This window comes from Ustilaginoidea virens, chromosome 2 (assembly GCF_000687475.1).
Source record: "Ustilaginoidea virens chromosome 2, complete sequence".
In the NCBI taxonomy this organism is placed as follows: Eukaryota; Fungi; Ascomycota; class Sordariomycetes; order Hypocreales; family Clavicipitaceae; genus Ustilaginoidea; species Ustilaginoidea virens.
This window is the reverse complement of record NC_057317.1, coordinates 5747947-6036304: the sequence shown is the minus strand read 5'-3', so window position 1 is coordinate 6036304 and position 288358 is coordinate 5747947. Positions and strand designations below refer to the sequence as shown.

The window sequence follows — 288358 nt, the reverse complement described above, 5'->3', positions numbered from 1 at the left end:
TAGCCAGGCTGTAATAACGTCGTTGATTTCCTTGCTACCATTATAGTAGAATTTAACAGCTGATTTGCCGTAGCGATTCCTAAGACCTTGGAAGAACCCCTATAATATTGGGAATACCGTGGGTCCTTCCTTATTGGGTAGTAAGTATACCTAACGGAAGCGTGATTTCCGGTCTACTAAGATGAGGTAAATAGGGCGTTTATTATATGGTAGAGGGTTAATTTAGAAGATATCGCCCTCTATGATATCTAAATAATGCATAGGGTCTGGTATAGCCCTTGATATAAAACGCCGAACTGACTTTACCCTTTTACAGGCGATATAGTTAAAATCAGAATCCTTTACCTTACTGAGATCAGGTAACCCTATGGTTGATGCATAGGTTTTCTTTAAAAGTTAGATTCCAATGTGCCCAAGCCGGATATGCTAAAGTCCGGCTAATAATAGCAGCTTTTGATACTCGATATTAGCTACTAATACTGGGGCTGGGTTGAGGGCGACCGGGGCCCTCTATGGTGGTTGGGCTGTATTAGGAATAGTAGCCTCTTTTGGTACCACCGAAAAACCAGGACTAGCTGGTGGGGTAGCTTGCGAATTAGCTGGTGGATTAGCTTGAGAATTAGCTAGTGGATAGTCCGAGTCAGCTAGTAGGGTAAGTAAATCCTCTAGCAGGGGATATTCCTTGTATTCTTCTGGGTTGGCTGGGGTGGGTATTTCGACCGAGATATTATGTGAAGCCGGGTGATTTTGGCTGGTATAATATAAAAACGGCGAATCTACCCCTTTTTGTTGTAAAAAGAAGCTATATCTCTTAAAGTTAAGAAGCCTAATGCACTTATTGTTGCTATTAATAAGGCTTTGGCCCTGAATATTGCTACGATTCAGATAGTGTTTAACGCCGCTAAAGATGTTAATGTCAAAAGCTGGTATAAAGAGGGCGTTGGTAAGCTCTAAGGTGCCCCACTGAGGTGGGTTGGTGCCCTATAGCACGGTAAAACGCGCTATGCCCCACCCACTAGGCTTGATTGGGCTACTACCTATGCTGATAACTAGTCTGTTTCCGGTATAGTATTGGAAGTAGGTGAAATGCTTTTTATCGTTAATAATATGCACCGTAGAACTAGTATCGTAGAGCAAAGAATCTGTTAGCGTTTTCCCACCGGATTGTGCACTATAGCTAGTAGCTAAAAATTGCATACATTCGCAGTCCTAAAAGGAAGAATAGGCTGTTTTACTAGGTGTAAGACTTAGAGTATTATAATTCCCTAGTACGAAGGAATCAATAGTCTTTTCCTTTTCGTTGGTCTTTTATAGGGTATCTACTTTATTAGCTGAATCTTTCTTTTCTTTATTCTTCTTCTTATTTTCCGGCTTGCCCTATATAGCTGAAGAAGACCCTTATTGGGTAAAAGACCCCTGTTTGTTCTTTTTATTAGCATTAGTGGTAGTGTTTTTACCACCCTTGCTAGTATTATTACTAGCTAGCTTACTACTGTTGCTATTAGTAGCGGCACCCTTAACCTTTGCGAGGTAGGTAGTAGCCCTTGCTACTAATGACCCTTTAATGCATTATTCTTCCAGTAAATCAACCATATAAAATTGCAGGTTAATATTTGATGTATTTCCCTAAGTATAGGCGATTCTCATCATTGTGCGGTGCCGTTCTGCCCACTGAAAAAAGACCCCTTCTATAGCATATAAATACTGGCTGATTTGGTCGAAAGGTTGTATGTAGGAGCCTAAAATTTGCAGCCTGGATAGGTAGCTATTAAAGGAGGCATTAAAAGATTCCAAGGTACCCTTATAGCCTATAAAATTTAGTTAATAAAAGGCAGGGTATAGGTAGGTCCACTATACGTCTGATGAGTGAGAATACTATTTGGTGAGTAACGTAAAGGCTGACTCTAGGTCAGTGCACTAGTTGATAGCGGCAGCTGGTCCTTCTATGCAACTATTCTTAATAAGTAATAGTAAAAGTGCTTGCTCTGAATCGTTAAAACTGCTAGCAATAGAAGGATTTTCGATGAATTTAGCGATATTGAGTGCCCTAAGTTAAATCATAAGGGCCTGTTTCCATTGGTCGAAGTTAGATGCCCCCTTTAGCTTTTAGGATTCCTAGAATCCATTAGCTGTTTTAGCTAGTTCCTTAATAGCTATAGCGCTGACTTGGCTGCTAATGCTAGATGGAACCGGCAGGGGTTGCTACTGGGCTTTAGGTAGAGGGGTATTTCCCTTACCTACAGGAGTTTGGAAGGTATCCATATCTATTATATCCTGTGATGGTGGGCTAATAGCAGGCTTAATTAGTCTGTCTACTAAGGTGCCTACCTTATCTGTCGGAATCGCTATCGCAAGGTGCCCAATTGGGCACCAATTGGGCATATTGCGACGAATGTGCCGCGCACACCCGTTACGCACGATATGGCCACTTTTGCCCCTATGCCCCTGAGCCCGGTAGGGCACGCGGGCAGTCCGGCCCGACCGCGCCGATGCACATAACTACAGCACGCACAAAAAGGCCATATCGTGTAATTACTCTTTTGCTTCTTTTCTTTCCTCTTAGTTAGTCAGTCATAATCAAAGAAGTAATCATACCTTTGACCGGTGACCTCACGGTACTTGATACCACGCGCGCGACCCTATGTATAACTGGGTACCCCGAGTTTATATCAATACTGATCAGTGGTGATAACCACCACTCACAGGATAATTATATCCCGCAAAGAACGGTGCATCACAGATCAGCAAAATATTGATTTCGAAGAGGCAGTTAAGCTTTCTCAGCTATGCTAACCAGAGGGAGAACGATTTGTGACCTCTCTGTTGATATAAACTCGGGGTACCCAGTTATACGTAGGGTCGCGCGCGTGGTATCAAGTACCGTGAGGTCACCGGTCAAAGGTATGATTACTTCCTTGATTATGACTAACTAACTAAAAGGAAAGAAAGGAAGCAAAAGAGGGTAATTACACGATATGGCCTTTTTGTGCGTGTGCCGTTGTCACGTGCATCGGCGCAGTCGGGCCGGGCTGCCCGCGTGCCCTACCGGGCTCAGGGGTAAAGGGGCAAAAGGGGCCAAAGTGGCCACATCGTGCGCATCGGGTGTGCGCGGCACATCCGTCGCAATGTGCCCAATTAGGCACCTTGCGACAGCGATTCCGACACTGGCAGCTTCTCTTTTTATAGAAGCAAACATCGGAATCGCTAGGATGTAAGGCGCACACATAGAAAGAAAAGTGCGGCGCGGTCTCGGCAGGTTGTGCCGCCGATAACGCTATCGCGCCGCGCGGCCGGCATCATACCGTACAGCCAAAACAAAGGGGCAAAAAGGGGCAGCAGTAAACGCAGTAAAAGCATCAAATGCACACAACATTGAACATAGGAAAATCCACACACTTGCCACCCATGATATCACCAATACCTTCTAAATGCAGTCAGACATTGACCGGCCTCTTTACCCATCCTTCCATACGTATAACAGCCCTATTTTGGTCGATAAAGGTCTTAAGGGCTTTATTGGGCGTTCCCTTAGTTATTGCATCGGCGAGGTTATTATTCCCGTTGATCTAGCGAATCTTATAGATTTCCCGGCGCTCGTATGACTGTCGCAGGGCCATAATATCTATTATGAGCCTCTTTTCCTTAGTAGTACCTAGCTTAATAAGGCATTCGTACAACGAAAACGAATCCGTATACACAACCGTAGGGATCTTCGGCAATCCTAGCCTGCTAGTAATTATATTGAGGGTCGTGCCTATCGCATATGCGATATCGACCCCTTGCACCATACTATATAGCTCCGAAGCGAGTGCGCTGCGTATTATACGCTTACTTTTTGTAGAGCTATAAGTAACGATATTACCGGTCAGTAGGAAGGTATTATCTGTGGGGTTATCCTCTTCTTCATTCCCTAGCATAATAATATATCTAATCTGGGAGCTTAAATCTTTATTATTGGCAAAGGATCCGTCAATAAATACAAAGAGCTTGGCTGTAGTAAGGGCTAGATTGATGTACCGCAAGCCACGATCCTGGTTATTACGCTGCTATTGAAGGCGCTTATTCAACCTCGCGATATCGTTAGGGTCAGGTTGCTGGTGTTATGCCGCGATAGATAGGTCAAAAGAGGCCTCGGGCTGGCAGACCGTAGCTATATAAGCGCCACGAGCGCGTTGTTCGATATAATTACGCTGGGCTATGGGTGCATTCTTGTCGATAGTCGTGATCTTCTTACTTTGACCTTTCTGGCATAAGGTTATGCTGTCACTGCTGGCTGTCAATATGCATCCGTTGAATATCAGGGGCACAGTTGGCGATAGCCTCGTCTTAGGCTTAGCATTGAAGCCTGCCTTAGTAAGCTCTAATTCCTCCCGTTGGAAGAAGGCATCGTCACTAAGTCCGAGGGTATCGTCAGTCTGCATACCCACGATACCAAAGCATGCGGTATCGCTTGTATCGCCAGTACGGTCAGGAACGTCAGTATCGTCAGTACGGTCAGGAACGTCAGTACGGTCATTGCCGGCAGATATCAGCAAACAGGGGTCATAGGTGGATATGGTTATGCCTAACTTCTCGCGATGGTGCCGGAAGTATGTCGCCCACTAGTGGGTGCCTGCCTCAGCTATTCCGTACAGCGGCTTAACCACTTCTATAATGGTATTATTAGGGTATTGATGTGCTATCTGCTTAGGTAGCTTGGCGATAATCGATCTATTGAGGGTAGTGGAAGATTGCATATAAGCCTGCGTAATATCACATATCTAAAGGAATAGGTTGTGAGAATGTTGTAGTGATAGGGCCAATAATATAAGTAACCGTTGACTAGCCCGTTAGATTATAGGGGACTGAGTCAATATCAATTGCTTCTCGTTATCACTATGGCCTTGTATCATAAGCCTAGACTTCTCATATAGGGTGTCTGTGCCTTTGCCTTTGATTTCTCGTACTATACGTAAGTTAAAGAGACGTTAGGCTCTATGTTTACCGATATTAAAGGTAATAAATCGGAATATATCGCGGGCTTGTAACGCTTCTATCTTTGTACGGTCAGACTGTTCGAAAGGGGCTCTAGGGGTTGTAATCTTCCCTTCCCGGCGTAATTAGCTAGTAAGCTGTAGGTCGGCTTACTCTTTCGCGGTTAGGAAAGATACGTTAATAACGGTATTAGAAGCTATAGCGTTAACGAGAGCTTCTTTTTGGTCCTTATTAATCATAACGTCAGATACTACCCTTGCTAGTGATGGTGATAGTGATATTGGCCGTAACGCTGGTATCCTAGCTGGGTTAGGGGTTGGCGATGATAATGTCTCGGCTGTAGGTAGTCTGTCAGGGGTCGGCGATGATGTCTCGGCTGCAGGTATTATTGCGGCTGGAGGTGCGGCTGCAGCCGGTATCCTGACTTCTAGCCTGCTGGGGCAGGCCGGGCCTTCGTTATAGACGATATCTTCGGGATCGTCGGCAGCGGGATCACTATTAGGGTCGTGGTTATAAGGCTTGACGACCGTTAACCGGAATTTAACGGGGCTATATGGCATTTGTATGATGTAGGTCTTACTATCGAGGCTGATTAGCCGGTACGGCCTGTGCCATCCACCCTTTTCTCTCTATACCTATATATCTGACTATAGGGGTAGTCGGTGGATAGGCTGCGTGTCTGGGCCGTTCTGTTGGTTGAGGGTATCGCAGACCTGGCGTCTTGCGAGATATTTCCTAGCTTCGTTAGTAGCCTTTCGTAATGTTAAGGCGTGTTATGATACTGATAAGCTAGGGGGTGAATCATCTATGAGTCGAGGATATACTCTAAAGACTAATAACGTAGGCACTAGACCATTGGGTCTAGCTGAGTCGTTAACAGCCTTTATAGCGAGCTATAATTTCTATTCCTTTGTTATTAGGTCGCCTACTTCATTGTTGACAATTGTATAGGCTCTGCGTAAAGGGGCGTAATATCTCTCGACCTTGCCAATACTATTATGGGCTTCTACAGGGATTTCATCTATATTGATAGATAAAAGCCGGGCATTATGACGGAATTCGGCGGAAGCGAAATTTAGACTGGTATTGTGGACTATCTAATCCGGTGGGCTAAGGTAAGTATCAATCCAGCATTCTTTAAGGGCATTCCAAACGTCTCGGGCCTTCTGTCTTTATGGATTAAGGAATCTGGCTGCCTGGAAGCTTGTTGTAGTATCCACGATATGTAATACCGGCCGATTATCAATATAAAGGATATCGATGATAATTTCGTAGTTGAATTAGCTAGTATTATCATCCTTAAGTGTGAATTTGAATCGGCTGGGTGCCTTTGCGTTCATTTGGCATTAATGGCATATGTAGGTGATGCTTTCGATGATACTACGGTCAATATCATTATAACTAGCCCGCTAAAGCAATTTGGTAAGCCTATTGATGGAAGGGTGCCCGAATCGATAATATAGCTAACGGATTTCCTATGACGATAGATGAAAGGCTGCAGTATCCGTGGCATTGAGAGTCTACTATAGATGTCTCTATTTCCTAATAATCGGGACCTTGATATCTCCTTGGATGAGTAGGTTATTAAGATTGTTAAGCTTTACGCCTATCCTATCCATATCCGTGATAGAATATAAGAAGGGGGTGCTGCTGTCAAGAATGTGGAAGGGGATGTTGCCAAATATCGTTGGGACATTAAGTATACCAGAAGATGTGGCAGAGCCTGCTCCGAAATTCACCGTATGCTTCTTATTAGTTGTCTCGATAGTCAGGGTCTTTATCAATCGCATTAGGGCCTTTACTTGACCTAGGCCTGCTATTGATAGGCCTGAAGCGCTGGTATCCGGTAGGATTCCGCGGAAGGTATGGTCACCGTAGCGTTCTTCTTCTAGAAAGGCAGAATTACGGTCCGGTGGTGGTGAGGGCATTCGGAAGGGGTCAATATATAAAAAGGCGTATCGGCATGATTCATCTTGCAGGGCCTGCAATATCTCAATAGATGATAATGGTTCTGCTTGCGTAGGGGCTTGGAAATACTAAGTGGCTGTGATTTGCGGTGTGGCAGTATTCTCTGCATCCCATTGTGTGTCCCCTGCTATCATTACCTCGATATTACTAATAACATCGTTAAGGTCAGCCTTTTCTTCTTCGAGGCCTTGGGGGCCGGGCTCTTCGTATTCCTGTAAGAAAATACGGAATTTCTTATCATTAGGGGCAGTACGGTAGGATCGGTTCTTCATCTATCGGTCTTTTGATTCTTATTGCTCTTTAGCAGAGTGGTTGGATGACTAATACCCTGTTTTGTTATAAATAAAGTAACGTCTTTAATGGGGTCTATCTGGAAGGGCACGATTCTGTTATTGAAAGCGGCGTTAAGGGGGTCCGTATCGTTGGGGGCGTTGATACCGGTTATGGGATTAACCATATCTACGGTCTGTGAACAGCGCCATATTGTTATCAACATCGTTAGTATCGTGATGTTATTATTAAAGGAAATAATGCTGTTAATTTGTATGAATTGACTTATAGATAGAAAGGGATCGCCGTAGGTCAGCGGCAAGGCCTTCGAATGTAGGGGCATAACGGTACAAGGCCTGGCTGCACTCAGGGGTATCCCTTATAGCGTTGAGGACTTATCGGTGAAGCTCCGTATCAGCTATAAAGGGGGGAAAAAGACCACGATGTAGGCGTTGAAGTTCCTCTAGTAGGATGTTGAGGCATTCTAACTTTGACTTATCAGGATGTTTCGCGATAGTTAATTAGAGCGTTGTTCTGTTCTAATGGTGTAAATAGAATTGTTCTATGCTCTTATTTTCGAAATGGCTCTTGACTTTGCGGACTATATCGTCAAAAGTGAGGGTATCGCGAATACGTTCAATATTATCAAAGTAATAGGTCTCAGCATCGCCGATGAGCATGATTTGGAAGGCTCTGGCGAATGCATTGTCGGGTAATCCTAGTAGGCGGTATTTGCTCTTGAAAGAGATGACTTTTGGTATAATAAAGTCATCCATTTTGCCGCTATATCTATCCTCTGTGCGATAGCTGCGCAAGAGGTCAGATATCTTCTTCGATACATCATCAAACCCGTTTCGGGAATGATCTTTTTGGGGGTATTCTGGAGGGTATTCCGGAACGGCTTGTCGGTTGCCTCGCGGTAGGCTGGCGGGGTTTCTTGCGGGGTCATCCTATAACTCGGGTCGGTCTGGGTTTACCGGTCCTCCCGTCAAGACGGTCTGTTCATCGGCCTGAGTAGGCCGATATTGACGGGAAGGGCCAGGTGCCGTGCCTATTTTTGGCATTGTCGGATGAGGCGTTTGGGCCCGATATCTGGTATCGCGGGCGGTATTAGCGGCGTTGGCTCGGAAGGTATCATCATCGGGGTCCTCTGTGGAAGGAAGCATATCATCGGGGCCTGTAACCCGAGCTCTGTTGGGTATGCTATGACCTCGAGGGGTATTGGAATAGCCGCCTCGGCTAGCCCGGCTAGGGGTATAACCCCTAGGGTGTAATATTTGGTCGGTCGGGCTATAGTCTTCGTCGGCCGTTGCATGTTGTTGTTGATGGTGCCGGGAGCTTTCCCCTGTTTCGAATAGCGGCCTATTGTAAATAGGCGTCTTCCCTTTTGGTTGTTGGGACCGGCCCCTTTCTTCTTCAATAGGGGCGTAAGGCTTCTTCGATATAGAAGGGGGGATGATGGGTTGTTGTGACTGTGATCGGGCTGCCCTTGGTGTTGTGAAGTCCCTTGTTGTTGAAGCTCGTGAGGATCTTCTTGAGGGCCTTACTGTGGTAGGTGCTCGTGATGAATTCCGTGAGCCTATAACTTCCTGGTCGAAATTGCCGATAGGTACTGATGCTTCCCTATGAGGGTTGAGTCGTGATTGGAATATTTTATGCCCTAATTAACGGTCGATCTCTTCTTGAGGCCATTCAGGGTTCTGTTGTTGTTGAAGGCATTCCATCAAGGTAGGTATTGTGATGGAGCCTGATGCTCCGACATACACGCCATGATCCCGTAGGTATGTGCGGAATTCGCGTAGGAATAGAGGATTAATGCGGTTGAATAGTTGTTCATCCCATTCACTATAATCTTCGTGGAACAGTTCCCATAGGTCGTCGTCAATAATACAATCCTTCTCATAGGTATAGATCAAGAAGGCCAGGCGATTGTGTAATGCCACAGTGGTGGCATCAGGGGTAATTGGCTCTATCGTAGTGGCCCAATTGTCATCGAGTAAGGGGGCTAATCGCTGTAACCTTTCGGGCAGTGCCGGTTGTAATGTTAATGATCGTGATCGTGCTATGGTGTTGAGAGGAGGGTTTAAGAGGGGGGGGGGATGTATTGCAAGGAGTGCAATATTTACTCTTGCAAGGAGTGCAAGATTTAATCCAAAGGGGGCTTTTATCCGTAAGGGTAAAAAGAAAGATGAGAAGGGGTTAGTTAGCAATATAACCGTTCAACGGAATGGGTTATTTGCCTCCTATAGTAAGCAGGTGACCGTTCAACAGAATAGGTCAGCCGCCTCCTATATATACTAAGGGTATCTTCAAAGATTGTAATAGTTAGTATGTTTTCTTCCTTCGTGATAGACGGAGGTAGAAGAGGTCTATATCGTTCTTCCAATTAGTTAGCAGCATAACCGTTCAACGGAATAGGTTATTTGCCTTCCTAATTAGCACGATTTGCAACGGAAATCATCTCTTCGAGAGTAATCTTACTGATCTATAATACACCATTCTTTGCGGGATATAATTATCCTATAAGTGGTGGTTATCACCACTGATCAGTATTGATATAAACTCGGGGTACCCAGTTATACGTAGGGTCGCGCGCGTGGTATCAAGTACCGTGAGGTCACCGGTCAAAGGTATGATTACTTCCTTAATTATGACTGACTAACTAAAAGGAAAGAAAGGAAGCAAAAGAGGGTAATTACACGATATGGCCTTTTTGTGCGTATGCCGTTGTCACGTGCATCGGCGCAGTCGGGCCGGGCTGCCCGCGTGCCCTACCGGGCTCAGGGGTAAAGGGGCAAAAGGGGCCAAAGTGGCCACATCATGCGCATCGGGTGTGCGCGGCACATCCGTCGCAATGTGCCCAATTGGGCACCTTGCGACAGCGATTCCGACACTCTCCTTCCCCTCGTCTATTATAAGGAAGAACAAGATACGCTAAATATCACGATATTTGAAGATACCCTCAGCATCTAGGAAGAACGATTTGTAACCTCTTCCTATTCTTTCTTTCTTTTACTACTACAGTAAAAGCCCTTTCGAATCTTGCACTCCTTACAATACATCCCCCCCCCCCCCCCCCCCCTTCAAACCCTTATCTCAATACTATGGCCTCATCATCATCAACATCATAACAACCACGAGAGCTACCTGAGAGGATATAACGGTTTGCCTTACTTTTTAACGACAATTGGACTAACGCTATAGAGCCCGTCGACCCTGATAATGCTACGAATGTATAGCTATACAACCGTATCGCGTTCCTTATAGATACCTATGAGGAAAACACCTACCTGGATGATGATCTCTGGGAATAATTCCGCGAAGATTATAGCGAGTGGAATAAGGCCCTATTCCGCCGTATTAACGCTCAGGTTTTACGGCAATTCCGCTTAACATTACGGGAACGCGGCGTATATATTGGAGTATCGGGTTCCCTAATAATACCAACCCTACTTGAATGCCTTTAACAATAATAGAATCCATAATAGCCTTAAGAGGAAGTAACCCGGCAACTTGCTCGCAGTATATTCCTATTCCGGCTTAACCCTACCAGGGAAACCTTATTACCCATCGGTAATACCGAGTAAGAGATGTAAAGGCTCTAAAATACGCCCTCACACACACGCATAAGGCCCTCATCATTATTATCACGAGCCCCCATAATAGTTATGCGAATACCCTCACTAAGGCTCGCATTACGGCTCTCATAAGCCCCGTCAACGCCAAGGAACTTCGTCATACTAATGGCACGATCATAGTTATAACAACCTATCGTCCCCCCCTCTATATCGAAAAAGCCCTTTGACCCTGCCCCTACCGATGAAGAAAGGGGCCGGTCCTAACAACTAAAAAGGAAGACGCCTATTTACAATAGGCCGCTATTCGAAATAGGGGAAAGCTCCCGCCATTAATAATAACATACAACGGCCGATGATTATAGCCTATAAGACCGACCCGATGAAATATATCGCTCTAGGGATTATACCCCTAGCAGGGCTAGCCGAGGCGGCTATCTCAATGCCCCTCGAGGTTATAGCATGCCCAATAGAGGTCGAGTTATAGGCCCCGATGATATGCTTCCTTCTATAGAGGATCCCGATAATAATACCCACCAAACCAATGCTACCGCCCGTAATACCAGATATCGGGCCCAAACGCCTCATCCGATAATACTAAAAATAGGCACGGCACCTAGCCCTTCCCATTAATATCGGCCTACTTAGGCCGATAAACGGACGGTTTTAATAGGAGTATCGATAAACCTAGACCAACCCGGGTTATAGGATGACCCAGCTAGAGCTCCCGCCAGCCTACCGCAAGGCTACCGATAAGCCGTTCTAGAATACCCTCCGGAATAATAATACCACCAAAAAGATCATACCCGAAGAGCTTATGTAGAGGCCGGGTTTAATGATGTATCGAAAAAGATATTTAACCTCTTACGTAGCTATCGTACAGAGGATAGATATAGCGGCAAAATGGATGACTTTATTATACTAAAAGTCATCTCTTTTAAGAGCAAGTGCCGCCTACTAGGATTACCCGACAATATATTAGCTAGAGCCTTCCAAATTATGCTCATCGGCGATGCTGAGACTTTTTACTTTGATAATATTAAACGTATTCGCGATACCCTCACTTTTGACGATATAGTCCGTAAAGTTAAGAGCCATTTCGAAAATGAGAGCATAGAGCAATTCTATTTGCACCATTAGAATAGAATAACACTCTAATCAACTATCGCGAAACATCCCGATAAGTTAAAGCTAAAATGCCTTAATATCCTATTGGAAGAACTTTAACGCCTATATTGTAGTCTTTTTCCCCCTTTTATAGCTGATATAGAGCTTTATCGGCAAGTGCTCAATGCTATAAGGGATACCCCTGAGTATAGCCAGGCCTTATATCGTTATGCCCCTACATTCGAAGGCCTCGCCGCTGACTTATAGCGATCCCTTTCTATCTATAAGACTACCTATATGACTTAATAGCATTATTTCCTTTAATAGCAGCCCCAATAATATTAGGATATTGAAGATATTGATGGTAATATAGCGTTATTTATAGATCGTAGATACGGTCAATCTCACAACCGGTATTAATGCCCCTAACGATACGGACCCCCTTAACGGTAATAATAGAATCGTGCCTTTCCAGCTAGGCCTCGTCAAAGAAGATGCTTCGTTTGCAATAAATTAGGATATTAGTCATTTAACCATACTAATAAAGAGCAATAAGAATTAAAAGCATGATGGCTGAAGAACCGCTCTAACCGGACCGCCCCTAATGATAAGAAATTCCGTATTTTCCTACAGGAATACAAAGGGACTGCCGACTAAGGCTACCTTAATAATGCCGATTTTGATGATATCGCTAAAGATATTAAAGTCATAATGGCAGGGGATGCATAATGGGATGCAGAGAATATTATCACACCACAAATTATAGCCACTTAGTACTTCCTAGCCCTTATGCAAATAGAACCGTCACCTTCTTTATCTATCGAAATGTTATAAGCCCTGTAGGATGAATTATACCGATATACCTTCCTATAGATTAACCCCTTCCGAATGCCCTTACTACTATTGGACTGTAATTCTGCCTTTCTAGAAGAAGAATGCTATAATGACCATACCTTCCGCAGAATCCTACCGGATACCGGCGCCTCCGGCCTATCTACAGTAGGTATAGGTCAAGTAAGAGCCCTAATGAGATTGATGAAATCTTTAACGATTAAGTCAACGGATATACAGTATACTATTAATTTTAGAGCAGATTCTGCCACATCTTCTGGTATATTGAATGTCCCGATAATATTCGGCAATATCCCCTTCTACGTTCTTAATAGCAGCACCCCCTTTCTCTATTCTATTATAGATATAGATAGGATAGGCGTAAAGCTGGATAATATTAATAACTTGCTTATTAAAGGGGATATTAAGGTTCCAATTATCAGGAAATGGGGACATCTATAGTGGACTTTCAATACTATAAATACTACTGCCTTCCACCTTTTATTATAGGAAATCCATTAGCTTTATTATCGATTCGGGCATCCCTCCATCAATAGGCTTACCAAATTGCTTTAGCGGGCTGGTTATAATAATATTGATCGCAACATCATCGAAAGCATTACCTATATATGCCATCAATACTAGATGAACGCAAAAGCACCTAGCCGATTTAAATTCACGCTTAAGGATGATAATACTAGCTGTTGAAATCAGCGCCTTTTTAGCTGTATTTTGGTACTGGTCTCGCCACCATACGACGTTTCTGCGTTGAGATATCGCGGTGGCTATACCAGGCGCTATGGTGGGGCACAGCGCCCCACAACGCCGATTACAGTGGGCCACAGCGCCGGTCACAGCACCGGTACAGCGACCCACATCCGGCCACAGCGGCCGGTCACAGTGGGCCACAGGGCCCACAACAGGCGGCGCATTTCTACGGGATTACCAAATGGGCAAATCAGCACTTTCGGCCTTCTACATACAGTCACCCGCTACACCGCGCCTTTACGGCACACCGGTATAGGGCTTCCGGCCCGTACGGCACACCGATATAGGGCCTCCGGCCCGTACGGCAGGCTGTTATAGGGCATCCGGCACACCGCTACAAGCCACTGGGCTTGGTTGGGTAGGCATTGGGTAGGATATTGGGCACAGACTGGGCACGGTTGGGCAGACCGACTTTTCGTCGGTTTTTTTCGCTATTTTTGCGGTTTTTCATTATTTTCAACCACTTCTTCAAGATGGTAGAAATATGCCCAAAATTCCCTCTTTCTAGCTAGAATAGTTACCAACAATTAGAATCAGATTTCCCTGACATCTTTGCTCTGGTCAACCTCTTGTGCGCTTTAAATCTTTAACCAGCTCTTTGTTTTATTCTGCAACGCCTTGTACGCCACTGTCGGTATCCAGTACATTTCCAACAGTGTTCTGAATCACCATTTTGCAACACTAGCCAATTTAACTATAAGATTATCGTCGATATCCTTTATATCGATAATCGGCCGGTATTACACATTATGGATGCCGCAACAAGCTTCCAGGCAGCTAGATTTCTTGATCCATAAAGGCAGAAGGCCTACGATATTTAGAATGCCCTTAAGGAATGCTAGATTAATACCTACCTTGGCCTACCGGATTAGATAGTCCACAATACCGGACCAAACTTTGCTTCTGCTGAATTCCGTCACAATACCCGGCTTTTATCTATCAATATAGATGAAATTCCTATAGAAGCCCACAACAGTATTAGCAAGGTCGAAAGATATCACGCCCCGTTACGCCGAGCCTATACTATTATTAATAACGAAGTAGGCGACCTAATAACAAAAGAACAGAAATTATAGCTTGCTGTAAAGGCTATCAACGATTCCGCTAGACCTAACGGTCTAGTGCCTATATTATTAGTCTTTGGGGTATATCCTCGACTTACGGACGATTCACCCCCTAGCTTATCAGTATTATAATGCGCCTTGACATTACAAAAGGCTACTGATGAAGCTAGGAAATGCCTTGCTAAGCGATAAGTTCACGATGCCCTCGCCTAACGGAACGGCCCGGATATGCGGCCTATCTACCGACTACCCCTACAATCTAACGTATGGGTATAGCGAGAGAAAGGTGGCTAGCACGGGCTATACCGGCTAATCAGCCTCGATGGTGAGACCTATATTATACAAATGCCATATAGCCCGGTCAAATTCCGGTCTACGGTCGTTAAGCTATATAACCACGACCCCGACCGTGATATTAATCCCGGTACAGACGATCCTAAAGATATCGTTTATACCAAAGGCCCGGCCCGCCCCGGCAGGCTAGAAGTCAGGGTACCGGCTGCACCCGCACCTCTAGCCATAATAACACCTACAGCCGTAATATATCCGTCACTAGCTACTAGCTCTAATCAAGCCAGGCTACTATCACTATCACCAGCAAGGGTAGTATCTAACGTTATAATCAATAAGGACTAAAAAGAAGCTCTCGTCAACGCTATAGCTTCTAATACTATTATTAACGTCTCTTTCCTGACCGCGAAAGAGTAAGCCGACCTGCAGCTTACTAGCTAATTACGCCGGGAAGGGAAGATCATAACCCCTAAAGCCCCTTTCGAACAGTCTAACCGTATAGAGATAGAAGCGTTATAAGCCCGCGATATATTCCGATTCGTCACCTTTAATATCGGTTAATATAGAGCCTAATGCCTGTTTAACTCACGTATAGTACGAGAAATCAAAGGCAAAGGCATAGATACCCCGTATAAGAAGTCTAGGCTTATTATATAGGGTCATAATGATGACGAAAAGCGATTGATATTGACTTAATCCCCTATAATTCAATAGGTAAGTCAACGGCTACTAATATCAATAGCCCTATTACTACAACGTTCTCACGGCTTATTTCTCTGGATACGTGATATCATATAGGCTTATGTACAGTTATCCACCACCCTTAACAGATCGATTATCGCCAAGCTACCTAAGCAGATAGCGTATTAATACCCCGATAATACGATTATAGAAGTGGTAAAGCTACTATACGGAATAGCTGAGGCAGGCACCTACTAGTAGGCGATATACTTTCGGCACCATCGCGAGAAATTAGGCATAACTATATCAACCTACGACCCCTATTTGCTAATATCTACCGGTAATGACGATACTAACCATACTAATGCTCCTAATTATGCTAACGATACTACTATATACTTCGGTATCGTAGGTATATAGACTGACGATACCCTCGGCCTAAGTGACAATGCCTTCTTCCAATAGGAAGAATTAGAGCTCACTAAGGCAGGCTTTAACGCCAAGCCTAAGATGAAGCTATTGCCAACCGTGCCTTTAATATTCAACGGATGTATATTAACGGCCACTACCGATGGTATAATAACATTATGCTAGAAAGGTTAAAGCCAAAAGATTGCCACTATCGATAAGAATACGCCTACGGCCTAGCGTAATTATATCGAACAACGTGCTTGCGGTGCTTATGTGGCTATAGTCTGCCAGCCTGAGGCGTCTTTTGACCTATCTGTTGCAGCATAACACCAACAGCCTAACCCTAACGATATCACTAGATTAAACAAGCGCCTTTAATAGCAGCTAGATAACCAAGGTCGTGGCTTGCGGTATATCAATTTGGCCCTTACTATAGCTAAGATCTTTATATTTGTTGACGGATCCTTTGCTAACAATAAAGATTTAAGCTCCTAGATTAGTTACATCATTATGCTAGGGAATGAGGCAGATACTGCGAATAACGCCTTCCAGTTGACTAGTAATATTATAACTTACAGCTCTATAAAGAGCAAGCGGGTAATGCGCAGCGCACTCGCTTCGGAGCTGTACAGTATAGTATAAGGGGTCGATATTGCATACGCGATAGGCACGACCCTCAACATAATTACCAGCAGGCTAGGATTGCCGAAGATCCCTACGGTTATATGTATGGATTCGTTTTCGTTATACGAATGCCTTATTAAGCTAGGCATTACCAAGGAAAAGAGGCTCATAATAGATATTATAGCCCTACGACAGTCATACGAGTGCCGGGAGATATATAAGATCCGCTAGATTAACGGGAACGATAATCTTGCCGACGCAATAACTAAGGGAACGCCTAATAAAGCCCTTAAGACCTTCGTTGACCACAATAAGGCTATAATACGTATGGAAGGGTAGGTAAAGAGGCCGGTCAATATCTGACTACATTTGGGAGATATTGGTGATATTATAGGTGGCAAGTGTATAGATTTTCCTATGTTCAATATTGTATGCATTTATTGCTTTTACTGCGTTTAATGCTGCCCCTTTTTACCCCTTTGTTTCGGCTGCGATATTCAATATACCGGCTGTATGGTATAATCCTATATAAGCCGGCCGCGCGGCGCGACAGCATTATCGGCGGCATAACCTGCCGAAACCGCGCCGCACTTTCTTTTCTATATATACGCCTTACATCCTGGCGATTCCGATATTTGCTTCTATAAAAAGAGAAGCTGCCAGTATCGGAAACGCTGTCGCAAGGTGCCCAATTGGGCACCAATTGGGCACATTGCGACGAATGTGCCGCGCACACCTATTACGCACGATATGGCCACTTTTGCCCCTATGCCCCTGAGCCCGGTAGGGCACGCGGGCAGTCCGGCCCGACCGCGCCGATGCACGTGACTACGGCACGCACAAAAAGGCTACATCGTATAATTACTCTTTTGCTTCTTTTCTTTCCTCTTAGTTAGTCAGTCATAATCAAAGAAGTAATCATACCTTTGACCGGTGACCTCACGGTACTTAATACCACGCGCGCGACCCTACGTATAACTGGGTACCCCGAGTTTATATCAACATTATCGGCCAAGAAATCGATTTTTAAGTTCATTCGATTAAATTTATAACTGAATTCTTTTCTTATTTCCTATTGGTCTTCCCTAAGCTGGGCAATTTCCTGGTCATTATCAGATTCTTCTACCTCTGCCGTATAGCTTGGGTTATCGGCGGTAGGAACGTTCTGACTAGCTATTATAGGAAGAGAAAAGGTGCCGGAAAGTCTTAAAGATGCGAAGAAAATCAAGACTAAAAATCTAGATAAAACTAGAAGAAAGCTGCGTTAAGGAATAACCTTAGAAAATCCTATTGCAAAAAGGATGTGTTGCAGCTTGGTGTGGTAGCTGGGTTCTTAAATCTGGGATGATTAGTCCTTTACTGCCGATTAGTAATATCGTTAGTTAGATTCCTGGAAGGTTAGCTGCCAAATGCGTTAAAATCCTAAGTTAGCGTAAAAAAGTCTTAAGCTGGAAGCCTTGAGACACCGGGCTTATAACCTGTTGCAAAATGGTGATTCAGAATACTATTGGAAATGTACTGGATACCGACAGTGGCGTATAAGGCGTTGCAGAATAAAACAAAGAGCTGGTTAAAGATTTAAAGCGCACAAGAGGTTGACCAGAGCAAAGATGTCAGGGAAATCTGATTCTAATTGTTGGTAACTATTCTAGCTAGAAAGAGGGAATTTTGGGCATATTTCTACCATCTTGAAAAAGTGGTTGAAAATAATGAAAAACCGCAAAAATAGCGAAAAACCCGACGAAAAGTCGGTCTGCCCAACCGTGCCCAGTCTGTGCCCAATATCCTACCCAATGCCTACCCAACCAAGCCCAGTGGCTTGTAGCGGTGTGCCGGATGCCCTATAACAGCCTGCCGTACGGGCCGGAAGCCCTATATCGGTGTGCCGTAAAGGCGCGGTGTAGCGGGTGACTGTATGTAGAAGGCCGAAGGTGCTGTTTTGCCCATTTGGTAATCCCGTAGAAATGCGCCGCCTGTTGTGGGCCCTGTGGCCCACTATGACCGGCCGCTGTGGCCGGCTGTGGGGCGCTGTGCCGGTGCCGTGACCGGCGCTGTGGCCCACTGTAATCGGCGTTGTGGGGCGCTATGCCCCACCATAGCGCCTGGTATAGCCACCGCGATATCTCAACGCAGAGACGTCGTATGGTGGCGAGACCAGTACCAAAATACAGCTAAAAAGGCGCTGATTTCAACAGTAATAAATCGGAATATATTGCAGGCCTATAATGCTTCTACCTCTGTATGGTTAGACTATTCGAAGGGGTCTCCTAGGGTTGTGATCTTCCCTTTCCGGCGTAATTAACTAGTAAGCTATAGGTCGGCTTACTTTTTTGCTATTAGGAAAGAGGCATTAATAACGGTATTAGAAGCGATAGCATTGATGAGAGCCTCTTCTTGGTCCTTATTGATTATAACGTTAGATACTACCCTTGTTGGTGATAGTGATACTGGCTGTAACGCCGGTATCCTAGCTGGGTTAGGGTTAGGGGTTGGCGTCAATGATGCTGCGGCTGCAGGTAGCCTATTAGGGGTCGGCAATGATATCGCAGCTATAGGTATTATTGCGGCTGGAGGTGCAGGTGCAGCTGGTATTCTAACTTCTAGCCTGCTAGGGCGGGCCAGGCCTTCGGTATAGACAATATCTTTAGGATTATCGGCAGTAGGGTCGTTATAGGGCTTGACGACTATTAACCAGAATTTGATGGGGCCATAAGGCATTTGCATAATATAGGTCTTACTATCGAGGCTGATTAGCCGGTATAGCCTATACTAGCTACCTTTCTCTCGCTATACCTATACGTCAGATTATAGGGGTAGTCAGTAGATAGGCTGTGTATCCAGGCCGTTCCATTGGGCGAAGGCATTGTGAACCTAGCGCTTGGCGAGGCATTTCCTAGCTTTATTAGTGGCCTTTCGTAATATTAAGGCATATTATGATACTAATAAGCTAGGGGGTGAATCATCCGTAAGTCAAGGATATACTCTAAAGACTAATAATGTAGGCACTAGACCGTTAGGTCTAGCGGAATTATTAATAGCTTTTATAGTAAGCTATAATTTCTGTTCTTTTGTTATTAGGTCGCCTACCTTATTGTTAACGATAGTATAGGCTTGGCGTAATAGGGCATAGTATCTTTCGACTTTACTAATACTATTATAGGCTTCTATAGGGATTTCATTTATATTAATAGAGAGAAGCCAGGCATTATAGCGGAATTCGGCAGAAGCAAAATTTAGTCCAGCATTATATATTATCCAATCTAGTGGGCTAAGGTAAATATCAATCTAGTATTCCTTAAGGGCATTCCAAACGTCTTAGGCCTTCTATCTTTAAGGGTCAAGGAACCTAACTGCTTAGAAGCTTATTGCAGTATCCATAATATATAATACTAGCCGATTGTCAATATAAAAGATATCTACGATTATCTTATAGTTAAATTAGCGGTTATCCTTTAGAGTGAATTTAAATCGGCTAGGTGCCTTTACGTTTATTTGGCATTAATGGCATATATAGGTAATACTTTCGATGATACTGTAGTTGATATCATCATAACCAGCCCTTTAAAGCAATTTAGTAAGCCTATTGATAGAGGGGTGCCTAAATCGACAATATAGCTAACGGATTTCCTATGATGATAAATAGAAGGCTATAGTATCCATAGCGTTAAGAGTCCACTATAGATGTCCCTATTTCCTAATAATTAGAACCTTAGTATCCCCTTAGATTAATAGGTTATCGATATTATTAAGCTTTATGCCTATCCTATTTATATTCATGATAGAATAAAGGAAGGGGGTGCCGCTATTAAGGACGTAGAAGGGGATATTACCAAATATCATTAGGACATTTAGTATGCCAGAAGATATAGCAGAGCCTACGCTAAAGTTTACTATATGCTTTTTGTTAGTCGCCTTAATAGTTAGGGTCGTCATTAATCTTATTAGGGCCTTTGCTTGACCTAGGCCTGCTGTTAATAGGCTGGAAGCGCCGGTATCTGGTAGGATTCCGCGGAAGGTATGGTTACTATAACGTTCTTCTTCTAGAAAGGCAGAGTTATAGTCTAGTAAGGGCATTCGGAAGGGGTTAATCTGTAGGAAAGCATATCAGTATAATTCATCCTGCAAGGCTTATAACATCTCAATTAGTGATGCCTCTATTTGCAAGAGGGCTTGGAAATACTGCGTGGCTGTAATTTGCGGTGCAATAGCGTCCTCTGTATCCTACTGTATAATGTTGGCTATTATGATTTCGACATCTTTAACGATATCATTAAAATCGGCATTTTTAAGGCCTTAGTCGGCAGTCCCTTTATATTCCTATAGGAAAATACAGAATTTCTTATTATTAAGGGCGGTCCGGTTAGAGCGGTTCTTCAGCCATTATGCCTTTAATTCTTATTGCTCTTTGTTAGTATAGTTGGATGACTAACATTCTGATTTATTACAAATAAAGCATCTTCTTTAATAGGGCCTAACTAGAAGGGTGCGATTTTATTTAAAGCAGCATTAAGAGGGTCCGTATCGTTAGGGGCGTTAATACTAGTTATGCGATTAACTATATCTACGATCTGTGAATAACACTATATTATCATCAATATCTTTAATATCCTATTGTTGTTAATGCTGCTATTGTTGAAGGAATTAATGCTATTGAGTCATATAAGTAGTCTCATAGATGGAAAGGGATTGCTATAGGTTAGCGGCAAGGCCTTTGAATATAGAGGCATAACGATATATAGCCTGGCTATACTCAGGGGTATCCCTTACAGCATTAAGCACTTACTGATGAAGCTCTGTATTAGCTGTAAAGGGGGGAAAAAGACCATAATGTAGGCGCTGAAGTTCCTCTAGTAGGATATTAAGGCATTCTAGCTTTAACTTATTAGGATATTTCGCGATAGTTAATTAGAGCGTTATTTTATTCTAATGGTGCAAATAGAATTGCTTTATGTTCTCATTCTCAAAATGGCTTTTGACTTTACAGACTATATCGTTAAAAGTAAGGGTATCGTAGATGCATTTGATATTATTAAAGTAGTAGGTCTTAGCATCGCTAATTAGTATGATTTAGAAGGCTTTAGTGAGTATATAATCGGGCAATCCTAAAAGGCGGTATTTGCTCTTAAAGGATACTATCTTTAGTATAAGGAAGTCATCTATTTTGCCGCTATATCTATCCTCTATGCGATAGCTGCGTAAAAGGTCAGATATCTTCTTCAAAATATCGTTAAACCTGGCCTCTGCGTAGGCTCTTCGGGTATGATCTTCTTAGTGGTATTCCGGAGGGTATTCCGGAATGGCTTGTCGGTTGTTGCCTTACGGTAGGAAGTTAGCAGGGGCTTCGTTTCCTCCTGTTAAGACGGTCCGTTTATCGGCCTAGATAGGCTGATAGTGCCGGGAGGGGTCCGGTGCCATGCCTATCTTTAGCATTATCGGGTAAGGCGTTAGGGCCGGTGGTTGAGGCATTTGTGCTTATGGGTTGTGGCTGCAATACCATAATTCGTGATATCTAGTATCCGGGGCAGCTATTTTATCAATATTAGGGGCTTGCCCAGTGCCGCTAGTAACGGTATATTGGGGAATATTGACATTGGTGGCTTAGAGGGTATCGCCAGCAATTTCGAGGGTATTGCTATTGGCGCTCTCTATTAATTAAAGCATATCATCAGGGCCTATAACCTGACCTCTGGTCCTTGTGGGCATACTATAATTCTGAGGGGCATTGGGATAGCCGCCTCAGCTAGCTCAGCTAGGGGTATAACCCCTAGGATAAAGTATTTAGTCGGTCGGGCTATAGTTATCGTCTGTTGAATATTGCTATTATTGGAAGCCTTCCCCTGTCTTAAATAGCGGCCTATTGTAAATAGGCGCTTTCCCTTTCTATTATAGCGGCTGGCCCCTTTCTTCTTTAGTAGGAATAAAGGCCTTCTTTAATATAGATAGAGGGATAAGGGGTTATTATACCGTTAGTATTGCAAAGTCCCTAGGGGTCGAAGGGGCTTATAAAGGTCTTTGCGAAGGTAATTATAAGGGTGTTCGTAAGGGTATTCATAACGGTATCCATAAGGGTATCCGTAAGGGTATTCGAACAATTATAGTAGGGAGTGAATTCCTTAAGCTTATAATAGAGGGGGCATTCTAATTCATTTGCATCTCCTATTCGGTGTAAATAGTAGGGACTGATTGTTCCCTATCTAGATTTAACTAGGATATAAAGGTTTTACATGCAAATTAGAGATCTATTTCCTCTTAAGGCTACTTAGGCATATTCTCTTATTGGAGATAGTAGGTGAGGGTCTTAACTACTGACGATCCTGTGCTTCTAATGTATACCCCACGTTCCTATAGGGTTATTCGGAATTCCTATAGAAGCCGTTTATTGATACGGTTAAATAGCTCCTTAGTCTACTCATCATAATCTTCACGGAATTATTCCCATAGATCATCATCTATCTTATCGCCTATTATATAGTTATTAATAAGGTAGGCGATACAATTGTATAACTATTCGTCCGTGGTATTAGTAGGGTCAATCTGCCCTTTTGAATTAGCCTAGTCCTCTGTAATAGTATCGGCGTGAGGCCTAAGCTTTTTGGATAGTGATCCCTCTATTATGATATTGATAGGGGTAGGCGTATGTATCGGAGAGAGAGGGAGCGTTTGGCGTATAATAAAAGAAAGAAGGAAGTAATTAATAAAAAGAAGGAAGGAAGGAAGTAAAGAAGGGAGCAATAGTCAGGCAGGATATTATAGGCGTTCCGGTTGCTTATTTAACTGTTAAATGTAACAGTAAATAGGTTCTTTACCGTAGATATTATTGCGGTTCAGGGTCGCTTGCGTAAGAACCCGCGTTTTAGCCTGCTAATTATATCACGATAGATTTGGCGCTACGTCTAGCATAACTAAAGATATCGTAATATTCAGCTATCGTCACTGGCTGGTACACTTAGCGTAATATTTGGCGATTGTTCCTTGTGATAGACGAGTAGGGAAGGTTAGATACAATCAGTTTATCCCTTAGTTCGTGACATCTATAGCTATTCCTCTGAATAGGCTAGATCACGATCCCTATTAGCACGACTTTATCAAATCGTCTCTTTTTGCTGGTCCTAGCTAATCTGTAAAGTGAACTTCAACTTCACTAATTAGTGTTGGTTTTACTAAGGGGTACCTAGTTATATATAGGGTTGCGCGCGTGGTAGGATATACCGAGTGGTCACGAAGCAACGGATTCTATTGCTTTACTTATGACTATCTAAGAAAGGGAAGAGGAAGCAAAAGAGGGTAATTACACGATGTGGCCTTTTTGTGCGTGTGCCGCTGTCACGTGCATCGGCGCGGTCGGGCCGGACTGCCCGCGTGCCCTACCGGGCTCAGGGGCACAGGGGCAAAAGTGGCCACATCGTGCGCAACGGGTGTGCGCGGCACATCCGTCGCAATGTGCCCAATTGGGCACCTTGCGACAGCGATTCCGACATTAATGACCATCTAAGAAAGTAGGGAAAGGAAGCAAAAGAGGAATTATACGATGTGGCCTTTTTGTGCATATGCCGTGGTCACGTGCACCGGTGCGGTCGGGTCGGGCTGCCCGCGTGCCCTACCGGGCACAGCAAAAGGGGGCCATATCGTATGCAGCGGTGCGCGGCACATCCGTCGCAATGTGCCCAATTGGGCACCTTGCGATAGCGATTCCGACACTTAGGTAGGGATACCTAGTAAAAATATAAGGGAAGTCACTTACTATAGAAAAATATATATAAAGATACTTATAGTCTAGTGGCTACTATAGATTAAAGGATCTACTACTATTTATTAGCGTATCTCTATATTAGGAAAGAGCATTAGTCAGGTCTGTTAAGTTATTATGGGGGGGGTCGAATGACTAGGGGGGGGCATAGGTCGGTTGATATGTAGTCTCTTTCCTTGTGTTCAATACTGCATTTACTGCTATCCCTTTTTACCCCTTTCTTTTCGGCTACGATATTCAACATACCGGCTATACGGTATAAGGCTGTGCAGCCGCCCGGCTAAGCCAGCCGCCCAGCGGCATCTGACAAGGTCAGAGATAACGCTGTCGGAAGCACATCCTTCTGAGACCGAGCCGCGCTTTCTTTTCTATGTGTGCACCTTAAATTCTAGTGATTCCGATGTTTCCTTCTACAAAGAGAGAGACTGCCAGTATTGGAATCGCCGTCGCAATTGCTCCCTCAATTGGGCATTGCGACAGATGTGCCGTTGCGCGTGCGCTGTGCACGTGGTGGCCCCGCCTTTCCCCGCGCCCTGATTGGGCGCACGGGCGGCCCGCAGAGCCGCACCGCCGCACGTGACTGCGGCACACACATAAAAGGCCACATCATGTAATTCCTCCTTTTCCTTCCTTTTAGATAGTCATCACAGGCATTAGCAAAGTAATATAATCCTTTGCTTAGTGACTATACGGTACCGGATACCACGCGCGCAACCCTACGTATAACTGGGTATACCTTGATGTGATTCCAACATATATAGTACATTACATTATATAAGAAGCTCTCTTTTAACTACCTACCTATAAAAGTATCTCTAACTTTCTTAAGACTATATTATAATAGATAATACTAAAATAATAAGAGGATAGATATTATAGGTATAAGTATCTAGAAAAGAACTACTGTTGGTTCGAAAAGGAGTATTAGATATTAGATATTTAAATTAATCTAATGCCCTGAGCTGATATTATTCTGATCTGATAATAGTCTTCCTCCTCCTTCCGTAGGCTCTATATATTAGTTCTTTATTGTTATCGTTAATACAATTATTATTATGACTTTATTAGAAAGGCATCGCAAGAGCAGGGCAATACAAGCGAGTCGCTAGTTAAATTCAGGATACCGACCGCTGCGACCACATGCCCGGCTGATTACGACATCTTGCGGCTATCCCTTGTCTCTACTAGTTCCCCTCCCGTTATCCTAATTAATTACTACTGCTACTAACGCCGCTGCGTTGAGGTGCTACTATTGTTGACGCTACTAGTATTGGTAAAACTAGAACCTTAGCCTTACCATTCAAGACTTCTGTTGCGTTCTTCCTCCGCAGGTGCCCAGGAGTATGCCGGCGGCTCTGGGCCATGGTAACCTCGGTTCTAGATCACACTACTTGTGATTGCCTTTCCAGCGACACGATTGTTCTGCCTTGCGCGCTGTTTCCCTGGCGATGCGGCCGATCTGAAGTACGGTTCCCATACCGACCGCTTGATGCCAGAGAACATGGCAATGCATCAGCCATAGCCCAGGGTTATCAAGACGAAATCGCAGAATCACATATCCACGTGGTTTTATGTAGACAGTATCCTTTATGAGGGGGGTGTCAATGTTGATCAGCTTGTCTTCGTGGTTAACAGCTGCCTCGAAGGGGTTGTATGAGCGTCCAAGTTCATCTTGTCGCGAGCCAAGAACATAAAATTGGTATCCATGCTAGGTAGGCACTTGTCAGCAACTGTGACGGATGTGGCCAACATGGATACTCACCAAATGGAACGGATGGCCCTTGTCGTCGACGTTGTTTATCACCAAGTCCAACCATCGGTCTTGGCCTGCTGCGAATTGCGGGACATTGAAAGTGCGGAGGGGGTTGGCTTGCTCTGTGCCGTTGACCCATGCCGTTCTGTGCGTAGCGAGCAAGGGCGCGGTATTGGCGTCTTTCCATACCCATGATGAGTGATTCAGTTCACCCCATGGCTCGTCATTCTTGAACGAGTTGATGGCCAGGCTAGTATATAATAGGGCTATCTCGGCCGGCTTCTTGCGGACAGGCGAGTTTCGAGCAAGGACTGGTCCTTGGGCGTCGTTCAAGTCGTACATGTCCACAGTATCGCGGATGTCATTTCGATCATGTCTCCCATGAGCACAATGTACCCATTCCAGGGCAAAGGACTGTGCCCGGGTGAGGGCTGGGTTCATTAACTGCATGAGTCTGGCCAATCTGTCAGCCGACGGTGCAATAGCAGGGTTTCAAATAACTGAATGTCAAACGAGAGAAATCTTACTCTGGGTCAAGAATAATCTTTAGATCGACTGTAGAAGGCGCGCTTCTGTCAGTGATGGTCTTCTGTGGAAGAAGTAACACGTCCATGCGCTCGCCAGGATATAGCACGCCGAGTGTCGAGGTTTGTGGCGTGGCATTCGACACCGCTCCACCACCGTCAACGGCGAGCAGCTGCAGGGCAGCGTTCTCAACCTGAAAGGAGTAGCCAGAGGAGGCACCCACATTGACTACCCGCAGCCGGACAGCTTTGTTCCCGAAAACCTGCAGTGGCAGACGGTCGGTTTTTATACAAGCAACTGGTCTCCCAGGACGCGCGTTGCTGCAGTTGTAGGAGCCCATGCCATTGATCAATAAGGAATCGGGTACAGGCTACAAGTAAGGTCAGACACTAGACATCAAACATGAACATGGTAGGTTCGGATTCCAGCTTACCTCGTAGGCGAAGCTTCGAAAGTCTTTATACTCGGCAAGAACCTTCTCTGCCGGCATGTGGTACCAGTCGCCGATGAGCAGTAGCTTTTCGCCATCGTATTCATATAGCGCCATGTCACTGTGAGCTATCCTGCCCTCGACTGGCTTGTGCACAATCAAGGCACCATAAAGCCCATCTGCTCTTTTGACTGCGGAGTGCGCATGATACCAGAATGTACCATGCTGTTTGCGGTGAATATGGAACCTGTAGGTAAATGTTTCTCCTGTAGCGACTCTGCACTGCGTCACACCAACAACACCATCCATCTCGTTGAAGCCTGAGGATAATTTAGTGATTCGCATGATGGGCCACAGATGCTTGCCTTACCCTTCATCAGCATCCCGTGCCAGTGAATGACAACGCCGTCGTCGTCATCATTTTCAACCCTGTTTATTACCGTAATCTCAATTTCATCACCAGCTCTTGCTTCAATGGTTGGACCTGGAAATTGGCCTGCGCCGGCGTCAGCAACAGAATGCAGGAGGTATCCCGCAATGATTGCCAGCTTACCGTTGATCAGATAGACACGTTTCAGCACCCCATCTGGTCTCTGAAGTTGTCGTGTGATAGACCAGCGCTGATGAATTGTGCGAGGTTCTCGGTAGATGTGCTGCTCTGGGTGCAAAGCAAAACGATCATCAGATTCCGTGCCAAGTGGACAGAGGTTGCTGTCAGCGTGGTAGGCGTCGGTCGTCGTCCAACTATATACAAGGTTCTCGAAAGCAAAATACTTCATTGCAGTCATGGAATATAAGCTGAAACACACGAGCAAAGTTGCTGCAAAAACACCTGAGCATAGCCAAGTAGAGCGCCGGCGGATTGTCCGCCCACAAGGCCATTGCATAGCCATGTGGTGTTTCGGTCCCTGAGGCCAGGGGCCGTTCCAATGATGATACTTGTGGGTATTTGGGCATGCTGGTGTATATAACAATGGAGACGGTGCATTTGCTCAACATGGGTGAAGACGCGAGACAACCTGGCAACTATTGGATATGACACTGTAGCGTTCCCTTTTAGAAAAGGGACGTTGGATACTGATTGAAAGTAAGGCGTAATGATTTCGGCAAGGAGGTAAACAGTTTCAGCCCAGAATGGGTGCTGGAAAGTCTGGCGATGGGCATGGCCCGTGGATGGAAAGGTCAGCAAGGTCGAATTTTGCTATGCAAGGATTGTGCAAATGGAGCGGTACATGTTGCACCGTGACTGAGTGCTCGCTCAGCTTCTCAGGACAAACGAATCGGGTGAATGGAACAAATGAGACGGACCACCGAGGTCTGCTTTTAAACACGAATATTTGAAGAGGGGATCCCAGATAAAAAGCCCATGTTGGGCTTACGGGTTTTTTGATTGGGCTGTGCGATGAGCTGTCTTGTCTCGGACTTTGTGATTGTTGGTGACGGGTTTTGGGGGAGGGCGAGTTGTTGAAGATCAAATGCATGGCACGTGGGGCGGGTCAAGTCGGGCTGGTAAGTCAAGAAAGAGGTGGTGAACCGGCTCGAGGGCCTTGCCCTTGCACTTCTGACATTGAAGCGATGCGACATTGAGCGGCAGCACTGCAGTAGCGCCGTCGACGGCTGCCTGCCTTGTTCCAGGCCTGATTCAAGCACGGCGCACGCTGACCCCAGATGCCCCGCCATTTATTCTCTCGCGGTCCCACCCATCTCTCTCCGGCTGCCCGCCTACCCGCTCGCTTGTCTGCTGATAAGCTGGTATAGGTCGTAGCCTGTAGGTAGGTGGCCCCTGTAAGCGCCCTCAACAAACCACGTGCATACGCGTCAGGGTTAAGACCTGCCATCGTCCGGAATGGTTGACTCTTTGGGCAACCCCCGCCTTGATCACCCGCCCGCCAACCATGCACCGTCTCGACCAGTTGCATCCGTCACTGCTACCTGCCGTGATATCGCGCGTTGTCTCAACAGGGCAGGAGCTGGGAAAGGGCGAAAAAGAAAAGAAAAAGGAAAAAAAAACCCCCCCGGAAATTCCCTCTCACTGGCAGCATACCATACCGCAGAAGTCCCCATTGTCCCGAATTTTCGGAGAGCCGCCTCAAACCGCGTCGACAGTCTTGCCGAATCCGACATGACTTATTGGTTGCATCCTTCCAAACGCAGGAGGAGCCGTGTCGCTTCGATGCTGTCCTGCTCCCGCCTATCTTGTTCACCTCTAGCATGTGTGTTCGGGGTAGCAATGCTGAGGATGCAGGTGCATCTGGCAGACACGCAGGGACTAGTTGTTCGGAAGTTGATTGCCATTTTTCCCCTTTGGTTCTTTTTTTATTCTTTTCTTGCCTATATGCTGTCCTTGATTCTTGCTTTCTAGCGTAGGTATAATATCTTTTGGTTCGCTGCGGCGATCGTCGTTCTCTCTCAAGCTCTGCGGACGTCTCTGTACACTGTTCTCATTCCACGTGTACTCCTATGACAGACAGCTCGTCAACTTTTTGTCTTTTCCGTTAGATAGCATCGCCAAGCTACAGATTTCCACGATGCGGCGCTCAGCTCTCGGCCTCACGCTGGTGGCCACGGCTGCACCAGTGCATGCCGGTTCGCTCAAAGACATCAAACACATCATCTTGTTTATGCAGGAAAATAGATCATTTGATCACGTAAGTTTCAGGTCTTTCTCCTCAACCCCGGCAGCATTTTTCCTGATAGCTACGTATCGTTGTTTAGTATTTTGGGACTATGGCTGGTGTTCGCAACTTTGGCGACCCTAATATCCACTTCACCGATGGGGTTCCCGTCTGGAGACAGTGAGTAGTTGTTTGGCCCTGGCTGGGGTCATCTCGCTTCCATCCTCATGTGTGAAAGGATCTAACAGCAGGAATGATAGGCCTACTACCAAAACTCGGAATGGTGTCAATTCATTGTCACCGTGGCATATCAACTACTTGGGCGGGGATTGGAGCGACGCAACTCAATGCATGGGAGCTGGATCTAACGGCTGGGAGGCCATGCATGGCGCCTACAACAACGGTCGTGCCGACGGCTGGGTCACGTCAGACACACCCTACAGTATGGGCTATTACAAACGCCAAGATGTGCCTACACAGTGGGATATCGCAGAGGGTTGGACCATCATGGACAACTCCCACCAGAGCATCCTTGGTGTTACCGATCCCAACCGTATCATGTGGATGAGTGGAACCGTCAACACTGCCGGTTCTCCTGGAAATCCAGATGGAAAAGGTGGTAACATTCTATCGAATCGCGCCAGTCCCGGTTGCGATTCTCCAGGCAATAATTGCTTCCCTTTTACCTGGAAAACGACTCCGGAATATTTGCAGGAGGCCGGCATTTCATGGCGAGTGTGGCAGGAAGTTGACAACTTCGAAGACAATATGCTGGCCTACTTTAAACAATACCAGGATGCCCCAAAGGGAAATGTTCTTCGAGACAACGGCAACTCTTACCCGGGCCTCCAGGCCTTTTATGACGCCTGCGCCAACGGCACCTTGCCCCAAGTGAGCTGGATTATTGGACCTCAGGAACTGAGCGAGCATGCCCCCAACATGCCCATTGACGGTGCTTGGCTGCAGAGGAATATTGTCCAAGCCGTCGTGAACAGCCCCAGGTACAATGAAACCGCACTCATCATCAGTTACGATGAGCAAGGTGGTTGGGCTGACCACGTTGTACCACCTGTTGCGCCCAAGGATGCTGCTGGTGAATGGATAACAGATCCTTTTGATGCCAGCAACGGAAAAGTACCAATTGGTCCCGGTGAGTTTTAAAGTAAACACTTCGTACCATGGAGAGCAGAGATACTAACCTGACAGGTCCGCGCGTTCCTCGATTTATCATCTCCCCCTGGACCCGGGGGGGGCATGTCTTCGCCGAGACTAGCGATCACACCTCTGACATCTTGTTCCTCGAGGCGTGGGCAGAAGCCAATGGATACATTGTGTCGCACACCAACATAAGTCCCTGGCGACGTCAGCACATGACTAATATGGTCAACGCTTTCGACTTTGACAACCCCATCTACACACTGCCAATCATTACCGCAGTGCGCACCCCAGAAGCACGCACCGACAACAACTGGAGCGGTAACCTCTCCTTGGGATCGCTCACTGGCCCATGGGTCGGACCCGCCAAATGCAGAAATGGATATGCCCACGGCAACCAACCTCCTATCCCTTATGGCAAAGCCAATGCTGAACAGGATATGAATGCCCTCGTTGAAGCTGGCTACAAGCAGGTCCGAGGTTCCATCACCGAAGGCCGGTACGTTACCATCGAAAGTAACGGTCTTGGCCTTGCCATCTCAAGAGGGTGCTCAGTCGTCGCCATCCAGAGCTCCAAGGCTCACGAGGATGCGAGACAGCGGTGGATACTCCACACGGCGGATGGAAATCGGTTCGGAAACACATTTTATATCCAGTCTGCGCTTGAAAAGTGGTACATTTCTGTCAATGGCGGTCTGACCACAGATCAGTCAAAGGCCAAGGCTTTTACCATTGAGTACCAGGCGAGCGGATCTACTTATACGCTTCGTGGAACTGAAAACGCTGGCAAGTACGTTAGCTTTACCAAGTCGAGAAGGCGCAACGCTCAGTGTGGGCATGCGGGCACGATTACTTGGGAGGGTGAGGCTGGTCGCTTCAAGATTTACGCCGTCAACTATTATCTTGGTTGAATCAAGATCCAGGGAACAAGAAAGGGCTGAAACGTATTGCACGAATGGTCGCAATAAAGGGACATTGTGGACAAGACTAAATGAAGGCAACCGAATATGGTCAAATAACATTTTGGCGTGCTTGACAGGAGCTGCGACCTTAATCCGTTCGACTTGATCCATTCTGCACAAGATGAAGACGACTATCACTACGTGATATGAAAAAGAAGACGTCTCTACACCAGACTCCCCCTGTAGTTGAGACACGTCATCCTGAGGGCTGCCCTGTGCCGCTGCAAGCCTCCATGGCGTGGATATTTTGTGCAAAGTGGTTCTTGGACGGGTCCAGCCACGTCCAAACTGACAAAGCTGACATTCTTCCAGCCTCTTTGAAGTTGGCTCGCAGTTTTCCCAGTCGAAGTGATGCAGGCATGATGAAGCATGGGGCTTGAACGATTTAGCATAGAATCTTACGCTTGGTCCTTGGGGTCCTCTAGCCCATCAAGAATCACCGTAGCCCAAGTCTCACAATCTTCCGAAATATTACGACGGATTGCTTCAGTGCGCATCTCCATTCTGATGGTGTGTCAACGGGGTTGAACCCAACTGGTTAGAAATTAGATCATGATGCTTACTGGAGCGGTTCACAAAATAATAGCATTGACTGTTTTTTTTTTTTTTTTTTTGGCGATGTGCGGTGTATATCCGGCGTGCACCGGCTGGCAAGCTTGCACATTCATAGTAAAACGCAGATTCTTGAGTTGGAAACGGGGCAATGCAGGCAACGGATATCAAGCCAGTTCATCATCGTCGCAGCCATTTCCATCAACATCAGGCATAGTCATAAGCTTCCAGTGTAAGTAAGACGTTCAACATCGATAATGCAGGGTGCTTTTGTAAATTTCTCTAATCAACAGACGTTCCCTGTGGTACCAATAGGTGACAAAGACTACCTCGCCTCTCGCGCAAGATTCACGTTATACAAGTAAACAATGATGGCGTTCGTATTGCATCACATTCCGCCAACCCAACATTGAGACACAGCATATAACCCAGTACTACATGTAGCTCGCGGTCTGTCGGCTCGATTTTCCTCTACTGGCTCAGAGAGCATCCCTCGACGGTCCAGGAAGAGCCGTCAGTTGCGGAAGAGCGGAGATACATGTTTCGTGGGACCCTTGAGTTTTTGACTTGGTTGCAGAGTACGCGGAAGTCTTGTCCCGTCCATTTCTGCCAGTCATCAAAGACGCGAGGGCCCGCAAAGGCAGCGTCACACCAGGCCTTGAAATCCTTGACAAAGTGGGGGTCCTGTGCCCTGAAGCCGTGCGCGATCATTTTGGCGTCCTTGAGATCGCCAATGCAATCCATCTGGATTTGCACTGTCGTTGGAGCGCAGACTTCTCCATTTGCAAGGTTATATGTCCGCTGGCTTGTAGTCGTCACCTCGGTTGACTTGGACCAGTCCTGGCTCCATTCGGTACTCACTTCGGTAGATACTGAGACAAATTTGATGTCGCCTCCGACGTTAACCTTCGTGCCAACCTTGTAGCCGTAGTTAACCGTGTCAGTAACGACTCTGGATTGAGTAAAGCTTTGAGAACAGCCTCCTACTCCATGTTAGTCAATGCGGTCGGCAGAACAAGGGGAGCAAACTGCCCGCGCGTCGTCCTACCTTCCAGATTACAGGCGAACAAGGCCCCCTGGTTGACGATGACAGGATCAGACACCTTGCAGGATCCGAAGACGGGCGTGTACTCGAGAGTAAAGTCGGCCCAGCCCATTTTATTGTGGTACTTGGGGTTGGTCTTCCAGACGTAGGTCCTTTTCGGCATCTCTTGATCGCCCACAGCCTGGTTGGAAAACTTTTGGGCCAGGCGCTTAGCGCAGACGACGACGTCTTCGCCTTTGCCGCATGTGCCGCTTATCGAGCGAGCCGCCAGGGTGCTGTCCGAGACTCGCTCTGCGGGCTGTCCGTTGATCCAGAGGGCGCTTCCGAGGGTGGCATTGACGGGTACGGCGTTGGAGTTGGCCGGCAGAGCGGCAGCTCCGGCGGCGAGGAGGCCAGCAACAGCCGCGAGGGATGAGGACGTATAGAGCATGTTGGAAGGTGTCGTAAGAAGATGGTGGGTTATTCAACGAGGACTGAAGGTGTTGATGGACTGTCTGGTATGGGTGGGAGCAAGGACGGCTCTTTATACCCGTGATGGCTCTCAGACAAGCTATTTAATGAGGGATTCCGGTAGAGAGGATCGGTTAACCGCAGGTGCGCCGGGAAGGAGTCGTTCCTACTAGCAGGATGAGAAAATAATCCAGTCGAGAAGCAGAAAATAATTCATGCACCTTACTGTGCAGAGTGGCCCTATGGGATCTGCAAAGGATCCCTGTGAACATATCCTGGAGTCGATCCTGTAGTAAGGCTTGGCACGAGTCTCGGCTTCTGGGATCTGTCGAGACTTCTTAGTCAACGTCTTGTTGGTAAACTACCAGGCTGGTTGGCTTGAAACAGCAATCAGCGGTTATGTGAAGAGAGTTTGGATGACCTCTTGCCCGAGGAACGCCATTTGGCCAAGTGATCTGACACGTGTAGCGGCGGCGGTGTTCATACATGCCCAGCAGGGTTATCAGGAAGCTCATTGTAAGTGGTGTTGGGGGGGATGGAGCGTCGCCGACGATGGTGCGAGCTGGCGATGCATCTGCTACGCGGGATCGACCTGCTGTATTTCACACTCTTTCACTGGCAGTACTCTCGAGATACTATCGTACACGCTGGCGAAGACGGCAGTATCCTGCAAGGCGAGAGGGCTCGCTGAAAGACACCCTCGCGATAACCAGCCGCGGCACGGTTCACGGAAGCATCAATGTACCAAAGCTAATATGGGGCAGTGAGCCGCTGCTGTCGGAACCCGCAGTGAGGCTTGTTCTCCGGGGTCCGTAAGCCATTAGCTAATTTGTCTTGTCTGCGGCAACTGCCGGGGCGGGCGTAGTAATAGGTAATACCGTTCCGCAGCGGGTCTCGCGGGCCAACCGCTCGACCCCTACTCCGTAACCGGGGCCGCGTCAAGCTTATTGGCCTGGGAATGCGAGCACGACCGACCGGGGATGTTCTTGGATGAGCTCAGCATACTGGACTGGTCGTCGTTGCGCTTGGTTGGCATGGCGCATCTGGAGGCCCATATCCCCGACTGTATGCAGCCCTGGATCCTGCGGTGCGGATTATGGATGGTGGTGCTGTTCGTGAAGGAAATTAATTGCAGCCCTGGCATCTGAACAGACGAGCCGGTCGGATTCATCGACATTCGTTGGCAACCGGCCCAGCCGTCAAACCTAGACTACCAAAATCCTCATACTAGGAATTCCGGCATTTCTAATAGAGCTAATAAGTGAAATCTTGAGCGTTAACGCTATAGATATCGCGTTTTTCGTCTGCCCTGTACACTGCCAAATTGAACAGCCCATTGTAGTGGGAATAGCTCACAGCGGCGCCCTATGTGCCCTACGTGCGCGACGAGTACGATATAGCCCTTGATAATGGGGAAATTGCTAGTAGTTACTATTCCTTTGCCTGCTGATGTATCCTTTGCTATACGGTTTTTACTGGCTCAAACCCTGGTCTGTTACAACAATTTGACGCCGTTATCGCCGAGTTTCGGCTCGTTTACGCCTTTGTAGCCTTGGTAACCGTAGGCAGTAGCCCCTTCGGTTCGCATAGCGTGGCTCAGGGCTGCCGACCTCGCTACATGTCATCGTCAATAATATCGCGTTCATCCTGCGCATTCTGACAGTGACACAGCTGCCCAACCCTAACCACTCGCCCCATCATGCCCCAGGGCCCCGGGGCCCCGGGGCCCCATATACCGTTCCATATATTAGTAAAGCCGCTCCATTACTAAGACTATCCCGTCGCCGGCGAACGGGTATTTTAGGCTAAGCTCGGCGCCACAATCGGTAAGCGCTGTCCCACGGGATAGACTTGTCCCGCTGCAATCAGGCTGGCGTGAGACACGAGAAACGAGAGACGCGACAAGAAACACCGCCTCTCCGAAACGTATGTGCGCGCGGCCAGAAACTCCGCGCGCAGTGCGGCCTCGTCCGCATATGGCGATGACCAGCAACTCTCATCTCCCCTGGTGACGATGACTTGATGCTAAGCTCAGTTGGGCCCTACTCCACGTGCAAGCCATCTCTGCCAATCCCTAGCCCGGCGAATGACTCGTAAAAGGTGGCATCTGGAGACAGACGGCGGCCCCGCCCCGCAGCAGAGTCGCCCCCATCCTTGGCGGTGGCGTGACGGGGTTACTCCGGACTCCGGAGTCAATACTCCGTACTCCGTACTCGGAAGGTAGCAGGTAAATCCATCATTGAATCATGAACAAGACAGGCAGCAAAGATCTGTCGTCGTCCGGTGAACCTAGTAAATCGTTATTACCGCGCTCTTGTCCACGGCCTGTCGGGCCGGTCGACGTGTTATACTTTTAAGAAAACTTTTCGGAATGGCATTTCTGCGCGAATTGACGAGTGGCTGCAAGGGGCAGCATTTGCATTTTAGATACGCAGTACGCATTACGGAGTGTACGGAGTTCATAGGGGGGTCGATTTCAGGTTGCCCGCCCTGGACTTTGTGGGAATCATCCCGCTAGCGGGAAGTGGCTGCTAAGTCGCGGCTGGCACCAGGGCATAAGCTCAGGGCCTCAGGGCCACGGGCCCACAAGCACAAGTCTGGTTGGTGTCTGGTCTTCAACGTTTTCTAGCTGAGAGCTCCCAGCGGCCAGGCCAGGGCAGCCACGGAATACAAGTACTGTTCCGTGCGCAAGGGTGGGCTGGACCCCCTGCCCTGGGGAAGAGATGCAGTTTTTAGAGACCGACCCCCCGCCGAGTGCTCAGTGAGCGGTTTCGTGGCAAAACCATTGGCCAGCTGGTCTGAAGGTAAATCAATCGGCAGCGCGTCACTCTGACTGTGGATAAAGCTCGTCGCCCAAGTTGAAACCATGGGTGCAGGGCAGCCGAGTCCATCGAGACAAGTGACGGGCGATGCGCTACGCCGGCTACAGACTCTGATGGACGGCGCGAAACTGCTGCTCCCAGCCATCTGCTACGCTAGAGCCCGCGCCTTTGACGAAGCCATATTGGCAACTTACATCCCTCTGAAAGATGCGAAGGTGTAGGCTTCGTAACGGACCCACATTTTTCTGTGTACCTGGCTAGTACCTCCTTGGCAACTGGCCCAGCCGCCAAACCTTCGTTAAAAATCCTTATACTAGTGATTCCAGTATTATACTATAGCCAATAAATAACATCTTGAGCATCAATGCTATCAATAGATAACGCTTTTTTAACTGTCCTGAACACTGCTAAATTGAATAGCCTATTGACGAGGGCACAACGAGGCCTATTTCGATCCCGTTGCCAGAGGAGCCGGAATTGCCTCACAGCGCTCCATATGCCCTGCAGGTGCGATAAATGCGATGTAGCGCTTTGTAGATCCTGATATTGCTAGGACTTATACTATAATACTATTTCTTAGTCTCTCAATGCTTCTTTTTAGAACCAAGGTTTTCTTTTGGCTCCAACCCTGGTCCGGTCCAAAGCCTGCACCTTCGTTTCTTTAAAGGGATCGCAGCACCGCGGGGAAAATACCGGAATGTATAGCAATTGATTGTTTAAAGGATGCAGATCTTTTCCCCTGGTGTGTTAGTGCAGGCCACCTCGGATAGCCCCTTGTCGAACCATTACACTAAGAAAGTGACGCCACGTTAAGGAGCGGAGAGGGAGGACTTCTACTAGCGTCCTTTCACACCCCTGACCACGCCTACATAGTAGGTAGGTATACATACGGAATCCGCTCAACGATAACCTCTTTTTTAGACTCGGACGGATAAGTACTCCCCTATCTAATGACCGAGACAAAATCCCGTAGCGGGATTTGTGGTCCCCGTTTCTTTCCTGGCGCCATTATATTTAATGGCTCTACAGCGAATCATGGCCCTGGTCGGTCCAAGTCGAAACGCCAGTCGAGGCGCGTGATATTTTAAGGCTCAACCGATTCTGTGGAACATGTTGCAGGCTTTCTGCTGTGCTGTCGCTAATGGCTGTCCCTGCCAATAAACGGCAAGGGGGGAACCGACAGCTAAAATAAATGCGCTAATGCGTTTGGCGCGTCTTGTTGGCACCTATGCCCTGTGAAGGGCATGCAAGCACCCTTGCCGGCGCGATACATTGTGATCAGGGGTTTCCCGACCGGCAATCACAATGATCGCGACATGGGTAGGAAGCTAGCATATGCCTCGAAGAGCTTTGAATCGGAAATCGCGTAGTGTAAGGGCGCCGATATCGCGCTTGCAATCGGAATGCCGGCTCAATGATCACTAAAGAACCAAAGACTGCCTCATGGGTCGGCGTGATTGGCATCTCGCCCCAAGGTAGTCATGCTAGCGCCAGGGCATCTTTTCAGTCGCCTACAGCAGCAGTTGGGATAACCCTGCCGATGTGATGGCCAGGGCGTCGACGGCAGGGAGCCCTGAAAAGCCTCGTCGGTTGCAATGAAGGTATAGTGCATGTGAAGGGATGGGCAAGACGCGCTAACTTAATGACTTGAGCGGATGAGCATACCAGTCACACAAGTGAAAGTTGGCTGTTCACTCTTAAAGGGATGAAACGAGGATACTCAGCTGAACTGGTGTTAGTAGGAAGGTTTTATAACTATCGGAGCATAGCTCAAGGAGGAAAATGGGATTGCATGGTTGACGTATATATAGGACTGGGGTTGTCGCTCTAGGTGTTGCAAAATCGAGGACTTTTACCCACCCAGATCTCAGCGCTGCATTCGCTTCTTTTCCCCAATAGGCTAAAGCTCAATTTCACTTTTACAAAGAGTTCTTTTTGATTGGCCAATTTAGCCTGTGAGGCAACGTCCGATGGACAATTCAATACCCGTCCGACAGCCCGCCCGAGAGCTGTCTCGCAGTCCTGACGGTCGCAGGCATCCGGTTCGCAGCCCCGACGGTTGACACACTTTACTCGTATGAAATGCATTTACTCGAGTATTCTTTCCATCGTATATATGTTCCCTATGCTGACTAGCTCACCGTTGGCCATCCGCTGTAGCATCCTTCCTGTCGGCCACATATCAGTCGCGGTCAGTTGCTATCAGTCGCTCACAATAATTGCAACCTTTCCTCGTACCTACACATACAGACACATGCAGACGCATGCATACACAGACTGAATTCATTGTAAGAGAAATACATCCGATCCAAGACCAACCTCATTTGATGATAAATGCTGACCAGTCGTGGCAATAAGGTTTCGGACTCCCCATCACGCCATCCGGCAGGGGTACCATGTAGTGCCGCCGCACATGCTTGCTCTTCAAGCGCCAAGACCACATGCCTGCGCGCTGCTATTCCATTGCCGATTGTCTCGATATCCGCATCGCCGGCGAGTCACATGGTCCGATTGTCAAGTGCCCAAATCGCAAAAAGGGGCTGGGATGCTTTGGCGTGCGTAATTCCCATTTTTTGATTCTGCGTTTGCCGCTGTCGGATCGCTTGACTCTGTTGGTCGCACTAATTGTTGTTTGGCAGGCGCATCCGGACTGTCGTTCACAGTCATTCTTTTATCGAGTTGCTTAAGGAGACGCATCCTCATGTTAGCCGATATACATGCCGCCCAATCCAAGGTCTCTTTCTGTCGACCTTCACTTGTAAGCTTATAAAGTGTTCACTCTAATAAGACTTGAAATACTTGAGACAATTTTCTTGCTACTTGATACTATATTTTATAAGCTATATTCAAACTTTAATATTTGCATCAAATTTTTTTAAGAAGTAGATATAACAAAAGATATATAAAATCTACTGTTATAGTCAAATACTAAAAATTAATCTTTTAATATCTTTAATTCAAAGGTTATCAATCAGAACATATTTATCAATTAAAATAGCATTTTTATTGCCAATTTTTCATATTTTAATTAAAATATTTCTCGGCTTTTGAAGACAGTCACTATAAAATTGCAAATAAATGACTTATAATTAAAGAATAAAAATTAAAATGATTTAAAAATTATAAAAAACGAAACCAAATTATTGATATTAACCATAAAATTATGTTCCTAAAAAAATTTCTAAAAAAAAATAAATAATATGTAGATATTTATTTAGCTATGGACATTTAAATATATTTAGTAGATACGTATACTATTTTGTTCAGCTAATAAGCTATCAAGTTGAAAGTGGATACTGTAATTTAATTTTCAACTCTTTAAATACAAATATTGAATGAATATTAAGTGGCTGATATTTAACTTTCCAGTTTTTTTTATTCCATTTAATTTAAAATGCAAATTTTTTATCATTTCAACCTCGAATTGCCATATGCATCCTATTTCACAATCTGACGTACCAATTGCCATTGCCTATAACCAAGTAAATATTTATCTGCTATATAATTTAATATTGGTTTTTAAATGGATCAAACATTTGTAACGTAAAAGTTAAATGTATTTACGTGTAAAAACATATATGAATGTTTTAAACTTTTAGAGATTCAAGTCGCCAAGTTTTCCTGTACTCTATATTGTAGTTTTGTGGCTTAAAGGCCAAGGGTTCCACGTAATAAGCCTGTAATAGCTGAGCTAGTCCAACAGTGGGGACATTCCCTACCGAAAATGGTAGTTGATATAGTCGCGACTTTTATGACCTTCGTGGCCGGAAAGGCGAGCCATGAGTAAACGACCAGACAGATTCAGAACAAACACAGAGCGCGGGCGGCCTTTTCCGTGAGTGTGACCTAGACTGTCGCGTCGACAAGCCCGCAATCCAACGAGTAAGTGCAACTTACACACATACCGCTGGCTATCTCGTCGACGACCGACCCTGCTGGCCTGATAATGCTTCCGGAATGGGCTATGAACTTGGGCCAGGAAGACTGAAATATTTGGCTTGGCCGCCAAGCTTAGACTCGGCAAAGAGGCGCATGAAAAAATTTGACATCATCTCATATCAGTCATTCTTCTTTTTTTAATTCGAACACCCGAAAAAGCCTCATGTGGTCTGAAGAATACGGGCATGGTGGTGATCCCTTAACAAGCCGGTTGTATAAAGGCACGAGGTTTTCATTGACACTAAATCGAATAGCAGTCGTAAGACTATACCCGTAGACCGGGAATATCTAGAGATGGCAGGATGTGTATACGCTCAGGAAAAATCCGTACCCGGTCAAACCAACTTTTCCGGATTAAGAAAGCGTCTCAATCTTGGAGAATTCTCATGCTAGTCTCCCCCGTTATTACTAGGGTCACTAGGGAATACCTCCGAATAGCGACGTTCAGTGAGACATCCCATGCTACGTATACAATAGCCCTCCAAATAGCAAGATGTACTACGGCATTACAATAAAAATAGCCACGTATTTCCACAAGGCTAGATCAATAGGAATATGCAGGTTGCGGAAAATGACAGGATAGAGTGACCCTTGCAATATTCTGCTTGTATTCAAGATTCAAAGACTAAGTGCCCCGTTTAATATATATAGTCTTGCCAAGACTCTATCTACATCGCTGAATAACCTCTCAAGTTGTCTTTCACAATCTCAGGATTTTTCTATCTTTCGCAGCTGGGACATGATCAAAACCGCAAATCCGTACAGCTTCGTCGAGACCTAAGCGATCTGGATCCAATACCTAAAGCACGGCAATATCAGACTCAACAACGGAGCAATGGACTGGCCATTTCTACGATTGCTTTTCATAGGATTACAGATATGCCTATTGGCTAGGGGGGCGATAGGCGTTGACAGCTGTTCGGATGTAGCAGTATTTAATCAACCACTGCAAGTGTACTGTCAGGGAGCTACATATGTCTTGACAGGAGTATAGTGAGTGGTGTATTGATATTTCATTAATCACACATACTGGATAATTCACTTATATGTAATAGCACAAGTATAGGCTGTATAAACACAGTGCCCAGCATAGGCACAGTCGCGACGACCATTACGCAAGCACCGAGCGGTACCCAGCAAGGATCTATTGTACTATTCACCAGCACCGTAAATGTATCGCCGAGTCAAGTGTGTGCGCTTCCAGGTGCTCTCCTAGGATTCCAGCTCTATGGATGCTCGGTCTCGGCAGCTGGCTTCCCCGGCTTTATTAAAGTCAGTGTGGATGAGTCAATGGACCTTTCAAAGTGTGCTACCATATGCACAGCTCGGTATATGGGAGTTTATTTTAAGTAAGTGATCACATCAATAAAAGAAGAGAGTATCAAGACTAATTGTTTAAAAAGCCAATGTTTTTGCGGGGATCAACTAGATACAAGCGTCACGGTAACCTTACAGAGTACATGTAATATCTCATGTCCTGGAAATAATAAACAGTGTTGCGGTGGGCAAAATACACAAAAGAGGTCTAATTTGCTAATAAAGCGGCAGTCCACCGACTTAACGAAAATAGGTTTATCTTTATATGAGCGCCAATCCGATGGAAAAGGAAATAGTAGTGGTATTACGACTATAAACTCGATCCAAACAGGATCTTACCTGACAGTAACACAACCGATTGATAGGTCTATCACAGCACCAACAACTATTACTATTCCTCCTAGCGGGACGAACCCCGGTAGCATCATAATTGTCACGCCACCGGCCACTGATCCATATGTTACAATTACCCAAGCATTCTCTGGTACTAATAGTGTTCCTACTACGGTCACTATACCACCTAGCGGTACCAACCTAGGAAGCGTGGTCGTCATTACGCCCCCGGTAACTGGGCCCTATATTACAATTACACAGCCTTTCTCTGGTACTAATAGCGTTCCTACTACGGTCACTATTCCACCTAGTGGCACTAACCCAGGCAGCGTGGTCGTTATTACGCCGCCGGTAACTAGGCCTTATGTGACTATTATGCAGCCACTTTCTGGCTCGAATAGCGTTGCTACTACTATAACTATTCCCCCAACTGGCACTAACCCAGGCAGCATTATAATACTCACGCCACTCGTTACTGGGCCGTATATTACAATCACCCAGACTCTCTATGGCACCAATAGCGTTCCTACCACGGTAACCATTGCACCTAGCGGCACCAACCCAGGCAGTATTATTATTATTACGCCGCCAGTAACAGGGCCGTATGTGACTATTATACAGCCTATCTCTGGCACTAATAGCGTTCCTACTACAGTAACCATTCCACCTAGCGGTACCAACCCAGGAAGCGTGGTCGTCATCACCCCCCCGGTAACTGGGCCCTATATTACAATTGCACAGCCTTTCTCTGGTTCTAATAGCGTTCCTACTACGGTCACTATACCACCTAGTGGTACTAACCCAGGCAGCGTGGTTATTATTACGCCGCCAGTAGCTGGACCCTATGTTACAGTTACGCAGCCTTTCTCTGGTACTAATAGCGTTGCTACTACTATAACTATTCCTCCGACCGGCACTAACCCAGGCAGTGTGCTGGTCATTACGCCCCCGGTAACTGGGCCTTATGTGACTATTATGCAGCCACTTTCTGGCTCGAATAGCGTTGCTACAACTATAACTATTCCCCCAACTGGCACTAATCCAGGCAGTATTATCGTTATCACGCCCCCGGTAACTGGGCCCTATATTACAATTACACAGCCTTTCTCTGGTACTAATAGCGTTCCTACTACGGTGACTATCCCACCAAGTGGCACCAACCCAGGCAGTATTATTATTATTACGCCGCAACTAACTGGGCCCTATATTACTGTGACACAGCCTTTCTCCGGTAGTAATAGCGTTCCTACTACGGTGACTATCCCACCTAGCGGTACCAACCTAGGAAGCGTGGTCGTCATTACGCCCCCGGTAACTGGGCCCTATATTACAATTACGCAGCCTTTATCTGGTACAAACAGCATTCCTACCACGGTCACTATACCACCTAGTGGCACTAACCCTGGCAGTGTGGTTATTATTACGCCGCTGGTAACTGGACCCTATATTATAATTACGCAGCCTTTCTCTGGTACTAATAGCATCCCTACCACGCTCACTATACCACCTAGCGGTACTAACCTAGGAAGCGTGGTCGTCATTACGCCCCCGGTAACTGGGCCCTATATTACAATTACGCAGCCTTTATCTGGTACAAACAGCGTTCCTACCACGCTCACTATACCACCTAGTGGGACTAATCCAGGCAGCGTTATTATTATTACGCCGCCTATAACGGGGCCTTATATTACAATTACGCAGCCTTTATCTGGTACAAATAGCGTTCCTACCACGCTCACTATACCACCTAGTGGGACTAATCCAGGCAGCGTTATTATTATTACGCCGCCTGTAACTGGGCCTTATATTACAATTACGCAGCCTTTATCTGGTACAAATAGCCTTCCTACCACGCTCACTTTACCACCTAGTGGCAGTAACCCTGGCAGTGTGGTTATTATTACGCCGCTGGTAACTGGACCCTACATTACAATTACGCAGCCTTTCTCTGGTACTAATAGCGTTGCTACTACTATAACTATTCCTCCGACCGGCACTAACCCAGGCAGTGTGCTGGTCATTACGCCCCCGGTAACTGGGCCTTATGTGACTATTATGCAGCCACTCTCTGGCTCGAATAGCGTTGCTACAACTATAACTATTCCCCCAACTGGCACTAATCCAGGCAGTATTATCGTCATCACGCCCCCAGTAACTGGGCCCTATATTACAATTACACAGCCTTTCTCTGGTACTAATAGCGTTCCTACTACGGTGACTATCCCACCAAGCGGCACCAACCCCGGTAGCATCATAATTGTCACGCCACCGGCCACTGATCCATATGTTACAATTACCCAAGCATTCTCTGGTACTAATAGTGTTCCTACTACGGTCACTATACCACCTAGCGGTACCAACCTAGGAAGCGTGGTCGTCATTACGCCCCCGGTAACTGGGCCCTATATTACAATTACGCAGCCTTTATCTGGTACAAACAGCGTTCCTACCACGCTCACTATACCACCTAGTGGGACTAATCCAGGCAGCGTTATTATTATTACGCCGCCTATAACGGGGCCTTATATTACAATTACGCAGCCTTTATCTGGTACAAATAGCGTTCCTACCACGCTCACTATACCACCTAGTGGGACTAATCCAGGCAGCGTTATTATTATTACGCCGCCTGTAACTGGGCCCTATATTACAATTACGCAGCCTTTATCTGGTACAAATAGCGTTCCTACCACGGTCACTATTGCACCTAGTGGGACTAATCCAGGCAGCGTTATTATTATTACGCCGCCTGTAACTGGGCCTTATATTACAATTACGCAGCCTTTATCTGGTACAAATAGCGTTCCTACCACGGTCACTATTGCACCTAGTGGGACTAATCCAGGAAGCGTTATTATTATTACGCCGCCTGTAACTGGGCCTTATGTTACAATTACGCAGCCTTTATCTGGTACAAACGGCCTTCCTACCACGCTCACTTTACCACCTAGGGGCACTAACCCAGGCAGTGTGGTTATTATTACGCCGCTGGTAACTGGACCCTATATTACAATTACGCAGCCTCTATCTGGTACTAATAGCATCCCTACCACGCTCACTATACTACCTAGCGGTACCAACCTAGGAAGCGTGGTCGTCATTACGCCCCCGGTAACTGGGCCCTATATTACAATTACGCAGCCTTTATCTGGTACAAATAGCGTTCCTACCACGGTCACTATACCACCTAGTGGGACTAATCCAGGCAGCGTTATTATTATTACGCCGCCTGTAACTGGGCCTTATATTACAATTACGCAGCCTTTATCTGGTACAAATAGCCTTCCTACCACGCTCACTTTACCACCTAGTGGCAGTAACCCTGGCAGTGTGGTTATTATTACGCCGCTGGTAACTGGACCCTATATTACAATTACGCAGCCTCTATCTGGTACTAATAGCATCCCTACCACGCTCACTATACTACCTAGCGGTACCAACCTAGGAAGCGTGGTCGTCATTACGCCCCCGGTAACTGGGCCCTATATTACAATTACGCAGCCTTTATCTGGTACAAATAGCGTTCCTACCACGGTCACTATTGCACCTAGTGGGACTAATCCAGGAAGCGTTATTATTATTACGCCGCCTGTAACTGGGCCTTATGTTACAATTACGCAGCCTTTATCTGGTACAAACGGCCTTCCTACCACGCTCACTTTACCACCTAGGGGCACTAACCCAGGCAGTGTGGTTATTATTACGCCGCTGGTAACTGGACCCTATGTTACAGTTATACAGCCGGTTTCGGGCATAAATAGTGTTCCTACCACAGTCACTATTCAACCTAGTGGTACCAACCCAGGGAGCGTTATTATCATCACACCACCAGTTACAGGCCTGTATGTGACTATAACACAGGCATTCAGTGGCTCTATCACAGTACCTACAACGGTGACAGTCCTACCCTCGGGCATAAATCCAGGGAGCGTTATCATCATAACACCACCAGTTACTGGTCCCTATTTGACTATAATACAGGCATTTAGTGGCTCTATTACAGTACCTACTACTATGACTATCTCCCCTAGCGGTACAAACCCTGGTAGTGTGGTTATCGTTACGCCGCCGGGCACAGTGCCTTACGTGACTTTAACTCAGCCATTTAGTGGCTCCATCATAGCACCTACAACGGTGACAGTTCCTCCCACTGGTACAAACCCAGGAAGTGTTATAATTATGACGCCATTAAGTTCATTAGGGGGCTATGTAACAGTTACCCAGGCATTCAATGGCTCTATTACAATACCTACGACGATAACGTTGCCTCCGAGCGGCACAAATCCAGGTAGCGTTGTCATTATTACGCCCACAGGTTCGACTGGAGTTTCCTATATAACAGTAACTCAGCTATTGAGTGGTTCTCTAACAGTGCCTACAACTGTCACAGTTCCGCCTAGTGGCACAAATCCAGGCAGCGTTGTTATCGTAACACCAACAGGTTCAAATAGTCTAATAACGAGCGTACCGTACGTCACCCTAACTCTAGGTGTATATGGGATTGCAGGGACTACTACTATTACCATACTCCCGTATGGAACTTCTCCTGGAACTATTATGATTCAGACTCCAGTAGCACAACCAACAGGCCCATATACTACAATTACACAAGGTGTTCTTGGGCTCTTATCTACCACAACTATCACTATTCCGCCTACTGGGACCTCACTAGGGACTATTATTATAGAAACTCCAGCGACTTTCACGCCAACAGCAACAGGTCCATATATCACAATAACCCAAGCTGTTCTTGGGCTTAATTCAACTGCTACAATCACGATTCCACCTACTGGAACTATCCCTGGCACGATTATTATCGAGACACCGCCCGCAGCGGTTACTGGACCATACGTAACAATTACTCAGGCTGTTATCGGCTTAACCGGGATACTGACTATTACTATTCCGCCTATAGGAACAGCTCCTGGTACTATCCTTATCGAGACTCCACCAGCTTCATACGTCACTATTACACAGCCGCTTACAGGGAACCGTACGGAAGCCACTACCTTTACGCTCCCTGCCAGCGGTACTTTCCCTGGCACTGTTTTCATCCAAACCCCTATGCCAAGTTATGTGCCTAGTTATGTTACAACTGTTATTCCCTTTAATGGCACAGTCGTAGCGCCTACGACAATAACAATTCCACCCACAGGAACAATGCCTGGAACCGTTGTTATCCAAACACCCCCTGGGGCTTGTACTGCAATTCCGACGGCATGTATTCTTCAGTATAATTCTCTTATTAACGTGGATCTTTACTCTGACCCTTACTATGATCCGGTAAGATCCTTTTTTAATGGTGGCACCGGCGCGGGCCCAGACTATTATTTTAGCCAGAAGCCCCTACAAAGGGGTATTGGCAACTCACTTACATTGCCTCGAACAACTAATATCTCACCAAATCCCGGCGCAAGAGTTTACTACGCTGGCATGACTATTCCGGCTGATAACTTTACCCTAGTGTGGACTGGCTACTACTACGCGCGTACCACAGGTGTTTATAGATTTTGTGTTAATGATGTCGATGATGTCGACTTTTTATATATGGGATCAGATACTGCCTTCCCATGCGGCTCGCCTTACAGTCCACCGCGTGGTGCAAGGGCTCTCCTGGGCTCCACATGCTGTTATGTTGGAGGCGCACAAATTTGTTCATCAATAACACTGTTTGCAGGCTACTTTTACCCTATTCGATCCGTCTTTGGGAATTATGTATCTAATTCAGCACTTAATCTTCTGGTCTCGACGCCTGGAGCAGGTTTCACTACTGATGTTTCGAGAAATATTTTTGCAGCTAATTGTTAAACTAATTACAGTTTACAGCACAAGGTAATTAGAGTCCGGGTAATTACCCTGTACATTTCTTTTTTTTTACTCTTTAAAATAAACTTAACTTTTTTTTTTCATTTGAAATTTTAGTAGCCATTTTTTTTCACATATATCATTTGATAATTTAATTAATATATGTGTAATATACTAGCTCGATATTGTCCGAATTTCAGCGCGGAGTATTAAAGGTTTTCGCCTGCTAAAATAATGAAGTATGCGAAGGGTAAAGGCAGTGGAATGATAAAATCGCTGTAAGGTAACGGCACAGATAAGATACGAGACTAAGGCAAAGTGTCAATCTGATGTGAATTAATTGTGCATACTTGCTTGCGTCCTTCCTTCCTTCCCACTATTTGGGTAGAAATATCTAGGGATTTAAATACATAATAGTCCGACATAGAATATCCCTAGTGAAATCTATCTGACATAAATATCATGACCATACTGTGATATTATAGATATGTGGCAATGTGCAATTTGTAGTGCATTGAGATTTGCGACGATAAAGTGGTGTGATCAATTTGTGATGCATCATATGTTTGCGCGTGAAGGAATGTGTGTAAATACTGGGTACTCAACTTTACTAGCAGTCGCCATATAAATATAAGTACTGAATACTTAATACTTTTTTCAATCTGATGATGCGGCGATGCGTAAGAATTGTCGGCGATTAATATCCAAAAATAATAAAATAAAATAATAATAAATAATTTCATTCTGACATTAGTATCCTGGGTATTATAATTGCCTATAACAAAGGACTCGACATCTTGCTGTTTGCTATTGTTAAAGTCTTGTTTCTTCTTCTGCTGCTGCTTCTTTTTAGTAGAATTATTCTTGCTATTATTAGTAGAAACGGTATTAGCAGACCCTTTATTCTTAGGGTCTTTGAAAGCCTTAGGCTTATTATTTGCAGCTACTTTACTAGAAATCTAAGAATGCTGTTCTTCTAGTAAGTCAACTATAAAGTACTAGAGGTTAAATGTGAGGTTTGGCAAGGCTAGGTAGGGTCAATTTGGTAAATTGGACTAAAGCTTAAGAAGGGATCAGAAGTATCCCAGACTACCTGGCTATATATACGCGAGTCTGCTATAACTCGCGGCTAGTTTGTAGGGTTTGCGCCTCTATTATAACTCGCAGTTGGTTTGCAGGGTCTGCGCCTCTATAGTCGCCGACTATCCTTATGTCCTCTCCCTAGGATTATAGGGCCTATCCTATATTCTATCCTATAGTCGCGGAGCGGGGCCTTATAATTGCCCCTCCTCTTTTAGCCGGGCTCCCAACCGGTTCGCTCGTAATATGCAGGGCAACGGTTTTAAATACGCGTGTGTTATTTGTTTGTTAATAGTAGGCCTTACTATCGACGTGCCCCTATCTCCTATATATATCGTATATAGTTTACTACTTCTTCCCCTTCTTATTGTCACGGACTCGGGCTATGCCCGTGTTATGGATTAGCTAGGGCTCGGGCTGCGCCGTGCCTAGTCCGGGACGGATGATATAAGGCAGACGCGCGGACCCATAGGGTAACGTTAGGGCTCTAGCCCGCGCTACATACGGATATGTATAAACTGCAGAAGGGACCCGACTCGGGCTCTTCTCCCTTCCTCTTTAGTTTTATCAATATATCCGATTGACGCCTATTCGCAATCGCCCTAAGGCTAGTCTATTATAATTAATAAAACTCTTTTAACCCTTATTATTATATATTATATAACTGCCGATAATAGATATAGACCTCTTATAGAATATTACAGGCTCGGATAATACCTAATACGCCTCCGCTCGCTAATAGGCCGTGCAAATAGAGTTAATCACGAATGCTATAGAATTACTTAATATAAGGTTCTAAGAATAGCTATCCTAAAGCTAAGAGAGTGAGTAATAGATGCGCACCTAGGCCGAGCAGACCGAGCATTAGATGCAGGCTCTTATCGACTAAATGTAATAATAACTATCATTAGGATCTATATTGACCTTAGACCGATCCTAGACTGACTTTATTTTAATCCTAAAGGAAACCTAATAAAAGCGTAAGCCGATACCGGTTAAGGAACCTTTTAATAGCAAGAAGGCTATATTTACCATATAGAAGACCTTTATAGAATATAAAATAGAGATCGATTAAGACTTTATTAGTAACGATAAGACCTAATGGATATTTATCTATTAAAACCTCTCGGCTATAGTCTAATCCTAAGTTATAGCCTTTTTTGAGAATAGTGCGGCCTTTTACTACTATCTTATATCCTTCTTTAATTACCTATAGCGATTTTTTAAGGATTTATATCGGGAAGAATATACGATTACCGAGCTTAAGTATACCCTCTATTAGATACCGAAAGAACCTTTCTCTACTTTCTTTATATATTTTAAGGAAAAATTAGTATTAATAGGGGGACTTAATTAGCCTAAATTAGTTAAGTTAGAGATGCTTTAATCCGCCCTTAACCTTTATATATCGGAAAAGATTATTAGCCTAGGGGTCTCCCATAAAGACTATAATATAGCTATTGTATAGTACCGTAAAATCGCTATCGACCTAAAGATAAGTCTTACCGTAAAATACTATATAGATCCCTCCCGGGATTACGATGATAACGCCTAAGATCTGCAAATAATTACTCGGGATAAGGATAGTGATATACCTATAATAGGCGTCTATAAGCTAGGTTCGAAAGGTAAGCGAAGGTTTTCTAGTAAAAAGGCGGTATAGGTTTTAAAGGAAGTCCTTAAGGAGCGCTACTAGAAGTCACTTTATACCTAATATAGGGATACTAGTTATAAAATGCAGGAGTATAAGCTAAGGCTGGCCCGGCCCATATAAAAGATAATTATAGCTTCTATAGACCTAAAGGCTATAGAAGCCTTATAAATCGCTAAGCTTAGAGATAGCAATTGTTAAAATCCTATTGACCTTCTTACCGCCTTTTTGACTTACGGTAGTCTTACCAACCCAGGCCCTTGCCTTTTACCTTAAGGATTTTCAGTGGATTATTTACTGTATATCAAGTAAGGTAGGCCTTAAGGTAGGCCTTGTTAAAAAGGTGTGGCATTGCTAAATTAGCGTGGTGGCCCACTAGCGTGGTGGCTAGTCCACTAGTGTGGTGGTTAGTCACTAGCGTGGGTGCTAGTCCACTAGTGTGGTGGCTAGTCTACTAGTGTGGTGGTTAGTCCACTAGCGTGGTGACTAATTACTAGTGCGGTGGTTAGGGTGGTTGGAAAGGCCGGATATAGCGGGGTTGCTGACGTATCATAGCGAGCATTACAGGGAGCCTTCTTATTGCAATTTTCAAGGTCACTATAAAAGCAGAGCCTTACTAGCTAGCTAGATGGCACAAGACTGTCTGCGACCTGTGAACTAATCTTAGTATAAATACTAGATTTTTCATCAAGTCCTAAGACTATACAAGTGCTATAAAGCAAGGCAAGTGTAAAGGCAAGGCAAATATAAGATAACCAGAAAACGCAGGGAAGGTAAGAAGTTAAGAGGCATGTAGTGCATTAACAGACTCGATTGTGCTGCCCTTCTACTATCTAGAAAGAAGGGGGAAAGGTTATCCTATATATACACGAAGGAGGGGTGGGCCCAGGCATTCAGGGTAGCCAGTAAGATAGCTCCCCGTAATGCTCACTATGCCACGTATATGATACGTCAGCAGCCCCACTATATCCGGCCTTTCCAACCACCCTAACCACCGCACTAGTAATTAGCCACCACGCTAGTGACTAACCACCACGCTAGTGACTAACCACCACACTAGTGGACTAGCCACTACGCTAGTAGGCCGCCACCACACTAGTAGGCCCACCACGCTAATTTAGCAATGCCACACCTTTTTAACAAGGCCTACCTTACTTGATATACAGTAAATAATCCACTGAAAATCCTAAGGTAAAAGGCAAAGGCCTAAGGTTGGTAAGACTACCGTAAGTCCAAAAGGCGGTATAAGGGCCAGAAGGTTAGTAGGCCAGTAGGGCATTAGGCCAGCAGCCTAGTAGGCTACTATAGGATTTTAACACTTCTTACTGGCTACCCTGAATGCCTGGGCCCACCCCTCCTTCGTGTATATATTGGATAGCTTTCCCCCTTCTTTCTAGATAGTTGAAGGGTAGCACAATCGAGTCTGTTAATGCACTACATGCCTCTTAACTTCTTACCTTCCCTGCGTTTTCTGGTTATCTTATATTTGCCTTGCCTTTACACTTGCCTTGCTTTATAGCACTTGTATAGTCTTAGGACTTGGTGAAAAATCTAGTATTTATACTAAGATTAGTTCACAGGTCGCAGACAGTCTTGTGCTATCTAGCTAGCTAGTAAGGCTCTGCTTTTATAGTGACCTTGAGAATTGCAACAGCAATAATACCAATACCTAGGGAAAAGACTAGCCTTCAAGTTAAATTTTATAAAAAGGCTTAAAAAATATACCTAGCCCCTAGCTAGGTTATAATAGGAATACTATATAAAAGAGATTAATAATATTAAGGACCGTATAGATAGACACCCCTTTTTAGTCCCGATATTATATAATAATTCTATCTTGATTAATACCCTAATTAATTCTAATTATAATTGCTATAGTGCAATAAGCGAAAGAACTATTTAAAGGTTAGGACTCTAGCCTATCTACCTACCGTCCTATAAAAAGCTTAAGACTATAATAGATATAAAGAGCCGATCGAGGGAGCAATAGGATATTATCCTTTTAATTACCTATACTATCTATATTGATATCGATATCGATAGATAGCTATTAGCTATAATACTATATATCGTTTTAGGCCTTACCCGCGATATTATCTTAAGGTTACCTTAGATAGAGTATTACAATATCGAACTATAAGTAAAGTAGTACTAATTAAGAATTAGAGCCGCTAATAGCCTATTTATTAAAGAATCGATTATTTAATCCTCCGGGCTTATTACAATTAATATTCTTAGATCGGTCTTTTACGGTATATTATGATAAGCGGTATATACCTAAGATAATTCGACCTCCTTTTTCTCTATAAGCCTATAAGAGCTTATATGCATCCTCTGTATTATACTCCCGCCTTATTAGAATTTAGTTCCCCCTTTAGTTTAGCTATAGATCCTACTGCCTAAGCTTTAGGACTTTGCCGACCTTTTTAATAAAATAAAGGCTTTTAGCCTCCTATTATACTTGTTGAAATCAGCGCCTTTTTAGCTGTATTTTGGTACTGGTCTCACTACCGTACGACGTCTCTACGTTGAGATATCGCGGTGGCTATACCAGGCGCTATGGTGGGGCACAGCGCCCCACAACGCCGATTACAGTGGGCCACAGCGCCGGTCACGGCACCGGCACAGCGCCCCACAGCCGGCCACAGCGGCCGGTCACAGCGGGCCACAGGGCCCACAACAGGCGGCGCATTTCTACGGGATTACCAAATGGCCAAACCTTGCTAATACCAGCACTTTCGGCCTTCTACATACAGTCACCCGCTACACCGCGCCTTTACAGCACACCAATATAGGGCTTCCGGCCCGTACGGCAGGCTGTTATAGGGCATCCGGCACACCGCTACAAGCCACTGGGCTTGGTTGGGTAGGCATTAGGTAGGCACTAGGTAGGATATTAGGCACAGACTGGGCACGGTTGGGCAGACCGACTTTTCGTCGGGTTTTTCGCTATTTTTGCGGTTTTTCATTATTTTCAACCACTTTTTCAAGATGGTAGAAATATGCCCAAAATTCCCTCTTTCTAGCTAGAATAGTAACCAACAATTAGAATCAGATTTCCCTGACATCTTTACTCTAGTCAACCTCTCGTGCGCTTTAAATCTTTAACCAGCTCTTGTTTTATTCTGCAACGCCTTATACGCCACTGTCGATACTTAGTATACTTTTCTAATAGTGTTCTGAGTCACCATTTTGCAACAGGTTATAAGCCCAGTGTCTTAAGGCTTCCAGCTTAAGACTTTTTTACACTAACTTAGGATTTTAACGCATTTAGCAGCTAACCTTCCAAAAATCTACTAATAAGGGACTGATCATCCCAAATTTAGGAACCCAACTACCACACCAAGCCGCAACACATCCTTTTCAACAGGATTTTCTAAGGTTACTCTTTAACGCAGCTTTCTTCTAGTTTTATCTAGATTTTCAGTCTTAATTTTCTTCGCATTTTTAAGACTTTCCGGCTTTTTCTCTTCCTATAATGGCCAGTCAGAACATTTTTACCGATAACCCAGGCTATAAAGCAGAGGTAGAAGAATCTAATAACGACTAGGAAATTGCCCAACTTAGGGAAGACCAACAGGAAATAAGAAAAGAATTCAACTATAAATTTAATCGAATTAATTCTAAAATTGATTTTTTGGCTAATAAAATGAGCACTTTAGTAGACAGACTAGCCAAGCCTATCGCTAGCCCATCATCATAAGATATAATGGATGTGGATACCTTCTAAACCCCTGTGGGTAAGGGAAATACGCCACTACCTAAAGCCTAGCAACCCCTGCCGGTTCCATCCAGCATTAGTAGCTAAGTCAGCGCTATAGCTATCAAGGAACTAGCTAAGACAGCCAACGGATTCCAGGAATCCCAAAAGCTAAGGGGGGCATCTAACTTCGACCAATAGAAATAGGCCCTTATAATTCAACTTAGGGCACTTAACATCGCTAAATTTATTAAAGAACCTTCTATTGCTAGCAATTTCAACGATTCAGAGCAAACACTTTTACTATTACTTATTAAGAATAGTTGCACAGAAGGACCAGCTGCCGCTATTAACTGGTGTACTGACCTAGAGTCAGCCTTTACGTTACTCACCAAACAGTATTCTCACTCATTAGACGTATAGCGGACCCACCTATACCCTGCCTTCCATCAACTAAATTTTACAGGCTATAAGGGTACCTTAGAATCTTTCAACGCCTCCTTTAATAGCTACCTATCCAGGCTGTAAATTTTAGGCTCCTATATACAACCTTTTGACCAAATCAGCCAGTATTTACATGCTATAGAAGGGGTCTTTTTTCAGTGGGCAGAACGGCACCGCATAATAATAAGAATCGCCTATACTTAGGGAAATATATTAAATATTAACCTGCAATTTTATATGGTCGATTTACTAGAGGAATAACGCATTAAAGGGTCATTAGTAGTAAGGGCTACCACCTACCTCATAAAGATCAAAGGTGCCGCTACTAATAACAATAGTAGCAAGCCAGCTAGTAATAATACTAGCAAGGGTGGTAAAAACACTACCACCAACGCTAATAAAAAGAAATAAGGGTCTTCTACCTAATAAGGGTCTTCTTTAGCCACATAGGGCAAGCCGGAAAATAAGAAGAAGAATAAAGAAAAGAAAGATTCAGCTAATAAAGTAAATATCCTATAAAAGACCGACGAAAAGGAAAAGACTATTAATTCCTTTATATTAGGGAATTATAATACTCTAAGTCTTATACCTAATGAGATATAGCTAAAGTAGTATACCTCCTTCACTATAAAATTATATTTATCTAGATCTAGATTTAGGCCGGCATTTTATAGGCGCTTAAGGATAACCCTAATATAGTCTATACATTCCTTCCGTAAGCCTTTAGTATAAATTAAAACGTTATTTAGGTAAGTAGTAGCGAAATCCCTTAATAAGTCCCTTAAGGCCCTATTTATATATCGCTAGAATATTATAGGGGCCCTAGTTAGGCTAAAAGGGGTTACTAACTACTTAAAAAGACCGAAGCAGGTCTAGAATGCAATTAGGTATTTATCGCCTTTAGCGATATAGATCTTATAGAATATAGCGCGGATATCTATTTTTATAAACCACTTTGCCTAAGATAGGGAGTATAATATCTCCTTAATTAAGAGAAGGGGATATTAGTCTTACGCTATAACCTTATTTAGGGCCCGATAATCTATATAAAAATGCTATCTGCTATTCGCCTTTCTTATAAGTAAGACTAATACTACTACCGATAAAGAGCTTATATAGATTTATCCTTTATCTATAAGGTCTATTACCTATCTTTAAATTTTAAATAGCTAGTCCCACGGTATATTATATAGTAGTCCCTATAAAAGGTCGGGTGGCCCTTTATGTCGGAATCGCTGTCGCAAGGTGCCCAATTGGGCACATTGCGACGAGTGTGCCGCGCACACCCGTTGGGCACGATGTGGCCACTTTTGCCCCTGTGCCCCTGAGCCCGGTAGGGCACGCGGGCAGCCCGGCCCGACTGCGCCGATACACGTGATAGCGGCATACGCACAAAAAGGCCATATCGTGTAATTACCCTTTTTTGCTTCCTTTCTTCCTTCTTAGATAGTCATATTATAAGTAAAGTAATAGAATCTTTTGTTTTGTGACCATACGGTACATCTTACTACGCGCGCAACCCTACGGTGAACTAGGTACCCCGAGTTTATATCAATACTGATCAGTGGTGATAACCACCACTCACAGGATAATTATATCCCGTAAAGAACGGTGCATTATAGATTAGCAAGATACTAATTTCGAAGAGGCAGTTAAGCTTTTTTAGCTGTGCTAACTAAAGGGAGAACGATTTGTGACCTCTCCTTCCCCTTGTCTATTACGAGGAAGAAACTTATGCTAAATATCACGATATTTGAAGATACCCTTAGCATCTAGGAAGAATGATTTATGACCTCTTCCTATTCTTTCTTTTTTTTACTACTACGGTAAAAGCCCTCTCGAATCTTGCACTCCTTATAAGAGTGAATCTTATAATCTTTGCAATACATCCCCCCCCTCTTCTCAACACTATGGCCTTATCATCAATATTATCACAATAACTATAAGAGCTACCTGAGAGGATACAACAGTTTGCCTCACTCTTTAACGACAATTAGATTAACACTATAGAGCCTATCGACCCTAATAATGCTATAAATATATAGCTATATAACTGTATCGCATTCCTTATAGATACCTATAAGGAAAACACCTATCTGGATGATAACCTTTGGGAATAATTCCGCGAGGATTATAGCGAGTGGAATAAAGCCTTATTCCGCCGTATTAACGCTCAGGTTTTACGGTAATTCCGTTTAATATTACAGGAACGTGGCGTATATATTGGAGTATCGGGTTCTCTAATAATACTAACCCTACTTGAATGCCTTCAACAATAATAGAATCTATAATGGCCTCAAGAGGAAGTAACCCGGCAATTTGCTTGCAGTGTATTCCTATCCCGGCTTAACCTTACTAGGGAAGCCTCACTACCTATCGGTAATACCGAGTAAGAAATGCAAAGGCTTTAAAATACGCCCTTATATATATGCGTAAGGCCCTTATCATTATCATTACGAGCCCCCATAATAGTTATGCGAATACCCTTACTAAGGCTTGCGTTATGGCTCTCACAAGCCCTATTAACGCTAAGGAACTTTGTTATACTAATGGAACGATTATAGTTATAATAACCTATCGTCCCCCCCTCTATATCGAAAAAGCCTTTTAACCCTGCCCCTACTGATGAAGAAAGGGGCCGGTCTTAATAACTAAAAGAGAAGACGCCTATTTATAATAGGCCGCTATTCAAAAGAGGGGAAAGCTCCCGTTATTAATAATAATATATAACGGCCGATAATTACAGCCTATAAGACCGACCCGATTATATATATCGCCCTAGGGATTATACCTCTAGCTGAGGCGGCTACCTTAATGCCCCTCGAGGTTATTATATACCTATTAGGGGTCGGGTCATAAGCCCTAATAATATGCTTCTTTTAATAGAGGACCCCGATAATGATACCCTCTAAGCTAATGCCGCTAATACCGCCTGTGATACCAGATATCAGGCCTAAACGCCTCATCTAATAATGCTATAAATAGGTATGGCACCTGGCCCTTCCCGCTAATATTAGCCTACTTAGGCCGATGAATGGACTGTTTTAATGGGAGGATTAGTAAACCCGGACCGATCTGGGTTATAGGATAACCTAGCTAGAGCTCCTGCTAGCCTACTATAAGGCTACCGATAAGCCGTTCTGGAATACCTTCTAAAATACCCCTAAGAAGATTATACCTAAAAAGGGTTTAGCTAAGAAGATTATTTCTGAACTGGGTTTAACAATATATTGAAGAAGATATCTAATCTTTTATGTAGCTATTGTATAGAGAATAGATATAATGGCAAAATAGATGATTTTCTTATACTAAAGGTTATATCTTTTAAGAGTAAGTGCCGCCTATTAGGATTACCTAATAATATATTCGCTAGAGCCTTTTAAATTATGCTTATTGGCGATACTAAGACCTATTACTTTAATAATATTGAATATATTCGCAATATCCTTACTTTTGACGATATAATCTGTAAAGTTAAGAGCTATTTTGAAAATAAGAGTATAGAGTAATTCTATTTGCACCATTAGAATAGAATAATGCTTTAATCAACTATCGCGAAATATCCTAATAAATTAAAGCTAGAATGCCTTAATATCCTATTGGAAGAACTTTAATGCCTATATCGTGGTCTTTTCCCCCCTTTTATAGCTAATATAGAGCTTTACCGATAAGTCCTTAATGCTATAAGGGATACCCCTAAGTGTAGCCAGGCCTTATATCGTTATGCCCCTATATTCGAAGGCCTCGCTACTAACCTATAGCAATCCCTTTCTATCTACGAGACTACCTATACGACTTAATAGTATTATTTCCTTCAATAATAGCCTTAATAATATTAGGATATTAAAGATATTGATGATAATATAGCATTATTTATAGATTGTAGATATGGTTAATCCTATAACTGGTATTAACGCCCCTAATGATACGGACCCCCTTAACGCCGCTTTAAATAATAGAATTGCGCCTTTCTAGCTAGGCCTTATTAAAGAAGATGCTTTATTTATAATAAATCAGGATATTAGTCATCTAATTATACCGATAAAGAGCAATAAGAATTAAAGGCATAATAGCTGAAGAACCGTTTTAACTATACCGCCCCTAATAATAAGAAATTCCGTATTTTCCTATAGGAATACGAGGGGCCTGCGTAAGGCCTCGAAGATGCTGATTTTAATAATATCGTTAAAGATATCGAAGTCATAATAGCAGAAGATATATAATAGGATGCAGAGAATGCTATTATACTATAAATTATAGCCATTTAGTACTTCCTAGCCCCTAAGCAAGTAGAACTATTACCTTCTTTATCTATTGAAATATTATAAGCCCTGCAGGATGAATTATATCGATATGCTTTCTTATAAATTAACCCCTTCTAAATGCCCTTACTATTACCCGATTGTAATTCTGCCTTTCTAAAAGAAGAACGTTATGGTGATTATACCTTCTGCGGAATCCTATTAAATACCGGCGCCTCTGGCCTATCTACAGTAGGCATAGGTCAAGCAAGAGCCCTAATAAGATTAATGAAATCTCTAACAATTAAGTCAGTGGATAAATAGTATACCGTTAATTTTAGAGTAGGTTCTGCTATATCTTCTGGTATACTAAATATCCTAATGATATTTAGTAATATCCCCTTTTATGTTTTTAATAGCGGCACCCCCTTTTTTTATTCTATTATGGATATAGATAGGATAGGCATAAAGCTTGATAATATCGATAACCTATTTATCTAAGGGGATATTAAGGTTCCGATTATTAGGAAATAGGGACATCTATAGTGGACTCTTAATGCTATAGATACTGCAGCCTTCCATCTATCGTCACAGGAGATATATTAGCTATACCATCGATTTAGGCACCCCTCTATTAATAGGCTTACTAAATTGCTTTAATAAGCCGAGTATAATAATAATATTGACCGTAATATTATCGAGAAGATCACCTATATATGCTATTAATGCCAGATGAATGCAAAGGCACTTAGCCGATTTAAATTCACGCTTAATGATGATGATACTAGCTAATTTAACTACGAAATTATCGTCGATATCCTTTATATTAATAATCAGCTGGTATTATATATTGTGGATGCCACGATAAGCTTCTAGGCAGTTAGATTTCTTAATCTATAAAGGCAGAAGGCCTATAATATTTAGAATGCCCTTAAGGAATACTAGATCGATATATACCTCGGCCCGCTAGATTAAATTATTTATGATACCGGTCTAAATTTCGCCTCCGCTGAATTCCATTATAATGCCCGGCTTCTATCTATTAATGTGGATGAAATCCCTATAGAGGCTTATAATAGTATTAGTAAAGTCGAGAGATATTACGCCTTTCTATGCCGAGCCTATACCATCATCAATAATAAAGTAGGCGACCTAATAATAAAGGAATAGAAATTATAGCTCGCTATAAAGGCTATTAATAACTCTACTAGACCCAATAGTCTAGTACCTATATTATTAGTCTTTAGAGCGTACCCTTGACTTATAGATAATTCACCCCCTAGCTTATTAGTATTATAATGCGCCTTAACATTATGAAAGGCCACTAATAAAGCTAGGAAATGCCTCGCTAAGCGATAGGTTTATAATGCCCTCGCCCAACGGAATAGCCTAAATATATAGCCTATCTACTGATTACCCCTATAGTTAGATATATAGGTATAGAGAGAAAAGGGTGGATGGCATAGGCTATACCGGCTAATTAGCCTCGATGGTGAGACTTATATTATATAGATGCCATATAGCCCGGCCAAGTTCCGGTTAACGGTTGTTAAGCCTTATAACCACGACCTTAATAATAATCCTACTGCCGCTAATCCCGCTACTAACGATCTTAAAGATATTATCTATACTAAAGGCCCGGCCCGCCCCGGCAGGCTAGAAGTCAGGATATTGGCTGCACCCGCACCTCCAGCCGCGATAATACCTACAGTCGAGACATTATCGATAAGACCTATAGCCGCAATATTATTGCCGACCCCTAATAGACTACCTGCAGCCGAAATATTATCGTTGCTAACCTTTAACCTAGCTAGGATACTAGCGTTACGGCTAGTGTTACTATTACTATCACTAGTAAGAGTGGTATCTAATGTTATAATTAATAAAGACTAAGAAGAGGCTCTTATTAATGCAATAGCTTCTAATACCGTTATTAATACCTTTTTCCTAACCGCTAAAGAGTATGCCGACCTATAGCTTATTAGTTAATTATATTAGGAAGGAAAGATTATAACCCCTAAAGCCCCTTTCGAATAGTCTGACTATATAGAGGTAGAAGTATTATAGGCCCGCAATATTTTCCGATTTATTACCTTTAATATCAATAAATATAGAGCCTAACACTTATTTAATTTACGTATAGTATAAGAGATTAAGGGTAAAGGCATAGATATACTATATGAGAAATCACGACTCGTTATATAAGATTATAGTAATAATAAAAAGCAATTGATATTGACTTAGTCCCCTATAATCTAATGGGCTAGTTAACGGTTACTAATATTATTAGCCCTATCACTATAGCGGTCTTACGGCCTCTTCCTTTAGATATAGGATATTATACAGGCTTATATGTAGTTATTAACTACCCTTAATCGGTCGATTATCGCTAAATTACCTAAGCAAATAGCTTACTAATATCCTGATAATACTATTATAGAAGTGGTGAAGCTATTATACGGAATAGCTAAGGTAGGCACCTACTAGTGGGCGATATACTTCCGGCACTATCGCGAGAAGCTAGGCATGACTACTTTGACCTACAACCCTTATTTGCTGATATCTGCTGGCAACAACCATACTAGCGATACTAACCGTACTAACGTTCCTAACTATACTGACGATACTAGTATATGCTTCGGTATCGTGGGTATACAGACTAACGATACCTTTGGCCTAAGTGATGATGCCTTCTTCTAACGGGAGGAATTAAAGCTTACTAAGGCAGGCTTTAACGCTAAGCCTAAGATAAGGCTATCGCCAATTGCGCCCCTAATATTTAACGGGTGTATACTAATGGTCACTTCCGACGGTATAATAACATTATACCAGAAAGGTCAAAATAAAAAGATCATAACTATCGATAAGAATACGCCTATAGCCTAGCGTAACTACATCGAGCAATACGCTTGCGGTGCTTATATAGCTATAGTCTGCCAGCCTGAGGCGTCTTTTGACCTATTTATCGCGGCATAATACTAGCAACCTGACCCTAAGGATATCGCGAGGTTAAATAAGCGCCTTAAATAGCAACGCGATAACTAGGACCGTAGCTTACGGTACATCAATTTAGCCCTTAATATAGCTAAGATCTTTGTATTTATTGACGGATCCTTTGCCAACAATAAAGATTTAAGCTCTTAGATTAGTTACATAATTATACTAGGGAACGAGGAAGATACAGCAGATAATACCTTCAACCTAGTAGGTAATATCGTTACTTATAGCTCTACAAAAAGTAAGCGTATAATACGCAGCGCACTCGCTTCAGAGCTGTATAGCATAGTGTAAGGGGTCGATATCGCATACGCAATAGGTATGACCCTTAATATGATTACCAGCAGGCTGGGATTGCAGAAGATCCCTATAGTTATATATATGGATTCGTTTTTGCTATACGAATGCCTTATCAAGCTAGGTACTACTAAGGAAAAGAGGCTTATAATAGATATTATAACCCTACGATAGTTATATAAGCGCCGGGAGACTTATAAGATCTATTAGATCAATAGGAATAATAATCTTGCCGATGTAATAACTAAAGGAACGCCTAATAAAGCCCTTAAGACCTTTATCGACCAAAATTAGGCTGTTATACGTATGGAAGGGTGGGTGAAAAGGACAGTTAATGTCTGACTGCATTTGGCTATAATTGGTGATATCATAGGTAGCAAATATGTGGATTTTCTTATATTCAATGTTATGTGCATTTGCTGCTTTTACTGCGTTTACTACTGCCCCTTTTTGCCCCTTTATTTTGGCTGCGATATTCAATATACCGGCTGTACGGTATAATGCCGGCCGCGATAGCATTATCGGCGGTATAACCTGCCGAAACCGCGCCGCACTTTCTTTTCTATATATGCACCTTACATCCTGGCGATTCCGATATTTGCTTCTATAAAAAGAGAAGCTGCCAGTATCGGAATCGCTATTGTAAGGTACCCAATTAGGCATATTGCGACAAGTATGCCGCGCACACCCGTTGGGCATGATGTAGCTACTTTTGCCCCTATGCCCCTGAGCCCGGTAGGGCACGCGGGCAGCCCGGCCCGACTGCGCCGATGCACGTGACAGCGGCACACGCACAAAAAGGCCACATCGTATAATTACCCTCTTTTGCTTCCTTTCTTCCTTCTTAGATAGTCATATCATAAGTAAAGTAATAAAATCCTTTGCTTTATGACCATACGGTACATCTTACCACGCGCGCAACCCTACGGTGAACTGGGTACCCCGAGTTTATATCAACACTTTATCTAGGATCGGTTTAAACTTAATATAATAATTAAATATGCCTTAGTATAGTAAGAGGCTGGAAGCTTTTGCCTTATCGAAGAGATTAATAAAGTCTTAAAGCTTAAGTAGTAGGGTCTATAGCTAGGCTAAGGGGGGAACTAAATTCTAATAATGCAAAAGTATAATACAAAAGATACATATAAACTCCTATAGGCTTATAGGGAAGAAAAAAGTCGAATTATCTTAGGTATATACCACTTATTATAGTATACTATAAAAGACCGATCTAAAAATATTAATTATAGCGGGTCTAAAGGATTAAAAGGTCGATTCTTTAATAAAAAGGCTACTAATAGCTCTAATTCTTAATTAGCGCTACTTTATTTGCAGTTCGATATTATAGTGCTCTATTTAAGGCAGCCCTAGGATAATATTATAGGCCAAGCCCGGGATAATATATAGTATTACGGCTAATAGCTATCTATTGATATCAATATCAATATAAATAGTATAGGTAATCGAGGAGGTAGCCTATTACTCTTCCGATCAACTCTTTATATTTACTATAGTCTTAAGTTTCTTATAAGACAATAGATAAATAAGCTAGAGTCTTAACCTTTAAACGGTTCTTTCGCTTATCGCACTATAGTAATTATAACTAGAGTTAATTAAGGTATTAATAAAGGTAGAATTATTATATAATATTAGGACTAAAAAGGGGTATCTATCTATACGGTCCTTAATATTATTAATCTCTTTTATATAATAGTCCTATTGTAATTTAGCTAAAGGCTAGGTGCGTTTTTTAAGCCTTCTTATAAGACTTAGCTTAAAGGCTAGTATTGCAATTCTCAAGGTCACTATAAAAGCAAAGCCTTACTAGCTAGCTAGATGGCACAAGACTGTCTGCGACCTGTGAACTAATCTTAGTATAATACTAGATTTTTCACCAAGTCCTAAGACTATACAAGTGCTATAAAGCAGAGCAAGTGTAAAGGCAAGGCAAATATAAGATAACCAGAAAACGCAGGGAAGGTAAGAAGTTAAGAGGCATGTAGTGCATTAACAGACTCGATTGTGCTGCCCTTTTACTATCTGGAAAGAAGGGGGAAAGCTATCCTATATATACACAAAGGAGGAGTGGGCCTGGGCATCCAAGGTAGCCAGTAAGAAAGCTCCCCGTAATGCTCACTTGCCACGTATATAATACGTCAGCAGCCCCACTATATTGGGCCTTTTCAACCACCCTAACCACCGCACTAGTAACTAGTCACCGCACTAGTAATTAGCCACCACGCTAGTGACTACCCACCACACTAGTGGACTAGCCACCACGCTAGTAGGCCGCTACCACACTAGTAGGCCCACCACGCTAGTTTAGTAATGCCACACCTTTTTAACAAGGCCTACCTTAAGGCCTACCTTACTTGATATACAGTAAATACTCCACTGAAAATCCTTAAGGTAAAAGGCAAAGGCCTGGGTTGGTAAGACTACCGTAAGTCTAAGAGACGGTATAAAGCTAGCAGCCTAGTAGGCTATTATAGGATTTTAACACCCCCTCTGATTAGCTACTGTAATAGCAAGCTAATCGTCGTATAAAGGATAATGAAAGAAAATGCAATAAAAGTGCTAAGGAAAAATATAGGAAAAACCTTAGTAAGTTAATATAAGTTAATATAAGTTAGTAGGCCCTAAGACCTAGTAACTCGCGGAACCTAGTAAATTTAGGGCCCGGTAGTGGCTCGGTAAGACCGTCAGCAGGCATACTATTAGTAGGTAAGTAGGTAATTTTAACCAAGCCCAGCTGGGCTTGCTCCCTAATATACCGGAATTTTAATAGCGTATGCTTAGTGCGAGCGTGCTGATTAGGGTCCTTAGAATTTAAAATGGAGCCCTGATTATCGCAGTATAACGGTATAGGGCGTAGAATATTGATTTCTAGCTCCTTACAAAGGTTAGAAAGCCACTGTACCTCACGGATAGTCTCAAGTAAGGCATCAGATTCAGCTTCTAAAGTAGATAGCACTACTAAAGAGGCTCGCTTAGAACGCCAGCTAATAGGACCACTATTAATAGTAGTTAAGAAGCTTCCAGTAGATTTAGAGGTTTCTTTATAGCCAGCAAAGTCGCTATCAGAATAAGCGGCTATAATAGGCTGTTGGTTGCTTTTATTAGCACTAAAGCAAATAGCTAGGTTCTTAGTGCCTTTAAGGTAATTAAAGCTGCCTTTTGCAGCATTTAGATGCATATTAGTTGCTTTCGACATAAACCGAGAAAGGTATTGAGTAGGAAATGCTAGGTCGGGCCTAGTCATCATTATAAGCCACATTATAGTGCCAGTAAGGCTCTGATAAAGGCTCTGATCAATACGGCTAAGGTCTTTTTTACTGGATTTATTTAGAATACCTGGTTGAAGTGGAATTAGCTGAGGTTTAGTATCCTGTAGGCCGAATTTAGCTAAAACCTCTGCTATAAATTGGGCTTGGTATAGCCATAATAGACCTTCCTTCCTATTCCGTATAATTTGTACGCCTAGGAAGAAGGAAGCCGGACCGCGGTCTTCTATAGCATAGACCTTATGGAATTTCCTTTTTAGCTGATTAATATAAGTTATATTTGGACCAACTAATAGGCAATTATTAATATAAGTGACGATAAAGGTACTGGTTTGCTTATTATAAAAGATGGTAGCATTAAAAGCTAAAGGTAAGAAGCCTTCACTAGAAATCAGGTCTTTTAGCTGGTGTTGCCATTCGCGGGGTGCTTATTTTAGCCCATATAGGGCCTTCTTTAGTAAAATAGCTTGCTTAATAGAGGGATTAAAGCCGGCTTCTTTAAGTAAAGTTAGTAGCTATTGTCGTTGAATATTAGACTAAAGCTTGCTATCGCTATTAGTTAGTAGTAAGCTTTCTGTAAATTCAAGAAATCCATTAGGAATATCTATATAAATAGTCTCAGAAAGTTCGCTATTTAGAAAAGCGCTTATAAAGTCGATCTGCTCTATTTCCCAGTTATTACTAGCAGCCAAAGCCAGTATAACCCTCCAGGTAGGTGGGATAGAGGTAGAAGTATAAGTATGCTGAAAATCCTTTCCTTCGACTTGCATAAAACCTTTGATAATTAATCTAGCCTTATATTTTATAGGCTGATTATTAGCATCCTTTTTAACCCGAAAAATAGGCCTATTGCGTATAATTTTCCTATCAATAGGAACGCTAGACTTAGGAATAAATTGGAAGACTTTAGTATCTAAAAGCTGCTTAAATTCCTTAAATAGTGCCTTTATCTAAAGGTCTTTTTCAGGGCTTTGCAGTACATCCTTCCAGCTATTAGGCGTACCATCAGGGGCCTTTTTAGCTAGCTTACGCTTTGTTGATATAAACTCGGGGTACCCAGTTGTACGTAGGGTCGCGCGCGTGGTATTATGTACCGGGAGGTCACCAAGTAAAGGATTGATTGACTTTACTAATGACTGACTATCTAAAAGAAAAGAAAGGAAGCAAAAGAGGGTAATTACATAATGTGGCCTTTTTGTGCGTGCCGTGGTCACGTGCATCGGCGCAGTCGGGCCGGGCTGCCCGCGTGCCCTACCGGGCTTAGGGGTAAAGGGGCAAAAGGGGCCATATTGTGTGTGCAGCAGTGTGCGCGGCATATCCGTCGCAATATGCCTAATTAGTGCCCAATTGGGCACCTTGCGATAGCGATTCCGATACTGGCAGCTTCTCTTTTTATAGAAGCAAACATCGGAATTGCTAGGATGTAAGGCGCACATATAGAAAAGAAAGTGCGGCGCGGTCTCAGTAGGTTATACCGCCGATAACGCTATCGCGCCGCGCGGCCGGCGTTATATCATACCGCTGGTATATTGAATATCGCAGCCAAAATAAAGGGGCAAAAAGGGGTAGCAGTAAACGCAGTAAAAGCAGCAGATACAGTATTGAACACAATATTGAATATAGGAAAATCCACATACTTGCCACCCATAATATCACCAATACCTTCCAAATGCAGTCAGATATTGACCGGCCTTTTTACCCACCCCTCCACATATATAATAGCCCTATTTTAGTCGACGAAGGTCTTAAGGGCTTTATTTAGCGTTCCCTTAGTTATTATATTGGCGAGGTTATTATTCCTATTGATCTAGCGAATCTTATAGATTTCCCGGCGCTTATATAACTATTGTAAGGCTATAATATCTATTATGAGCCTCTTCTCTTTTGTAGTGCCTAGCTTAATAAGGCATTCGTATAATAAAAAAGAATCTATACATATAATAGTAAGAATCTGCGGCAATCCCAACCTGCTAATAATCATATTGAGGGTCGTACCTATCGCATATGCAATATCGACCCCTTATACTATACTATATAGCTCCGAAGCGAGTGTGCTGCGCATTATACACTTACTTTTTGTAGAACTGTAAGTGACAATATTACCTATTAGGTTAAAGGCATTATCCGCTATATCTTCCTCGTTCCCTAGCATAATTACGTAACCAATCTAGGAGCTTAAATCTTTATTATTAGCAAAGGATCTATCAATAAATATAAAGAATTTGGCTATAGTAAAGGCTAGATTAATATACCGTAAGCCACGATCCTGGTTATCGCGCTACTATTGAAGGCGCTTATTCAACCTCGTGATATCGTCAGGGTCAGGCTATTAGTATTATGCTGCAACAGACAGGTCAAAAGACGCCTTAGGCTGGCAGACTGTAGCCATATAAGCGCTATAAGCGCGTTATTCGATATAATTACGCTAGGCTATAGGTGTATTCTTATCAATAGTTGTAATCTTCTTACTTTAACCTTTCTAGCATAAGATTATGCCGTCATTATTGGCTATTAATATGCATCTATTGAATATCAGGGGCACAGTTAGCGATAGCCTTGTCTTAGGCTTAGCGTTAAAGCCTGCCTTAGTAAGTTCTAATTCTTCCCGTTAGAAGAAGGTATTATCACTTAGGCTGAGGGTATCGTTAGTCTGTATACCTATAATACCGAAGTATATATTAGTATCGCCGGTATGGTTAGGAGCGTTAGTACGGTTAGGGGCATTATCGCTAGTAGATATCAACAGATAGGGGTCGAAATTGATGTGGTTATGCCTAACTTCTCGCGATAGTACTAGAAGTATATTGCCTACTAGTGGGTGCCTGCTTTAGCTATTCCGTATAGCGGCTTAACTACTTCTATAATAGTATTATTAGGATATTAGTGTGCTATTTATTTAGGTAGCCTGGCAATGATTGATCTATTAAGGGTTGTAGATAACTGCATATAAGCCTATACGATATCCTATATCTAAAGGAAGAGGCTGTAAGATTGTTGTAGTGATAGAGCTATTAATATTAGTAGCCTTTAACTCGCCTGTTGAATTATAGGGGATTAAATTAATATTAATCGCTTCTCGTTATCACTATAACCCTATATAATAAGCCTAGACTTCTTATACGGGGTATCTATGCCTTTGCCTTTAATTTCTCGTACTATACGTAAGTTAAATAGGCATTAGGCTTTATATTGACCGATATTAAAGGTAACAAATGTGAATATATCACAGGCTTATAGTGCTTCTATTTTTATATAGTTAGATTGCTTAAAAGGGGCTCTAGGGGTTATAATCTTCCCTTCCTAGTATAATTAGCTAGTAAGCTATAGGTCGGCTTACTCTTTCGCGGTTAGGAAAGAGGTATCAATAATAATATTAGAAGCTATAGTATTAATAAGAGCTTCTTCTTGGTCCTTATTAATTATAATATCGGATACCACCCTTACTAATAATAGTAATAGTTGCCTGGCTTAATTAGGCCTAATGGCTGGCGATGGATATATTGCGACTATAGGTATCGATGATGTCACGACTACAGGTATTATCGATAATACTGCAGCTATAGGCATTATTGATAATATCTCGGCTATAGGTATTATCGCGGCTAGAGGTGCGGCTACAGCTAGTACCAGTATCCTGACTTTTATCCGGCCGGGGCAGGCCGGGCCTTCAGTATAGACAATATCTTTGGTATTATTAGGGTTATAATTATATAGCTTGACGACCGTTAATTAGAATTTAATGGGGCTATATGGCATTTATACGATATAGGTCTTACCTTCAAGGCTGATTACCCGGTATAGCCTATACTATCCACCCTTTTCTCTCTATACCCATATATCTAACTATAGGGTTAGTCAGTAGATGGGCTGGGTATTTAGGCCATTCCGTTGGGCGAGGGCATTATAAACCTGTTGTTTGGCAAGGCATTTCCTAGCTTTATTAGTAGCCTTTTGTAACGTTAAGGCATATTGTGATACTGATAGGCTAAGGGGTAAATTATCCGTAAGTCGAGGATATGCTCTAAAGACTAATAATGTAGGCATTAGACTATTAAGTCTAGCAGAATCGTTAATAGCTTTTATAGCGAGCTATAATTTCTATTCCTTTGTTATTAGGTCGCCTATTTTGTTGTTAATAATTATATAGGCTTGGCGTAAGGGGGCGTAATATCTCTCGACCTTACTAATACTATTATGGGCTTCTATAGGGATTTCATCCACATTAATAGATAAAAGCCGGGCATTATAACGGAATTCGGCAGAAGTAAAGTTTAGTCTAGTATTATAGACTATCCAATCCGGTAGGCTAAGGTATATATCGATCTAGTATTCTTTAAGGGCATTCTAAATATCGTAGGCCTTCTACCTTTATAGATTAAGGAATCTAGCTGCCCAGAAGCTTATTGCAGCATCTATAATATATAATACCGGCCGATTATTAATATAAAGGATATCAACGATAATTTCGTAATTAAATTAGCTAGTATCGTTATCCTTAAGTGTGAATTTAAATCGGCTGGGTGCTTTTGCATTTATCTAGCATTAATAGCATATATAGGTGATACTCTCGATAATATTACGGTTAATATTATTATAACTAGCCTGTTGAAGCAATTTAGTAAGCCTATTAATAGAAGGGTGCCTAAATCGACGATATAGCTAATAGATTTCCTATAACGATAGATGAAAGGCTACAGTATCTATAGCATTAAGAGTCCACTATAGATATCCCTATTTCCTAATAATTAAAACCTTAATATCCCTTTAGATAAATAGGTTATCAAGATTATTAAGCTTTACGCCCATCCTATCTATATCCATAATAGAATATAAAAAGGGGGTACTACTATTAAGAACATAAAAGGGGATATTGCTAAATATCGTCGGGATATTTAGTATACTAGAGGATATAGCAAAGCCTGCTCTAAAATTCACTATATGCTTTTTATTAGTTGTCTCGATAGTTAGGGTCTTTATTAATCGCATTAGGGCCTTTGCTTAACCTAGGCCTACTATTAATAGGCCGGAAGCGCCGGTATCTAGTAGGATTCTACAGAAGGTATAATCGCTATAATATTCTTCTTCTAGAAAGGCAGAGTTATAGTCAGGTAAAGGCATTCGGAAGGGGTTAATCTATAAAAAGGCATATCGGTATAATTTATCCTATAGGGCTTATAATATTTCGATAGATAAAGAAGGTAATGGTTCTACTTGCTTAAGGGCTAGAAAGTACTAAGTAGCTATAATTTATAGTGTGGCAGTATTCTTTGCATCCTATTATATATTCCCTACTATTATTACTTCGATATTACCGATAATATTATTAAGGTCAGCCTCTATATCTTCTTCTTTAAGGCCTTAAGGGCCAGGCTCTTTATATTTCTATAAGAAAATATAGAATTTTTTATTATTAGGGGTAGTATAGTAGGATCGGTTTTGTATCTAATTATCCTTTAATTCTTATTGCTCTTTAGTAGAGTGGTTAGATAACTAATACCCTATTTTATTATAAATGAAATATCTTCTTTAATGGGGCCTAGCTAGAAAGGCGCTATTCTATTATTACTATTAATACTGCTGCTATAGGCCGAATCGGCATTGAGGGCGGGATTAACCATATCTATAGTCAGTAAATAATACTATATTATTATTAATATCTTTAACATCCTAATATTATTAAGCTTATTATTATTAAAGGAATTAATACTATTAAGTCATATAGGTAGTCTTATAGATAGAAAGGGATTGCCATAGGTTAGCAATAAGGCCTTCGAATATAAGGGCATATCGATATAGCGCCTAGCTACACTTAGGGGTATCCTTTACAGCATTAAGCACTTACCGATAAAGCTCTATATTAGCTATAAAGGGGGGAAAAAGACTATAATATAGGCATTAAAGTTCTTCTAGTAGGATATTAAGGCATTCTAGCTTTAACTTATCGGGATATTTCGCGATAGTTAATTAAAGCGTTATTCTATTCTAATAGTACAAATAGAATTGCTTTATACTCTCATTTTCGAAATAGCTTTTGACTTTACAAATTATATCATTAAAAGTAAGGATATCACAAATGCATTTAATATTATTAAAATAAAAGGTCTTAGCATCGCCGATTAGTATAATTTGAAAAGCTCTAGCGAATGCATAATTAGGCAGTCCTAATAGGCGGTATTTACTCTTAAAAGATACTACCTTTAGTATAAAGAAGTCATCCATTTTGCCGCTATATCTATCCTCTATACGATAGCTATATAAGAGGTTAGATATCTTCTTCGATATATTATCAAACCTAGTTCGGGAATAATCTTCTTAGTTAAACCCGGCCTTTGCATAAGCTTTTCGGGTATAATCTTCCGGAGGGTATTCTAGAACAGCTTATCGGTAGCCTTACGGTAGGCCGGCAGGATCTCTTACTAGGTTATCCTATAACCCAGGTCGGTCCAGGTTTACCGGTCCTCCTATCAAAACCGTCCGTTTATCGGCCTAAATAGGCCGATATTAGCGGGAAAGGCCGGGTGCCGTGCCTATTTTTGGTATTATTAGATAAAGCATTTAGGCCCGATATTTAGTATCAGGGGCATCTTCTATTAATAGAAGTATATTATCGGGGCCTATAACCCGAGCTCTATTAGGTATACTATGACCTTAAAGGGCATTAAGGTAGCCGCCTCGGCTAGCCCGGCTAGGGGTATAACCCCTAGGATATAATATTTAGTCGGTCGGGCTATAGTCTTTATCGGCTATTATATATTATTATCGGGAGCTTTCCCCTATTTCGAATAGCGACCTATTATAAATAAGCATCTTCCCTTTTCGTTATTAGGACCGACCCTTATCTTCTTCTTCTTTAATAGGGATAGGGGTAGAGGCATAAAGCTTCTTCGATATTAAGGGGGGAATAATAGGTTATTATAATTATAATCGTGCCACCCTTAGTATTACAAAGTCCCTTAATATTAAGGCTTATAAGGATCTTCTTAAAGGTCTTACTGCAGTAGGTACCCATAATAAATTTCGTGAGCCTATAACTTCCTAGTCGAAATTGCCGATAGGTACTAATACTTCCCTATAAGGGTTAAATCGTAACCAGAATATCTTACGCCTTAATTAACAGTCGATTTCTTCTTAAGGCCATTTAGGGTTCTATTATTATTAAAGGCATTCCATTAAGGTAAGTATTATAATAGAGCCTAATGCTCCGATATATACACCATAATCCCATAGGTATATACGGAATTCGCATAGGAATAGAGGATTAATGCGGTTAAATAGTTGTTCATCCTATTCACTATAGTCTTCGTAAAATAGTTCCTATAGGTCATCATCAATTATACAGTCTTTCTCATAGGTATAGATTAAGAAGGCCAGGCGGTTATATAATCCCATAGTGGTGGCATCAGGGGTAATTAATTCTATCGCGGTGGCCCAATTATCATCAAATAGGGGGGCAAATCGCTATAACCTTTTAGGCAATACCGGTTGTAATAATAATAATACTGCCGGTCGTAATATTAGTAATCGTAATCGTACTATAATATTAAGAGGAGGGTTCGAAAGGGGGGGGGGGGATATATTACAAGGAGTATAAGATTCACTCTTATAAAAAATACAAAATTCGATCTTATAGGGAGTATAAGATTCGAAAGGGCTTTTATCCGTAAAGGTATTTATAGGGATATCTATAAGGGTAAAAGAAAGAAAGAAAAAGGTTAATTAGCAAGATAACCATTTAACGGAATAGGGTATTTGCCTCCTATAGTAAACAGGTGACCGTTCAACGGAATAGGTCAACCGCCTCCTAGATCTACTAAAGTTATCTTTAAAGATCGTAATAGTCAGTATATTTTCTTCCTTCGTAATAAACGGAGGTGGAAAAGGTCTATATCGTTCTTCCAATTAATCGGCAGTATAACCATTCAATAGAATAGGTTATCTGCCTTCTTAATTAGCACAATTTACAATAGAAATCGTCTCTTCGAGAGTAATCTTACTAATCTATAATGCACCATTCTTTGCGGGATATAATCCTATAAATGGTGGTTATTACCACTAATCAGTATTGATATAAACTCGGGGTACCCAATTATACGTAGGGTCGCACGCGTAGTATTATATACCGGGAGGTCACCAAATAAAGGATTGATTGACTTTACTAATAACTAACTATTTAAAAGGAAAGAAAGGAAGCAAAAGAGGGTAATTACACGATATAGCCTTTTTGTGCGTGCCGTAGTCACGTGCATCGGCGCAGTCGGGCCGGGCTGCCCGCGTGCCCTACCGGGCTCAGGGGTAAAGGGGCAAAAGGGGCCATATCGTGTGTGCGGCAGTATGCGCGGCATATCCGTCGCAATGTGCCTAATTGGTGCCCAATTAGGCACCTTGCGACAGCAATTCCGACACGCTTAGCTGTATAGCAGGAATCCTATATTAGGTGGTGTAAAATATTACCTTCCTAAGGGAATAAGTCGGTAGGGCTAGTAGGGTTAATAGGGCTAATAGGGCCAATAGGGCTAGTAGGACTAGTAAAGTCGGCAGGAGTAAGGCTAGTAAGAATATCTATAAGGTCATCCTTTGCAGTAGCCGGGAACTGTAATATAGTACCTTCTGACTTAGGAAGGTAATCCACGGTGGCATTAGTGTTAGTAATATCATCCGGGGTAGCATTAATATTAGTAATACTGGTAAAATTAGTAGGGTCCGGCATACTTTCCAGGTCATCCGGTATAACATTAGTATTAGTAATATTAGTAAGGTTAGTAGGGTCCGGCATGCTTTTAAGGTCATCCAGTAAAATAGCAGGTTCTCTACTAGATACCCCCTCTAAACCTGTATTTTGCCCTCTATAAAAGTCTCCTTCTAGGCTATTAGAAATAGGGCCTATACCTTTATTTTAATAAATAAAGGTAATAAAAGTTGTTTTAGTAATAACCTTCTTCTTAAGAAGGTAGACTAGGTAAGTATTATTAGCTAGAGTGGCAAGGAGCCTACCAGGCTCGGTATAAGGCGCTAATTTTCTGCTTTTTATACGCTTTTCGTATGGTATAAGCACTTCAATAGCTGCTCTAATAGCCCTAAGGTTAATAAGGTTAGGGTAGTACTCCGGTGTTATCTGGTTATAATCCTTTAATAGCTCCTGATAGGGGCTAGAAGATCTGTTAGTAACAGCTATTATATTTACTAGCATAACAACGCTAGTAATTACAGCAGACCAGAGGTTAGATGGTAGCCTTGACCAGGCTATAGTAGCACGTAGCCTATCAGCTATCACCCTAATGGAGCGCTTAGCTAGGCCATTTTATTCGTGAATATAGGGGCAAGATGTATTAAAAGTTATACCCTGTTCAACAAGCCAATCACTAAGCATTTTGTTGATTTCATTTCCACTATTATAGTGGAATTCAACAGGCGTTGTGTCATATCTGACCTGTAGGCTCTGTATAAAGCTCTGTAATGCTTTAAATATAATAGTGCCTTCCCTGTTAGGCAGTAAGTAAAGCCAGCGCAATCGGGATTTTCTATCTACTAATATAAGGGCAATAGGTCGTTTATTATATGGCATAGGTGATATAGCAAAAGTATCACCTTCTATAATATCCAGGCATTTAGCTGGATTTGGAATCGCATCTTTAGAAGGTCTTCTAACCTTCTTAGCCTATATATAGGCTAGGCAGCGAAAATCAGTATCTTTAACCTTATTAAGGTTAGGAAGACCAGGGGTATTAGCACAGGTCTTTTTAAGTAGCTGAATACCTATATGCCTTAGCCGTACATATCAAATGCCGGCTAATTGTAATAGCTTCTGATATTCATCAGCTGCTATAAGGGCAGGAGTAGGGCTAATAGCCACTACGGGATTTTCGCTAGTCGTAATAGCGGAAGGTTGGGTAGTAGGGCTAATAGCCTCTACAGGTTCCTTACTAGTTGTAATAGTAGGAATATCGCTAGTTGTAATAGCGAGCTGGTTAGTAAAAATAGGGGTAATAGTGGTATCCTCAGGATCACTATAATCAGCAGGGTTAGTAGGGCTGGGGACCTCTACTATTATACTATTAGTAACAGTATAATGGCTGTAAGGTTGATGTAGTAATGGTGTGTTTATTCCTTTCTGTGGAAGGAAAAAGCCGTATTTTTCAAAGTTAAAAATGCTAATGCATTTACGGCTTGCTGACTAAAGCTGATTTTTAATTAGTACTCCTTTAGCGGCATAGTGCTTTACACCGCTAATAATATTAATATCCAAGGTAGGAATATATAATGCATTCTTAAGCTCTATAATACCCCATTTGGTGGGATTAACGCCCTGTAGCACAGTAAATCGTGCTGTGCTTTAACCAGTAGGGGAAATAGGGCCACTACTAGTAGTAATAACGGGCTTATCATCCTTCTCAAAATAGTGAAAAGTAGTAAAATGCTTCTTATCATTAACAATATGATAAGTGGAACCTATATCGTAAAGGAGGGTATCCTTAGGGGTCCTACCGCCTAATTTAGCACTATAGCTTATAGCTAAGGGCTGGTTATCAGTAGATATAGTAGAAGAAGAGTAAGATATATTAGTGTTTCTAAGTATTATAGTTGCCTATAATAAAGGCCTTAACGTCTTGCTGATTGCTGCTAGAGTCCTATTTCTTCTTCTATTACTACTTCTTTTTCCTATTATTAGTAGAATTATTCTTGCTATTATTAGTAGAAGCGGCATTAATAGACCCTTTCTTAGGGTCTTTAGAAGCCTTAAGCTGCTTAGGGTTATTAGCAGCCACCTTAGAAGATCCCTTAGAATGCTATTCTTCTAATAGATCAACCATAAAATACTGGAGGTTAAATTTGCTGTTGTTAATAACACCTTGGGCGCTATAAGCCCTAATTATAGAACGTTGGCGTTCCGTCTAGCGGGTAAATACCCCCTCTATAGCCTAAAGATACTGGTTAACTTGGTCGAAAGAGTCGATCTTAGAACCTAGAATTCTAAGGCGAGAAATATAGCTATTAAATTCGCTATTAAAAGCCTCTAAAGTGCCTTTATAACCGGTAAATATAAGGGTGTGAAAGGTAGGGTATAAGTGTGCCCGCTGTACTTCTGGTGAGTGGCAATACTGGGCCACTAGTAAAAGGTAGGCTTCCTCTGGGTCATTATACCAGTCTATAGCCTCTACAGCTTCTTCACTACAGCTATTCTTTAGCATTAGTAGTAGAAGTGCCTGCTCAGACTCATTAAAGTGCCTTGCTATAGAGAGGTCGTTAATAAAGTTAGCTATTTTAAAGGCCCTGAGTTGTATTGTAAGGGCCTGCTTCCACTGGTCGAAATTATAGGGGCTTTTTAGCTTCTGGGACTCCTTAAAGCGGTTGGCAGTCTTAGCTAATTCTTTAATAGCCCCATCATTAATTTGGTTAGTGATAGTTGTTGGTGCTGTTGTGGTATAAAGAGGCTCTTTACCCTTATATTTTATAGGGGTAGAAGGTTGGTCGATTTCCATAACGTTAGCTTCATCATCATCTTTAGTGGTAGTCTTAGTGGAAGGTCTAGCTTCAGTAGCTTTAATAGACTTCTTATTAGTAGCCTAGGTAGCCTGGGTGTCGTTATTTTGCCTACTAACTAGGCCCTGTATAAGGTCAGTTAGTATATTCATCTGGGACTTCATGTCGTCCATATCCAGCTGTAGTTGTGCATTAGTATCAGCCTTAGTATCGGATTCAGGGACCTTATAGGATCTTAACTCTGCTATGGTGGGCAAAAAGAGTTTAAAAATCCGTTGAAAAATGGTGCCGATAGTTGTAAGAACAGAGGAATAACTAGCTGAATAGCTAGCAAAATAATCGAATAACTAGCTAAGTAGCCAGTATATATAGTGGCTAGTAGCCTACTATAAAATTAGCCGCAGATTATAGCAGCCGGTCTCAGTATAAAAAAGCACGAATGCCGTAGGCGTTGTGCAAGTCCGTATTATAGCGTTGGTATTCAAGGTGCTTATATGGTGCCGTAATATAAAGGTGCCGTAAGTGCCGTAGGTGTTGTGGGTGCCGTGGGTGCTATAGGTGCCGTAATATAAAAGGTGCCGTAAGTGCCGTACCAAAAGTGCTATAAGTGGGAGAGTATAATAGGTGCCGTACAGTGCAGTAGGTGTCGTGCACTAGGTGCAAAAGTGTTATATAGTGGTATAGTGTGATAAATATCACACTATAAAATCCGTAGGTGCTGTAGGTTACTCTGAAAATAACGTAAGGTTACGCTAAAAATGCCGTGAGGTTATACCGTAAGTTGCCGTTAGGTATGCCGTTGATTGCCGCAGGGTAATACTATAGGTAATAGAGGGTAAGCCAGAGGTGATAATAGGTAAGCCAAAGGTAATAAGGGTAAGCTAAAAGTGCCAAAGGATAAGCTATATTAGTAGTACTAGTAAGCAAGAGAGACCAAAGGGTGAATATAAAAAGGTAGGGTAAAATAAAGAAGTAAAACCCGGGCTCATAACCTATTGCAATTCTTAAGGTCACTATAAAAGCAAAGCCTTACTAGCTAGCTAGATAGCACGAGACTGTCTGTGACCTGTGAACTAATCTTAGTATAATACTAGATTTTTCACCAAGTTCTAAGACTATACAAGTGCTATAAAGCAGGGCAAGTGTAAAGGCAAGGCAAATATAAGATAACCAGAAAACGCAGGGAAGGTAAGAAGTTAAGAGGCATATAGTGCATTAACAGACTCGATTGTGCTGCCCTTCTGCTATCTAGAAAGAAGGGGGAAAGCTATCCTATATATACACGAAGGAGGGGTGGGCCCAGGCATTCAGGGTAGCCAGTAAGAAGGCTCCCCGTAATGCTCGCTATGATACGTCAGCAACCCCGCTATATCCGGCCTTTCCAACCACCCTAACCACTGCACTAGTAATTAGCCACTACGCTAGTGGACTAACCATCACACTAGTAGACTAGCCACCACACTAATGGACTAGCTACCACGCTAGTGACTAACCACCACACTAGTAGACTAGCCACCACACTAGTAGGCCGCCACCACGCTAGTGGGCCACCACGCTAATTTAGCAATGCCACACCTTTTTAATAAGGCCTACCTTAAGGCCTACCTTACTTGATATACAGTAAATAATCCACTGAAAATCCTTAAGGTAAAAGGTAAAGGCCTAAGGTCGGTAGGACTACCGTAAGTCTAAGAGGCGGTATAAGGGCTAGAAGGTCAGTAAGCCAGTAGGGCATTAGGCCAGCAGCCTAGTAGGCCACTATAGGATTTTAACAATAGTTAAACAAGCAAACGGAATGGCTATAATATCCTGCCCGATAATTGCTTCCTTCTTCTTACCTTCTTTTATTAATTACTTCCTTCTTTCCCTATCTTAGTTATTTCTTTCTAATTCCTATACCTTAACCTCTCTCTACTACTTACGCCTATATTACTTCTTTTTAATACCTACGCTAAATGCTTACTATCTCTCTGTCTTTTCTACCTTATCTTTACCTCTATTAACATCACAATAGAGGCACTACTACTGGAAAAGCTTAATCCTTTCGCTAAGATTATTATAAAAGACTAAATTGATTCGATAGATTAAATCGACCCTATAAATACTACGGACGAATAGTTATATAATCGTATTGCCTACCTCATTAATAGTTATATAATAGGCGATAAAAAAGATGATAATCTATAGGAATAATTCCGTAAGGATTATGATAAGTAGACCGAAGAGCTATTCAGCTGTATTAATAAACGGCTCTTATGGGAATTCTAAATAACCCTACGGGAATATAAGGTGTATATTAGAAGCATAAGATTATTAATAATTAAGACCCTTCTCTACTGCATATAATAAGAATATATGCCTAAATAGCCTTAAGAAGAAATAGACCTCTAATTTGCACGTAAAACCTTTATATCCCGGTTAAATCTAGATAGGGAATAATTAGTCCCTACTGCTTATACCGAACGGGAGATATAAATAAACTATGATGCCGCTTCTATTATAAGCTCGAGGAATTTACTTCCTATTATAATTATTTGAATACCCTTATAGATATTATTACGAATACCCTTACGAATACCCTTACGATTACCCCCGCGAAGACCTTTATAAGCCCCTTCGACCCCTAGGGATTTTGCAATACTAACGGTATAATAGCCCCTTATCCCTCTATCTATATTAAAGAAGGCCCTTATTCCTACTGAAGAAGAAAAGGGCTGGCCGCTATAATAGAAAGGAAAAACGCCTATTTATAGGCCGCTATTTAAGACAGGGAAAAGCTCCCGATAATAGTAATATTTAATGGATAATAACTATAGCCCAATTGACTAAATACTTCACCTTAGGGGTTATACCCCTAGCCGAGCTAGCCGAGGCGGCTACCCTAATGCTCCTCGAAATTATAGTATTAGAGGTCAAACTATAGGCCCCAATAATATGCTTCCCTCAATAGAGGGACCCGACGGCAATACTTTAGAAGTCGCTAATATCAATATTCCCCAATATGCCGTTACCAGCGGCATAAGGTAAGCCCCTAATATTGATAAAATAGCTGCCCCTAATGCCAGATATTATAAATTATAGTATTGCAGCCACAACCTATAGGCATAAATGCCTTAACTACTGGCTCTAATGCCTATAATGCCGAGGATAGGTACGGCACTAGACCCCTTTTGGTACTATTGGCCTACTTAGGCCGATGAACGGACGGTTTTAATAAGAGAAAATAAAGCACCTGCTAATAGGGGAGGAAATAAAGCCCTAGCAAACTTCCTACTGTAAGGTAATAACCGATAAGCCGTTCTAGAATACCCTCTAGAATACTACTAAAAAGATTATACCTAAAGAGCCTATATAGAGGCTGGGTTTAACGATATATTTAAGAAGATATCTAACCTCTTATATAGCTATTGTATAAAAGATAGATATAGCGGTAAAATAGATAACTTCCTTATACTAAAGGTAGTATGCTTTAAGAGTAAGTACTGCCTTCTAAAATTGCCCGATTATATATTTACTAGAGCCTTTTAAATTATACTGATCGGCGATACTAAAACCTACTATTTTAATAATATCGAATGTATTTGCGATATCCTTACTTTTAATAATATAGTCTGTAAAGTCAAAAGCTATTTCAAGAATAAAAGCATAGAGTAATTCTATTTATACCACTAAAATAGAATAATACTTTAATCGATTATTATAAAATATCCTAATAAATTAAAGCTTAAATGCCTTAATATCCTACTGGAAGAGCTTTAATACCTATATCGTAGTCTTTTTCCCCCCTTTATAGCTAATATAAAGCTTTATCGGCAAATGCTTAATACTATAAGAGATACCCCTAAGTATAGCTAGGCTATATATCGTTATGCCTCTATATTTGAAGGCCTTATCGCTAATTTATAGCGATCCCTTTCCATCTATAAGACTACCTATATAACTTAATAGTATTATTTCCTTTAATAATAGCCTCAGTAATATCAAAATATTAAAGATATTGATACTAATAATAATATAGTATTATTTATAGATTATAGATACAGTTAATCCTATAATCGGTATTAATGCCCCTAACGATATAGACCCCTTTAACGGTAATAATAGAATCGCGCCTTTTTAGTTAGACCCTATTAAAGAAGATGCTTTATTTGCAATAAATTAGGTTATTAGTTATCTAATTATACTGCTAAAGAGTAATAAGAATTAAAGGCATAATAGCTAAAGAACCGCTCTAACTGGACCGCTTTTAATAATAAGAAATTCCGTATTTTCCTATAAGAATATAAAGGGACTGCCGACTAAGCCCTTAAAGATACCGATTTTAATAATATTGTTAAAGATATTAAAGCCATAATAGTAGGGGTTATACATTAGGATATAAAGGACGCTATCGCACCATAACTTATAGCTACTTAGTATTTCTTAGCCCTTACGCAAATAGAACTATTACCTTCTTTATCTATTGAGATATTATAAGCCCTATAGGATGAATTATGCCGATATGCCTTCCTATAAATTAATCCTTTCTGAATGCCTTTACCGAATTATAATTCTGCTTTTCTAAAAGAAGAATATTACGGTAACTATATATTCTATAGAATTCTCCTAGATACCGGCGCCTCTAGCCTATCTACAGTAGGTATAGGGCAAGCAAAAGCCCTAATGAGATTAATAAAATCTTTAACGATTAAGTTAATAGATAAGCAGTATACTATTAATTTCGGAGTAGGCTCTGCTATATTATCTAGCATATTAAATATTCCGATGATATTTGGTAATATCCCCTTCTACGTTCTTAATAGCGGTATCCCTTTTTTCTATTTTAATATAGATATAGATAGGATAGGCGTAAAGCTAGATAATATTAATAACTTGCTTATTAAAGGGGATATTAAGGTTTTAATTATTAGGAAATAGGGATATCCATAGTAGACTCTTAATGCCACAGATACTACTGCCTTCTACCTCTTATTATAGGAAATCTGTTAGCTTTATTGCCGATTTAGGCATCCCTTTATTAATAGGCTTACCAAATTGCTTTAATAGGCTAGCTATAATGATATTAACTGTAATATTATCGAGAGTATCATCTATATATACTATTAATGCCAGATAAACGCAAAGGCACTTAGCCGATTTAAATTCACCCTTAAGGATGATGATACTAGCTAATTTAACTACGAAATTATCGTCGATATCCTTTATATTGATAATCGGCCGGTATTATATATTGTGGATGCTGTAATAAGCTTTTAGGCAGCTAGATTCCTTAATCTATAAAGATAGAAGGCCTAAGACGTTTGGAATGCCCTTAAGGAATGCTAGATTGATATATATCTTAGCCTACTAGATTGGATAGTCTATAATGCCGGACTAAATTTTGCTTCTGCTGAATTCCGCTATAATGCCCGGCTTCTATCTATCAATATAGATAAAATACCCGTTAAAGCCTACTATAGTATTAGTAAAGTCGAGAGATACTACGCCCCGTTACATAAAGCCTATACTATTGTTAATAAAGAAATAGGCGACCTATTAATAAGGGAATAGAAATTACAGCTAGCTATTAAAGCCATTAATAATTCTGCTGGGCCTAACGGCCTAATACCTATATTATTAGTCTTTAGAGTATATCCCCGACTTATAGATGACTTACCCCCTAGCTTATTAGTATTATAATATGCCTTAATATTACGAAAGGCTACTAATAAAGCTAGGAAATGCCTTACTAAGCGATAGGTTCGCGATGCCTTTGCCTAATAGAACGGCCTAAATATATAGCCTATCTACCGATTACCCTTATAATCCGATGTATAGGTATAGAGAGAAAAGAGTAGATAGTACGGCCTATACCGGCTAATCAGCCTTAATAGTAAGACCTATATCGTATAAATGCCTTATAGCCCCGTTAAGTTCTAATTAATAGTCGTTAAGCTATATAATTACGACCCCGACCGTAATACTAATCTTAATATAAATAATCCTGAAGATATCATCTATCCCGAAGGCCCGGCCCGCCCCGGCAGGCTAGAAGTCAGGATACCGGCTGTAGCCATACCTCCAGCCGTAATAATACCTACAGTTGCAATATTATTATCGCTAACCCCTAACCTAGCTAGGATACCGGCGTTACAGCTAGTATCACTATTACCGGCATAGGTGGTATCTAATATTATAATTAATAAGGACTAAAAAGAGGCTCTTATTAATATTATCGCTTCTAATACCATTATTGATACCTCTTTCCTAACCGCAAAAGAGTAAGCCGACCTATAGCTTACTAGTTAATTACACTGGGAAGGGAAGATTATAACCCCTAGAGACACCTTCGAGTAATCTAACTAAATAGAGATTAAGGTATTATAAGCCTATAATATATTCTAATTTATTACCTTTAATATCAGCTAATATAGAGCCTAATGCCTATTTAACTTATATATAGTACGAGAAATTAAGGGCAAAGGCATAGATACGCTATACGAGAAATCTGGGCTTATTATTCAAGGGTATAGTAATAATGAAAAGCATTTGATATTAACTTAATCCCCTATAATCTAACGGGCTAGTTAATAGTTACTTATATTAATAGCCCCTTTATTGCAACGCTCTTACGGCCTATTTCTTTAGATATAGGATATTATATAGGCTTATATATAGTTATTAACTACCCTTAATCGGTCGATTATTACTAAGCTACCTAAGCAGATAGCTCACTAATACCCTAATAATACTATTATAGAAGTGGTTAAGCTACTGTATGGAATAGCTAAGGCAGGCACCTACTAGTGGGCAATATACTTCCGGCACTATCGCGAGAAATTGGGCATAACTATATCAACCTATGACCCCTATTTGCTGATATCCGCTAGTAATAACGATACTGACCGTACTAACACTCCTAACTATACTGGCGATACTAATATATACTTCGGTATTGTAGGTATATAGACTAATAATACCTTTAGCTTAAGTAATAATACCTTCTTCTAATAGGAAGAATTAGAGCTTACTAAAGCAGGCTTTAACGTAAAGCCTAAGATAAAGCTATTATTAACTATACTTTTAATATTCAACGGATGTATACTTATAATTGACAATACAGACGGCATAATAATGTTATGCCAAAAAGGCTAAAGCAAAAAGATTACCACCATCAATAAGAATACACCTATAGTATAGTATAACTATATCGAGTAATACGCTTACGGTGCTTATATGGCTACAGTCTGCCAGCCTAAGGCGTCTTTTGACCTATCTATCGCGGCATAATACTAGCAACCTAACCCAGATAATATCGCGAGATTAAATAAGCGCCTTTAATAGCAGCTAGATAACTAGGATCGTGGCCTACGGTATATCAATTTAGCTCTTAACACAGCTAAGATCTTTATATTTATTAACGGATTCTTTGCCAATAATAAAGATTTAAGCTCCCAGATTGGTTACGTAATTATGCTAGGGAATAAGGTAGATACTGCGAATAATGCTTTTTAGCTGACCGGTAATATTATTACTTATAGCTCTATAAAGAATAAGCGTATAATACGCAGCACACTCGCTTCAGAGCTATATAGTATAGTATAAGGGGTCGATATTGCATACGCGATAGGTATAACCCTCAATATGATTACTAATAGGCTAAGATTGCTAAAGATCCCTACCGTTATATGTATAAACTCGTTTTTATTATATGAATGCCTTATTAAGCTAGGCATTACGAAAGAGAAAAGGCTTATAATAGATATTATAGCCTTACGATAGTTATACGAGCGCTAGGAGATATATAAGATCCGCTAGATTAATAGGAACAATAATCTCGCCGATATAATAACTAAAGGAACGCTAAATAAAGCCTTTAAGACCTTCGTTAACTATAATAAGGCTGTTATACGTATTAAAGGATGGGTAAAGAGACCGGTCAATATCTGACTGCATTTAGGAGGTATTAGTGATATTATAAGTGGCATATATATAGATCTTCCTTATATTTAATACTATATTTATTTTTGCTTATCTATTGCTATTATATCTATTTTGGCTCGTTTATTACTGCCCCTTTTTGCCCCTTTTCTTTTGGCTACGATATTTAATATACCGGCTATTATACGATATAATCCTGCATAAACCGGCCGCGCGGCGCGATAGCGTTATCGGCGGTATAACCTGCCAAGACTGCGCCGCACTTTCTTTTCTATATATGCGCCTTACATCCTGGCGATTCTGATGTTTGCTTCTATAAAAAGAGAAGCTGCCAGTGTCGGAATCGCTATCGCAAGGTGCCCAATTAGGCATATTGCGACGGATATGCCGCGTATACTGCTGCATACGATATGGCCACTTTTGCCCCTTTACCCCTGAGCCCGGTAGGGCATACGGGCAGCCCGGCCCGACTGCGCCGATGCATGTAACCACGGCATACATAAAAAGGCCATATCGTGTAATTACCCTCTTTTACTTCCTTTCTTTCCTTTTAGATAGTCAGTCATTAGTAGAGTAATCAAATCCTTTGCTTGGTGACCTCACGGTATATAATACCACGCGCGCGACCCTACATACAACTGGGTACCCCTTAATGTAACACCAATATTTATAGCTATGCTGATTAATACTACTCAAATAATATACTCTAGCTTTAGTTATTCTAGTTATTAATATAAGGTATAAATTATAAATGACTTTCTAGTCCCTCCTTATCTATCAACCTACACTAATAGTTAAGTAGAAGTTAGTATTATTTCGTCTAAGGTATCTATAAGATAATTAATAAAAAGATCGAATACTAAGCGCTATTTTATATTTAATTGATTATAAATATTACTAGATAAATTATATTTTGAGATATCGATATAGTCTCGCTTTATAATACGCTAAAACTCGCGGCTAGTTAATATAATATCTAGATACCTTCCAATATAAGCAACCTAAGACGCTTATAGGTTAATATTATAGTTTCCTAATAGCTTAATATCTTCAGTTTTAGGACTATACTAGGGAAGCTATATAGCAAGCTTTTCCCACTTAGTGTAAAGAACTGGCCCTAGGGCTACTGCGAATAGGCGTCGAATGAATATATTAAATAGACTAAGGGGGAAAGGAAGAGGACCCGAATAGGGGCCTCTGAGTAGTCTATTTATGCCCGTACGTAGCACGGGCCGAGTCCTTAGCGAGCCCTCGTAACCCCGTGCCGATACTCCTTAGGCTAGTCGCGGGCGCAGCCCGAGTCCTAGCCACATTGTGGCGCGGGCATAGCCCGAGCCCGTAACACTTAGTATTTATAATACTATAATTATTATAAGGGCTATCCTTAAACTTATCTAGCTCCACCTTAGAAAGGTCTTAATAGTAATTATTAGGGTGAAGACCATTATACATAGCACAATAGTAACTATATATATTAGCATATATATTAAATTTAATACCTTTAACCTCCTTTAGCTTATCTAGATATCGATATTTATAGTAGAAGAGCAGCTTTATGCGATAAAAGTTTTTATAGTTTATATAATTAGGAATAGCCTTATACCGAAGGAAGTAGGCTAGCACCTAATTAGGCGTATTATTAAAATATTGCTAGGTTAAAAGAGTAAAATTGACTTTAGTTAAGAACTTAAAGTATATTAGATTCTCCTATTTAGTACCGCGATATAGATACTTCTAATATAGGTTTTTTATCGCTTGAACCTTATCGCTATCGATCTTTATACTATAAAACTATTTATCAAAAGGGCGATAGTCAATATTACGTATAGTTTAAGTACTAACTTATAAAGGTAAATTAAGCAGTAAATAATATACTTCTATTATTAGCTAATCTCTTTTAGCTATAAGCTTATTTATAAAATATGTTATAAATCCTTAAAGTCCTTACAATTGATTAACTAAAGGAAGCAATTCTCGGGCGATAGCTTAATAACTTTAACTCTAGGTTTCCGCCTTACTGTAATACTTCGCAATATACTAAATAATTACGTATATTGAGGTGTATAGTGATATATCATAATTAGCAAGCCAGCTAATAGCTAATATATTATTATAGTTATTTAAATGCGAGTTATTACGCGCACCATTAAAGGTATAATAATTAGTATTAAATAATCGATAAATTTAAGAGCTAGGATAATACTAATACAGGAAATAAAAGCGGCATTTAGGCTAGGCATTAGGACTAGCATTATAGCATTTTCGCAAGTAATAAGTTAAGTTGCATTGGTAGTATTAAATATAATTAATAATATTAGAGAGAACCTTATAAGTTAGACCCTTAGTATAAAAGGATATTAATAGATCTCTATCGCCTTAATGACCGACTCGATAATGCTTAGGATTAAAGGCTATTATAAACTAACCCTAAAAGTCTATAAAGGCTTAGATTCTCTCGACATTAGATAAATTAAGTAATGGATTATCCTCTATTTAAAAGACACTATAAATATATATGCTTCTATAGGCCTGCCACTTATATCGAAACTAACTATTATTAAAGTAAAACTTCTTAATTAGTACTTCCTTTAAGAATATAGTAAATCAATAGTAGAAGTGATAAATAGTAATATAAAGATTATTGCATAAGTTTGCGCTTAAGATATTAAGCTTACAATAAGAGTCTACCTCTAGCTAATCCTAATATAGCGGGAAGTGTTTATAAAGACTTGCCTAATATAAATCCGCAGTAGATAAGGTTAAGAAAAGTGCTAAATATCCAAAAGTATATACTTGAGCCTCTAATTAATATTATTTACCACCCTAGAAAGCATAAGTTCCCTATAAACTCCTAGAGAATCGCATAATAAAGTTTAATAGTATATAAGACTTAGGTATATCTTTATTAAAAGCTTCTCGTATAACGCTAATATCAATAGGTTCCTAATAACTAGATTTCTTTATAAAGAATAAGCTACAAGTATTAACTTATTATTATATTAGTATATTAAATACTATATATCGAAAACATAGGTGCTATATAAAACGTCCATTGTACCACTTTATAGCATACTTAAGATACTCGTTATATTCAATAGAGCGAGCCTAAGGTGCAATAAAATCTGCCTTACTATGGGGATATAGCATAAGGAAAGTAAGTATTAAAAGAGCTTATAATCTATTAAATTTATTAAGTAGTATTAAGCGAATATTAGGCATCTTAATATAAGGCTGCATAGGGACTTATTCTACTAGCTTTTACCCTTAGAGCTAATTATAGAGACATTTAAGATCGAACTAAACTGCAATAAATATTAGAACAGCTGCCTAATTATATGTATGTACGTTATCTTTAGTTGCATAAGCCTCTTCCTCATCTATAGGCTGCTTAAAGTTAATATCTTCGATATCCTAAATAGCTAATTGCGCTATAATATCGCTATCCTTAGGAAGTTTATTAATATAAGTATAGTTAATTATAATATCACGATATCTAGGATAGTAGCGCCGTAGAAACTCTAACTAAATCTCAATATGCTACTTTCGTATATAAAACTGGTTTTTAAACTGACGAGTTATATAAGGTTAATTATTAGCATTCTAAAATCGAAGAATAATTATATTTAGGTCCTTTAGAAGCAAAGGGAGTTATAAATAAATTATCCTAATATCCTAAAGGAAGTTAATAATATAACTGCGATACTAATATTATTGGCTATAATATTAGAATACCTAGATATATATATAAATTCGTATAATTAATATTTCTTCGATTTATAATAAAAGTAGAAGAAAGTCTAAAATAGTACTAAAGTTAAGGTTATTTTCTTATAAAAAGAAAGGGGGTTTATTTAGGCCCTTATTCGTATCATATCAGTAGCATCTATTAGATATAATTGTATAGGTCGAGGCTAAACCACTTTATTTTGCATTAAACGCAATACTCTATCTCGCAATTATTAATCTTTGCATTCTAGTTGGTAAGGAGAAGAATATCAGATTCGTTAATTGCTATTAAAGATAAATTACCTATAAATATAGGGTTTCTAATAAACTCCCTAGGTTATACTACTAAGGTAGCTACTATTTGCTGTGAACTTTAACCCTATTAAGACGAGAATATAAATAGATTATTAGTACTTGTTGAAATCAGCGCCTTTTTAGCTGTATTTTGGTACTGGTCTCGCTACCGTACGACGTCTCTACGTTGAGATATCGCGGTGGCTATACCAGGCGCTATGGTGGGGCACAGCGCCCCACAACGCCGATTACAGTGGGCCACAGCGCCGGTCACGGCACCGGCACAGCGCCCCACAGCCGGCCACAGCGGCCGGTCACAGCGGGCCACAGGGCCCACAACAGGCGGCGCATTTCTACGGGATTACCAAATGGGCAAACCAGCACTTTCGGCCTTCTACATACAGTCACCCGCTACACCGGTCATTTACGGCAGACCGATATAGGGCTTCCGGCCCGTACGGCAGGCTGTTATAGGGCATCCGGCACACCGCTACAAGCCACTGGGCTTGGTTGGGTAGGCATTGGGTAGGCACTGGGTAGGATATTGGGCACAGACTGGGCACGGTTGGGCAGACCGACTTTTCGTCGGGTTTTTCGCTATTTTTGCGGTTTTTCATTATTTTCAACCACTTTTTCAAGATAGTAGAAATATGCCTAAAATTCCCTCTTTCTAGCTAGAATAGTCACCAACAATTAGAATCAGATTTCCCTAACATCTTTGCTCTGGTCAACCTTTTATGCGCTTTAAATCTTTAACCAGCTCTTTGTTTTATTCTGCAACGCCTTGTACGCCACTGTCGGTATCCAGTACATTTCCAACAGTGTTCTGAATCACCATTTTGCAACAGTACTACTGCTAAAAAACGATAATTTTGGCGTAGAATTAGCAGTAGAATGCTTATACCTATAATTGCAGCAATAAGGAACCTTGTCACTATTTGCTGTAAAATATTAAGACCTAGGCTAAATATTGTGATAATTTAAGCAGACTTATTATTTATCTTAATCGTTTATACTACTAATAGTGCTAGTATAATAAATGTATAGGCTATCGGGATGTCGATATATAGTAGCATAAGCAATTCTATATATGCTACAAATAAAGAAACTAATATTATTATTATTACTATTACTATCTCGAGATAGAGGCCGAGATAGAGGCTAAAATAGAGGCTAAGATAAAGGCTAATTATATTAATTTAGTTGCAGAAGGGCAGATAATAGAAGAGTAGCTAAGGGCTACTCGCCAGCTCGGCATTAAACCTAATATTCACGCCAAATAATATCCTATATATATATATATATTAGAGTTTATATAATATATCTACTAATGGTAAGAGTAAATACCTACTGCCGATATGCCTATACCTAAGTAGGAGTATCGTTAGGGCAAATGCCTTTATAGAAGAATTATAATATTAATCGTCTAGCCCTATTAATAAATTAACTAATATATATAAAGGATGTGCCTAGAGCTTATAATAGAAGAATTAGTCGAAATAGCAATATAGGATCTTATAGTGTATCTAGTTGAGACATAATAGGAATACTATATATGACTTTTTGATGCTTTAGAGATGCTAGCTTAATAATATCACGCTTCTGCCTATATAATATACTCTTAATTCGCTCTATAATATTCGATAACCGGCTTATCGATAACCGGCTTATTTATAAAAAGAAGAGAAGTATTAGAATTATTCTCTAAAAAGTAGCAAAAAAAATATACCGAAGAGATTCGCTACCGGTAGTCCAGATAATTCTAGATAAGCTTATTTAGATTTCTCGCCCCTTTAAACTCAGATAAGGGCTTATCTCTCTTATAATAGCTATATTGCTTATGAGGCTTAAAAAGATTAGGAACATTAGGCTGTGCTAATAGTGGTGAGGGGGGGGTGGAGGCGGTTCTAGATTTACTGCTAATATAGCTATTATACAACGATAATACTGATAATTACTTAATGATAAGGCTGTTTGTGTTAATGAGGCTGCTTATATTAACGAGGCAGCTTATATTGATAAGGCTTATGTTAATGAGGCTGCTTATATTGACAAGGCTTATATTAATAAGGTTATAGCGATGGCTAGGATCACGCATAAGAGAATTAGAAGCGGGTGTAATTGCGCTATAAATTAGAGTAATTCCTCGTTATTTTACACCAATAGGATAAGATAGGCTCTATAAGGATTCGTCTATATATCTTTCTATTAGACCTAGCTTTCTACGTCTCTTTTCTGCCACTTCGTTATAATCAAGCATAAACCCGACCTCTTGCAATACTAAATACTATAGCAATAGCCTTATTTACGCCTCTTTAGAGTACGTACCAGATCCACAAAGATACATACCGGGTCTGTTTTTTCAGCCAATAAGGGCGTTTTAGTGCCCTCTAGACTAATCAGATGGCTGGCTTGAATGACATATAGCTAGTGATTGTGGTAGCTTAGCACCCCTGGCCTCTCATTAAAGAAGCAAAGCTGGAAGGCACGCTTTACGCACTTACGTAGCGCACGCTGCACCTTCGGCATAGCTTTGCTTAATAAAGAGAGAGACTGCCCAGTATTGGAATCGCCGTCGCAATTGCCCCCTCAATTGGGCATTGCGACAGATGTGCCGTTGCACGTCGCTGTGCACGTGACATGCGTGCCGCTGTACACTTGGTGGCCCCGCATTTCCCTGCGCTCTGATTGGGTGCATGGGCGGCCCGCAGAGCCGCACCACCGCACGTCACTGCGGCATACGCACAAAAGTCCACATCGTGTAATTCCCCCTTTTCCTTCCTTTCCTAGATAGATGGTCACAGTCATAATCAAAGAGGAACCATACCTTTAATCAGTGACCACACGGTACCTGATACCACGCGCGCGACCTTACGTATACTGGGTATTCCTTAATGTGATTCCAACTGTAATTTATAATTCTCTTAAAGCATGCCTATCTTTAATTGACTTTTAATTTCGTAATTAATAGTATTTATATTTCATATCCCTATCTATTAACAGAGATAGGCGCTAGACCAGTACAGCCTGTTACAAACTGGTCACCAGAGATAGGAGTAATTGAATTACCCCAAAACGATGAAATAATATTCCCATTAGGATCCGTCAAGTTAAAATATAATACAAGGGACGATTGAGCGTTAACAAATAAAAGTCTAAAGGGAATGTAAGTACCTGCAATAGCATCATAAGTAGCTGTATACGAATTTCCATCTGGTCGTAAAAAAGGATTAGCGCCAGTCCAACTTGATACTGCATTACTCCCGAGCCAAATTATTATTCCTTCATTCCCAATCCCAGAGAATATATAGCGGCCTGTAACTGCAGGGTGGAAGTATCCAACATGTTGAACGACCGACGAATACATACGGGGAACTATTCGAGTATAAACTACTACTGGGTAATTATTCATGCCAAGGAGGGAGAGTCCAATAACATTAGTTACACCAGATACTGAGGCAATTTGTCCTGATAGTACAATAGCAGGATCAAACCAGTTTAGATAGTTTCCATTATTTGGATTATCAGGAACTACACCAGCTGCGCGTACATTATATGCACCCTCAGCCAGGCCATAATAGCCCCATGTTACGCCAGGCGTGCAAGATGGTGTGGTTATAAGAACAGTTCCAGATATAGATCCTAATGGAGTAATAGTCCTTGTCATAGGTCCTATAGCTGTGGTAATATTCTGAGCATAACCTACTGTTACAGTTACATATCCAGGAGTCGAGTATGGTGTCTGAATAAGTATAGTGCCAGGGAAAGTACCACTTGCAGCCACAATTGTAGTAGTCGCAGGCACAGTATTATTTCCACTAAGCTGCTCCATAAAAGTAACGTATGATGCTGGTGGAGTCTCTATAAGAATTGTACCTGGTAATGTTCCTGTAGGGGGTATAGTAATCGTAATTGTCTGAATTAAACCAATAACAGCCTGTGTGATTGTCACATATGGTCCAGTAATTGCTGCAGGTGGCGTTTCAATAATAATTGTGCCAGGAATAGTGCCAGTAGGAGGAATTGTAATTGTAGCAGTTGAATTAAGCCCAATAACAGCTTGAGTTACTGTAATATATGGACCTGTCGCCGTTGGTGTGATTGTCGCCGGAGTTTCTACGATTACCGTTCCTGGTAAGGATCCAGTAGGCGGAATTGTAATGGTCGTTGTGGATGACAGACCAAGAACACCTTGAGTAATTGTAATATATGGTCCTGTTGGTTGTGCTACTGGAGTCTGGATCATAATAGTTCCAGGAGAAGCTCCATAGGGCGGTATAGTAATAGTGGTAGTTACTGAAATGCCGTAAACACCTACAGTTAGGGTCACATACGGTGCGCTTGTTATCGGGCCAGTCAAACCTGTCGGTGTTACTATTATAATGCTGCCTGGATTCGTGCCACTAGGAGGAACTGTAACTGTTGTAGGTACTGTTTGAGAGCCACTGAATAGTTGGGTCACTGTTACATAAGGAGCTCCGGTCGAACCAGTTGGTGTAATAATTATAACGGTACCTGGATTTGTGCCACTAGGAGGAATTGTAACTGTTGTAGGCATTGTAAAAGAGCCGCTGAATGGTTGGGTCACTATTATATAAGGAGCTCCAGTCGAACTAGTTGGTGTAATAATTATAATACTACCTGGATTTGTGCCGCTCGGAGGCAACGTTATTGTCGTAGGTATTGTAATAGAGCCACTAAATGCCTGGGTAACTGTTACGTAGCCCCCTAATGAACTTATTGGCGTTATAATTATAACACTTCCTGGGTTTGTACCAGTGGGAGGAACTGTCACCGTTGTAGGTACTGTGATAGAACCACTAAATGGCTGAGTTAAAGTCACGTAAGACCCTATACCCGGCGGCGTAGCGACAACCACACTGCCAGGGTTTGTACCGCTAGGGGAGATAGTTATAGTAGTAGGTACTGTAATAGAGCCACTAAATGCCTGGGTTATAGTCACATACGAGCCTGTAACTAGTGGTGTGATGATAATAACGCTCCCTGGGTTGGTACCGGTGGGTTGTAAAGTGACTCTGGTAGGAACACTATTTGTGCCGGAAACTGGCTGTATAATTGTAATATAGGGCCCAGTTACTAGCGGCGTAATAATAACCACGCTGCCTGGGTTAGTGCCACTAGGTGGTATACTGACCGTAGTGGGAACGCTGTTTGTACCAGATAGAGGCTGTGTAATTGTAATATAGGGCCCAGTTACCGGGGGCGTAATGACTAGCACACTGCCTGGATAAGTGCCGGTCGGAGGAATAGTTATAGTAGTAGCAACGCTATTAGTGCCAGATAGAGGCTGTGTGATTGTAATATAGGGCCCAGTTACCAGCGGCGTAATAATAATAACACTGCCGGGGTTAGTCCCACTAGGTGGAATAGTGACCGTAGTAGGAACGCTATTAGTACCAGAGAAAGGCTGTGTCATGGTAATATAGGGCCCGGTTGACGGCGGCGTAATAATAATAACACTGCCTGGGTTAGTCCCACTAGGGGGAATAGTGACTATAGTAGGAACGCTATTTGTACCAGAGAAAGCTTGTATAAATGTCACATAGAGCCCGGTTGACGGCGGCGTAATAACAATAACGCTGCCGGGATTAGTGCCGCTAGGGGGAATAGTTACTGTAGTAGGAATGCTGTTGGTGCCGGAAATAGGCTGTGTAATAATTATGTAGGGCCCAGTTACAGGTGGCGTGATGATAACCATGCTGCCTGGATGAGTTCCACTAGGAGGGATTGTCATCGTCGTAGGCACTGTTACTGAGCCGCTGAATGGCTGAGTAATTGTCACGTATGATGCACTTGTAGCCGGCGGCGTTATAACGACCACGCTTCCTGGATTAGTTCCACTGGGAGGGATAGTTATGGTTGTTGGCGCTGTTACTGAGCCACTGAAGGGCTGGGTAACTGTCACATATTGTCCTCCTGCTGAAATTGGTGGCGTTAAAATGACCACGCTGCCTGGGTTGGTGCCGCTAGGGGGAATAGTAACGGTAGTAGGCATCGTAATAGAGCCGCTAAAAGGTTGTGTTATAGTCACATATAATCCTGTAACCGCTGGTGGTGTAATAATGATAACACTGCCTGGGTTTGTACCGGAAGGAAGGATCGTCATAGTTGTAGGCACTATAACTGAACCACTAAATGGTTGTGTCAATGTCACATAGGGCCCTGTAACCGGCGGCGTAATGATGACGATGCTTCCAGGGTTTGTACCGATAGGAGGGATAGTCATTGTTGTAGGAACTGTGAGAGAGCCGCTAAATGCCTGGGTAATCGTCAAGTATGCCGCAACCGTAGCCGGCGGTGTAATGATAACCACGCTGCCTGGGTTGGTCCCACTAGGTGGTATAGTGACTGTGGTAGGAACGCTGTTTGTGCCGGAAATCGGCTGCGTTATAGTAACATAGTACGGACCAGTTGCCGGCGGCGTAAGGATAACGACGCTGCCTGGGTTCGTGCCGCTGGGAGGGATTGTCATTGTCGTAGGAACTGTAACTAGGCCACTGAACGCCTTGGTAACCGTAACGTACAGTCCTGTTGAAGCTGGAGGCGTTATGATAATTACGCTACCTGGATATATTCCGCTGGGAGGAATCGTAACGGTTGTAGGTACAGTTATAGAGCCGCTAAATGCCTGTGTTATTGTGATATAGGGTCCTGTTACTGGCGGTGTAATAATAATAACGCTTCCTGGATTTGTCCCACTTGGTGGAATTGTTATAGTCGTAGGGACTGTGATGGAGCCGCTAAATAGCTGAGTAGCTGTCACGTATGACGCAGCCGTGGCCGGGGGGGTAACGATAACCACGCTGCCTTGGTTGGTGCCGCTAGGAGGGATAGTGACTGTCGCAGGAATGCTATTTGTACCACTGAAAGGCTGTATAACTGTCACATAGGACCCCGTTGCTAGTGGCGTGATTACAATGACGCTGCCTGGATTGGTGCCACTTGGTAGGATAGTGACCGTAGTAGGCACGCTATTAGTACCAGTGAGAGGCTGTGTCACCGTTATATATATCCCAGTAGCTGGTGGCGTAACGATGATAATGCTGCCTGGATTAGTGCCACTTGGTGGGATGGTCATCGTAGTAGGCAGGCTATTAGTACCGGAGAAAGCTTGTGTAATTATCACATAGGGCCCGGTTGCTGGTGGCGTAATGACGATAATGCTGCCTGGGTTGGTGCCGCTAGGGGGAACAGTTATAGTTGTAGCAACGCTATTAGTACCGGTAAGAGGCTGTATAACTGTCACGTAGGACCCCGTTGCTAGTGGCGTAACAACAATTACGCTACCTGGGTTAGTTCCGCTAGGGGAAATAGTAATAGTTGTAGCAACGCTATTACTGCCGGTAAGAGGCTGTGTCACTGTTATATATGGCCCGGTAGCTAGAGGCGTAAGAACAATTACGCTGCCTGGGTTAGTTCCGCTAGGGAGAATAGTTATAGTTGTAGTAACGCTATAAGTACCGGTAAGAGGCTGTGTTATTGTCACGTAAGACCCTGTTGCTAGCGGCGTAACGATAATTACGCTACCTGGGTTAGTTCCGCTAGGGGGAATAGTAATAGTTGTAGCAACGCTATTAGTACCTGTAAGAGGCTGTGTCACTGTTATATATGGCCCGGTGGCTAAAGGCGTAAGAACAATTACGCTGCCTGGGTTAGTTCCGCTAGGGAGAATAGTTATAGTTGTAGCAACGCTAGAAGTACCGGTAAGAGGCTGTATAATTGTCACGAAAGACCCTGTTGCTAGCGGCGTAACGATAATTACGCTGCCTGGGTTAGTTCCGCTAGGGGGAATAGTTATAGTTGTAGCAACGCTATTAGTACCGGTAAGAGGCTGTGTCACTGTTATATATGGCCCGGTAGCTGGTGGCGTAATGATGACAACGCTGCCTGGATTAGTGCCACTTGGTGGGATGGTCATCGTAGTAGGCAGGCTATTAGTACCGGAGAAAGCTTGTGTAATTATCACATAGGGCCCGGTTGCTGGTGGCGTAATGACGATAATGCTGCCTGGGTTGGTGCCGCTAGGGAGAATAGTTATAGTTGTAGCAACGCTATAAGTACCGGTAAGAGGCTGTGTTATTGTCACGAAAGACCCTGTTGCTAGCGGCGTAACGATAATTACGCTGCCTGGGTTAGTTCCGCTAGGGGGAATAGTAATAGTTGTAGCAACGCTATTAGTACCTGTAAGAGGCTGTGTCACTGTTATATATGGCCCGGTGGCTAAAGGCGTAAGAACAATTACGCTGCCTGGGTTAGTTCCGCTAGGGAGAATAGTTATAGTTGTAGCAACGCTAGAAGTACCGGTAAGAGGCTGTATAATTGTCACGAAAGACACTGTTGCTAGCGGCGTAACGATAATTACGCTGCCTGGGTTAGTTCCGCTAGGGGGAATAGTTACAGTTGTAGCAACGCTATTACTGCCGGTAAGAGGCTGTGTCACTGTTATATATGGCCCGGTAGCTGGTGGCGTAATGATAATTACACTGCCTGGGTTAGTTCCGCTCGGTGGAATAGTCATAGTTGTGGCAACGCTATTAGTACCGGTAAGAGGCTGTGTCACTGTTATATATGGCCCGGTAGCTGGTGGCGTAATGATGACAACGCTGCCTGGATTTGTGCCGCTCGGCTGAATAGTTATAGTTGTATGTACTGTAAATGAGCCGCTAAATGCTTGTGTAAATGTAACCATGCCTGTAGCTTGTGGCGTAACAATAACGATGCTTCCGGGGTTCGTGCCGCTGGGAGGAATGGTAATGGTTGTTGGTGCTGTAACCGATCCACTGATTGGTCGAGTTATAGTAACATAGGCACTATTATTACCTGTTTCATCTGACTGGCGCTGATACATAGATAATCCGATGGTGGTCAAATCTGTTGCTTGCCGCTTCAAGTTTGACCTCCTCTGAATGTTTTGTCCTCCGCAGCACTGTTTATTATTTCCCGGACATGGCATATTGCAGATGCTCTTTGAGTTGACTATTAAAGTGATGTCTAGTATATCTCCGCAATAACAGTCGCTTCTTAACTATTAGTATAAGTCCTCTTATTGTGTTCGCACTATATTCACGACTTGCCTATTGTAGACTCCTATAAAACGAGTCGTGCACATGGCAGCGCATTTGCCAAGGTCCATTGCCTTGTCTGTGCTGATCTTAACGAACCCGGGGAAGCCGGCTGCGGAAATCGCACATCCATAGAGCTGGAAGCCCGGGAGGGTGTTCGGGAGGTCGCACCCCTGGCTGGGCGATGTTGTTGTCGGTGTCTGGATAATCACTGAACCCAGAACGGTTCCACTTGGGGGGATTGTTATCGTGGTTCCTGCCGTGGCGGTGCCAGGCAGCGGTTGAGTGACGGTCACGTAGGCTCCGGTCTGGCATCTCGTGCTGGTGCTGTCGGATCACCTGGTCAGTCACGTTTCCCTTGGGAACTGCAATGGGAATACATACTGGGCGCCCATTACTCCATAGGTGGTTCCCCCGCAAAACACCTGCAGCGGCAGGAGATTGACAATGACATCTCCTGAGCATACATCATCACCTCTCGTCCCTCCAGCCCATAGAGCTTGGACTTTCAAAAGGACAAGCAAGCGCCTGGTTGCCCAGCCCATGATCGGTTGTTGGCTTGTGGAAATCGGCCTATGATATGAAAGGCTACGCCTTAGAAAGCAAGATGTCTTAATAGTTGTTATGCCCTACAAAGATTTGTGCGAATCTCAACTCTTTATAGAGGGCTTTTGGTAGTCGTGGCTCACAAATCCACGCTTTTGCCATTCCGCAAACAGATGGCGTTTGGCAACTTGGCGTACGAATACAATACCTCCTATGGCATATTACTCGCTAGTCTGTCTTTGTCACGATTGACTATTGCATGCCTGGGCTAGCCTATGGAACAGGGAGTTTTTCACTGACGAGGTTCCTTGTCTGAGATATTCCTATCCCAGCAACTGTTCCTCGCCTGTTACATGCCCTCGCGGTACTGCGAGTACTTGCCCCTTGGAGAATGGGCTATCAAATCTTTTGCTAAATTCGGAAGTGGTACTACATCGGAAGGTACTCTTCTTGTACCGCATGAGGCCTGTTCAATAGGTGGTCAACTCGTTCAGGCCTACTGTCCAAACTAGGAGTGTCATTTGATACGTCGCCTCGTTTAGATGAGTTCCAGAACATATCATCCGGTCAGGCCTAGCTCAAAAATAGAACACCAACTCGAAATTAACCACCGTAAGATATTCCTGCAGGTGCCTAGGAGCGGAGTTTGCATTCCCTGGTGTTGTAGGTGGAAATGACAGCACTGCTCGTCGTAGGACGAGCCAAGGTGGCGGCTGGGTACAAGCATGTACTGTATGCGAACGAGTTCCAAAACCGAGTCCTATTAATTTCCACAAGAATCACAAGAATCTTCTTGATAAGAACTGTCAGCTTCTCCCTGCTCTCAGACAAGCCCAGAATTCCATGACCATGCCAAGGGTGATGCCACGTCAGTGGGACTTGCGACCAGCTGCCGTCTCCACGCTGGCAAGGATGGCAGATTTTCGCCGTGGATGAGCTTCATTCCCTGACTCTTGATACGCATGGCTTATTTCAGAAGAGCGAATGGATAGGTGGCAACGAGCTACCTCGCGGGTGGCCATGTGGCCCAACAGCCAGGGGATGGTTGAGTCCCCTTGTGCGCTATGTATTACATTCTCAAAAAGACAAAGTAATACTTTCAAGGGAGTATAGACAATCTAGATTCCACAATGGAGCTGCAAGGACTGCTTCTTCCTGCAGAGAACATTCCAAGTCCAGATTTCGGGGCTCAAAGTTTGGCGGACTACGCTCAAAGCGGATGAAGATCTTAGCCCTGCCGGTTTCCTGCAAACTTGGCAATTACGTGCCGGAATCCAATGAAAAAAGTCACTTTTACGAAAGCTACCTGGTAGGAAACCACGCAGTCTTGTACCAGTAGCTTAGTAGACTCCGCTGTGTTGAAGCCGCTGCGTCACTCCCTACCTACGTTGCCCGCTCAATTATATAATCCTTTTTTTTTCATCTTACGAATGCTACGAAGACTAGTTTAATTTGTCTCTGGAATCCAAATTCAATGACTATAATCCTAGTTTTTCGGTGTCGGAAACCCAATTCATGGTTCCAGCGTAGTTGATGCCACTGAGAGGCTGTCAGTACAGCACTTCCTCTTTGAATCAGAAATTCTGTTATAAATATGAGAACTGTCTTACATTCATCTTTCAAGCGTTTCTAATAGTCATTGAAGCTATCTGGCCTCAAATCCGACAGAGAACCGAGCTGTGGAGAGATCCATCACTTCCGACCACGGGCCCATTGGTAGCGCCTACTCTTCTTATCCACCATGCGATTCTGTCTGGCCCTGTTTCTGCTTGTGATTTCGGTTACTTCATCAGAATTACATACTGAGTTCAAAGGCGTCCACGCAGCGAGAACTACTGGCCCAGTCATTAAGCGTCGGTACTCCACGATCATATTCCCATGCTGACGACCGCAAAAACTGCCTTGTATTTCAGCGGTCAGCAGCGTTCGTTACCTTGTGTTACCTAGCTTTTCGTCGGGTAAGGTTCCTCGATTTTGGTCCGTTCTCAAGCGATTCATGACTACTAACTTGATTGCTCAGTCATCGGGGCACCTCGCCAGAGACACGGGCCAGGCCACACAGCCCCTGGTCGCTGCTTTTGCACACTTTTTTGTAGCGGCTACAGCAAGTTCTGGTGTGATTTTTTTCCGGCGTAGTTTTTGTTTCTGTTGCAGCATCAGAATTTGCATTTCCACTTGGGGTTTAGTCGGAGCGAGGAAAGATTTCTCAAGTTGTACCAACACTAACGACCTTACCCGTGTGGCTGCTGCTCATTTCATCATTTTTTTGCCTGATTAGCAGTAATGTAAATTTGTAGGCCACGTATTCGAGAGTTTGGCGGCTTACGAGTGACCATTGAAATGTGGCATCCTCCATACGACGAAAGGTAGGGGAGGTGACTGCCATCTATATGAGTTCCAAGTCATTGTGTAACTTTTGAACCGAACCAGACTGTTCTGGAGCAAAAGCAGGAAAAATGGGAGTAGCCAATCGTAGCCGGTGCCGTTAACGTAACGCCCCTTTTCACGAACAAGGGATAAACCACGTAAGGGGTTGATGCCTGTGGATGACTTGGATTCTCGAAATATGACAGAAGGGGGTGTAGATATAGCAGAATTTTATCCCAAACGCAGCGTGCTTTGGAGTCTGTCCTGTTTTCCGACTGTCGAGGTCCTCGGCCCCTGATTTCGTGCTACTCACAAAACTCCCAAGTGGCCTTCTTTACTGTTCTCGTATTGCTGTATTGATTAGCCCTGGGACTATCAGCCCACAATGGTCCGAGGCTGAATACCCAACTATCCCTGTCTGCTAGGTGTGCACATGAATGTGTGAGCCTTACGAGATTCCAACCCACCGCTGCCAAACTGTTTTAAGCTAGTTTTTTCCCCTGGGGCCATGGTCAAACTCTCAAGGTTTTGACGCTTTTGGATACCTCCCAGCTTGAGAATGGCGGTGACAAATAGGAAACCCAATTTTTTTCTAGAACGACTTGGCAGTTTGCAGTTCTTCGGATCAGAAAAAAACAGGAGTAAACACCCCATACAAATGATGACGCAACAGCTATTTCTGTGTGTAAACATGTGTGATGGTGGTCGACAACCGCCTGTCTCGGATTAGACTGAATAACGAATGGGGATGCCGTTAGACCCGGTCTGTCGCCAAGACGACTCAAGAAAAAAACGAGGCAATGCCCCATTGTAGAATGGCCCCGACGAGGAATGGCCCCTGCTTTGTGAAGTACCACGGGTACCAAGGCATCCATACGATGGTGGCTTTAGAGTCAAGGAAACCACGTTCGGCTCTTCCAATCCGTAGCTGTGAAGCCCCTTTTCGTCATCAGAAGCTGAGTCGATCTCAACTTGGAGCCACCATCCCGGACCATATTCATGACTAGAAATACCATTAGTCATATCTCAGTATCTCTGGTCCAGCCCTGGGCCACTTCTCCAAAAAAAATCATCCTCTGCTTGGCCAAGGGAGCCAACCTTTATGCTTTGCACCCCAGACCCGAAAGAGAATACTGGCAACAAAAAGTATCTCCATGCCTGTCTTTATCCTTTCCAAGTCAAGTACAAGAAGTTGCGACTCAGACCGCTGCTCTTTCTTCCAGGAATGACATCATCTTCGAGGGTTCTCGTCCGTAACGTGGAGGGCCGAGGACAGCCCTTGCTTTGTCCTTGCTTCTTGAGGAAGTCTCGCTGAGAAGCTCTGGACTGCAAACTATTTCAGTTGAGGTCTTGCAAAGCCATTTAAAGTACAAACCGGATGGAAAAATTTGCCCAGTCTGATAACACGCCGATTCAAGAAAGAATGCAAGGTCAATGGGGATAGTCAAGGGCTCGAGCTGGTGAATCGGCACAATTTTAATGGATCAAGACAAGATCTGGGCCCGCCGGGAAAGAATTTTGTAGAAATTTAAGGAGCCTGAGGAGGAAAACGCGAAGCAGGTGACAGCCGCAGTAAATAACGTGGCTGGTATGTCACTGATCCGCCGGGACCATCGGCAGCAGCGCCAGGGGCTAATTTTTGGAGCCAGAAAATCACGCTGATGGCGGCAGAGCCTCAAGCAGAAATGAAGGGCCATCATAAATGGGAGTGGCTGGGGATCTGGGGGGGCCAGCCCGTTCGGTCAGGAATCGAGCTCGATGGTGCGCTGCGAGTGGACGAGTGTTGGAATTTAGAGAACCAGCCTCCTTGCAGATACTTTAGCCAGCTACAGGAGGCTACTCAAACCGAGGTGAAGTTATTGGATTGCCAAGTATGTGCTAGCTCCAAGGGAGGCTTTCTTCCCGCTGATATGATTGGAATGGGGTGGTTTGATGACGATATTGGGGCCGAGACCTGCGTCATTGCTTCGAGACCATAAGAGGGGAAATAGGTGGCGTCCAAGGATGCGGTGGAAAATGTCGAGGCAATACTGCAAGGGCATTCGAACAAGCCAATGGCAGGGAATGCTTCTTTGCGCAGCCAACTTTGCGTGGGAGTCTATTTGTCCGACGGCTGCAGAGGAATGTGGAATAAAATAGTCGTCCAAGGAGAAGACCACCTCCACCATAGATGCTGAAAAGCAAGGAGTAAGTAGTCTGACGGGGGCGTAGGGAGCTGAGTGACGGTCCCTGTATCTTGTCAAACGGACCTGATCAGCGTTTAAGGACAGCTCTATTAAGCTGACCACTTGTTGGACAAGTTGGGACAATTTTTCGTGCTCAAACAGTTAGATATGACAAAGAAAAACACCGCTGCCAGTCACAGTTCCTTTTTGTCCCTTTTTTGAATCCAAGAGGTACTCAATATGCACTTATATTCGTTACAGAGGGGGGTTGGAGTGTGAACAACAGGTCAAGGGAAAGAATGCGGGCGTGTAATACACCACAACCGAGGGATTTTTGATAGATTAGAGTCCAGAAGGGCTGTTAGGCACGTCGCTGGTCCGTCTGCGCCGGCCAGCATAGCCACTAGCTCAAAGATAAGGCAACGCACCCGTCCTGAGCCCGGGAAGCACGGCTCGCGTGATGAGCCTCGGATTCGTCCAAGGGAGAGCTTTCAAGCCATGTTTTGCTGGGAGGGGCAATCTATCTCTTTCCCATGGAGTCCCTCACCCATTTCATGTTTTTGTCGTAGTGCTCGCTCGAGTATAAGGCGGTCATGCCGCCTGGATCGGATCTGTTCGGGGTTTCCGAGCCCAGCAAAACAGCGTTGGCGGGTTTCAGCACAGCCTAATCCAGTAAGTCGCCTCTTGCATACGTTCGGCCGTGCTGTTTGCCCTGGCGTGAAGAGATGCGCCGGGTGTGGCCAAAGGCGATGAAGAGGGCGGTCCGTCACGAGCAGCGCACTACGTGGTGACTGGTGCGGAATTGACTTTTCATCGAGGGCGCAGGAGAAAGCTCAGGTCGTCTTTACGCTTGGAAGTAGAGGTCGATTGGTTTCGAGTTGATGAGGCTGCAGTTCAGGGGTAAATTTTCGATTTTGCGCGTTGAGACTGCGTCGTAGTTGGTTAGCTGGAGGCAGCTAGGTCGCGGGCTGAACCGGAATTTCCGCCACCTGCCCACCTGGGTCCCAGAAGCCACCAGAGTAGCCGATCCGTCTCACTATTCGCTTTCCTAGTCTTTGCGTTCGGGCGTTTTGGTCGTCGAGGTCGACTTGGTATCAACGTGGCTCTGGACGGCATCCATCGTCACAGCAATGCACATGGCCAGGGCTAAACCCCCTTGCACCAGCAGCAGCCATCAGCAACAGGCCGCATGAAGAAAAGCCTCAAGGCCAGGATTCCACTCTGCCGAAACTTGTCATTGGTTCCGTTGGATCTCGCGTCCTGTTTAGGGTAGGAGAATAGTAGAACGTCGCCAGTTAGAACCGCTGGGAAGTTCGTCCGCCTTGATGTCCGTTATCAAGTTTGCGATGTTTTCGCTCACACTGCCTAAGTTGTTGAGGCATCCAAAACGAGCGTCGACTGGTAAATCGCTTAGACGTAAAAAAAAAAACATCGACATGGAATCGAGTAATGGGCAATGACGAAATTGAAAACAAGCATCGGCAGAAAGCTCGAGTCAAAAAATCTAAAACATCTTCTGTGCTACTAAATCCCCTTTCCTCCTGCGCAAAATCATCAAGGCCACCCAGATTGCATGCTGCGTCCGATCTAGTTGTGCCTCCAGACTCCCAACAATAACTATCAGTGCACGCCCCTGCGCAGGCGTCCAGGTCCAGCGCAAGCCGTGACCATGACCGCATTCTGGTGAGTGGCTGGAACGAAGCTAAGAGCCGCTACTCGTGAAAAGCAGGTTGCTTTGTCCGCGGCTGCCGGGTCGGGTCTGTTAGGTTAGTGGCACGCGACATTCCTGGCGCGTTTCAAGCGTCGACTAGTCAATGTCCCGTCTCGGTGCGTCTATCAATATCTATTCCATGCATCGCTCGTAGCAGCATTCCAGGCTTCGGCAACGCGGAGTGGTGGCGCTGGGGTTTCCCAGCAGTTTCACGCTGCGAATGCGCGCGCGGATTACGCTTTGATACAGATTCCGGGAACAACGGGTGCCACGTCGGTGCAGCCTGGTTTGCAAATTGCATGCCTCGCAAGGAACAGCACTCGGCAAGCTTCCCAGATGCACTCTAGATGAACGCTTCCCATGAAAGCGCGGGCAACAAGTTGCTTCCGAATCGCGATGATGGGCCAGAAACTCGCTGCTGACAGGAAAGCCAACTGCTTCAACTTACAGCATCTTTGTCTGTTTTCGTTTGCAGCTCTAGCGGAACTACGCACGCGATTCTGCTTCTGCACTAGCCCGTATCCGTGAGCGCAGGTGTCTCATATAATGATTGCGGGAAATGATATAAGTTGTTACTAAGAATGGTAAGCGCTCTAAAGAAAAAGGTGATGCTCTTGTACGATTTGAAGATCTTGCACGGGCTCTTGCCGTACTTGGTCCCCGTCCGTGCAAAGGTAGCTGAGGAATTCGATGAGATGGCGCAATAGGCCTTCCATATGTATTGGGGCCTCGGCATGATTACGGTTTATCAGTTGGATTAGCTATCTCAGGGGGTCGATGGTGCTTGACAAAAGAGATTGCAGATATTGTGCAAGAGCACAAAAAGCGGAAGGCATCCCTTAGGAGGAAAATCGCGTCCTTACAACAACACAAGCAACGTCTGCATGCTGGCTTCATGTTTGCTGTAGGGTACTCTTTTCCAGCGAGCCTGCCAGGGCGCACATCTTTTAGACTTTTACCTCGTCAGTATCGAGATCCATACTGCTGAATAACCAGCGAATTCAAGCATCTTGTTGGGCTGGGATCTCATGCTTCAATGGCCCGGCAACATATCCACCTGGGGGTCCAACGATGCCAGACGCTTGTTTACATACACTATAAACATCACTTTTAAAACAGTACGAAGCCGCGACCCTGGTCTTGGATTCTACAAGATGGGGGCGTACGGAAGTTGGCGTGTCCTACGAGACGGCTGGATGGAAACAAACAAGCACGGGGTGGTGACCATTCACCAAGCCTATTAGACAAGACAGAGTATTCCAATCCACTCGCTGTCTTCCAACACATGGCGCACAAGGTACCCCATAATAGGCTCTGCATGCGGTGATGCAGTGGATGGACTTTACGCCTGGCCTGGACAAGTTTGTTTACAGCCACCACCACCTGCCCGGGCCTTGCACACTCAACAACCTCTGCCCCTTCAAACAATTAGTTTTTTAAGTCCCTTCGCATTGCGGCCTTGTCATGTGACTGAAATAATGGTCCACGGCAAGGAACCGGCGTGGGCTCGACAAGGAGAAAAACGCACTCGGACTGCGGAACCGCTTAGAACCCCTTGGAGCCTCCCGCGTCAAAAAAGCGAATCTCCCAAGTCGTGGGGCGCGAATTAGTCAGTCGATTGCCGTTTCCCCATCTGCCATTACGGAAGTCCTTTGGGAGGACAAGAGGGATAAGCCAAGTAGCAAAGCCCCAGCCGTATTAGTCATTCCGATATGGCCTAAAACTTGACATAACTCGGGACAGCCTTATTTTCCTCGGAGTATTGCGCCAACTATAGTTTTCCTGCACGCGCCGGACCCCGTATTCACATGATGATCAGCATCGCACGGGGAGCTTGCATCAGGCACTACCCCTTGATATAGACGGCTATGTATGCTGCTCATGCGCTATGATACTCGCTATATATGATTGCTGCCGATGCCGCTGATGCTGCTTTCCAATAAATTCTTTCCACAACAACTCATATTCCTACACGCTGCACACATTTGATCCTTTTCACAGCATAAACCTAAACCATAGTCTGCCCAGCCAAAGCATTCTCACTTTCCCTCTGCATCACCCACTGTCCAGGAGAACCTTGTCATACTTGAACGCAAAGGAGCATCGTTCAGACCAGCATTCCCAGATGCTGCTATGCTAATTCTAGGCGAACTCCTTCTCCCATGAGGAGGTTCGCGAGGTTCTTCTCTCAGAAGTTTTGAGCGCAATGCCGGTGTTTCAGGCATCATCGTTTCCGTCTCTTGGCTGCGGCTCCCGAACAGGGCAATCGCGTAATGACCAAAATGGGCTGGAATTTCCATTCCCTCTCCAGTTCGATATTCTCAACCGTGACCAGTGGCGAATTGAGGAGGAAAAGAAAACGCAAAAGCAGGCACACAGAGTAGCAATGCTGCTCGGTAGTCGCAGGGGTGCTCTACATCTGCCATTCTCGCCAATGCCGTGCACACTCTTGGATATCCAAAAAGAAGGAGTAAAATGCGACTGGATGACTTGCCTGATATCGTTCAGAGCAAACACCCGAGTAAGACTGCATATCTAGAGCGTCACTCCTGCGAAGTTATGCCTGCACGATTCCTTTTTAAAAAAGGCAAACGTTTTGCTCTCGCTGTCGGCGGCGGGCACAAGCCATGTGCATGCCGCGTCAGCTACGCTGCACCAGGCGGTTTCAGCAGCGAACAATATGCTCTCTGCATTTTATTGGCGCTGCCGATCACGGGCGATGGTTTTCGGCAATAGCGAACAGGGCGGCGCGGGTCAGGTATTGACGTCCTGCCGTGTACTGCATGGGCGGATCAAATGACTGAAGAAAACTCGGAAACGCTAGAAACAAGGCTTCATTAGTCTCTTGGCGACTTTTCACAATCGGATCTGGTTCTGTGACTCCTGCCTTGAGAGACTGCCAGGAATCCAAATCCACGCCTATAGTTACCAGCATATTATTCTGCGATTCCGACACCGAGCCATGTTTCTCCTTTGAACATGTTTCCATTCCCTGGGACTATATTTCTCCTATTGACCGGCATAAATTCCGTTTCCTCACAAAACCTTGCCAAGCAAGTGTTCAAGCTCAGCAGGCCTCTGCAACTGCTGACGGAATAGCCTTCGGGAGATGTCAACCGGCAACATCAGACGAGCTGAACGCCACAGCTTGCGCTCAGCCGATCGCGAGTCAAGAACAAAGCTGCCTCGGATCGGAAACTGAATGGCATCGCACAAGTGTCTTCCGGCAGCCGTGGCTGCACACAAGCCGATATCCGTTAGCCTGAGGCACTCGGCAGGTCCGCGGCCAATGAAGGAAGACCCACGCTGCAGATGTACATGCTTGCGGATTAATAAGAGGCTAGAGATGCTCGGAAAGTAGACGCTCCGCTTTATAACCAAGCCGTGGCGTCTCTTGAGGTTGGTATCGAGGGATAAGGGGGCGTGCATTGACTACGCATTGGGTAGGGGAAGTTGTGCACATTTATGCAGAGCCTAGATGCATTTCATCTACAGCGCTCGTTCCATAGGACGTACCACTTGTTGATTGGTTCCATTCCGGGGGAATGAAACGGCGACATGGGGCCAGGGACAAACGGACGGACATCTCCAGCCTCCGTAACAGGCTAGCCGGACACGGTGGTTCTGGAACCTGATCCAGACGCCAGGTTGATCTGGGGGTGGCCCAAAAACCTGCCACGTACTCCTTGTGCAGCTCCACACCAACAGATGGAGCCATCAGCATCAGCGCATTTTGTTTGCAAGCCCGGCTATGTCCTCGGCAGATTGGTTGACTTGTTTCACTGGGGCTCCGGCAACGCAGCTACCGGCAACACAGCTGCCCACGTAGAGAGGATCGGCCAATGGGCGCTCCTGGCTAGACCAGAATTAGTTGTCCGGGCAAGACTGCGCGCAGTTCCAGAACCTCGTGCGGCCGACGTGCCTATATGGACACGTGTGCCCGCCTGGCGCCGCAACCAGAGCTCATTTGCCGCGCTGCTCTCCTGGTTTGCGAAAACCGCAAAGACAATGGGGAGAAGGCACCAGGGAGCGAGGCTCGTCTGCTTTCGCAGCCAGTATAGTGGATCTCATGGTTCAAACTATTCTGAATCTAGCGCCATTAAACGTGCAAACACATCTACAAAGGTACTCTTTCCCATGTATCCCACCGAATTAAGCATCATCATCACCGTCATTATGGTGCCCACATGTTTGCCCTGGTAGGCAACCTGGCCGCCGCCCGCAAGCATCCTCAGCAGCGCCCACACATTCGGTTGCTGGGGGGGGGAAGTTAGCACCGGCCATAGAAATATCCACGTACAGAGCGAGAGAAAGAGGGGGGGAGAAGTCATGAATCAGTGTCTCGCAGACGTACCTCGTCTTGCAGCACCCTGGCCAACTCGGAAAACGCCTTGGGCACGGCAGCAGGATCGGCCGCGCTGTTGTCCAGCTGCTCAACCAGGTGGTCCAGGGCACCCCTCACCGCGCTGTGCGGCTTGGAGACCTCGGTCTTGAGGAGACTCTCGGATATCCGCAGGCACTGCTCGTACGTGCCCTGCTTTTCCCACTCCGTCCACTGGTGCGTCGCGGCAAACACCTCGCCGAGCAGGCTGGGCAGCCCCCTGCTGCGACTGGAGTGCTGCTGCGCTGCGAGGGGCGACGACTCGGCGAACGACGTGGTGTAGTACGCAGAGACAAAGTCGTCAAAGGTGCTGAAGCCGGCCGCCTGGACCTCGTGCATGATGCGGCCAAAGTTGTTGCTGAAAGACTGCTGCGGGTGGCATGACGGCGGTGAAGGCGCGCACGACAACGCGCTCGGTGTGGCTGGCTGAGGCATCTGCACAAACGACGGAGCAGGCTTGGGGAGGAGCTTGTCGTCCACTGATCCGCGACTGGGGTGCGAGCCGTTGAACTGCACGTCGTACACGTTGAGGGTCTCTGGGTACAATGGGGAGGAGTTGTAAGAGCTTCCCATGGAGAAAGCCGAGGGCGTGCTAAAGTCTGCCGGGGGCGGGGGCGCAGGTTAGCAAAGGCAATAGAAGGTTTCTAAGCCTTGCAAGAAAAATTCAATGAGGAAGAAGAAGAAGAAGAAAAAAGGGAGGAAGGAAGGGTGGGAAATCTCACAGGTTGAGTCGTCCCGCTGACTGCCGGGGCTGTAAAGCCCATGCTCAGGCTTCATTGCCGGCGGCGTGCGCGGCGACCACTGATCGTACGCAGCAACAGGCAGCTGGCCCAGGGGGTGTACCAAACCGTCAGCCGCAATCTCGCTGCTCCCCCGGTGGAAGATGGCCCGCGGCTGCACCATGGCAGGATCGGCGGCGTCGGCAGAAAACGACCTCAGCGGCTCAAAGGGCGCGCGCGGCGTGCCGCTGTCGGGGCTGCTCGCGCAGGGCGTGTACGTGTGGTACTGCCGGCTGTGGCCACGTTCCAGGGGTAAGCTCTCGCACGAGCTCTCCCTGCTCATTGCCTTAAGGCGGTCCAGCTCAGCGAGGCGCTCCTTCATGCGTCGGCCTGTTCACCCACCAACAAAGAAAAGGAGGTTAGAGAAGTTCACGAGACGCGAGACAAAGGGCCTCATGGGGGAGGTAGCCATACGATATGATCTCTGGGCATTGCGGTTCTGGATGCGCTTCTTCTCCTTGGGGTCGGTTATGTGGGACAGATCGTCCAGGTCGACATGACGGTGAGGGAATCGGGCTCTTCGGAACGACATGGCGAGCGACGGGGATGCTTGGAACCGGGGCGGGAAACCCAGGCTTAATGGTGATGGCAATGACGAAGACAATGGTGACAAAGTCTGGCTGAAGAAGGACGCTGGTGAGAGGAGGCACAGCCAGCCCGACCCGGCTCCGTGGGAATGGGAGCTCATTTAAGAGGTGAGCCGGAGGTTGGTGGCGCTCCGGATCGAGCCAAGTTCGGCTGCTGCCAAGTATCAACCAGTACCAACGTGCTGGACCAGGGCCGAGGCCGAGGCTGTGGTGGTCGCTCTCGAAACGTCCCAGCAGGCCGGTAACCTATCGGAGTCTAGAGTTTCCTTCGAGGCGCACAGGGGGGTGGGTCTCTTGTGGGGCGATGGGGACGAGCCAACACCGTCTGTGGGGCCCCCATCCTGCTGAACCAGAGCGTCGGGTCCCGGAAGTCGGGGCTTCTGGCCGATGCACCACCCCCCGGTCTCCCGGAAGTCAGCAGCCGAAGGTTTGGGTTTGGGCACCCACGGACGGGCCCCCACAGTTGGAGTCGCCGTTCTCCTCGCTAGTGAACCCCGAGGGGGGGTCAATATGGCCTGACAACCCACGTCACGACTCTGCCCCCCCCCCCCCCGCGCTCTCTTCCCTGCTTCACAACGTGGCCCGTTTCCCAGGGCTGGAACGCTTCTGGCCGCCACTGTAGCTCCTGGCGGGTCTGCAGGGCTTAACCTGACGTAGTGACAGCAGCAATGGCAGCATTGACCGCCAAGGCACGCAGCGGCGCTCAACCACGTGGGTAGGACTGGCTTCGGTTATCGCCGAAAGATCTCGCCTGTTGTTCTGCGCTGCTAGCACGTCGATCCTTTCTGCTCCCTCCCATGTCCCAGCTACTCGGTCTGGCCCCAGTTGCGTCCCGAATATCAGCATGGAACCGATATTGGCACACGTACAAAGTATGAAGCCACCAACTCCGCGGCAGCAGACTTTTTTCCACGTCTTGTCCCGGGAGGTTTCTCAAACCCGGCAGCCGGCGTTGCAGACGCCCTGTTTCGGGTGCAGCAGACCACGATCACCCGAAATTTGCTCCACCGAGCCTAATCCTTTGTTGCCGACAATATCCGCCATTGGCAAGAACTCTCGTCTCATCATGCTGCAGGTGGGTCGCACCGGGGCGCGGCACATCCGTCTATTTTTGCGCAACCAGCGCAGCGCGCAACTCAACGATTGCCGTTGACGGCTTCCATAAAGAAGAAGGTCGAGGTCCGGATGCCCCTCGAGGGTGATAAAGGGGCCCTCGTTGCGAACGGCATTGTGGCCTTTACTGCGCGCTGTTTTCGCCGGCCGAGCCGCTTGCTTGGCGGCCCGCTGCATGGTTCATATTGCAGCTTCACACAAGACGCTGAATTCGACACGTTTTGACGGGAAAACGCCTTTGGGTCATAGGGGTCTTAAAAGTTTAAAAGTCTAAGAAACATAAAGGTAAAAATAGAAATAAAAAACGAGAAAAGCCACGATCCGTAGACTTATACTTTGTAGGTAGTAGGTTCTTGGCGCTTGCGCGGGTGCAATGGGCGCAGGCGCTAGCCGTATGAGTCAATGGCGACCAACATATACCCGACTTGGCGGCCGTCGGCAGAAGAAATGCGCCAACAGAGGCTGTCTGCAGTCCCCCAATGCTGCCGCCTTTCCAAGCCTTCGTCAAGGCGTGATGATGCCCAGCCTAGACCGTCATTGGCCACCACCGCCGCCAGCCGGCCGCTGTTGAAGGATATCGCCGCTGTCGACAGGCTCGCGTTTGCCGTAAGGATAAGGATGCCATTGTTGGAATTAGCCAACAGCGCGTTTTTCGGCCATTTGTGCGCTGTGGATCTGAGCATGCACGACGGGCTGAACCCTCCGCCCCCCCCCCCTTCTTAGGCCCAGATCCAATCGAGGCGTTGGCATACAGACCTCGATACAAAGGACTTATGAAGTAAGTGGGGATATAAACTTGTACTGTCGATATCCTTTACGCCAGCCTAGACGCCCATTTTAGCCATTACGCCAAATGATTTGGCGCACAGGCGTACTGTTGTTGTGCGCCAAATTGGCGCATTTTATTGGCAACTATTCCTTTTACAGGGCAAGTAAGCGGCCCCTGCTAGCGCGATACATTGTGAACAGGGTTTATGGTGTTCTGGGACGCTTCCATGAAATTATGTTGCAGATCCTTACTAATTCTGGTAAGGTGCCAGTATGTATGCGCCAATTCTGTGCGCCAAAACGCCTCTGGGCCTTACCTAGGAATAGAGTCTGGCTGCTGGTGGCTTTTCTGTCCTTAATAAATGTTTGACCCTCTGGTGCTGCTTCTTGATACTTTAGCCGCCAAGGCCACTGTCACTATTGTTGGCAGATACAGTAGCTAGCTTCCCTGCGCCCCCGAGCTACAACCGCCTTCCAAGCGTGCCTTTGGCATTGGCGTCGTCAACATCTTCTTGCACTAACAAAAAGAGCTCGTAGCACGACCGACTTGCGAAACACGTGGCGGATGCATCCTGCACCGCCGCGATCCCTGACGTCGCCGAATCCAACAGCCGCCACAACAGCCATCGCAGCCTCATCGCCCGACCAAGACATCAACCGCGACATGGGGCACCAAGTCCACGGGTTGGGTTCCTGTCAGTTGGGCCTCCATTCCGCCAAGGGGTCAAAAAAAAAAACGCCATTGTGCGCCGACCGTCAGGCAAGCCTATTTCTAGCAGCAGACTGCACGTAAGGCTAGGTTGGCGCCCGCGTCTCTGAGTAATCGCGCGTGCTGCCGAACCCCTTTACTAACCCCGGCAACTAACCCCGGGCGAGCTGCCAGGCCCCGTCTCCACTCGGTTGCTCTCGGCCGGCTGGCGCGGCAGAAATTTGCCTCGCAGGAATATCTCGCGGGCATGGTTCCCCCAGGCAGCGAATCGTCAAAGCTCGCGGCAGCCGGGGCCCGGCAGCCGCGGTTTGGCGCGGCGTCGCACTCTCCGTGCGGCAGAGGCAAGCCGAGCTTCGCAGCCCGGCTGACAACCCGGCTGACGGAAGTCTTTGTCTGCTTGCCTGCCCTGCCTCCAAAAGCCCTCGGCATGCCTAGACACGTCGCGCGCTCGGCCTCGCCAAACCAAGACATCCCCCATTCGCCTCCAGAATCGCACCCAGCCAGCCATCAGGGAGCCACAGCCAAGCAGCCGTCCAGTGCAAGCCTCGCCAGTGGCCCGCCTACGCGCAAAACCCCGTGGTATTACTAAGGCTTACGAGCCGACTTGCCGGCAGACGCTGCCTCAGCCGCGAGCGCCACGCGGGATGCTTGCCAGCCAGACGCCCATAGGGCTGTACTACACATCCCGTGAGCGCAGCCAACGTTTCCAGGTCGGCAGCACAGTCAGATTTGCTGCCGAAAATAGCGCATTCGGTATCAGCACATCGACGAGCTGCCGGACAGCAATCCCGGGTGCCCGGAAATCGCGTGCACGGCCGACGCCAGCGTACGCATGAAAGGCCGTGCTGCGCCTGGCGCCAAGCCGTCGCCGGCTATTTCCCACCCAGTATCGAGAGGGCTCCTGGTCTATAGGCATCTCAATATTATGCAGGCGCCAAACTCCGGGGTCCAGCCTCCGATGCCCGCCCTTTCAATGCCGTTCCCTCCTTCCCGCCCTCCCCTCCCGGCAAAGCATATGCGCGGCCCAATGGTCAAGCCCGTGATCCAGTACGGCAAGCTTCACGACACGGCCGCCCTTGCTGTTGGTCTGCGTAAAAGCCGTAGCCCGCGTCCTCCGTAGACAAAAAAAAAAAGATCTTGACGCAGCAGCATCTTGTGGAGCGAAAGAGTAGTAAGACTGCACACCAAGACGCACAATACGACCCATTGCAGAAAATCAAAATGCGGCATTAGTAAAGTCGGGCTGGTCCCATCTTCCGTCCCTCGCAGCATCACCTCGCCAAGTCGCAGTCTTCGTCAGCTCTACCTCAGCTCTACCTGGTCCCGTCACCAAGCCCACGAGTCATGCTGTGCTCCGCCTGGCAAACGTCCAGAAAGAACCCTGTCGCCTCCGGAATATCTTCATCAGCCTTCAAGTATACCAGCTTCACTTATTACTGTGCGACGCGCAGAGGCATCCGCCCGCCCACGAGCCGTAAGCTACCTTGACCCTCGTCCAACCATCAACCCGAAGCCAGGTCAGCAACCCCATCGCACGCTGCATCACCACGAAATACAAATACAAGACTTGACCTCCCCCCATCATCCCGCATCCCCCCCTGCACTCATCCTCTCAAAGCAAGCAAAAGAGTCTCCCAGCCGGCTGCAGCACAAGATCCTCCAGCCCTTTTTCTCCCCCAGCCATGCGCGCCTCATCTCTGCTTTGGCTCGTCGCAGCCGCGGCCGCGGCACCCACAGACCACGTTGAAGAGGACGTATCCCCAGGCGGTTTGGAATCTAGAGCCCCCGATAATGACAATGATTCTGGCGTCGATGGTATGTACCCAGGTAAAGATGGGGGGACCATCACCTGCGAAACCCTCAGCTGGAAAGTACACACCCTCGCGAGAGTGTGTGCAGACGTTCTCAACCCCGAGTGCCAGCGCAGTTGGCTCAACAAGGACGGTTACGTCCCCAACGAGCGGCATCACGTCGAAGCCGCCTGCAAGTACATCTTTGACGGGCTTCCCTTTCCCACAGAGGGGCTCGGGTGCACGTACTACAACGACAAGGACATAACCAGGTCTCATCCCGGCCTCGTCGCCTTTAAGGAGGCCGTGTGCGCCCACACCGACTTCCTGTATTTGCCCGTTAACATCAGGAACAAATGCTGGACTATCAGCACCAACATCTACGCCAGGAACCTCCCGCGGCTCAGATGCAGGATGGAGCAGTTTTACCGACAAAAGTCGCCCTTTGCTATATATCAGAATCCTCCAGGCTACGTGAGCCCTTACCCTGCCGTGTGGGACAACTTGTACGGTCAACAATTGAAGCAGACTCCTTGCCTGGGCGGTTTCAAGTCTTTCGGATTCGCTCAGTTTGGCGACCTTGGATTCGAAGAAAACCTGGTCAGATGTTCAAACAAGCCAATTCGGCCCATGTTGGAGACCTGACCACGGGCGGAAGTCGACAGTCCAGTCACGCGGGGTTGATACGGGGGTTGGTTTTCGAAATGGCGTTGATAAAGGCGGTTGTCAATAGGGAGTTGATGTCATACAGGACGACTGAGATGTACATACACCAACCAGTTCAAATTGTACATAGGGAAAAAGGATTGGGAAAAAAGTCCGTGGTTGAAGTTTGATCTAGAGCAAGTTTAACCTGACGCTGTTTTGCATCATTTGCTTGAATGTAATATGACTTATACAACGGTCAAGAGCAAATGAAAGAGGCGGAGATTGATGAGTGGCAGGCCTCCAAATGATATACGAGCCTAGACCCGCATGCCACGGATGCGAGATTGACGGTGACGACGTTCAATTTCATGGATGCACATGGATCAAGCCAGCCACTTTTCCAAATCAACTACAATTCCATGCCCTCATAACTCATGTCTATTTCAACCGCTGCGTCTTCCATGCGGCCGCATTTAAATGCTTTGCTTTTAGATATATCGCATGCAACTTATAAAACAAACTCGATACATTGACTACTCCACCGTTATACAAGCCCTGCTCAAAACTTGGGGGCGTTGAGGAACAGTCCCATCAGGACCCCTCCGAGAGTGCCCGCTATCGGTATAGTCATGAACCAGGATAAGACGAGCAGCCCGACCCGCTGGAAGTTGACGGCCTTGAGAGTGCCGTTGCAGAGGCCCACGCCAACTGTGGCACCGGTAATGCACATGGAGGTGGAGACGGGGAGAGAGTACTGCGAAAAGACGAGGACCGTGATGGCCGCCCCCATTTCCATGGAGCTGCCGCGGCTGGGGGAGTGGTAGGTAATCTTGTTGCCCATGACTGCATGATGCGTTAGCATTTATACATGGTTAAGAGGGAAAGGGAAAGAAAAAAAAAGGCCCAAAAAAAAGGCCAAAAACATGGGAGGAAAGTGAAGTGAAAAAGTTTGATACCGCCGCCGCCGCCGCCGCCGCTGCTGCTGCTCGCTTACCCTTCATTATGTTGTACCCATAGGTGATGAGCCCGAGGGAAATGGTGGCGGACAAGACGGCCAGCTGCCAGACATCGACAGGAGCCTTGGCCTTGGCGGCATTGCCCGTGCTCCAGGCTCCGTAGATGACGGCCCAGGGACCCACCGAGTTGCCAATGTCGTTGGCGCCGTGGGCGAACGACGCGGTGCAGGCGGTCAAGATCTGGACAAACGAGTAGGTGTGCTCAACCTCGTTGGGGTACTTCTTGGCGGCGGCGTACACGCGCTTCATGCGCTCCCCCTCGGGGGTGCCCTCGATGCCCGTCTGGGCGGCGTGGATGTCGTAATGGAGACCGTACAGGGCGCCGCAGACAATCAGGGCCGGGATCCGCTTGGCGAGCATCTTCATGTTGTGGAACTCGTATATCTGGCCAGCGCCCATGGGGTTGTCGCGTAGCGTTCGCATGGCCCAACCGAGAGGACCCCGCTTCTTGAGGAGCCTGGCGTGGAATCGAGCCTCGCCCTCGGCAACAAGCTCCTTGTACGACTTTTGCGACCCCTCGAGGTTGGCAAGGCTCTTCTCTGCTCTGTGAGCCTTGGTGGCCAGAATGCCATGCTCCTTGCCGGATTCGTCCTTGGCAGCCAGCTTGGGAGAATCGGATGCTGAGTCGTCGCCGTCGGCGTCGTCTTCCGCGTTGTGCTGAACCACGGCGTAGTTGGGGACATTGGCACGCTCGGCGTGCTCCGGGGCCGGCCTTTTGAACAGGGCGGGACCGTAAAACACCATCCACCACTTGATCGTGGGGTCCTTCTTGATGACCTTGGCGTGGACAAAGGGAACGAAGAAGATGGCTGCCAGGATGGCAATGCCGCCTCCGGTTCCCAGGGTGACGGCGGCAATGTACCAGCCAGGCTTCTTGCTGAGACCCAGGTTGGGCGAGCCCTTGTAGACGATGGAAAGGGTGCAGACGGTGCCGGCAATGAGGAAGAAGAAGGGGGAAGTGTAGACGGCCCAGGGGACGGGATTCTTGCGAATGTGGACCACAAACTTGATCAACAGGAAGATGGCGGCAGCAAAGCCGCCGGAGATGACGGGAGCCATGCCCAGACCGGCAAAGATGGCACCGAGACCCTTCCCATTGTTCCAACCCCACTGGACTCCCGAGGCGCCAACGGTGGCGACGCCGACGCCAGCGACGGCGGAGATGAGCGAGTACGTCGACGAGACGTGGGCAGAGTGACGAGTGCACCACATGACCCACGAGGAAGCGGCAGCGAGAGCGCAGGTGAAGGCTAGCATTTGGACGCCGGCATTGTCCTTGAAGGCCGAGTTGGGAATGATGCCGTTTTTGATGGTGTCGGCCGTGCGGGCACCAACAGTGATGGCGCCGAGCATCTCGAAGACGGTGCCGAACACCATGGCCTGTCGGTAGGAGATTGATCTCGACGAGACGCTGGTCGCCCAAGCGTTGGCGACATCATCTAGGGGTTGGCCTGGTCAGCGGACTGGCTGGTTGACAGACAGAGGATGCCATGGCTCTGGCTGCCGACTTACTGGCTCCATTGTTGAACGCATCAAGAAGGGCGAAGAAGGTGCCAATGGCGAAGATGTAGTCGTATTGGTGAAGGTAGGCCATGGTAGCAACGTGCGAGCAGCCTGTCGAGGAGGATGCAAGGGTCCCGGTTCCTCTGGTTGAACCGTTTGCCGCCGGAGCTCTTAGCACCCTGCTGTGGTAGTGACTGGGAACTGGTGGCCTTTTATGCCCCTGCAGTGCATCATCGACTTTGGTCAAGACAATGCCGCCGCAGGGATTGGGATGGCCTGACTGCGATTTTTCCCTTTTTCCTTTTTTTATTTCCTCCCCCTCCTCCCCCCCCCCCCCTCGCCAGCTTTGGCTGCACTCCTCCTCCAACACGGAACTGGAGCTGGCCAAACCCCACAGGAACGACCGAGACCACTCCTTTTGGGTGATGTTTCGAGTGGTACATGCTTCAGATGCCGGCATTGATTCGATGGCCATTTGGCGGCTGGATTCCCTTGTCAAGGTTAACCTATCGAATCCATCTGGCTGTAAGCTTAACCGCGGCGGGGCGGGGGGTGTGTGTAGTCTGCGTGTCAATCAGTCAATCGTCAATCGTCAATCAATATCAATGGTGAAGAGGAAGAAGGCGCTGGGGCAGATGGCGGGTCTGGCCACCAGCCACCAGCCACCAGCCGCCAGCCACCAGCCACCAGCCAAGCCTTGGGTTGGCTTGCCTATCACAATCAGCAAACCTCACACGTGGGCGAGCGCGAACCCCTTCTTCGAAGCTTGGAAACCACGCAGCATACGGAGTAAAGCCTTCGACAAAGCAGGGTCCGCGTGGACCATGCGGAGCACGGAGTATAAGCACTCGATAGCCTGCATTGATTGTCTGATCTAGCTTGCGCAACAGACCGAGCGGCGGGGTCGGGCTGCACATGACAACGGCTGCCGTTCGACAGAGGTCCACGGGCCAGCTCTGGGCCAGCTCATGGGCCATTGATTGAACTTGTCCTGGATTGGATGCTCCGTCCGGTTGCAGCCAGGATTCGCCAGGACTCCGCGGGTTGCCTGAGCCTTTGCGGGAGGAAACACACTCCTATTTCGGTCCCATCGATTCAATATTTATTGAAACCTGGTTTGGGTTTCGGAGCTCCATCTCGGCGCAAACAAGGTTCAGCCATCCGGTGCACCATGCCCCAAGGTGACATGCCGTGCCGCCGCTTACAGGCTTCGTGTTTGACCATTGCTTAATCGCGAGCGCCTGTCTGGTCGATGATGAAATTGATGAGGTGGATGAATTAGCGCACCCAGCATGGCGAGACGGACCAATGTGTTCAGAACGTTGATGAAAACACCTGCTAGGTACGGAGTACGGAGCTGCTGGAGGTGGGTTTCGGGCTGTATTAGCCTTCGACTCGAGCCTGCCCTAGCGCATTCTCAGTAAAGTGTTGCAATAAAGTAGTGCAGAATAGAGGACAGTAGAGGACGGGGTGCTCCGTAGGTACGTAAGCGTGAAGGGCTTCCTTGTCATGTTTGAACTTTTCTGTCGTCTCGTCCTGCTCCAGCGATGGTTGCACGTGGGGGAAATGCGTCGCTGGGGCTGGTTTATTCTTTTCCGCGGAGAGGATCCGCCAATGGAGCTAGCGATGGGGGCCAAGGGGGCACCAGCACCAGCTGGCAGCTGGCAGCTGGCAGCGGGTGAGTAAAAAAGAAAAATGGGGTGGAGGGGGTCAGAATAGGCAGGAACTACTCCGTACGGAGTGCTTCCTCCACCTCCCTGCCAGATCCAAGATGGTCACGATCAAGTTTTGCTGCCTTTTTCGTTTTATCGTTGCGCCAGTTATTTCTCATGCGCTGCGGTACGTTGTACTCGAGATTGGCAAATAGTGCTCCGTACGGACGTACAGGTTACGCTGTTGTGCCGAAAAAAAAAAAAAAATTGTTGCTGCGTGTCTGAAAATGGGGCAAGGCAGGAGGGAGCGTCGACTCCTGCGGGGTACCATTAACCTGCGGTCAGGAATCGACAAGAGGTACCTTGTGCATTGAGCTCGCTGCGGTAGGCCTGGGTCAAATTCAAAGCCGTGTACATGTAGGATGCGTACTCCGTACAGGCTCCAGAGTACTCGGTACTTGGCAACGTCGATGTCATGTTGCGCCAAGACCTGCCAAGAAGACGCGGCGTCCAGGTTCATCCACCATTGGTCAAGTCCTGGCTCATGCTGACACAGAGCTGCCCGAGATTTTACAGCAACTTGTTAACAAGCTCGGGATGTCGACTTCCTTGGAACTTTTTCTCCAAACAACTCGCCAAGGTTAACCGCTGCAGCCCAACCATGTTCGATGCCGACGTGACGGTCAAAAACCCGTCGATTCGTGATCTTTTGCAGAGCAGCCATGCACGATGCATCGGTTGAAATCAGACTTGCCCTTTTTTTTTTCTTCGCCAAGCAGTCTCTGCCCCGTCATTAGTCAGCTACGCTACCTCCTTAACCAGCAGGTAGAAACCATTCGCCTGGAAACACGAGGCAAAAGTTTCGTTTCGCACTGTAGGTCAAGGTCAAGGTCCAGGGCCAGTCGTGGCGTTGGCGGTGATGGCTGGTGCGAAACATGAGCCACGGGTTCGCAGCGTCGAGCGACGGCTCTGCTTTTTTCTGCGTGTTTGCCGCCAGCAGCTTTGGGAACGGCCAAGTCGGCCTTCTGCCAACACCTCGAGAGACGGGCGGTTTTATATCTGGAGCCGAAATGTCCTACCTTTACACCGAAATTGCCATGCTGCACATGCTGCGCTCGCGTGCGCGTCTGCCAGACCGTTTGCCGCGCGATCGAATCGAGTTTGCCTCCACCAAACTTGGCAGCATTCCATTCCCTGCAGCAGGCGTCCAAAACCCCCAGGGGCCCCAGGGGGCGATGTGCGACGGACGGACTGATGCCGAACCCTATTCTAGATGTCCCTTAGCGCGGCTATCCAAGGGATCGATGATGCTTATCCAAAAGGGGTCGATGATGATGAGGGTTGCAATCGTCGTCTCCGCCACGCAAGCGGGAACAGCCTGGGGAGCACAGCACCCCGCAGCCTAATTTTAGCCCAGCCATCTGCGTCGTCTGCGTCGTCTTGTATGCAGCCCGACACAAGTCATTGATGGCAGCTGTCCTTCTCGCCAAGTTGTTCTGCGCAAGTTGTGGCCACAGCGAAGGGCATTGAGGGCTGGGGCAGTGGTGGGCTCTGCAGCTGGTGTCTTGCTCCCTGTTTGGCTGGCCTGGTAGACGCGCGCCTGCGGGCGGCCAATCTCCTTGCAGCCCACACGCAGCCAGCACTGGATCCACCGATCATGGCACGAGCTTAGACTCCACAATTCTCAAAATGTCGGGGCTCCAGACTCAGGACCAACATGGAGAAATTCGATGATCATCGCCTTTATCTACAGAGTAGGCTTGCAGCAACCACCGACCAAGACGACTTATCGACAAGCTCCCGCGTTTACACGACCCCACTTGCCGCCCTTGCCACCAATCCTTTTGCCGGGTGCGGATCGTCTATTTGCGATATGTGCCATGCGCCGTGCGCCATGCGCTTGACTCACCTCCGCGTGCCGTCTTCTTAATCCGTCTCCTCCAATTTCCAGCCGCCGAGCGTTTCCAATTTTATCATGCTTCGAGACTCGATAGTATTGAGGATGTATAATGAGGTCCCGGAATGCTACTTTTGGCATTCCGCGCTCGTCGCCGTCAAATTTGCCGTGGCATCGAAGCACCATCTCCGATCGGCTGCTCACTCCAGAGCCCACAGCTGGCTTCGTCGCCCTACAGCAGCTGCGACGAGAGGCTTGGCCATTATGCCGGGTTTTTTTTTTTTTTTTTTCTTTTTTTTTTTTTTTATAACTGTTCCGGGCTGTTTTTCGGTCCTCTTTCCAGAGTCCTCGGCCATGGTAACCTGCGCTTTCGTCTGCCTCGAGAGCTTTGCCTCGAAAGCTGCTCCCTCTCGGACGGCGTCTTGGCAACTCGCCGCTCGTGTTACCTGCCTTGCCCTCCATTTCCGCTATGTTTGTCCCCGGTCTTCTCCCTTTTTGCCCAAGTCAGGGTTACATACCACCGGCCCCAGGTCCGAAGCCTTATAGCCGCCGCATCTTTGGCCCTTAACCGCCGATCCGCCCCCAGATTCTCCTCTGGGCCAATATCCTTGAGCCATTTCCTGACAAGCCGCTGTTTCGGACATGGCGACATAGTTTCACCTTGTTTTTCGTCCCGTTGACCTGGTTTCATCTCTAAAGCTGCCAAACACGGCATTGGTCTTGATCTTTTCTCAGACAGGCCGGTCGAGCTTGACCTCGTCTCAAGATCTTAAAGCTGCTTCATGTCTCCCTTTGTTCGAGGCCAGACCGAAGCTCATTGACTTCTCCTCCGAGCCACCCGTCCTAACTTGATCGGGGACTAATTGTTTTTTCAGTTTGGATCTGTTCTTGTTCCTTTTGGGTTTTATTTTTTATTATTATTGTTATTATCATTATTTTCCCCAATTAGACTCACTCTTGCTCTCCACGCGGCCGGTCTCGCAGAGCCCACCTCCTCGACAGCAACCTGACTCTATTCACTGCCGCTGGGTGAAGGCTCCTATTCCGACTACAGGAAGAATTCCTTCGTTGCGCCTTTTCCGGCGCCTTTTCCTTTACTCTCCTCTCTCGCCCTCTTTTGTCCGGAGATCTGACTTGCGCTGCTGGAAAGCGCATGGCGCCGCTCCACATCTCTTTTGCCCCTGTCGAGCTGCATTAATTGATAAGTCTCCACCAAGCAGGATCTTTTGCCGGTCGCATCTTCCGCAGCATACCCATTGCTTTTGATTGTTCAGCCGGCCATAGGCGCTTCTTCTTCCTCCTCTTAAAAAAGTAGACATAATGCCTAAAGATTACCGCGGCACAAGTGGAGGTCACCATCAGCACCACTATACCCACCAACTGTCGAGTGCCATGGCTGCCTCCCCTCTGTACGCCCAGCAGCAAGCGCAGCGCGTCCAGGTGCCCGCCAGCTATTACGCCATCCCCCCCGGGCCCGACTCGGCGCCATTGCAGGCCCCGGCGGCGCAGCAAGCTTCATACGCGGGCTACGCCGCCGAGGCGTCGGCCGTCCTGCCGCCGTCCCAGCACCGCCCATCCTCTGGCGCCTGGACCGTCCAAGACGACAACCAACTCGTCACCGCGCGGATGCAAGGCCTCAACTGGGGCCAGATCAAGGACGCCCACTTTCCTTCCAAAAGCGCGAATGCCTGTCGCAAGCGCCACGAGCGCCTGATGGAACGCAAGGGGGCAGACGACTGGGACATCAGGAAGCTGCAACAGCTGGCCAGGGAATACATGGCGATGCGAAAGGAGATTTGGAGTGGGCTTGCCGCCCGTACCGGCGAGAGGTGGAATGTCGTCGAGGCAAAGGTACGAGGCATCTGCCAGCCCTGTTTTCGCTTCTCTTCTCATTTCTCCCCCCCCCCCTCTCTCTCTCTCTCTATATATATATATATATCTTTCTCTTTGATACCAACTAGGCTGCCTGGATACTAACATCTCGCCCACTTCTGCTGCATAGTGCATGTCCAACGGCTTAAAGAATCTACAAAGCGCCGCTCGCGCAGCTTCGCGCCGAGATCGCCTCGAGACAGGCTCTCACATCACAGGGTATGACGACGATAGCGGCATTTCCGGCATCGGCCTGACTCCTGTTGATGAACTAGACGCATCCTACAGCAGTCCTGAGACGGGCTCCTCGGCCGGCGCAGCGCTTTCCTTGTCGTCGAGTTCGGCCACCACTGGCGTCGACTACTACTTGCAGGCGGCGCGCGGCGGCGCGGCAGCAGCCCGTGCGCACCCGCCTTCTTCCGGCACCGGCGTCCACCCAGCATCCTACGCTCTTGGCGCATACGGCGGCAGCCATCACTGGTACTCGTCAAGCGTAAGGTCATCGGCGAGCTTGCGACACCGATACGTTTCGCGGGGCAGCAGCCCCTACAACATCGATATGCACAGGTTACCAAGCGGAGAATCGGGCGTGGACCCCTTGATCGTTCGACCTAGCGGTGGAAGAGCATGACGTGACCAGTTGCGCCACAACCGGCCACACGACTGCCAGTGCGCCAGGTCACTCTTCTCCCTCGTTCCGGATCCCTTGTCTGTGTTTATTTCTTTCCTCTCTCTTTATCCAATAGTCGCTGCTTGGCCTGTGTCGCGTCCCTTTTTGGATCTTTGCCTCTGGCCAAGGAGGATCATGTCTGGCGTTCTGGGGGATTATTAATGACGTGCCCGGGCCGGACCACTTTGCGGACAACGATACACGGTAATGGAACATGACTGCCGAGTTTCCTATGTCCTTTTTTCTTTTTATTTATTCTATTTATTTATTTTTAGAGCACCGGGCGTATTTGTACCATTTCGTTCCTTGACAAGTTGTTGATGAAGTTGACGTTGACTGGAGGCTGTTTGGACACGGACGGACCAGTTTGTCCTGTGCTGGTCACCTGGGGCACTTCTCGTTCACAAGAGCAGGCTTCAGTTTGAATGTATAGTAGATGGAAGTCTGGGGGTTCATCCCCCCATTTGGCATTTCGAATGGCAGACATGTCGAGGATGAGGCGGGGACTGTGAGCTGGCCGGTCCCGGAGCGTATGGACATTGCATTTTTTCTTTTTCTTGCCTCGCAATCAACCCAAGACGGCGGATTCTGCGCGCCTGACTGACTGTATGTGCTTGGACCTGGGCCCTCCTTGGATGTTGAAGGATATCGCCAGAAAATAACATGGCTTCGTTTGGGGTAAGGATATCCGTTGAATGGAACAGCCAAACGCGCGTTTTTGAGGCATTGTGTGCTGTGGATCTGAGGAGGCCCTGCCGGGCTACCAGGGCGCGGTCTAGCCCCTTTGGGGACTAGCTCCCTATCCCGGTGGGTCTCCGGTTTCCGGGGTCCCTAGCGCCAGCGCCCAGGGGCGACAGATCCTATTCATAGACGGGGCCTGATTGGCCATTGGGCGACTTCTAGAACCATGCTGCCAGGTCGCAATATAAGGCGCTGCTCTTGGGCCCATGTCCGTGGTCAGGAGCGATACAGAAACAACTGACTAGTGAAAATTCGTGGCGATCGCAGTCTGTGCCGTCGCTAGCCCTGTTATCAACTCGCAAATCTATCAGCATACGTAGTAGAATGCCGCCTACTGGTGGCTATAGGCATTCGTAGAAAACTTCTTCTCAATGGAATGTAGTATTCAGATGGTAGTTTTCACCATGAATAGCAGGATTAGATCTAATCCAGGCGCATTCTCTTCCTGGCAGGGCTTGTGTCCAGCCGCGCTAAGAAGATGACGGCTATTTTTTAACTTTATAAAGTTCAGTGTGTAATGAATTTATAAAGCAAAGGGTTCACCCGACACACGCCTGCTGCCGAACTGTCTCGTTGGCCAAAGGGGCAGAACAGACCCGGGCGAGCACCGCCTGGGCCACTATCCAGCAGCCCTGCGAGGTAGTCTACGCGCTCGTGCCTAGTTTCACGTCATCTTGCAACTTGCAGCAGCGCAGACTCTGCAGACAGTCCAGATTCCAGCGCACGTAGTGCCCACCCACCCACAGGATAGTAAGCAGTCGCGACTCGCCGACCAGGCTAGCGCGCGGGCTTCAACTACCGACAGCCCTTGCAACCTGCCGCCTGGCCATTTCCACCTCATCCCCGGCCGGCAGCTCATCCCCGCCGCGGTATTTGACGCCTGGCCCTGCCCTCCCTCCCCCCGAGCTGGCCATCAGCAACCAAGCAGCCGGATTCTCTACAACCCGTCCGTCCTCTATATCCCCCATAGCCACGCTCACAATCACACCACCCTCGTCGAAACCGCGCCGGACGAAACGACCAACCCAACAAAAAAAAAAAAAAAAAAAAAAAAAAGATGCGCCCGACGTGGGTCGTGCTCCCGCTCCTCGCCGCGGCCAGGAGCGTCCAGCGCCCCGGCGACGACAAGACCGCGGACCGGCGCAACATCGTGGTCGAGTGTACCGACGGCTGGCGCGACACCTTCAAGTGCTGCACGTGCTGCGTGGCCGAGGTGCTGGCGGCCGAGCCGGGCCTCGCGCAGTGGCGGGCGACGCGGCGGTGCAGGGGATACTGCGGGCTGGCGGCGTGCGGCTTTCTCGGCTTCTGAGAGGAAGGATAGGATGGCTGCGAGGGATGCCGGCCTTTTTTTTTTTTTTTCTTTGCTTGATTGTTTCTTTTTTTTGCTTCCTTGGTTCTTGGCTTAAAGTATACGGGGGTTGAGGTGACGTCTCCTCCGAGGAGGGGCGAGGCGCTAAGGACAGGAACGCGGGACAGTGGAGGAACATGCGGTAAAAGTATGTACTGTAGTAATAGGGCTTAGGCAGGCCCCATCTAGTTAGTCATGGTGGCCCCGGCGGCCCGTTTTTAGGGCCCACCGGCTGACACGCAGCAGCTGGAGCCAGGCTAAGCCCGAAAAGAAAGTTATGCCTCGGGCATTGATTTCCATGTCGAGCGACCTTGTTTGCTGCCGACGGTGCATACGAGCCAAAGCTTGGATGCAGCTTCAACTGTGTAACTTTTACGCTTTATTCAAAGTGAAGGGAAAACATAGGGCATCAGAGTCGCTTCCGAGGGCGTCGCGCGAGCAAAGTCCTGATATTGCGTGTGGTGATGATGGTTAAAAAGGGAGAGAAAGCTTCCTGTGTATGCTGTACTGCTATGGACAAATGGTGCAAGGCAGACTTGGTTCAGCTCCTGCTGCGCGTTCAGTAAGTAGCCCGCTACCGCGCTTCATGTCTCTGCAGAGCTTTCGTTCTTCATCACCGCCAAGTGGTCAAGTGGCACATGGCACCTGTACGGATTTTCGGAAGAAGTAGGAAAAGGGCGAGGGAAAATCCTCAGGCACAGGCCCCGTCTAATCCACGGGCGGAACAACGCACAGATCCACCGTTTGTAGCATCGGCGACCGATGGACGCATGCATCCTTGACGCCCACCCATGTACACTGGGAACAAGGAACTCAGTCGTGTCTAGGGAGCAGAGTAGCCCGTTCCACACGTACAGAGGTAGCGACATGCCAGAATCCCCTCGGACGTGTGCAGAGCTCGGAAACATTCCACATGGACGACTGCGGATCCATGGCCTCGAGTGGTCACTCCCGGGCAAAACATCCGTCGACCGGAGCTGGAGCAGCAGCAGCAGCAGCATCAGCAGCAGAACCAGACACGCCGCCATCAACGCAGACAACACCGAGCGTCAATGTCGAGCGCAAATCAACTTGCTTCTCACGCAATGCTGCATCCCTAGCGTACAGGCCTCTCCAACACCCGCAAAACGCACGTTCACGGCACCCCTCATCTCCCCCCGAGGCTCTCCACCCTGGCCGCCGTCATGCCCGCCATCTCGTCCAGCTCGTCGTCCTCCCACACGCCCGCCTCACCGTCGCCGCTGTCGCCGCCGCCGCACACGCTGCGCCACGCCCGGCTCCACATGCCCTTCTTCTGCAGCAGCGCCAGGATCATGACGCTCGGCAGGTGCCAGACGCTGGCCCAGAAGAGGCCGCGCGCGCTGCCGCCGTGGCCGCCGAGGCGCCAGAACCGCGCGGCCTGCGCGGCCAGCCACAGGTTCACGGGCAGGCTGGTCGCGGCAAAGGACCACTCGGTCACGCCGGCGGCGCAGAGGCCCAGGCACAGCGGCAGGAAGGCCAGGCTGTACCGCAGGGCCACGCGGCCGTTGCGCGCGGGGTTGGTCCAGGCCAGCATGCGCAGCCCGGCGGCGCGGTACTCGTCGCGGATGGTCCAGCTGAGGGCCATGAAGTGCGGGAACTGCCAGGCGAACAGCAGCGCGGCGAGCAGCCAGCCGCCGGCGGACGAGCCGTCGCCGGCGAACAGCAGCTCGCGCCACGAGCCGTCGCGGGTGGCGGCCTCGCCGGCGGCGGCGGCCCACCCCATCAGCGGGGGGATGCCGCCGACCACGGCCCCGACCCACGTGTTGAGCGCCGTCACCGCCTTGAGCGGCGTGTACACGCCCGCGTACAGGACAATGTTGGACAACCCCAGCCACGACACGGTGGAGTTGACGCCGAAGTAGAGGGCGCCGACGCCGGCGGCCCCCGCGGCGAGGGCGAAGAGCGCCGCCAGCCGCGGCGACACCAGCCCGCGCACGAGGGGCCTGTTCCTCGTCCTCGACATCTTGGCATCGGTGCCCGGCTCGTAGAGCATGTTGAGGGCGTTGGCGCTCGCGGAGCACAGGGCCGTGCCGGTGGTGAGGAAGAGCAGCGTCAGGGGGCTCAGGCTCGGCGTCTCCGTCATGGAGGGCGTGAGCATCTCGGGCACGGGGTACAGGGCGTAGGGCGCCATGGCCGTCAGCACGATGAGCACGGTCAGCCGCGGTTTCGAGAGGGAGAGGAACGCGGCCATGGTACGGCGCAGCGAGCGGGCCGGCTGGGCCGCCGCCACGCTGGTCAGGATGGACGACGCATTGGCCGGGAGAGCGCCGTCTGGTGACTGATCCGGGCCGACGGCTTGCTTCCGCGCCTGCCGCCTGCGGTGCGGAGGGAGCTGCGGCGATGCGTGCGGAACGTTGGCTGTGAAGGGGCCGGCGGAGGTGGTGTTGGTGGTCGTGTTGGTGATGGTATCGCTGTTGGTGGTGGTGGTTTGTGCGCGGACACGGCCACGTACGGCTGCGGCGGGTGCGCGTCTGGCGACGACGGAGTCGAGGCAGCTGGAGCGGTCAAAGGAGCGGTTCGACAGGAAAAAGGCGGCGTTTCTGGTGCCGGCAGAGTCGGCGGCAGCGGCGAGGGCGAGGGGGCGCAGAGCAGCCGCCCGAGGGCTGCGGGCGGACCGCCAGGGCCACGGCAGGCTGGTGTTGCTCCCCAGGAGGGCGCGGACTCGTGGTGCGCCGCCGGGCAGAGGTGGGATCGAGCGCATTATCGGCGTCTCCTGGGGCACGTGGGCATGGCGGATTTGCTCGTCGCGGGGGTGGAAGCGCAGGAGGGCGGGTGGTGGTGAAGAGGTTGCTGTTTCGTTTCGCTTTGTTGGACTTTTGCGGAGCTTGAAGAAAGGCAGCCACGTGGCGAGTCATGTGACGGGGGCGGGGAAGTGGGGCGGCGGCAACCGGCGCAGGGTGAACCTGTCCGGCGCCGACAGGTGCGACCAGCATTTTGGCGGCCCGGCTGGGCTATAAAGCAGACGGTGCCGTCGGGGTCCCATCCACCGCGTTTTCCATTGCCATCAGCGTCGTCCATCGCCATCAGCATCCTCCATCGCCACCAGCGTCTTCCATCGCCACAGCGTCATCACCATCGCAGAATTACCTATCGCCATGCCGTCGCTGCTCGACCTCCTCCGCCAAACCACCCAGGTCGACTGCGACACCCTCGACGCAGAGGGTACGCCGCCCCACACCCACATCCCCGCTCTGTTGCACGTATGATGCACGGAGTATCCTACCAGTCAATCGCCTCTAACGTGCCAGCTGCCTCGCAGTGGCCCAGACCCTCGGCCCCTTTGCCGACTGCACGTCCAACCAGGTACCTGACCGCCTCCGGCACCCCGCTCCCGCCCCGCCTGCTCCCGCTCCGGACCGCCCGCTGACCCACCCCCTCCCCACGGGCCATCGCCTACTTTGAGCTCTGCAAACCGCTCCACCGCACCCTCGTCCAGCAAGCCGCCGCCGACGCATCCCGCCTCCGCCACCTCCAACCGCCCGCCTCTCCCGGCGAGTTCATCGTCGACATCCTCGTGCGTCTGCAAAACCCCCACCCCCTCCCCTCCCCTCCAACCGGGTTCTCCGTCTCACCTGCCAATCCCCCCCAGATGGTCAAGCTGCAGCTGCTCGTCGTGCCCCACCTCTCCGGCTACGTGCACGTCCAGACGAACCCCCGGCTGGCCTACTCCACCCAGGGCACGCTGGCCAACGCAAGACGTACGTGAGCCACGGGCCCCCTCCGATGACGGCTTTGTTCCGCTGACGGCACCTGCGCGCAGGCATCGTGGCCCTCTTCCAGGCCTTGTCCGACGTCGGCCCCGGCCGCGTCTGCGTCAAGATCCCTGCCACCTGGGAGGGCCTGCAGGCCTGCCGGGTCCTGCAGAAGGAGGGCATCGCCACGCTGGCCACGACCATGTTTTGCATGGAGCAGGCGGCCTTGGCCGGCCACGTCGGGTGCACCTATATTGCGCCCTACGTCAACGAGCTCAAGGTGCATTTCGAAGACGGGTGAGCTTGTGCTGCCGTTCTGTTCCATCCTATTCTCCCTTACTGTTTAATCTTCCTTCTCCTCTCGTCTTCCCCCCTCTCCCCCCTTCTTTCATCTCAACCATCCAGATACACCAACCCCAATCCCTCGCTTTCCTCTTCTTCCCTTTCCCCCCCACCCTTCTCACACCCGCCTCGCCATCCAGATACGTCGACCCCAGTCCCTCCTTCCCCTTCACCCGCCTCTCCCAGCACTACTACGCCGCCCACGCCCTCCGGACCCAAGTCCTCGCCGCCTCCCTCACCTCCACCGACCAAGTCATGCAGCTCGCCGGCGTCCACCACATCACCGTCGCGCCCCCGCTCCTCCGCCAGCTCGCCGCCACCGACGCGGCGTCCTGGACCGGCAGCCTCGGCACCTACCTCGCCCAGCCCGTCAGCCTGGACGCCGAGTACGACGCCATCCTCGACGACGAGAGTGCCTGGCGGCTCGCCTTTGCCAGGAGCGCTTTCGGGGCGAGCGAGGCCAAGCTTGTTCAGGCCATCAATTACTTTTGCGACTTTCAGGAAAAGATGGAGGCCTTGGTTGCCGGCGTGGGGAGTCTGCACGGGCAGTGACGGCTGAGCAATGCCTACATGTAGACAATCAATCAATATACAGCAGGTATCCTGTCATGTATGTACGTTTCGCAAACAAAAAGGTATAATTCGTACAGCCCGACATACATTTTCCATTCAGTTACACTTTTCGCGAAGCACGTCTCAACCGAGATCGAGAACCTCACGCCACAAAGGCACGCCAACCCGATAAGCTGGACCAAAAAAAAAACCAAAAAAACCCCAAAGGCCCGATCCCCGTCAAAGCCAACTGGGACAGGGCCGTCACAAGCATTCGATAGCCTTAAGAAGCACTTCCACACCCTTGCTCCCAATGTCTCCCTTGCCCCCTAGCAAGCTGCCGACGTCGCTGAGAACCCCAAGTGGAATGTAACACCCGGTTTTTGCCTTTTCCAAGCTTTCCTTCAGCCGACTCGTGTGCTCCCATTCGCGCGCAGCAACCTCTGCTCGCTCGATCACGCGGTCGGGAATGCCGCACATGGCTGCGCAGTGCATGCCGAAGCTGCCCTCGGCAACCCCGTCTTCCAGCTTGTACAAAAACGTCACTTTGCGCTCCTCCTCGTCCACGTGGATTTGCATCCTCTTCTCTTCAATCTCGGGGTGATTCTCAAACTCGGTCGCAAGCGAGTGGTAGTGAGTGGCGAAGAAGCCTAGGCAGCCAATGTGGGTTGCGACGTGATGCAGCACCGCCTGCGCGACGGCAACCCCGTCGTACGAGCTTGTTCCTCTACCCAGCTCATCGAGAATCACCATGGACCGCGGTGTGGCCTCTGCCAGGATCTTCTTGGTTTCCGAGAGCTCTACGAAAAAGGTGGATTGTGCCGCGAAAATGTTGTCGTTGGCACCCAGTCGTGACATGATGCGATCCACTGGCGTGAGACGAGCAGAAACCGCTGGGACATAGCATCCGATTTGTGCCATGATGACAGCCACGCAAGACTTGTAAAAGAAAAGAGGAAAAGAAAATAAAACCACGGTCAGCTTCATGGTCATCCAGAGAAACGTTGGCCTGTGGGAAAAAAAAAACATACCATTCTAAGGACGGTTGACTTCCCCGCCGCATTGGCGCCCGTCAACAAATTGATCTTGGCCCGGTCTCCACCGAGCTTGATGCCGTTCGGTATAAAGTCGTCGACCGTATTAATCATACACGGGTGGCGCAATTCGTCAAAGTCGACAAAACTGCGCTCGTGGTCAAAAAACTGCGGCCTGCATGCCGGCTCTCCCAAGGAGCTAGACGCCTTGGCCAGACTGACGAGGCAGTCGAGTTGGGCGATGATCTTGATTGCGCGCAACCAAGTGTTGTACTCGACGTCGAACTTCCTGAATAGCCGTGATGCAATCTCTCTCACTAGCTGCGAGTGCAGCTCTTCGGCCTCTTGGAGCTCTCTGACAAGCTGGGTGAGCTGGCCAAAGTACCATCGCTTCACGTCCTTGGTGGACGACATTTGGCGCCAGCTTGAGGGGACCTTGACGCTTTTAGGCGCTTCCATCTGGTATACTTCTTTGCCGACATCGGTATACTTGAGGCTGCGGCACTTGAGCTCCGTCTTCTTGGCGCTTAGCAAGTCGTCTAGTTGATTCTTCACCTCATCCATACGAGCCAAGCTCTCGTCAAAGTCCGGCTCGATGCCGCGTCCGGGGATCAGTATTTTCTCTTGGCGAGCCCTTTGGCGGTCAAATGCCGTTTTCCAGAAGCTCAGCGGTTCTTCCAGGTCAGGCATGGATGAGATTAGCCGGTCGACTATGCCATTTCCGCCCCTAAAGGCCGAGAGGAGACTCATGGTGTACTCTATCTGCTCGAAGCCCTCCAGCACTCGGACAAAGTCTTCGGGCTTGCATGCCCCGGCATGGATGCGAGAAATCAATCGCTCCAAGTCCGGCATCTTCATAAGCTGAGATGCGAATTGCTCCCGAACCGTCGGGTCACTGTTTAGCATCTCAACTGCGTCCAATCGTTCGTTGATCCGCTCAATGTCGCACAGGGGATGAGCCACCCACTGACGAAACAATCGCTTTCCAAATGGTGTGATGCACCTGTTGAGCAAGGTGAACAAGGTGCCGTCTGTCGAGCCGTCGGAAGAGTTGGCAAATAACTCCAAGTTTGTCAATGTTTGTCCGTCCAAGACGAGAGTGCCATTCTTCTGAATGGGATTGTACGTGTCAAAGTTGCCCTGCGAGAGTAGCGGTCCTTCCAACTGCAGGAACTTGAGGTAGGATACCAAGGCGCCAAAGGCAGACATGACCAGGTCATCGTCTTTGCATTGCTGCAGCACCTCTGGCCAAATGCCATCTTCATTATGTTCGGATGCGAAATAGTTGCCGCATTTGAGCTCGCGCCGAGAGGTATCCGCGTCCCAGAATTCGCTGCCGGGCTTCAGGTAGGTCCAGATGGTTGTGGGGCTGGTGTTGTTCTTGAGGATTCGCAACGCCTTGGTGGAGAGGCAAGACTTTTCCAGAAGCAGCTCGCGAGGACCAACCTGCGCGACAAAGGTTTCAAACTTGGTAAGGTCGACATCGTCGACAAACCCTGACAGCTGGAAGCGGCCCGTGGCAGTGTCTGCAAAGGCGATGCCAAATGACGGTATGCCGTCGGCAACTGACTCCTTGATGGCAACACAGTAGGCAGCCATGTCGTCCTGCAGCATACCACCGTCAACAAGCGTGCCTGCGGTGAGCACGCAAGAAAGCTCGCGAGATATGACTTTATCCGCCTTCTTCCCGCTCTTGTCTTGTCGCTCGCGCATCTCCTTTCCAAGGTTGGTCTCCATCTGGTCTACTCTTGCCACCTTGTATTGTTTCGCAATGAACTGGTTGACCCAGTGATCGAGTGAGCTTTCGGGAACTCCCACCATTCGCATGTTGACTCTGTCCGTCATTTTGAAATCGAATTGCTGGTGGCCAATGGTTGCGTCGTTCTCATAGAGTTCATAGAACTTGCCCTTCTTGAAGAAGACGATGGTATCCCACAAGTTCTGCTTGATTTCCCAGTACTGCTTCTCAAACGGGGAGAATTTGCTCCAGGCCATTGGCGGGATGTAGATGGTTCTTGGGTCATACTCTGGATCGTTGGGAAGCCTTTTCTCCTTGTCGCGAATATTAGCCAACCAGGGATAGCGGTCCTCGGGTTCCTTTGTGTGCGCCTTTTCCTTGTATTTGGGGTCCCTGGGCGCGGTTCGCTCCGTGGGTTTGACAACAGGTCGCTTGTTGGTCGCTTCGGGGTCATAGCTCCACTGGGAAGTGGTTGATGTGGTAGGAGCTTTGTTCATATCATCGTCGTCCAAGTCGGGGATAGGCGTTTCGGCCTTGGAAGGAAGCGGAGGGGAAACGTTGGAGCGCTTTCGGGCGGTCTGTGGTTTTGCGGAACGCTTTCGCTTCTTGGATTGGCGGCGGTCGTCCTCCGAGTCTTCAGACGCAATAAAGTCGGCCATGTCGTCTGGAATTGCAATTAGCACAGCAAGAAATCATGCATGGTAGAGGAATATACAGCATACCATCGTCTTCAACTTGAGACGCGGCGCCATCCTCGTCGTATTCGTCCTCATCTTTCACAACGGTGCGGCCACGATTGCGTCGAGTCTCAGCCCTGCCACCATAGTTGAACGGCTCGTCTTCTTCGGACGATTCGGCATACGAAACAACCTTCTTCGCCTATAAGAGGGCAGACAATCAGCAAAAAAGGGAACCAAAGGAACCACTGTCGCAATGAGCCTGGCCAAAGCTGTTACCGAGAGCTCTCGGGGGGGGGCCTTACCTTTCGGCATGGGCTGCTACCAGCGACAGCCTTTGGAGCGGCTTTCTTGACCAGTTTATTACTGGAGGACGCGGCTGTGGGGGAAAGCAAGGTGCCTCTTCTGGTTCTCATGGCGGTTGCAGGGTCGTCGTTTTCCTGTGAACTCGCTGGCTCGATGGCGTCACTGCTCGGAACAGGTGTGGATAGCTTCACGGACGGCTTGGACTTGGGAAGAGAGTTGGCTTTGGTGGTCTCTTTCAAACATGAAGGTTGAGAATCAGGAGTGACCTTATCACGCGTGGTCGGCGAAGACGCGGGACCGGCAGGCGAGGACTTCTGGAAGAAGGACATGATGGATCGCTGCTTGGCCGACGCAGTGGCCGAGCCAGCTGGCTTGGCTGCCGGTCTGGCAGGGGTACGGGCCGTGCTCGGATGTGCTCTGTCGCCTGCCATGATGATGCGAGCCCACGGGCTGGATGAATCGGTCTGTTGAGGTAGACGTGCGACGGGGCTGCGCAGCTGGCGAGAGCACCCACCAGACAATTTTCTGGAAATGAGTCTGACAATATGGAAATTACAAAATAGCGATATGAAACATGAAAGAAATTGATGAAATTGATGAAGTTGAAAGAAATAGAGACGAATTTTGCGGAAGCAATTACATAAGGATGAGAAACAAGAAGAAGTTGGATGGGAGATTTCATGGTGGGAATACGACAAAAGGTCCGACAGGCCCGACTCTGGGCCCGCGTCTCGCGTGTCGCCGAGCGCGTCGTCCCTACGTCCCACGCCCCACGCCCCACCCGGTTTAATTGGCAGTCGCGTTGAGCAGTTCCTTCCCAACGCAAGCGCCAACGCTGGCTGTCAAACTCTTTTCATTTCCCCCCCACCGCAGTGCAGCTGAGCTATCTTCTTCCTCGCCCATAATGCGACACCAAATGTTGAACGAGCTGTACCGCGAAAGAGAATGCAATATTTCAACTTCGAAATTACCCAGCTGAAGCAATACTTGGCTGCCTCAACAACCAGCTATTGCCGCGAAGCTGTTCTAGCACGCGCCACCCCCGGGCACCGACTGTTACTCCAGCCGCCCTCGTAAATCGATTCGTCTCCAAACCTCTACCCATCATCGCACAATCGCTTCGTTTCAATGAACAAATAAATAAATAAATAAATAAACCCATCTACACTTATACCGCCTGGATACCACAATGCTGACAATACGCCCCCGTGCATCCAAACCATTGCAACTACAACCACACTTCCCCACCCCGCCTCCCGCTAAGCCAGCCCTGTCTCCTGGTGCGAAGGAGGAGCATGTGCCTCCTTGCCCTGTACGCCGCCGTTGTACGCCTGCGGCTGAGAAGCAGGATAGTATCCGCCCGACGGCGGCTGCTGCGGCGGACCAGCATTCACGTAGGTAATAGTCGTCCGCGAGCGTCCGCGCACACACCACACGATGAGCAGGATCCAGGCAACGAACTTGCAAACACCGCCGATGGCGAAACAGACGACGGCGCCAAGCAAGAGGCCTCCGTTGCCGTACGAGTCGTAGTAGCTGTCGTAGCTGGCTGCCCAGCCGCCGCAAAGGCCGCCGCCCGCGATGAAGAAGACGAGGGCGAGGAGGAAGAAGGAGACGGGCCACCACCTGGACATGGACTTTTTAACTGACTCGTGGACAACGGGGGCATGTGGTTGCGCGTAGGGCACCTGGCCCTGCGGGTGCATTTGGTAGGACATTCTGGAAGTTTGCAGCAGAACCTGGGGAATGTTCCTGGTGGGAAGGCAACGAGAGGTGAAGAGATGAAGTGGTTTTTGCAGACTTGGGCATTTCCTTCTCTCGAGCCGTCTTATGAGACGGTCGGAAAGGTGGCACAAATCAGCCTTGCCCTGAGCTTGTCTGCAGCCCCACTGTCATTATGGAATTCACGAAGCCTGGAGCATGGCGTACGAAGATCCAGGGGGACCCCGGTCTTTTTGGGCCTGGATCATCAAACTTGCATTCTTGATTGGTGCCCAAGCATCAAAACCGCCTTGGGGTTGGCGTTCAGCTTCGCCGCGGGTGGCTTTTCAGCCGCAGAAATCCTCATAAAAGCTTGCATTATCCCCACATGCAAACGGGAGCCAAGCCGATTGTTTGGATTGCTTGCCACCGTAGGTCCGCGGGTCAGATTTGTGTTTTAATGCCCGACACGGGACGGACTCTAGGGCAACTCGGTGAGTCGCACTCGCGACGAGGCGAGCCCCCCCCCCCATTCGGGTGTCACCCAAGCCGTGCCATCTTCCTCAGCTTCGCAACCAGCCAAGCCATCCAGCTTCCAACAACAAGCAAGACCAAAAACGACCAATGCCTCCACCCCGTGTCATGCCCCCTGTTCAGACTCCTCCGCGACCCCAGCCACACCCTCCTCGCTCTCGGCTCGCTCACACCGTCATACGCCCGCACCGCCTCCTCGATCGAGCCGTGAGCCCCCGACAGCTGCTGCGCGAGATCGCGCGCGTCCGACAAGGCCAGGTTCGCCCCGAACCCCGCAAACGGGCTCATGGGGTGGTTGCTGTCCCCAATGTAAACCACGGGCACCTCGGCCACGTCGTCGTGGCAAAAGGGCGCCTTGTCCCGCCCGTTGATGCACATGGCCGTTTGGGCATCGGTCAGCCTGACCATGGTGGGGAACGGTTCGCGGAAGGGCGATCCGAGCCGGGCGCCTTCCTCGATAACGGCCTGCTGCTCCTGCCGTGTGCTCGACCGAGATAGCTCTCTGGCGGGCTGGTCTTGGTTGTGGCCGACTGCCCAGAGGACGGTGTTGCGGTCCACGGGCGACAGGAAGCACGAGACGCCGCTGGAGGTGATGAAGCCCCAGTTCTGGCAGACTGGCTCGGGGACCCCGTCGGGGAATCGCGCAAGCCCGCCTCTCAGGACGGCACCGACGTACTCGAGCCGGTCGGCCGGCCGGAGCGCGGCTCGTACCTCGCTGCTTGCTCCGTCCGCGGCAATCACCAGGTCGCAGTCTACTTGGGAGGATGAGCCTCGACACTGGAAATGAACCCTCATGCGACCGCTGGCCAGCTTCTCCACGCCGGAGCAGTAGCTGTGCCAAACGACGCTGCTGTTTTCGCACGATTCGACACTTCTGGCCAGCACGGTCCGCAGGTCCTTTCTCGCGATGCGGATGCTCGCGGTGGGCAATCCGCCGAGGGGCCTCCGACGGACAGAGAGATACTCGCGCCAGCCGGGGCCCCAGATCTTGAAGCACCCCGAGCCCTGGAGGCCAGTGACGGCGTGGGCCAGGACTTGGTCGACGAGACAGAGCTGCTGGAGGGCCAGCAGGCCGCCTGCGTCGCTGTACCCGGATATGGAGACGGTGTAGCTTTCCGCCTGTCTCCAGCGCGCGGGGTCGGGGCTGTCGCGGTCGTACACGGTGACCTTTGGTGGTTTGCATGCGTGATGCCAGTGTTTGTGGAATCCGACGGCGAAGGCGAGGCCCGCGATGCCGCCGCCTATGACGCAGATGGATTTGCCGGCTAGGAAGTGGCTGCCTGGCTCGACGGCCATGGTTTTAGCCATCTGGGATAAACGCCAACGCTAAATTGAACCCAGCCGGAGGCTTCAGCTAATGTAAATTGAAGGCCAAACCAAGCTCAGCAGGCAAAGGCTTAGGGGGGGGGGTTCATTCATTTAACTTTTTCGTTGTTGGGCTGGCTTCCCGACGAGGAGTCTCGTCAATGGACAGGTCGACCATACAAGTGCAACGCAGGCGTATATCTGGCGCTTGCAAGCCAGTCGTGTCTGCGGTGGCAGCCTGTGCCAGGCCAGCCGCAAATGAAAAGGGAATTGGCAAACATGCTGGGTGCGAGTGCAGCCATCGTCATGAAAGGCGGGAGAAACTCCCTGAAGATGCACCGGGAATATGAGCCAACCACTTACAAGCTGCGTCAGACCAAAACCCCACCGTCAGTCTCCAGTTTTATAACAGTCTCGGGCTCTTGAAGTTGGCGAGTTGAGGACGGTCGTAGTCCTGCATATACGTAGTTTCCTAGCCTGGCAACTCGTCTGTCTTGCGTTCCGAGTCCTCCTATCCCGTGCCATCGGTTTTGCTCCACCGAGGCGGAATCTAGCCGAGGTCTCTGCCATCTGGCCTGGAGGCGAGTCCCACGTCGTGCCGTGACCTATGATCCATGTAGTTTGCCACAAAAGAAGTATCGGCCTCGTGTGCAGCTGGCGCCAATGCCAGCAGATTCCATTATCCAGCCGAAGACAGCCATGTGGTTCCAGCCCGGGGAGCCGCAACGTGCTCCATTTCCAGGACCCGTACTCCGTACTCGTACTAATCACGTCGGCATGTTTGCTGGTCCGTGGCTACGTTACCCATCATCTGCAACCACGCAGTGCAACTTTTGCATGCGCATGATTAGAAAGTGGGACGACGCGCCCCGACGTTGCTCGTCGACGGGACCGGTCGGGGGTTTCCAGAGTACGTGTGTGCAGTGCAGCAGGGGCTGTCGATGCTGGATGCGGCTGTCGAAGCGGCTGTCGATGATGTGGTCAATCGCTGCTGCATTACCATCGGGGACGGATGGAGCTCGATTTTCTCGTCAGCCCGGCGCAGAGTGAAGTAGAGGCCCTCGAGCGGGGGTGCGGGGCCCACTTTCAGCATTGTCAAGCATAGCAGAATCTCACCGCCTTTCGTCCATGCGTACACGGGGTCTTTAACAACATGTTTGGACAATGTGATATCGCGATACCTTGCATTTTAATCCGCCGATGGCTGATATTGAGTTGACTATTCTACGCCAGTCTCAGAGTCATCGCCGGTTTACGCTAATTACCAACAAACTGCTCCGCACTCCGTAGTGAGTTTTCAAAATTTTAAGCTGATTGGGTGGGTACAGAGAGGGACCAAAAAGCCCCCACTTTAAGCAGGCCCATTAAAGCGTCCCAGTCTACGGAGTATTCCGTTGTCAGAATGCACAGGGAAAATGCGATAAAATGCTTGATTGAAGGAACCAAGTCCTCTCTAAGAGACTTGTGTTCCCAGCTATTTATAGTGGGATAGGGGGTACCCCTAAGGGCTTACTGATCCAGGGGGAACTCGGCACATCCGACCTCGGACATGACCGATATCCACATTACAGACAAGCCAATTTCCCTCCAACATCCGTACTTCCGACAACATCAGGTACCCGATATAGCCGCGCTCGATGTGGTGTGTGGCGTGTGGCGTGTGGCGTCGCATTTTGAGTTCGAGTCCAGCAAAAAGACGCATAGCGCTGGGAAGCTGCGCTGCGCTTCTCTCCGCTTGCCCTCGCCTGCTGCCAGGTAAACATCGCCTTTCCAGGCAAAGCTCCGCTTCCCCTGTCACCAGCGAAACGCATCTGCAACTGGCCATACCTCGAGGGATTCTGTCGGCATACACGCCGCGAGCCAGGACAACACCAAGAGCGACGGACGATGACAGCCCCTTCTGGGCGTGACTGGTGGCGCCGGGCAATGTGGCCCAGCTGGTCGAGCTATGGATGCAGCGGTCGATGCTCGGATATCTCGCAAGGGCACTCACTCCATGTCTGGCCACGAGTAAAGGTTCGTACGCGGTCGAGCTAAGCCAGCCTGGATCGCCTAGGCCATACGGATGGTCTGCACTATCATCTCTCACTTGGCCCGGGAAATCTGGACATGGATGTTACCGATATGGATTGGCTAGAAATGGCAGGACGCCCATCCGCATTGTAAATGGTCCATTGCGAGGGCCGTTTGCCTTTTTTATGCTGACCCGCTCTCTTTATCGAATCACTGGCTCTGACGGATCACTGGATGCCGGATAGGTATCATGGCTAATCTCAGCAGAGATTCAACCTCTCTCTTTGGCCTTCTGTTATCCACCCTTGCACAAGTTCCGACACTTCTCTATATCACAAACGTACCGCTCAGCCTCACCTTAAAATCCAAAGCAGATGTGCTTGGCTTGGAATCCAAAAATAAATAAATAAATAAATAAACAAGGCTCTCACTTTCAAGTGTTTCAGGGCTGGACATCCACTAGGGCCAAGGAAAACTGATGCTCCCCCTCACAATGCGGCATCGGATGGAGAGACGGTAGGGAAAAGGGGGACGCGTCATGCTTATATGGACATTGTACCAACAGGAGGATCGTAGGAGGATCGTATGTACAGCGCAACCACCTGTCCACACACCGGCGGCATGCAGCGCGAAAAGTGACAGGCATGCATCACGGACTCCCAGGCGACCCCTCGTCACGGGTATAGTCAAACTTGAAGTCGGCAAACTTGTGCTTAATCTGACCGGCGCACTGCTCCAAGTTCTTTGGAAACGCAGCATCCGACAGCGCAATGTCCGCAGCCCCAAAGTCATACGCCATGAGCTTGCTTCTCAGATGCAGGGTCGGGAACCCGTTCCAGGACACGAGCGAAGACCTCCACCACACGTGCTTGTGGTTCTCGGGCGGCTCGTCCCCCGCCCCCTTGGAGAAGCGAAAGTAGTGCGTGCCGATGAGCCCGTCCTTGTTGTACACGGCCTTCATGTGCGTGCCCTCCTTGGGCAAGTCCTTCCACAGCCTGGCCTTGTACTTGCCGTGGGCGGACGCGCACCCAAACTGCGGCTCGCCGTTGCGCGTCCACACCTGCAGGTGCTCCCAGTCGTATTGGTGGCCGATGCAGATGCGGTCGCCAATGTCCTTCTCGAAGAAGTAGTCGTACAGGTAGGCGCACCAGCCGTTGTTGCACCGCTGGCGGGAGTAGACGTTGCCGTGGTCCAGGTCGTACTCGTCTCTGCAGCCCTCTGTGTTTGTCTCGTGGCGGGAGCGGCCCTGGTCGATGTGGCCGTCGGGCCCGATGGCAGGCACGTTGTAGCAGCTGTCCGTGTCAAAGTCCAGGGCGGGCTGCCACTTGAGGTCGTTTGCTGTTGCTCTCTGGGGTAGAGGCGGCGGGGGGTTCGCATCGAAGCCCTTGTCGTCACAGAGGCCCTGGGACACGGCATCCAGAGACTCGGGAGGGACAATCAGGTCCGGGTGGCCCTTTATGGTAAAGGTTACATTGTCCAGAGTCTCCAACGAGGCTCCCTGGCTCTTGGTTGACAAGGCATTAATGCCAGCAATGGCAATGAGGAGTGCGCGATGCATGAAGCAATGCCGAGGCTGGCGCAGGCACAATCTTTGACGATACGATATATCGATATATACGGGACGCAGATTGGGTCAAAGGTGAAGGACCATGCGCAAAGCTGCGACAACGACTGACAGGGGCAAGGGATTTAACTAGAACGGCGGCAAAGCTCAACTCTTGGAAATGAAAAAAAAAAGAAAATCCCAAATGGTTCTGCTTGTCCGACCCTTGGCCGCAACCAGCAGGTGTTGCCGTCAACTCGACAAGGGCATGTGCACTTGAGCTCTCGTGATGGAAGGGAAGCGCTGGCGTCCAGGAGGGGCCAAGTCCACAAGACCAAGGTGTCGGCCATGAATGAGACCGGTCATGAGGCATATGAGCATTCTTCAGTACCACCATGTGTTGAGACGCACACACCTGCGGTTGAAGCCAGGCGAGCAAAAAGCCGGGCACACATGTTGCCAGTTTTGCCATGTTTCCATCATCCATGGGTACAGGCTGGTCTGCAGGTTCGTACGGCCACTGCAGCGCAAAAGTGCCATCTGATTCGCCTGTCATGACCTGTCACTGGTCAGCAATCAGCTCGGTATGTCCTGCAGGAGCAAAGACCAGTGTTAGTCTGCAGAGTCGTGGAAAGGGGGTGGCAAAAAGGGCGACGATCGACCGACTGCGTGACGGCGATGAGCCGTGACGGCACGGACGGCGGAGAGGAGACGCCAGCATTTACGGATGCTCCGCCGAATCTGTCCCCCATGGATTTGCACACTGCAGTCAGTCAGCCTCAGCTTGCAGGAAGAAGGTGGAAAAGGGTTGGAAGTTTGAAGATGATTTGCAGCCAACATTTCCCGACTGGCAACGACCTGGGGGGGGGGAACGAGAGCCAATCAGGCGACCAGCTGAATCCGCTCTGTCTCCGTACTAGTTGACGCACTCCAGCCCAGACTCCACAGCAGCTGCCACTCCAAACAACCCGACATGGAGCGCAAGGAACATTGGAGTTTGTTGAAGGAACTCTGCTGGTGCGGGCCGCCCTGGATAGGCAGGTCATGGCGGGGTGGTGCCTGCCTCTCGAGTCTCAGTTGTCTTGGAAGGCGCCATTACTCTGTGGCGCGGCAGGCGCCCCATGTACGTCACTGGACGTTTTTCAAACCAGACAACCTTGGGCCGGGCACAAAGAGACGATGGCGCTCCATCTGTGCGAGGGCGAGATTGCGTCGCTCGTAAAGAGGTGTTTTAGGTGTTTTCCGCGACGAAAAGCCCGTCAGCGGGTAGCTATTGCAATCCAGACGTGTTGGATGTCTGGTGCGACGCGGCGGCAGAACGTTTGGAAGCTTGAATTTGACGGCTGGCACCAGACGGTTACCAGCTGGAGGCTGCACGAGGGGCTTTGGAGGGGCTTGGTAGGGGCTCCGCAGCGGGGCGGTTGTAGCGGTGGTACCAGACAGTACGTATGTACATGTAGCAGGCCCGGCACCCCGCATATTCACCTGGCAGCCCCGCCAAAGCGCCAGCCCAAGCCAAAAATTCAGCTCTACCACATATTGAACCAATCCATCATCATCATCCCACCAACTACAGCGTAGGCTCGAACTCGCGCCTTGAGGCATCGTGGTCTTGGCCGTGGTCGTGGCCTGCATGCCCCCCCTTTCCCCGACCGCAACCCCCAGGACCCAACCATGGCCTCGGAGCTCGCTGCGCCGCCCGTCCTCTCCACTCCAGACGACCAGTTCCTGCAACCCCCCGCCGCAGACTCGATACCAAGGTCGACCCTCACCGACGACGAGCTGCACTTCACGTACGAGATACACCGCACCGCGCGAGAGATTGCCCAGGCGGGATGGAGCAGGATAGCCCTCCAGTTCCCAGACGACATGCTCGTCGACGCGCCGCGGGTGGTGCAGGCGCTGCAGGCTGAGCTCGGCGCCGTCCCCGGGGCGGGCGGGCGGCCGAGGCGGCTCCACATATTGGCCGACACGAGCTACAGCGCGTGCTGCGTCGACGAGATTGCCGCCGAGCACGCGGACGCAGACGTGGTGGTTCACTACGGACGGGCGTGCCTGAGCCCGACGAGCCGACTGCCGGTCGTGTACGTCTACACCTCGCGCCAGCTGAACCGCGAGGTGCTCGTCGGCAAGTTTTGCAGCGAGTTCGTCGACAAGAGCGCCAAGGTGGTCGTGATGGCCGACCTGACGTACCAAGACCACGTGGACGACGTTGTCGCCGACCTGAGAGCCGCAGGATACGCGAACGTGCTCGCGACACGAGTGCAGAGAAACCCCGAAGCCACAATCCCGAACCGCGCCCTTGTCGGACCCGACGTGGCCGACCACGACCACGACCACGACGCCGACGAAAACGACGCCGTCAAGTCGTATTCGCTCTTCCACATCTCCGACCCTCCCACCGCCCTGCTCCTCGCCCTGCGGACCCGGTTTGCCTCCCTCCACGTCTTCTCCCCCTCGGATACCTCGCCGGCCATCGACAACCCCACGCTCCGAGCGTCCGGCCTGCTCCGGCGGCGCTTCGCGCGTGTCCTGTCTCTCGCGTCCGCCGGCGTGGTGGGCATCCTGGTCAACACGCTATCCGTCTCCAACTACACCCGCTCGATAGACTTGCTGCGCAAAAAGATAGCCCAGGCCGGCAAGAAGAGCTACACCGTCGTCGTGGGCAAGCTCAACCCCGCCAAGCTGGCAAACTTTGCCGAAATCGAAGGCTGGGTCGTCGTCGGATGCTGGGAAAGCGGCCTAGTTGAAGACGACGCCGGGTACTGGAGGCCGGTGGTCACGCCCTTTGAGATGGAAGTTGCGCTGATGAGCGAGCAGGAGAGGACGTGGGGCGGTGAGTGGTGGGCCGGCATCGAGAAGCTCAAGGACGATGCGCTCGCAGAGGCGGGGCCGAACCGTGACTCAGACTCAGATTCGGCGGCGGCGGCGACGGACGGCGAGCCGCCGCAAGACGTGCAGGGGGACGAGTCCCTGCCTCCGCAGTTCGACCTCCGGACAGGCAGGCTCGTGGGCCGCAGTCGTCCGATGCACCTCGCCGTCCGGAGCGCCGGTAGCAACGACGACGGCGGCGGCGGCGACGGCGACAAGCGACACTCGTCTGCGGGGGGGCGTGGGGACCAGCAGTCGGGCGCAGTGGCTAGGAGAGCGGCGGGCGAGTTGGCCAGCATCAACGGGGTGGCCAGCCCCGGCGCCGAGTACCTCCGCTCGAGCAGGACGTGGCAGGGCTTGGGGAGCGACTTTGACCAGGAGGCGAGCACGCTGATAGAGGAGGGACGGAGCGGAGTCGCACGGGGGTATCATGTCGGAGAGGGGTCGACGAGGCATTGATGCGGCAGGTCACCTGGTGATGGGTGTTTGTTGACCTGCAACCACGTGGCTTTGGCAACAACAACAAGACGTTGAAAGCGACCGACTGGCACGTCAAGTGGCCCATGGGCGAAGTGGCCTCTTCTGGGTGTGCTTCTGTTTTGCCTAGCAGATGGCGTCCATGTGGATGGAAGATGGATGGTTGGTACCAGCAGCAAAATTCATTCACTTGTACGCAATGCGGAGCACGTCGCGTACTCTGCCGAGACAGGATATCGTCGGAATCATTCTTTCTATTCATGAGCTCATAGTACATGCACGTACTCGGGTCTTTCCGTTTTGCCCTTGCTAAATCACAGCATCAACCCCGCAAGCTACTCAAGTCCAGATTTATTCTGTCCGTTTGCACATGGCACAGAGATGGGTATGGTGTCACGTGGCAGACAAATCGTCCATTATGCGCCATTCCGTTCCCGGAATTAACTTTTTGGCGCCCTCGTCGAAAAACTCACATAAATCTAATTTCCGGAAGGTTGATCCACGGTTTCCTCGCGAACAGCGCAAATCAGCAAGTCCCGCCCCATTGCCGCCGACCTTGGGATGAGAACAGGTTCAACCGCGCAGGTCCACCGTAAAAGAGGACCAAAAAAAAAAAAAGATAAAAATTAAAAAGGTTCAAGAGGCCACCTTCTCAGACGTAGACGCGCCGATGCGAGTGAGGGCTCCGATGGCTGTGGCTGTGGCTGTGGCGCGAACCAGACCGGCTGTGCCTGTGGCTGTGGCGGCTGGAGTGATGGCGGCGCTCGACGACGACGCGACGGTCCCCGTAGTAGGTTAGCTCCCCCCCGTGGTTGAAGGCGGCGAGTGCCGTGGTGGCGAAGAAGATGATGTTCATAATGGCAAAGGCCCAGCTGGCCTTGAGCATGGAGCAGGGCTTGTCGGTCTGCCACCCCCAGTTGGGGACGGGGACGTGGGCGGGCGCGTACCACACCGAGCTGTAGTCCGGGCTGGAGCAGTCGGCGTCGGCGATGCCGCGCAGCTCGTAGACGGCGGCGATGAGGGCGCCCACAAAGGCGAGGTCCACGAGGGCGACGAAGCGCGCATTGGCCGACGAGCGGTGGTAGCTGAACAGGGTGAAGACGGCCCAGGCGAGCGCAAGCACGGACAGGATGAAGAGCAGGAGGATCGAATCGGGCGTCAGGGCGTTGTGGCTGACGAAGATGTTGATGAACCAGGCCAGCATGCCCATGGTGGGGATCTTTTGTTGGTGAGGGGGGGGGGGGAGAAGCAAAACAAGGTCAGTCAGCTTGCCCCCGTTCCGATCCGATCCGAGAGGGGCGGGGTGGCGGCGGGCGGGCGGGCGGACGGGCGGCGGAACCTACCAGTGTGACAATCTGCGAGATTCGCGTGCACACGAAGACGAGTGCGAACAGCATGGTGGGCGGGCAGGCAGGTCGTGGGCAGTCGTGGGCAGGGTGCCGAACTTCGAGACGAGGTGCGCGGGCGACAGAGGCGCTCCGGAGGGGGGGGGGGGGGGCTGGCGCTAACGCGAACTGCGCAAATGCTAGAAGGGGGAAGACGAGAATCAGAATCAGAATCAGAATCAGAATCGCAGGTGGCGGGCGGGCATGGCTCAGGTTATATCCTGCCGGAGTTGTTGGATGGGGGGCTGGGGGGCTTGTTTCCCGTCTCGAGTTGATGGATGGCATGGCTTGACGCATTAATTTCGTGTCTGCATAATGGGGGGGGCTGGAGTCGCTGGACAAAGGGGGAAATGCCAGCAGGCATCAGGCAGCAGGCAGCAGGCATCAGGGCAGGGGGGGATGTCCTCACGAGCAAGCAGTTGACACAGCACAAGCAGGCTACAGGCTGCAGCATCCGGCCCACGGCGCACTCGGCATGTCCCAGCTGCTCGCGCACGCTATTTCGGCTGATGGGTCCTTTGCTGCGTGGCGCTTGGGCCCCAGACAGGGGGCTTCACAGTTCGAGGCGTGGATGATGACGTAAGGTACTTTTGGGGACTCGGGGACTCGGAGCCAAGGACACTGCGGCACGTGCCGGGAAGCGTGACCTCGAGCGACCGTACGTACGACGGACAGCTTCCAGTCATCAGCCGTCTGATTGGCCTTTCTGCGATGCCGTCTCCACATGGACGCTCAAGGTTAGGTTCGCATGAAAGCAAGCATGAAACCCCCATCAACAATGCCATCCAACCGTCCGTCCGTCCGCCCGTCCGCTGGAATACGAGGATAACGCACCGCGTGTTTCGCCCATTCGCGCCTACCTGGGGCTTCTGAATGAACGCATGCGGGAATCCACCCTGGCCACGACGCGTAAGTCGCCCGCATCTCGCCCCTCGCAGCCTGCGTCACGGAGGGACTGACTGACCTCGACGGCCCGCTCCATCCTTCCAATAGATTCGGGATTTCCGGCATCGCTGCCCAGGGGCCCTGCCAGCCACGTGCGGAAAGTTAAAGCGGCAGGCAGGTATGCTGGGGGCCGCCGAGGGGTGCATCTTCCAGAACACCAACCAGGGCAACCTGCGTGGCACCGAAAGATCGGCCGTGGCCACACCCACCCCAGCTAATGATGACTCGGGAGGTCAGGAACACCCCCCCCATATATTCCATGTGGCAGAATGGGGGCTGCGGGGAACTGCTCCGTACCGGGAGACGTTTCATCAACAGCAGCGACATGAACAGCGGCTTCACGCGCAGCCGTGGCACGTTCACGTTGGACAGCTCCGGCGCGCCAGGGCCCCAGATACTGGTGCAGCCGCTACACATCCTTGCCGTGGTACCTAGTACCTACATATTGACTCCCTAATGCTTTCTGCTTTCTGGTGAGCCCGCCATTGGTCTTTATTCCCGGCTTGCTGGGGTGTTGCCTCGAAAGAAGAAGCCAGGCTATTCCACGGGAGAGCCTTGCATTCCGCCGCTTGGCTTACCCAGGCACAGCATTCCGACGCTGGGTAGAAATGGCCTGCCTTGAAATTTCCCATGGGCCCTGACAGCACAGCTCGGATTGCCAGGTGGCCTATTTCCACCGACGCGCTTCCTACTTTGCGCCACGCCGGGTCGTCTGACGGGGCCCATCAGCAACCAAGAACGACGCATTTGCTACTCATCTACGATTGCGCCGTCGTTGGTACATGTACCTACCTGGAAACATGCGCCCGGCTAGCCTTTGGTCTCCATGGCCGGCTCTGGTCCTGCCGAGCAAACTCTTGCCCTGTCATGAACCTCGCCTCGCCTCGCTGCAGACCTGGCAAGCGTTTCGACTGAGGCTCAACTGCACTCGACGTTTCCTGCGGGCCAGCTAGCATGGCGCGGCTGTTCCTGCTCCAGCTGTGCATATGGCGTCTGGGGGCGACCGTCTCCTCGCAGGACTGCTCCGCGGACACCGTCGTTCGATACCAGCCGTTGCGCGTCCACTGCGGCGGCACCTTATTCGCGTTAACCGGAGCATAGTGCGTTGCTGAGACGGCAAACAGCCGGCAGAGAACTCGACTAACACAATTGTACGTAGCACGGGCTCGGAATCCGGGACGCAATGTTCCCGCCAGGCGGATCCCAGCGACCAGCAGGCCGGAGCCGATGCTGCTGCTGCTGCGGCGGCGGCGGCCACGCGGACCGTCACGGTGACGGCACAGGGCGTTGCGCAGACCATCACGGTGACGACCCAGCCCAGCGCCGCGGTCCCGGGGACCAACACGACGCCAACAACACTCACCATCGCGCCGAGCGGCACCGGCATCGGCACGGTCATCGTCCAAACACCGCCCGCGGCAAGCCCGTCCAGCACGAGCACCCAGCCCGCGACGGCGACTTCTTCCTCGTCCACGGCGCCTGCTTCGGCAGCCGTCCCGTCCAGCAGCACGTCGTCTACCAGTTCCATCACCGCTTCCTCAGTCACCCTTAGCCAGGCTCTCGGCAGCACTGCTGCGGCGTCGGCAACAACATCTGTCCCGTCCAGCAGCACTACAGAGCCGACGACGACGACTGTTTCTTCCAGCGCGGGCTCAAGCACACCGTCTTTCGCGAGTTCCTCCAGCACAATCACCCAGGCCCTTGGCAGCACCACTTTGGGGCCTGCAACCACGACCATCTCCAGTAGTTTGGCATCGAGTGCATCCTCTTTGACCAGCTCTTCCGGCACCACAGCTGAGCCTCTGACGACCACCATCTCCAGTAGTTCGGCATCGAGTACATCCTCTTTGACCATCTCTTCCAGCACCACAACTGAGCCTCTGACGACCACCATCTCTTCCAGCAGTACTGTTTCTGATACGTCGTCTTCCGCCAGCTCTTCCAGCACCACAACTGAGCCTCTGACCACGACCATGTCTCCCAGCAGTACTGTTTCTGACACGTCCTCTTCCACCAGCTCTAGCACTACCACAGCGCCTCCAACGACGACCATGTCTTCCAGCAGTACGGTCTCAGATACATCGTCTTCCGCCAGCTCTTCCAGCACCACCACAGAGCCTTCAACGGCAGCCATCTCGTCCAGCAGTACGGTCTCGGATACATCGTCTTCTGCCAGCTCTTCCAGCACCACCACAGATCCTTCAACGGCAACCATCTCGTCCAGCAATACGGTCTCGGATACATCGTCTTCTACCAGCTCTTCCAGCACCACCACGCAGGCTCCAACGACAACCATCTCGTCCAGCAGTACCATGGTTTCAGATATGTCGTCTGCTACCAGCTATTCCAGCACTACCGCAGAGCCTACAACAACAACCATCTCTTCCAGCAGTATGGTTTCAGATACGTCTTCCACCAGCTCTTCCAGCACCCTCACCCAGGCTTCCACCAGCACCACCATAGAGCTTTCAACGGCATTGATGTCTTCCAGCAGTACGGGTTCGGATACATCGTCTTCCGCCAGTTCTTCCAGCACCACCACAGATCCTTCAACAACAACCATTTCCTCCAGCAGTACGGCATCAGATACGTCGTCTCTCACTGATTCTTCTGCGACCCTTTCTCAGGCTCTTACCAGCACTGATGCATCATCTTCAACGGGAACCAGTCCATCCAGCAGCACGGTCGCAAGCACGGCTGCCAGCACTACAAGCACGCAGACAGCAGCCCCCACAGCATCCTACATTACCCTGACGCAACCGCGTACCGACACAGCTACAGATGCAACAACGGTGACTGTTGCACCTAGTGGCACGGTTCCCGGCACTGTCATCATCCAGACGCCGCCGGCAGTAGAGTCCTATGCCACGATTACCCAGTCTCTCACCGGCACTGGTACAGCCGCTACTACGGTGACCATCCCACCTACCGGTACGGTTCCGGGCACTGTGGTTATCCAAACACCAGTCCTTCCGGCCGCTTATATCACCATTACGCAGACCCTCACGGGGACAGACACGGCGCTCACGACCATGACCATCTCGCCCAGCGGCACCGTCCCAGGGACTGTAGTCATCCAGACGCCGCCAGTGGCGGAGTCCTACATCACTGTAACCCAGTCTCTTACCGGCAGCAATACGGCACCTACGACGGTGACAGTCCCCCCGAGCGGTACTGTTCCCGGGACTATTATCATCCAGACGCCGCCGGTAGTTGAGTCCTACATTACTATCACTCAGTCTCTCACCGGCAGTAATACAGTACCCACGACGGTGACTGTTTCCCCCAGCGGTACTGTTCCCGGAACTGTCATCATCCAGACGCCGCCGGTAGTTGAGTCCTACATTACTATGACTCAGTCTCTCACCGGCAGTAATACAGTACCCACGACGGTGACTGTTTCTCCCAGTGGCACTGTTCCCGGAACTGTCATCATCCAGACGCCGCCGGTAGTAGAGTCCTATGTCACGATTACCCAGTCTCTCACCGGCACTGACACGGCAGCTGTGACGGTGACCATCCCACCTACTGGCACTGTTCCCGGTACTGTCGTGATACAGACGCCACCAGCAATAGCCTCCTATGTGACCATTACTCAAGTCCTAACCGGCACTGACACGGCGGTATTGACAGTGACTGTTTCCCCCAGCGGCACTGTTCCCGGAACTGTCATCATCCAGACGCCGCCTATCACGGGCCCCTACGTGACCGTGACGCAAACCCTGACTGGCACCGAGACAGTTCCGATTACGCTAACAATCCCGCCAAGCGGCACCGTTCCCGGGTCCGTCATCATTCAGACACCGCCTATTACCGGCCCCTATGTGACCGTCACGCAAACCCTGACCGGCACCGAGACAGCTCCGATTACGCTGACAATCCCGCCAAGCGGCACCGTTCCCGGGTCCGTCATCATCCAGACGCCACCCATAACCGGACCTTATGTCACCCTCACCCAGGCGTTGACCGGAACAGAGACCGTCCCAACGACCTTGACTGTCGACCCGAGCGGGACCGTCCCCGGATCCGTCATTGTCTTTGTCACGCCAACTTCTTCGATTTCGCCATCATACGTCACGGTAACGCAATTGGTAACGAGCTTCAGCGCAACTGCTGGCACCGTCACCATCCCCGCCTCCGGAACCGTCCCCGGCACAGTGATTGTCGAGACGCCGTTGCCCATCTACCCCGGTTATTGCAGCAACATCAATTCTTCCTGCGCCCCCGCCGGTCTCAATCTCAAGGTCTACAACAACCCCTTCTGCACCGGCTACGGCGGCTACGGCGGCTCCATCCCGAACAACAACGGCAACTACAGCCTCTACCTGGGGCAAAGCGTGATAGGGCAAACCCTGACCAACTCGACAAACGTGCCGACAAACAGCGTGCCGGCCGGCGTCACCTTCGGCGCGACCTGCAACACGTACCTGGGCCCAATATACTACCTCAACAACTTTGCCCAGGTTGTCAACGGGATAACCGTCGACGGGAACGCCTTTGGGCTCGTCTACTCGGGCTTCTACCGGCCCCGGGAAACCGGCACCTTCCAGCTGTGCATGACCAACACCGACGATCGCGCCAATCTTTTTGTTGGCAACGGCAGCGCCGTCGACTGCGCCCACGGGAGCGTCAACCCGGGCGCGCCTTCGCTTGCCGAAGCTCAGCTACAGCCGACTGTTCCCAATACGAACGCAGGCACGAGATACGTCAGCGGCTGCACGACGTTTCAGATGACGCAGGGCTATTACTACCCGCTGAGGATCTCGTTTGGCCAGAATTCAGGCGGCTTTCAATTCAATTTCGCAATCACGACGCCGTCCGGAGCTACGTCGAATGCCTTTGACGGGCTAGTGTATCCGGTGGGCTGCGGCATCTATATCTAGAAGAGGATTGACAAATGCTGGCTCGTTCCGAGGCAGTGATTTCGCAGCCGTCTAGTAGATTTCCCTTTGTACCATGTAGTTGCTTGTATATCTTGTTACCGGGGGTAGAGTGTAACGAAAGCCAAAGATGGCGAATACTCGTGTTGTAGACTCGGCTGCTGATGGCCTTGCCTAAACTCGGCCCGTTCCAGCTGGTATATCGATATCACGGCGCAACTGCGAGCTGCCACTTGGAGGAGCTTGTGAGCCGCCGCAGCGCGCGCGCCTATCGCCAGCTCCCTGCGAAAAAACGGCCGCTTCCACTGACGACAGCAACCTGTCATGAACAACAGCCGCATGCCCCCGCGTCGCGCAGTTGCCCTTTTCCAATCCGTGCCCGTGCGCCTTGCCAGGAATATCGCCCCCGTGAGTCACCGCCCCCCCCAAACCAGCATTTGCGCACTCCACAGAGCCAGCCAGCCAGCACTTCCCATCAGCAACACCATGATCCCCCTGCCCACGAATAAAGAAAACCCACCGATCCAGCCACGGATATAGAGCCGTCGAGAGACGCCAGACACGCCCACACCAAGCACCTGCTGGCACAGCAGCCGTGTTTTCCGGCATGGGGGGGGGGGGGGGGGGGGGGGGGGGCGATGGCCGGTCTCGTGACTCACACACGGCAGCGAGGAGCCGTGACGTCGGGCAGAAATGGCGCAACTGCGGGGCGGCGAGTGAAGCTTTTATCGCGTGCGACCGCAGACCGGTTCTACGAGAGGAAGGAACAAACAAACATGGGGGTGCTTGAGCGAGGCCGGCAACAAGCAACTGCCGGGCCCGCATGCCTAAGCAAACCGCGGCCGGACGGCCCTCGCCATCCGTCCTCCTTGGTATATCCCCAGAGTTGGAACCCCCGTGCCCTTCTACACCGGTACCTCTGGCGTACGCGTACTAGGAGGACGTGGCCGTCGTGTTGCCGTTGGGTCTGGCAATCTGGGCAATCTCGGGCAATCTTGGCTATGAATCTGCTTGCTGCGTCGTAGGCACGTGGCTCGTTCGCACGTAGCTCGTTCCTAGAGTAGCGGATTTGGAGGGAGGCAAGCGCTGCCTGTTGATCGCTGCGGGCTGAAAGAATCAAGTTGCAGGCGCGACTGCAAGTAAAACCAAAACCTGGCATTCCTGAGGGCGGTGATGTTTGATGATTCCAGCGTGACACCGACGGGGGATGGGCAGCAGCTAGGCAATGGAGCAAAGCCCGCGGGGTACATGATTGAACATAATGTATTGCTACGGCAAAGAAAGCTGTGATCCAACTCCGAACGAGGGTATCAATTTCCTCCCAGCTTGCCACTTCATAGCTATCCAAAACAGATTCGACAAAGAAAAACCATGACGTTCGTACGAGTCTCGCGTGAGAGAGCGCCGCCAATGGCGCAGTAATACATCCGTTTCGTCTTTCCATCTAAAAAGAAAGCAAGAAAGAAGGAAGGAAGAAAGCGCAGAAAGCAGATTAATCCAGGGTTGGGCGTCGAGTGTAGATTAAACCTGGGCAGCCTGAGGAGCCTGAGGATACGTCTCCGGGGCAGTCTGAGACGTCATCTGCGTACCCGTGCCGTCGGCGTTGGCGCGTCCCTTGATGCCGTGCTGTAGAAATCCCAACGCCTCAAAGACGAGCAGGGCGGTGAAGAGGGCCCAGATGAAGAAGCCAAAGGCGGTAGCGGCCTGCGCGGACTGGTACGAGGTGCAAAAGTCCCCCCCGCCGCAGGTATGGGCGCCGAGGCGCACGGCGAGAGCAATCGAGCCGGCGAACCAGAAAAGAGTGGTGACGGCGAGCAGAACTAGAGCGATGAGGCTGTGGTACAGCGAGGCCAGAAGGCGTGGGACAACGGTCAGGTAGACGAGGACGAGGATGGTCCACACGGTGTTGAAGAGCATGAAGTTGACGCTGGCCGGCGCGGTGACGTGGTAGGTCTCGAAGCCTACGTTGTAGTCGTAGCTCCATGCGTTGACGACTGCGTGAATTCGTCAGCTGCTTGCGCTCGGCGAGGCGGTGGGAACAACAACAACAACAACAACAACAACAAGGGCAAGGGCAAGGTCACGTACCGTAGGCGAGAAGGCCCAGCGAGACAATGTCGAGGAGGGCAATGGCGCCAAGAATGGCCAGCCTTATGATGGGCGGGATCTCCATTGCGGGACTGTTGCTGCACCTGGCAATCAATGGCAAGACGATGCACCAGACTTGTCGGAGGAGCTGGGAAGCGCTGGCGCCTTTGTAGGCAGTAGGCAGTAGGCAGTAGGCAGCAGGCAGTAGGCGGGAGCGAGGCAGGCGGAAGAGTATGTGCGTAGAAAGGCCAAGAAGAGGCGGCGCGAGGATGGCTGTGTTTATAGGAGTTGATGGGCTGGTGAATCAATCAGGCGAGGGGAGGGAGAAGCAGACCAGCGTCCATCTCTGGTTGCGGCTTTGACTTGCGGCCCTTGCCTGTCTGTCCCTGGGCGGGCTTGTGGGGGGCTGCTGGGGGGGCGGGAGGGAGGGAGCCCACAGGCAAGCTGTTTTTTAGTAGTGCCATTTGCCAGGCTTCAATAGCTTCCAAGGCACCTTGCAAGACGTGCACCTTTCCAGAGGCACCTCCAGTCAGTTGGCCCGCCCACCAGAGTCCAGTCTGGTCTGGTCTGGTACGTTCTTCTTGCCCGCTCCAACCAAGGCTAGTATGTATCGACACGTACTGACTGATCCGCAGCTGCCGAGAGTGGTCGACGACGAATCGAAATCCATGGCGTCAGACCGGGGGCTGGGTCGCAACTGCCCCGCCATAGCGTCATGGGCAGGGAGACCGCTGCTGGGTCCCATTCGGCTACGCCCAGGCTAGCCCCGACCTTGCCAATCAGCAGTGCCCGGCGCCCTGGGCAGCCCCACCCAAGGTGAAGTCGTCCTACGCTACGAGGCAAGCGGGGCGTGAGCTACCGAGTACTCCGTACCTACCTCAGGTACCTACCTACCTCTTGGCAAGCTGCCCAACCTCGACATTTTTTTTTTTTTTTTTTTTTTTCCCGACCACCCACCGCCCACCACCCACCACCACCCACCACCCTGCTTCTTCTTCTTCCTTTGCCGCCCCGTTGGGCTTGGGCTGGGTTTCCATTTTGCACGCTCTCACAAGCTCCATTCCATTGGACGTGACGAGAACAAGCCGTGACGGCGAGGGACCGTGCAGGCGTCGACGTGTCGAGCGGTCTGAACAATCTTGTTGATCGTTGACCACCAAGCAAGCAAGCAAGCATGGGGAAAACTTCACCCACCTGCTTCTTCACATGGGCGCCCTCGCAGAATTTTGACCGCCGGCGGCCAGACAGCCAGCATGCGGCGCCACCAATCTCATCCTTTTTCCAGGCGCGTACTCCCCTCCCCCCTGTGCCTTGCCCGTACTCCGTAGGCAGAAATGGCTCGGGATGCTTGAACCCCACAAGGCATCCGCGGACGCCAAAAGAAAAGGAAATCATCGACCTTGTTCCTGCGCCTGCGCCTGCGCCTGTGCACGAGGTCGCACACGGGTAGCGTCTCGCAAGGCAGAATCCCCCTACTCTAGTAGGTCGGCCACACAGCACAGCACGGCAGAATCCAGAGTCCAGGGTCCGGGCAGTTGTTGAGTTGTTCGCTCCGGCAGACAAAGGCGGGTCGGGGTCGGGGTCGGGGTCGTGGTCGGGTCACATTGGCGCCATGAGGTACTGCGTACAGTAGGTCATGAGACGGAAGCTGCCTGGGAGGCCCTGTCTGTTGCCGACTGGGCGGGCAGTGGGACCTGGAATGTGGCTCCATTTGCTCGATTGAAAGAAAAGAGACTCGGCGATGAATCATGTCATGGCCCGATGGCAATTGTGAAGCCGGCGGAGACGGTCCACGGTCCACGGTCCACCACCCCGTCAACGGAGAAGCGTCTTCTCCGTGCAGAAATTTCATCACTCTGAGAATCTGCGCACATCGCTTGACCCCCGATGAAGCATGCATGTCCTCGTTGAGCCCCGACCCCCGTGCGGAATTCTTCAACGAGGCCACCATCGCAGGGATTTGTCGTTAGCACAGCACAGCACAGCCTCCAGCCTTCCCGCTTCCTGCTGCCGCTGGACCGCATAGTTGAACTCTAATCTCGGCGGAGCTAGTGAAATCATGGGCTTATGAGGCGCTTCGGTTGGCTCGTGTCATGTCGGAAACGCCCTTGCACGTATCGATCACTTTTTGCGAGCTTAATTAATCCTTTCAAAAGCCGGATTCAGCCCCCCCTCCCTCCACCAGAGTGGCGCTGCGGTCGACCTGGTCACTTGCTCAATACTGCATACTGCGGGACTTGACGGCTTTGTCATGGAGCAGGGCGACGGGCTCAAGCAAGCTCCACCTCGGCAAATCACGAACCGCTTGCGTCGACGACGTATGTATCGTGGTTAACTAGGACGCATGCATCCAGAGGGAATGCCATTCGTTACTTGTTGCCATCAACGGCCACGGCATCGATTGCTGTGGATCCCATTAAAAACTCGATCCAAGTTCGAACTGTGGGCTCGGAAATAACAGGTTGTTAGTCAACTGAATAAGAGGAACCCGTGATGGAGGGAGCATCGACGGTTGCGGACTCGCCAGTCGCGGCCTGCACGCCCATCGGATGATTCAAAGAATGAGCACCATCCGTGCCCTGCAACGGCAAAACTGCAAGTTCGCCGGCTCAAAGCGGGACGACGACGAACCAGATTCCACGCTGAAGAAACGCTAAAGGGTTTTTGCGACGGTGATGCTGGCGTGCCGCTGGCTAACGTGCGGTGTGTGACGAATCTTTTCCCACCGTCTCCGACACCGTCACACAGCAAACCACCTACTCCGTACTCCGTACCTACTTTTACCACCAGCCACCAGGAACCTGGGCAGTCAGCCTGGTGCAGGTCTCGGAACACGTCGTGTCCCGCCTTTACGCATACTCGGTACGGGACTCTGGAGTACGGCCAGAGAAACCAGCCGTCTTGTCGCTGCCCCTTTGCCAGGTCCAGTGACCAAGTGCGGGTTAACTACCTACCTGCCAGTGATGCTGGGCAGAAGACATTGCGAGGGCGCTGCTGAAACGGTGCAGCATACTCTCGGCACTTGGATCAGGGCCATGGTCGCTGCCCCGAGTCAGCAGCCTTGCCACGCGTGGACGCAACCGACGAGTATCAGAGGCCGCCCGCCCACGCGCCGATAGTTTCGCATCATGAATCAATGGCATGGCGCGAAGCTGCGGCATTGACAAGTCTGGTGGCATCCAAAGCCTCGCCTCGTCAGCAACGGCAGCAAGGACAGCATACCTACCTATGTTATGACCGGACCGTCCAGGCAGTGTAATCCCCAAGAAGCGGATGGATGAACCAATGCATACCTTACCTACCTACCTACCTACCTAGGCAGGTACCTTAGTAGGTAGGCACCTGGGTACGGGAGTACGTGTTCCGTAACTACCTCTTCCGGACTGATAAACAATAAGGGTCTGATAAACAATAAGGGCGCCCGCGAGCCCATTGGTTCCGTCGCGAAAAACCCTTTCTACGCCTGCCGCGCCCCACTCTTCTCGCGCGTTTCCGTTTCCGCGTTTCCGGGGGCGTGCGGAGCAGCGCCGCCACACCGTCTTCCCCAAAACAAAACAATTCAGTCTCGTCCAAGTCTTGCTCTCGGCGCGTCACCTTGCACCGCGCACGTCACGACACACAACGCTCAATCAATTGCACTCTCCAGCCATTGATTCCTCGTCTTCTCCTGGTACATGATAAAACATGACGGCAAAAAAATCCATGTCCAACAGCTGGACCAATGAACAAACGCTCTTCCTTCTCGAACTTCTCCTCGTTGCTCGCCGAGACGGTCAGCTTGAGAATTCCTGGCGAGACATTTTCGAAGACTTTGTCTTCCTGCTGGAAGCGCGCTTTCACGTCAAGAGAGGATTCGCGGCCGTCCGATACAAATACTTTGGCCTGAAAAAGCTCTGGGAAGTCTTTTGCCTCGTGCTAGAACAACCGGGAACGCAGTATAACGAGGAGACTGGCGAGCTCCGAATGACTAGCAAGACGACAAGCCTCATCAGGTCGCAACATAAAAAGACTTATGGCATACTCAATCCCAAGCCACTGGTGTTCAACGACGTCATTTCCCTTTCTTCGTGGGCAGAGATTTTTGCAGCCGACTCTACGTACAGCGGAACGATGGCGGCATCGCCGGACCCGGGCAGCCTGAAGCGGAAGCACGCAGCCGAGCAGGACGAGCGAGACACTGAGCAGGACACCGAGCAGGACACCGAGCAGGAAGACACTGTGGACGGTGGCGGTGGTGTGCAGAGGGGAGACCACAGCATGGCGGTTACGGACGACGAGGTCGACCGAGCCGAGTGGCAACTGGTCCATCAGCCAGCCGCTGCGTCGGGCCTGCGTCTGAGCACGGCGACGATGCCAACACCACGCGTTACCCGGTCCAGCGCAGCCGCGTCCGCAACTGGACCGGCACCGGCAACGGCACCGGCACCAGCACCGGCACGTGCACGTGCACCTGCAACTGCGACCGCTTCACTCGGCAGCGTCTGGAGCAAGAGGGCTCTCGATCGCGCAGGGGCGCGAGTCGGCACGGCCGTTTCCCCTGCGTCAACCAGCATGGCACCACCACCAAATGCCGTGCAGCAGCGGCAGTATGTCGGCGCCTGCGAGGTCGTGGGAGCCAGGGACCTCGCCGCGGCCATCACGGACTGCCAAACGCTGACCGGCGCACTCGGAATGGCCGCCGTGATCCGGGTGATTGCGTGGCTGAAGAGTCACGAGCTGAATCCGGTAATCTGGAACGCGTTGTCGTCAAAGGCGCACAAGACGGCGTGGATAGACTCGAATTTCGGCGAAGGCGCCAGCTTTTAGCACACCTCTTCTTTTTCTTTTTTTTTTCTTTTTTCTTTTTCTTCTTCATCTTCTTCTTCTTCTTCTTCTCCTTCTTCCTCTTCCCCCCCCCCCCCCCCCCCCCCCCCCCTTTTTTTTTTTTTTCCCTTTTTTTGTTCTTCTTTTATATTTGCTTCCTATTGATGCTCCCCGAGTACAGCCACAGCCACAGCCACAGCTACAGCTACAGCTTGTTGACCTTTTGTAATGAGCATGATGAACATGGCCTGAGAAGAATTGTTGCCTCGAACCTTGGGAACGCGTGCCCGTTTGTTTGATTCTGAAAAGCTCGGTACCAAAACCGACTACGGACCCGCATTCCACCGAGGAGGAAAGGCGCGAGTGGCTGCCGCCCTCGCTTGTTGATTCGCGGACACCAAGGGGCCGAATCGCCAAGATCCACACTAGCTTTGCGCCTGCCAGATGCGCCAAGTGCGTGCTTTGCACACACAAGACGCACGACTGAAGCTGCTTGCTGCTGAATAATGAAGGGTATGGTACATATGTGGCTTGGTCAGCACGGCCCAAGCCCCACCCAGCTCGTGGTGCCATCCGTCCATCCATCATCATCCGGCGCCATCCATCGATGATTCGCGTGGAATCTCGCGGACCGGCAAAGAATGCCCGTGGCGTCTTGCAGCGACGCAAATGCGGTGCGTTGTCTGTCTTTGTCATTCATCTGGATGCCGCCGCAGGACGAGGTACAGACGAGGTATATAGCAACGGCCGGGACAGCTCCGCCGCGCCCCCCTCGCCTCGTCCTCGCTCAACCAACTTCGTCGCACTCGATGCAGCCAGTGTGACCTGCACATCAATCAGCACAACGCAAGCCCCCCCCCCCAAATAACAAGTCCAGAAGTCCAGACCACCAAACCATCATGTCCAAGATTCTCACCGTGTTCGGAGCCACCGGCAACCAGGGCGGATCCGTCATCCAGGCCATCCTGACGGACCCCGCCCTCTCCAGCGAGTACAAGCTGCGCGGCGTCACCCGCGACGTCGGCAAGCCGGCCGCCCAGGCCCTGACTGCCAAGGGCGTCGAAATGGTGCAGGTTCGTCGCCTCCCCTCCGGGGCTTCCCCCCGGGGTCCGGTCCGGTTCGGTCCTTCCAGATCTCCCGCCACACAAACAAGCCCACGCTAACCGCCCCGTCGTGCTCCAGGCCGACATGTCCTCGGCCGAGGCCGCCGCCCCCGCCGTCCAGGGCGCCCACACCGTCTTCCTCGTCACCAACTTCTGGGAAACCATGTCGGCCGAGGTGGAGATGGCCCAGGGCAAGGCCGTGGCCGACGCCGCGCGCGCCGCCGGCGTCAAGCACCTCATCTTCTCGTCGCTGATGGACGTCTCGCGCGCCACGGGCGGCCGCCTCCGCCACGTCACGCACTTTGACGGCAAGGCCCGCGTCGAGGAGTACATCCGCGGGTCCGGCGTGCCCTGCACCTTTGTCCAGCCGGGCCTCTTCATGAGCGGCTTCTTCTCCTTCCTCCGCCGCCAGGACGACGGGTCGTTCCGCTGGGCCGCGCCCCAGGGCGTGCGGGCGCACGAGGCCCAGCTGCCGCTGTTTGACGCCGCGTCCGACACGGGCCTCTTTGTCAAGGCCGCCGTGCGGGGCGGCGGCGGCGGCACGGGAGAGCGCATCCTGGCCGCGACCGACTACTACACCCCGGCGCGGATCGCGGCCGAGTTTGAGCTCGTCACCGGCCGCAAGATGCACTACGTCGAGGTGCCGCACGACGAGTACCGCTCGTCGCTGCCGGCGCCCGCGGCCCAGGAGCTGCTGGAGAACATGCTGCTTCTGCAGGAGCCGGGGTACTACGCCGGGGCGGACCTGGCGCCGAGCCTGGCGCTGCTGGGGGGGGAGAAGCCGACGAGCTGGAGGGAGTTTGTGGAGCGGAACAGGGACAGGTGGGTTTGAGGTGGTGGGTGGGGGGGACGCAGCGGCAGGAGAATCAGGATTGTGCGGAGGGCCAAAGGCGGTTGATTTCCGGGTTTGGGTTTGGGTATGGGTGGTGAAGGTGGCTGCAGCTGATCAAGTTGATGATTGGGGGCAGCCGCAAGACAGCACGTCGAGCTGAGGTGTACAGGGAATTCAAGTTTGATGGTGGCAGCAGTCGTCGTGTTTCGAGTCGTACAGCACGTTCAAGCCGATGGATGCAGTCATCATCATCATCAATTCAGGGCCAACGCGACACAGCCGAGCTTCCAAGCTCTGCAACACATGGCAAATAACGATCCGATGCAGGCGCTTGTTCCACGGTCAACGGCTGACCTTCCAACGGCTGACCTTCAACCGGGGCAGAGGATACTACACGCACACAGGACGGGCCCTAGTACCCGTTCGCCTTGACCCACGCAGCCACGTCGTCGCGATCGCGCTCCAGCCACGAAATCTTGGATTGGATGGCGTCGCGGCTCTGCGCGAGCGACTGGTCGTACCCGCTGACGTTCTTGCCCTCGAAGAACTTGTCCACCCTCGCCAGCTGCTCCCTGGACGTGAAGCCCGACGTCATGATGTTGACCATGCTGCCCAGCATGGACAGGCCGGGCGGCAGCTTCTCGTAGACCAGGTCCCACCGGGCCTCCATCCACTCGAACAGGGACTCGATGCCCTCGGCGTGCGTGCGCAGCCCAATCACCGGCATGTACACGTCCTGGTCCTTGACGTCGGGCCCGAACAGGAGGCCGAGGGTTCGCTTGATCAGCTCCGGCTGGTTGGCCCGGCCGAGACTACGCAGGCAGGTGTTGCGCTCGTCGCTGCTGCTGGATGCTCGGTAGTAGTCGAGGATTTTGTCGTACTGCTTTGACGTTAGAGGGCAGGACAAAAGCAGGCCAAAATAAAACAAGGACGTGAAAATAAAGACGGAAACGGGAAATGGCAATGGAAATGGAAACGGACATGGACATGGACATGAATGAAAAAAAAAAAAAAATTCAGGTAGGCAGGGAGTAAAAAAAAAAGAAAACACTCACCTCTTCCACTCCGCCGTACTTTAGCGCAATGGCAAACACGCTCTTTCGAATGTTGGGGTGGATGGCAGCCTTGTCTCCAGCCATAAACTTGTTAAACATGGCCTTGGACGCGTCAATGATTTGCTCGTCGCCGGAGAGGCCCGCGCCCTCAAACAGCATGGCCTTGAACTGCTGCTCAATGTGGCCGTCGTTTTCGGAGAACTGCCAGCCCATCTTGTGCGCCTTGGGGCCGAGCAGGTCGCGTTGGAAGGCCTTCAAGCCTTCCGTGACCGCCTTGTCCTCAAAGACCCAAGCGCTCTGAATGGCCCCGAGACGAGAAGTGATCTCGTTCCAGACGACAAACTCCTTCTCCGAGTCGAGTCCCTTGAGCAGGTTGAGCACTCCCGAGGTCCTCTGGTAGCCAGAGGTGGCCAGGGCGCCTGCGTCGGCAATCATACCGGCGCGGTCCTCGACCGAAAGCAGGCCATCCTTGGCAGCCTGGCCGAGCTTCTCGAGGCGCGAGGGCGTGTATGACGTTCGGAAGATGCCGGTGTGGTTGGCGTTGAGCTTGAAAAAGCCGGTGCTGGGCACCTTGAAGCTCTTCTCGCGCTCGGTCAAGGCAATCTGTCCGTCGACCCCGTCCTTGGTGCGGAGGCCGAGGAAGACGGGGTAGAGCACCTTGTCGTCTTCTGGCGTGGCGTCGCCCGTCCGCAGGAAGCGGTTCTGCTTGACGTGGATGGTGCTGTCGGCGTCGTTCTCGGTCACGGTCAAGACTGGGTAGCCAACCTCCTTGGTCCACGCCCTCATGACGTCCTCGACGGGCTTGCCGCTGACGGCGCTGAGAGAAGCCCAAAGGTCGCCCGTCTGCGTGTTCCCGTACGCGTGCTTCTTCAGGTACTGACGAACACCCTCGAGAAAGACGTCCTCCCCCAGATACGTCGAGACCATGCGTAAAACGCAGGATCCCTTCGAGTACGAGATGGCATCAAAGATTTGGTTAATCTCGTCGGCTCGCTTGACGGGGACCTCGATGGGGTGAGAGCTGCGGAGCGAGTCCAGCGACAGAGCCGACTGCAGGTTATCCGTGACATAGTTTTCCCAGACCTTCCACTCGGGGTAAAAGACATTGGCCGAGTACTGTATCGCGTCAGCTTTGGCTTTTTGTTTCGCAGCACACTCGGACACTCGGTCGGATCGCGTGCGGGTCGCTCAAGTCCACATACCCAGGAGGTCCAGGTGGCGAAGCCTTCATTCAGCCAAAGACCTTCCCACCAATCCATGGTGACGAGGTTGCCGAACCACTGATGCGCCAGCTCGTGCTGGACAACCTCGGCGACTCGCTCCTTGGTCGCCGCGCCGCTAGTCTTCTCGTCAAGCAAGAGATCGACAACTCGATAAGTGACGAGACCCCAGTTCTCCATGGCACCTTGGGCAAAGTCGGGAATGGCTACCTGGTCCATTTTGGGCAGGGGAAACTCGATGCCAAAAACCTTTTCGTAAAACTCGAGAGTCTTGACGGCAAGGTTGAGCGAGAACCGACCGTGCTCGATGTCCTGGCCAGGGGGGGCGTAGACGCGGACGGGAACGCGAAAGTCCTTGGACTCGACGTAGTTGAGCTCGCCAATGATAAAGGCGACGAGGTAGGTGGACATGAGGGGAGAGGTGTTGAAGTGCACAGCCTTTCTGGCAGTACCGCTGATGGTAGACTGAACCTCGGTCTCGTTGGCGACATCCATGTTGCTCAAGCAGGTCAGGTTTTTGTCGGCAACGAGCGTTACGGTGAACTTGGCCTTGAGGGCGGGCTCATCGAAGCAGGGGAAGGCTCTGCGGCAGTCGGTAGCTTCCATCTGAGTGGTGGCAAGGATGCCCTCGGAGCCGTCGTCGCGCTTGTAGGTGGATCGGTAGAAACCAGCCATCTTGTCGTTGAGCTGACCAGTGAAGTTGATCTCGAGTTGAGCCTTGGAGCCCTTGGGCAGGGTGCCCTCGAACTCAAACTTGCTAACTTGCTTGGGCTCATCGTAGGAGATGTTGGGGGAGGAGCTAGAAGAAAGCAAGCGACCCGCCGTCACGGTCAGTCCTGGCTTCTGTGGCTGTAGCATGTCGGAAACAGGGAAGGAAGGCATTTTGTCTGGGCTTTGGGCAGTTGGATGCTGGATGCCAAGCCAAGCTCACCTGATGGCCTGGCCATTGCTAGAAACCTTGGCGCTGTGGATGTCGAGCTGGAGAGTATGCAGAGAGACGGAGCTGGAGTCCTCCTCGACGTCGAGATCAATCACGACGGTGCCATCAAAGGTAAACTTTTTGAAGTCGGGCTCGAGCGTAAGGTGATAGTGCCGGGGAACGACATTTGCAGGGAGGAGCTCGCGGCCCTGGGTGCCGGGAGCAGCGCCGCCGCCCGTCTGCTCGATACCAGCTTGAGCTCTGCACATGGTATCTAGGTGTCTTCTGTAAGAACAGTGGCGGGCTTGAAGGATGCTCCAGGAATTGGGCCCGAGATCTTGTCGGATTCGGCGAGGGACAGGTGAAGCAGGGGCAAGTCGAGGGGAGGGAGAGCGGGCAGAGGTTGCAAATCTCTCAAGGCAGACCCTGGGGATGCAGAAGAAATGTTAGCGGGGTCTTGCGTAGGACGTGTCTGGTAGCTCTATTCTCTATTGAGAAGGTGGAAGCTATCAACCTTGACGCAGTCCAGGACTCAATGCCCGAGGTGGGGAAGTTGAGGGGGGGGCCAAACAGGTGAGAGAGAGGGAGGGGCAGATGAGGGGGCACACATAGCCAGCGGGATGACTCGTCACACTGTGGCACACTGTGCGGCTCTGTGGCACTCGGCCGTGGCAAGGAGACGACGGCTCGCTGTTCTTCTGTTCTTCCAGCCCGGCCATGTCCTGAGCCCCGGACTGGCCACTGCACCGAGTTCAATGACCAGAAAGAAACCCATCGATGCAAGGCGGCTGTCCCCCGTCGTGGCCTTTGTTCGCTCCATGCGGAGTCGTCAAGTCGTTCTGGTCCAAGGACCCAGAAATTGCTGCATGTGGCTTGGCTTGGCTTGCCATTGGCTCCACCTTGAGCGGGTGCACGCCGTGCCGAAAGCTCCGTATTGTTGTTGTCTGCAGCGTGCACAGCAAAAGCAACGCGAGAAGGAAGAGTTTGCGCTACAAACGCCTCGGGGAACTCGAGAAGGGGCATGGGCCGTTTGGTGGCGCTGCATTGTCAAGAACTCGACGTCGACGCTACGGCCGACAAGACCAAGGACAAGACCAAGGACACAAAAAAGGACAAGAAAAAGGACAAGGCCATGGCCAAATGGAAATGCCACGATCCGGCTGGGGAACTTACAAGCTGCCTGGGCTGCGTATGCCGAGGAACAGTGTGTCCCGCGGCACAAGCGGCAGCCTTGATGGCGCGGCAGAGGCTGCGTTTGCGAATCGTGCCAAGGTGGTTCTGGCTGAAGCCATGGCTGCATGGGAACGGGCGATGGAACGGCGAGAAGGAGATTCAGCATGCAGGCAGGGCAGGGTCGAAGACGCACGAGGACGGCTGCGGACAGTAGTGGATGCAGGGAAAAAAAAAAAAAAAGAATGAAAAGAATAAATGAAAAAGAATGAAAGATTTCAAAAAGCAGGCAGGTAGAAAAAGTCAAGAGGAAGCCGTGATGCCACACGCAATCAACACCGGCAGGATTTCGCCAACGAACGAACCACTTCCACCCGGCTTCCACCGAGTGCCAAAGCAAAGCGATTGCGCTCCCGCAGTGAGTGCAAGCAGTAGTCGGCAGATCGGGGGCAAAGTAACAATCGATCCGTCCTGGCTCGCCGGGGACAAAGAGCTTCTTCTTCCAACTGGAGAGAAAAAAGCCGGCAACAATTTAAACCCCCCTTGATGCAGAATGGAAAATGGGGGTGTGGGTCGGCATCCGGCTTTTCATTGGCTCGTGTTTGGGTTGATCCATCCGCTTGTGGGGACACAATTTTCCGAGCCGGCCTCGTCGCCCTCGACACGAGCGAGAACTCTATGAACGGGTTTTTCTACGCGTATCTACACAGTATCTACACAAAGACTGAGACGCTCTGAGGTTTTAGTTTATTGGATTTTATTGGATTTTATTCTCTTTTCTAATAGGTCATCTAGCCAGCAAAACAAAACGGCTGCGAGTGGCGGATATACTCTGCTTGATTGGTCGTTGCTCGCATCGACTTATTGGGTCTGGGCGCCCGGAGCAATGTACGGAGGAGTACCCCCTATCTTACCAAGGCACGTAGGAATAGCTTTCTCTGGTCTGCACTATGCAGCCTTCTATTGCGTAAATGCATCGTACAAGATATCCTGGCTTATGGCACTCGCAGAAGATTACACGCGAGTCCCTTTGGATAATGACTATTCAGTGTTGTCATGGAAAATGTGTTCGCAACATTACTCTATCAATAATGACTCGCTGTTTCGATCCACTTTGGTCCATCTGGATAAATCTTTCGCCATTTGCCGCCGTTTGTATTGTTGGGTCATAGCCTAGGTCCTCTTCGCTCATCCACAAGAAGCCGAGAACGATAAACACGACGGTCAGCCGTTCTTGTTAATGTCAAACTGCCTGCTGCAATACCTCCAAGTCGGTCGCATATCCACTGCCTTATGAGAGATCCACAAAGGGTAAATCTCAGAACAAAACGGCGGTTGTCCTGCGCAGCTAGCAGTTCCCTCGCGTATCTCTGGCCTCTGGGGGTGTGTGGTATAGGCCGGCTGCGGAGAGGGAAGCTATGTCAAGGATTCGGGCTATGCCCGTATCATACTAAGGGCAAGCTCAAGTGCGCATATATGCGCAGTATAGTGCCAAGAGGATATAGGTGTCAATTGTACCAAGTAAGGATAACTTGGTACAATACGTACTCTTTTGGCCTATTGGTCAAGAGGGTAGGTTTTTACCTGGCGAAGTGCGCAGACACCAGCTTAGGGCCCAATTGGGCCACTTCGTTACCCATGCAGTCGTCGCTATCGTTATGTACCATCCGGATCACGAGCATCCAGTAAAGACTGGAGCCATGTCAGGATGGCAACGACATCCTCGAAGTTCCCCGCAAGGAGGGGCCAATACTACGCAACCGACCTGTTAGCGAAACCTATGCAAAAAAGGATCGAACTACCCACAGGAAAACACGTCCCATTATTGGCGACGCAATATGCACAGCGCGCAGTTATTGATTCCGCATCGTTCTTCTTCTTTAAACGATCATCCCTATTACATCATCTATCCCGAGTGAGCTCTCGGCGAACTCATATCGAAATATCGGCAGTTTAATGCCGATAGGCGGGTTCTCTGTGAACTCCTTTACGGTTCTGCGAAAATACGTTATATATATCTGCCGCAGGAGCAGAATCTTTTGCGCGATGAGGGCATGATCAGCCCCCTCCAACGGCGCGACTGTGTCGCGCATCGACTCTGGTTCGGGCGCGTTTCCGCTACCCTCGATAGCTGGGGGTGACGGGCTGCCGAACCCGTTCCATGACTCCCCATCGTTAGAGGAGTCAACACCTGCAGAGCCCTCCGAATCATACTCTAGTGATGATCGGGGGATCGGGGCATGATCGCGTTTGTTCCGAAAAATTTTCCCTAGGTCGAACCACGTACTCAGGGCGTTATCGGCAGAAGGGTTACTTTTCAGCTCTCCAGGAATCAGTATCCGAGACCAGTGACATTTCGTGTCCTTCCGAGCTTCAGTGTCATTGACAAAACCTATGTCCAGCTTCCGTACCGCCACGGAGCCAAGGATTGGCTTTTTTGGTTGCGCCAATGGTCTTCGTTGACGCGATAGGCTTGGCCGATAATCTGCTGCAAAGGTCGCCAGCTTTTCGTAAAAGATTTCGAACCATTCGAGTACACTGTCTTCCTGTGCCACTGATGGCTAGCTTGTCCACCCCTCTTCAAACATCGGCCTCGGACCGCTACAGCATTGCCTGAAGAAGACGTCAGATGCGGTGTTGAGGTCGTCAATATCGCCGGAATATGCATTTATAGTGTTGGGGATGTCGATATACATAATACGGAGCTCCTGCTTCAAGATGTCATCGACATATTTGCGGTGCTCGGTTGTATTCACAAAGCTACCGGTGTTGCGCAGGCACGGGGTTTGTTGGGTAGAGGATGGGATGCGGCGTGGAGGCGGGGTTTTCTCAGCGACGGCGCTCTGAACTTCAGCCCATATAGCAGAATCATCGGCTTCATCGATGACCATTATAAAAAAAGGCTCAACGCTATCGAGATCAAAGTCGGGATGAATGACAGCTGCCAGCAGCCTTAGTATTTTCTTCGAACAAAATTTTCCCGCGGCTCGTCTAAAAAATGCGGGCCGCGGGAAGAACACACAGCATCGACAAGAGGGTGATGGCAAGATTCTGTAGCTCTACAGTTGAGTTAGTAAATTGATTTAAAGCATTCCGGGTGGTTCTACTTACCCTGATGGTTGAGTTGTCTCAAGGCGGCAGAAGTGCTTGAGATGCCCGTAGTTTGGAATCTCGACCTGAACGATATTCGGAAGCTGTCGAGACCTGCCGCGATAGGGTTTCCTTCGGTTATCTCTGCCCATGGTCGATCCATTGGCACAGACAAGTAATTCAATCGCCGAGTCTCAGAAGCAAAGAAACAGCAGTTAGGTCGGGAGTGGTAGTATCGGCGGATATAGGATATCCTGATCGGTTGATAGGCATTTTCGTGAGACCACGCATTGTAGGCCCGGGGCCCCTATCCCTATCTTTAGTCTCGTGATGTTCGGTCTGGTATTGAATGCATCATCTAATATATTTGACCGTTTGGCTGCGCATATTAACGTAGCAACTGGGGACGCTTCAAATTCTGGCAGAGCAAAGTTCGGTATCAGGATGAAGTGCAAGGGCTGCCAATAAGCTCATCCCGAAGCGGCCGACAGTAATGAGTGCGACCGACAGAATCAGTCAGAACAACCGAGACAGGTAGCACGATTGAAACGTCAATTGCGCACCGCAGGAAGTGGAGCGCGTTTTTCGAGTGGTGCAACTGAATAGAGAGAGTCACGCTGCTCAGTAAGGGTCTGGTAACTAAGACACAGTGAAAGCGGAGGTAGCTAGGCGGGTAAATATTAGTCCGACTAAGCTGCTGCCTTGTTTACTGCCTTATTTTACTGCCTTTTTTACCGCCTTATTTAGTGCCTTATTTTACTGGTGTATTTTACTGCTTTATTTTACTATCTTATTTAACCGCTTTATTTTACTTATTTGAACATGCTCCTATAATGCATTTGTTACTATTTCCCTCCGTCCGGGACCGTTTGCGCGGGCTTCTTCACCTATAGCGGGCCTCTGCTTGGAAAGTAGGGCTGATAAATATGTAGCAGAATCCCACCGCCTAATTTTCATAGATTGTGGTTCTTTAATGCTAATATTAGGGTAAGAAATACATTGCAATATTGACTATACTGACTGCATTGACTATTCCGTAAATACCAGGGAAAGCCGGAAAGGGCTTCGCTCTTCCTGCTTGCTTTGTGTAAAATCTCCCGGCCAAACTTGGCTTTCCCTGATTAGTAAGTCCGGTGGGACAAGTCCTGACCTCAACGATGCTCATCCGTGGGCCGAAGTCTCCTCCCACTGCAAAAAAGCCTTCGCCGGTGCTAATGACTAATGACCTCGCCTTGCATCGTACCGCACCTCAGACTCGGACCAGAAACAGTTGTTATCTGGGGTAAGAATTTCTTTCTCCCTCAGGCATGATGGGGATGAATCAATTTAAGCACAGAATGCATTCGAGACTCAATCATTTGCCCCCATAATGTCGCTAGTCAGAACCAGCCTGTGAACCAGCCTGTGAATCTCTCCCGCCCTGGCCCATTTCGGGATACAGACCTCGAGTATGTGAGTTTTTCGCACCCGTTCCGCTGGTCTTGACTCTTATTAAACCCGACCCAACTATGTAGGCCCGGAAAAAGGCAGGCGGGTGGTTCATGGTTCCAGAGCCAATGCCATGACTCGAAGCCTTGCTCTCTGCCAAGGCCCAAAAGTGGGTAAAAAAGCTCATGTTGCCTCGAAAGTCGAAACGATCCTCTCGTCTTTCCCAGACCAGCTCTCGTCACGAAATCTCATCCATGTATCTCGTCCATGAAATCAGACCAACGCCGCGCGTACGCCGAATGCCCCCTCCCTCTCCACGATGAGGGCAGTGCCCATCATCCGCAGCAGGACAGGCTGCTTCACCTGTCGTCGTCGCAAAAAAAAGTGCAATGAGGAAAAGCCCGTGTGTATCGGGTGCAAGCGCAACAAGTTGGAGTGCACATGGCCAGCCGACAGGGCCACGCAAGGACAGCAGCCGCACCGCAATCGAGACAATAACGCCGTGTCTGCGTCCGCCACGTCAAAACTGGCGGCTTCTTCAGCTTCGTCGCCCACCTCGCCGTTGCCGGAATGGAGGAGTTCCGATTCCCGTCACTCAACCCCGACCTTGACTGTGCAGCTCCAGCTGCAGCTGCAGCAAGCCCAGCCGGTGACGTCGCCCCTGGAGGTGGTCAACTCGGATGCATTCGAGGATGCATCAGACAAGCCCATGACACCTGCATCCCCTATCACGCCGTTTGAAACGCTGCCATCACCGATCCCGGACAACAGCCTGGTGCACCATCATGTGCCAAACGATCCGGCTCTCGCTCTCGTATTCGGGCGGGAAAATCTCACCCGGGACAACATCTATATGCATGACAATATCCCCATCAATATGAGCTTGCTACCATCTCATGGCCACGATTCTTTCGAGTTGTTGAGCTACTACCTTGCCCGTACAGCCAACAGTATGGGAAATGGGTCCACCGACAGTAATCCATTCGTGGCCAAACTCATTCCTCTGGCCTTTTCCGATCCCCTGGTGCTGCATCTCATCCTTGCACAAAGTGCCGTGCATCGCCAGGCTTCCGACGAGTGTTCATCTGGAGGTGAAGTTGCCACGAGATACTACACCGACTCGTTGAGGATGTTTCGACGACTTGTGGGGGAGTACGTTTCTGGGAGGAATGATGATAATCTAGTTGTTACCGTTGGCAGTCTTATTCTGTGTCTAACAGAGGTGAGTTTTCAACTCTGCCATCTCGTATCTTTGTCCATTTCATTCTTTTCGCGGCTGACAGGAAACAGGTAGCGAGGGGAGACGCAAACGGCACAATTTTCGATCACCTCGCGGCATCCGAGTCGCTCCTCACAAATCTGCTCAACAGACACGAACCAGCATTCTCAGACGATCTGCAAGAATTCCTGGTAGAGTACTACATGCACATGGTGGCATCCAGCATGATATCCAAAGACCCACGCGGCACCTCGCAAGCCGCACTTAGCCCTGCCATCGAAAACGCGGCCAAGCGGCTTCTGTCCAAAAACTACATGGGCCAGCTCTGCGGCTGCTGGCTCGAGATTCTAACTATAATCCCCCAAGTCTTCCAGCTCGGCCAAAGCATGCTCCGAACAGGGGATGAACCCGGCCTACCCACTTCGCCCGACGACATCATCACATTTGGCCTCTTGCAATCGCAGATCCTGGCATTCATGCCGCCCATCGTGGCAAGCACAAACAGCCAACTCGCCGGATTGGTGTTTAAACAGGCCACGCTCCTCTATCTCTGGAGCATATTCGGCACGCCGCAGCACAACGCCCCAAACACGATGCACTCGGATCTCATGAACAGCGCTATCATGGAAGCGGTTTCATTTCTCAGCCAGCTGCCGGCTTCGGAACGTGTCAATACCAGTCTCTGTTGGCCGCTGGCGGTGATTGGCTGCTGCACGACAGATGCTCACGTCCAGCATGTACTGCGGCAGAGACTACAGGCCATGATTGATATAATTGGGCTGGGGAATATGCGTCAGACGCTGGCGCTGCTAGAGCATGTTTGGGAGCAGCCACCTGAGAATATGAGCCCGTGGACGTTGCGGAGGGTGATGCAGCAGTACGAGATATGGATATCGTTTGCGTGAAGGAATTCTCCATGCCAGCACACGGGATGAACGAGTCAATGGCATGTATGATGAGCTCGGCACGCATGCTCGTGCTATGCTTGTGGTTCTGATCGTCAGCATTTACAATTGCGAAAACGAAAACTGCAAGGTTTGGCGACCTGAGTGGCAGATTGTCGCCGACACAACATGTCAGCCCCTCGTCACAAGGACAAATTTCCGTCGATGGAGGGCGTCACAAAAATTACCCAGACATCTGGCCAGAATCAGCTCATGACGAGCCGGCAGCTTCGGCAGATGGTCACCCCGGGGAGCTATTGGGCGCGAGGACGCTTCTGATGTGTTCCGCCATTCCACCAGGGAGATGACGCAGGCGTCGTTGGGCAATGTACCCTGATCATCTTCGGCCTGTCTAACGCTGATAGCGCCTACGGTGACGATGGGCGCACTAAACTATGGAAGAGAGCCCTGCGGTGGCCAGGGCAATCTGGCCGACGTGCGATACGTGGCACGTTATACACGCAGCTTGTCCTCCAAAAACCCATCGACAGCTGCATTCCCCTCAGCAGCGCCACTCTCCAGTCTGTCAAACATGTCGTAGCCATGCGGCGCGCCATTCACAATCGTCACAGACGTTTCCCCCCCGGCCGCCAGCCACCGCGCGCTCATGAAGAGCGTATCATCAAGCAAGTAGTCCTCGGAGCCGCAGGTAAACAGGGCAGCCGGCAACCTGCCGCGCAAACTCGGAAGATCCGCATACAACGGGCTGATGCTCGGGTCGTCCAACGCCTCATCCCCGACGTCTTTGCCCAGAAATGCGCTCCGAAACTCCCTCATGATGTCGAGACTCAGCAGCAGATGCGGCTCCCTCTTGGCGAAACTGTAGACGTTGGGCAGCCACCGCATGGAATAGCATCCGTAGTGAAGCAGCAACCCCTTGAGGTTAAACGACGAATACACGTCGTCGGCATGCTGAAGGAGATGCAGCGCCGTCAAGGCAGTCAAATGAGCGCCCGCCGACTCGCCGCCTATGAAGCCCAGTGCGCACCCGAACTGGTGCTCTGCATTCCGCACCAGCCATTCTGCCGCGTCGAAGCAATCCCGCGGACCGGCGGGGAAAGGATGCTCTGGCGCAAGTCGGTAACCCACAGATACGCAGACAATGCCGTGCTCGTCCACAAGGCGCTTCAGCTTGGGGTCCTGCATGGACTCGCTGCCCAGGACCCAGCCTCCGCCGTGGATGTGCATCAGGACGGCGCGCGCCTGCCCTTGGGGCTTGAGGACGCGGCAGGGAATGGAGCGGCCTGCATCGCGAGAGGGCATCTCGAACGTTATGCCGCTCGGGAGGGGGGTTGGTGGGGGGAAGGAAGCGAGGCCTTTTGCTCGGAGCTGGCGGTAGTTTTCTGCGCCAATCTCGTACCATTTAGGCGTGGAGGCGGTGAGGCGCGAGAGCTCGGCGTTGAACGCGCGCGCTTCAGCCGATATGGCGGCGGGATCGAACCTGTGTGCTTCCAAGGTGAAGGCCATGGCGCGCGTTGTAGTGTCGAGTTGTGTGCGGGTGCGGGTGGGTGAAGAGGAAGAGTTCGAAACTGGGGTTGAGCGATCGAGCCCGGACGACGCGGGTAATTTATCCAACGCACGGCCTGGACCTCGCTGTGCAGACTAGACTATTTCGAGGAGGCGTTTCTGCGGAGTGCTTCGGAGCGTGCATTTGTCTTACCCACAGAGCGGCATCCTCGGTATCCACCGTCACCGTCGCGGCGCCAACATCGGCAAAGGCGGCATGCTTGGCTTGTTCAAGGAATTCCCCATGCTGATTCCCCAAGCGCCATAGCGCAGTTTCAGGAGATGGCGGTCGACACTGGACCAGCAGCCTTGCTGAGGCTGTATTCTGGCCCTGCCAAGGGGGGAGTACGATGTGGAGGGGCGATGCATATCTGACTGGCGTGAAATAGATCGAGTACACGTTCCCGACGAGAGAGGCTGGCTATAATGCCACAGAGGCACCAGGGGGCGATCCAAGGATTAAAATCCCCGCCCTTTCGTCCTGTCGCGGATCCTCCCAGCCTATCCGCGCCCGCCACGCGCATCGCCCTCGGCATGCCTGCATACAACGCAGGCAGGCAGGCTCTCGTCCACTCGGGTCTGGGAGGCGTCCTCAACACGACTGGTTTGTTTCCATAAAAGGTCCATTGCCATGTCCCGATACCATGGTGGAGCTCAGATGATGAGCTCTAGATTCTTTGGCCTAGTCTTGGCTGCTTGCGAGGCAGGGTGCTCCTTTATGATCGCGATTTGCAGCATTTCAATGATGAGAAGGTTTAATCCTCCCAAGGTTCAAATCCCCCCCTCCCCCCCCCTCCCCCCTCTTCATCCGCTGCCCGCATCCTTGCAGATGGAATACCAGTCGAAGCTGCAGGCCGGTGGAGATGCGAGCGACGACACGCAGCCGGGAGCCGGAAGCAACCGCCCATTCCGGCCCAGGAAGTGCTGGACAAATACCCAGAACGCAGTGCGGGCGGCATTCATCCATTCATTCATTCAGTCGGCAGGCAGCGCGCCGTCAGCGCCGCCAAGAACCGATGCCGAGGGGCTATTGCTGCCGGCTATTGTCGGCTATTGACCACCTGCGCTGGGGACGGAGCAGAGATGCCATGAAAAAGGTAAAGATGGCGGAGCTAGGAGTCACCGTGCGTTTTCGCTAATCGGCTTGCATTGCAGTGTTTACATCCCTGCATTCGCGTTTCGCCGCGGGACAAGGATGAGCCGATGGGCCGGCTGACTCTTCCAAGCCCCGATGGGTTGGGGAAGTGAATCCCTGTTGGCTTATTTGGCGAATACGGCTTGTCCGCACTCAGTAGTTCTGGTGTATCTATCTGGCTGGCGTGACAGTGCGACATGCCCCAACCGAGGATCCTTGCTCGGTTCTGGTGCATCCCGCGGAGGTAACAAAATCAAGCAAGAGCACGAGGTTCAAGTCATCTTTACATACCCAAATAAAAAAAAAAAAAAGGCGTGAAATACATGTTCCGTTTCAGACGCTCCGTACCGGCGGCGGTCGGCCACAAAGGATCACGCTTGATAACACGGCCCTACTTCCATTTCTATCGACTTATGATTTCCCCTCGACAGCGCATGGCGTGCGTGCAGTCATATTGCCCGAGGCAAATACTTTCCAGGGGTTGCTGATGTGTCTGTCCCAAAAGCAGCCTGCGTTACAGTAACGCCGAAGAACGGACCATGACCGGTCGGTAGTTCCGAGATTGAAAGCAAGGTGGTGCCGAACTTGCCTCCACGTTCACAAAGAGCAGAGAGCCATCTTGTATATCCCCCAAAATGGTTAGCATACATATCCCACCAGGTTCGCGCGGCAGATCCTTAGCCGGCCTGGATGCTGCCAAAGAGCTGTCGAAGGAGGCCGCTTGCGACTCTGGCAGACATGGCCCATGCATAGCCATTCGTTACTGGCGCATTTGCCAATGACTTGTTGAAGCTGGTGGAGAGGTTGCGTGTCCCCGGCCGGCCAGCGCTGCGTACATGGCTGGCTGGGTTTTGTAAACGAGGCATGCGGAGAAATGGGACGATTCGCATCATCTATACATACCCCGGAAGGGACGGGCACATGCTCATGGTCGCGTAAGCGCCACCACGACGACTATACTCCCGTGACGCTGTTTTCGGGGACAGAGAGGCGGCCCAGGGGACGGCTCAGGGGACGGCTGGCGCTACACATGGTGCTTCACAGCTAGGGTGTCGCAAGCAAGATTACTTCCAAAGGCTAGGCATCGCGATATCACCAAGGTGCTGTCATGAGGCGAGAATGGATCGGTGGTGATGATTGATGATTGATTAGACTTGAAGAAGAACTAACAAAGGCCGAGACATGACCGTCGCGGGTCCGAACAACATAAACCCGACATGGCCGGAATAACCAAAGATCCAATGTCCAACAGGCGTAAGCCAGCAAAGGGTGGTGCATACAATAGAACCGCTAGTCCTTGTTTCTACTACATGACAAATAGCAAAAACAAAACGAGGCCATGTGGAAAAACTCCGCGTAATGCAACGGTGAACCGTTGCCTTTGCTTAATGATGAGACGATCTGTACCATCTCTGCGTAGCCTGAAAGGCAAGAACAAGAACCCTCGTGCTGTCATCGCACAGCGCACGGCATTATTCGCGCCGCAGTCTCACACTGCCTCGCACTTGTACCGCCCAGGGGTTTTTGATGGGTCTACCCCTAGAGGCAGCCCTTGCTGCCCGACAGTGACGTCGTACAGGTTGGTAGTGCCTTGGATTTTCGTAATGTAATGCACGATGCCGGTGCTACTGCCCCATTCGTCTTTGTAGCGACAAACAGCAGTGCTGCCCTGTATGACCCAAAAGTGGTTGGCATATGCGTCTACGTCGGTGCAGCATATCGCCGGGGAGACTTGCACGTTCCCGACAGTCATCTTGTCGGGCCAAGTATTCCTGTTGCACAGATTGCCCATCCATAGTATTGTTGGCGGATCTATTGTGAACCTGTCGAACTTGGTGCAGAGGTTTCTTTTCCCCGGGGCGTACTTTTGCGCCGCCGCTACCGAGGACAGGGAGGCGGCTGCGATGACGGCCAGCGCTGCTGCGTACATGGCTTGCCGTGGGTTTCGCGAACAGGGTTTTTTACTAAACGGAGGGTATGGGGAGAAAAGAGTCTGAAGGGCTGGGTATCGGGCTGAGCATCCTTTCATTCTCTGCATAGCAAAGCGGCGAATACCGTCGCGTTATATACTGCCCTGTGCCACGTAAATTTTGATCGATGAGAGCCCTTGCTCGACAACGGCGTGAATTCGCATCGTTCGATACGTAGCCCGGAGGTAAAGGACGCTCGTGGTCATGATCGCGCAGCACCATCACATACGATGTAGCGCTCTACCGGCGTCTGATAGTTTCCGCTATCCTGCATCGAGTCTCGACCCCTGACATCTCGAAACCCGGGTATTCTGACCAGCTGGTCTTTTCGCAGGCCATCGCCACAGCCACTTGGACATTCTGGATCCCCGTCCGTCCTGAGAAAGAGAGAGAGGGAGAGAGAATAGAGGGGAGGCAGGGGAGGAAAGGAGGGGGGAAGGCCAGTGCTAGACAGCGACGAACATTTGCATCCCTTTGGCTGTGTTAAGGTGCAGCTTTCGTATCGGACCCACTCTTTGCTAAATACCTACTAGGTGCCCTCTTGGCAACTGGCCTAGTCACCAAACCTTTATCTCTAAAATCCTTATACTAGGAATTCTGGCATTTCTAATAGAGCCAATACGTAACATCTTAAGAGTTAGTGATAACGCCTTTTCTATCTACCTTTTCCACTGCTAAATTGACAGCTTAATATAGTGGGAATAGCCTCACAGCGCTATGTGCCGGGCCCTACAGTTGCGATAAGTGCGACGTAGCTCTTTGTAAGTCTGGAAATTGCTGGTACTTGCATCATGATACTATTTCCTAGTCTGCTAATGTACCCTTTAATTTACGGTTTTCTATTGGCTCAAACCCTGGTCCGTTACAAAAGCTGCACCTTAACACAGCCAAAGGGATACATGATAATATAAAGTTTTTTGCTTTGCTTTCTGTCCTTTTTCAAGGTTTTTTGCTTTTTTTGAAAAGGTTATTTTTTGGCGCCGGGACCCACTAGCATTGGTCAGGGGGAAGCGGAGCTTTCTCCGCGATTTGCGATGTGCCAATCGGACGCTCTTCCCTGCTTTCAAGTTTCCCCTCTTCGAGGTGCTGAAAGGTTGTGCGTCATCACAGGCGCGCGAAGCGCTATGAATTGGAGCTTTTTTTTTCTTTTTTTTTTTGTTCCCCGCTGCTTCTTGGCATCGGGGCAGGGCCTGGGTCGTTTCCTACAACAGCCAGCCTTCTCGTGGCTGCTTCGCGCCCGCCTCGTAGTAATCAAAACGAACTCGTTTTGAAACATTAGTACATAAGAAGAACAGTAAGGCTGTCCCTTCGGAGGCACCTTTACTCCATTTGTATGCGTTGGTCCAAGATGTCCGCTCGCTCGGTAGCCGCCCCACTCCGCCGCCCCACTCCGCCGCCGGACCTGAATTCATTCCACTGACCATGGGGCCAAAATGTGTTGTATAGGAGGGTTGATTTTCTTCGAGCTAATCTAATCTCTAATCTAGAACCCCCACTATTTATCCCTTCAACAGGATCCCCCTTTTCTTTTATAATGTTGCCCACAACACTACCAACACAAAAGAATAATATTCCTTCTAGCAAATACAAGCAAAAAAAAATAAAAAAACCATTATCGATAGCAAATTCACTCCCTCAATACATCAGCGATCTTTTTAAGCCCTGTTTTTATTGCCTCTGCAATAATAATAGCTGCTCTAATTATATTATCTTCCTTATTGTTCGTATGTCTTATTCTTTTCGTAGTATTTACGCCTTCTTCTATTGTTTCATTTATTTTTCTTTTCTTTATCTGCATTATTATAGTCTCCTTCGGTTCTTACGGTAAATCAAATAAGTCTACTCTACAGTAGTGGATCTTTTCCAGCATTTTTGCATAATATTCGATAGTATTCGCTTTATCCTATTTATTATATCGAATGAGGATATCTTCCTTCTATAGAATCTTTATAATAGTAGACCGAATCATTATATCTGGGTTATATACCCTATTTAGTGACTTCATCCCTATAATTAATTTATTCTTTATAGGGATTTTTAACGATAGAGCGAATAATATTATATTAAATACTTACTATACTTCGATTTTTCTTAATAGTAGGGGGAGATACTTAAGTTATTCTCGAAAATAATACGCAAATTCGGTATATAGCCTTTTAGGGGAGTGATTCCTCACTTCCTCTATATTTTCCTATACACTTTTAATAGCAGTATTATTAGGTATAGTAGTATTATTAGTCATAGCTTTTTCTCCTATTTACTCGATATAGTCTTTATTCGAAAAAAAAACCTTTCCCGTTTTAGTAAATATAGTACTACCCTTAAATATTTCTAGATTCATCTTTAAGGTAAAAAAAAAAAATGCCGTACTATTATTGCAAGAAGCAAAGGTATATTATACTGCTATTGTAAGGTCTGAATTTTGTAGTAAAGAAATATAAAAGGAAGAATTGCTAATATTAAAAGAAAAAAAAGAAACTGCTATTATTAAGACCGAAAGTTATAATAAGGAAATATAAAAGGAAAAAAAGGAAAGAAAGGGAAAAAAGGGCAAATATATAATATATAGGTGTTATCTGCCCTATCTTATAAAGGTAAAGATAAAGTAAGGAAAGCTATTATAGCTATCCCTAGCTGCAACTTTTAATTTTCTATATTATTCTTCTAGATTTTTAGCCTCTCTTTCATCCGACTATTCTGCCAGATCCCATATATTTAGTCGTAGAGGTTATAAATATTCCGGCCGGTCGATAATGCCTTTTAAATTGTCTATATATATCTTTCTTTTCGTTTTTCCCTAAATCGGCTTTATTATATAAGTAACTAATAATAGAACTTTAACGACTCTTAATAGGTTTCCCTAAGTTTTATAAAATTTTCCCTTTTATTTACTTTCTTTATCTATTTTCTCCTAAACTTTATTGCTAACTTTAAAGTTATATAGAACTTTATTAACTTTATTAGATAAAAAAGATACTCTTTAGTTTTACACTTTTTCCTATCTCTCCTCTCTTCGGTCGATTATTAATAAATTTATATCTTAAATAAACTTATTATCGGTTATCTCTAGCTTATTAGCCTTATTTTAATCCTACTTAATTACGCTATTATGCTGGGAAAATAGTTTGAAACCGAATATTAATATAGCTAGAGATATTCCAACTATAGTTATATATCGATTATTTAGTACTATTATAATAGAAGGGATAGCCTAATTCTATAATTCTAACGATATTCCATTCCTTTTTATAGCCTACTTCATTAGTTAGTTCTTTATAAGTTATATATTTCTTTCGGCTAGTCCCGTAGAAGCCGGGTATAAGATTAGTCCGAAAGTTATTTATATTCTATACTTTTCTCTTATGGCTTAAAAAAGTTGATTTTTAAAATAGGATCTATTATTATAATAGATCCTTTTTGGCCATCCGAATATTAATCCTTAGTATTTTCCCTAAGCTTCTATTATTGCGATTCCTATTGCTTTAATATAAATCTGTATTAAAAGAAATCTAATAGTATAGTCTACTACTACTAGAATATATATTTCTCCCTCTTTCGTTTTTAGTATAATAGGGCCTAAATAGTCTATCGCGATTATCTCCTATAGTTCTAAAACTATAATAGATTTTAGATCAGCTCTTGCGATCTTAGGTCCTATTTATTGATATACTAAATATAACCAATAATATATCTTAACGTCCCTGGTTCTTAAAGGCTAATAGAATTTCCCTTAAATAGCCTATAATATAATTGCTAGACTAAAGTATCCCTTTGTATTATAAAAGGCTTATAGTTTGGTCGATACCCTACCTTCTAAAATATATTTAGCTAAAGATTTATTTATTTCTAGCTAATATAACCTTCGATCGATAAATCGGTACTTCAGTAAATATCTCTATATAAGTCTTCTTCAGTCCGGGGTAATAGTATTATAGCCGTATATTATTGCTGTAAATATCTCTCTATACTAGGCTAACTCAAGCTATAGGCAAAGCTTAATAGATAATTTCTTAATGGCATTTCGATCTAATATTCCTCCTTCTAATAGCACTAATTTAGATTCTATTACGATATTTGCTATTAGTTTCGTTAGTCCTAATTTAACTTTTATTCTTATTCTTTATTTTAATTCTATAAGTTCTAATCTTAATATATCTAGTAGTCTAGACATTCCATCTGCAATTTTTATAATTTTCGTTATATTCGGCTAATAAATATATTCGATATTGGATTCTTACAGTAAGTTAATCTATTTTGCAACTTTCCTATAAGTTTCTCTTAAGTTTACTATAGAATCTATAATCCCCTTATAGTCTATATAGACCTTAATTGGGTATAGGGATCCTTTTATTAGCTATTTGACTTCTTTTAGTCTTATTATAATAGCTAATATCTCTTTTTCTGGCATAGTATAATATTTCTCGGCATTTCCTAACTTATATAATAGCTATATAATAATTCTAACCTTTATCTAATTCGAATTATCTATTAGTATTCTAGGTTTAATATCTTCTAACTAAAATAGAATACCCTTTATACTAATATCTAAGGCGTCTATTGCGAGGTAGAATTAGGTTCTTAGCCGGGCATTAAAAGTAGTATTTACCTAAATGCTACAATAGATAGCTAAGAGTGCCGAACTTACTTTAATTGTCTATACTAGTTAGTCTTAAAGTATCTCCTCTTCCTATATAGATTATCTGCCTATTTTTATTATCTTATAATTAATGTGAAAGAATGCTGATTTAACTATTCGAATTAGATCTAACCTTCTTAGAATAAATTTATATAAAAATAGAGTTAAATATATAAAAGTTAAAACCTCATCCTATATCTTTAGTGGATATTTATTAAAATATTCTGCTATTCGAATGAATCTCTCCCTATATTTCTTTGCTAGTCGTATCCTACTATCTTTAATAGAAAACCCAATATAGTTTACTTTTAATATGAAGAAAGTAGTTTTTTTCCCGCTTAAGCCGATCGGTGCCTATATAACTCTTAGAAAATATCTCTTCTATAAGAAGTTAAAGTAGTTTTCCTAAATTTCTAATACTATATAGTGGTCGTTTATATAGATAGAAAACGATATCTCGATATCCTCTATATAGCCTAAAATTAATTCCGATTCTATTCTATCCTAGAAGAAAAGGTATCTAAATACTATATCTCTAAATCGGGCGTATATCGCAGGTGACCCCATCAAACCTTATGGTATATTATTATAAATATATATGCTATTAGGGCAGGAAAATGCCGTTTTATATTTATCTAGTAGGTATATTTCTATAGCCTAAAACCTATTCAAAGCGTCTACTTATAAGAAAATTGTTGACCTGCCGTAGTAAACCGAATCTATATCTGCCTCTATATTGTGATATAGATAAGCAGGTTTAATTAAATTATTATTTATATCGCGGAAGTTATAAACCATACGAAAAACCTTTTTGGATAATAAGACTTTCTCTTATCCTAGTTTATTAATAAAAAGGGTTAGTGCTATCTATTTAAAAACGTCTTAATATATTACTACTACTTTTTTTATTACTAGGAAAACCTTCTTAGAGAATTATTAATAAGCTATCGTATAGTAAAACTATTTTATTTTCTTTGGCTTAGCATTTAGTATAAGAGGGATATAATATTATATTAAATCTATAGTGCGAATATCCTCCAGTTTATCAATAAAATAGTCTTTATATATATAGTATAACCGTTTAATAAGTATTTATTGAGTTATTAATCCCGCCCTATTCCCTAACGAAATACTAGACTATTTAAACTATAAATAGACCGTTTTATCCGGTATAGTTATTAATAGTCGATTTATATATAAATTTCGAAATCGAAAGGGGTACCCCTTTAAAAATAGTTTTCCTATATAAATTGATAAGGTTAGTTATCTAGCTTTATCTATTGGTATTATATACTCTATCTCGCTTCTATATAGCTTAGAGAAGTTAGATATCTTTAAACCAAATAAATACTTTATCGGTTTTATATTAGAAAGGTGTGTCTTATCCTCCTATTCTAAATACTATCGATCGTTACTAGTAGATATATAAAAAATTTCGAATAAATCTAATTTTTGATCCTTTTATCTCCTTAGGTTATTTTCCTCTTTTTATTTAATCGCCTATTCGAATTCTAAATATTTATTTTCTCTTTCTTTAATTATTATAAGAATAATATTCCTCCTAATATAAAAGTATCTCCCTATACTCTATTGGTTAAATTAACTCTATATAAGTTTCTAATCACTAGGAATTAGTTTAAAAGACACTAAATAGTAAAGCAATAAGTTTATTAATAATAGTTTCCATAATACTAAGGCTTTTAAATTATTAGTTCCTCTATTTATTTTATCAATCCCTTTCATACCTAATACTATTTCAAATTCCTCTATAGCTAGCTTTTATTAATACTATAAAGCAAAAATCCGCGAATAATTACTAGTATTATTATCTACAGTAATTATTTTTTCGATAAAGTAGTATATATATCTATAGCGACTATTGCCAGTTTATAAGCTTCCTTATTTATATTTCGTAAAGTCTTTTCCACTTCTTCTAGAATTCTTTAGTTATCTTTAACGAATTTAACCTTATTATCGGATAAGGCCTATTTTAGAGAAGCTGAATATCGAACTTTAACTTATTAGAATAGGTTTAGATATAGGTATATCGGTAGAACCTATAAGACTCCTCTAATGCTTTTAAGCGTAAGTTTATCTTCTCTATAATATTCTACTGCACTTATTCTTTATAGCTAAACCTTTCCTAATAAAATATCCTATTCTTCTTAAGCTGGCATAATATAAAAGCGAACTAATGCCAGAATGCCGCCTGCTACTACCTATATATATACGCAAATGGTAATAATATATTTATTATCGTTTGCTATCTTAACCTTTATTAGTTTTTATAGTTGCAATCGTGGAATTTTATATCTTATTAAGAAAGCCTTATTAATTAAGTCGATACTCAATCTATTATTTATTAGGATAGAATCATATTACACTCTTTTAATATAGGCGGTAATATATCCCAAAGTAGTCGCCACTTAACCCTTAGGTTTTACAATATTATTAAAGGCAATAATATAGTTCGTTCTGCCTACTATTTATCTTTTTCTATTCTCCTTATCGTTATAAAATGGTATTATAAGGTATGAAATAATAGCTTTTGCAGTATCACTTTTAAGTTTGCGTCTATACTATATAAGGTGTAGAAGCTGGTATTTAATAATTAGTGCGACTTAGAGGAGTTATAATATATTGATTGGTATAACTATATTCTTTAAATATTGCCCTAAATCGAATAGTAGGATATTATATTCTTCTATCGCTTGAATTTTTTCTAATTCTAATTATTAATATAGTTATAGCAATTCCTTTCGAGGTGGTTCCTATATAATTACGTCCTCATCTTATATCTAATGTAGAATAATTAGTAGAAGATGAATTAGTGTAGCTAGAATTAGTAGCGGAACTTATAGATTCAAAGAGGGTATATTAGAGGTTCCCAAAATATACTCTAAATATAGTCGCAGTAATAGAAGCATTTATTGGAATTATTCTATCGTAATTTCTGGCATTATCTATACCTGAGCTGGAGCCTATCTATAATTAATTGGGATAATTAGTAGAAGATAAATTAGAATAGACTATCCTATAGTCTGCTTCTATATTTTTAGTTTATCCTCTAGGTTCAAAAGTTCTTTAATGCAATATCGGTTAATACCATCGAAATTTATTATCGCCTTTAGTATATTCTTATATATCACTTTATTTAGGCCTCTAGTTATCACTAGGTGACTTTCCTTTCCTCTTATAGTAGCTATAGTTTTCTTATTACTTTTATTATTAATCTCAATATAATATAGAGATCGATATAGAATGGTTCCGATAGTATAGGCCATATAAGCTAAATATTTTTTGAAGCCGCTTAGTAGAATATCTATCGTATCTCTAACTATTTATACTAAATTAGCAACCAAAGGGGTCTATTAGTTCTTTACTAAATCTAATTCCTTTCATCTATTATATCTTATTTATTCACTAGTTTCCATCTACTATTATCAACATCTATTAAATTCGATTAGATTAACACAATTCTTTAAGGAATATTAGTAGCCTATATAGCCCTATTCTCCGCAGTTAAAGCACTAATAATAATCTACATTTAGTCGAAATTCGGTATTTTTAGCATAAATACCTATACTAGGTCCCGAACTTGATTCACTAGTCGATAGTATATTATTATATTTAGATTTTCTATATTAACTATATAGTTTTATACCTTTAGCTGGTCGCATTATATTAAAGGCCTCTAATTGTTAGATAAGGTCGAATATCCTTTCTTCTATCTTTATATTCTATTCTATTTAATATATTATTTTCTTATTTCTTTTAGCCTACTAGTTTAGTATTATTCGAAGGGGGTTTAAGCTCGAGGCTGGTTTATTGTTATCTTCCAAAAGAAGTAATTTCTTACCAAATGACACTTAGTATCCATAAATAATACTTTTTAGGTCTAATATCGTTAAGTCAGTTATTACTATAGTGCCTTTCTAAAGTCCTCTACTATAAAGGCAATTAGCGACTCTTTCATATAAGCGTTAATTAACCTCTCTATTAGGTATACCAAGAACCACATTAGTAAGTAGTAGTTATTTGTTAATAGACTTAACCTTTGTAGAGAGCTTATCTATACGGGTTATATACGCTTTTAATATTTCACCCTTCTTTTAATAAAAATCGAAAACTTCCCTTCGAATTATCACCTTAATATAAAGGTCTAGATCTTTAAATTTCTTAATAAAATTCATTGTTAAATCGGACTATTTTTATTCATTATAGTTTAAATTTTTATATTAAGTAAGGGCCTTTCCTCTCAGGCCAGCAATAAAAATATTCTTTATAATAATATCGTAATAAGCAGTCATATAGCTGCCTGCTATAGCAGATATTGCCAAATAATTATCGATATAATCCTACGGTAGTCTATCCTTAGGATATCTAGCAAACGAAGTCACGCCTATTCCTATAGCTATAGGGAAAAGGGAAGGTATTATATTCTGTATAGTTGCCGGTTATTATATTAATTTAGATTCGTTTATTAAGTCGGATTTTTTTATTAATTTAGATTCTTTTGCTAATTCTCTATTAAATTCTATTTTTAGAAGAATTAGATAAAGATATTAATAAGCAGGAGAAAATGAACTAGAAGAAGATAGATCTAGTAGTAAACGAGTTTAGTATTCCTAGTTATCTCTTAGTTCAATAAATAATAGTCCTAAGAACTATAAGGGAGGGGTTAGAATAATTCCCTAATCTATATCTTAGTCGTGAGATATAGATATTCAGATAGTCGACATTTAGATAATAGGAGGGAGGGTAGGATAAAAATCTAGATAAAAATCCAGATAGTCGATTGTTAACTAACGAAAGTTTAGTATCGTTATGTTTAGAAGTTTCTACTATCAAAGGTGGTTTTAGAGGGAAGAAAAGAGGAGAGAAAAGGGAGAGTAAAAAAAGGTTAGACTTTAAAGGGTTTAAATAATAAGTTAATTTCTTTAAAGACTAATAATTCTTCGATCATTCTACTGATTGATCACAAAAATCGTTTATAAGTTCTACAGACTATTCCACTGGATTAAACTGGACTGGACTAGACTCTACCAGACTAGACCAGAGAAGAGAAGAAAAAAGAGAGAAAAGTCCCTCTAAAAAAAAAAGGTTCTCCCTCACATCTTGCCTATATTGTAAGTATAACCTTCTTCCTTCCTTCCCACTTTAAGCCTTGTTGTTGATATAAACTCGGGGTACCCAGTTATACGTAGGGTCGCGCGCGTGGTATCATGTACCGTGAGGTCACCAAGTAAAGGATTTATTGACTTTACTAATGACTGACTATCTAAGAGGAAAGAAAGGAAGCAAAAGAGTAATTACATGATGTGGCCTTTTTGTGCGTGCCGTAGTCATGTGCATCGGCGCGGTCGGGCCGGACTGCCCGCGTGCCCTACCGGGCTTAGGGGCACAGGGGCAAAGGGGCAAAAGTGGCTAAAGTGGCCACATCGTGCGCAACGGGTGTGTGCGGCACATCCGTCGCAATATGCCCAATTGGGCACCTTGCGACAGCGATTCCGACACTGGCAGCTTCTCTTTTTATAGAAGTAAATATCGGAATCGCTAGGATGTAAGGCGCACATATAGAAAGAAAAGTGCGGCGCGGTCTCGGCAGGTTGTGCCGGCGATAATGCTGTCGCGCCGCGCGGCCGGCATCATACCGTATAGCCGGTATGAATATCGCAGCCAAAATAAAGGGGCAAAAAAGGGGCAGCAGTAAATGCAGTAAAATAACATAACGTTGAACATAGGAAACACCACACACTTGCCACCTATGATATCACCAATTATAGCTAAATGCAGTTAGATATTGACTGACCTCTTCACCCACCCTTCTATACGTATAATAGCCTGATTTTGGTCGATAAAGGTCTTAAGGGCTTTATTAGGCGTTTCCTTAGTTATTGCGTCGGCGAGATTATCATTCCTATTAATCTAACGGATCTTATATATCTCCCGGCGCTCGTATGACTATCGTAGGGCTATGATATCTATTATAAGCCTCTTTTCCTTGGTAGTGCCTAGCTTGATAAGGCATTCGTACAACGAAAATGAATCCGTATACATAACCGTAGGGATCTTCGGCAATCCCAGCCTGCTAGTAATCATATTGAGGGTCGTGCCTATCGCATATGCGATATCGACCCCTTGTACCATACTATATAGCTCCGAAGCGAGTGCGCTACGTGTTATACACTTACTCTTTATAGAGCTGTAAGTAATGATATTACCTATCAGGTTGAAGGCATTATCCGCTATATCTACCTCGTTCCCTAGCATAATTATATAACCAATCTAGAAGCTTAAATCTTTGTTATTGGCAAAGGATCTATTAATAAATACAAAGAGTTTGGCTGTAGTAAGGGCTAGATTGATATACCGCAAGCTACGATCCTGGTTATCGCGCTGCTATTGAAGGCGCTTGTTTAACCTTGCGATATCGTTATAGTCAGGTTGCTATTGTTATGCTGCGACGGATAGGTCAAAAGAGGCCTTAGGCTGGTAGACTGTAGCCATGTAAGCGCCACAAGCGCGTTGTTCGATATAATTACGCTAGGCCGTGGGCGTATTTTTATCGATGGTTGTGATCTTCTTACTTTGCCCTTTCTGGCATAAAGTTATACCGTTATTGCCAGCCGTTAGTATGCATCTGTTGAATATTAGGGGCATAGTTGGCGATAGCCTCGTCTTAGGCTTAGCGTTAAAGCCTGCCTTAGTAAGCTCCAATTCCTCCCGTTAGAAGAAGGTATTATTACTTAATCCGAGGGTATTATTAGTCTGCATACCCACAATGCCAAAGCATATGGTATCACCAGTATCGTCGGATATCAACAAACAGGGGTTATAGGTTAAAGTGGTCATACCTAACTTCTCACGATGGTGCCGGAAGTACGTCGCCCACTAGTAGGTGCCTGCCTCAGCTATTCCGTATAGTGGCTTTACCACTTCCATAATCGTATTATCGGGGTATTAATACGCTATCTGCTTAGGTAGCTTAGCGATAATCGATCGGTTGAGGGTGGTGGATGATTGCATATAGGCCTATGTGATATCATATATCCAGAGAAATAAGCCGTAAGAACGTTATAGTGATGGGGCCAATAATATAAGTAACCGTTGACTAGCCCGTTGGATTATAGGGGACTAAGTCAATATCAATTGCTTTTCATTATCACTATGACCTTATATGACGAGTCGTAACTTCTTATACGGCGTATCCATACCTTTACCCTTAATCTCTCGTACTATACATAAGTTAAATAGACGTTGGGCTCTATATTTACCGATATTAAAGGTAATAAATCGGAATATATTGCGGGCCTATAACGCTTCTATCTCTATATGGTTAGACTATTCGAAAAGGGCTTTAGGGGTTATGATCTTCCCTTCCCGGCGTAATTGACTAGTAAGCTACAAGTCGGCTTGCTCTTTTGCGGTTAGGAAAGAGGTATCGATAATGGTACTAAAAGCGATAGTATTAATAAGAGCCTCTTTTTGGTCCTTATTGATTATAATATCGGATATTACACGTGCTGGCGGTAGTAATAGTGATACTAGCTTAACTTAACTAGAGCCAGTGGCTGGCGACGATAATATTGCGGCTGCAGGTGCGGGTACAGCCGGTACTCTAACTTCTAGCCTGCCGGGATGGGCCGGGCCTTCGGTATAAACGATATCTTCGGGATCATCCGTACCAGGATTAGTATTACGGTCGGGGTCGTGGTTATATAGCTTAACGACCGTTGACCGGAACTTAACCGGGCTATATGGCATCTATACGATATAGGTCTCACCATCGAGACTGATTAGCCGGTGCGGCCTATACTATCTACCCTTTTCTCTCTATACCCGTACATCTGACTATAGGGGTAGTCGGTAGATAGGCCGCGTATCTAGGCCGTTCCATTAGGCGAGGGCATTATGAACTTATCGCTTAGCGAGGCATTTCCTAGCTTTATTAGTAGCCTTTCGTAACGTCAAAGCACGTTATAATACTAATAGACTAGGGGGTGAATTATCCGTAAGTCGGGGATATACTCTAAAGACTAATAATGTAGGTATGAGGCCGTTAGGCCCAGCAGAATCATTAACGGCTTTAATAGCTAGCTATAGTTTCTATTCCCTTATTAATAGGTCGCCTACTTCTTTATTGACGATAGTATAGGCTCTGCGTAATAGGGCGTAGTATCTCTCGACTTTACTAATACTATAGTGGGCTTCTATAGGAATTTCATCCATATTGATAGATAGAAGCCGGGCATTATAACGGAATTCAGCAGAGGCGAAGTTTGGGCCGGCATCGTAAACAATCCAATCCGGCGGGCTGAAGTACATATCGATCTAGTATTCCTTAAGGGCATTCTAAATATCGTAGGCCTTCTGCCTTTATAGATCAAGAAATCTAGCTGCCTAGAAGCTTATCGCGGCATCCACAATATGTAATACCGGCCGATTGTCAATATAAAGGATATCTATAATTATCTCGTAGTTAAATTGGCGGTCATCCTTTAGTATAAATTTAAATCAGCTAGGTGCCTTTACGTTTATCTAGCATTAGTAGCATATATAGGTAATGCTTTCGATAATATTGCGGTTAATATCATTATAACTAGCCCATTAAAGCAATTTAGTAAGTCTCTTGATAGAGGGGTGCCCAAACCGACGATATAGCTAACGGATTTCCTATAACGATAGATAAAAGGCTGTAGTATCTATGGTATTGAGAGTCCACTATAGATATCCCCATTTCCTAATAATTAGAACCTTAATATCCCCTTAGATTAACAGGTTATTAATATTATTAAGCTTTACACCCATCCGATCTATATCCGTAATAGAATAAAGGAAGGGGGTGCTGCTATTAAAGACGTAGAAAGGGATATTGCTAAATATCATTAGGACATTCAGTATACTGGAAGATATGGCAGAGCTAGCGCTAAAGTTCACCGTATGCTTCTTGTCAGTCGCCTTAATAGTTAGGGTCTTTATTAATCTCATCAGGGCCTTTGCTTGACCTAGGCCTGCTATAGATAGGCCGGAAGCGCTAGTATCCGGTAGGATTCCGCGGAAGGTATGGTCACTATAACGTTCTTCTTCTAGAAAGGCAGAATTACAGTCTAGTAAAGGCATTCGGAAGGGGTTAATTTATAAGAAGGCATGTCGGCATAATTTATCTTGCAAGGCTTGTAATATCTCAATTGGTGATACCTCTATTTGCAGGGGGGCTTGGAAATACTGAGTAGCTGTAATTTATAGTGCGACAGCGTCCTCTGTATCCCAATATATGACCCCTGCTATTATAACTTCAACATCTTTAACGATATTATTAAAATCGGCATCTTCGAGGCCTTATGCGGGCCCCTTATATTCCTATAGGAAAATACGGAATTTCTTGTCATCGGGGGCAATACGGTTAGAACGGTTCTTTAGCTATCGTGCCTTTGATTCTTATTGCTCTTTATCAGTATAGTTAGATAACTAATATCCTAATTTATTGCAAACGAAGCATCTTCTTTAACGAGGCCTAGCTAAAAAGGCGCGATTCTATTGTTGCTATTAAGGGGGTCTGTATCGTTAGGGGCATTAGTACCGGTTGTGGGATTAACCGTATCTACGATCTATGAATAACGCCATATTATCAGCGATATCAATATCTTCAATATCCTGATATTGCTAAGGCTATTATTAAAGGAAATAATGCTATTAAGTCATATAGGTAGTCTCGTAAATAGAAAGGGATCGCCATAGGTCAGCGGCGAGGCCTTCGAATATAAGGGCATATCGATACAGCGCCTAGCTACACTCAGGGATATCCCTTATAGCATTAAGGACTTATCGGTGAAGCTCTATATTAGCTATAAAGGGGGGAAAAAGACCACGATATAGGCATTAAAGTTCTTCTAATAGGATATTAAGGCATTCTAGCTTTAATTTATCGGGATATTTCGCAATAGTTAATTAGAGCATTATTCTATTCTAACGATACAAATAGAATTGCTCCATACTCTCATTTTCGAAATAGCTCTTAACTTTACAGACCATATCGTCAAAAGTGAGGGTATCGCGAATACATTCAATATTATCAAAATAATAAGTCTCTACATTGCCGATAAGTATGATTTAGAAGGCTCTAGCTAATATATTATCGGGTAATCCTAGTAGGCGGCACTTACTCTTAAAAGAGATGACTTTTAGTACAATAAAGTCATCTATTTTGCCGCTATATCTATCCTCTGTACGATAGCTATATAAGAGGTCAGATATCTTCTTCGACACATCATCAAACCCGGCCTCTATATAGGCTCTTCAGGTATAATCTTCTTAGTGGTATTATTATTCCAGAGGATATTCTAGAACGGCTTATCGGTAGCCTTACGGTAGGCTGGCGGGAGCTCTAGCTGGGTCATCCTATAACCCAGGTCGGTCCGGGTTTACCGGTCCTCCTATTAAAACTATCCGTTTATCGGCTTAAGTAGGCCGATATTGACGGGAAGGGCCAGGTGCCGTGCCTATTTTTAGCATTATCGGATGAGGCGTTTAGGCCCGATATCTGGTATCATAAGCGGCGGCGTTAGTTTAGTGGGTATTATTATCATCCAGGTCCTCTATTGAAGGAAGCATATCATCGGGGCCTATAACTCGACCCTTATTGGGCATGCTATGACCTTAAGGGGCATTAAGATAGCCGCCTCGGCTAGGGGTATAATCCCTAAGTTGATATGATTGATCGGGTCGGTCTTATAGGCTATAATCATCGGCCGTTGCATATTATTGATAATAATAAGAGCTTTCCCCTGTTTCGAATAGCGGCCTATTATAAATAGGCGTCTTCCCTTTAGGTTATTAGGACCGGCCCCTATCTTCTTCTTTTTCTTTAATAGGGGTAGGGACATAAGGCTTCTTTAATATAAAGGGGGGGACGATAGGTTATTATAACTGTAATCGTACCACTATTAGTATTGCGAAGTCCCTTAGCGTTAATAGGGCTTATGAGTGCCGTAGTGAGAGCCTTAGCAAGGGTATTCGCATAACTATTATGGGGGCTCGTGATAATAATAATAAGGGCCTTGTGCGTGTATATAAGGGCGTATTTTAAAGCCTTTATATCTCTTGCTTGGTATTACCGATGGGTAGTAAGGTTTCCCTAGTAGGGTTGAGCTAGGATAAAAATATACTGCAAGCAAGTTATCGGGTTACTTCCTCTTGAGGCCATTATGGATTCTATTGTTATTGAAGGCATTCAAGTAGGGTTGGTGTTATTAGGGAACCCGATACTCCAATATATACGCCGCGTTCCCGTAATATTGAGCGGAATTGCCGTAAAACCTGAGCGTTAATACGGCGGAATAAGGCTTTATTCCACTCGCTATAATCCTCGCGGAATTATTCCCAAAGATCATCATCCAGGTGGGTATTTTCCTTATAGGTATCTATAAGAAACGCGATACAGTTATATAGCTATACATTCGTAGCATTATTAGGGTCGACGGGCTCTATAGCGTTGGTCCAATTATCGTCAAAGAGTGAGGCAAACCGTTATATCCTCTCAGGTAGCTCTCGTGGTTATTATGATGATATTGATGATGAGGCTATAATATTAAAGGGGGGGGATGTATTGCAAGGAGTATAAGATTCACTCTTGCAAGGAGTATAAGATTCGAGAGGGCTTTTACCTGTAGTGGTAGGGTAAAAGAAAGAAAGGGGTAGAATAGGAAGAGGTTATAAATCGTTCTTCCTAGATACTGAGGGTATCTTTAAAGATCATGATATTTAGCGTATCTTATTCTTCCTCGTGATAGATAAGGGGAAGGAGAGGTCATAAATCGTTCTCCCTCTGGTTAGCACAGCTAAGAAAGCTCAACTGCCTCTTCGAAATCAATATCTTGCTGATCTATAATGCATTGTTTTTTGCGGGATATAATTATCCTATGAGTAGTAGTTATCACTACTGATTAGTATTGATATAAACTCGGGGTACCCAGTTATACGTAGGGTCGCGCGCGTGGTATTATATACCGTGAGGTCACCAAGTAAAGGATTTATTGACTTTACTAATGACTGACTATCTAAGAGGAAAGAAAGGAAGCAAAAGAGTAATTACACGATGTGGCCTTTTTGTGCGTGCCGTAGTCACGTGCATCGGCGCGGTCGGGCCGGACTGCCCGCGTGCCCTACCGGGCTCAGGGGCACAGGGGCAAAGGGGCAAAAGTGGCCAAAGTGGCCACATCGTGCGCAACGGGTGTGCGCGGCACATCCGTCGCAATGTGCCCAATTGGGCACCTTGCGACAGCGATTCCGACACTTGTGTCATTCTACTGTCTAGGTGGCATATCTTTATCATCCACAATCTCGCCACTTGCCCCAATAAAATTGCCCCATCCTCAATCCAGCTTAGTTCAAATATACCTCAGTTTATAACTCAAACTATAGGTTTCTATTGTAATTAGCAATTCTAGTAGCTCCCAACTTTAAGTCAATTTGGGTTTATGTCTGCCTTTATCGCCAGTAGTTCTATCATTTGTTTTAAATCGTAGTCTCGTAAGGATAAAGTCGTATCGCATTATATTTTCTTAATTCAACCGCAGCTGAATTCTTCTGACTGCAGTTAGGCATCGTAGGATCTTAATTCAACCGCAGCCGAATTCTTCTGACCGCAGCCAGGCATCGCAGGAGTGACTATAGAAGTCGTATTAAATCGCATTTTCTTAATTCAACCGCAGCCGAATTCTTCTGACCGCAGCCAGGCATCGTAGGAACTTTAGGTGACCGCAGCCACCCAGTTCGATATAGACCCTCACACGCAGCTATCGGTCTAACCATTCAATCCAACCGCAGCTGAATTCTTCTGACCGCAGCCAGGGACTCTACAGGCCTTCACGCGCAGCTATAGACCTGACCTAACCGCAGCTAGGATTTTTCTGACCGCAGCCAGGAACTCTGCAGGCCTTCACGCGCAGCTATAGACCTGACCTAACCGCAGCTAGGATTTTTTTTTTTGCATTATGATTATAATTATTCGGTCGTTCGTAGTATTCGGACTTGGAAAAAGGAGGCTATGACAAAGTGTTGCTGAATCCGGTCAAATGAGTGCCAAGGTGTGATGGTGTTAGCGGTGAATGGTTCGCGCGACTCGTCGAGAAAAAAAACCTCAGGAAGAAGAAGATAATGATGATGCATGCAATAATATCGTAGTTGTAGCGGATTGACAAAAAGTCCCAGTCTCATCACCATGAATTCATTCCACTGACCATGGGGCCAAAATGTGTTGTGTAGGAGGGTTGATTTTCTTCGAGCTAATCTAATCTCTAATCTAGAACCCCCACTATTTATCCCTTCAACAGACCACGCAGTGTTCTGCTCCGTGCTTTTTCGGCCCCCCAACGCAAATCGCGTCGGCAGCAGCTTCTTTTGTCGCAACCTGGCCATTTGTTTCTCGCGGGGTTTCAGGAAACTTGCAGAAGAACAGCTATATTGAAGAAGGTTAACGAGCCCTGACTTACCAGTACTCGCTACACCAGCCATTGATAGTGGGCACAGGGGTAGCCCTAAGGGGCTACTGTTCCCTCGGTTACGTGTGCCACATTCTAGCCGAACATTCCTGACAAATACACGAATCCACCGATATCCCCGGCAATACGGGGCCCCTTGCGTCCCGAGCGCCGTGCCTGGCCCCTCCCCTCCCCTCCATCAGCCTGTGGGGGGTCGAGTCGATCTGCTCCGCAAATCAATCAAAGATCGCGGTCCCGCGCGGAACAGCACGCCAAATACATACATACCCTGTGCAGCCATCCGGGGCTGCTGTTCCGGACGGCCGGGTTTACTTTGGCGGGCTCCCCTCGTTGCAAGCCGAATGTAGCGCGGCGCGGGTGCCATGGGATTACCGGTATGCTCCTCGAGCAAAGGAATACATGCCGAGTCTGCGGGTGGGATCCAAGTAGAAACGGGAGGCGAGCAAAGTTTCCGCGCTTTCTTTTTTTCATTCCTAGCGCCTTGCCGGGATTGGTAAAGCATTACGGCATAGACCTATGGAAGCATCCGAGGCACAAGCCCTGTTCCCGTGATATCGCGCTAGCGGGCGCCGTGTACTTCATGTTGCCTTCTAATAATACGCATAGTTGGCGTTTCCCCAGCCTCGGTCCAGGCGGTGCAATTTCAAGTTTACATAGTCAAAGTCACTTGCGTCTCCAAACGCCGCGCGTTTTGACTGGCGTTCTACTTGGATCCCACCGTATGCTTGCCATGATTTAGCTTAGCTCCAGCACGCTAGGCAAGAACCAATCCAAGGATTCAAATAGGCTTAACGATGAACATTTAACGATAAACATCTATTGCTCTACTCGTCATGAATAATCGAGATCCTGCCCCCCCGCCCCCCCCCCCCCCCCAAAGCTATGGCCTCGCCCCTCCCCTCCTGTGGGCCGCCCTGTACAGTCTATCAATGTCAGACTTCCACTGCTGCCGGTCTGGACGCAACACCCGGCGGTCGTACGTATACAGCCCATTGACCTCCCCTTCAACGTCCGTCGTCTGCGTCCAAACGCCTCCGCTGCACGCATAGCGGGCGACTTGCTCCCTGAGTTCTCTAAACAGCACGCTGGCACGGTAGTTGTACGAGTTCAGGTCCGCGTTGATTTCGTACGTCTCGTTGATGTGGTCAATGGCTTGCTGGACATTCCACAGACTGGGCAACATCTGGTTAGCAAAACAGCACATGGAAAAGTTGGCCGTCATCTGGGTGGCTTTACTGCTCCATGCCAACAACATGGCCAACGCCTCCAAATTCCCCTTGGAAGCCGATTCTCCCCGGGTCATACGGCGACGAAAGGATCGAATAGAATGGAGTGCCGCATTGCGGATTGGCGTAATGGTGGTTATCCTGATGGGGAAAAAAAAAAAAAAGGGTTCTTAGCACCACCCAACGCAGCCGCTCGTAGCCTCCTGAGCCCTTACTGAAAAGTCGCCGAAGCCGTGGTCATGCCAGCCAGTAACTGAGTCAATGAGCCTTGAAGGGTCAATGCCTCGGACGACTTGAGTCAGCTTCTCCTCGGGATATGGGGTCCCCCGAAGCTGTCCCCATCCTTCGTTGTAGATGACCTGTGCGTGCATTTAGTGTTGGACTCGTCGTCGCCCAAGGTGCAAAGGTCCATTCTCACCCAGATTCCAATACAAGTATAGCTCTTGTGCTCGTTGATGAGGAGTTGGAGCTGTCGCTGGAACTCTGCCTGCTGTTGGGCGTTGGGCGGTCGGTTGCCATCGGCGGGAAGACTGGGCATATCCTGTGTTACGAGCAGACCTAGCTCGTCGCAAGCGCGGTAGAACAGGTCAGGCTCGACTTTGATCTGCGTCGCTTCATGTCAGCCACTGGGAGTGTCCGGCGAGCACGAGCCATCTCCGTACATGCTTGCGCAACATATTGAAGCCCAGACTCTTGAGCATCTTCAGGTCGTACACCATGGCCTCGCGATTCGGTGCAAGGTAGAGACCGTCCGGCCAGAATCCTTGATCCAGGGTGCCAAGAAGAAAGACAAATTCGCCGTTGAGAAGCGGCCGCTGAACGCCGTTGACTTTGCCGCTGGAAATCGTGCGGAATCCTATATAGCTGCTGACCTCGTCGTCGCCCGTGCTGATGGAGAGGTTATACAGGGTTGGTGAACGAGGGGACCACAGCTTCGGGGAGTTGACCTTGAAGGTGAACTCCTCGTCAGATATCCCCGACTGCTCTGCCACGACATGTCCGTTTGGATCAATCACCTTGACCGTGACCTCGGCACTTTGCCGGCCCGAGGTATGCGCAGTGATGGTGACTGTTCAAGAACCTTGGGTCAGAAATGTCATATGAGCCACGGCGAAAACTAACGGAAAAGCCAGCAATTTACCGCCACCGTCCATCCCTGCCGAGACGTCAAGCTGCGTAATGTGATTTTCGGGCGCCCTTTCCATCCATACCGTCTGCCATATGCCCGAGCATGAGCGGTAAAAGATGTGGCTGGGATTCCGGGTCTGCTTCCCAACGGGGATGATTTCCATATCTGTGGGGTCGTACACGAAAACGAAGCTTGTCGATGAGCAAGTCAGCCAAGCATTCTCTCCCTCGCCAATCTTCTCAATTGCAACTCGCCTGCATGCGCCGCATGACATGGACGATAGGAACCTACAGCTCATTTTCTTGCCCCCGTTTTATACTCTGGGTTATGTCAATGGTGAACCGGAAATACCCGCCAACATTGTGTCCGACCTTGACGCCGTTCAAAAACACGGTAGCCTCGTAATCGACTGCTTCAAAGTTGAGGAGAACATTCTGCGACTTCCAACCATCGGGTACTCGGAAAGTGCGAGCGAACCACATGTTTGTCGGGTTGAGCTGCTGGACGCCAGAGAGGCCGCTCTCAACGCATGAGGGGATCATGATTTCGCGAGACAGCGCAGTGGACGGCGGTGGTTGCGATGGAGCCAGGTTCGAGTCGGCAGCGTCGTACGTCCAGATGCCGTTGAGACTCTGCCAGTCCTGACGGTGAAGCTGGGGACGGGGATGCTCGGGCCATGGGTTTGTTCCGACCTTGTAAGTCCAGTCGGTATCTAGAGGCGGCTTCTGGACCTTGTATGGCACAGGAGCTCCTCCGTTGAGTTGCGCCTGGCTTTTCCCTAGTGCGCCAAGGAGAAGAAAGCCGCCTACAAGCACGCGCTGGAGAATATGCATGATGCTGAAAGAATTCTTGAATAGAGAAATGTCGTAGCGATGCTTGATCATGGACGCATCTGTCTTGGACAATGGAGCAATTTTTCCACCACGCGAAAGAAGCAGAAGTCACTTACGCACGTGCTGGGGATCCATCCGTGAAGCTCCTTCCCCGACGCTCGTTCACACGCTCTATAGGCATCATTCCTTCCTGCAGGAGGAAAGACGGGGGCAGCGACAGGGCAGCGACAGGGCATGAGCCCCATCTCTGCAGTATCACGCCAAGGTGAGAAGGACGCAGATTTCCGGACCATGGTACCTTCATTTTGGCATTGATGCCGTGGGATGAGATATGTGCTCTTGCACCCCAGGAGTAAGGCAGTCGGTCGACATTGACCACAGCAGATGCACGCTGAGACCGTTGGAGGAGCGGGTGACGCCTGGCGTGGATGCGACTGCGGGGAGCACCAGACTCGTTGGGGATATTGTGTCAGTCAAAGCTGCATTGGCGGAGGCTTGTTCAATTTCTGCATCCTGTACCAGACGCCAGGAGGAAACGAGAAAAACGAGTTCGTGTTTGGTGCAGGATGCTCGGCATGGCTGGTGGCGCCAAAAGTCGGCTGGCGCTGGCGAACCTGAGCGGTTCTGCAGCAGCATATGCGTGCAACGTGAGCGTCGCGGAAGAGGGCAATCTTTTTCGCCCGACTAGCAAGGAGGGTGGTGGTTGACGCGCTGGTCGAGGAGCTGGTCGAGGAGCTGGTCGCGGGATAGCAAAAGTCCTGGTCGAGGACATGAGAATGGGCGATTGAATTGAATTGAATTGAATTGACGAGCTGCGATGAACAACCGGATGACTGATCAAGCGGAGCAACTCGGAAACGCTGCCAGCTGGAGGGTCGTCGACACAGCTGCCAGTCTCCCCGGGAGCCTCCAAGCCTCCAAGCCTCCAAGCCTTGATGCATCCAGTCGCTTCCTGGCTTTTTATTTCTCTCGACTTGTTTCCACCCTGCGCTCCCCGTTCATCCGGCTCGTCCTTTTCGTCCTGTTCGCCCCGTTCGTGTCTGCTAGCAAGTCTCTGTTGTCCAGCTCTCAACCATCATCTCCGCCATGTACCGAGCACCGAAAGCGGCATCTGACTGGCAAGCCCGTGTCCCAACTTGGACACATCCAGATCCCACATCCGTCAGCCATGCTACACAACCGACACGCACATTCACCGCTCAAAGATGATCCGACCCCATCTGTGAAGCCCGCGTCCGTCTTATTTCCCACTTGCCAAGTCATGGAAAGGGTGGCTGACCATGGTGACAAGCCGCGGCCGACGCTGTTTCTTTTCTCCGGCATTAGATTGGCTGGATAGCTATCGGTCGCATGATGCTAGGCCATCGCCAAGCGACTTCCTCGGAAAAGGAGCGAGGCTGAAGAAGCCGTCCGCGAGGTTGCAATGATGCATTCTGTCTGATGCAACGACGCAAATAAGCGAGAGATGCGACAACCCCGTTGGCGTGCCAATGCAGATTGAGCTGCTGCATCTGGGAAATTCGAGGTCCAGGATTCACCTTGGGGCTGCGTGAATGGTCGTGCAGCCGCTATGCCTGTTTGCATGACCATCGGCCGGTTCCCGTTCACTGCCATCCGTCGACAAAAGCAGCAAAAGCCGACAAGGCGCGTTTGCTGTCCCATCGATTCCTGCCCTGCTTTGCATCCCGTCTCGTACTCCCCGAGCCTCTGAAACCCGCCTCGTATCCAGTCGTCTGCCTGCCTTGCTGGATGCACAAAACGCAAACATGCGGCAACACTCCCGACGATTGCCGTTCAATTTCACATTCCGCTGCCACCCCCGCTGGCGCACGCTGCTTGGACATGATACGTTGGCTGCTACTGTCCAAGCGACATGGACCGTGGACGCGTCTGCGGGAACTAACTCTGTACGATCCGAGGCTAATCTAACTAGCGGGCAAGCAGCTGCCATGTCCCCGACCCCCAGGTCCACCTCCAATGCAACCCATCAGGTTGAAATGCATTTGATGGATGATGGAACTAGGCACCCCCGTATGAGACCCATCGGCCCGTTTCGGCACGAGCTAGCGCCCCTCGCCTCACCCACTCCGCGAGGATAATGGCATTTCCTGGATTTGTACTGAGCCTTGTTGGTAGCATCCAATTTGCGTCTGATCCAGTCTGGTACAAAGGACCTTCAAGGGCCTCCTGGTTGAGCCATCGGGAAAACTCGGGACTCCTCTGCGGAGAAGCTGGCGTCTGGTCTTCTTGGGCTCAGGGAGAATGAATGGCTGGATTGGCGGATTGGCGGCGATCCCTGCAGCCGTCGACGTCATGGGGGTCGGCTCCACCGATGACGCCCAAAACCCATCCTGGAGAACGCGAGCAACACCACATGACCTTCCCGCAGCAGAAACACTGTCCCGGAAATAGAGCACAAAACTTGTGGATAGCTACGTGTAAAGATCATAGGCCTTTGCTGGAAACCGTCCAGCGTCAGAACTGTCAATTGACTTGTCCATGTCGTCGTCATCATTTCACCCAGTGACAGTTGGTTCTGATGATTTTAACAATGCCAGTCTATTAATATTACGCGGCGAGCTCTGTCTAATCATTCTAATGCTTCATAAACTTTAAACCGTAGCCCATAAGTCGTCATCGTCATGCATTCCATCGTTACTAGCCCGCTCCCTTCCATCGCCTACCACGGCTGGTACTTGGCCCAGTCGATTGCCGCAACGTCCTTGTAACAACTCGTCTCGTACGCAAAATCATGGTTCGAAAAAGACCCCTCCGGCAGAGGATCCAACTTGGTGCACTGTGCAACCAGCCTGACAGGCACGCAATTCGGCGGGATAGCATTGGTCAACTTCAGTCCCAAATCAAACTGCTTGACGATGAGAAACTTCTTCTTGTAATACGGCACCGTCTCGTTGCAAATGGCATATGTCTCGGGATACATGAACGTGTACGGCACAGGGGGCCGCGTCAGCCCGATGCCCTTGGCGCCTGGCCCGCCGTCGAGATGAGCCGTGTGTGCCATATCGGAGCCCTCGTCGTTGGTAAAGAAGACGCCCCATGGAGAGAGAGGCGTGCCAATGTCGGAAACGACGGTCGATCTGGCAAAGTGGAACTCCAACGTAGTGCCGTTGATGTAGAATGTGAGAGGGTTGGTCGATTTGCCGCCGACGCCAAGCAGGGACTGGCCGGCGCCGACGTGGATGCTGTTGATGTACTCCCCATGGATGGAGGGGAAGAAATCGCGGTCGGGCTCTGTGACGTTGACGACGAGATTGAAGGCTTTTGATTTGGACGAAGGAGGCAGGTCGGCGCGGGAAAAGAGTGGGGAGGCAGCGGTGAGGCTGGCGAGGAGTAGTGCAAGGAGCTGGTGCATGGTGGGTTTTCTTTCTCTGCAGCAATGTTTTGATAATCTACTCTGTACTGTGGATGATGATGATGGAGATGATGGTGGTGGATGGTAAATGTGTGATGCCTGAGTGATGATGTCGGTTTTATACGTCCTCAGCAGGGGTCACGTGACGGATACCTAGCTTTTTACCTTTGATTTTCATCAGAGTACTTACCTTGTGAGAGCCTTGAATAAATGGCAGGAAGGTCGGTCTGTTGGAAACAGGGAAATCTGTCAACGAGTGCATGAGGTCATTGAAGGGCGGCTTTGACGGGTTCCCTGTGGAAGGAGCCTGGCGCTTGTGAGGGAAGGAGCTGGAGCTGCCGGGAGGCTCTTTGGGGGAAGGAACAGGCTCGGAATGAAGCGTCAGCGTCAGCAGGGCTGGTGGAAGGAGCGCTGCCAGTACTCGACGTGTTGGTCCCTTGGCGTCCGGCGGTCAGGGCATTGTGATGATGGCTGAGGACTCTTTTTTTTTTCTTCTTTTCTCTCTCTCTTTTTACGGCCAGTCAACGGGCAAAAGTGCGCAGATCGGGGAGTCGGAGTCATTAAATAAAGGTAAACTACTGGAACATATACTCATGGTTAAAGGTAACAGTTCCGGGCAACTTCCGCTACGCGTTGGCGACAAGTTCCGAGCCGAATGCCACATGGGCTCCTGCCTGATCTGGTGATTGTAGCTGACGGGTATGAGTTGCGGAAACGGAGCAGGGCACGTGCGCACGTCATAGGTCGGTTGACGTACTCCGTACGTACGGAGAGTCCCGCTTTTAGGGGCCTCAATCGATGCATTGCAACTTTCATGCCATGGACCAGACTCCATCGGTCGCGGTGATGCTGCTGGATTCAACAGCCTTTGGACAGGGAGGATGAAATAGGGCACGTGTAGTCATGGAATCAATCGCACTTGCACACATACATTTCAGTCGCACACACAACACGCCGCACAATCACACACATGGTATGTACCTAGGGTATGGTGGGTGGGCGGCCAACAGGCAACAACATTAGGCAGCTTGTTTCGCAGCCACGACGTTGCAGAACTTGCCCCAACACAGCCGGCAGTCATGGCAATTACAACATCGCATCGGAATCGCAGTTGCATATCGCTTCAATTGCCTTTTTTTTTTTTTTTTTTTTTTTTTTTTTTTTACACGCAGGACGAGCCATGTACACGAGTACAATGCTCCGTACTGGTTCGAAGGGCCGGATGATTGGCTATGAGTAAGTGCGATATTATCAACAGGCATTGCTTCCCCGAGGAAAAAAGTCGTCCAAATCTTTCTTACCAGCTTCAATTTTTCTCTCTTTAACGCACCACTATCCTTGACGAGGCATACCTCCACTGCGCTGGAGTATTCCAGCCCGGGCCTGCTGCAGACCTTTTACACCTATTCGGCCATGCTGGTGTGTCTCTTGTCGGCATAGCCACCCAGTACTTGTAAATGATACATACCATATATACCTAGGTAGTAAGCTAATACGATGCCTTTGCGCACAGAGACGCTACACTTCCTGTCATGTACTCACCTTTCCAGGGGTATATAGGACCATATTCCTCGCCTTGACAGACGTAGACGGCATCAAGAACGACTATCCGACATGATTGGCATAGCGATCCTCTTGCCCGCCGTCCTGGCTGCCTCGGTACCTGCCGCAAGCCTAGTAAGCCCCTGGGTCGACAAGTGTCACTCCGGTACAGTCAATTGCGTAGACTGCAGGCTGAATGTCAAAGTGGCTCAAGGTGTCTTTGAGCCTAGGGCGGCCAACGACTTTATACAGCGCGCGTGCCAAAATTTCACCGCTTGCTCTTGCCCGCGAACTCAACTAGTAGAGGATATATGCAAGGAAGAGGCGGTATTGAATGATGGTCGGTGTCAAGATATAGCTACGTTGCGTACCTTCTGCCAAGGTCGTGGCATTCCCGTTTGGGGGGTAGATTTCTGCCCTGAGGGGAATGGTATTATCGACTACAAGGATGAAGATTTGCGGACTGAGAGCTAGCCTATAGGGACTTGGGGCGTGATTCGCGAGCAAGTCCAAATTGACATAAATAGGCTTACCGAAGATGAAGTAACTCCCAGATGCTAAAATTTTTATTGCGGTTTAGTCTAGAATTCCTATTATTATTTACAACCCTATTCTGTTTCAGCTAAATCTCTGTAGAGTGACAGCTACTAATGCTGCCCTTATTATTACTAGACTAACCCGCTGTGGAAGTTGTAGAATATTGCTTAAACTGTCTCGTATTACTGTAATTATCTATTGCATTTGATACTCCTGCATCTCCTTCCCGGGCTGTCACCAATGTGCAGATATCGTGATGCCGATATCTATCGGGCCTTGAGGATTATCCTGCAGTAAGATACGCCGACCTAATTTTACACCAAGTTGACCCTATCCAGCAGGGTACTCTATAGCCCGTACTAGTAAGCAGCCGGATACATATTAGGCAGATAAAATATTGCTTAACTGAACAATCTAAAGTAGCACATGTATCTGCTGAATTCAACGCCATGTAACCCTCCGGCGACAGTTGGCACGGCGCCGGCGCCGGCGCATAATTCACTAGTGCGCATAAATACACAACACCAGAGCAAGCGCGGTGTTAAATGTAATAGGATGATGTATTATTCTATTATTACGATGAAGAACTAATATATAGAGTCTACTTAAAGAGAGAGAGAGAAGAGTATTATCGGGTCGAAATAATATTAGTCCGAGTCATCAGATCAACCTAGATTTCTGTCAGGAAGCAGGGAGAGAAAGCGGTCTATTGTAAAGGGTTGACCTAACCTGTCTCAACAGTACTCAGGTTACCAGCTATTTATAGTGGGCACGGGGGTAACCCTAAGGGGCTACTGTTCCCTCGGTTACATGTGCCACATTCGTATCCGGATATTCCCGACACATATAATGATCCACCGGTATCCCCGCCGATATACCCCCCCAGGATGTACTTTATCGAGTATATCCTGCTATATAGCCAATTCCCATAGAAAATAAGATAGCAAATAGAACCATAGAAGTCATCATACCATAGCAAGAAGAGCGGTGGAGGCGCTATTATTGAAAACAACCCTTAGGGGTAAAAATACCCCTATTCGCATATATCGTTGTAAGGAACGTAAAAAACAATAGAAAATAATAACAAACCACAAAATTCAGGTCTACGCAGGAAAACATATGCGGCTGTTAAAATGCATTTCTCAATCTATTTAATAAGCATCCTCATTATAAGGCATTTCCTTAATATTATAACGAATATTATAAGACTGCCCGGTATCGCGGGAGCCTTTTAATACCACTAGCCCTAGCTAACGGCAGAAGGTTTCGAATTTCTAGCCTATTAGGGGCTTGGTAAAACCGTTAGCGATTATATTACCTATAGGAACCCACGTAATATCAATAGAGCCTTTCTGGACTTCTTGCCGCAACTAGTGATGATAAATATTAACGTGATAGAGCCGGGTTACAAGTTTGAAAAACTCTTCCTTTAATAGGCGAATAGTCTGGATGTTATCGCACTGAATAGTAGGGATATCTTATACTAAATAAAGCCTAACTTCCTTATAGAGCCTGCGGAACGCAATAACCTCTTTCGCGGTATGTGAAATCGCTAGCAATTTAGCCTCTATAGATGATGTTATTATGGTATCCTATTGACCAGCTTTATATATAATCGGGCCACCAAATAGCTTGATTATATATCCTTATGAGCTGCATCGGGATATAATATTATTAGCAAAGGATGTATCTAAATATACCTATATCTTAGGGTTATCGGCACTGAATTTAATAGCAGTGTTCTTCCACGTATAGCCATAGTTAAGGGCCTTCCTTACCGCACGCAAATAGTCTAGACTAGGATTTTAAAAGAAGCGGGAAAGCTGCGATCCGATATAGCCTAATTTAGGCCTAGTAATTATAATCGGATACACTAATAATCCTACTATTGACTGGTATCGTTAGGTATTATTAGGTTCAGCCGTTCTATTATACTTCTTAAGTCTCGCGGTATTTAATAGGTACTTAGGGGGTTCCTTTTTGTTAAAAGAGGTAAGGTTATATTTAATCGCGAGTTTATTGAAGTATACCCTCTAGGTAAGCTATAGCTTCCCTTCCGTATAATTGCGAATAACCTTAATAGCTAGGAACCAATATAGCTCGCCAAGGTCCTTAATCTTAAAAGCGCCTATTAGCGCAGCGTGAAATAACTTAAATGCCTCTGCCCGTAACTTATAATATAGGACGACTAGGTTATCCACATAGAAGAATACGATAAGGGTATCGTTAATAAAGATATAGGGGTCCTTATAGATTTATATAAAGCCCCTTTCTATTAGGAATCGTAATAGCTCTTTAAACTATAATAATAGCGACCTTCGAAGCCCGTAGAGGGCATACAATAGCTTAATATACGAATAACTATCGTGAAATCCATTAGGCTGCTTACAATAGACAGTCTCGTTAAATAGCGCATTTAGGAAGGCTATAACGAAGTCGTATTAGTATATATCTAGGTCAAAATAACTCATTAGGGCTATTAGGAGGCGAAAAGTGCGTGCTGCAAGCGTAGTAGCTTAGGTATTATAAAGGTCGAAAGGTTTTTAATCACTATAAACACATAATCGGGTCTTATAACCGGTGAGGAAGCCATCTTAGTCCTATTTGTAGGCGAACACCTACTTTAGGTCTAATAGCTTAATCTTAGGGTCTATAGATGAATTATTCCGACGAATAATATATCTAATCTCCCTATTAGTAATCTTACTATATTCTTCTTTAGCAGTAGCGATAAATTCCTTATATTTAGGATGCTTTTAAAGCTCTCTCTATATCGCCGGCTCCTTAGGTATATTTGTGATATAAGGGGCTTCTATTATAGCCAACGGCTTCATTATAGCTGCCGTAAAGACCTTATAATCCTTCCTTTTAATATTATTAACCCTAATATAGAATATATTATCGAGGGGAGGTATTGGCTCGGTCTAATCGTCTGGCTCGGGCGAAAATAGCAGTAATGGAAGTAATACTTAAGCGATCGACTCTTTAGGGTAGTCTATAACCTTTAAGTCAATAGCAGTAGGTTAAGGGGCATTATTAATAGCCTTAATCGCATTAATTAGCATAGTGCCCTAATCGATAGCCTTATTTATACCCTATTTAGGGGCAACCTCATTAGTAAAGGGGTTCTTAATTAGATTCCCCGATATAATAAGCTTAAAGTCATTAACGATAAGGGTTTCCTTAATGTCACTAATAAAGGTATTAAGGTCCTCCCTCTATTTGGCTAGTATCGGCAATTGGTCCTTATCTTTATAGAAGATCGTCTTATTAAATATGATATAGCTCGAGTTGAACTAATAGCTTCTCTTTAACGAAGGTACCTAAATTAGGTACTAGGTAGTAGAGATATATCCTATTAAGTAGCTGATATAAGCCCTCTAATTGAGCTTTAGACTGGCGTATAATATCTTATCCCTCGTCATTATATAGGCCTTATATCTATAAGCGCGAAGGTAGTGAATTTAAGGGCGTATATCTTCTAGTAGATATCCTTAGGCAGGCTGATTCTATTAAAGCTAAAGTTAAAGGATTTAGAGTAGTGATTTCTAACTATCGTAAGGTTTTCCCGACTTCCTAGGTATACGATTTAATAGGTAAACTACTACTTCTACCGTAATAAGCTATAATTCCTTGGGAAATCCTACTTAAGTGCTTAAAAGCAATATCTTCGTCTTTAATACCCCCCTAGAACGTTTAGTATAACCGTTATAATATTGGTGACTAGGGCTTGATAACCGAAGCACGATGCCTTTCTGCCTAGCTTTTTCCCAACTTTATAATATCTAAAGCACTATTTCGTTATCAGAAATAACTATTGCGATTTTCACATTATATAGGCGTAGAACCTAATACTCAAAGGTTAGCTAATAACCTAGAAGGTCTGATTTCCTAGGTATCGTGAATATTAACCTTATTCCTATAAATCGGCAGGTAAATAACGCAATATATTTATTACTATTAAAAGTAGGTGACTATACGAAAAGGTTAAAAGATACGACTTTAAAAGGTTCCTAAGGCATTAATGCCTCTTATGGGTATCGTGAAATCTATTGCGTAATTTTTATACTGCTATAAACCTTATAATCCGATTTTACCTGCTTAGGAGGCATATTTAATACATCCTTAAAGATATAATCTATTAGATCCCTTCCCAGGTGCCTAAATCAGGCGTACTATATAGCATAAGGTATTTTTATCGAAATCTTTGGCTAGTAACTATCTCCTCGAGCTAAATAGGTATATTAAGGCTTTTCTTTTCTAAAATTCTAAGCCCTTATAAGAAATTCGCTTATAGGTATATTATTTCTGCCTACTTAATATAGAATATAAAGTTTCTCTTTAATTCGGCGGATCTAAAAGATATTTTCTTATATTCTTCCTTTCTTAAGGTAAATTCTATTTATCTTAATATTCTAATATAATCCTTTCTTCTTTATTAATAATTTAGAAAGAATATTAACGAATATCCCTAGAATATATAGAATATTAATAAAGGTAACGATTCGTCTATCTTCTAATACAATTTAAACGGTTCTAATACCTTAGACCTTAATAGTGCCTAATATACCTCGAATATACTAATCGATAGCCTTATTAATATATAAAAACCACTTTTCGTCGTTAAATATATATGCCGTTACACTAGTATTAATAATAATATAGGCATATAAACTAGGAGATTTATTAGAAAAGGATTTAGTAGAAACACCCTCTACGGCAAAAGCTTACTTCTCTTTTTCTTTTCCCTTTAATTTAATCGAGTTATTCTCATTATTATTATCGTTATCATTATATATATTTTAGAAGGCCTTAAACGCAGCTTATACTTTTTTACTTTCTTACTTTATCTTTATTATCGCGGCCTTTTTAGTTTCCTTTTAAATCCTTAAGCGGAACTTATTAGGCGCTAAAAAAGGAATAAAAGCCTAATAGCTCTTATAATGCAATCCCTTCTTCTTAATATATAGTTACTTATAGTATTTATAAGGCATTAATTCTAACGATAGTTCCTTTAAAGCTAAAGCTAAAGCTATACTAGTAGTATTCCTAGGGGCAGCGGCGGCCTTTAATAAGGCTTTCCTTCAATGGCAAATATAGTATGCTTCCCTTTAGTAATATTCCTTTTCTCTTAAAGCTCTACTTACTGCCTTATATCTTTAATAATCTCACGAAAGTTAATATATTGCCCTCGCTTTTCGGCTCTAGTAATCTCCTAATCGATATTATCCTAAATACTAAGATATTTTTAAGAGAGGGCTTTCGCTAATATATTAGCAGGCTTATTCCCTAATAGGAGGACTAAGCTACTTTATTCCAATCGGTCGTAAATAGTTAATATTTCACTAAGCTATTCTAAAACGTTATATTTATTGAGATTCCATTCTATAACCTGAACGAAGCATTATATAATATGCTCGGTAATAGCGGTCTTTACCGGCTATATACGCTTAATAAGGATATATAATTTATCCCTTATTATCGACCTTATTGCTATTATCTACTTAAATTCCGGGCCGAGGGTTGTATTAAACCACTCTATATATTTAGAAAGGGCCCATTCTAGCTCGGTATAATTATACCGGTCGTTTCTTAATATAATATTAATAAGAGTAGCCTATTCGTTAGGGCCTAGGCCATCTGGGATTTATCTCCGTTTGAAATAATTATTTGGGTCTTCTAGCTATTAGTCTAGCTGCGAATAGCTTTACGTTGCGGCTGCCCTTAACGCCGAGGCTGCCCTTATATTCCTAGAAAGACCACTTTCTATTAGTATTTCTCCTAATATTAATACCGACGATTATACTAGAATAGGTCGATATAGTTGGAGCGCAATATCTTTAGGTTTATTAAGGATTATCGCTTAATTAGGATTAATGAGATCCTATACCTTCCTTGCCTAAGCCTTGCTCTAAATATAATTATACCAGACATCCCACTTGTATCGGGATATTAAAATATATGCAGGTTTGTTATAATCAACCGTATTAGCACCTATCTTTACTGTCTGCAATGTTCTAGGCACGAAAGGCTGATTACCTGACTAAATAGGTCAATCATAGATAAAGTTAAACCACGAAAGAATATCGCGATCTTCCGAATAGCTTCCTTTTTATTGTGGGAGGCCATACGAGTATAATAGCAATACGAGGTTTCAATAGATCTAACAGGAATCCACTATTATACCTCAATAGGTATCCGATAAAGGCAGTAACCGTAGCATAATTTTAGATATCGAACGATATAGTGCTGTAGCACCTAACAAAAGGATAAGAATGAGGTTATTATATTATTTTACACAATTGCTACTATGTTAGGAAGCAGGGAGAGAAAGCGGTCTATTGTAAAGGGTTGACCTGACCTGTCTCAACAGTACTCAGGTTACCAGCTATTTATAGTGGGCACGGGGGTAACCCTAAGGGGCTACTGTTCCCTCGGTTATATGTGCCACATTCGTATCCGGATATTCCCGATATATATGATGATCCACCGGTATCCCCGCCGATAATTTCCGATGTCAATACGAGCTAGGCTAGGGCCCAGACCCCCGGTACGCAGACTCTATACTACTCCACACTGCTCTACTCGGTTATTGACAACTCAAGCTGTCATGACATGGACAGCCAACCGACACACGACCGGCTGACGTTTGTGCCATGATCTGACTGCACTGATTGATTATTCGCCGCGTCACATGCGCTGTCGCGCGCGCCCTAGTATGCATTGCTACCGTCGTTATTGACCTCGGCGCTGTTGTACATGTGTGCGGTGCTGTATCCGCCGCCCCGTCGGGTAATAAATAGTCTAGCGCGCTGCAAGGTGCTAGCCTACTGCGGCCTAGTGTGCTGTTAGCTGCCGCTCGGATCAAAAGGGCAACCGGCACTGGGATGGGCTGGGATCTGGTGCATATGCAGTAAGTAGACAAGTCCATGGCGCATCAAGGTGCCCGCTTCAAGGGAAAAGAGCCCTACGTATGGACCACGGGCGGGACTTGGCAGCCTCAACCTTCCTCCCTTTGCTACTGGCTGGTTGCTGATCAATACGTGTGTTCTTTCTTCATCTGTCGGCACATGCTGCCAACGTGCTGGCCTATACGCTCGATGCAGGTATCCCCCCCCTAGTCATCCCGAGAGTTAGTAAGCTGCAACATTGCGAGTGACTACCGTTTACCAGGCGCGTTGGAGAACAAAGTAGCATACATATCTGTTGAGTCCAGCAGGATTGCCTTTATTACTCAGCGGTCTTTGCCCGCAATTCTTGGTTGCCATCGGCACCCACTGATGCCCATGTCACCAGAAGTTCACCATCTGCCGGCAACTGACCCGCTGGGCCCCTGTGGCGTTCCTGCCACATTGTCCCCTGGGAGAGCCGTTTACTGCCTCGCTATCACGAGCAGAGTGGCTGCCGGAGGATTCTGGTGGACAAGGTGGAGACCCAGAATGCACCCGCGCCATGTTGCCTTTGCGGGAGGAATGACTGGGGGTGGTAGGAAGGGTTTGGTCGGATGATTATAAGTATCGGGCGATACTCCCCTACCGATGGACTGTATTTTGCAAGCTCAAATCCTCTTTTATGCCCAGCTTGTTTTCTCTCTCAGGAACGCACTCAGCTCGGTCTTGACTCGTAATAATCACTTGCATCAGCTTGTTGCTTGCAGACCCTTCACACCCGTACTGCCGTAGTGAACCGATACTTTTCAACAGTACCATAGCTAGTAAATCGGTAGGATACCTTTATGCCCAGAGATGCTGCCCTTCGTGTTATTCATCCGCATATAGGACAACATCTCTCGCCCCGGACAGACGCAGACGGAATACAAGCACAACCATGCACTGCAATCAACTCAACCTGATTGGCGTACTGATGCTCTTGCCTGCCGTCCTGGCCATCCCTCGAACGCCACCCATCAACCAATGGGTCCAGAGCTGTCGCCACAATGAAGTCACTTGCTTCGACTGCAGAGACGTTGTCCTGAGTGCCCAAGGTATATTCCAGCCTGGCGCGGGCGAAATGTTCATAGCAGGCGCGTGCCAAGACTTGACCGCCTGCTCCTGCGCAAGATCTGGTACAAAGACCGAAACGTGCAAAGATTACGATTACCTGGTTGAAGGTGGCTTGTGCAGACATTTCGACAAGCAACGCGCCTTCTGCCAGAGCAAGGGTTACCCCGTTTTCGGGTCAAACTTCTGCCCCGAGAACGAAGCAGATGGTATCATCACAGATATTGATACAGATTCGCCCTAGAAGAGCTAGCCTGTACGGACCCGGGGGCCGGGCCTCTGCTGCTAGCGGAATGAAGCCTGAGAGGCGAGCGCTGTCGGCGGTCAAGGGCTGGGATACGGGGGCGGAACGGCAATCCATATAGCCGGAGGCGTCTCTAGCCGGTAGGAATTCTATGAGCGGGATATTTGTGCTGGGCGGTGGTCTTTTTTATCACATGTCGGCGAAAAATTTCAGGTAGCACTTGTTATTTCAAGGTTCTGTTAAAAAAGCACATAATAATATATATAATGATGACGATATCGGTAGAAGACCGAGTACAGAAGAGCAGAGAAGGAAGGCGCTATAATTAACTTGTGGAATAAGCGGAGACTATTCTTTATTCTTCCACGCCAATTCTTTAAGCGCCAACATGAATACCCCTTTTGCAAGACTGCGCCAAAGGAGGTATTTGGCTCGGTAGATTACTGCCCAGCGTGCGCCGGATTGGCGTTCATTCTTGGCAACTATTCCTTTTTACACGGCACGCAAGCGGCCCCTGCCATAGATTGTAGTTGCAGATCCTTACGGATCCTGGTAAGGTGCCAGGAAATTATGCCGCACCCGGCGCCCGTCCTTGGATCTCAGCCACGGAGAATTTAGCCGTCCGTCTCAGGTCTACCCAGCGTGTCGGTAAGCTTGGCAGCATCGGACCTCGTTGCGATATCGCGTTGGTTCGCGGTGGATATCGCTTACTATCTTTCTTTACTCAGAAGTACCATTGATAAAACACAGTTATCGTAATGCCGATCTGCATCGGGCTTTGTACTCCGTACTAGATAGTACATCCTGTAGGTCAGGTGGTCTGGCATTTAGTAAGCGCAAGCCTCGCGTCCTCTGTAACGGAACCATTACTCAGAGCAAGACTTGGCGTTCACATCCGTTTGAAGGTGCAAAGGTGCAGACTTTGTAAGGGTTTCAGCCGATAGAGAACCCTTTTTATAAAGGACACTTCAACAGACTAAAAAGGTGGCATCATGGCATAAGTACTAGCAATTCCCGGACTTTTAGCGAGCTATATCGCACTTATCGTACCTGTAGGGCACATAGGGCGCTGTGAGGCGATTCCCGCTAATTTAGCTACAGGCTGGGCTTGAAAAGAGGCCTCGTTCTGCCCTTTTCAATAGCATTAACCCCCAACATGTCACTCACTTATTGGCTCTATTATAAATGCCGAAATCACTAATATGAGGATTTGAGTGACAAAGGTTTGGCTGCTAGACTAGGCTGCCAATATCCTTGCTCCTTCGCACCTTCAAAGGGACCCTTATTAGCATGCAAAGTAGTGTACGTAATGCAATGTCAAATCGCGGGATGAGTTTTTGCGCAGCAGCCCTGTGGTTTCTATACTTAATTTATATATAGGTACAGATTTCGCGCCCTGGGTAGGTGCAGACGGAATCACGCACAACTATCCACTGTAATTCTCAGTCATCCTGCCTGCTTATTTCACCGTTTGATATCTGCCCTGAATCTTGTTTAGCTATTGCCATCTACATTCGGCCCACACTCTGACCTACTGTTCAAGATCAAAGGCCTGTTTCAGACATGGTCGGCGCAGCCAAGTTCTTGACGGCCGGCTTGGCTCTCGCGGCACCTGTCGCGAGGGCAGCAGGGTTCTACCCGCAAGGCACGTGGGCTCAGAGATGTGAACGGCGTCAAGTCGGCTGCGAGGACTGCAGGAGGAACATCATAGATGCTCAAAAGATCTTTACGCCGGGCGCGGGCAAATACTTTATAAAGGACTCGTGCGAGGCTCTGGTCGCCTGCACCTGCGCGTGGAATGGTTACAAGGGTGGAAAATGCAGGACCGACAGCACCGCCGTTGAAATATGCAAGGATCTTGCTAAAATGCGCCCCTTTTGCGCTGCGCAGGGCATCACCGTCGGGGAGGCAAAATTCTGCACGTGAGGGGGGGGGGGGGGGGGTGAAGCATCAGAGGCGAGCGCTGGCGGCGGTCAAGTCTGGGTGCGTGGCAGGAGCCGGCGTGCTGAATTGCGAATGGCGTCGCCGTTTTAAGCCAGATGATGTCTAGCTGGTACTGTTAATTCCATGTGCGGCCGCTGTAGATGCCGGGTGGTCTTCCTCGTCGTAGCACTCCGTATGTAGTAAGAAACCAGCTACGATTACAGGTGCCGTGGATGGGGGAATGCGAGCGTATGAGGCGCGTCCGCTTCACAAGCGTTCCCGTGACCCAGGCTTCTATTGAAATTCAGCAAGCTCGCCTTGGGTCACCTGCTCGACAAAACCTTTGTCGACCGAAAATCGCGAGTACCCTTTGACACCACTGGGGCGAAGGTGAGAGATAGTCTAGACATAAGCACAGTCTTAATAAGGGATAGTCAAAGTCGCTGATGGATCAGATGCAGGATTGCTTTGGACGAGGCCATTAGGTCGTAATGTCATTTACTAAGAAGCCGACGTGACTATACGCATACATACAAACTGACAAAGAGCACGAAAAGAACGATGGTCAACGTTTCATAGAAAAAAATAATGTATTGCTAATACTCGTTTCTATCAATATGGATATACATAGCCAAGAATTTGCTCGTAGCGGTAGACTGTGCCTTCGCAGCTACTAAGATCACTAGTCAGATGGTCATACAATGAAGAACTGAAGCAGCGATACAGAGGGATAGTATTCGCCATCTGAGTCGTATACACATAACCCAGGAAAGCGTCGTTTCTATACGAAGTACCCTCGCAATTAGCTAGAATAGAGTCCATGTGATCGGTCACGGTAGGATTATAACAACGGTACAGCGGGGTTGAATTCGCGATCGGGCTGACCATGATACGTCCAAGATAGGCATCCAAACTATACGTGGTGCCCTCGCAATTTGACTGTATGCTGGTCATGTGCTTTTTCAACCTGGCGCTATAGCAGCGGTAAAGAGCAGTAGTTGGTGGGATTTGAATAATAACCGTGCCCGGACTAGTTCCACTAGGAGCAATTGTGACTGTAGTCACGACTGTGACAGTGCCGGTGAATGGTTGGAAAATAGTTGTATAGGGCCCAGTATAAGATGTGACGGCGGAAGAAATGGCGGAGGAAACTGGTGTCTGCACCAATACAGTGCCAGGTATTGTTCCGCTGGGCGGAATAGTTACCGTGGTCGGCACGGTATTCGTACCGGAAAGAGTTTGAATGATAGTAACATATGAAATTACGGGAGAACAGTTACCAGTAGCAAAGACATAGCCAAGAACGCCGTCTAAAACAAAGCCAGGTTTATTGTCGCAAACAGTGACCTGACTTATTATATATTGGCCAGTACTAGCGCTTGAACATCTATAAATAGGGAAGGTGCCATTTACCTGGCTAGTGTAAAGATACCCAAGATTCCGATCAAGCGTATATCCGGGCACAGATTCACACGAAGAGCTGCCAGTAATAAGAAACCGGCCGTTAGGATTAGAGCACCGATAAATAGGCAGGGTACCTGCCTGCGAGGTTGGCGGGATATAGCCAGCAACTCCTAAATAAGAATAGCCAGCCCTATTTTCACAAACAGCATCATTGACGTAGAGATAGTTGCCATTACTTGGATTATAGCAGCCATATATCGCAAGGCAATCACATAATCGCGAAAATGCATATCCAAGTGGGCCATTAAAGGCGTAGCCAGGCTTCTGTTCGCAATTAGTAACCTGAGATATAATAAATTGGCCAGCTGCATTTGAACATCGATATAGAGCTAAAGTGCCAGGATCTGGATTCGCACGGAGATAGCCAAGAGTCGTATCAAGCGTAAATCCAGAAAAAGACTCGCACGAGGAACTTTGAGTAATAAGATAACGACCATCAGGATTAGAGCACCGATAAAGAGGCAGATTTCCAGAGTCGGCGGTTGGCTCAATATAACCGGCAATTCCAGCCTGTGAATAGCCAGGATAAGACGTACAGGCGTTACTTGAGGTGTAGAGAGAATTACCGTTAGTGGGATTATAGCAGCCTACAAGGATCCGGAGAAGACATGTGGGTGAGGGAATAGGGGTCCCTGAAGAAACTGAGGACAAGGTGGAGGAAATAGATAGAGAGTTAATAGTCACACTACTAATGACGGTAAAGGAGCTGGTTGCACTGCTTGTCAAGGGTACTAGGCTGACTGGCGTTTGAATAATAATACTGCCGGGAACAGTGCCACTAGGAGGTATGGTGGCCGTAGTAAGCACCGTATTTGTGCCGCTAAGAGGCTGCGTGATTGTTACATATGGTAACCCGGTCCCAGCAGTAGGCGTTACTATAACGTAACTACCAGGATTAGTACCAGACGGCGGAATGATAACCGTTGTAGGCGCTGTAATAGAGCCCCCGATAGGCTGAGTAACCGTTACATATGGTAACCCCGTTCCAGTAGTAGGCGTTACGATTACATAACTGCCTGGATTCGTACCGCTCGGAGGGATGATCAATGTAGTAGGCGCCGTAATGGAGCCCCCGACAGCTTGACTAATTGTAACATAGGGAATTCCAGTGGTAGGCGTGATGATGATATAACTGCCTGGATTCGTGCCACTTGGAGGGACGACGACTGTAGTAGGAGCTGTAACAGAGCCGCCGACGGGCTGGGTGACTGTTATATATGGTAGTCCTGTTCCAGTGGTTGGCGTTACTATCACGTAACTGCCTAGATTAGTACCGCTTGGAGGGATAATGACCGTTGTAGGCGCCGAAATAGACCCTCCGACAGGCTGAGTAACTGTGACGTACGGTAACCCTGTTCCTGTGCCAGTTGGCGGCGTTGCAATAATATAACTGCCTGGATTAGTGCCGCTTGGGGGGATAATGACCGTTGTAGGCGCCGTAATAGAACCTCCGATAGGCTGGGTGACTGTTACGTATGGTATCCCTGTTCCTGTTCCAGTGGTTGGCGTTACTATAACGTAACTACCTGGGTTTGTACCGCTTGGGGGGATAATGACCGTTGTAGGCGCCGTAATGGACCCTCCGACAGGCTGAGTGACTGTAACGTATGGTATCCCTGTTCCTGTTCCAGTGGTTGGCGTTACTATAATATAACTGCCTGGATTAGTGCCGTTTGGAGGGATAATGACCGTTGTAGGCGCCGTAATAGAACCTCCGATAGGCTGGGTGACTGTAACGTATGGTATCCCTGTTCCTGTTCCAGTGGTTGGCGTTACTATAACGTAACTGCCCGGATTAGTGCCGCTTGGGGGGATAATGACCGTTGTAGGCGCCGTAATAGAACCTCCGATAGGCTGGGTGACTGTTACGTATGGTATCCCTGTTCCTGTTCCAGTGGTTGGCGTTACTATAATATAACTGCCTGGATTAGTGCCGTTTGGAGGGATAATGACCGTTGTAGGCGCCGTAATAGAACCTCCGATAGGCTGGGTGACTGTAACGTATGGTATCCCTGTTCCTGTTCCAGTGGTTGGCGTTACTATAACGTAACTGCCCGGATTAGTGCCGCTTGGGGGGATAATGACCGTTGTAGGCGCCGTAATAGAACCTCCGATAGGCTGGGTGACTGTTACGTATGGTATCCCTGTTCCTGTTCCAGTGGTTGGCGTTACTATAATATAACTGCCTGGATTAGTGCCGTTTGGAGGGATAATGACCGTTGTAGGCGCCGTAATAGAACCTCCGATAGGCTGGGTGACTGTAACGTATGGTATCCCTGTTCCTGTTCCAGTGGTTGGCGTTACTATAACGTAACTGCCCGGATTAGTGCCGCTTGGGGGGATAATGACCGTTGTAGGCGCCGTAATAGAACCTCCGATAGGCTGGGTGACTGTTACGTATGGTATCCCTGTTCCTGTTCCAGTGGTTGGCGTTACTATAACGTAACTGCCCGGATTAGTGCCGCTTGGGGGGATAATGACCGTGGTAGGCGCTGTAATAGAGCCCCCAATAGGCTGGGTGATTGTCACGTATGGCAATCCTGTAGTGGGTGTTACGATGATATAACTACCTGGATTCGTGCCACTTGGAGGAATGACGACTGTAGTAGGTGCTGTAATAGAGCCACCGACAGGTTGAGTAACTGTAACATACGGAATTCCTGTTCCAGTAGGCGTTACAATAACGTAACTGCCCGGATTTGTACCGCTTGGCGGAATGATGACTGTAGTGGGAGCTGTAAGAGAGCCCCCAACAGGTTGAGTTACTGTAACGTAGGGCACTCCTGTTCCAATACTAGGCGTAATAATGATATAACTGCCTGGATTTGTGCCACTCGGGGGAATAATGACCGTGGTAGGAGCTGTAATAGAGGCCCCTATAGGTTGAGTAAATGTAACATACGGAATTCCTGTTCCAGTAGTAGGCGTCACGATAATATAGCTGCCTGGATTTGTACCGCTTGGCGGAATAATGATTGTAGTAGGAGCTGTGATGGAGCCCCCAATAGGTTGGGTCACTGTGACATAGGGCAATCCCGGTCCAGTTGGTGTTACAATAACATAACTACCAGGATTCGTACCGCTTGGGGGGATGATGACTGCGGTAGGGGCTGTAATTGAGCCGCCAATGGGTTGAGTCACTGTAACATATGGCAGGCCAGTACCAGTTCCCGTTGGCGTTACTATAACATAACTGCCTGGATTCGTGCCGCTTGGCGGAATAATGATTGTCGTTGGAGCTGTAATAGAACCCCCGATAGGTTGAGTGACCGTAACGTATGGCAGGCCTGATGCGGCGGTTGGCGTCACTATAATGTAGCTTCCTGGATTCGTGCCGCTTGGCGGAATAATAATTGTCGTTGGAGCTGTAATAGGACCGCCTATGGGTTGAGTCACTGTAATATATGGCAGGCCAGTACCAGTTCCCGTTGGCGTTACTATAACATAACTGCCTAGATTCGTGCCGCTTGGCGGAATAATGATTGTCGTTGGAGCTGTAATAGGACCGCCAATGGGTTGAGTCACTGTAATATATGGCAGGCCAGTACCAGTTCCCGTTGGCGTTACTATAACATAACTGCCTAGATTCGTGCCGCTTGGCGGAATAATGATTGTCGTTGGAGCTGTAATAGGACCGCCAATGGGTTGAGTCACTGTAATATATGGCAGGCCAGTACCAGTTCCCGTTGGCGTTACTATAACATAACTGCCTAGATTCGTGCCGCTTGGCGGAATAATGATTGTCGTTGGAGCTGTAATAGGACCGCCAATGGGTTGAGTCACTGTAATATATGGCAGGCCAGTACCAGTTCCCGTTGGCGTTACTATAACATAACTGCCCGGCACCGTGCCGCTGGGCGGAATGATGATTGTTGTAGGTGCTGTAATAGAACCCCCGATAGGTTGAGTGACCGTAACGTATGGCAGGCCTGATGCGGCGGTTGGCGTTACTATAATGTAGCTTCCTGGATTCGTGCCACTTGCGGGAATGGTGACCGTCGTAGGAGCCGTAAGAGACCCCCCGATAGGTTGAGTTACTGTGACGTATGGCGCTATTGAAGGAGGCGTTACGATAATAATACTTCCGAGATTGGTCCCGCTGGGAGGAACAGTGATGGTTGTCGGTGCTGTGACAGATCCGCCAATGGGTTGAGTAACCGTGATATAAATCCCTGCAGATGTCGGCGTCACTATAACGATACTTCCTGGATTGGTGCCACTAGGGGGAATCGTCACAGTCGTCGGTGCTGTTATAGGTCCGCCAACGGGTTGGGTGACTGTGACATACGGCCCTATCGACGTCGGCGTGAGGATGATGACGCTCCCTGGATTGGTCCCCGTAGGAGGGATGGTGACTGTGGTGGGTGCCGTGACCGAACCCCCGATCGGCTGGGTAATAGTTATATAAGGCGCTATCGATGTTGGCGTGACTATGATTACACTTCCCGGGTTGGTTCCACTCGGGGGGATTGTGAATGTCGTCGGAGCTGTGATGGAGCCCCCGATTGGTTGAGCAATTGTAATATAAGTCCCCATGGATGTTGGCGTGACTATAATTACACTTCCCGGGTTGGTTCCGCTAGGGGCGATTGTGACGGTCGTCGGCACCGAGAGGGAGCCCCCAATAGGGCGAGTGATTGTGATGTAACCTCCTATGGTTCCTTGCTGCGTACTTTGGTTTCCATCACCACCAGTAGATGCAGAGTCATCACCTCGCTGATATACAGACAAGGCTATTGTCAACGGTATCGACTGCCGCCCCGCAAGATCTCTCAACGCTTGCAACTTCACCTGTCCGCCGCAACACTGAGCCGCATTCCCCGGACACTGGGTACTGCACTGGTCTGAACCTAGTATGATAGCTCCACCGTCGAGCATGTCGCCGCAATAGCAGTCACTGTTGCATCCCCTCTCGTTAGCTTTCCGGTTCCCGCGCCTAGCTCCCGTGGACTCCTCCCGTCGCATGCTCCCGCACCACTTACTTGTTGTACACGCCAAAGTATCTCCTGGCACACGATTTGGCGCAGGTGTCCAGGTTCATCACCGTGCTGGTAGCAACTTTGACGAGGCTCGGGAACCCGGCTGCCGAAATCGCGCATCCGTAGAGCTTAAAGGCGGCCACTTGACCTGGTTGCTGGCAGCCCGACGTGGGATTTGCCGCAGACGAGGTCGCTGGGGTCTGGACGAAGATAGAGCTCGTCCCGTCAGGGGCTCGCGTAATAGTCGTCCCTACCGAGCCCGTGCCGGGCACTGTGGTCGCGCAGACTGCATTTGTGCTTATTCGGTGTCAGATATCATTGCTTTTTGTACTGACAAGCGGATTATCAAAACTTACTACGCCCCCGTCAGCGTGTACACATTATCATTACAGTATACCTGCAGCGGTTGATAACTGATGATGGTATTTTTGATGAAACAGTCGTCGGCTATTGCCCGAGGATAAATATATATCTGAAGACTTAGAGATAAGAAAAATTGCGAAAATAACTTCATCTTAAACGGCCAGCAAGTAATGCTATTAGGAACTGTTAAATATATACTTGTAATAAAGATATTACTGCATTATAAGTTATGGTTCAGTTACTTATATTTATATATCTATATATGGTATATATTTTAAGTTAGTAATATTAATGCAATAATTATTATTAGCTAGTTATTTATAAATTATAATATATTACTTTTTTTAGACAAGCCACTAGTGCAAAGTCTTACCAGATTGGTAATTAGAATATTTGACAAATTGTTTGCATACGTATTATTCATTGTTTTATATACAATATATTTTTTTGGTTAAAATAAGATATATTTTTAAAGTCTTGTGACTTAAGCATTATTTTTTTAGTTTGAAATTATACTATTAGTTTTTTTTTCGGTAAATTTAATTTACATGAAAACTATAAGTTTTAAGGAATAGTTAAAAAAGTAAAAGCGGATCCAGTCCAATATTTCAATATTATTTTTTATCTTACAGTTATTTTAAACCAATAAGTTTTTAAACTTAATACATTATTTTACTTAATTACTAAGTTTTATAATAGATTTTTAACATTATAAGCAATTATAACGGCTCTTTTCTTTATACATGCCAGTAATATTAATATCTCAAAACTATTATATATTAAAGTAAACTCGTATTGTTTTCAGTCGCATTGTATAATTATAGTCAAAAACAGCATGCACATATTCGGAGGCGGGCGTTGGAAGTGACGACGACATTAGTCGCACACAGGGGTCCCAGTTGTTCGTAGGGCGGCGCGGGTGGTACGATGATACCGAGGGCGGCCACAAAGCAATGGCTGTTTATTGCCGCTATGATTAATGCATTAAAGAGGGGGGGGAAAGGTGCAGTTTAGGGTTAAATCTGACAATGCGACACATATGTACGCGCCGCAATCGCATGAGGTGGTGCAGCTCTGTGCGACGGTGCGTTCGTCTAATCGCCGAAGGCGGGGCCACATGGACGGTCAGGTCAGACGCTCCCGACTAAACCGGCGATTCCGACAACATTGGACCGTGATCAGCGGTGTCTGGAGGGCTGGACTCAGGTCAATTATTCCCCGGTATCCGTACTTGCCTACGTCTCAAGCATGATCTGATTTTGATGTGGGTAACTGGCCGGAAAAGTTCGTAGTTTTTCTGACACGAGTTGACTTGAAGAGCGAATAGAATTCCTGCCAAAGACGAAGAGTAGGTCGAGGTCCTTGCATTTCGCATACCCAGGATAAGAGGTAACGCTCATATAAATAGATGAATTCTGCCGTCTTACTGATTTGACTAATCTTTGGCAAATTGATTTTCTTTTTCTTTTTCTTTTTCTTTTCTTTCTTTCTTTTTCTTTTGTTTTTTTGAATCTTTCTGTTCATTCAGGCATGTATTGCGGGTGGGAATTCCTTTCGTTGTGTTTCGAGACTGGTGATTTATCGGGTTACGTGGCGAGTTACTATATATGAAAGTTGCAGTGCCCCGCTTTATCGCGGCTCTCAGCCCGCACCCAACCGCCAATTGCCGTTCTCGGCTATTATTTTAAATTAAATCTTCATGTCTGGCCGTGCCGATCGCACCAGACTCGGCTGACCACAATTCCATTCGCCATGCCCCCGACTGCGTGGCAAACGACTTGTGGGAAACAGTTCACGATATGTGCGACCGATAGAACCAACCAGCGTAGAGATGTCACTGCACGAGCGGAGCGCTCCCCCCCCTTTGTGACGTGGTGCAATTGACAAATCCGACCGACCGGCGAGACGGAAATCGAAGAATTCGTCATTCGTTGCCGGCTGCCGCAAGCCCATCGACCGCCCAATGGCATCGCGGCTAATCAACGAAAGAGATAGTCGATGCTTTCAATGGCTCTCGCCCATCAGGGGCGGCCTTGCCCTGCCCTGCGTGATGACGACACTGCCAAGGTCGCCGCTCGTAGCGTCCAAGGTTGTTGTGCACACATGATCGTTGGCCAGATACCTGCTCTGGTAGCGACTGCAGGGGTCAAGGTGCCCCAATTATACAAGGCTGCAGTCACGGTGCAATTGTGAGGGCCGACTTGACTGTGGGTGAAGTCGGTATCATGTTGGAGGAATCCTCCTTCGAGGATGTAAACGTAAAAAAAATCATCAAGACTGGCGTGACGCGTCTAGTTGTGCTTCACTTGGGTGACCCTGCATACATGCACTTCTTATCTTATTTGGCCTTTGCGCCTGCTCTATTCTGTGAAATAATAGCCGGTCAGATTTAATAGCACGGTTGCTTCTATACTTTACTTTATCGATGGTGCTGTTGCCGTGGAGGCGCACCACTCGACGAAACTCTGCATTGCCTTCTGGCAGCGTCGAGTTATGAGCCGACAGAAATAGCCATTTCAATCTTACGCGCCAAGAAACAAACCGCGTAAGCCTTTTCGAGCACGAGGCTCCCGAGCGTCCGTCTCTTGTGGCGCCGATCTTTTGTATTGGACACTCGCGTTGCATGGCTCTTCGGCGAAATATTGACGAGAGCACTCTCATGCCGTTTGAGCATGCGCCTTGGCTGCCGAACTCGCAAACCTTCATCCGGGGCTGAATTCACAAACGCACAAGACGCCGGCTGTTTCACTCCGAGTGGACTACATGTAACGACGCAAAGCAAACTTTACTGCCTACTCAGCCATGCCCGGATATAAACACATGTCACAGCATAAGATGCCCAATAGAGCCGCATTTGGTGTGGCTTCACATTTCGGTATAACAATAGGTGCCTCGAACCAATGCGGCAAAGAGGGTGCTCAAGGAGCATGTACACCATATTTAGAGCATAGTCCATGTTCAGCCATTATCTTTTACCAACCCAGGTTCAACCGGGAGCCACGTTGTCTGTCGGGGACTGCGCCCAGGATAGGAATATAAGATATAAGGGGCCGTATAAGATATAGGAAGGCTAGGTAGGGTCAATCTGGTATATTGGACTAAAGCTTGAGGAAGGAGAGAGAAGTGTCCCAGACTACATGGCTATATATATGCGAGTCTGCTATAACTCGCGGCTGGTGCGCAGGGTCTGCGCCTCTGCGCCTTTATAGCCTCATTGTCGCCGACCACCCTTATATCCTATTCTGCAGTGGGGTTCCAATAATGCGCGAACAAAATCCCGCAACGCGTAATCTTCGCGCCTCAACCAATTTTACCCTTTACATTACAACGCTCATAATCAGGGAAAGCGGAGCTTTGCCTGGAGATTTGCGAAGAAATCGGAAGGCAAGGCAGGAAGGGCGTAGCTCTTTCCCGCTTTCCCTCTTTAAAATACAGTGAGGCCGTCCTATGGAGACATTTTTTCAGATCAACCGGGGATTGGATGTCGCACCATATCGGAGGCACTACCACCGCTCCACTAGAGCTAGTCCACTCATTTATATAATGCGTAGCAAAGGCCACATATGACTTATGCGTAAGTCCATACTAGATAGGCCTTTAGCGCAGTTCTCCTTTGTTTCATATGCACTATTATATATATATACTAGATATACTATAGAGCACTATATATAGGGGCATATATCGCCCTTGTTAGATAGTAATTAAGGGCTATGATGCACCTTTGCTAGTGAGCCCTGCATACCGCGATAGTTATGAGCCCGGGAGGATCTTATATCCTATAATTTCCACTGCGTACTATCATTTATTATAGCAATCCACTGCTATACTACCCCCCTACACTGATTATTACTTTAAGTAACCCTTATTATCATTATCTATTATATCCTCTTATATTTGTTCTAACCGAGCATATAATAGATTAAATCAAAGCGGCTAGCGCGTCTTTTAAGATAAACATTAAGCTACTAATGTATAATCAATGGGAAGATTGGTATAACTACCTCTAGAACTATACTAATAGTATAAGGTTCTGAAAGACAATTAACCCTAATAAACCAGATTAGGAGTCTGACCTTTGTAATGCTCTATCTACACCTAACTATTAGCAAATTGCAGCTTATATTGCGTAATACCGATAACTTTAGATATAAAGGATATATTAATTAAAGATATCTTCGACTTAGAAATATAGTAGTATATATAAGATAAAGAAGATTATATATTATATTATCACGGACTCGGGCTATGCCCGTGTCATGGATTGGCTGGAGCTCGGGCTGCGCCCGTGCCTAGCCTGGGACGGATGACATAAGGCAGACGCGCGGGCCGATAGGGCAACATTAGGGCTCTAGCCCGCGCTATATATAGATATATATAGACTGCAGAAGGGACCCGATTCGGGCTCTTCTCCCTTCCTCTTTAGTTTTATTAATATATCCGATTAACGCTTATTCGCAGTCGCCCTAGGGCCAATCTATTATAATTAATAAAACTCTCGTAACCCTTATTGTTATACTATATATAACTGCCGGTAATAGATATAGACCCCTTATAGAATATTATAGGCTCATATAATGCCCAATATGCCTTTACTCGCTAATAGGCCGCGCAAATAGAGTTAATTATAAATACTATAGAATTACTTAATATAAGGTTCTAAAAATAGCTATCCTAAAGCTAAGAGAGTAAGCATTAGATATACGCCTAAGCCGAGCAGACTAAGCATTAGATATAGGCTCTTATCGACTAGATATAATAATAATTATTATTAGTATCTATATCGACCCTAAACTGATCCTAAACCGACTTTATTTTAATCCTAAAGGAAACCTAATAAAAATATAAGCCGATACCGGTCGGGGAACCCTTTAATAGCAAAAAGGCTATATTTACCGTATAGAAGACCTTTATAGAATATAAATTAGAGATCAATTAGGACTTTATTAGTAACGATAAGACCTAATAGATATTTATCTATTAAAACCTTTTGGCTATAATCTAATCCTAAATTGCAGCCTTTTTAAGAATAGTATGACCCTCTAATACTATCTTATAGCCTTCTTTAATTATTTATAATAACTCTTTAAGGATCTATACTAAAAGGAATATATAATTACCGAGCTTAAGTATACCTTCTATTAGATACTAAAAGAACCTTTCTCTGCTTTCTTTATATATTTTAAGGAAAAATTAGTATTAGTAAGGGGACTTAATTAGCCTAAGTCAGTTAAGCTAAAGATACTCCGATCCGCTTTTAACCCTTATATATTAGAAAAGGTTATTAGCCTAAAGGTCTCCTATAAAGACTATAATACGGCTATTATATAGTACTGTAAAATCGCTATCAACCTAAAGATAAGTCTAACTATAAAACGCTATATAGACCCTTCCTAGGATTATAACGCTAATACCTAAGATCTATAGATAATAGCTTAGGATAAAGACGGTAATACGCCTATAATAGGCGTCTATAAGCTAGGTTCGAAAGGCAAGCAAAGGTTATCTAATAAGAAAGCGTTATAGGTTTTAAAAGAAATCCTTAAGGAGTGCTATTAGAAGTCACTTTATATCTAATATAGGGATGCTAGCTATAAAATATAGGAATATAAGCTAAGGGCGGTCTGCCTTCTATAAGAGATAATTATAGCTTCTATAGACCTAAAGGCCGTAAAAGCCTTACAAATTACCGAGCTTAAAGATAGTAATAATAGTAATACCTAGGGAAAAGATTAGCCTTTAAGCTGAGTCTCGCGAGAGAGCTTAAAAAACGCACCTAGCCCCTAGCTAAATTATAATAGGACTATTATATAAAGGAGATTAATAATATTAAAGACCGTATAGATAGATACCCTTTTTTAGTCCTAATATTATATAATAATTCTACCTTTATTAACACCCTAATTAACTCTAGTTATAACTGCTATAGTGCCATAAGCAAAAGAACTATCTAAAGGTTAAGACTCTAACCTATCTACCTATCATCCTATAGAAAGCTTAAGATTATAGTAGATATAAAAAGCCGATTGGGGGAGCAATAAGATATTATCTCTTTAATTACTTATGCCATCTATATTGATATCGATATTAATAGATAGCCGTTAGCTATCATACTATATATTATCCTAGGCCTTACTTATAATATTATCTTAAGGTTACCTTAGATAGAGTACTACGATATTAAACTATAAGCGAAGCAGCGCTAATTGCGAAATAGAGCCGCTAGTAGTCTACTTATTAAGGAATTAATTACTTAATCCTTTAGGCTTACCGTAATTAATATACTTAGATCGGTTTTCTATAGCATATTATAATGAGTAGTATATACCTAAGATAATTTAACCTCCTTTTTCTCGATAAGCTTATAAGAGCTAATATATATCCTCTATATTATGCTCTTATTTTACTAAAATTCTATTCTATCCCCGGTCTAGCTATAAACCCTATTACTTAAGCTTTAGGATTTTGCCGACCTCTTTAATAAGGCGAAGGCTTTTAGCCTCCTACCGCACTAAAGCACGCTTAATCGCTATATTAAGCTTAAATCGACCCTAGATAAGGGGCCACACGACCTACTTTAGGGACCGCTATATAATATGCCGTAGGATTAGTTACTTAAGATTTGGAGATAGGTAACTAACCTTATAGATAAAGGATAGATCCGTATAAGCTCCTTATCGGCAGTACTACTAGTCCTACTCGCAAGAAAAGCAAATAGCGGATAGTATTTTTATATAGATTACCGGGCCTTAAATAAGGTCACAGTATAGGATTGGTATCCCCTTCCCCTAATTAAAGAGACGCTATATTCCCTATTATAAGCAAAGTAGTTTATAAAGGTAGATATCTATACTGTATTCTATAAGATCTATATTGCCGAGGGCGATAAATACCTAACCGTATTTTAAACCCGCTTTAGTCTTTTTAAGTGGTTAATAACCCCCTTTAGCCTAACCGGGGCCCCCGTAATATTCTAGTAATATATTAATAGGGCCTTAGGGGACTTATTAGGGGATTTTACTACTGCTTACTTAGATAATGTTTTAGTCTATACTAAAACCTTACGGAAGGAATATATAGACCGCATTTGGGTTATCCTTATGCGCCTATAAAATACCGGCCTAAATCTAGATCTAGATAAATATAATTTCGCAGTAAAGGAGGTACGCTACCTCGGCTATATTGTAATAGCAGGAAAGGAGATCTGCCTAAACCCCGAAAATGTCACAGGCTCGGGCTACGCCCGCGCCACAATATGGCTAGGACTCGGGCTGCGCCCGCGACTAGCCTAGGGAGTATCGGCATAAGGTTATAAGGCCTTGCTAAGGACTCAGCCTATGCTACGTACGGGCATAAATAGACTACTTAGAGGCCCCTATTTGAGTCCTCTCTCTTTCCTCCTTAGTCTATTTAATATATTCATTCGACGCCTATTCGCAATAGCCTTAGGGCTAATCCTTTATATTTAAATAGACTCTCTTAGCCTTGCTATTATAACCTCATATTATAGAGCCGATAATATAGGCTATATAAGATATTGAGATAAAGATACCTAGAGAAACGGGTTTAAATAACCCGAGACTATAATACTCCCGACGTAATATATATACCTAAGTGGAGCAGCTTGCAATAGGGTTACAATAGATAGAGGCATAAATACAGACTAATATATAATACTTCGCTGCTGTTACCGCCTTGCTATAGACCCTTCTCGCGAACCAGTTAAATAGCTCCTAGGCCGCCCCTTAACCGGCCTTAGTCGTATAATAGAATAGCTCCCTCCCTATAGCTTAGGATACCTAGCTAAAGCATAAGCCGATCCCAATAGAAGACCCCTTAAATAGCAAAAAGGCTATATTTATAGCCTAGCAGATCTTTATATAATATAAGCTTAAGGTCGATAAGGACTTTATTAGGGATAAGAAGACCTAATTGTCAAGGATTCGGGCTACGCCCGTCTCATACTAAGGGCAAGCTTACAGTAAGTGCGCGCGGCTAGTATAATATAGATGTCAATTGTACCAAGTTATAGTAACTTGGTACAATACGTACTCTTTTGTCTAGTCTAACGGTCAGGCAGAAGAGTAGGTTTTTACCTGGCGATGTGCGCGGCACCCGCTTAGGGCCCAATTGGGCCACTTCGTTACATTTATACCAAGTTACATAAGGTCATAGGTTCGAATCCCGCATGCGGTGCGTACAGCGGGCTCTTCATCTGGGCTTATAGAGGACATACTACTAGCCTCTGGGGGGTGTGTGGTATCATATGGTCGGCGCCAGCTGTACGAGCTTAAAGGGCCTGCGGAGAGAAAAGCTGTGTTAAGGATTTGGGCTACGCCCGTCTCATACTAAGGACAAGCTTACAGTAAGTACGCGCGGCTAGTATAATATAGGTATCAATTGTACCTATTAGTATCACATCAAGGGGTACCCAGTTGTACGTAGGGTCGCGCGCGTGGTATTATATACCGTGAGGTCACCAGTCAAAGGTATGATTACTTCTTTAATTATAACTGACTAACTAAGAGGGAAGAAAGGAAGCAAAAGAGGAATTATACGATATGGCCTTTTTATGCATGCCGTAGTCATATGCATCGGCGCAGTCGGGCCGGGCTGCCCGCGTGCCCTACCGGGCTCAGGGGCATAGGGGCAAAGTGGCTATATCGTGCGCATCGGGTGTATACAGCATATCCGTCACAATATGCCCAATTAGGCACCTTGCGATAGCGATTCCGATACTGGCAACTTCTCTTTTTATAAAAGCAAACATCAGAATCGCTAGGATATAAGATGCACATATAGAAAAGAAAGGGCGGCACGGTCTCGGCAGGTTATGCCGCCGATAACGCTATCGCGCCGCGCGGCCGGCTTATACAGCCTTATACCGTATAATAGCCGGTATATTAAATATCGCAGCCAAAATAAGGGGGCAAAAAGGGGCAGCAGTAAACGCAGTAAAAGCAGCAAATGTAGCATTAAATATAAGGAAATCCACCCATTTGCCACATATAACATCACCAATACCTTCTAAACGCAGTCAGATATTAACCGACCTCTTTACCCACCCTTCCATACGTATAACAGCCTTATTTTAGTCGATAAAGGTCTTAAGAGCTTTATTAAGCATTCCCTTAGTTATTACATCGGCGAGATTATTATTCCTATTAATCCAACGGATCTTATAAATCTCCTAGCGCTTATATAACTATCGTAGGGCTATAATATCTATTATAAGCCTCTTTTCCTTAGTAGTGCCTAGCTTAACTAGGCATTCGTATAGCGAAAATGAATCCGTATATACAACTATAGGGATCTTTAGTAATCCCAGCCTACTAGTAATTATATTAAGGGTCGTACCTATCGTATATACGATATCGACCCCTTATACTATACTATACAGCTCCAAAGCGAGTGTGCTATGTATTACCCGTTTACTCTTTATAGAGCTATAAGTAATAATATTACCGGTCAGCTAGAAGGCGTTATTCGCAGTATCTACCTTATTCCCTAGCATAATCATATAACTAATCTAGGAGCTTAAATCTTTGTTATTAGCAAAGGATCCGTCAACAAATATAAAGATCTTAGCTGTGGTAAGGGCTAAATTGATGTACTGTAAGCTACGATCCTAGTTATTGCGCTGCTATTAAAGGCGCTTATTCAACCTCGCGATATCCTTAGGGTTAGGCTATTAATATTATACCGCGACGGATAGGTCGAAAGATGCCTTAGGCTGGCAGACTATAGCTATATAAGTACTGTAAGCGTATTATTCGATATAATTATACTAGGCTGTAGGTATATTCTTATCGATAGTTATAATCTTCTTATTTTAACCTTTCTAGCGTAATATTATACCGTTAGTATTGGCTGTTAGTATACACCTATTGAATATTAGGGGTATAGTTAGTAATAGCTTCGTTTTAGGCTTGGCGTTAAAGCCTGCCTTAGTAAGCTCTAATTCTTCCTATTAGAAGAAGGCATCGTTATTTAGGCTAAAGGTATTATTAGTCTATATACCTACGATACTGAAGCATATGCTAATATCGCCAGCATAATTAGGAGCGTTAGTATGGTTAGGAATATTAGTACGGTTAGTATCGTTATTACTAGCAGATATTAGTAAATAGGGGTTATAGGTTAATATAATTATACCTAATTTCTCGCGATAATGCCGGAAGTATATCGCCCACTAATAGGTGCCTGCCTTAGCTATTCCATATAGTGGCTTGACTACTTCTATAATAGTATTATTAGGATATTAGTAGGCTATCTGCTTAGGTAGTTTGGCAATAATCGACCGATTAAGGGTAGTTAATAACTGTATATAAGCCTATATAATATCCCATATCTAAAGAAATAGGCCGTAGGAGCATTATAATAAAGGGGCTATTAATATAAGTAACCGTTAATTAGCCTATTAGATTATAGGGGACTAAGTCAATATTAATCGCTTTTCATTATTATTATACCCTTAAATAATAAGCCTAGACTTCTCATACGGTATATCTATACCTTTACCCTTAATTTCTTATACTATACGTAAGTTAAATAGGCGTTAGGCTCTATATTAATCGATATTAAAGGTAACAAATCGGAATATATTATAGGCTTATAATGCTTCAATCTTTATATAGTCTGACTGCTTAAAAGGGTCTCTAGGGGTCGTAATCTTACCTTTCCGGCGTAATTAGCTAGTAAGCTATAGGTTAGCTTACTCTTTAGCGGTTAGGAAAGAGGCGTTAATAACGGTATTAGAAGTAATAGTATTAATAAGAGCCTCTTCTTAGTCCTTATTAATTATAATGTTAGATACCACCCTTACTAGTAATACTAGCCTAACTTAATTAGGGCTAGTAGCTAGCGATGGATATATCGCGGCTGCAGGTATTATCGCAGCTAGAGGTGCGGCTATAGCCGGTATCCTAATTTCCATTCTGCTAGGAAAGGCCGGGCCTTTAGTATAGACGATATCTTTAGGATCATCTATATTAGGGTTATAGTTATAGGGTTTAACGACTATTAACCGGAACTTAATGGGGCTATATGGCATCTATATAATATAGGTCTCACCTTTAAGGCTGATTAGCTAGTATAGCCTGTACTATCCACCCTTTTCTCTTTATACCTATATATTAGACTATAAGGGTAGTTAGTAGATAGGCTATATATTCGGGCCGTTCTATTAGGCGAGGGTATTGCGAACCTATCGCTTAGTAAGGCATTTCTTAGCTTTATTAGTAGCCTTTTATAGTATTAAGGCACATTATAATACTAATAGGCTAGGGGGTAAGTTATCTATAAATTAAGGATATACTCTAAAGACTAGTAACATAGGTATAAGGCCATTAAGCCTAGTAGAATTATTAACAGCTTTAATAGCTAGCTATAGTTTCTGTTCCTTTATTAATAGGTCGCCTACTTCTTTATTAACAATAGTATAGGCTCTGCATAATAAGGCGTAGTATCTCTCGACTTTACTAATGCTATAGTAGGCTTCGATAGGGATTTCATCTATATTAATAGAGAAAAGCTGGGTATTATAATAGAATTTAGTAGAGGCAAAGTTTGGACTAGTATTATAAACTATCTAATCTAGCGGGCCGAGGTATATATCGATCTAGTATTCCTTAAGGGCATTTTAAATATCTCGGGCCTTCTATCTTTATAGATTAAAGAATCTAGCTGCCTAGAAGCTTATCGCGGCATCTATAATATATAATACCGGCCGATTATCAATATAAAGGATATTAATAATAATCTTATAGTTAAATTAGCTAGTATTGTTATCCTTAAGCGTGAATTTAAATCGGCTAGGTACCTTTGCATTCATTTAGTATTAATAATATATATAGGTAATCCTCTCGATAATATTACGGTTAATATTATTATTATACCTAGCCTATTAAAGCAATTTAGTAAGCCTATTAATAGAGGGGTGCCTAAATCGACGATAAAGCTAACGGATTTCTTATAATAAGAGGTAGAAGGCAGTAGTATCTATAGTATTAAAAGTCTACTATAGATATCCCTATTTCCTAATAATTAGAACCTTAATATCCCCTTTAATAAGCAAATTATTAATATTATCTAGCTTTACGTCTATCCTATCTATATCTATAATAGAATAGAGAAAAGGGGTACTACTATTAAAAATGTAGAAAGGGATATTACCGAATATCGTTAGGATATTTAATATACTAAAAGATATAGCAGAACCTGCTCTAAAATTAATAATATACTACTTATCTATTAACTTAATTATTAAAGATTTTATTAATCTCATTAGGGCTCTTGCTTAACCTATACCTACTATAGATAGGCTAAAGGCGCTAGTATCTAATAGGATCCCGCGGAAGGTATAATTACTATAGCATTCTTTTTCTAGAAAGGCAGAATTATAGTCTAATAAGGGCATTTGGAATAGGTTAATCTATAGGAAGGCATATCGGCACGATTTATTCTATAAGGCTTATAATATCTCAATAAATAAAGAAGGTAATGGTTCTATTTGCATAAGGGCTAAGAAATACTAAGTGGCTGTAAATTATAGTGCGATAGCATCCTCTATATCCTAATATATAACCCCTGCTATTATAACTTTAATATCTTCATTAATATTATTAAAATCGGCATCTTTAAGGGCTTAATCGGCGGTCCCTTTATATTCCTATAGGAAAATACGGAATTTCTTATTATTAGGGGCGGTCCAGTTAAAGCAGTTCTTTAGCCATTATGCTTTTAATTCTTATTACTCTTTAGCAGTATAATTAGATGACTAATAACCTAATTTATTATAAATAAAGCATCTTCTTTAATAAGGCCTAGCTAGAAAGGCACGATTCTATTATTACTATTAAGGGGGTCTGTATCGTTAGGGGCATTAATACCGGTTATAGGATTAACTATATCTACGATCTGTAAATAACGCTATATTATTATCAATATCAGCATCTTTAATATCCTGATATTGCTAAGGCTACTATTATTATTAAAGGAATTAATACTATTAAGTTATATAGGTAGTCTTATAGATAGAAAGGGATCGCTATAGGTTAGCGGCGAGGCCTTCGAATATAGAGGCATAACGATATATAGCCTGGCTACACTTAGGGGTATCCTTAATAGCATTAAGTACTTATCGATGAAGCTCTATATCAGCTATAAAGGGGGGAAAAAGACTATAATATAGGCGTTAAAGTTCCTCTAGTAGGATATTAAAGCATTTAAGCTTTAACTTATTAGGATATTTCGCGATAGTTAATTAAAGCGTTATTCTATTCTAACGGTATAAATAGAATTGCTTTATGCTTTTATTCTTAAAATAACTCTTGACTTTATATACTATATCGTCGAAAGTGAGGGTATTATAAATATATTCGATATTATTAAAGTAATATATCTTAGCATTGCTGATTAGTATAATTTAAAAGGCTCTTATAAGTATATAATCGGGCAATCCTAGAAGGCAGTACTTACTCTTAAAGGATACTACCTTTAGTATAAAGAAGTTATCTATTTTACTGCTATATCTATCCTTTATACGATAGCTATATAAAAGGTCAAATATCTTCTTCAAAATATCGTTAAACCTAGCCTCTATATAGGCTCTTTAGGTATAATCTTTTTAGTAGTATTCTAAAGGGTATTCCGGAACGGCTTATCGGTAGCCTTATAGTAGGCTAGCGGGATCTCTAGCTAGGTTATCTTATAACCCAGGTTGGTCTGGGTTTACCGGTCCTTTTATTAAAATGGTCTATTTATCGGCTTAAATAGGCCGATAGTACCGGGAAGGGTTTAGTGCCGTGCCTATCTTTAGTATTATTGGGTAAGGCATTAGAGCCGGTAATTAAGGCATTTAAGCCTATAGTTGAGGCATCCAGGCCTATAGGTTGTGGCTGCGATACTATAATTTGTGATATCTGGCATTAGGGGCGGCTGTTTTATTAATATTAGGGGCTTGCCTAGTGCCGCTAGTAGCGGTATATCGGGGAATATTGATATTAGTGGCTTAAAGGGTATCGCTAGCAACTTTAAGGGTATTACTATCGGCGCTCTCTATTAATTAAAGCATATCATCGGGGCCTATAACCTAACCTCTAGTCCTTATGGGCATACTATAATTCCGAGGGGCATTAGGATAGCCGCTTTAGCTAGCTCGGCTAGGGGTATAACCTTTAAGATAAAGTATTTAATCGGTCGGGCTATAGTCATCATCTATTAAATATTACTATTATCGGGAGCTTTCCCCTATCTTAAATAGCGGCCTATAAATAGACGTTTTCCCTTTCTATTATAGCGGCCGGCCCTTTTCTTTTTTAGTAGGAATAAAGGCCTTCTTTAATATAGATAGAGGGATAAGGGGTTATTATACCGTTAGTATTATAAAGTCCCTAAGGGTCGAAGGGGCTTATAAAGGTCTTTATAAGGGTAATCGCAAGGGTATTTATAATAGTAATCGCGAGGGTATCTATAAGGGCATCTGTAAGGGTATCTATAAGGGTATTCGAATAATTATAGTAGGGAGTAAATTCCTCGAGCTTATAATAGAGGGGGCATTTTAGTTTATTTGCATCTCCCGTTCGGTATAAGCAGTAGGGACTAATTATTCCCTATCTAGATTTAACCGGGATATAAAAGTTTTGCGTGTAAATTAGAGATCTATTTCCTCTTAAGGCCACTTAGGTATATACTCTTATTAGAGATAGTGGGTAAAGGTCTTAACTGCTAATAATCCTATACTTCTAATATATACCCTATATTCCTATAGGGTTATTTGGAATTCCTATAGAAGCCGTTTATTAATATAGTTAAATAGCTCCTTAGTCTATTCCTTATAATTATTATAGAATTATTCCTATAGATTATTATCTATCTTATCGCTTATTATATAGTTATTAATAAGGTAGGCGATACGATTGTATAACTATTCGTCTATAGTATTAGTAGGGTTAATCTGCCCTTTTGAATTAGCCTAGTCCTCTATAATAGTATTAGCGTAAGGCCTAAGCCTTTCGGGTAGTAATCCCTCTATCGTAATATTAATAGGGGTAGGTATATATATTAGAGAGAAAGGGAGTATTTAGTATATAATAAAAGAAGGAAGGAAGTAATTAATAAAAAGAAGGAAGGAAAGAAGTAAAGAAGGAAGCAATAGTTAGGCAGGATATTATAGGCGTTCCGGTTGCTTATTTAACTATTAAATATAATAGTAAATAGGTTCTTTACCGTAGATATTATTGCGGTTTAGGGTCGCTTGCGTAAGAACCTGCGTTTTAGCCTGCTAATTATATTACGATAGATTTGGCGCTATATCTAGCATAACTAAAGATATTATAATATTTAGCTATTGTTATTAGCTAGTATACTTAGTATGATATTTAGCGATTATTCCTCGTAATAGACGAGTAGGGAAGGTTAGATATAATTAGTTTATCCCTTAGTTCGTAATATCTATAGCCATTCCTCTAAATAGGCTAGATTATATTCCTTATTAGCACGACTTAATTAAATCGTCTCTTTTTACTAGTCTTAGCTAATCTGTAAAGTGAACTTTAATTTTACTAATTAGTATTGGTATTATATTAAGGGGTACCTAGTTATACATAGGGTCGCGCGCGTGGTATTATATACCGTAAGGTCACCGGTTAAAGGTATAATTACTTCTTTAATTATAACTGACTAACTAAAAGGGAAGAAAGGAAGCAAAAGAGGAATTATACGATATAGCCTTTTTGTGCGTGCCGTAGTTACATGCATCGGCGCAGTCGGGCCGGGCTGCCCGCGTGCCCTATTAGGCTTAGGGGCATAGGGGCAAAGTGGCCATATCGTGCGCATCGGGTGTATGCGGCATATCTGTTATAATATGCCCAATTAGGCACCTTGCGATAGCGATTCCGACAATAGGTCCTTAAAAAGATATTAGAGGTATTTAAAGAACTTTATTATATTATAATCGCAAGCCGTACTATTCTTAAAGAAGGCCGTGACCTATAATTAGACTATAAATAAAAGTTTCTAGAAGATAAATATCTATTGGTGTAATAAAGTAGCCCAATTGGGCCCTAAGCGGGTGCCGCGCATATCGCCAGGTAAAAACCTACTCTTCTGCCTAACCGTTAGACCAGATAAAAGAGTACGTATTATACCAAGTTATTATGACTTGGTACTGTCGGAATCGCTGTCGCAAGGTGCCCAATTGGGCACATTATGACGGATATGCCGCATACACCCGATGCGCACGATATGGCCACTTTGCCCCTATGCCCCTGAGCCCGGTAGGGCACGCGGGCAGCCCGGCCCGACTGCGCCGATACATATGACTATAGTACGCATAAAAAGGCCATATCGTGTAATTCCTCTTTTACTTCCTTTCTTCCCTCTTAATTAGTCAGTTATAATTAAAGAAGTAATTATACCTTTAACCGGTAACCTCACAGTATATAATACCACGCGCGCGACCCTACATATAATTAGGTACCCCTTAATATAATACCAATACTGATCAGTAAAGTTAAAATTCACTTCACAGATTAGCTAAGACTAGCAAAAAGAGATGATTTAATTAAATCGTACTAATAAGGAATATGATCTAGCCTATTCAGAGGAACGGCTATAGATATTACGAACTAAGGGATAAACTAATTATATCTAACCTTCCCTATTTGTCTATCATAAGGAATAATCGCCAAATATTACACTAAGTATACTAGCTAGTGATAATAGCTAAATATTACGATATTTTTAGTTATGCTAGATATAGCGCTAAATCTATCGTAATATAATTAGCAGGCTAAAACGCAGGTTCTTACGCAAGCGACCCTAAACCGTAATAATATCTACGGTAAAGAACCTATTTACCGTTATATTTAATAGTTAAATAAGCAATTGGAATGCCTATAATATCCTGCCTAACTATTGCTTCCTTCCTTACTTCCTTCTTTCTTTCTTTTTATTAATTACTTCCTTCCTTCTTTTATTATATACTAAATGCTCCCTCTCTCTCCGATATATACGCCTACCCCTATTAATATTACGATAGAGGGATTACTACCCGAAAGGCTTAGGCCTTACGCTAATACTATTATAAAGGACTAGGCTAATTTAAAAAGGCAGATTGACCCTACTAATGCTATAGACGAATAGTTATATAATCGTATCGCCTACCTTATTAATAACTATATAATAGGCGATAAGATGGATGATAATCTATAGGAATAATTCCGTAATAATTATAAGGAATAGACTAAGGAGCTATTTAACCGTATCAATAAATGGCTTCTATAGGAATTCCGAATAACCCTATAGGAACGTAGGGTATATATTAGAAGTATAGGATCGTTAGCAGTTAAGACCCTTACCTACTATCTCTAATAAGAGCATATGCCTAAGTGGCCTTAAGAGGAAATAGATCTCTAATTTGCATATAAAACCTTTATATCCTGGTTAAATCTAGATAGGGAATAATCAGTCCCTACTACTTATACCGAACGGGAGATGTAAATAAACTAGAATGCCCCCTCTATTATAAGCTTAAGGAATTCACTCCCTACTATAATTATTCGAATACCCTTATAGATACCCTTATAGATACCCTTATAGATACCCTCGCGATTGCTATAATAAATACCCTTGCGATTACCCTTATAAAGACCTTTATAAGCCCCTTCGACCCCTAAGGACTTTATAATACTAATAGTATAATAACCCTTTATCCCTCTATCTATATTAAAGAAGGCCCTTATTCCTACTAAAGAAGAAAGGGGCCGGCCGCTATAATAGAAAGGGAAAGTATATATTTATAAGCCGCTATTTAAGATAGGGGAAAGCTCCCGATAATAGTAATATTCAATAGATGATAATTATAGCCTAACTGATTAAATACTTTATCCTAGGAGTTATACCCCTAGCCGAGCTAGCCGAGGCGGCTATCCTAATGCCCCTCGGAATTATAGTATGCCTATAAGGACTAAAGGTTAGGTTATAGGCCCCAATAATATACTTTAATTAATAGAGAGTACCAACGGCAATACCCTCGAAGTTGCTAGCAATACCCTCCAAGCTACTAATATTAATATTCCCTAATAACCCGCTACTAGCGGCATTAGGTAAGCCCCTAATATTAATAAAACAGCTGCCCCTAATGCCAGATATCACGAATTATAGTATCGCAGCCACAACCTATAGGCCCGGATGCCTTAATTATAGGCTCAAATGCCTTAACTATTGGCTCTAATGCCTCACCCGATAATACTAAAGATAGGCACGGTACCGGACCTCTTTTAGCACTATCGGCCTACCTAGGCTAATAAACGGACTATTTTAATAAGAGGACCGGTAAACCTAGACCGACTTAAATTATAGGATAACCTAGCTAGAGATCCCGCCAGCCTACCGTAAGGCTACCAATAAGCTATTCTAAAATACCCTCTGGAATACCACTAAAAAGATCATACCTAAAGAGCCTATATAGAGGCTGGGTTTAACGATATTTTAAAGAAGATATCTAACCTTTTACGCAGCTATCGTACAGAGGATAAATATAGCAGCAAAATAGATAACTTCCTTATACTAAAGGTAGTATCCTTTAAGAGTAAATACCGCCTTTTAGGATTGCCTAATTATGCACTCATAAGAGCCTTTTAAATTATACTAATCGGCGATACTAAAACGTATTACTTTAATAATATCAAACGCATTTATAATACCCTTACTTTCAACGATATAGTATATAAAGTTAAAAGCCATTTTAAAAATAAAAGCATAAAGCAATTCTATTTGCACTATTAGAATAGAATAACGCTTTAATTAATTATTACAAAATATCCTAATAAGTTAAAGCTTAAATGCCTTAATATCCTACTAGAGGAACTTTAATGCCTATATCGTGGTCTTTTTCCCCCCTTTATAGCTAATATAGAGTTTCATCGATAAATACTTAACGCTATTAGGGATACCCCTAAGTATAGCCAGGCTATATATCATTATGCCTCTATATTCGAAGGCCTCGCCGCTGACTTATAGCGATCCCTTTCTATCTATAAGACTACCTATATAACTTAATAGCATTAATTCCTTTAATAATAATAGCAGCCTCAGTAATATTAGGATATTAAAGATACTAATATTAATAATAATATAGCGTTATTCACAGATCGTAGATATAGTCAATCCTACAATTAGTATTAACGCCCCTAACGATATAGACCCCCTTAATAGCAATAATAGAATCGCGCCTTTCTAATTAGGCCCTATTAAAGAAAATGTTTTATTTGCAATAAATTAGGTTATTAGTTATCTAACTATACTGCCAAAGAGTAATAAGAATTAAAGGCATAATAGCTAAAGAACCGCTTTAATTAGACCGCCCCTAATAATAAGAAATTCCGTATTTTCCTATAGGAATATAAAGGGACCGCCGATTAAGCCCTTAAAGATACCAATTTTAATAATATTATTAAAGATATTGAAGTTATAATAGCAGGGGTTATATATTAGGATATAGAGGACGCTATCGCACTATAATTTATAGCCACTTAATATTTTTTAGCCCCTATACAAATAGAACCGCTACCTTTTTTATCTATCGAGATATTATAAGCCTTATAGAATAAATCATACCGATATACCTTCCTATAAATTGACCTATTCCGAATGCCCTTACTAGACTATAATTCTGCCTTTCTAGAAGAAGAATGCTATAGTAATTATACCTTCCATAGGATCCTACTAGATACCGGCGCCTCCGGCCTATCTATAGTAGGCATAGGTTAAATAAAAGCCCTAATGAGATTAATGAAATTTTTAACGATTAAGTTAATAGATAAGCAATATACTATTAATTTTAGAGTAGGTTTTGCCATATCTTCTAGTATATTAAATATCCCGATGATATTCGGTAATATCCCCTTCCACATTCTTAATAACAGTACCCCCTTTCTCTATTCTATCACGGATATAGATAGGATAGGCATAAAGCTAGATAATATTAATAACTTACTTATTAAAGGGAATATTAAGGTTCTAATTATCAGAAAATAGGGATATCTATAGTGGACTCTTAATGCTATAAATACTACTGCCTTCTACCTCTTATTATAGGAAATCTATTAGCTTTATCGTCGATTGGGGCACCCTTCTATTAATAGGCTTACCAAATTGCTTTAATAGGCCGGGTATAATAATAATATTAACCGTAATATCATCAAGAGGATCACCTATATATATTATTAATACCAAATAAATGTAAAGGCACCTAGCCGATTTAAATTCACACTTAAGGATGACGATACTAGCTAATTTAATTATAAGATTATCATTAATATCCTTTATATTAATAATCGGCCGGTATTACATATTATAGATACCGCGATAAGCTTCTAGGTAGCTAGATTCCTTAATCTATAAAGATAAAAGGCCCGAGACGTTTAGAATGCCCTTAAGGAATATTAGATCGATATATACCTCGGCCCGCTAGATTAGATAGTTTATAATACTAATATAAACTTTGCCTCTACTGAATTCCATTATAATACCCGGCTTTTCTCTATCAATATAGATAAAATCCCTATCGAAGCCTACTATAGCATTAGTAAAATCAAAAGATACCACGCCTTATTACGCAAAGCCTATACTATCATTAATAAAGAAGTAGGCAACCTATTAACAAAGGAATAGAAACTATAGCTAGCTATTAAAGCTATTAATGATTCTACTAGGCCTAACGGCCTTATACCTATATTATTAGTCTTTAGAGTATATCCCCGACTTATAGATAACTCACCCCCTAGCCTATTAGTATTATAATATACCTTAATATTACGAAAGGCTACTAATAAAGCTAGGAAATGCCTTACTAAGCGATAGGTTCGCAATGCCCTCGCCTAATAGAATGGCCTAAATATATAGCCTATCTACCGACTACCCCTGTAGTCCGATATATAGGTATAGAGAGAAAAAGGTAGATAATATAGGCTATACCGGCTAATCAGCCTCGAAGGTAAGACCTATATTATATAGATGCTATATAGCCCTATTAAGTTCCGGTTAATAGTCGTTAAACCCTATAACTATAACCCCGATATAAACGATCCTAAAGATATCATCTATACCGAAGGCCTAGCCCATCTTAGCAGGATAGAAGTTAGGATACCAGCTATAGCCGCACCTCTAGCCGCGATAATACCTATAGCCGCAATATATCTGTCGCTAGCTACTAGCCCTAATTAAGTCAGGCTGGTATTACTAGTAAGGGTAGTATCCGATATTATAATTAATAAGGACTAAAAAGAGGCTCTCGTCAATACTATCGCTTCTAATACTATTATTAATGCCTCTTTCCTAACCGCTAAAGAGTAAGCCGACCTATAGCTTACTAGCTAATTACGCTAGGAAGATAAGATTACGACCCCTAAAGACCCTTTTAAGCAGTCGGACTATATAGAGATTAAAGCATTATAAGCCTATAATATATTCCGATTTGTTACCTTTAATATCGATCAATATAGAGCCTAACGCCTATTTAACTTATATATAGTACGAGAAATTAAGGGTAAAGGTATAGATATACCGTACGAGAAGTCTAGGCTTATTATTTAAGGGCATAATAATAATGAAAAGCGATTAATATTAACTTAGTCCCCTATAATCTAATGGGCTAATTAATAGTTACTTATATTAATAGCCCCTTTATTGTAATACTCCTATAGCCTATTTCTTTAGATATAGGATATTATATAGGCTTATGTATAGTTATTAACTACCCTTAATCGGTCGATTATTGCTAAGCTACCTAAGCAGATAGCCTACTAATATCCTAATAATACTATTATAAAAGTGGTTAAGCTACTATACGGAATAGCTAAGGTAGGCACCTATTAGTAGGCGATGTACTTCCGGCACTATCGCGAGAAATTAGGTATAACTACATCAACCTATAACCCCTATTTACTAATATCTACTAGTAATAATAATACTAACCGTAATAACGATACTAACCGTATTAACGTTCCTAACCGTACTAACGCTCCTAACTATACTGGCGATACTAGCACATACTTCGGTATCGTAGGTATATAGACTAATAATACCTTTAGCCTAAGTGATAATGCCTTCTTTTAATAGGAAGAATTAGAGCTTACTAAAGCAGGCTTTAACGCTAAGCCTAAAACGAAGCTATCACTAACTATGCCCCTAATATTCAACGGGTGTATACTAACGGCTAATACTAATAGTATAATATTACGCTAGAAAGGTTAAAGTAAGAAGATTGCGACCATCGATAAGAATACGCCTATAGCCTAGCGTAATTATATTGAATAATACGCTTGCGGTGCTTATATAGCTACGGTCTGCCAGCCTAAGGCGTCTTTCGACCTATCTATTGCGGCATAATATTAATAGCCTAACCCTAAGGATATCGCGAGGTTAAATAAGCGCCTTTAATAGCAGTGCGATAACTAGGATCGTAACTTATAGTACATTAATTTAGCCCTTACTATAGCTAAGATCTTTATATTTATTGACGGATCCTTTGCCAATAATAAAGATTTAAGCTCCTAGATTAGTTATGTGATTATACTAGGGAATGAGGTAGATACTGCGAATAATGCCTTCCAGCTAACCGGTAACATCATTACTTATAGCTCTATAAAGAGCAAGCGGGTAATACATAGCGCACTCGCTTTAGAGCTATATAGTATAGTGCAAGGGGTCGATATTATATATGCGATAGGCATGACCCTTAACATGATTACCAGCAGGCTGGGATTGCCGAAGATCCCTATAGTTATATATACAGATTCGTTTTCGCTATATAAATGCCTAATTAAGCTAGGCACTATTAAGGAAAAGAGGCTCATAATAGATATTATAGCCCTACGATAGTCATATAAGCACCGGGAGATTTATAAGATCCGTTAGATCAATAGGAATAACAATCTCGCCGACGCAATAACTAAAGGAACGCCTAATAAAGCCCTTAAGACCTTCATCGACTAAAACAAGGCTATTATACATATAGAAGGGTGGGTAAAGAGGTCAGTCAATATCTAACTGCATTTAGAAGGTATTAGTGATATTATGTATGGTAAGTAGGTAGATTTCCTTATGTTTAATGCTGTATTTACTGCTTTTACTACGTTTACTACTGCCCCTTTTTGCCCCCTTATTTTAGCTGCGATATTCAATATACCGGCTGTTATACGGTATGAGGCTATACAAGCCGGCCGCGCGGCGCGATAGCGTTATCGGCGGTATAACCTGCCGAGACCGCGCCGCCCTTTCTTTTCTATATATACGTCTTATATCCTAGCGATTCCGATGTTTGCTTCTATAAAAAGAGAAGTTGCCAGTATCGGAATTGCTATCGCAAGGTGCCTAATTGGGCATATTATGATGGATGTGCCGCACACACCCGATGCGCACGATGTGGCTACTTTGCCCCTGTGCCCCTAAGCCCGGTAGGGCACGCGGGCAGCCCGGCCCGACTGCGCCGATGCACGTGACTACAGCACGCACAAAAAGGCCACATCGTATAATTCCTCTTTTGCTTCCTTTCTTCCCTCTTAGTTAGTCAGTTATAATCAAAGAAATAATCATACCTTTGACCGGTGACCTCACGGTATATAATACCACGCGCGCGACCCTATGTACAACTGGGTACCCCTTGATGTGATACTAACACCTATACCGGCAGGATTGCACTATTATTAAGCTTAAGCACTCCTTATGCTAGGGCCCTAAGGAACCTTTTGCCGCCTTTTTTATGCAATTTAAGGAAAAACTTATGCTTACTAGCGGCCTTAGTTAGCTTAAGGAAGTTAAGCTAAAATACCTCCGATCGGCACTTAATGCTCGTATAGCTAATAAGATTATTAACCTTAGGGTCTCCTATTATAATTACTATTTAGCAGTAGACTATTACCGATAAATTGCTATCGATATTAAGATTAGCTTAATTATTAATTACTATATGGGTTCGGCCTATCCCCAACTAATATACGCTTAGGATTCTAAAGGCGATATATAAATATCGGGCGTTAATAAGCTAGACTTAAAGGGTAATTAATATATATCTAGGGCGATATAGGTCTCTAAAGAATAATATAAAGATTATAGAAAGAAAGGTCTCTATCTTCAGTATAGCTCTTCTAAGTATTAAATGTTTATATATTACCTACTACTAGTAATCCAACCTGATATAGCTAAAGTAGCCTTACTTAACTTATAAATTATAGAGGTTGAAAATAGTAATAAAGATGAGGAAAAAAAATAGCCTTTAAATTTATTCTCATTAGAGGGTTTAAGATGCACGTATAGACCCCGGCCTAATTATAAAAAGAATTAGAGGAGATTATAAAGTGAATAAATAAATACCCCTTTTTAGTATTAATCTTATATAAATCCTATACCTTTATTAATACCTTAATCGACTTAGGATATAATTGCTATAGCGCTATAAGCGAAAAGATAGTATAATGGTTAGGCCTTTAACCTATCCGCCTACTATAATATAGGGAAATCGGAATAATAATAGATATTTAGAGCCGTTTAAGAGAATATAAGGTAATGCATTCCTCTATTACTTATATCGTTTATATAGCGATCGATATCAATAGATAGCTATCTACGGTTATACTTTATATTATCCTAGGCTTTACTTACGATATTATCCTTAGGATGCCTTAGATAGAGTACTATAATATTATACTATAGGCGAAGCGGTGCTAATTAAAGATTAGATCGGTAGGTAGCCTTATTATTAAGAAATCGATAAAAAGATAATAGGGTCTAACTATAGTAAATATCCTTAGCTTAGTCTTTTATAGTATACTAAAGCGGGTAAAATACTTTAGGGACCAATCAACCTCTTTTATTGCAATAAGCTTATAGGAGATAATATACATCCTTTGCGTTATGCTTTTACCTTATTAAGACTCTACCTTACGATCGTAAGAGCTATAGGTACTCCTAATAGAATTATAGGAATTCGCCGATCTCTTTAATAAGGAGAAGGCTTTTAATCTCCCTCTATACTAGGGTATATTAGACTACTATATATATATATATATATATATTACACTAGCTAAGCTATCTAGGGGGGGGATAAGCCCCCATCTAGCCTAGTGCTAGTACCTTTATGCCTAATCTATATAGGAAACCCGAGTGCCGGGAGGAAAACCTATATACTGTCTATAGTCGATAGTATCCCTTCGGAATCGAAGGGGGTTTATTATGCGTTACGAGAAGGTGTCTTATTGCGCGAGACTAGGTCTGGCGGCAGGGCTAGGAAAGTATAGATAGTAGGCGCGCCTCGATAGGCGCGGTGATTTGCCTTAGTGGTTATTGGTTATTGGTTATTAGGCATTAGTCAGGCTCTAGGGTGGGTGTGAATCGGAACCAATATGGTTAATGTTGTTAGGTATAGGAGGCGGCGGTAACGTTAGTATTAGGTAGGCGGCGGTGTCGCGGTAAGTCGCGCGTTTTATTATTATTGGCTTCGTTTGATGTAGGTTAGGGTAGCTAGCGGACGGTCGAGTGATCTAGTGCGGGCATATAGTGGTATAAAGTCTCTTTTACCTGCCCTACCTTTTTGATTCTTTTCCTCTTCCCTTTTTATTCCTTATTGAAAATTACTAAGAATTTTCCTTCACTTTTCCGCCTCGATTGCACTATAGTAGTTTTTATGCATCCTTTATTTTTCGATATGCCTACCGTTCTGGAGTTAGGTTTTAGCCTAGCTTAAAAATAGCCGTATCGTCCCTATATACGCTGCGGTGCTAATATGGCCGCTCGTTATTATGACTAATAAAGTAAAAGGTTCTCTTTAATCGTTATCTATTTTTTTCTAATAGTAGGTAGGGCTCGGGGGTGCCTATTTCGTTTATACTTCGAAGCGGAAGCCTTATTATATCCTAGTGCGTAATACTATAAACCGCGAACCGGTAGAGAGTATACTTATATTGCAGAAGGCCTATATTTGCAAGTAGGAAGTAAGTATATCAGTTTGCCGGTATCCCTTAACTTTATGGTTAACCTTAGTAGGTAGATAAAGACAATTACTATAAAGCCTAGCAGGCTGCGTATTAGTCTATTATACTAGTTACCTTAGTGCCTTAAAAGGGTTAAGACGACTCTGCTATTATAATGCGAGTAATAGTACCTATAGTCCTAATCTCGCTACCAGCCGATTTCCTTAGGCTTATTAAGAGAGGGGTTTTAGCTTTAGAGCATACCTATAGTAGCGAGCCCTAGCCTCTCTTATCGGTTAAGAGAACTTAGCCTTTTACTACTACTGCTGGCGATAGAAGCCCTACCAGTTCTATTATTATATTAGATATTGATGATAAGCCTACTCCCGGGCCTACTATTATAGAGGAACCACCTTATAGCGAGGGGGTCTCGCTAATATAGTCTAAGACTCCTGCGATGCTATCTTCTAATAAATTGCAGTAAGCAGTTACGTTTTTAAAGTTTATAAAGTCCTAAGTAGAGTCTTAGCTAGTGGTATCTGCCTCTAGAGCGCTAGCTATACCGCTATTAAAGCCTCCCCTACCTATTATTTAGTCGGTATAGCCTAAGTAAGCTAAGTTAGTAGTTCTATTGCTATCCTCTCCTCATCCTTATACTAATACCTTTATCCTCTCCCCTTTTAAAAAGAAGAGGGAGGGGTTAAAGATAATAGAGTCGCCTGCGAAAGGAATACTAGGTCTAGCCGCTAGGGTTAAATAAAAGATGCATTCGAGATCTATAGTCTCCCTTTCCCTAGGGGGGAAAAGGAAAGGAAAAGGGAAAGCAAGGATAGCCCCTAATAATAGCTATAGTAATAGAAAGGGTAGTATAAAGTAAGTAGGGGTCTAAGGGGTTAAGGGTATTAAGAAGATTAGGGGTCTAAATCTATCGACCGTATAAATAGCTTATATAAAAAGGACGTTCTTCCCCTATCTATATAGTTAGTCGTATCTTTATCTATAATTATCTATATATATATATATAGTCTAGGGTTAGGGTGCAATTATATCGGGTTATTATTAGAGCCGAAGTCTGCATAGGCAGTAAGTGCGATAGCTAGGGTGAATTATTTAAGCTAATGGGTATTAAGGACCTATTTAATAATCTATTTAGCTAAATCTTTATTTTTAAGTGCTTAGGTGATATTACGCTTATCTAGTATAGGGCAATCTTAAATATAAAAGGGAAGGTTTCTAAGATAATTGCTATACTCTAGGATTATATATTCGATATTTTCTATATCGGGACTGCATTAGTAATATAAATAGTAGATAGATAGGACCTTTATTTTGTATAAGAACTCGTTAAGGCCTATTTTTTCTATTTTAAATTAGGTAAGGAGGGAGGATTTATATTTATAAAGGTTTTTATAGAGATTTAGTATCTTTTTTGCAGAGGTGAAGTTAGGGGTATATTCAGCAGTAGGGCGGTTCTTTAGTAGGTATTATATTTAAGCGAATCATTACTTCGATTGCTATCTCTTTATCTATTTAAAAGCTAGGGAGTAAGTAGGGGATAGTTTATCGTTTTAAAGTAGAATTAAATCTTTAAAGGCTATATAATTTAGTATTCTATTTTTAGTTAGTCGCCCTTATCTACGGGTAGGTCTTTATTGTAGCCGAATCTAGATAATAGCATATATATTAGAGATGAGATTAGCTATACTACTTTTTCGGGTTCTAGTAAGGAATTATTATTAGGCCAGGCTAAGGTAAAGGTCGAGTAGGGGGATTACTACTTTAGTTTCTACGATTGCATTAGGTGTTATTTAGTAGGCTCTTATAACTATATAGAAGCACTTCGACTATTCAACGGCTAGATTGCGTATAATACCTCTTACTATTTCTCCTAGCTTAGTAGGAGTATACTAGATTTTAGCACTAAAGGCGATTATAGTTCTAATAACCTATATATATAGTAGTCAGGCTTTATAGAACTAATATCTCTATATAGAGGCCGCTAGAGCGATAAGGGCAAGCTTCTGCCTTTCTAGCTTTTTTACTATTTAGGCCCTATAATTAGTCCAACTAAGTTTGCGGTTAATCTTTACTCTAAGGAATCAGGCGTATTATATAGGCTAAATAGTCGCGTTATTAAGTCGTATTATTATAGTGTCCGGTCGGTACTATTTAGTAAAGTATATTAGCTTGCTCTTTATTAGGTTAAATTTTAGTCCGGCCTCTACCGACTATTTTTCGCAGATCTTCTATACTTTCGAGAGGGTTGCAACTATATCCCGCGTTATTTTACTATATGCGATTATATTAATATCATCTATGAATCCTAGGGTTAGCAAGTTATCTACTACTTTAAGTCTACGGTATAGGGGTATAATATAGAAGAGGAAAAAGACTAAAGAGATCGGGGAGCCTTAGGGCACTCCTGCCGTAATTAAGAATCTTTAGGTAGGTTAGCCTTTAAAAAAGATTTTAGCTAAGCGCAATACGGTAAAGCCTTAGACTTAGGCTACTATCTATTGGGGGGCGCTACTTTAGAGGAGGAGGTGCGTAAGTCTAATATAGTTAATAGTATTAAATACCGCAGAGATATCTAATTATAGTAGCGATACTATTCCTTTATACTGCTAGGTAGCCTTAACTGCTTCTACTAGGGTATATAGCGCTATATTTGTTGATCTGTTTGCTCTATTGCCTATTTGCATATCTAGTAGTAATTTCTATTCTTTTGCGATTATTATTAGTCTCTTTACTATTATAGCTTTAAAGACTTTACTGAAGAGGTTTAAGAGGGATATTAGGCGCTAAGCTCCTACTCTTTAGTATTCTTTAGGTATTTTACCAGGTTTTCTTAATATTATAACTTTAGCTTCTTAGAACTATATTAGGTAGTAACTAGTTCTATATATAGCATTAAGGAGTATTATTAGGGCTCTAAAAACCGGTTCTCCGTAGGCTTTAAGGAATCCCACTAATATACTATTAGGGCCTAATGCTTTCTAGCTGGCTATATATCGGAGGGTATTATAGATATCTACTTTAGAGAATTCGTCTTTAGGGGCGAATATCGCATTAGTAAGGCAGGGGAATTGCGGGTTTAGGATATTATTAAAGGTGGCTATTAATATCGGGAAGAATCTTTCTGCTAGTATTTCTACTTTAGAGGAATATGTTTTTGCTTCCTATATTTAGGCTCTTTCGCCTTAGAGAAGTATAGGGATTTCTTTTAATTTTAAGGGGAGTCTGCTACATATTTAGGCCTATTTCTCTAGGGACTATAAGTCTGCGTTTTTCGTTATAGCTTTATTAATAGCTTCTCTCTATATCTAGCGCCTTTCCTATTAGATAACCTTAGTTTAGTTTATTTCTGCTCTTTATGCTATTAACTAGTTAAGGCTAGTATAGTCTTTTCTCTAATTCCTTATAGCCTTACGGGCCGCTATTATAGCTAATTGTACTTCCTGGGTCTACTATAGGGCCCTTCCTAGCGGTTTAGTTCCTCTTTTAGGTATAGCGATATTAGCGATGGCCTATAGTTAGGTTATAAGCTATTAGGCGAAAGTATCGATCTCTATAGGGGACTAGGGTAGGTGCGAGGTATATAAGATAGCTATCCTAACTTCGGCTTTAGCTTAAGCGAGGATTTTATTAAATTTCTTCTATTAGTATATTAGGAGTAGTTTACGAAATTTATTTAGTCTTATTTCTACCTAGATTACCTAAGGGATATAGTTAGATCCGGTAATATCTGCCGCCCCTATAAACTCTATATTAAGGTCTCCTATACTCTATATGTGGTCGATAGTGCTATTACGTTTATCTAGGGCTTATCTAGTTATCTCTCCCTATAGTATTATAAGGGTTAGCTTTTATTTTAATATGAGTTCGAGGAGGGTATTATAGCCTAGGGAGGTTCTATAAGAGCGGTCCTATATAGGGTGGTAGATATTAAAGTCACTAGTAAAGATACTATAGGGGTAAGGGGTAGTTTAGGCGAATTCTTAGAGGGGGGTAGACTAATTTAGGGAAGGGATTAAAGAGTAGATAGAGTAAATATCGGTATTTTAGAATATAATACAGCACTAGTTTAGACCTAAGTCTATTGCTTAAGAGCCGGGAGTATATCTTTTATAGATATAGATTGCTATATATCTGCTATAGGCGGCTACTTAGTATCTACCGAGGCTAGAGTATAAGGGGAATCTATCTAAAGCTGCGAATTTCTAGAGGGCGATAATATCCGGTTCGGATTCATAGTTAAAGGCGAGGTATACTAGCAGTAATTTCTTTTATATATTCTAGTATAGTACCTCTATTATTAGTATTAGGGCTAGGGGGTTAGGGCTTTTAATGCGTTAGTAGTAATAGGCTTAGATAAGTTAGGTTAGAAAAACGCAGCGATATTACTACTACTATTAGTCTTTTTAGGGGCAATAGAGCTTTCTTTATATAGTCTGCCGATTTGTTTTCTTAGAGAGTCCTCCTTTAGGGAGTTATTAGTAAGGCGTCTATAGCCTTTATCCTCTAGGATAGGGGGGGGAGGCATCGATAAAGTACTAGTAGTTGCGAACTATATTAGTCTAGTGCTATAAGCCTGTCTTATGATATCCTATTGCCTATTCGCTATAAGGCAAAGTCGAGACTAAGCCGGATAGGGTCCCTAATAGTTAAGGTAATACTCTCTTTTATTACTAATAATACTAAAGCAGTCTTTATCTCTATTAGGGTGTCTCTCCGCGCTATACTATCTGCATTAAGGGGTTTCTATATAGTAATTCGCAATATATCCGAATTTAAAGTATTAATAGTACTATCTTAGGTAGATAGTTTTATCGTATAATTTAGCCTCGAAGATTTCTGCTTAGTAGATAACTTTAGTCTTATAGAGTCGGTTTACTATTTCTATATTAGTTACTCTAATAATTAAAGGGGCTTTTATTGCTTTTTCTTGGGGTTTCCTTATAGCGACTCTACTAATACCGGGGCCATTAGTTTAGGCTAGGTTTAGTTTAATATCTTTAATAGGGATATTTTTAGAGAATTAGGTAGGGAATCCTTTAATAATAATACTAAAGGTGCAGATATTCGGTACAGCTCCTATACCGAATATAAGGGGGATCTAGGTGGTTTCTATAGTAAAATAGGATGCGGCTTCTACGAAGGTAACGATTATATCTCCGCTATAGAGTCGGCGAGTAATAACGGCATTAATACCTCTAGTAGTAGTATTTACTACTTTTATAATTTCGATAGGGGTTCTCTATTGTAGGTTCTTAGCAATACTATCTCCTTTAATTATTATTTTATAGTAGATTCTCGGCGGTATAGGTAAGGTAGTTGGTTTAGGTAGTGTAGTTGTTAGTACGCCTTTAGTAGCGATACTAGCCTAGGTCGTTCTAAAGGGGGTCTTTAAGGCAAAGGCTTTATTTATAGCGCTCTCTACTACTTTTTCTAGATTATCAGTCGTAACGAGGTTCGAGTTCGGGTTTAAGGCAGGATTAATTCGGTTAATACATTTAATATTATCGACCAGGCTAGTAATAGCATTTTATATATTTCCTAGTATAGCTGCTGGGATATAATCTACAATCTTTTGGTAATACTATTTAAGTAATTCGGTTTCTTCTTAGGTTTTTATATTAGTTTGTATAATATTGCCGCTGATTCGTCTATAATTATCGTTAGCGATAGTGATACGGTGGTTATAGTGGCTCGACTTGAGTCTACCCCTATTTCCTCCGTTTAAGTCTATGATTTCCGCTGCTTCGACCGCGCCTTCCTCCCGGTGCCGATGCGCTATCGGCGGATAGGGTAAGACGAGGTGAGGGATTGATTTAGCAACTTTTTGACTGTTTTAGGGGTGTATTCGCGCCGGTACCGAGGTGCGGGCGAAATCGCGAAAAGTTTTCATTTAGACTACTATATCTAGCTTAAAAAAACTATAGATAGAAGCCAGCCAGACTTACCTTAGGGCCTACTATATAATATGCTATAAGACTAGTTACTTAAGGTTCGGAGATAAATAACTAACCTTATAGATAAAGGATAGATCTGTATAAGCTCTTTATTGGTAGCGGCATTAGTCGTACTAGCTAGAAAGGGGAATAGCAGGTAGCATTTTTATATCGACTATTAGGCCCTTAATAAGATTATAGCCTAAAACCGATACCCCCTCCCTTTAATTAAAGAGACCTTACGATCCCTATCTTAGGCGAAATAGTTCACTAAAGTTAATATATATATAGCGTTCTATAAAATACGTATTATAGAGGGCGATAAATACTTAACCGCATTCTATATACGATTTGGACTTTTTAAATAACTTATCATGCTATTTAGCCTAATTGGGGCCCCTACGACCTTTTAAAGATATATTAATAGGGCTTTAAGGAATATACTAGGGGACTTTGCAACTGCCTATTTTAGTAACGTTTTAATCTATACTAGGGGATTAAAAGCGGACTATATAAGGCGTATTAAGGAAGTCCTTTAACGATTATAAAAGGCTGGCTTAAATTTAGATCTTAATAAGTGCGATTTCGCAGCAAAGGAGGTTTATATAAAGGACTGGCCCTAGGGCTACTGCGAATAGGCGTCGAATGAATATATTAAATAGACTAAGGAGGAAAGAGAGAGGACCCGAATAGGGGCCTTTAAATAGTCTATTTATGCCCGTATATAGCATAGGCCGAGTCCTTAGCAAGGCCTTATGACCCTATACCGATACTACTTAGGCTAGTCGCAGGCGCAGCCCGAGTCCTAGATATATTATAGCGCGGGTATAGCCCGAGCCTGTAATATACCCTCTTTTTCCGCCTTAGAGTCGGAAAAATCGCCTTTTATCGTCAATCAGTCCTCCGCTAGGGACTAATCACATCGCCAATTACTATACCGCGATATCCTTAAATCTATATATAGGCTAATTGCCGGGTATAGGAAGGATTCGTCTATAAGCGTAGCGGATATAGCCATATAATTGATAGGAATCGTATAGTCGTTAATTAGGAATAGTGTAGTAGAAGCATATAAAAGTTCGTCATCGTGCTACTAACTAGATGTTGACCGGTATAGCTAGGAATATTATAAAAATTTTTTCGCTAGCTGCCGGCTAGGAATCTCCTTATAGTCTTTATTGTTTTTCGCTAGGGGCTTTTTTCCTTCTTCCCTTCTTCATATTAAGGCTATTAATAAGTATTGAAGGTCCCTATTATTATAAGTTTTATCCCACATTAAGCCCGTATTATATACTAATCGGTTGAAGTATTATTTCCGCCCCGATTATATTAGTATTTTTTACTGAATTCTATCTCTATTGCAGCCGGCTACTAACTCCTTTTATAGTAAGACCCGATCTAGCCTATTATAAAGCCTATTAGTAGGTCTTAAGTCCCTACCTATATCGCGAGGGTCTTATACTAACCCTGTTTAGAACCTAAATATATCTTTATCTGCCGCTAGTAGTGCCCCTATCGGGGGGGAATTAGGTCTTACTCGTTCTTAGAAGCTATACCGTGCCGCTAGCAATTATCTTCTAGAGGGGGACTCCTTAGATAAAAAGTATTAGTATATAAAAGATAAAGAGTTTTTATATAATAGATATACTAAGTATATATAGTCGACTGGAGAGCTACCTATATATAAGCGTTATAGGAAAGCAAAGGGGTATAAAAGCTATACTAATACCTATGCATCCTACGTATAGTATGATTAATATCTTATAGGGAATCTTATACTATAGTATATCTTGCGTAATTAGATTAAGGCAGTAAAGGAGGGTAAGGCTATCGTAAAGCCTGCCTATCCTAAAATAGATATATTGAAAGTGTATACCGCTATCCTTACCCCTGAGTTTCAGGCCTTAAATAATTAATAGCGTCGTGCTTTTGCAGCTAAATAGGTGGCCCCCTATGCCCCGCATTTAGCGTTTAGGCTAAGAAATGCCTCTAATATAGCTTCTACTATATCTATAGCGTTAATGCCCTCCTAGCGCTAGGCTAGATCTATTATAAATCTTGCCCCTATCCTAAATATTATAAGGGAGTCGCAAATAGAAGTTTGGGAGTATTATACCCGGATAAAGCATTATTAGGTTAGAGTTTAATATCCCTAATTGTCTCTGCTTCTATCTTATTCCGCCCTTTTTGCGTATTACGCAAGGGGAGAACTATTATACGATTAGAGCGGCTAGTATTATATAGAGGCTCTACTGCTGCTATAAGATTATCTAATATAGCCGCTGTAGTAATAGGCAGACCTTACTCTATAGCCCTTTATGCTTTTATCGTCTTTATTACAGCCGCTACTGTAGACCTTATATTGTCTGCCCCTATCTTATTAAAGGGTCTTATTATCCCCTTCTGCATCCTTATTATATTCGCCTTATAGTAGCCTATAGACCCTATTACGCTATAGATATATAGGGAACTATCCCTGTTTAATATATAGCCTATATATATGCCTTACCCCGCTAGGGACCCTACTACTACCAGCCTATATACCGCTATAGGACTAAAAGGAGGCTTAAGAAAAGAAAGAGTAGCCATAAGAGGGGGCATATTAGGGTTAAACCTATATCAGCCTTAGTTTAGTTTATTTTTTTTTAAAGTGTTTTTATTATTTTATTTTATTTTTTATAGTAGTAGACATTCGGTATGGTTTACTAATCTAATAGTCCTTATTTTGGGACCTAGCTAGGCCTATTATTGTTGGTGTCACATCAAGGGGTACCCAGTTGTACGTAGGGTTGCGCGCGTGGTATCAAGTACCGTGAGGTCACCGGTCAAAGGTATAATTACTTCTTTGATTATGACTGACTAATTAAGAGGAAAGAAAGGAAGCAAAAGAGTAATTACACGATGTGGCCTTTTTATGCGTGCCGTAGTCACATGCTTCGGCGCGGTCGGGCCGGACTGCCCGTATGCCCTACCGGGCTCAAGGGCATAGGGGCAAAAGTGGCCATATCGTGCGTAACGGGTGTGCGCGGCACATTCATCGCAATATGCCCAATTGGTGCCTAATTGGGCACCTTGCGATAGCGATTCCGATACTAGCAGCTTCTCTTTTTATAGAAGCAAATATCGGAATCGCTAGGATATAAGGCGCATATATAGAAAGAAAAGTGCGGCGCGGTCTCGGTAGGTTATACCGCCGATAACGCTATCACGCCGCGCGGCCGGCATTATACCGTACAGCCGGTATATTAAATATCGCAGCCAAAACAAAGGGGCAAAAAGGGGCGGCAGTAAATATAGGAAAAACGGCCGTATTAAATACAATATTAAATATAGGAAAATCCACATACTTGCCATCCATTATATCACCAATACCTTCTAAACGCAGTCAGATATTAACCGGCCTCTTTACCCACCCTTCCATACGTATAACAGCCTGATTTCGGTCGATAAAGGTCTTAAGGGCTTTATTAGGCGTTCCTTTAGTTATTGCATCGGCGAGATTATTATTCCTATTAATCCAACGGATCTTATAAATCTCCCGGCGCTCGTATGACTGTCGTAGGGCTATAATATCTATTATAAGCCTCTTTTCCTTAGTAGTACCCAGCTTAATAAGGCATTCGTATAGCGAAAACGAATCCATATATACAACCGTAGGGATCTTCAGCAATCCTAGCCTGCTGGTAATCATATTGAGGGTTATGCCTATCGCGTATGCGATATCGACCCCTTACACTATACTATATAGCTCCGAAGCAAGTGCGCTGCGTATTACCCGCTTGCTCTTTATAGAGCTATAAGTAATGATATTACCGGTCAGCTGGAAGGCATTATCCGTAGTATCTGCCTCATTCCCTAGCATAATCACGTAACCAATCTGGGAGCTTAAATCTTTATTATTAGCAAAGGATCCGTCAACAAATATAAAGATCTTAGCTGTGTTAAGGGCCAAATTGATGTACTGTAGGCCGTAATCCTGGTTATTAAGCTGCTATTAAAGGCGCTTATTCAACCTCGCGATATCCTTAGGGTTAGGCTATTAATATTATACCGCGACGGATAGGTCGAAAGCCGCTTCAGGCTAGCAGACCGTAGCCATATAAGCACCGCGAGCGCGTTATTCGATATAATTACACTAGACCGTAAGCGTATTCTTATCAATGGTTACGGTCTTCTTACTTTAACCTTTCTAGCGCAATATTATACCGTTAGTATTGGCTGTTAGCATACACCCGTTAAATATTAGGGGCATAGTTAGTAATAGCTTTGTCTTAAGCTTAGCGTTAAAGCCTGCCTTAATAAGCTCTAATTCCTCCCGTTAGAAGAAGGCATCGTCACCAAGTCCAAGGGTATCGTCAGTCTATATACCTACGATACCGAAGCATATAGTAGTATCGCGGTCAAGAACGTTAGTATAGTCAGTATTGCTAGTACGGTTAGTATCGTCATTACCGGCGGATATCAGCAAATAGGGGTCATAGGTTAATATAGTTATGCCTAACTTCTCGCGATGGTGCCGGAAGTATATTGCCTACTGTTGCAAAATGGTGACTCAGAACACTATTGGAAAGTATACTAAGTACCGACAGTGGCGTACAAGGCGTTGCAGAATAAAACAAGCTGGTTAAAGATTAAAAACGCACACACGGGGTTGACCAGAGCAAAGATGTCAGGGAAATCTGATTCTAATTATTGGTGACTATTCTAGCTAGAAAGAGGGAATTTTGGACATATTTCTACCATTTTGAAAGAGCGGTTAAAAATAATAAAAAACCGCAAAGATAGCGAAAAACCCGACGAAAAGTCGTCCTGCCCAACCGTGCCCAATATCCTACCTAATGCCTACCCAACCAAGCCCAGTGGCTTATAGCGGTGTGCCGGATGCCCTATAACAGCCTGCCGTACGGGCCGGAAGCCCTATATCGGTCTGCCGTAAATGACCGGTGTAGCGGGTGACTGTATGTAGAAGGCCGAAAGTGCTGGTTTGCCCATTTGGTAATCCCGTAGAAATGCGCCGCCTGTTGTGGGCCCTATGGCCCGCTGTGACCGGCCGCTGTGGCCGGCTGTGGGGCGCTGTGCCGGTGCCGTGACCGGCGCTGTGGCCCACTGTAATCGGCGTTATGGGGCGCTGTGCCCCACTATAGCGCCTGGTATAGCCACCGCGATATCTCAACGTAGAGACGTCGTACGGTAGCGAGACCAGTACCAAAATACAGCTAAAAAGGCGCTGATTTCAACACCCCCTCTGATTAGCAATATGGCTAATCCTAGCGTTAGAATAAAAGAAAGAAACCCTATAAAAAATCAGAAAAAAAAAGATGATAATGCTATAGGGATTGCAGCCCTAAAAGCTGCCGAAATATAGGGAATTTCGGGCTTGGAAGTGGTTTAGTAAGTCCATCCGCAGGTATATCTATCGTAGGTAAATAAGATATTTTTACCAGGCCACTATGGGCCTTCTTACGTATATACCGGAATTTAAGCAAGGTATGCTTAGTGCGGGCATGCTGATTTGGGTTATTTGCATTTGAAATAGACCCTTAGTTATCGCAATATAATAGTATTAGGCATTGAATATCGACCTGGATTTCTTTAAACAAATTAGTTATCCATTCCACTTCGCGAAGCGCCTCAAGCATTACATCAGACTCGGCTTTAAGCGTTAATAAAACCATAGTCGAAGACCGTTTTGACCTCCAGCTAATAGGCCCACCATTTAAGGTAGTAAGATAACCACCAGTAGACTTAAAAGTCAGCCGGCATCCAGCAAAATCGCTATCAGAAAATGCAGCTAATACTACGGTAGCTTTAGCGGCTCGGTAACAAATGGCTGTATTTACCGTACCAGCTAAGTAGCGAAAAGCGCCCTTAGCAGCATTAAGCTGTGTAGTAGAAGCCTGTTGCATATATCGTGATAGGTATTGCGTTGGAAAGGCAAGGTCAGGTCTTGACATCATCATCAACCACATCGATATCCCTACTAGCTGCTAGAATAAGTATTGATTACTAGCATCTAGCGGCGTATTATCAGCCTCAGCAAGTATACCGGGCTATAGCAGGATTAAATACGGTCGTGCGTCCTTAAGGTTGAATTTCTTAAGGACTTCCGCAATAAATTGCGATTAGTGCAGCCATAATAGGCCCTTTTCTCTATCCCTAATAATCTACACTCCTAGAAAGAAGGAGGCGGGTCCTCGGTCTTCTATAGCATAAACCTTATGGAATTTAGCCTTAAGCTAGTCAATATAGCTAAAGTCCAGACCGACAATCAAGCAGTCATCCATATAGGTCATAATAAAGGTATACGTTCCTTTATTATAAAAGACGGCAGCATTAGAAAGTAACAGCTTAAAACCCTCTTACACTAGAAGGTCTTTTAACCGTAACTACCACTCGCGAGGGCCTTATTTTAGCCCATAAAAGGCTTTCTTCAACAGTATAACCTATAATACAGAAGGGTTATATCCAACCTTAGTAAGCAAGGCTAGAAGTCGACAACACTACTGGTCAGACCATAAGGCTGGGTTAGGTAAGAGTAGGCTTTCTGCAAATTCTAGAAAACCAGCTAGAATCTCTATATAAATCGTCTCTAGTAGTTCACTATTTAGAAAGGCACTAATAAAGTCGATTTGCTCTATTTCCTAATTATTTGCAGCAGCAAGAGCAAGGATAATCCTCTATATTGGTAGGATCGAAGTAGAGGCATAGGTCTCCATAAAGTCTTGCCCAGATACCTATATAAAGCCTTTGACAACTAATCATACCTTATATTTAACCGGGTTATTATTCGCATCTTTCTTTATACGAAAAACAGGTCGGTTACGCAATATTTTCCTACTAATAGGAACACTAATCTTAGGAATAAATTGGAAGACATTTAAATCGATTAATTACTCGAATTCCAAAAATAAGGCTTTTACCTAGCTATCCTTATGTAGGCTATATAAGACTTCCTTCCAGCTATTAGGCACACCTTCTGGGGCCCGTTTTGCAGCCTTAATCTTTACTGCACAGCAAATATCGTACATTTGCTAGTAGAAAGCATAAGAAGGGGGGAAATCCTATATGGGAGCCTCTAGGCGGCTGCCTAGGTATCCGAAAATTCTATTATTTTTCGGCTAGGTAGGTGGGAACCCGAAAATGCCGTTATTTTCCGGCTAGGTAGGTGGAAAAATACCGTTATTTTCCGGTTGTGTGGGTGGGAAAAAACCCTATTGGTCAGTCTGTGGGTTAGACTATTGGTCAGACTATTGGTCGTTAGTCTATAGGTCTAAAAGTGACCTATAGTATCCATAACCTAGGATACCTTATACGTCTTATATCCGTAGCTGCATTCTTCCTCGAATTCTACCCCTAGTAGCCCTAACCTAGTATAGCTGAATAGGCACCTTTTCTAATACTCAAAACATTTTCTCCCACGGTCTCTTATTTAAGGCGATATCTAGACTCTCGAATTTCAGATATTCTAGTATAGGCAGCGTTTTACTATAGCGAAATGCTGCGTTTACTAGGAAGCCGGGCGAAAAGGCAGAATCTATTATATCGGAAAGTCGCAGAAAATCAGTGTGTGTGGGGCTTTGAGATTCAGACTATTGAAAATTTGTTATATGGGGTAAGTCAGAATTTTCACTTATGTAGGTTATACCCACTTTTATGACGGATTCGGAAAATCTCTGAGATTGAGATTCCTAGTGATGAGAACTTTCTGCATTTCTTAGCATTTACAGCCTTTTTGTATGGGAAAAGGCTGTATTTTCCTTAGCCGGTGAAAAAGGACCGTCTTACCTAAGCTGAAAAGCTGAGTTAGGCTGAAGCGATTTAGAATCGAAAGATGGCGAATTGCTAGGAAATATTGCAAAGTGCTATAGCGGGCCAATTGGTAGGCCTACTAGTTGTGGTGGATCCGTATGCTATATTAGGCCCATTAGTTGTGGTGGGCCCGTGGGCTGTATTGGATCCGTGGCCTGTGGTAGGCCTGTGCCCTCGGCTACGCCTAAAATAGGCATATTTAGGCGAGGCGATTTCTAAATAGGCTCTTCTAAGGCAATTTAGTCGTTATTTACCCCCTCTAAATTAGAAGGCGGTTAGAAATTAAAAGTGCCCTCTAGGCTACTTAAAATAGGGCCTATACCTTCATTTTAGTAGGTGAAAGTAATAAAAGAGGTCTTAGTGACGACCCGGCGATATGGGATATAGACGAGGTAGGTGCCGTTACCTAGCGTAGCTAGTAACCTACCTGACTCGGTCCGGGGGGCCAGCTTGTGGCTGATGACCCGTTTTTCTAGAGGGATTAGCACCTCTACAGCCGCACTAATAGCCCTAAAGCTAGTAAGGTCGGGTAGGTAGTAGTGTATAATTTCCGGAAAATCCTTCTTTAATTCCTCGAAAGGTAACAAAAAACGGTTTAAGACTACTATTAGATTTACCAAGGTAGTAATACTAAAAATCACTGCAGACCAAAGGTAAGAAGGTAACCGAGACCAAAGCATAGTATCTCTAAGTCGGTTAATAATGACCTATATAGAGCGTTCTGCTAACCCATTTTGCTTATAAATATAAGGGGAAGAGGTTAAAAAATCTATGCCCTTAAGAGCTAGCCAGGCTGTAATAACGTCATTGATTTCCTTGCCACTATTATAGTAGAATTCAACAGCTGATTTGCCACAGCGATTCCTAAGACCTTAAAAGAACCCCTACAATACTAAGAATACCATAGGTCCTTCCTTATTGGGTAGTAAGTGCACCTAACAGAAGCGCGATTTCCGGTCTACTAAGATAAGGCAAATGGGGCGTTTATTGTATAGTAGAGGGTTGATTTGGAAGATATCGCCTTCTATAATATCCAAACAATGCATAAGGTCTGGTATAGCCCTTAATATAAAACGCCGAACTGACTTTGCCCTTTTACAGGCGATATAGTTAAAGTCAGAATCTTTTACCTTACTAAGATCAGGTAACCCTATAGTTAATGCACAGGTTTTCTTTAGAAGTTGGATTCCAATATGCCCAAGCCGGATATGCCAAAGTCCGGCTAATAATAGCAGCTTTTGATATTCTATATCAGCAGCTGGTATTAGGGCAGGGTTAAGGGCGACCGGGGCCCTCTATAGTGGTTGGGCTATATTAGGAATAGCAGCCTCTATTAGTACCACCGAAAAACCAGGACTGGCTGGTGGGTCAGCTGGTAAGTTAGCTGGTGGGTTAGCTTGCGAATTAGCTAGTAAAAGTAGAAGATCCGAGTCAGCTAGTAGGGTAGGTAAATCCTCTGGCAGGGGATATTCCTCGTATTCTTCTGGGTTGGCTAGGGCGGGTATTTCGACCGAGATATTATGTAAAGCCGGGTGATTCTGGCTGGTATGATATAAAAACGGCGAATCTACCCCTTTTTGTTATAAAAAGAAGCCATACTTCTTAAAATTAAGAAGCCTAATGCACTTATTATTGCTGTTAACTAGGCTTTGGCCCTAAATACTGCCACGATTCAGATAGTATTTAACGCCGCTAAAGATATTAATATCAAAAGCTGGTATAAAGAGGGCGTTGGTTAGCTCTAAGGTGCCCCACTAAGGTGGGTTGGTGGCCTGTAGCACGGTAAAACGCGCTATGCCCTACCCACTGGGCTTAATTAGGCCACCACCTATGCTAATAACTAGTCTGTTTCCGGTATAGTGTTGGAAGTAGGTAAAGTGCTTTTTATCGTTGATGATATGCACTATAGAACTAGTATTGTAGAGCAAAGAATCTATTGGCGTTTTCCCACCGGATTATGCACTATAGCTAGTAGCTAGAAATTGCATATATTCGCGGTCCTAGAAGGAAGAATAGGCTGTCTCACTGGGTATAAGACTTAGAGTGTTATAATTCCATAGTACAAAGGAATCAATAGTCTTTTCCTTTTCGTCGGTCTTTTATAGGGTATCTGCTTTATTAGCTAAATCTTTTTTTTCTTTCTTCTTCTTATTTTCCGGCTTACCCTATATGGCTGAAGAAGACCCTTATTGTTAGGTAGAAGAAGACCCCTATTTCTTTTTGTTAGCGTTAGTGGTAGTATTTTTACCACCCTTGCTAGTGTTATTACTAGCTGGCTTACTACTGTTGTTAGTAGCGGCACCCTTGACCTTTGCGAGGTGGGTAGTAGCCCTTACTACTAATGATCCTTTAATATATTGTTCTTCCAGTAAATCAACCATATAAAATTGCAGGTTAATATTTGATGTATTTCCCTGAGTATAGGCGATTCTCATCATTGTGCGGTGCCATTCTGCCCACTAAAAAAAGACCCCTTCTACAGCATGTAAATATTAGCTGATTTGGTCGAAAGGTTGTATATAGGAGCCTAAAATTTGCAGCCTGGATAGGTAGCTATTAAAGGAGGCGTTAAAAGATTCTAAGGTACCCTTGTAGCCTGTAAAATTTAGTTGATGGAAGGCAGGGTATAGGTGGGTCTGCTGTACGTCTGATAAGTGAGAATACTGTTTGGTGAGTAACGTAAAGGCTGACTCTAGGTTAGTGCACTAGTTAATAGCGGCAGCTGGTCCTTCTGTGCAACTATTCTTAATAAGTAATAGTAAAAGTGCTTACTCTAAGTCGTTAAATTTGCTAGCAATAGAAGGATCTTCGATAAATTTGGCGATATTAAGTACCCTAAGTTGAATCATAAGGGCCTGTTTCCATTAGTCGAAGTTAGATGCCCCCCTTAGTTTTTAGGATTCCTGGAATCCGTTGGCTATCTTGGCTAGTTCCTTAATAGCTATAGCGCTGATTTGGCTGCTAATGCTGGATGGAACCGGCAGGGGTTGTTGCTAGGCTTTGGGTAGAGAGGTATTTCCCTTACCTATAGGAGTTTAGAAGGTATCCACATCCATTATATCCTATGATGGTGGGCTAGCAGCAGGCTTGATTAGTCTATCTACTAAGGTGCCCACCTTATCAGCCAAAAAATCGATTTTAGAGTTTATTCGATTAAATTTATAACTAAATTCTTTTCTTATTTCCTATTGGTCTTCCCTAAGCTAGGCAATTTCCTGGTCATTATCAGATTCTTCTACCTCTGCCGTATCAGGGACTTGGTAGCCTGGGTTATTATGGCCTGGGTTATTGTGGCCTAGGTTATTAGCAGGAATGTTCTGACTAGCCATTATAGGAAGAGAAAAGGTGCCGGAAAGTCTTAAAAATGCAAAGAAAATCAAGACTAAAAATCTAGATAAAACTAGAAGAAAGCTGCATTAAGGAATAACCTTAGAAAATCCTATTGTAAGGATGTATTGCAGCTTAGTGTGGTAGCTGGGTTCCTAAATCTGGGATGATCAGTCCCTTGTTAGTAGATTTCTGGAAGGTTAGCTGCCAAATGCATTAAAATCCTAAGTTAGCGTAAAAAAGTCTTAAGCTAGAAGCCTTGAGACACCGGGCTCATAACCTATTGCAAAATGGTGACTCAGAACACTATTGGAAAGTATACTAAGTACCGACAGTGGCGTACAAGGCGTTGCAGAATAAAATAAGCTGGTTAAAGATTAAAAACGCACACACGGGGTTGACCAGAGCAAAGATATTAGGGAAATCTGATTCTAATTGTTGGTGACTATTCTAGCTAGAAAGAGGGAATTTTAGACATATTTCTACCATTTTGAAAGAGCGGTTAAAAATAATAAAAAACCGTAAAGATAGCGAAAAACCCGACGAAAAGTCGTCCTGCCCAACCGTGCCCAATATCCTACCCAATGCCTACCCAACCAAGCCCAGTGGCTTATAGCGGTGTGCCGGATGCCCTATAACAGCCTGCCGTACGGGCCGGAAGCCCTATATCGGTCTGCCGTAAATGACCGGTGTAGCGGGTGACTGTATGTAGAAGGCCGAAAGTGCTGGTTTGCCCATTTGGTAATCCCGTAGAAATGCGCCGCCTGTTGTGGGCCCTATGGCCCGCTGTGACCGGCCGCTGTGGCCGGCTGTGGGGCGCTGTGCCGGTGCCGTGACCGGCGCTGTGGCCCACTGTAATCGGCGTTGTGGGGCGCTGTGCCCCACCATAGCGCCTGGTATAGCCACCGCGATATCTCAACGTAGAGACGTCGTACGGTAGCGAGACCAGTACCAAAATACAGCTAAAAAGGCGCTGATTTCAACACCTACTAGTAGGTGCCTGCCTCAGCTATTCCGTATAGTGGCTTTATTATTTCTATAATAGTATTATTAAGATATTGGTAAGCTATTTGCTTGGGTAACTTAGCGATAATCGACCGATTGAGGGTAGTTAATAACTATATATAGGCCTGCGTAATATCCCGTATCTAAAGGAATAGGCCGTAAGAGCGTTATAGTGATAAGGCCAATAATATAAGTAGCTATTGACTAGCCTATTGGATTATAGGGGACTAAGTTAATATCAATTGCTTTTTATTATCACTATGACCTTATATAACGAGTCGTGATTTCTCATATGGCGTATCTATACCTTTACCTTTGATTTCCTGTACTATACATAAGTTGAATAGGCGTTAGGCTCTATATTGATTAATATTAAAGGTAATAAATCTGAACATATTATAGGCCTGTAGTGCTTCTATCTCTATATAGTTAGACTGCTTAAAAGGGGCTCTAGGGGTCGTAATATTCCCTTCATAATATAATTAGTTAGCAAGCTATAAGTCGGCTTACTCTTTCGCAGTAAAAAAGGAGATATCAATAATAGTATCAGAAGCTATAGCGTTAATGAGAGCTTCTTCTTAGTCCTTATTAATCATAATATCGGATATTATATGTACTAGTAATAATAATATTAGCCGTAATGCCGGTATCCTAGCTGGGTCAGGGGTTGGCGATAATAATGCTGTGGCTGCAGGTAGTCTATCAGGGGTCGGCGATAATATCGCGACTATAGGTATTATTATAGCTAGAGGTGCGGCTATAGCCGGTATCCTAACCTCTAGCCTGCCGGGGCGGGCCGGTCCTTCGGCATAAATAATATCTTCGGGATCATCTGTATCAGGGTTGTAGTTATACGGTTTAATAACTATTAACCGGAACTTAACCGGGCCATATAGCATCTATATGATATAGGTCTCACTATTGAGGCTGATTAGCCGGTACGGCCCGTATTATCTACCCTTTTCTCTCTATACTTATATATCTAACTATAGGGGTAGTCGGTGGATAGGCTAGGTATTTAGGCCGTTCTATTGGGCGAGGGTATCGCGAACCTGTCGCTTAGCGAGGCATTTCCTAGCTTTATTAGTAGCCTTTCGTAATATTAAGGCGCATTATGATACTAATAGGCTAGGCGGTAAGTTATCTATAAGTTGAGGATATACTCTAAAGACTAATAATATAGGCATTAGACCGTTAGGTCTAGCGGAATCGTTAATAGCTTTTACAGCGAGCTATAATTTCTATTCTTTTATCATTAGGTCGCCTACTTCATTGTTAATAATAGTATAGGCTCGGCATAATAGGGCGTAATATCTTTCGACTTTGCCAATGCTATTATAGGCTTCTATAGGAATTTCATCCATATTAATAAATAGAAGCCAGGCATTATAGCGGAATTCGGCAGAGGCGAAGTTAGGTCTGGCATCGTAAACTATCCAATCTAGCGGGCTAAGGTAAGTATCGATCTAGCATTCCTTAAGGGTATTCTAGATATCTTAGGCCTTCTATCTTTATAGATCGATGAACCTAGCTGCCTAAAAGCTTATTGCAGTATCTACGATATATAATACCGGCCGATTATTAATATAAAGGATATCGATAATAATTTTATAGTTAAATTGGCTAGTATTGTCATCCTTAAGGGTAAATTTAAACCGGTTAAGTGCCTTTGCGTTCATCTAGCATTAATAGCATATGTAGGTAATACTCTCAATGATATTGCGGTCAATATTATTATAACTAGCCTATTAAAGCAATTTAGAGAGCCTTTTAATAGAGGGGTGCCCGAATCGACGATATAGCTAATAGATTTCCTATGACGATAGATAGAAGGCTATAGTATCTATAGCATTAAGAATCCACTATAGATGTCTCTATTTCCTAATAATTAGAACCTTAATATCCCCTTAGATTAATAGGTTATTAATATTATTAAGCTTTACACCCATCCGATCTATATCCGTAATAGAATAAAGGAAAGGGGTGCTGCTATTAAGGATATAAAAGGGGATATTACCGAATATCGTTGGGACATTTAGTATACCGGAAGATATGGCAGAGCTAGCGCTAAAGTTCACTATATGCTTCTTATTAGTCGCCTCAATAGTCAGGGTCTTCATTAATCTCATTAGGGCCTTTATTTGACCTAGGCCTACTATAGATAGGCTAGAAGCGCCGGTATCCAGTAGGATTCCGCAGAAGGTATAGTTACTATAGTATTCTTCTTCTAGAAAGGCAGAATTACAGTCTAGTAAGGGCATTCGGAAGGGGTTAATTTATAAGAAGGCATATCGGCATAATTTATCTTATAAGGCTTGCAACGTCTTAATTGGTGATGCCTCTATTTATAGGGGGGCTTAGAAATACTAAATGGCTGTAATTTATAGTGCGATAGCATCCTCTATATCCCAATATATAACCCCTGCCATTATGACTTCAATATCTTTAACGATATTATTAAAATCGGTATCTTCGAGGGCTTGGTCGGCAGTCCCTTTGTATTCCTATAGGAAAATACGGAATTTCTTATTATTAAAGGCGGTCCGGTTAAAGCAGTTCTTTAGCCATTATGCCTTTAATTCTTATTACTCTTTATTAATATTGTTAGATAACTAACATCCTAATTTATTGCAAATAAAGCATCTTCTTTAATAGGGCCTAGCTGGAAAGGCGCGATTCTATTATTGCCGTTAAGGGGGTCCGTATCGTTAGGGGCGTTAATACTAGTTATAAGATTGACTATATCTACGATCTATAAATAACGCTATATTCTCATTAATATCTTTAATATCTTAATATTATTAAGGCTATTATTGAAGGAAGTAATGCTGTTAAATCGTATAGGTAGTCTCGTAGATAAAAAGGGATCGCCATAAGTCAGCGGCAAAGCCTTCGAATGTAGAGGCATGACAATATATAGCCTAGCTATACTTAGGGGTATCCCTAATAGCGTTAAGTACTTATCGATAAAGCTTTATATCAGCTATAAAGGGGGGAAAAAGACCACAATATAGGCATTAAAGTTCCTCTAGTAGGATATTGAGGCATTTAAGCTTTAATTTATTAGGATATTTTGCGATAGTTAATTAAAGCGTTATTCTATTCTAACGGTATAAATAGAATTGCTCTATGCTCTCATTCTCGAAATAGCTCTTGACTTTATGCATTATATCGTCGAAAGTAAGGGTATTATAAATGCATTCGATATTGTTAAAGTAATACGTCTCAATATCGCCGATTAGTATAATTTGAAAGGCTCTTATAAGTATATAATCGGGCAATCCTAGAAGGCGGCACTTGCTCTTAAAGGATACTACCTTTAGTATAAAGAAGTCATCCATTTTACCGCTATATCTATCCTCTATATAATAGCTGTATAAGAGGTCAAATATCTTCTTCGAAATATTATCAAACCCGGCCTCTATATAGGCTCTTTAGGTATAATCTTCTTAGTGGTATTCTAGAGGGTATTCCAAAACGGCTTATCGGTAGCCTTACGGTAGGCTGGCGGGATCTCTAGCTAGGTTATCCTATAACCCAGGTCGGTTTAGGTTTACCGGTCCTCCCGTTAAAACGGTCTATTTATCGGCCTAGGTAGGCCGATAGTGCCGGGAGGGGTCTAATGCCATGCCTATCTTTGGCATTATCGGGTGAGGCATTAGAGCCAGTGGTTGAGGCATCCGGGCCTATAGGTTGTGGCTACGATACTATAATTCGTGATATCTGGCATTAGGGGCAGCTATTTTATTAATATTAGGGGCTTACCCGGTGCTACTAGTAGCGGTATATCGGGGAATATTAATATTAGTGGCTTAAAGGGTATCGCTAGCAACTTCGAGGGTATTGCTATTGGCGCTCTCTATTAATTAAAGTATATTATCGGGGCCTATAACCTAACCTCTAGTCCTTATGGGCATACTATAATTCTAAGGGGCATTAGGATAGCCGCCTCAACTAGCTCGGCTAGGGATATAACCCCTAGGGTATAGTATTTAGTCGGTCGGGCTATAGTTATCGTCTGTTGTATGCTATTATTGCTATCGGGAGCTTTCCTCTGTCTCAAATAGGGGCCTATTATAAATAGGTGCTTTCCCTTTCTATTATAGCGGCCGGCCCCTTTCTTCTCCGGTATTAATAGGAATAGGGGCCTTCTTTAATATAGATAGAGAAATGAGGGGTTATTATGCCGTTAGTATTGCAAAGTCCCTAGGGGTCAAAGGGGCTTATAAAGGTCTTCGCGAGGGTAATCGCAAGGGTATTCGTAACGGCAATCGTAAGGGTATCTATAAGGGCATCCGTAAGGGTATCTATAAGGGTATTCAAATAATTATAGCAGGGAGTGAATTCCTCGAGCTTATAATAGAGGGGGCATTCTAGTTCATTTGCATCTCCCGTTCGGTATAAGCAGTAGGGACTAATTGTTCCCTATCTGGATTTAACCGGGATATAAAGGTTTTGCATACAAATTAGAGATCTATTTCCTCTTAAGGCCACTTAAGCATATGCTCTTATTAGAGATAGTAGGTAAAGGTCTTAACTGCTGACGATCCTATGCTTCTAACGTATACCCTATATTCCTATAGGGTTATTCGGAATTCCCATAGAAGCTATTTATTGATACAGTTGAATAGCTCCTCGGTCTATTCCTCATAATCATTATAGAATTATTCCTATAGATTATCATCTATCTTATCGCCTATTGTATAGTTATTAATGAGGTAGGCGATACGATTGTATAATTATTCGTCTGTGGCATTAGCAGGGTTAATCTGCCCTTTTGAATTAGCCTAATCCTCTATAATAGTATCGGCATAAGGCCTAAGCCTTTCGGGTAGTAATCCCTCTATTGTGATATTAATAGGGGTAGGCGTATATATCGGAGAAAGAGGGAGCGTTTAGTATATAATAAAAGAAGGAAGGAAGTAATTAATAAAAAGAAGGAAGGAAGGAAGTAAGGAAGGAAGCAATAGTCGGGCAGGATATTATAGGCATTCCGGTTATTTATTTGACTGTTAAATATAACAGTAAATAGGTTCTTTACCGTAGATATTATTGCGGTTTAGGGTCGCTTGTGTAAGAACCTGCGTTTTAGCCTGCTAATTGTATCACGATAGATTTAGCGCTATATTTAGCACAACCAAAGATATCGTAATATTCAGCTATCGTCACTAGCTGGTATACTCAGTGTGATATTTAGCGATTGTTCCTCGTGATAGACGAGTAGGGAAGGTTAGATACAATTAATTTATCCCTTAGTTCGTAATATCCGTAGCCATTCCTCTAAATAGGCTAGATTATATTCCTTATTAGTATAACTTAATTAAATCGTCTCTTCTTGCTAGTCTTAGCTAATCTATAAAGTGAACTTCAACTTTACTAATTAGTATTAATATCACATCAAGGGGTACCCAGTTGTACGTAGGGTTGCACGCGTGGTATTAAGTACCGTAAGGTTACCGGTCAAAGGTATAATTACTTTTTTGATTATAACTGACTAACTAAGAGGAAAGAAAGGAAGCAAAAGAGTAATTATACGATGTGGCCTTTTTGTGCGTGCCGTAGTCACGTGCTTCGGCGCGGTCGGGCCGGACTGCCCGCGTGCCCTACCGGGCTCAGGGGCATAGGGGCAAAAGTGGCCATATCGTGCGTAACGGGTGTGCGCGGCACATTCTGTTGGTGTCACATCAAGGGGTACCCAGTTGTACGTAGGGTTGCGCGCGTGGTATTAAGTACCGTGAGGTCACCGGTCAAAGGTATGATTACTTCTTTGATTATGACTATGACTATCTAAGAGGAAAGAAAGGAAGCAAAAGGATAATTACACGATGTGGCCTTTTTGTGCGTGCCGTAGTCATATGCATCGGCGCGGTCGGGCCGGGCTGCCCGCGTGCCCTACCGGGCTTAGGGGCATAGGGGCAAAGGGGCAAAAGTGGCTAAAGTGGCCACATCGTGCGCAATAGGTGTGCGCGGCATATCCGTCGCAATATGCCCAATTAGGCACCTTGCGACAGCGATTCCGACACTAGCAGCTTCTCTTTTTATAGAAGCAAATATCGGAATCACTAGGATGTAAGGCGCACACATAGAAAGAAAAGTGCGGCGCGGTCTCGGCAGGTTATGCCGCCGATAACGCTATCGCGCCGCGCGGCCGGCTTATATAGGCTCATACCGTACAGCCGGTATGTTGAATATCGCAGCCAAAACAAAGGGGGAACAGTAAACGCAGTAAAAAACAGCAAATGCAGCATTAAACACAAGGAAATCCACCCACTTGCCATACATAATATCACCAATACCTTCTAAATGCAGTCAGATATTGACCGACCTCTTTACCTACCCTTCTACACGTATAATAGCCTTATTTTGGTCGACGAAGGTCTTAAGGGCTTTATTAGGCATTCCCTTAGTCATTACGTCGGCGAGATTGTTATTCCTATTGATTTAACGGATCTTATAAATCTCCCGGCGCTTATATAACTATCGTAGGGCTATAATATCTATTATAAGCCTCTTTTCCTTAGTAGTGCCTAGCTTGACTAGGCATTCGTACAGCGAAAACGAATCTATACACACAACTATAGGGATCTTCGTCAATCCCAGCCTACTAGTAATTATATTAAGGGTCGTACCTATCGTATATGCGATATCGACCCCTTGCACCATACTATACAGCTCCGAAGCGAGTGCGCTACGTATTACCCGCTTACTCTTTATAGAGCTGTAAGTAACGATATTACCGGTCAGCAGGAAGGCGTTATCCGCAGTATCTACCTCATTCCCTAGCATAATCACGTAACCAATCTAGGAGCTTAAATCTTTATTGTTGGCAAAGGATCCGTTAATAAATATAAAGAGTTTGGCTATAGCAAGGGTTAGATTGATGTACCGTAAGCCACGATCCTGGTTATCGCGCTACTATTAAAGGCGCTTGTTTAACCTCGCGATATCGTTAGGGTCAGGTTGCTAATGTTATGCTGCGATAGATAGGTCAAAAGACGCCTTAGGCTGGCAGACTGTAGCTACGTAAGCACCGCGAGCGCGTTACTCGATATAATTACGCTAGGCTATAGGCGTATTCTTATCGATGGTTATGATCTTTATGCTTTGACCTTTCTGGCATAACATTATTATGCCGTCGGTAGTGACCGTCAGCATACATCCGTTAAATATTAGGGGTATAGTTGGTAATAGCCTCGTCTTAGGCTTGGCATTAAAGCCTGCCTTAATAAGCTCCAATTCTTCTCGTTAGAAGAAGGCATCGTCACTTAGGCTAAAGGTATCGTTAGTCTGCATACCTACAATACCGAAGCATATAGTAGTATCGCGGTTAGGAACGTTAGTACGGTTAATATTGCTAGTGCGGTCAGTATCGTTATTACCGGCGGATATTAGCAAATAGGGGTTATAGGTTGATATGGTCATGCCTAACTTCTCGCGATAGTGCCGGAAGTATATTACCCACCAGTAGGTGCCTGCCTCAGCTATTCCGTATAGTGGCTTTACTATTTCCATGATCGTATTATCAGGGTATTAATACGCTATTTGCTTAGGTAGTTTGGCGATAATTGAACGATTAAGGGTTATAGAAGATTGCACATAAGCCTGCGTGATATCCCGTATCTAAAGAAATAAGCCGTAGGAGTATTATAATAAAGGGGCTATTAATATAAGTAACTATTAACTAGCCCGTTAGATTATAGGGGACTAAGTTAATATCAATCGCTTTTCATTATCATTATGCCCTTAAATAATAAGCCTAGACTTCTCGTACGGCATATCCATACCTTTGCCCTTGATTTCTCGTATTATACGTAAGTTAAATAGGCATTAGGCTCTATATTGACCGATATTAAAGGTGATAAATCGGAATACATTACAGGCTTATAATACTTTAATCTCTATACGGTCTGACTGCTCAAAAGGGTCTCTAGGGGTCGTGATCTTGCCTTCCCGGCGTAATTAGCTAGCAAGCTATAGGTCGGCTTACTCTTTAGCGGTCAGGAAAGAGGCGTTAATAACGGTATTAAAAGCAATAGCATTAACAAGAGCCTCTTCTTAGTCCTCATTAATTATAACATCGGATATTATACGTGCTGGCGGTAGGGCTGTAGCTGGTATCCTGACCTCTAGTCTGCTAGGGTAGGCCGGTCCTTTGGTATAGACGATATCTTCAGGATTATCGGTAGCAGGATCGCTATTAAGGTTGTAGTTATAAGGCTTGACGACTATTAACTAGAATTTAACCGGGCCATATAGCATCTATACGATATAGGTCTTATTATCAAGGCTGATTAGCCGGTATAGCTTGTGCTATCCACCCTTTTCTCTCCATACCTATATATCGGACTATAGGGGTAGTCGGTAGATAGGCTATATATTCGGGCCGTTCCGTTAGGCGAGGGCATCGCGAACCTATCGCTTAGTAAGGCATTTCCTAGCTTCGTTAGTAGCCTTTCGTAATATTAAGGCACATTATAATACTAATAGGCTAGGGGGTAAGTCATCCGTGAGTCGGGGATACGCTCTAAAGACTAATAACATAGGTATAAGGCCATTAGGCCCAGCAGAATCATTAACGGCTTTAATAGCTAGCTGTAGTTTTTATTCCCTTATTATTTAGTCGCCTACTTTATTATCAACAATAGTATATACTTGGCGTAACGGGGCGTAGTATCTTTCGACTTTACCAATACTATTATAGGCTTCTATAGGAATTTCATCTATATTGATAGATAAAAGCCGGGCATTATAACGGAATTCAGCGGAAGCAAAGTTTGGTCTGGCATCATAGACTATCCAATCTAGTAGGCTAAGGTAGGTATCAATCTAGTATTTCTTAAGGGTATTCCAAACATCGTAGGCCTTCTGCCTTTATAGATCAAGAAATCTAGCTGCCTGGAAGCTTATCGCGGTATCCACAATATATAATACCGGCCGATTATTAATATAAAGGATATCGACGATTATTTCGTAGTTAAATTAGCTGGTATTATTATCTTTAAGCGTGGATTTGAATCGGCTAGGTGCCTTTATATTTATCTAGCATTAATGGCATATATAGGTGATGCTCTTGATGATATTATAGTTAATATCATCATAACTAGCCTATTAAAGCAATTTAGAGAGCCTATTGATAGAGGGGTGCCCGAATCGACGATATAGCTAACGGATTTCCTATAACGATAGATAGAAGGCTGCAGTATCTATAGTATTAAGAGTCCACTATGGGTGTCCCAATTTCCTAATAATTGGAACCTTAATATCCCCTTTGATAAGCAAATTATTAATATTATCTAGCTTTACGCCCATCCTATCTATATCCATAATAGAATAGAGAAAGGGGGTGCTGCTATTAAGAACGTGGAAGGGGATATTGCCGAATACTATCGGGACATTCAATATACTAGAAGATATGGCAAAACCTGCTCTAAAATTTACTATATGCTTCTTATTAGTTATCTTGATGGTTAGGGTCTTTATTAATCGCATTAGGGCCTTTGCTTGACTTAGGCCTGCTGTTAATAGGCCGGAAACGCTAGTATCCGGTAGGATTCCGCGGAAGGTATAGTTACCATAGCGTTCTTCTTCTAGAAAGGCAGAATTACAGTCCAATAGTAGTAAGGGCATTCGGAAAGGGTCAATCTATAGGAAGGCATGTCGGCATAATTCATCCTATAGGGCTTGCAACGTCTCGATAGATAAAGAAGGTAATAGTTCTATTTATACAAGGGCTAAGAAATACTAAGTGGCTATAAATTATAGTGCGACAGCGTCCTCTGTATCCCAATATATAACCCCTGCTATTATAACTTCAACATCTTCAATAATATTATCAAAATCGGCATCTTTAAAGGCTTAATCGGCGGTCCCTTTATATTCCTATAGGAAAATACGGAATTTCTTATCATTAGGAGCGGTCCGGTTAGAGCAATTCTTTAGCTATCGTGCCTTTAATTCTTATTGCTCTTTATTAGTATAGTTAGATGACTAATATCCTGATTTATTGCAAACGAAGCATCTTCTTTAATAAGGCCTAGCTAGAAAGGCGCGATTCTATTATTGCTATTAAGGGGGTCCGTATCGTTAGGGGCATTAATACCAGTTGTGGGATTAACCGTATCTACAATCTATAAATAACGCTATATTATCATCAATATTAATATTTCTAACATCCTGATGTTATTAAGGCTATTGTTGAAGGAAATAATGCTGCTAATTCGTATGGGTAGTCTCGTAGATTAAAAGGGATCGCTATAGGTCAGCGGTAAGGCCTTCGAATGTAGAGGCATAACGATATATGGCCTGGCTACACTTAGGGGTATCCCTTACAGCATTAAGCACTTACCGATAAAGCTCTATATTAGCTATAAAGGGGGGAAAAAAACTACAATATAGTCGTTAAAGTTCCTCTAGTAGGATATTAAGGCATTCAAGCTTTAACTTATCAGGATATTTCGCGATAGTTAATTAAAGCGTTATTCTATTCTAATAGTATAAATAGAATTACTCTATACTCTCATTCTCGAAATAGCTTTTAACTTTACAGACTATATCGTCAAAAGTAAGGGTATCGCAGATGCGTTCGATATTATCAAAGTAATAGGTCTTAGCATCGCCAATTAGTATAATTTAGAAGGCTCTAGTGAGTATATAATCGGGTAATCCTAGAAGGCGGCACTTACTCTTAAAGGATACTACCTTTAGTATAAGGAAGTCATCCATTTTGCCGCTATATCTATCCTCTATACGATAGCTGCATAAAAGGTTAAATATCTTCTTCGAAATATCGTCAAACCCGGCCTCTACGTAGGCTCTTCAGGTATAATCTTCTTAGTAGTATTATTATTCCGGAGGGTATTCCGGAACGGCTTATTGGTAGCCTTACGGTAGGCTGGCGGGATCTCTGGCTGGGTTATCCCATAACCCAGGTCGGTTTGGGTTTACCGGTCCTCCCGTCAAGATAATCCGTTTATCGGCCTAGGTAGGCCGATAGTGCCGGGAGGGGTCTAGTGCCGTGCCTATCTTTAGCATTATCGGGTGAGGCATTAGAGCCAGTAGTTGAGGCATCCGGGCCTATAGGTTGTGGCTGCAATACCATGATTCGTAATATCTAGCATTAGGGGCAGCTGTTTTATCAATATTAGGGGCTTGCCCGGTGCCGCTAGTAGCGGTATATCGGGGAATATTGATATTGGTGACTTCGAGCGTATTACTATCGGGTCCCTCTATTGAGGGAAGCATATCATCGGGGCATATAACCTGACTTCTGGCTCTTATAGGCATACTATAATTCTAAAGGATATTGGGATAGCCGCCTCGGCTAGCCCGGCTAGGGGTATAACCCCTAGGATGAAGTATCTAGTCGGTCGGGCTATAGTCATCGTCCGTTATATGCTATTATTGCTATCGGGAGCTTTCCCCTATCTCAAATAGCGGCCTATTATAAATAGGCGCTTTCCCTTTCTATTATAGCGGCCGGCCCCTTTCTTCTTCGGTAGGAATAAGGGCCTTCTTTAACGTAAATAGAGGGATAAAGGGTTATTATGCCGTTGGTATTGCAAAGTCCCTAGGGGTCGAAGGGGCTTGTGAAGGTCTTCGCAAGAGTAATCGCGAGGGTATCTATAAGGGCATCCGTAAGGGTATCTATAAGGGTATTCGAATAATTATAGCAGGGAGTGAATTCCTCGAGCTTATAATAGAGGGGGCATTCTAGTTCATTTGCATCTCCCATTTAGTATAAGCAGTAGGGACTGATTATTCCCTATCTAGATTTAACTGGGATATAAAGGTTTTGCGTGCAAATTAGAGATCTATTTCCTCTTAAGGCCACTCAGGCATATGCTCTTGTTGGAGATAGTGGGTAAGGGTCTTAACTGCTGATGATCCTATGCTTCTAACGTATACCCTACGTTCCCGTAGGGTTGTTCGGAATTCCCATAGAAGCCGTTTGTTAATACGGTTGAATAGCTCCTCGGTCCATTCCTTATAATCATTACGGAATTATTCTTATAGATTATTATCCATCTCATCGCCTATTATGTAGTTATTAATAAGGTAGGCGATACGATTGTATAACTGTTTGTCTGTAGTATTAGTAGGGTTAATCTGCCCTTTTGAATTTACCTAGTCCTCTGTAATAGTATCGGCGTGAGGCCTAAGCTTTTCGGGTAGTGATCCTTCTATTGTGATATTGATAGGGGTAGGCGTATATATCGGAGAGAGAGGGAGCGTTTGGCGTATAATAAAAGAAGGAAGGAAGTAATTGATGAAAAGAAGGAAGGAAGGAAGTAAGGAAGAAGGTTAGGAAGGAAGTAAGGAAGAAGGTCAGGAAGGAAGTAAGGGAGGAAGCAATAGTCGGGCAGGATGTTATAGGCGTTCCGGTTGCTTATTTGATTATTGAATATAACGGTAAATAGGCTCTTTACCGTAGATATTATTGCGGTTCAGGGTCGCTTGCATAAAAACCTATGTTTTAGCCTACTAATTATATCCACTGGCTGTTACACTATTAGTGTAATATTTAGCGATTATTCCTCGTGATAGACGAGCAGGGAAGGTTAGATATAATCAGTTTATCCCTTAGTTCGTAATATCTATAGCCGTTCCTCTGAATAGGCTAGATCACGTTCCTTATTAGCACGATTTAATTAAACCGTCTCTTCTTGCTGGTCCTAGCTAATCTGTGAAGTGAACTTCAACTTTACTGATCAGTGTTGGTATCACATCAAGGGGTACCCAGTTGTACGTAGGGTTGCGCGCGTGGTATTAAGTACCGTGAGGTCACCGGTCAAAGGTATGATTACTTCTTTGATTATGACTATGACTATCTAAAAGGAAAGAAAGGAAGCAAAAGGGTAATTACACGATATGGCCTTTTTATGCGTGCCGTAGTCACATGCATCGGCGCGGTCGGGCCGGGCTGCCCGCGTGCCCTACCGGGCTCAGGGGCACAGGGGCAAAGGGGCAAAAGTGGCCAAAGTGGCCACATCGTGCGCAACGGGTGTGCGCGGCACATCCGTCGCAATGTGCCCAATTGGGCACCTTGCGACAGCGATTCCGACAAGAAATACTCTAATCCGCCTTTAACCTTCGTATATCGGAAAAAATTATTAATTTAGGGGTCTCCCGTAAGGACTATAATACAGCTATCGTATAGTACCGTAAAATCGCTATCGACCTGAAAATTAGCTTTACTGTAAAACGCTATACGGACTTATCTCGGAATTATAACGCTAATTCCTAGGACCTATAAATAAATACTCGGGATAGGGACGGTAATACGCCTATAATAGGCGTTAATAAGCTAGGTTCGAAGGGCAAAAAGAAGTCATTTGCTAAGAGGGCAGTATAGGTTTTAAAAGAAGTCCTTAAGGAGCGCTATTAGAAATTACTTTATCCCTAATATAGGGATGCCGGCTATAAAATACCGGATTATAAGTCAAGGCCGGCCCGGCCTCTACTAGAGATAATTATAGCTTCTATGGACCTAAAGGCTGTAAAAGCCTTGCGAATCGCTAAGCTTAAAGATAGTAACGATAGTAATTCCTAGGGAAAAGACTAGCCTTTAAGCTAAGTCTCGCGAGAGGGCTTAAAATATATACTTAGCCCCTAGCTAGGTTATAATAAGACTACTATCAAAAGGAGATTAATAATATTAAGAAATATATAGATAAACACCCCTTTTTAATCCCGATATTATATAATAATTTTACCTTTATCGATACCTTAATCGATTTTGGCTATAATTACTATAATACAATAAGCGAAAGAACTATCTAAAGGTTAGGACTTTAACCTATCCGCCTATTGTTCTATAGGAAGCTTAGGACTATAGTAGATATAAAAAGCTAATCGGGGGAGCGTTATACTATTACCCCTTCGATTATTTATACTATCCGTATTAATATTAATATCGATAGATAGCCATTAACTATAATACTTTATATTATCCTAAGTCTTACCCGCGATATTATCCTAGGGCTGCCCTAAATAGAATACCGCGATATCGAACTATAAGTAAAGTAGTACCAACTAAAGATTAAGGCTACTAATAGTCTACTTGTAAAGGAATTAACTACCTAACCCTTTATACCTATTGCGATTTATATTATTAGATTGGTTTTTTATAATATAATATAATAAGCAGTATATTCTTAAGATGATTCGACCTCCTTCCTTTATATAAGCCTATAGGAGCTTATTTATATCTTTTGTATTATACTCCTGCCTTACTAGAATCTAATCCCCCCCTTGACCTAGCTATAGACTCTACTATTTGAGCTATAGGACTTCGCCGACCTCTTTAATAAAGAAAAGGCCTCTAGCCTCCTACCGTATTAGGGCATACTTAACTATTATATTAAACTTAAACCGACCCTAGATAGGGGTCCCCTTGATCTCCTATAGGGACTGCTATATAATATGCCGTAGGACTAATTACTTAAGGTCTGGAGATAGGTAATTAACCTTATAGATAAAGGTTGAATCTATATAAGCTCCTTATTAGCTATAGTACCTATCCTACTCGCGAAGAAGGCGAATAGGGGATAGCATTTTTATATAGATTACCGGGCCCTAAATAAGGTTACTATATAGGACTGGTACCCCTTTCCTTTAATTAAAGAGATACTCTAATCCCTATTATAAGCGAAGTAGTTTATAAAGGTAGATATCTAGGCCGCATTCTATAAGATTTATATTGCTGATGGCGATAAGCACCTTACTGTATTCTAGATGCGCTTTAGCCTCTTTAAGTAATTAGTAACCCCTTTTAGCCTAACCGGGGCCCCTGCGATATTTTAATGCTATATAAATAGGGCCTTAGGGGATATATTAAGAGACTTTGCTATAGCCTATCTAGATAATATCTTAGTTTATATTAAAGGCTTATAGAAGGAGTATATAGATTGTATAAGGAAGGTCTTTAGGCGGCTATAAAACGCTAGCCTAAACCTAGATCTAGATAAATGCGAGTTCGCCGTAAAAGAGGTATATTACCTAGGCTATATCGTAATAGTAGGAAAGGAGATCCGCCTAAACCCTAAAAAGATTAAGGTAATCTAAAAGTAGGAAGCCCCTATAAAATTAAAAGGTATTTAGAGCTTTCTAGGGTTTATAAACTTCTATTACGACTTTATCTTAGACTTTTCCTACCTAGCCGAGCTATTAGTCTAATTAACTCAGAAGGGTATTCTTTTCTAATAGCTAGAAGAAAAAGAAAAGGCCTTCTAAATACTTAAATAGTACTTTATCTTATACCTAGTCTTTGCTTAATAAGACTTTAAGAAGGAGATAATCCTTAAAGTGGATAATTCCGGTATAGCTATTAGCGGCTGCCTCTCCTAGATTAGGGAGGATAGGGTGCTTTACTTAGTCGTATACTACTCAGTATAGCTTACTAAAGTAGAATAGAATTATACTATCTACAATAAGGAGCTGCTTATTATTATTTTATACCTTAAGATATAGTCTGCTGAACTCCGCTCTATTGCTGCTTTATTTACGATTCTTATAGACTATAAGAACCTTAAGTATTTCGCCCGACTAAAGGAGATATTGGAATGCTAGGCGTAATAGGCCGAAATGCTAGCCCTTTTTAACTTCTACCTTTAGTACCGGCCTAGCTTATAGGCTTAATATCCCGATGCACTCTTGCGATAGGAGTAAGAGGCAGATAGCGTAATACTAAGGTTTAACTAAGTCTTTTGACTACTATCTATCTCTACTATAGAGGCAAACCCGAGAGAGGATATACCGATAGCAGCTTTATCGATTAGAGTCTTTTTGCCTAATAGCTTCTAAATCTTTACTAATATATACCTATAGGCGCTTTAAGACTAGGCTATAGCTAAAGATGAGCTATATCGGGTCTAATAGAAAGCTATAGTAAATAAAGAATGATAATTCTTTATAGAGGTAAAGATTAGAAAGTAGATTACAGATTATACCCTAAATGCCTATAGGGCGCTGCTCTATTGGGGCTAGATTTAGCTCCCCTCGTTTAAGCCGCTAACGACTATAATAATTCAACGATACTATAACTCCCCTACTATAGGGCACCTAAGGAAGAATATAACCTTCTAACTGCTTTAATAGGACTACTACTTTAATAATATATCGTCTAAGATGGCTTAATTTATTCGGAATTGCTAATATTGCGGGGCGCATAAGAGCCGCTAATTATAATAGGGCCTACTCTAGCCCCTACCAATCCTTAATTGCTTTTAATTGTAAATCTTAGTAGACTTTATAATAGATCTTCCGGCCTATACTAACTCCGATCTGCACTACCTAATGGTTATTACTAACCGCTTATCGAAGTATATCTAACTCGAGGCGATACACTTAATATAAGCGGAGGATTATATAAAACGTTTCTTAGGCTGCTAGTAGCGGCACTATGGATTCCCCGCCTAGATTATTAGCGATAGGGGCTCAGACTAAATAGGCTACTTTTAGATAATATTATATAAAGCTATTAAGACTAAATAACTCCTCTCGACTATATATTACCTTTAGACCGATAGTAGTATAGAGTATATAAATTAGGAGGTCTAAGCTATCTTACGCATAAAAGTAGCATTCGACTAATACGATTAGCCTTAATACCTTACGATTTGCTAATATACTCTGAATAACTATACCTCTTCTATTATTATGTATAGCCTGAACCGTCTCCTAAATAGCTTTAACTCTCTTATTATAGCCCCTCCCCCTAATATCTCGTTAAGCTCTATAACCCCTAAAGGGCAGGTAGTGTATTTCCTAACTATTATATAAGAAAGGGGAAAGCTCGCCTAAGCCGCTATCGTATTTACCTAGCAGAGGCAGTAGGATATAATAAACCGTTCCTAACGCCTAGTAGAGTATTATTAGGTTGGGAACCGAATCTAATTTAGCCTATAGAATATTAAGACTAACCGGCCCTATAAAAAACTCGACTAGGTCTCTATAAAGTATACTATCGTAGCTATCCTATCCCCACTTAATATCTAACTTAACGTCCCTAATGGTATCTACCTGATTTTCTATATCGACTTTATCGAATAGGCCGCCTCCGACCTATTACCGAGCTAAATACTTACCGATACTAAGCCCGGTCCTATATTAGTCTTACTAAAGGATTCCGATACCCTATATAAAGAATTTAAAGTTAAGGCGATACTAGCCGCGAGAAACGCTCGGGGCTATAGCAGGAAACGCAATATATTAGTAAAGTGGGCAGGATACGATTTGCCGACTTAAGAACCTCTTAAGAACTTTAAGGATACTATAGCGTAAGAGGCATTCGAGGCCAAATAGGGGGACATTTAGATATATAATAGACCTAGGCAAACTCTATAGCAACCCCGATATAGAAGCGGTTAAAATTTTTTCTAGAGAAGGGGGGTATATTACGGACTCAGGCTATACCTGTATTATAAGCTGGCTAGGCTCGGGCTGCGCCCGTGCCTAACCTAGGGTGGATTATATAAAGTAGACGCACGGGACCGATAGGGCAATACTAGGGCTCTAGCCCGCGCATATATGGATATATATAGACTATAGAAGGGACCCGATTCGGGCTCTTCTCCCTTCCTCCTTAGTTTTATTAATACATCCGATTGATGCCTATTCGCAGTCGCCTTAGGGCCAGTCCGTCACAAGCACTATTTAAATACCTAGAAGGCCTTTTCTTCCTCTTTAAGCTATTAAAAGAGGGTACCCTTTTGCATTAATCGAACTAAAGGCTTAGCTAGATAGGAGATATCAGAATGAAATTATTTATTGTTATTTTATTTTATTATTTTTGGATATCTATCGCCGACAATTCCTACGTATCGCCGCATCATTAAATTAAAAAAGGTACTAAGTATTCAGTACTTATATTTATATGGCGGCTGCTAGTAAAGTTGAGTACTTAGTACTTACACACATTCCCTTACGCGCAAACATATGATGCATCACAAATTGATTATACCACTTTATCGTCGCAAATCTCGATGCACTGTAAATGCACATTTCGCCATATATCTATAATATCACAGTATGGTCACGATATTCACGTCAGATTGATTTCACTAGGGATGTTCTATGTTGGACTATTATGTATTTAAATCCCTAGATATTCCTACCCAAATAGTGGGAAGAAGGGAAGTAAGTAGGGCACGCAAGTAAATATCAGATTGTTCCTACGCCTTAGTCTCGTATCTTATCTGTGCCGTCACTTTGCAGCGATTTTACCATTCCACTGCCTTTATCTTTTGCATACTGCATTATCTTAGCAGGCGAAAACCGTTTAACAGGAGAAGTTTAAAATAAAATCGCAATAGAAGTTTGCAAATCCTAAAAAGCTCTAAATACCCTATAACTTTATAAAGGCTTCCTACTCCTAGATTGCTTTAATCTTTTTAGGGTCTAGGTAGATCTCTTTTCCTACTATTACGATATAGCTAAAATAGTATACCTCCTTCACTATAAAGTCGCATTTATCTAGATCTAGATTTCAGCCGGCATCTTATAGGCGCTTAAAGACAACCCTAATGCAGTTTATATATTCCTTCTATAAGCCCCCAATATAGACTAAAATATCATTTAGGTAAACGGTAGTAAAGTCCCCTAATAAGTCCCCTAAGGCCCTATTAATATATCGTTAGAATATTATAGGGGCCCCGATTAGGCTAAAGGGGGTTATTAACCACTCAAAAAGACCAAAGCAGGTATAGAACGCAGTTAGGTATTTATCGCCCTTGGCAATATAGATCTTATAAAATGCTATACAGATATCTACTTTAGTAAACTACTTTGCTTAGGATAGAGATCATAGCATTTCCTTAATTAGAAGAGAGGAGGTATTAGTCTTAAGCTATAACCTTATTAAGGGCCTAATAGTTGATATAGAAATACCACCCTCCATTCCCCTTCCTAGCTAATAAAACCGGTACTACAGCCGATAAAGAACTTGCATAGATCTATCCTTTATCTATAAGGTTAGTTACTTATCTTTAGACCTTAAGTAACTAGTCCTGCGGTATATTATATAGCGGTCTCTATAGGAGGTTAGGTGGCCCCTTATTTAGGGTCGGTCTAAGCTTAATATAGTAGTTAAGCGTACCTTAGTGCGGTAGGAGGCTAGAGGCCTTCGCTTTATTAAAAATATCGGTAAAGTCCTAAAGCTTAAGTAATAAGGTCTGCAGTTAGGCTAAAAGGAAAACTAAATTCTACTAAAGTAGGAGTATAATTAGAGGATATATATAAGCTCCTATAGGCTTATAGAGAAGAAGGAGGTTAAATTATCTTAAGTATATACTACTTATTGTAGTATACCGTAAAAGACTAATCTAAAAATATTAATTATAGTAGGCCTAGAGGATCAAATAATTAATTTCTTAACGAGTAGACTATTAGTAGCTCTAATTCTTAATTAGCGCCGCTTTACTTATAGCACGATATTATAATACTCTATCTAAGGCAACCCTAAAATAATATCGCAGGTAAGGCCTAGGATAATATATAATATTACGGCTGACGGCTATCTATCGATATCGATATTAATATAAATAGCATAGGTAATTAAGGGGATAATATCCTATCGCTCCCCCGATCGGCTCTTTATATCTACTATAGTCTTAAGCTTTCTATAGGATAGTAGGCAGATAGGTTAGAATCCTAACCTTTAGACGGTTCTTATTAAGGATTCGGGCTACGCCCGTCTCATACTAAAGACAAGCTTACAGTAAGTGCGCGCGGCTAGTGTGATATAGGTGTCAATTGTACCAAGTCATAGTAACTTGGTACAATACGTACTCTTTTGGCCGTATGGTCAAGAGAGTAGGTTTTTACCTGGCGATATGCGCGGCACCCGCTTAGGGCCCAATTGGGCCACTTCGTTACAGTTCTTTTGCTTATCGCACCATAATAGTTATAACTAAAATTAATTAGGGTATCGATAAAGGTAGAATTATTATATAATATTAAGACTAAAAAGGGGTATCTATCTATATAATCCTTAATATTATTAATCTCTTTTATATAGTAGTCTTATTGTAACTTAGCTAAGGGCTAGGTTCGTTTTTTAAGCCTTTTTGCGAGACTCGGCTCGAAAGCTAGTCTTTTCCCTAATTATCGCTATCGTTACTATCTCTGAGCTTAGCGATTCGCAAGGCTTTTATAGCCTTTAGGTCTATAGAAGCTATAGTTATCTCTTATAGAGGCCAGGCCGGCCTTAACTTACTTTCTTATATTTTATAGCCGGCATCCCTATATTAGGTATAAAGTAACTTCTAGTAGCGCTCCTTAAGGACTTCCTTTGAAACCTATACTACTTTCTGTCAGAATGAAATTATTTATTGTTATTTTATTTTATTATTTTTGGATATCTATCGCCGATAATTCCTACGCATCGCCGCATCATCAGATTGAAAAAGGTATTAAGTATTCAGTACTTATATTTATATGACGGCTGCTAGTAAAGTTGAGTACCCAGTACTTACATATATTCCCTTATGCGCAAATGTATGATGCATCACAAATTGATCACACCACTTTATCGTCGCAAATCTCGATGCATTACAAATGCATATTTTGCCATATATCTATGATATCACAGTACGGTCACGATATTTACGTCAGATTGATTTCACTAGGGATGTTCTATGTTGGAATATTATGTATTTAAATCCCTAGATATTCCTACCCAAATAGTGGGAAGGAAGGAAGTATGGATGTATGCACGCAAGCAAGTATGCAGAATTAATGCACATCAGATTGTCCCTACGCCTTAGTCTCGTATCTTATCTGTGCCGTTACTTTACCTTACTGCGATTTTACCATTCCACTGCCTTTATCCTTCGCATACTGCATTATCTTAGCAGGCGAAGCCCGTTTAACAGTTATGAGCCCGGTTTGCACCCGGTAAATCGCTTTATTCTATCTATTTTATCCTATCGATTTCTCTCCGACTATTATTCGCGTGCATTTATTGCCAGCTGCACGCCGACAAATTACCAGCTGGTCCGACGGATTGCCAGCTGTTTCCCCCTTTTATTATACACGCAAACAACTGCGTACTAACTTTAGCCAGCTGCACGCAGCTGTGCATAGGTTTGCAAGAGTGCAATTACGCATTTTATGCAATATCAATCTTTTCTTATTGCTATATTTCTTATACCTCTGTGCTAATATTATTACTAGGACCGTATAAACGCGTGATAAATAGCGTGCAAACCAGCACAATCGCGCATTTTCATATTGCAACTCTGTCACCTTAATCCGACCTTCGCCGCGCAACGCGCAATAGGCATACCGACTGCTTACCTGCGCACCTTCTATTATATCGTCGCTATCTTGCCAGACGATTTTCTACGATTAAATATTCTTTCCGACGAAGAAATCAGCCTCGGGCAAAAGTTCTGCTAGGGCATCCGTGCTGCCATACAAATTGCTAGTGCAAGGCATAGCCCAAAAGAACGCAGCAGTGCCGACACATTTGCCTGCGCGAAACATTTCTTCTGACTTAGGAAGCCGGCAAGCGACTTTTGACTACTAAGGCCGGAAGACCATAAGTGTGGTATATTATGACTGGATAATTGATCCCTTTTGCCTAGGACTATTTACCGGGACTATTTTACCCTTTGGATTTACTTGGACTTTTTATTCCGTTGGTTTTTCTTTGACTAAGGCTAGGTTATTATTCTTTCCTATTGTTATTCTTTCCTATCTATCTTACGTATCCTACCTATCCTACCTATCCTGCCTTTCCTACCTATTCCACTATGGCTACCAATACCGACCTGGGGAACCCGGCAAACTTCCAGCTGCTAGGCAGTAAAGACTGGTTTAAATGGATCTCGATTATTGAGAAGTTCGCTGTCAACGAAAACATCTGGGCCTATATCAACCCTTCCGTGGAGGAACCTAATAGGCCTACCTTATAATAGCCCGTTGAGCCTACCGCTTCTACCATTAAGCCTTATACTTCCTCTATCTTTGACCTCGACGATTCTGATTTTATTAGGTTGCAGTATATGACAAATGTCTATAGGACTGCCCTACAGGATTATAAGGATAAGAAAAAAGCTCTCGTTAATATCTAATGCTGGATTATCGCAACTATAGGCAACTACTACGATACTATAAGCCAGGAGAATGATGTTGCCGTACAGCTATACCTGTTAAAACAACGCTTGCAGCCCACCACTTGGGACCATGAAAAAGATATCCGCTAGCGCTATACAGCTGTACTGCGAAGTCCTAATAGGACTAAGATATCCAGCTGGATTACTTCCTATAAGAAAGTCCTTGCAGAAGCTATTAATATCAACCTACCAGATACATAAGGACTCCGACCAACCTAGGATTTTATCGACGCCGTGGAATCTATTACACTAGCCTTTTCTAATTATTGGAAGAACAGAATCAAGGAAAAGCAACGCAATAATAAAGAAGGATGGGAGAAGAAGATACCCGACGGTCATTATATTAGTGATTTTGTTGAAATCAGCGCCTTTTTAGCTGTATTTTGGTACTGGTCTCGCCACCATACGACGTCTCTACGTTGAGATATCACGGTGGCTATACCAGGCGCTATGGTGGGGCACAGCGCCCCACAACGCCGATTACAGTGGGCCACAGCGCCGGTCACGGCACCGGCACAGCGCCCCACAGCCGGCCACAGCGGCCGGTCACAGCGGGCCATAGGGCCCACAACAGGCGGCGCATTTCTACGGGATTACCAAATGGGCAAACCTTGCTAATACCAGCACTTTCGGCCTTCTACATACAGTCACCCGCTACACCGGTCATTTACGGCAGACCGATATAGGGCTTCCGGCCCGTACGGCAGGCTGTTATAGGGCATCCGGCACACCGCTATAAGCCACTGGGCTTGGTTGGGTATGCACTGGGTAGGATATTGGGCACAGACTGGGCACGGTTGGGCAGACCGACTTTTCGTCGGGTTTTTCGCTATTTTTGCGGTTTTTCATTATTTTCAACCACTTTTTCAAGATGGTAGAAATATGCCCAAAATTCCCTCTTTCTAGCTAGAATAGTCACCAACAATTAGAATCAGATTTCCCTGACATCTTTGCTCTGGTCAACCTCTTATGCGCTTTAAATCTTTAACCAGCTCTTTGTTTTATTCTGCAACGCCTTGTACGCCACTGTCGGTATCCAGTACATTTCCAACAGTGTTCTGAATCACCATTTTGCAACAGATTTATTCGAGCAAGAGTTTGCCTCACAATAACAAAGAGCATAAGGTGCCTTTGCCTCTTTCTAGGATATGGATACCAATAAAAATCAACAAAAAACAACTGATATTACCAAGCCAAAATAACTATGCATTTGTGGCCTTTTATATCGCTGGGAAGATTGTTATGTTTTAAACCAGCAAAAGGCGCCTAAGGATTGGAAGCCTAATACTACTATACTTAATAAAATTCAATCTAAGTTTTCATCTGATTAGCGCTTTAAGGATATAGTTATTAAAGCATTGCAAGCGAAAGGAATCACGATTAATCCTATTGTGTTATAACCACCCTATCCTTCTATATTACTTGGAATTGCGTTTGCTAGTAAGGATAGTAATACGTTATAT

At 45.6% G+C, this 288358-nt stretch overlaps 34 protein-coding genes across 34 annotated transcripts; 15 read left to right on the top strand and 19 right to left on the bottom strand.

Annotated features, from left to right (window-relative positions):
• Window positions 1–25698: 25698 nt before the first annotated feature.
• On the bottom strand, window positions 25699–27798 carry UV8b_03311 (uncharacterized protein; the record flags this gene model as incomplete). The annotated part of the gene is made up of 6 exons (XM_043140809.1): window positions 25699–26019; window positions 26074–26518; window positions 26592–26959; window positions 27023–27339; window positions 27390–27515; window positions 27573–27798. 6 exons carry the CDS (start codon window positions 27796–27798, stop codon window positions 25699–25701), a joined length of 1803 nt encoding a protein of 600 aa, XP_042996743.1.
• A 1749-nt stretch (window positions 27799–29547) lies between these two features.
• On the top strand, window positions 29548–31700 carry UV8b_03310 (uncharacterized protein; the record flags this gene model as incomplete). The annotated part of the gene is made up of 4 exons (XM_043140808.1): window positions 29548–29667; window positions 29735–29814; window positions 29895–30784; window positions 30841–31700. The coding sequence occupies 4 exons, from the start codon at window positions 29548–29550 to the stop codon at window positions 31698–31700; spliced, it is 1950 nt and encodes a 649-aa protein (XP_042996742.1).
• A 1074-nt stretch (window positions 31701–32774) lies between these two features.
• Window positions 32775–33778, bottom strand: UV8b_03309 (uncharacterized protein; the record flags this gene model as incomplete). The annotated part of the gene is made up of 2 exons (XM_043140807.1): window positions 32775–33286; window positions 33352–33778. The coding sequence occupies 2 exons, from the start codon at window positions 33776–33778 to the stop codon at window positions 32775–32777; spliced, it is 939 nt and encodes a 312-aa protein (XP_042996741.1).
• Window positions 33779–36664: 2886 nt separating this feature from the next.
• UV8b_03308 (uncharacterized protein) lies at window positions 36665–36841 on the top strand (the record flags this gene model as incomplete). The annotated part of the gene is made up of 1 exon (XM_043140806.1): window positions 36665–36841. One exon carries the CDS (start codon window positions 36665–36667, stop codon window positions 36839–36841), a length of 177 nt encoding a protein of 58 aa, XP_042996740.1.
• A 9547-nt stretch (window positions 36842–46388) lies between these two features.
• On the top strand, window positions 46389–48017 carry UV8b_03307 (uncharacterized protein; the record flags this gene model as incomplete). The annotated part of the gene is made up of 1 exon (XM_043140805.1): window positions 46389–48017. The coding sequence occupies one exon, from the start codon at window positions 46389–46391 to the stop codon at window positions 48015–48017; it is 1629 nt and encodes a 542-aa protein (XP_042996739.1).
• Window positions 48018–98190: 50173 nt separating this feature from the next.
• On the bottom strand, window positions 98191–98754 carry UV8b_03306 (uncharacterized protein; the record flags this gene model as incomplete). Its single annotated transcript, XM_043140804.1, has 2 exons — window positions 98191–98517; window positions 98635–98754. The coding sequence occupies 2 exons, from the start codon at window positions 98752–98754 to the stop codon at window positions 98191–98193; spliced, it is 447 nt and encodes a 148-aa protein (XP_042996738.1).
• Window positions 98755–109077: 10323 nt separating this feature from the next.
• UV8b_03305 (uncharacterized protein) lies at window positions 109078–110690 on the bottom strand (the record flags this gene model as incomplete). Its single annotated transcript, XM_043140803.1, has 4 exons — window positions 109078–109254; window positions 109353–109978; window positions 110102–110488; window positions 110573–110690. 4 exons carry the CDS (start codon window positions 110688–110690, stop codon window positions 109078–109080), a joined length of 1308 nt encoding a protein of 435 aa, XP_042996737.1.
• Window positions 110691–112231: 1541 nt separating this feature from the next.
• Window positions 112232–112429, top strand: UV8b_03304 (uncharacterized protein; the record flags this gene model as incomplete). The annotated part of the gene is made up of 1 exon (XM_043140802.1): window positions 112232–112429. One exon carries the CDS (start codon window positions 112232–112234, stop codon window positions 112427–112429), a length of 198 nt encoding a protein of 65 aa, XP_042996736.1.
• Window positions 112430–115017: 2588 nt separating this feature from the next.
• On the top strand, window positions 115018–115770 carry UV8b_03303 (uncharacterized protein; the record flags this gene model as incomplete). The annotated part of the gene is made up of 2 exons (XM_043140801.1): window positions 115018–115150; window positions 115235–115770. The coding sequence occupies 2 exons, from the start codon at window positions 115018–115020 to the stop codon at window positions 115768–115770; spliced, it is 669 nt and encodes a 222-aa protein (XP_042996735.1).
• A 562-nt stretch (window positions 115771–116332) lies between these two features.
• Window positions 116333–118383, bottom strand: UV8b_03302 (uncharacterized protein; the record flags this gene model as incomplete). Its single annotated transcript, XM_043140800.1, has 3 exons — window positions 116333–116616; window positions 116768–118228; window positions 118302–118383. The coding sequence occupies 3 exons, from the start codon at window positions 118381–118383 to the stop codon at window positions 116333–116335; spliced, it is 1827 nt and encodes a 608-aa protein (XP_042996734.1).
• A 2496-nt stretch (window positions 118384–120879) lies between these two features.
• Window positions 120880–121350, top strand: UV8b_03301 (uncharacterized protein; the record flags this gene model as incomplete). The annotated part of the gene is made up of 1 exon (XM_043140799.1): window positions 120880–121350. One exon carries the CDS (start codon window positions 120880–120882, stop codon window positions 121348–121350), a length of 471 nt encoding a protein of 156 aa, XP_042996733.1.
• A 1811-nt stretch (window positions 121351–123161) lies between these two features.
• UV8b_03300 (uncharacterized protein) lies at window positions 123162–124344 on the top strand (the record flags this gene model as incomplete). Its single annotated transcript, XM_043140798.1, has 2 exons — window positions 123162–123692; window positions 123844–124344. The coding sequence occupies 2 exons, from the start codon at window positions 123162–123164 to the stop codon at window positions 124342–124344; spliced, it is 1032 nt and encodes a 343-aa protein (XP_042996732.1).
• A 3275-nt stretch (window positions 124345–127619) lies between these two features.
• UV8b_03299 (uncharacterized protein) lies at window positions 127620–129194 on the bottom strand (the record flags this gene model as incomplete). Its single annotated transcript, XM_043140797.1, has 1 exon — window positions 127620–129194. One exon carries the CDS (start codon window positions 129192–129194, stop codon window positions 127620–127622), a length of 1575 nt encoding a protein of 524 aa, XP_042996731.1.
• A 394-nt stretch (window positions 129195–129588) lies between these two features.
• On the top strand, window positions 129589–131079 carry UV8b_03298 (uncharacterized protein; the record flags this gene model as incomplete). The annotated part of the gene is made up of 6 exons (XM_043140796.1): window positions 129589–129655; window positions 129753–129796; window positions 129897–130007; window positions 130083–130191; window positions 130254–130482; window positions 130668–131079. The coding sequence occupies 6 exons, from the start codon at window positions 129589–129591 to the stop codon at window positions 131077–131079; spliced, it is 972 nt and encodes a 323-aa protein (XP_042996730.1).
• Window positions 131080–131343: 264 nt separating this feature from the next.
• UV8b_03297 (uncharacterized protein) lies at window positions 131344–135265 on the bottom strand (the record flags this gene model as incomplete). The annotated part of the gene is made up of 4 exons (XM_043140795.1): window positions 131344–132018; window positions 132111–134515; window positions 134574–134730; window positions 134834–135265. The coding sequence occupies 4 exons, from the start codon at window positions 135263–135265 to the stop codon at window positions 131344–131346; spliced, it is 3669 nt and encodes a 1222-aa protein (XP_042996729.1).
• An 828-nt stretch (window positions 135266–136093) lies between these two features.
• UV8b_03296 (uncharacterized protein) lies at window positions 136094–136552 on the bottom strand (the record flags this gene model as incomplete). Its single annotated transcript, XM_043140794.1, has 1 exon — window positions 136094–136552. One exon carries the CDS (start codon window positions 136550–136552, stop codon window positions 136094–136096), a length of 459 nt encoding a protein of 152 aa, XP_042996728.1.
• Window positions 136553–137075: 523 nt separating this feature from the next.
• Window positions 137076–138377, bottom strand: UV8b_03295 (uncharacterized protein; the record flags this gene model as incomplete). Its single annotated transcript, XM_043140793.1, has 1 exon — window positions 137076–138377. The coding sequence occupies one exon, from the start codon at window positions 138375–138377 to the stop codon at window positions 137076–137078; it is 1302 nt and encodes a 433-aa protein (XP_042996727.1).
• Window positions 138378–141036: 2659 nt separating this feature from the next.
• On the bottom strand, window positions 141037–141945 carry UV8b_03294 (uncharacterized protein; the record flags this gene model as incomplete). The annotated part of the gene is made up of 1 exon (XM_043140792.1): window positions 141037–141945. One exon carries the CDS (start codon window positions 141943–141945, stop codon window positions 141037–141039), a length of 909 nt encoding a protein of 302 aa, XP_042996726.1.
• Window positions 141946–143604: 1659 nt separating this feature from the next.
• On the top strand, window positions 143605–145260 carry UV8b_03293 (uncharacterized protein; the record flags this gene model as incomplete). The annotated part of the gene is made up of 1 exon (XM_043140791.1): window positions 143605–145260. The coding sequence occupies one exon, from the start codon at window positions 143605–143607 to the stop codon at window positions 145258–145260; it is 1656 nt and encodes a 551-aa protein (XP_042996725.1).
• Window positions 145261–145930: 670 nt separating this feature from the next.
• UV8b_03292 (uncharacterized protein) lies at window positions 145931–146675 on the bottom strand (the record flags this gene model as incomplete). Its single annotated transcript, XM_043140790.1, has 2 exons — window positions 145931–146497; window positions 146622–146675. 2 exons carry the CDS (start codon window positions 146673–146675, stop codon window positions 145931–145933), a joined length of 621 nt encoding a protein of 206 aa, XP_042996724.1.
• A 1887-nt stretch (window positions 146676–148562) lies between these two features.
• On the top strand, window positions 148563–152491 carry UV8b_03291 (uncharacterized protein; the record flags this gene model as incomplete). The annotated part of the gene is made up of 5 exons (XM_043140789.1): window positions 148563–148708; window positions 148768–149149; window positions 149632–150182; window positions 150418–151151; window positions 151242–152491. The coding sequence occupies 5 exons, from the start codon at window positions 148563–148565 to the stop codon at window positions 152489–152491; spliced, it is 3063 nt and encodes a 1020-aa protein (XP_042996723.1).
• Window positions 152492–154009: 1518 nt separating this feature from the next.
• Window positions 154010–154661, bottom strand: UV8b_03290 (uncharacterized protein; the record flags this gene model as incomplete). The annotated part of the gene is made up of 2 exons (XM_043140788.1): window positions 154010–154482; window positions 154577–154661. 2 exons carry the CDS (start codon window positions 154659–154661, stop codon window positions 154010–154012), a joined length of 558 nt encoding a protein of 185 aa, XP_042996722.1.
• Window positions 154662–158278: 3617 nt separating this feature from the next.
• On the top strand, window positions 158279–159382 carry UV8b_03289 (uncharacterized protein; the record flags this gene model as incomplete). Its single annotated transcript, XM_043140787.1, has 1 exon — window positions 158279–159382. One exon carries the CDS (start codon window positions 158279–158281, stop codon window positions 159380–159382), a length of 1104 nt encoding a protein of 367 aa, XP_042996721.1.
• An 896-nt stretch (window positions 159383–160278) lies between these two features.
• On the top strand, window positions 160279–161314 carry UV8b_03288 (uncharacterized protein; the record flags this gene model as incomplete). The annotated part of the gene is made up of 2 exons (XM_043140786.1): window positions 160279–160452; window positions 160562–161314. 2 exons carry the CDS (start codon window positions 160279–160281, stop codon window positions 161312–161314), a joined length of 927 nt encoding a protein of 308 aa, XP_042996720.1.
• A 412-nt stretch (window positions 161315–161726) lies between these two features.
• Window positions 161727–165800, bottom strand: UV8b_03287 (uncharacterized protein; the record flags this gene model as incomplete). Its single annotated transcript, XM_043140785.1, has 5 exons — window positions 161727–162194; window positions 162370–163485; window positions 163572–164388; window positions 164521–164934; window positions 165682–165800. 5 exons carry the CDS (start codon window positions 165798–165800, stop codon window positions 161727–161729), a joined length of 2934 nt encoding a protein of 977 aa, XP_042996719.1.
• A 1758-nt stretch (window positions 165801–167558) lies between these two features.
• Window positions 167559–168569, bottom strand: UV8b_03286 (uncharacterized protein; the record flags this gene model as incomplete). Its single annotated transcript, XM_043140784.1, has 2 exons — window positions 167559–168070; window positions 168284–168569. The coding sequence occupies 2 exons, from the start codon at window positions 168567–168569 to the stop codon at window positions 167559–167561; spliced, it is 798 nt and encodes a 265-aa protein (XP_042996718.1).
• A 100-nt stretch (window positions 168570–168669) lies between these two features.
• Window positions 168670–168931, bottom strand: UV8b_03285 (uncharacterized protein; the record flags this gene model as incomplete). The annotated part of the gene is made up of 2 exons (XM_043140783.1): window positions 168670–168737; window positions 168790–168931. The coding sequence occupies 2 exons, from the start codon at window positions 168929–168931 to the stop codon at window positions 168670–168672; spliced, it is 210 nt and encodes a 69-aa protein (XP_042996717.1).
• A 1584-nt stretch (window positions 168932–170515) lies between these two features.
• UV8b_03284 (uncharacterized protein) lies at window positions 170516–172320 on the top strand (the record flags this gene model as incomplete). Its single annotated transcript, XM_043140782.1, has 2 exons — window positions 170516–171418; window positions 171487–172320. The coding sequence occupies 2 exons, from the start codon at window positions 170516–170518 to the stop codon at window positions 172318–172320; spliced, it is 1737 nt and encodes a 578-aa protein (XP_042996716.1).
• Window positions 172321–172491: 171 nt separating this feature from the next.
• On the bottom strand, window positions 172492–173826 carry UV8b_03283 (uncharacterized protein; the record flags this gene model as incomplete). The annotated part of the gene is made up of 2 exons (XM_043140781.1): window positions 172492–172752; window positions 172819–173826. 2 exons carry the CDS (start codon window positions 173824–173826, stop codon window positions 172492–172494), a joined length of 1269 nt encoding a protein of 422 aa, XP_042996715.1.
• A 2663-nt stretch (window positions 173827–176489) lies between these two features.
• On the bottom strand, window positions 176490–176930 carry UV8b_03282 (uncharacterized protein; the record flags this gene model as incomplete). Its single annotated transcript, XM_043140780.1, has 1 exon — window positions 176490–176930. One exon carries the CDS (start codon window positions 176928–176930, stop codon window positions 176490–176492), a length of 441 nt encoding a protein of 146 aa, XP_042996714.1.
• A 19058-nt stretch (window positions 176931–195988) lies between these two features.
• Window positions 195989–198296, bottom strand: UV8b_03281 (uncharacterized protein; the record flags this gene model as incomplete). Its single annotated transcript, XM_043140779.1, has 7 exons — window positions 195989–196280; window positions 196345–196475; window positions 196550–196693; window positions 196753–196938; window positions 196997–197403; window positions 197476–197654; window positions 197755–198296. 7 exons carry the CDS (start codon window positions 198294–198296, stop codon window positions 195989–195991), a joined length of 1881 nt encoding a protein of 626 aa, XP_042996713.1.
• Window positions 198297–200976: 2680 nt separating this feature from the next.
• On the bottom strand, window positions 200977–201669 carry UV8b_03280 (uncharacterized protein; the record flags this gene model as incomplete). Its single annotated transcript, XM_043140778.1, has 1 exon — window positions 200977–201669. The coding sequence occupies one exon, from the start codon at window positions 201667–201669 to the stop codon at window positions 200977–200979; it is 693 nt and encodes a 230-aa protein (XP_042996712.1).
• Window positions 201670–211575: 9906 nt separating this feature from the next.
• On the top strand, window positions 211576–211992 carry UV8b_03279 (uncharacterized protein; the record flags this gene model as incomplete). The annotated part of the gene is made up of 1 exon (XM_043140777.1): window positions 211576–211992. The coding sequence occupies one exon, from the start codon at window positions 211576–211578 to the stop codon at window positions 211990–211992; it is 417 nt and encodes a 138-aa protein (XP_042996711.1).
• Window positions 211993–213555: 1563 nt separating this feature from the next.
• Window positions 213556–213918, top strand: UV8b_03278 (uncharacterized protein; the record flags this gene model as incomplete). The annotated part of the gene is made up of 1 exon (XM_043140776.1): window positions 213556–213918. One exon carries the CDS (start codon window positions 213556–213558, stop codon window positions 213916–213918), a length of 363 nt encoding a protein of 120 aa, XP_042996710.1.
• Between the last annotated feature and the right edge of the window lie 74440 nt (window positions 213919–288358).